This window comes from Prionailurus bengalensis, chromosome D3 (genome assembly GCF_016509475.1).
Source record: "Prionailurus bengalensis isolate Pbe53 chromosome D3, Fcat_Pben_1.1_paternal_pri, whole genome shotgun sequence".
In the NCBI taxonomy this organism is placed as follows: Eukaryota; Metazoa; Chordata; class Mammalia; order Carnivora; family Felidae; genus Prionailurus; species Prionailurus bengalensis.
The window spans coordinates 27,041,725-27,330,082 of NC_057356.1; the positions used below are offsets into that span (position 1 = coordinate 27,041,725).

The 288,358-nt window shown below is 41.8% G+C and overlaps 3 protein-coding genes and 4 long non-coding RNA genes across 19 annotated transcripts; 3 read left to right on the plus strand and 4 right to left on the minus strand.

The window, feature by feature from the left end:
• Positions 1 to 1,172: 1,172 nt before the first annotated feature.
• On the plus strand, positions 1,173 to 13,465 carry LOC122470456. Its single transcript, XR_006293916.1, has 3 exons — positions 1,173 to 1,429; positions 4,985 to 5,056; positions 13,227 to 13,465. It is a non-coding gene; the product is annotated as an uncharacterized LOC122470456 (long non-coding RNA).
• Positions 13,466 to 29,881: 16,416 nt separating this feature from the next.
• LOC122470457 (patched domain-containing protein 3-like) lies at positions 29,882 to 31,480 on the minus strand. Its single transcript, XM_043558084.1, is given in 3 exon segments — positions 29,882 to 31,291; positions 31,294 to 31,401; positions 31,404 to 31,480. Coding segments are annotated over 3 exon segments (1,479 nt in total). The 5' UTR covers positions 31,468 to 31,480; the 3' UTR covers positions 29,882 to 29,984.
• A 16,165-nt stretch (positions 31,481 to 47,645) lies between these two features.
• Positions 47,646 to 99,971, plus strand: LOC122471004 (ankyrin repeat domain-containing protein 26-like). 2 transcript variants are annotated; one of them, XM_043559326.1, is made up of 12 exons: positions 47,646 to 48,474; positions 50,406 to 50,439; positions 51,525 to 51,660; positions 64,648 to 64,861; positions 66,694 to 66,877; positions 68,952 to 69,908; positions 71,695 to 71,841; positions 89,778 to 90,068; positions 90,608 to 90,825; positions 92,080 to 92,308; positions 98,063 to 98,108; positions 99,729 to 99,971. In XM_043559326.1, exons 1-12 carry the CDS (start codon positions 48,197 to 48,199, stop codon positions 99,860 to 99,862), a joined length of 2,868 nt encoding a protein of 955 aa, XP_043415261.1. In that variant the 5' UTR covers positions 47,646 to 48,196; the 3' UTR covers positions 99,863 to 99,971. The 2 variants fall into 2 exon arrangements, with proteins under 2 accessions (XP_043415261.1, XP_043415262.1); XM_043559327.1 differs by lacking the exons at positions 98,063 to 98,108; positions 99,729 to 99,971 and adding an exon at positions 93,600 to 94,748.
• Positions 86,581 to 97,422, minus strand: LOC122471008. Of its 3 annotated transcripts, none has more exons than XR_006294061.1 (4): positions 97,338 to 97,419; positions 94,343 to 95,586; positions 88,912 to 89,039; positions 86,581 to 88,079 (listed from the first exon to the last, which is right to left on the minus strand). It is a non-coding gene; the product is annotated as an uncharacterized LOC122471008 (long non-coding RNA). The 3 variants fall into 3 exon arrangements; XR_006294060.1 differs by having other exon boundaries at positions 86,581 to 88,735; XR_006294059.1 differs by lacking the exons at positions 86,581 to 88,079; positions 88,912 to 89,039 and adding an exon at positions 93,433 to 94,145 and having other exon boundaries at positions 94,343 to 97,422.
• Positions 99,972 to 122,656: 22,685 nt separating the features above from the next.
• Positions 122,657 to 237,790, plus strand: LOC122471003 (ankyrin repeat domain-containing protein 26-like). 7 transcript variants are annotated; one of them, XM_043559318.1, is made up of 23 exons: positions 122,657 to 123,001; positions 127,775 to 127,889; positions 128,050 to 128,223; positions 134,238 to 134,344; positions 138,271 to 138,341; positions 152,834 to 152,870; positions 153,397 to 153,447; positions 158,283 to 158,355; positions 165,765 to 165,894; positions 166,214 to 166,275; positions 172,186 to 172,352; positions 183,418 to 183,588; positions 185,536 to 185,569; positions 186,654 to 186,789; positions 202,476 to 202,689; positions 204,522 to 204,705; positions 206,784 to 207,740; positions 209,528 to 209,674; positions 227,605 to 227,895; positions 228,435 to 228,652; positions 229,902 to 230,130; positions 235,883 to 235,928; positions 237,548 to 237,790. In XM_043559318.1, the coding sequence occupies exons 1-23, from the start codon at positions 122,751 to 122,753 to the stop codon at positions 237,679 to 237,681; spliced, it is 3,999 nt and encodes a 1,332-aa protein (XP_043415253.1). In that variant the 5' UTR covers positions 122,657 to 122,750; the 3' UTR covers positions 237,682 to 237,790. The 7 variants fall into 7 exon arrangements, with proteins under 7 accessions (XP_043415253.1, XP_043415256.1, XP_043415255.1 ...); XM_043559321.1 differs by having other exon boundaries at positions 172,204 to 172,352; XM_043559320.1 differs by having other exon boundaries at positions 138,274 to 138,341.
• Positions 153,608 to 159,587, minus strand: LOC122471009. Its single transcript, XR_006294062.1, has 2 exons — positions 159,182 to 159,587; positions 153,608 to 153,706 (listed from the first exon to the last, which is right to left on the minus strand). It is a non-coding gene; the product is annotated as an uncharacterized LOC122471009 (long non-coding RNA).
• On the minus strand, positions 224,421 to 235,613 carry LOC122471007. 4 transcript variants are annotated; one of them, XR_006294057.1, is made up of 5 exons: positions 235,157 to 235,242; positions 232,403 to 233,405; positions 232,162 to 232,292; positions 226,751 to 226,866; positions 224,421 to 226,574 (listed from the first exon to the last, which is right to left on the minus strand). It is a non-coding gene; the product is annotated as an uncharacterized LOC122471007 (long non-coding RNA). The 4 variants fall into 4 exon arrangements; XR_006294058.1 differs by having other exon boundaries at positions 224,421 to 225,918; positions 232,162 to 233,405; XR_006294056.1 differs by having other exon boundaries at positions 232,162 to 233,405.
• Positions 237,791 to 288,358: the final 50,568 nt, after the last annotated feature.

Genomic DNA, 288,358 nt, shown 5'->3' on the forward strand with positions numbered 1-288,358 from the left:
GCTTGCCTTTCTTTCCATGAGGAACACAAGTGTTGTCTTAGTGGCTTTCAAATCAGCTTCTGTTGTAAATATGACTATACACATTTTTGATGATAATGTTACTTTCCCTGATGGGGAGAGTGGTGAGTGGCTGCCTCTTGCCAAGTGTAACCTTGGTCACGGGGACATTTACCACTGGCAGTGCAAAACCTGGTAATAAACAGTGTCTTAGGATCTTTTTCGTCAGCAGCAATTTGTCCTGCTTGGGTGAAGAATTTTGTACTCGGCATCCTAAGTGGTCTTGAGAGACACATCCCCAGGAAAATCAACTTCTAACAAGCATCCTATTCATTTGCTTTTGGGGACCTTTGACTCAACAACTGTGTCCCATCTTGCATCCTAAAGTCACCAAGAGAACTGAATAGTGGTGGAAATACTGTATATCATGATCTCACCCCGGTGGTGTTTTCTTTCCTAACATCAGGAGGCTGTAGGAGCACAGGAAGAAGGTATGTATCCTGGAAACTGTTTCTTGCTGAGGAAAATGTTTAGATGGTGATGTAGGTGGGGCATTCTTGTTGTCTTCAGTCTGGAGAGCTACTCTAATTCCAGAGCCTTGGGAGGACTGGTGCTTGTGGGTAGGGGGGAAAAACCGATGTCCCAGGTGTAAAAGTAGGTGATGTTTCTACAGTATAAGAAAGATAACGTATTCTTTGTGTGCGGTGTGACTTTGTGTGCATGAGTCTTGGGGTTGTTCTGTATGTGTGTGTATGTTGTGGGATTGTGACTGTGTATGTCTGCATGTGTGTGTGTGTGTGTGTGTGTGTGTGTGTGTTCTTGAGAGATTCAGAGACAAAGGCATAACAGAGACAGTCACATTGAAAGAGCGGGAGAGAGAGAGAGAGAGAGAGAGAGATGTGGGTTTGCTCAGAGGATATGTGTCACTGACACTGCACAATAACCAATGTCTACATTCTCAAAAAACTCCTCGGGGCGCCTGGGTGGCTCAGTCGGTTGAGCGTCCGACTTCAGCTCAGGTCACCATCTCGCGGTCCGTGAGTTCGAGCCCCGCGTCGGGCTCTGGGCTGATGGCTCAGAGCCTGGAGCCTGCTTCCGATTCTGTGTCTCCCTCTCTCTGCCCCTCCCCTGTTCATACTCTGTCTCTCTCTGTCTCAAAAAATAAATAAATGTTAAAAAAAATAACAAAAAAACTCCTCATACTGCACACTTCAAGGAAAACTGCTGTGCGTGGCTCAGCAGTCACATTCAGTCCATGCAGGTAAGTAAATCCGCCGTATGCTCTGGCCCATGTTCGTATCAAGGAAAAGTCCCTGAGTTTTCTTGAGCAGTACTAACAATGTACTGATATGTGTATTGTGTCCTTCTAGGTGTCCCTGTGGAGGAGAAGATGTGGGCTTTTCCTGTAAGGAGGCACCTGTCTGCTGGTGAGGTGAGCTTGCCTGTCTTCCCCTGAGGAACACAATTACTTTCTTAGTGTCTTTCCAATCAACTTCTGTGGTGAATGTGGCAATATACATGGTAGATGATATGGTTTCTTTCCTTGGTGGGGAGAGTGGTGAGTGGCTGTCTCTTGCCAACTGTTACCTTGGTCAGAGGGACATTTACCACTGGCAGTGCCAAACCTGGTGATAAATAGTGGGCTAGGATTAAGTTTATCAGCAGCAATTTTTCCTGCTTGGGTGAAGAATTTTATAGTCTCCATACTAAGTGAACTTGAGAGACACATCCCCCAGAATATACAACTTCTGACAGCCATCCTATTCATTTGCTTTTGTGGCCTTTGACTCAACCACTGTGTTCCCTATTGGATCCTAATATCACCAAGATCTAAAGAGTGGTGCAATCAGTGTGCCTCGCCTTCTTACCCTTATGCTATTTTCTTTTCTATAGTTTCCTGTGGTCTCTGGAACCATGGAGAATGGTAGGCATTCAGGAATCAATCATTTGCTGTCTTTAGTCAGGGGAGTGCTTCTGATTTTGGGTTTCCGTTGAAATGAGGGCCACAGATGTAGTGACAAAGCGGATTGTCGAAGGGTAAAAACCATGTTCATGTGTTTACAAGCACTCGTGTGGCATTCGGGTAGTGAGTTTGTGTGCATGGAGACTGGGTGAATCTCTTTGTGAACTGACAAGTGTGTGAAGTGAGCAGGTATGTGCTTGTATGTGGTCTCTGTGTGAGAAGTTTATGTTCCTCTAGATTAATACTTCCCTAAAGAGCACAGTTGCTGGTGTGAACTTTGCCATTCATAAGAAAAATCCCATCACCGAGCTTCATGATATGTGTCTGTATGTCAAAGTATATAAATATGGACAATTTAAATATAGTTAGTATATTATACACCAAACATAGCTTGTTTAGGCTGAAAAAAAAAAATCCTATTACTAGCCAGGAAAACATTCACAGGATTCTGAAAGGGAAATATGTTTTCAGAATCCATATGATTCTGTGAATCATGACTTCAGTTCAAGGTAGACCAACTCTGAGGAGGCTGTTTCATTGCCTTCAGGGCACTTGGACCGATCCTGATGAAGGAGAAGGAGCCCTAATGGTATCTAATTGGCCTCTGAGGACAGGAAGCTTATGGAAGTGATGAATTATGGAGGGGTTGGCACAGGCTGTGGGGATAGGGGCTGGACGGGGAGACGAGGCCTTTTTTAACTCCCAATTCCTAGTACTTTCTCTCACCCCTCTACTTTCTGAGGCAGACCCTGAATTTCTAGGCTGAGTTTGTCATCAGGAATAATTTCAGTCCTTGCTCCTGATCCTCCTTGTGTGGGGCACCCGCCAGAGCTGAGACTAGAGTGATCCCAGAGTCCTTGCTCCATCATACTTCAGCAGTAAAGGGATAATTCCCCCAGGGCTACTGCCTTCCTGCCCCTCCTATCCTTTCCCAAAAAGAGATTCAAGGAGCCTGAGAAGGAATCCTCCCCCTCTTAGCTGGAGGGCTGGGGCAGGTGGCCCTTGGTGCAGGCGTATGCCACACCCAGTTCTGGAGGGTATCTGAGAAGAGGATCCTCCAGCTTCTAGAAATCCTTTATCTCAAGATCTTAGTATCCCAGGGGTATGGAAGATAATGCCTGCTGTGTGTGGTTACATGCAGGAATGAAACCAGCAGCCAGGCTCTAAGTGTCCTTGCTCCTTCAAATACTTCAGCTTGAAAGGGTGAGAGCACGATCCAGGGTCTTGGACTAGATCTTAAGCGGGAAATATTGAGGGGTTGCAGAGGGAAGACACGAAGGACATCCAGGCTATGTGAAGGTGGGAGGGGACACCACGGTGGCAGGATTATTTGAATCATTGTAGCATCAGCACCTGGGCCCAGCCCTATCCTCACCAAGGATGACATTTGGGCTCCTTCTGGGTGGGACGAGGCAGGACAAGCCAGCATGCCGGGTGAGAGCACCGTACAGACATCTTCCTAAAAGCCTGGGGAGAGGAGCGTCCTTCCTATGCCAGCCTCTTCTCCATCTACCAGACTCTTTCATTGGTGGACACTGGGGAGGAGCAGACAATGGAGTCAGGGCTCCTGTTCGCCCACCTGGGACGTGTCAGCAGGGATGGAACCAGGGTCAGGCCAGACACAAGTACGTTCCCAGACCCGATCCACCTGGGCCAGCAGGGACCAGTTTTCACTTTTCACCTGCTCCCGGCCGTCACCTGACAGCCAGTCCTTGTCTACACACTGTTGGCCAAGGGTTGTCTGGCTGGAAACACATTCATACAAAAGGGATCTCATCCCATGTGACCAGAGCAGCTGTAGAACATTCTAGTTGCAGAGTTGGTGAGAGGGGCACAGGCTCCAGTGCACAGGGAGCTCAGCAAAGTGGTGGGGGCTGATCCTAGAATGGAGGTGGTCCTTGCTGTGCTCTTTCCTGGCCCAAGGACATCAGTGTGAGAGTTTGTCTGAAAGGTATGGGAACGGACAGGTCCAAATACTGTCTCTGACCTTCCTTCCACTCATGGGCACAGGAGCCACAGCTCTGGATGGTCACTGCAAGGGCACCAACAGCCTCGTCACTGCTCGTCCCCCAGGGGCTCAGCCCTAGGCAGCCCATGTTTGGGCCCGATAAACGCCTGCTGTTCACAGCCTTGGGCTGGGAACTGGTTTAGGGGTGGAAAGGTCCCTCCTCAGTTCACCCAGGCCTGTTGGGCCCCACACTATGCTAGCTGTCTGCCCAGGCACTAGTCCAGATCAGAACGAGAAGGGTGGGCTCCTGGTGCTCCCCCTCTGCCCTGCTGCTCTGGATTACATGCAGCATGAGTGTGGGGGTGTCATGCTCTTCACTCTGTTTATAATGTGCCCCTGCTGGGATTCCCCTAAGACCTGGGTGTTGACCTTCCACTCTAAGTGTCCCCAGGGCCTCACGCAGTGGCTGCCACATATGCATGAGCCCAGGGAGAACCTACAAATGAATGGTCAGATGAGGCCAGCAACCTCCTCTGCAGAAACCTCCAGGACTGGGAGGTCACGTCTTCCTCATGTGTACATCCTAAAGCTGTGCTATCCAGGGCAGCGGCCACTTGCCACATAGCCATTAGCCACACTAGCCACATTTCAGGTGCCCGGCAGACGCATGTTTACAACGCAGAACATTTCCACCCTCACAGAGGGTTCTTCTGGGCAGCTGCTCTGAGCCGGGCACAGGGTCTGCTCGTGGAACCCGCCAAACCCTATGTCTGTCTGTAACAGTTGGAATGTCAGGTTGCGCAGGTGGCCCCTTCTTGCACAGGGGAGAGCTATCATGATCCGGTGCAGCTGGAGAAGTACCAGATGAAGGGGGATCCTTTCTCTTGCTTGAAGGTTTGCAACTGTGGTCAATGCCTTGTGGAAGGGCTCTGCCTCTGCCAAGCCCAGGGAAGGTCTGAGGACCCAGAGGAAGGGCAAGTGATGCCGGCTGAGCCAGCATGGCCTCAGTGGGCATTGCAGGAATGGTGGAGCCCCTGTCTCTAATAACCTGCTTGCTCATGCTTGTGTCTCCAAAGATTTGGTGTTGGAGAGCGTGTCTGACTGTGGAACCGATGATGAATAGTCATCAGATAGGGAACTGCACTCAGGTAGGAATCAATGGGAGAGAGTTCCTGGGAACAGCTGGCTTATACCTGCTGCTTTGTAGACTTAGAGTGGGAGGTATGAAATCAGAAAGACAAAGGAAGGATGTGCAAAGCCTTGTTTTGTTCTTTTAATATAATAGTAGGGTCTTTTAATAGAATAGATGTGTTCTCACTCTGGGCTTTGAATGTGCTCTGTCTGTAACCATCTTTTTAAAGTTTTTTTTTTTTTTTTTTGTTAAACCAAGTTGGTTAACATAGTGTAATAATGGTTTCAGTAATAGAATTTAGTGATTTATCACTTCCATATAACGCCCAGTGGTCATCCGCACCAAGTGCCCTCCCTAATGCTCATCACCTATTTAGTACATCCCTCTACCCAACACCCTTCCAACAGTCCTCAGTGTGTGAAGAGTTAATCAAGTCACTTATGGACTGTCTTCATCTCTGTTTTTATCTTATTTTCCTTCCATTCTCCTATGTTCATCTATTTTGTTAGATTCCACATATGAGTGAAATCACATGATACTTGTCTTTCTCTGACTGACTTAATTTGCTTACCATAACACATTCTAGTTGCATCCACGTTGTTGCAAAAGGCAAGATTTCATTCGTTTGGATCATGGAATAATATTTGCAAAAGGCAAGATTTCAATTTTTTTGGCTCATGCAATAATATTCTATTCTATATCTTCTTTATCCATTCATCAGTCACTGGACACTTTGGCTCCTTCCATAACTTGGCTATTATTGATAGTGCCACTATACACACTGGGGTGCATGTGCCCCTTTGAATCAGCACTCCTGTATCCTTTGGATAAAAATCTAGTCATGCAATTACTAGGACATAGGGTAGCTCTATTTTTAATTTTTTTGCAGACCTCCATACTATTTTCCAGAGTGGCTGCACTAGTTTGCATTCCCACCAACAGTGCAAAAGTGTTCCCCCTTCTCCGCATCCTCGCCAACATCTATTGCTACCTGCGTTGTTAATTTGAGCCATGCTGACAGGTGTGAGGTGGTATCTCATTCTGCTTTTGATTTGTATTTCCCTGATGATGACTGCTGTTGAGCCTCTTTTCACGTGTCTGTTAGCCATCTGGTTGTCTTCTTGGGAAAAACGTCTGTTCATGTCTTTTGACCGTTTCTTCCCTGAATTCTTTGGTTTTTGGGTGTTGAGTTTGATAGTTCTTTACAGATTTTGGAAACCAATCCTTTATCTGATATGTCATTTGCAAATACCTTCTCTGATTCCATCAGTTTTGTTGATTGTTTCCATTGCCGTGCAGCAGCTTTTTATCTTGATGAGGTCCCAAGAGTTTTGTTTTTGTTTGTTTGTTTTGTTTTTGTTTTTTGCTTTTGTTCCCTTTCTCTCCGGAAACATGTCTACTAAGACGTTGCTGTGGCTGAGGTCAAAGAGGTTGTTGCTTGTTTTCTCCTCTGGGATTGCGATGGTTTTCTGTCTCACATGTAGGTCTTTCATCCATTTTGAGTTCATTTTTGTGTATAGTGTAGGTAAGCGGTCCCATTTCATTCTTCTGCATGTCACTATCCTGTTTTCCCAATACCATTTGTTGAAGAGACTGTCTTTTTCCATTGGCTATTCTTTCCTCTTTTGTCAAAAATGACTTGGCTGTACACTTGTGAGTCCATTTCTGGATTCTCGATTCTGTTCCATTGATGTATGTATCTGTGTTTGTGCCAGTACCATACTCTCTTAGTGATTATAGCTTTGTAACATAGCTTGAGGTCTGGAATTGTGATGCTTCCATGTTTGGTTTTCTTTTTCAACATCACTTGAACTATTCGGGGTCTTCTCCGGTTCCATACATATTTTAGAATTGTTTGTTCTAGCTCTGTGAAGAAGGCTGATGTTATTTGATAGGGATTGCGTTGAGGCTGTAGATTGCTTTGGGGAGTATAAATGTTTGAACAGTATTTTTTCTTCCAATCCATGAGCGTGGAATGTCATTCCAATTCTTTGTGTCTTCTTCAATTTCTTCATAAGCTCTCGATACTTTTTAGCATACAGATCTTTTACCTCCTTGGATACGTTTATTCCTATGTATCTTATGGTTTGGGATGCAATTGTTAATGGGATAGATTCCTTAATTTCTCTTCCTTCTGCTTCATGATTGGTGTACAGAATGCAATTGATTTCTGTACATTGGTTTCATATCCTGCGACTTTGTGGAATTCATGTAACGGTTCTAGCAGTTGTTTGGTGGAGTCTTTTTTTTTTTAATATGAACTTTATTGTCAAATTGGTTTCCATACAACACCCAGTGCTCATCCCAAAAGGTGCCCTCCTCAAAGCCCATCACCCACTTTCCCCTCCCTCCCACCCTCCATCAACTCTCAGTTTATTCTCAGTTTTAAAGAGTCTCTTATGGTTTGACTCCCTCCCTCTCTAACTTTTTTTTCCTTCCCCTCCCCCATAGTCTTCTGTTAAGTTTCTCAGGATCCACATAATAGTAAAACGTATGGTATCTGTCTTTCTCTGTATGGCTTATTTCACTTAGCCTAACACTCTCCAGTTCCATCCACGTTGCTACAAAAGGTCATATTTCATTCTTTCTCATTGCCAAGTAGTATTCCATTGTGTATATAAACCACAGTTTCTTTATCCATTCATCAGTTGATGGACATTTAGGCCCTTTCCATAATTTGGCTATTGTTGAAAGTGCTGCTATAAACATTGGGGTACAAGTGCCCCTATGCATCAGCACTCCTGTATCCCTTGGGTAAGTTCCTAGCAGTGTTATTCCTGGGTCATAGGGTAGATCTATCTTTAAGTTTGTGAGGAACCTCCACACTGTTTTCCAGAGTGGCTGCACCAGTTTGCATTCCCACCTACAGTGCAAGAGGATTCCCATTTCCCCGCACCCTCTCCAGCATCTATAGTCTCTGGATGTGTTCACTTTAGCCACTCTGACTGTCGTGAGGTGGTATCTCAGTGTGGTTTTGATTTGTATTTCCCTAATGAGGAGTGCCATTGAGTATCTTGTCATGTGCCTGTTGGCCATCTGGATTTCTTCTTTGGAAAAGTGTCTATTCATGTCTTCTGCCCATTTCTTCACTGGAGGATGTGTTTTTTGGGTGTGGAGATTGGTGAGTTCTTTATAGATTTTGGAAACTAGCCCTTTGTGTGATATGTCATTTGAAAATATCTTTTCCATTCCATTGGTTGCTTTTTAGTTTTGTTGATTGTTTCCTTTGCAGTGCAGAAGCTTTTCATCTTGATGAGGTCCCAGTAGTTCATTTTTGCTTTTAATTCCCTTGCCTTTGGAGATGTGTCAAGTAAGAAATTGCTGCAGCTGAGTTCAGAGCGGGTTTTTTCCTGCTTTCTCCTCTAGGGTTTTGACGGTTTCCTGTCTCGCATTCAGGTCCTTTATCCATGTTCAGTTTATTTTTGTGAATGGTGTAAGAAAGTTCTCTAGTTTCATTCTTCTGCATGTTGCTGTCCAGTTTGTTCTTGCTAACTTTCCATTACACACATAAAATGATGATACACAGGCTACTGTTAAATTTTAAGAGTAAATATGGGAGAAAACTAAATTCAGAGTGGGAAAGTGAGTTTCACAGGAGGGTACTTTACCTTGGTACCAAATCGAAGTCTTGGCTAGCTGATGGAGGCCATGAATCATCAGGACCAGGTTTGTCAGAAAGCCTTTAGAGCAAAAATATACAACAAAACCATGTTCATTTTTTTAAAAACAAAATTTAAAAAATTAAGGGAAAGGTCAGCTACCTTTTATTCAACGAAGTTTGTTGGCATAATTAAAAGTTGGCCTCTGCTTTTTCCATTAAGTTTTATTTTAATTCCAGTAATATTAACATCCAGTGTTATATTAGTTTAAGTTGTATAATACAGTGATTCACCAACTCCATACTCACACCGTGCTCATCATGACAAGGGCACTCCTTCATCCCCATCACCTCTTTCACCCCTCCCACCACTCACCTCCTCTCTGGGAACCATCCGTTCTCTGCAGTTAAGAGCCTGTTTCTTGGTTTGTCTCTCCCTTTTTTTTCTTCCTTTGCTCATTTGTTGTTTCTTAAGTGCTACATGAGTAAAATCATATGGTATTTTTCTTTCCCTGACTTTGCTTACCATACTACTTTTGGGCACCATCAAGGTCATTGCAAATGGCAAGATTTCATTGTTTCATGGTTGAGTAATATTCCAGTGTGTGTGTGTGTGTGTGTGTGTGTGTGTGTGTGTGTCTATGCATATACATATCCACACACATACATACATATAGGACTATTTCTTCGTTTACTCGTTTGTCAATGGACACTTGTGCTGGCTATTGGAAATAATGCTGCAATAAACACAGGGGTGCGTGTGTCCCATGGAATTCGTGTTTTTGTATTCTTTTGGGTAGTATCCAGGAGTGCAATTAGTGGATCATAGGAGAGTTCTGTTCTTAATTTTTTGAGGAACCTCCATAATGTTTTCCACAGGGGCCGCACCCATTTGCATTTCCACCAACAGTGCAAGAGGTTTCCTCTGTCTCCACATCCTCGCAAACACTTGCTTCTTGTGTCTGGGAGTTTAGCCATTCTGACAGGTGTGAACGTGGTATCTTGTTGTAGTTTTGGGGAGCATCTTTTCAGGTGTCTGTTGACCATCTGTATGTTGTCTGTGGAAAAATGTCTGGTTATGTCTTCTGCTCATTTTTAAACTGGGCTTTTCTGGAGGGGGAGGGATGCTGACTTGTATCCATTTTTTATACATTGTGGATACTAACCCTTTACAGGATTTGCAAAACATTTGCAAATATGTTCTCCCATCCCAGAGGTTGCCTTTTAGTTTTGACGGTTTCCTTCACTGTGCAAAAGCTTTGTAGTTTGATGTAGTCCCCTTAGTTTATTCTTGCTTTATTTCCCTTGGCTCAGGAGACATAACTAGTAAAATGTTGCTACAGCCAAAGTCAGAGAAATGACAGCTTGTGCTCTCTTCAAGGATTTTTTATGGTTTCAGGTCTCACACTTAGGTCTTTAATTCATTTTGAGTTTATTTCTGTCTATGGTAGAGAAATTGGTCCAGGTTCATTCTTTGGCATGTGGCTTGTCCAGTTTTCCCAACACCATTTGGTGAAGAGACTGCCTTTTCCCCACTGGACAGTCTTTCCTGTTTGTGGAAGATTAACTGACCATACAGTTGTGGATTTATTTCTAGGTTTTTGGTTCTATTCCATTGAGCTATGTGACTATTTTTACGCCAGTACCAACCATACTGTTTGGATTACTAGACCTTTGGAATACAATTGAAATCTGAGATTACGATACCTCCAGTTTTCCTCTTTTGCAATATTGCTTTTGCCATTCAAGGTCTTTTGTGGTTCTATACAATGGTTAGGATTGTTTGTCTAGCTCTGTGGCAAATGCTGTTGGTATGTTGACAGGGATTGCATTACATCTGTAGATTGCTTTGGATAGGTAGTGTAGACATTTTAAAAATATGTATTCTTCCCATCTATGAGCATCAGATGTCTTTCTAATTCTTTCTGGCATCTTCAATTTCTTTCATCAGTGTTTTACAGTTTCCAGAGTACAGGTCTTTCATACTTTGGACCCTGTTTTAAAAAGGCTTTCAGTTCTCTATTTTGCCTCCACCTCTCCTAACCTGTGAAATCTCCAGGAAAGACCCAGCCTGAGTTTCCCAACCAAGTGTGGCAGGCAGGGAATTCTCTGAAACGGTTGAAAATTAAATCTATAAACATTACCACAATGACTTCTCACCTCACATATGTCAGAATGGCTCAATTTCAACTCACAGGAAACAACAATCATTGCTCAGGGTGTGGAGAAAAAAACCCCTTGTGCACTGGTCATGGGATGTAAATTGGTATCACCACAGCAAAAGCCAGTATGGAGGGGCCTCAACAAATTAAAAATACAAATACCATAAGCTCCAGTAATTTCACTACTGGGTATTTCTTTATCCAAGGGAAATGGAATACTAATTTGAAAAGATATATGCACCCCTATCCTTATTATAGCATTATTGACAATAGACAAGATATGGAAGCAACCCAAGTGTCCATCAATACATGAACAGACCACGTACACACACACCCATACACACACACACACACACACACACACACACACTGGAATACTACACAGCTATAAAACAGAATGAGATCGTGTCATCAGCAACATCATGGATATACCTAGACAGTATGAGGCTAAGTGAAATAAGTCAGACAGAGAAAGACAAATCTTATATGATTTCACTTGTACGTCGAATCTAAAAAAGGGAACAAATGAACAAACAGAGAAAAAGCAGAAACAGACCCATGAATGCAGAAAATTGACTGTTGCCAGAAGGGAGGGGAGGTGGGGGATGGACAAAGTGGGTGGAGGGGAGAGGGAAGTTCAGGTTTCCAGTTATAGAATGACTGAATCACAAGGATCAAAGGTACACCATAGAGAATCTAGTCAGTGATATCGTAATAGCATTATACATTAACAGATGGGAGCTACATTAAAGCGAGCATGGAGGAACATCCAGAGTTGTTGCATCACACATTACATTGTGATTCAGGTAGACCTCCGTTTAAGTAAATATACGAAAGTGAAGTTTTCTATGTTATGAGTGGAAGTACTAACTAGAGATTAAAAGATTAAAAGTTCCCAAGGCCAACTCTTTTCCTACACTGGTCTTGCCGTATTGAGGTCCATCATAACTATCAAGTCCTTAAAAACCTTCAGGGGCATTCAGCTCCCCAAGGAGAGAGACTGCGATCAAAATGGCCCTGGTAGTTGTGCCTCTATTTCTCTATTCGCTGCCTGAATATTTTCTTCCCTATGAGCTCCCACTCCTACATCCCTCTTCAGCACGGTTTAGTGGCATTCTCCAACCTTTCAATCTTTAGCCTATGAAGGCACAGACTCCTACAACAAGGATGGGCTCAAATGACCGAGGGTAGGAGCCATGTCCTGCTCCTGGAGAACAAGCTAATTGGGAGTCTCAGTCATCCACACAGTCACCTCAACATAGGCATGTTATCACCTATCCAGATGAAGCTCCCTTACTGATTTGACAAGTCAGTCCTACCCCTGCCCAGCCCTACAGGTATGTGGGAAGGGCATCACAGATTCAGGAAATAGAGGTGGAGTGAGGAGACAGCTTGCCTTGGGCCATACATCTCTGTAGTTCAGAATCTCCACATCCAACCCCCAATTCCTTGAGAGGATCTAAGCCATCCTCCCTAAGTGGGTGTGCAAGTAGATGATATCATATTTCTATTTGCTATAAACAGACTCTTCCCAACAGCTCAAATGATTTTTAATCTCTATCAACAGAAAATCTGAAGTATACTCGCACCTTCAATGAAGCCAACAGACACAAAAGCAGAAACCTGGTCAGGACCCTCTTGAACCTCTATTTGGATATGCCTTTCTAAGCAACTCCCCTAATCCTGGGTCCTTCATTCCTGTCATTCACCTTTATCTCACTTGGCATAAACCCCCATCTTCTGACATCTTTTCTAAAACTCTTATTCCTATCCAGCGCAGTGTTCTTCTTGAAACCTGGTCTCCTCTGCTAATTCGATTCTTACCATCCTTCATTGTATTCATTAGACCCGCTCCCCAGCTTTCTATTATTAAAACATTTGCCTGCAAGGTGAAGACAAAAACAAAGGAAAGAAAGAAAGAAAGAAAGAAAGAAACCCGAATTTAAATCTCATTTCTGTCACTTATCATATCCAAATAGATCACTTCAATCTCTTTTGAGTTTCAAATTCTCCATGGAAACAACCATTGGGCAAGGAAGGTAAACATAGGTTGAAGTACCAGAGGGTATTTTGATGAATTAATCTCTGAAGTTCCCTAAATCTTGAGATTCTAAGTGCTTTTGATTTGGCCTCTGGAAATATGGAGAGTCCTTAGATGGCAGAAGTGGAAAAATTAATGGAAAAAAAAGAAATACCAAGAAAACCAGAGAAGAAAGTAAAAAGGCAAAAACACAGTACAGAAAAGTCATGGGGAAAAAAATCTACAAAAAAAGCAAATGCTTCCTAGAATTAGTCAAGGGTACTAGCCCAAAGGGAAACCAGACTGGGAACTTAGGCAACAGAGAATCATATAGCAATATCCTCAAAACAGAGGCTGAATTTAATTAACGTAACTTGGTCTACAACTAGATATCCTTCCCTTACAGAAAACTCAATCGTCTCAAGAAGAGGAGATATCACCACATCTAAGGAGCTGCCTGACTAGATCTCATTATGTAAAAGCCATGACACCATGGCCATAGCTGACATCCACCCTAAAATCTCTGATGGTAAAAACAAGGGACTAGTTACCACTGCACTAATTACTTTTGTTAGCACTAGTGGTCAAATATGTAAGGGCAAATGCTTGGACTAACCTGGTTTCTTAAGAAAACCCTAAATTAAAGTTCTGACATCATTACCTTTGATATTCTGAGTTGATTTGCCCTAGGATCTGTGTCTTCATCTCAGTGCTGCTGAGGAACCAGAGAATGGATGTGGAAGCTACACAGGCTGACAGGCAAACCCCCTGGTCAGCTACTCATTAACTATGGAATCATGGGTCGAGTAATCAACCTCCCTGAACCACAGTTGCCATAGTAATAAAAAGTAGGCTACAATAACACAGATACTTTGCAAAGCTATGCAATGACTATATAACTTAACAGATGTTATGCATAGGTTATAGTGTCTCGTCCAGGGTAGAACACTCAACAACTGCTTTAGTTCTCTGCATTCCCTTAGGAAACACATAATCTTCTTTTCATACATTTCCTTTCCTTTCCTTTCCTTTTCCATTTCCTTTCATTTCATTCCTTTATACTTTGAGAGTGAGTGCACACAGAAAGAGGGAAAGATATTCCAAGGAGGCTGTCAGTACATAACCCGATGTGGGGCTTGAACTCACAAACCCGAGTTGAAATCAAGAGTCACACCCTTAACCGAATGAGTCACCCAGGTGCCCCAACAAATGTCATTTTTACAAATCCATAAAAATCCTACCTGGTTATAGAGTCTTCCTCAGCATTCTTATCTGCTCCTAGAGAAGAAAGCAAAATACATGTTAAATCAACAATCGAAAAATATAGGAAATTACGGCTTATGATTTGTTCAAAAGTATTCCTTTGGGACCACACCTGGAAACCACACTACACTAAATGGTAATTGTACCATTGGTAGGCTTAAAGCACTAAGAAATATTACCTTCTCCTCTATATGGACCAAAAGCAAGAATGGGTTTTATCAGAATTTGACACCTACAGGTGAACTGATGTTTCCAATGACCATCACTGACCGACTCTATGACGCTCGAGGAAAATGGTGTCGTTAGGTCAATGTTTATCCTAAGTTGACAATGTCAAACTGAAACTAGCATGATTTTTCTGGACTTCCACTACTAGAGGAGTTAAAAAAGAGTATCTTTATTTTGCTGTAACACGCACGGCAGAACTTTCCCCACTCCTCAGCAGACACTGTTCAGTTTTAGGACGAAACACCCCCTCACAAAGTGTGCTCTATAGCTATTGTACTTTGCAGCATGGCCAAACCATAGCAAACAGACTCTCCCTGGCCTTATTTCCAATGGGAAGTTCAGGAAGAAGGATTTGGCATTCCGGTTTGATAAAGTTCTAACCTCTTGAGACTGTCTCCTTCCGTTGCTAGAGAGTCTATCTAGACCTACCGCACATCACAGAGGAGGATGATCCCAATGTGCATGCTATGTAGTGGTTCATGATGTCATTTTTCTCAACCCTCCCCATTAGGTGACACACATCTAGAGAAATGATGCTTTTTTTCATGGAAGGCATATGTCATCAGATCCTCTACTGATGAGCAACAAAACAAAACAAAGGCAAAGAATATCTTGAATGCCTACTTTCAATTACCAGGGAATTTTAACTTTCTAAACATTCAAAGATATCCACTGTATGATTCTAACTATTTGACACTCTGGAAAGAGCAAGGCTATGGAAGTAAGGGTTGGGGTGAATGTAGGGATAAAGGGGCACAGCACAGAGGACCTTGAAGGCAGTGAAACTCTTTCACATGATACCACAAAGGTGGATTCACATCATTACACATTTGTTAAAACTCATAGAACGCATAACACCAAGGCTGAACACTAATGCAAATTAGAGACTTTGCCTGAAAATGATGCGTTTAGTGTCCGTATAAAATGCTCCACTGTTGTCAGGGTGCCTGGGTGGCTTAGTTGGTTCAGCGTCCAAGTCTGGATCTGAGCTCAGGTCATGACCTCACAGTTCATGGGATCAAATCCTGCATCAGGCTCTGTGCTGACAGCACAGGATTCTTTCCCCTCTCTTCTCTGCCCCTTTGCTGCTCACACGCATGCATGCTCTCTCACTCAAAACTAAACAAAGGAACTGAAGAAAAGATACTACTCAAAATGGACCACTGTCGTGCAAGATGTTGACAACAGGGGAGGCTAGGCGTGTAGGAGCATGGTATGGTATATGGAGACTCTCTGTACTTTCTATTATATTTTGCTGTGAACTTAAAACTGCTGTAAGTAATAAGGCTCGTTAAATGTAAAAAACAACAACAAAACACGGTATCCATTGAAGCTACTCTTACCATATATTAACGCATGATACGGTCACCTTGAAAATTAAGATAGAGATCAAAGTAACACAGTAGGGGGACTGTCTCCCATATGGAAGTATATGAAAATACATAAAGCAAAATACAAAAATACAAAAGTTATTTGTATACTTAGGAAAGAAAACAATTGGTTAATATGATCAAGTATCTTATAACTATAAACAGGGATTCAGCACTATAGGAATAAAACCTGGGTTTTCCATATAATTAAGAGATTTTATTCTAATTTTAAATCAAAAATCATTATGTTGATCGTATCTAAGAATCATAATGAAAGCTTAATCACATCAAAAAAGATTATAATGACCTAATATGGCCCCTGTCTTTTTTGTCCAAAACCTACTTCATACGGATGATGAAACTGAAACCAGTACCATGGTAACCGTCATATTACTTGCTATTAAAATAAAATTTTAAGACACCACCAAAAATTAAGTCAGGGCTATAATTCCTATACAGAACAGGTTTCGTCCAGCAGGCCAAAGATGGCTACCCTCAGAACATCCTCCTTGAATGACTGGCCCTTGGTTGTTCCCTGGGATCTTGGATTTAAGGAGGGTTCTCACCATTCCCTACCTGGTCAATAGTGGCTCACTGTGCCTAAGTGCTGGTACAATCAGTGTGATTAAGGCTGTACACTTGATTTCCTTCTGGAAACCTGGAATTTTGGGACATGCTAAGGAGAAGATGCCTATGTGATTAGCATTTGATGAAAACCTCGGGCACTGAGTATCCATAAGCCTCGTACTGGCAGACAACATTTCACTTGCGCTGTCCTAATTTCGTGCTGGAGGAATTAAGCACATCCTAACTCCATAAAGAAAGGATTCCTGGAAGCCTGCGCTTGGTCTCCTCTGGACTTCACCCCATGCACCTTTTCTCTGTGCTGATTGGCCTTCCTAGCCTGTCCCCATACCAAACCACAGGCATGAGTACAACTATATGCTGAGTCCTGTGAGCTCTTCTAGTGAATAATCAAATCTGGGTGTCGTTGGGGTGCCTCTAACACAACTGCGTTATATGAAATTTTTATCATTTGGGTTGATGTCTTACACGTGGTTACAGTCAGAAGGTTATGTCACAGAATACCTTTCCTGGAAACTCTTTTTCTTGGTATTTGCCTGGAAAATTCCTCCATTCCTATATATCCATTTGAAGAAAGTTTAAGAGGAATAGATGAAATCATGATCTCAGAAAGTGTGAAACAAGCAACAATCCTAGAAGTAACAGGGATTGTTCTAGAAAAAACAGAACTATCAGACCCAGTATAAAAACATTCTACCGATTATAGTTTTTTTGTTTCTTTTCCTTAATTTCTTAGAAAATTAAAAATATAGTTCACCTATTAAAGGCAGTTATTGCCAAAATAATCAAAAAGTCATAATTACTGTGTCCAAATTGTCAGGGGAATTATCCACTCCACCCTGAAAACAGCAGATTTGAGCATTGAAGATCAATAGGACCCATTTGGGGGAAGGCAAAGTGAGTTATCTTCTATATAATTGGTTCAAAACTTGGTATTCCAATTGGCCACATATTCTTGTTAAGTCACAGCTTAACCAATTTGTGAAAAAAATATTAAAGCAGTTCACTTTAAAACTGTACCCTACAAAAATTTCTACCTGACAATCCAGAAAATGCTTTCAATCTTGACAGGACATCACCACTGACACTATCACTATCACTATCACTGTGTGTACAGGTAGAAAGTCGTTTTGCCTAAGAAACGTATAAATATGACACAAACTTGAGATTAGGTAGCCCAATGCCTTAGAAGGAAATATACATATATGTTCAACATGCATATGGTGCAAATGTATTCTAATAGTAGTAGATTCCAAGACAATTTTCCTTAGAGCTTTCTTTAGGGATGAAATTCAGAAAGGCAGACTAAAAGGAGAGATATCAGAAGAAAGCCAATCAAAAGAAAATAAAGAGAGACAGCACTAACAAAATACAGTCAGGTATTCAAAAATAACAAAAAAGACACAAGCAAAAATAATCCCGTATTGACTTTTTTACTGACATCACTAGAATTCCCAAACTACGGAGAACTAGTAGATTCAGCGCATCACCTGACATTTTCTCCTTGTTATGATATTAGTTTTCTGCAATAACATATTGACACGAGGTCGGTTTCTCCAGTCTGCTGCTCTAGAAACTATTTCTGATCAAAACTTAAAGCTATTAAAAATACAGCTGTCTCGGGATTCCATTCCAGAGACAGGGCCTGACAGTGGCTTCCAGCTGTTGCTGCCAGATTTTTGTCCCAGTATTCATCCAGAAGAGTTCATCAAGGACTTGAGGAAAACCTCAAGTACTCCCGCAAGCAGCAGGTAAGAACGACAACACTTTTCCTCACACTTGACTCCTAGGTTTTGACAATTATGGAAAAATGCTGGGCAAGTATACTCACCAGGCTAGACCATTTTCCCTTGACCCTGCCTGGGTAGGTGTTGCATTTACAAAAAGTTAGATAGGACCTTGGTTGATATGTTATTGGTCCACGTTTGGACACCGAAAGCACCAACCACGTAAATAAAAGGCCTTAAATCACAAATTGTTCTTTGAAAAGGTTACCACCAGAGAACTTTTAAAAGTTAAATCCAACTTTCTTTGTAGTAATTTGATAAAATACTCCTGCTTGAAGTTTTTGAAAATTTTCTCCACATCACTTCCTCTAATTCCTCGCCTACTTTTTCCCTAGCACTCCTCAGTCTTCTTTACTAACTGCCATTCTTCCATCCATCCTCTCTAAAATGGTATCCCCAGGGTTTGTTCACTGGCCTTCTCATTCTCCATGTTCTCCATCATGGACAAGCTCAATCTTTATCCAAGCTATGACTCTGCCTAATAATTCTCAGCAGATTATTTCAAATCTGCACCTCCAATCTTGAAGGTCTATCTCCAGCTGGAAACTCCTATTATTCAATTATCCAATTACTGAGAATATCCTACATGGATATTCCATCAAAGTCAACATCTACAGAAAACTACTGGTCTTCCTCATTCCTGCTGCTCTCCTCTGTTCATCTGATAAAGTCCTACTCATTCTTCATGTCCAATTTAAATGCTGGCGCACAACCTGGAAACCTCTGAATCTTCTGAGAGTTCTCTCTCACCCCCTAACTTTTCATATTCAAGAATCACAAATTCGTATTAACTATACTGTTTCTGTCTCTGCTTTATCTTTCCGCTGCCACTGCCCTAGTCAAACATGAGTTCTTAACTGATGATTTTCGCAGGGAAAAAAAAGCCACCAAATATTATTGTTATTTCTTAAATGAATAAAAAATTTTCAGCAAAACAAATGAGAAAGACACAAGGCCCAGAAAAAAAAATCATGGAATAAATTGAACCCCCTGACGTTTTCAATCTACACAGCTGAAAATTTCACAATGGACTAATACTAGGCCATGTGTACTGAGTGTTCTGGTTTCAGATTCTGGTTTGTCTGGTGGAGGGTAACATGAGAGAGGGTGTAGGGAGAAGGAGAGGAGAAAACTCTGGAATAGCAAATTGGATGGGACTCCCAGACATCACTTATGGACTCGGTGTCCTGCCCTGAGTCCAGCCCAGTCCTTGGGTATAGCAGGTTCTTAGTATTAAGCACACCTGAGATGCATCCTTCAGTAAGGAGCTGCCTCTTCATGGCACTTGGGACTCTTCCCAGTAAGTCTTCTCTCATGCCTTTCAGAAAAGTTGTACCATTTTCTGCCCACTGGCATTAACGGGTCATGCACTGAATTTGTTCCTGCGCTCCATAGAGTCTACATCACTACTTATGACTGGTCTTTCACCAACAGAATAGAAGGGCCTCAGGGGAAGGATCTCTTCTTTCTCTGCTTTCTCCAATAGAGATAACAGTACCTGACCAGGACTAGGCACTCAATTCATATGTTAAGAGAGAATCGATGGATGCATGAATGATTGATTACATTTAATGATGAATCCCTGGGAAATCTGACTGACTTATAACTTTTTTTTCTTTAAAGTTTATTTATTTTTGACAGAGAGAGAGACAGAGAGAGACAGACAGAGCATGAGTGGGGGAGGGGCAGAGAGAGGGAGACAGAGAATCTGAAACAGGCTCCAGGCTCTGAGCGGTCAGCACAGAGCCTGATGCAGGGATCGAACTCACAGACCGAGAGATCATGACCTGAGCCGAAGTCGGATGCTCAACTGACTGAGCCACCCAGGTGCACCTGACTTATAACTCTTATAAACAACCCTAATTGCCACAGAGTTGATCTGATTATCATTACTTTCCTGATGACATGCAGGAATCTGCCAGTGTTCTTTCTGGGCAAAAAAAAAAAAAAAAAAAAAAAGGAGTGGAGGGCAGTGGGAGAGAAGGTGGTATTTAAGTTGGAAAACTGGGGATACACAGTCAAAAAGTGGTAGACAACTAAATTCAATTTGGATATACAGTTTGTACATATACTGGACCTACACACACATTCTTGCATGAACTTATGTATGTATGTATTTACTTACACTTGAAATGAGATAACACAATCACACACCAAAATAAACCTAATGGAAGAGGCTGACAAAATGGAAGGTGAAAAAACTAAGGTGGTTCTTTAAGAAATCAAGATAGCAGCTAAGCAGCTAAACCACCAAGAAGCCTAATGAAGACAAAAAGAAAGCGCCGAGAATCTTTGCAAAGATAATGAAGAAATGATCACAGAGAGGGAAAGGATGAGAAGAGGAATAATTAGCAGGCCTCTGCAAAGTAATGGAGAAACCTGGGTCAAAGGGATGGTTGTCTACACCACCTTGCATAAAATCACATCAATTGCTCCCTCTCTGCTTCCTTCATGTTTCCCTCCCACACCTTGTTTCCATGCCTCTGCTTCCAGGAGATAGATCACATGCTACATGTTCCTACCCAAAGAAAGAAATAACCACGAAAGAACACACATCCATTTCTGGAGGTGATGAATATGTTTAGTACCTTCGTTATAGTGATGGTATTACAGGGGAGTGCATAGGAGAAAATTCATCAAGATGTATACAATCAATGTGTGCAATTTGTTGTAAAAAGAGGGAGACAGACAACATAAAGGTAATGCAGCAAATGTTAACAGCTGATGAATCTCAGTTAACAAGTGAATTGAGTTGATCAATATATGGAGATGCTTTGTGCTGTGCTTGAATTCGTCTGCCCACCACCCCCACAGGTTTCAAATTGTATCAAAATGAAGAGGCCTAGAAGCTGTGAAGAAAGCATTTGTGCATTCCTACTTAGCGAAGCACAATGTAACTCTGTCAACTGAGAGAAGAGGCAGAGCTGAAATAAAAACAAAGTTATTTATTTGGGGTCTCAGAATTGCAGTTTGGGAAAGACACATTTGGGCAGCAACCAAAGTAGTGCCTCTACCCTCCCCACCCCCATCCAGGGAATAAAAGGAAAAGGTTTTTGAAGACAAAAGGGAATGCTTGTATATGTCGTTTACTAAGAATTCTGATGACCAGATTGGTGTTGGTGGAGGAAACTAAATTTGGGGACTATAACTGGTGTCTAAGGCTATCACTAAGCAGGGTCTCTTACTATAGCAAGCTGCAGGTGTTTGGGCCAGGTCCCTGGAAGAGTTGCAGTTTGGCCCGGTTCCACCATTTGTGGTTCTCCTACCGGTGAGGATGTGCATAAGGCCCATCTCCTTACTGGCCTTTGGCTCCATTTGAAAACCTGTTGACATAAGTGACTATTTCATTTCACCCTTCACAATGTAATATATTGAATATGAGAATATTAAGAAGCCAAAAGTGAAGCTTGGGCTCATGTCCGTGTTGTGTTTCAAGCAGGCAACCCAGACCCTAAAGCCCTTAATGCAGTGGCTGGCACACAGTAGGTCCTCAATATATGGTTCTAATATAATGGGGGGGGGGTTGGCTACCAAGCAACCATTTCACATTCTCTGGGCTCCCCAAGGACTCTCACTGTAGATAGTGGGGTGGTGGGATTGTGACTGAGACTCCCGTTGCCCAGCAAGAAGCAGGCGTAGGTCTCAGGCCAGGCCAATAGGATGCTCCCTCCTTGGAACGGGAACCTCCAACAGCTGGAGCTCCTTCCACCTGAGTGGTGGCACCCTAACCACTCTGTCCTTGCCAGGCGACTATTCCCATGGGTCTCTCTTTCTGGAGCTACCTTGCTTTCAACCCAGTCCTCCAGGCCCCCCTTGGACTCTGGGAATGCCCATTATCCTTCCAGCTTACTTTCTTTTCCCTAAGCTAGTCAAAATCATCTTCTCTGGCTTATGGCACTGACAAATGGGGAAAAGGGGACTCTGAATCCCCTCAGCAAGAGGGCATGCTCTGAGCTGTGACAGGAGGGCTGAAACCTGGGGGGCTTTTGAGGGCAGGATGCAAGTCCTTTAAGTGGACTTCAAGGCCTCAACAGGCCTTGGAAGACTGCCAATCCTTCTTGTTCATGCCACTCCAGCCCCACTGGCCTCCTAGCTATTTGTCATACCCAGTGGCACACTCGTACCTCAGGGCCTTTGCACTTGCTTTTCCCTTTGCTTGGAATGCTCTCCCTCCAGAAATCCCCCAATGTACTCTTCTCTTCTTTGCTCAAATGGCATCTCCTCATGGGGCCTCCCTCAAGCACCCTACTTCAAAAATACAAACCCCACCTGTCTCCTTGATCCCTGGGGATCATATTGAGATGGAGGAGTGGGGGTGGGGTTTACAGCACCCAGTTTTCAGAGCTTGGCTGACAGCATTCTTCCCTGGAGGAGCAACCAAGTAGAGATGGTAGCCAGGGTCTCTGACCATCTGCCAATCTGAGCTGGTGGCCCAGTCTGGTTGGGGATTTAGGTCCACAGCAAATAAGCCATACACATCTTGGAGCCTGTTCAATACACATGCCTTGGCAGGGAATCAGGCTCAAGGCCCTGCCTGATATTCCCACCTGCCAGAACAGGAACCCTAACCAGATTACCGGGGAAGCTGCACAGACAATCCTACAGCCCCATTTGTATATAGTAGGAGTTGCACAGAGAGCCCAGCCAGTGGTTTTGCCAATCTACAGAGCTGAGTCACTTGTCTGTGGGGTCAGGGAACTTGGTGGGGAGTGCTTCCTGATTCCAGTACCCATCCAGCCAGTCATACCAGTCTTGGAGGGCCTGTTCTACAATTACACCCAGGCAAGGAAGTTAATTCAAAGCCTGTGTACTGCAGAATATAGCCCAGTCCCACATCACTAGGACACCTAATCAGAGAACCTTGAGAAGCCGTGTAACCCCTCCCACATTGTGCTCCAGGCCAGGAGCCAGCTTAGCAAGGTGGAGAGGAGAAGGATATGTGTTTGGAGAGGCCTGGAAATTTTTTTAATGGTTTATCCTAGTAATTTTAACAGCTTTTTAAAAATATTTATTTATTTATTTATTTATTTATTTATTTTTAAATGCTTATTTTGAGAGAGAGTGAGCAGGGGAGGGGCAGAGAGAGAGGGTGAGAGAGAATCCTGAGCAGGCTTCACATGGAGCCCAACACAGGCCTTGATCCCACAACGGTGAGATCATCACCTGAGCAGAAATCAAGGGTTGAAAATGTAAACAACTGAGCCACCCAGGCTACCCTGCTGGTTTTATTTTTAAATTATGGCTTAGAATTATCATATTTCCTCTTTGGGTGAACTATCATCTTTTATTTTTAAAAAGCATAGGCTTTGTTATTTATTTTTTTAAGTTTATTTATTTTGACAGAGAGAGATAGAGAGCAGGCAGGGGAGGGGCAGAGAGAGAGGGAGACACAGAATCCCAAGCAGGTTCCAGGCCATGAGCGCACTGGTGCTCACAAACTGTGAGATCATGACCTGAGTCGAAACCAAGAGCTGTAAGGTTAACTGACCGACCCACCTAGGTGCTCCTGGGTGAACTATCACCTTATGTGTTTTTCTGGTTTACCTTTGGGGCTGTTGGGTTTTCTTCTTCATTTATGGGAACCATTCATGTATTAAAGAAGTGATCACTTTTACCTGTGGTTTGAGTCATGAGCTCTTCCCTCCACCTACTTACCCCTGCCAACTTGCTGGTGACCTCGGTGTATGTTTCTAGGTGAATTAATTAATGTTTTGGTTTCATGAGTTCTACATTTTGCGTCATAATACAAAGACTTTTCCCTTTCCTTGATTATAATTATCTACTTAAAAAATGTAAATAACCATCTGGAATTTGTTTTAGTATAATATAAGAGGTTAAGAATCAATGACATTGAGTGCTTGCTGTCAACCAAAAATTGTGCTATCTTTCTATGATAAGGAATGGCAGTTGAAACATGGCTGCCCAATTTAACGACTGCATTTTCTAGTTCCTTTGACCTACATGTGTAGACATGTAGTCTGTAATCAACTACAGAATATAAGTGGTGGTGATGTGTGTCACTTACAGGTCAAGACCTGTAAGAGGCTCTCTGTTCCATCTGCCATCTAGACACACAACAGAGGAGTCTATTTAAATTGTGACACCATATGTTGGCAGGAATCTGGGTCCCTGAACCACCATGATTAGGATAGCTACTCACTGATGAGGAACATCCACTGTGACTGGTACATGAGTGACAAATATACTTCCACTGGGATAAGCCACTAAAGTGTTGGAACCTATTATTAAAGTGGCTAGTATGGCTTTACCAATAAGGCACCCAATGAAGAGATAGCTGACCCTGACCGCTCATGTCTTAGTGCACTTCGTTGTATTCAGTGAGTACTCTGCCAACTTCCAGTGAAAGGGAAGTGTTAGTTACACAGCATTTGTAAAGGCTCTGGAAGGGAGGTAGTTTAACTTTCAGAGTTAACCACATGTTAAAGTGAGAATTCTATTTATTGCTCCTGGGTCATCCACATCACTAGACCATACATGGCAGAATCTGAAAGCAAAAGGCAGAGGGGTATCAAACCAATCCAGGCTTATTTTAATTCAACTGTTAGTGTTAATACTTCATTTAAAATAAGACATCCAAATTTAAATTAGGTGGCATACCAAGACAACAGTGGAAAATCAGTTTTTGGCTGCTGGAGATAGAGTTAACAATCACACAGGCAAATTAATAATGACCTATACTCAGCAAAATAGGCTTCATTTGTAAATGTGAATGGATAACCAAATATTACATCTGAGGAATACATGCAGAAGGAACAAGATGAGCTGATAAAATATGTACAGTAAAGGAATGACAAATATTTGGTGATGAAGCTGAGGTTGAATTTAAAAATATTCAAGCATGACAGTATGTACTTTTTCCTCTCAGCTGTCCACCATCAGCCAGATGTTACAAATGTCTGACTCTTTTTTTTTTTCAACGTTTATTTATTTTTGGGACAGAGACAGAGCATGAACGGGGGAGGGGCAGAGAGAGAGGGAGTCACAGAATCGGAAACAGGCTCCAGGCTCTGAGTCATCAGCCCAGAGCCTGACGCGGGGCTCAAACTCACGGACCGGGGCTCAAACTCACGGACCGCAAGGTCGTGACCTGGCTGAAGTTGGACGCTTAACCGACTGCGCCACCCAGGCGCCCCAACAAATGTCTGACTCTTTGAAAAACTACTTTGAAAATCAATCTAGCGCCCTACAACGGTGTTGAACTAGTTTGTGAGTGAGTCCACCATTTGTTCTTGTTGCAATTTGTTCAAAATTCGTTGTGAATCTTTAATTAAATGTTCAATGAAGGGAACACCAAAGAAACTTAAAGTTTTGAAGCCTTTAGCAAACTGGAATTATCGGAAACGAAGTGTGTGAATAGGAAGCCATTGAATTTATCACTACAAAAGGAAGGAAGGAAAGGAACAAATCAAACAAGGAGAGCTCAGACAGTGTACCTGATTTAATTTTGCAATTTTATAATTGTGCTTTGTAATTTCTTAAGTTGGGAAAATAATTTTTTGATGATCTTCAATTTTGGAGAAAAATTTACATTCTGTAATGAATGGAATTAAATGGAAAAGATTATTTTGCAACATCTCCAACTGGTTTGCCAAACATTCAAGATAATCAGAAATAGAGACATCTTATTTGATGAATGTTTTGTAATAAAACATTTGTCAAAGAATGACAATCTCAATGAAATAAAAAAGGACAGTAACGATGAACGTATATTGACTGAAATATTCCAATATTTCCAGACACAAAGGCATAATCAATAACGTTCGCAAAGCAGAATTTTTCTGAACTTAACCAGGAATCTCACCATATGTAGAAAGACTATTTTTTCAATACAATATGGGCTACAGAGAAAAGTCTATTGAAGGTGTCAACAAATTTATTAGTGATGAAATGCAAACTTGAAGAACATTACATTATTATGTACCGACTAAAAATAACAAGAACGTATTTGTAATTAGAGTCCCAGAAGGAGAAGAGACAGACAATGCGACAGAGAAACATTTGAAGAAATAAAGGCTAAAGTATTTCCAAATATGATGGAAAACATCAAGCTACAGGTCTTAAAAGCTCAAGATACCCAAGAAGGCTGAATAGGAAAAACACTACACACAACCACATCATAGTAAAATTGCTGAAAAACAACAATAAAGGAAAAATATTAAAAACTGCTAGTGAAAAAAGACATATTCCATATGAACAATGTAACAATGGAAGCTGAATTCTAATCAAGAAGACAATACAATGACATTTTTAAAGTGCTGAGGAAACCCTGAAATTCTATATCCAGTTAAAGAATTCTTTAAAAAAAAACCAAAAACACAAACAAACAAAAAAAAAGAAAACTAAAGAGAAAGCAAAGGCATTGTTTGTTCCATGACCAAAGAAGAAATCACAAGAGAAATGGAAACTTATCTTGAAAAGAAATGTTGAAAAACACCTATCCTATAAAAATTTGTGCATACAGTTAAAATGGTAGTTACAAAGAAATTTATAGTATTAAATGTTTTCTTAAAAAAGATTTCAAATCAGTGATTTAACTTACTACCTTTAAGAGCTGGAAAATTAAGAGAAAATTAAACTTAAAGTAGAAAACAAGGAGGAACATGGGGCTCCTGGCTGGCTCAGTTGGTAGAGCATGCAACTTTTGATCTTGGGGTCAAGAATTCAAGTGTAGCATAGGGGAAGGAGCTTACTTTAAAAAAATAAATAAATAAGGAAACCAGAGGAGAACAAAAAGAAGAAGCCAGTGAAGTAGCAAACAGAAAGATAATAGAGGAAATCAGTAAAGCCAAAAGATGGTTCTTGGAAAAATTTAATAAAATTGAGAATCCCTCTATCAAGAAACAGAAGGTGGGAGGCACCCTGGGTGGCTTAGTTGGTTGAGCATCCTGATTTTGGCTCAGGTCATGATCCTGGGGTCGTGGGATGGAGCCCTACTTTGGGTTCCATGTTGAATGCGGAGTGTGGAGCCTGCTTGGGATTCTCTCTTTCCCTCTGCCCCTCTCCCCTGCTCGCTCTCTCTCTCTCTCTCAAAATAAAAATAATTAAAAAAAAATAGAAAGGATATAATACAAATTAGTATCAAGAGTTACACAGGGGACATCACTAGAGACATTAAAATGATGATAAGAAAATAATCACTTGGCCACTTAATAAAAAGTGGTCATTAAAACATACCAAAACTGATCCAAGAAGAAAACATCTGAATGTCCTTATATTTGTTAAAGAAAGTAAATTTTATTTCATTTACTTATTAAAATTTTTTAATGTTTTATTTACTTTTGAGAGAGAGAAAGAGAGAGAGAGAGAGTGTGAGTGGGGGGTGGGCAGGGAGAGAGGGAGACACAGAATCTGAAGCAGGCTTCAGGCTCCTAGCTGTCAACACAGAGTCCCACATGGGGCTCGAACTCACAAACCATGAGATCATGACCTGAGCCGAAGTCAGACCCTTAACCGACTGAGCCACCCAGCCACCCCCAAAAAAGTAAATTTTAAATAAGAAACTTTTCTAGGAAAACTCTGTGCCCAGATGATTTCACTGGTGAATTCTACCAAACATTTAAGTAAGAAATTGTATCAACCATATGTCATATATTTCAGAAAATAGAAGAGGAATATTTTCCAGCTCATTTCCTGAAGGCAGCATAACCCTGATATCAAAACCTGAGGAAGACATTACAAGAAAAGGGAATTGTAGACCAATATCCCTCATGATCATAGGAACAAATGTCATTGACAACATATGAACACCACAAAGACAGCAACATATGAAAATAATAATATGCCATGACCAAATGTAAGTCAATTTGGGAATGCAAAATGGTGTAATATTAAAAAGTCATTCAACATAAACTGCCACCTTCACAGATTAAAATTAAAAAATGACATGATAATCTTCACAGATGGACAAAAATTATTTGACAAAATTCAATACCCGTTCATGGTAAAACTTCTCAGCAAACTAGGTCTAGAGAGGACCTTCCTCAAACTGATAGAAATAACTATGAAATATCTCCAGGTAATCATCATATTTAATGATGAAATGTTGAACATTTCCTGTAGAGTTGGGAACAAGGCAGTGAGATGTGGCCTTTAGAATGTTTTCCCACCTTTTACTGGATGTTTTAAGCAGTAAGCCAAGTAAGAGAGAAAGATTATATTGGAAGAAATAAAATGGCCTTTCTGTGACCTTTACATAATTGCACAGATAAAAACTACTACAGAAACTACAAAGATCCACACAAACTAATAAATGAACCTAACGAGGTTACACAGATAAGGTAGGTATACCAAAATCCATTGTATTTTTATGTAGTAGTAAAAGCAAAATGGAAAAGGAATTTATTTACAATGCCATAAAGATAAAAATATTTGGAAGTAAATCTACCTAAATCTGTAAGATATTCCTGAGAGAAATTAAAGAAGACATAAATAAATGGAGAGATAAACCATGTTCACAGATTAGAATATTCCAAATGGCTAAGATACCTATTTTCCCCAAATTGATCTGTAGATTCACCATAACCCAATCATGAACCCAGAAGGCTTTCTGGTAAATTGACAAGTGATTCTAAAATGAGTATCTAAATGGGAAGAACCTAGAATAGCCAAAGCAATTTGGAAAAGAAGAAAAATGCTGGATAAATTATACAACCTGACTTCAAGAATTAATATAAAGCTTCAGTAATCAAGGCACTGTGGCATTGGCTTTAGAACAGAGAAACAGATCAATGCACAGAAACAGAGCCACACACAAATTGTCAATTGATTCTTTGACAGAGGTCCCAAATTAATCCTGTGCTGAAAATGTAGTCTTTTTACTAATGATGCTGGGACAACTGGATGGATAATTATTATGGGAACATAATGAATTTTATCCACACTTATCAACAAATATAGATCTATGGATCATAGACCCAAATGTAAAATTAAACTATTAGCCTTGAGAAGAAAACATGGATGGATTTTTTTGTGATCTTAGAATAGGCAAAGACTTCTTAGGGAGGACACAGAAAACACTAGCCAAAAAAAAAAGATAAATTTGATTTCAAAACTTCAAAAACTTCAGTTTGTCAAAATACACCATTAAGAAAAGGCATACAAAGCCCCACACTGGGAGGATTAATAATAAGTTGTACTTTTACATAATAATGATATAGGAAGTATAATGCAATTAATATTCCACTTATAATATATAAAATACTTGAATTCCAGGCAAAAACTTGTAACAATGAAACAAAAGGAAAAAATAACTGGAGTTATACCTTATGCTTGATTGTATAGACTATAATAAGGATGATAACACTTCCTAATTTAGTAAAGGTATTTTATTTATTTATTTTTTAACGTTTATTCATTTTTGAGAGAGAGAGAGACACACAGCAGAGACAGAGCATGAGCAGGGGAGGGGCAGAGAGCGAGGGAGACACAGAATCTGAAACAGGCTCCAGGCTCTGAGCTGTCAGCACAGAGCCCTATGCGGGGCTCAAACTCATGGACTGCAAGATCATGACCTGAGCCAAAGTCAGATGCTTAATCGAATGAGCCACCCAGGCGCCCCTAGTAAAGATATTTTAATGTAAGACTAGTTAATTTTTCTCAGGATATTTTAAGTAACATTTTTATTTATTTATCTTTATTTTTTTCAATATATGGAGTTTATTGTCAAATTGGTTTCCATACAACACCCAGTGCTCATCCCAAAAGGTGCCCTCCTCAATACCCATCACCCACCCTCCCCTCCCTCCCACCCCCATCAACCCTCAGTTTTAAGTAACATTTTTAAATGGGATTTCCAAGACAAGGAAACATGCCTTTGTTTTTAGTTTATTGACTATTTCAAATAGTGTGTTTTTACCAGATTGTATTGTGGCAAGAAGGAATTGATTTGTTAGTGGATGTTCAAACAAACCTTCAAAAAAAGGTTAAGAATACTGGAATAAAAATTAGGCCATGAGCAGCCCCAAATACCATAACAAGAAACATAATCTTAAAAAATGTCCTGAAGATGTATGCTTTAGCTGCAGATAAAACACACACCCCTATTACTGTTGAAACTGCACTTTGTAACACTGTGTAGCCTAGCAGATACAATGCCTCAATTATTTTTTGGTTTACTGAGGGCTTAGAACTGGAAAAAAATGCGTAAGAAATGTGTGCAGAAAAATCGAAAGAAAACCCTATACAAATGACAAGATTAATCATGGATATGGAATCAAGATTGACATTCCAGAATTCCATGAACCCTGTTACTCCCACAATCACAGAAGCAATAGCAAAAGTTACCCACAAGGAACACCGTGGATGAGGAATGAACAATAAGGAAACAATGAACATAGCTGAGGATGCAACAATGACATTTCGAACAGTGTTTTCTAATATTGCGGCAAACTGATCAAAATATATGAATGCTGGGTTGTACACCATTAGGGGAATTTCACACTTTTCAGCTATGCTTCGTAACTGGAATAACATCATCTTCTTATTGGTTGAAGAAGAAACGCCAATGGTCTGAATGAAGCCCCGGGAAGCAATGATTTCATGTGAAGATGAAATATTAATATCATACATAAAAAGTGGAAAATTTGTTAAAAAACTGGGCAAACTGTTTATAAAAGTATTCTTATCATTTACATCTTGCCCGCTATTTTCCATATATTGCACATACTCTTGTAACCAAAACTCTGTAACATTTTTATCTACATAGTCACTGTTTTCCAAATCTGCCAGACATTTTTCCAGTTTTTGCCTAGCATCTTTATCCCAGTAGTCAAGAGTTTCAGTAACAATAACCATAACCCTGGGGCCATAATTTGAAAAATAGTCTTCTTCTACATTAAAAAGTGGTGTGATGTAGGAATCGTCACTTGCCAAATTTCGAAGGTCTAACCCTTCCTGCACTTGGAAACACCCATATATACTACTAATGATGTACAAAATGTATAGAAGCACTACAAAAAACTTGGACTCAGTGCTTGTGAGAAAAGGGTCTAAATAGTCTCTGAAGAACAAATTCATTGGATGGACATCAGTTTCTTGTTCATCTGGGAGAGAATCACATGGGACAAAGCAGGACTTTTTAAATGAAGAACACTTTTGGTCAGGAGTTTCTGGCTTTTTCAACCAGCGTAGACAGACTACTTCTCTTTTACCATCCAGGGCCATAAATGCTCCAAAACAGGTGATGTTATAAAAATAACAAAAGAGCAGTGTTGTTCCTTATAAGTGCAAAAGTATTGTACGGACCCGAAAGAGGTCATAATCCCTGTATAGAAGGCCAGGACGTTGGTGATAGTGGTGATTGTAATGGACACTGCCACTTTGGAATACTGGACAGCTGCTGTTTGATGTTATCCATGAGGCTGGTCTTCTGCCAGGCAGAAATCATTATAAACATGTCATCAACCCCAACACCTGTTAAAAAAAACAAAGAAACAATTTGCATACATATTAATATCTATGAAAAATTAAACACACAAACTCAAACCATCTTCTTTTTCCATCTCTTAGATCTTATTTATCTTGCCTGATCTGTGCTTTGATACTACTACTTTCTCTGTCACTTTCTCTGGTTGCTTCTGAATCCACAACAGAATCCACCCCTCCCTCTGTAATAACTCTGTGCTTTATTCATACTCTTATTATTTGTACATAGCACAGGATACTCTACTCCTACTCTTCATTTAGGGTGTTGTAATGATGAGTCAGGAAACATGTTGTAGGTGTTAGTCAAAACAGGATTAGCATTGTATCTTTGATTCTACTGGATGACTTGAAAGACCATTTTCTCTCATAAACCATCTTAATGAATGCACAAACACACGAAGCCAACATTCTGTTGCTTAAAATATAAACTGGACTTATCTATTCTTTTTTTTTCAACGTTTATTTATTTTTGGGACAGAGAGAGACAGAGCATGAATGGCGAGGGGCAGAGAGAGAGGGAGACACAGAATCGGAAACAGGCTCCGGGCTCCGAGCCATCAGCCCAGAGCCCGACCCGGGGCTCGAACTCACGGACCACGAGATCATGACCTGGCTGAAGTCCGAGGCTTAACCGACTGCGCCACCCAGGCGCCCCTGGACTTATCTATTCTACAGTTAGCATCTAACCAGCAATGTTGGCACCTCTCTCAAGATTTCTACTAGAGTTGACACTACTTTCACTCATGTATACCTTTGTTCCCATGTATATTGATGCAAACTCAATAAAATAAATAAGGAAATAACCTGTAATAAAAGGCTGATCTAATTTCAATTTGGGGGGATCTTGTGCATGGATTACATGGGAGGGTACTGGGAATTGCAACTTTGCCTCTGATGTTTTACAGGTATGATCAAGAAGACAGAAGAATCTGTATTGACACAAGTCTAAACATTCTGTCATAAACTGCATCCTGACATCCCATGGCTTACCAGCTTTGAGGATTTCACTTGGGCTCAGCAGCACAAAAGGGAAGAATCAGAAGTACTAGGGACCAAGAATGAACTCTTGATATGTATTAGGTATTGAAAAATTGTTTTGTGATTTATAGAAACTTATTCAGAAATTGTCCTTGAACACTTCTTGAGTTGCTTAAATCACACACACACACACACACTACTATGTACATACGGACTATTCAGTGCTGGTTTATATTAAATCAATTATGTACACTTTAACTATAGTTGTTTATGGCTGTGGGGAATACTGAGTGGCTAAGCGTGGGTGTGTACTAGGTAGGTGTGTCCTGAAGAGTTAGAGTAAATAAGTTGACATCCAGCAAACAGCTTTTCCACTGTCTCCCCACGGAAACCAAATACTATTCCTTCCAAGTTCCTTACTTTCTAAAATGTAGAATGGATAAAGAAGATGTGGTTTATATATACAGTGGAATACTACTTGGCAATGAGAACAGATGAAATCTGGCCATTTGCAGCAAGGTGGATGGAACTGGAGGGTATCATGCGAAGTGAAGTAAGTCAGGCAGAGAAGGACAGATACCATATGTTTTCACTCATACGTGGATCCTGAGTAACTTCACAGAAGACCACGGGGTGGGGGGAGGGGAAAAAAGTTACAGAGAGGGAGGGAGGCAAACCATAAGAGACTCTTAAATACTGAGAACAAACTGAAGGTTGATGGGGGGGTGGGCAGAGGGGAAAGCGGGTGATGGGCATTGAGGAGGGCACCTGTTGGAATGAGCACGGGGTGTTGTATGGAAACCAATTTGACAATAAATTATATTTAACAAAAAATAAATTGTGTCTCTTTAAATTAAAAAAAATAAAATATAATATAAACACCTTTGTTTTTCATGCTTATTGTCAAACAAATTCTGGAAGTACAAGAAAATGCAGAGAAAAAGTGTAAACAACAGTAATTCCACCCTGCATTTTTATGTATATCCATCCAGAATTTGCTCTACACAAATATGCACATATAACTGTATCTCTCTATTTCAAACACCTGGTTTCAATACCAGCATTTTTCATTTAACATTATATATGTACCTCCTTTTGAAGACTGGATATGATTCAAAAGTATTAATATGCTGTGTTTGAGTTGACCAATCCCATGTTGATATGGAATTAGGTTTTCAAAACTTTTCCGTTCTAAATAATGCTGAAGTGAATATACTCGTTCTGCTCTTTGAGTACTTGTCTAATTGTTAAGACAAATTTCTAAAAATGGAATTGCTAAGCCAAAGATATTTGCTGTTTGATGTTTAAATCTTTTGATTTGCTGCACAATTGGATTTAAAAAAGTGTGTAACAATTTATAATTTTCTCCCAGCAGAATGAGTATTCATTTATATACAACCTTCCTCATATCTTCAATCTTGCTAATATTTATTAATTTAATAAGAAGACAAGGTATCTCACTTTTGGTTTAATTTGCATCCATTCATTAATTGAGAAGTCAAATTATTTTTTCCCTCTACTTCCAGTGAGGGATGTGTGTGTGTGTGTGTGTGTGTGTGTGTATGTGTGAACTGCCTGTTCATGTCTCTTGTCTGTGTTTTTCCATTTGGGGTACTAGATTTTTCTGCCTCTAAACACACACACTTCAATTTGATTTTCTTCTCTCCTGTCACCTCATTTTGGATCTGTGGAGCCACCTGAATATAATTATTTTGCTTAATCTAACATAAATTCCTTCCCTTATCTACCCCATACCCCCACATACACAATGTGTAGCTTCACATTTGGTTTTACTCATCTAGAATACGAAATGGTGAATTTGCAACTATGATCACTAATGGCACCCCAATGTACAACATCAGGCCAAAGCCACTCACCACTGCCAAGGCAGCAGAAATCACTCCAAAGGTTGCAGCCCACATTTTGTTTTGTACACAGTCACACCTGTACATTTGGAGGGAAAAATCATGGAATTTGTGGTGGTAGCTTCCACACTGAAATTCCATCAGTTTATAACATTCTCTACTTGGACATCTGTTCAGAAAGCTCTTGGGCAATCATTCCCATACCTGTCTGCTGAAGACCTTTAATTCCCAGGCACTGTCCCAGACCAAGTGGGAAAAAGGGCAGAGGGAACAGAAAAGCTGTGAATCAGTACTTTTACCAAACTTCCTGAGCAATTCTTCTGCATCTGGGCAAGCACAAATTCACTCACCACCAGTTCAGAGCCATAAAGATATACCAAATACTTCAGATGGTTAATTACACCCTGATCTTCAAAGGGTGTCAATGGAATACAACAGCAAAGGGAGGGCAAGCTCTAGCAGAGAAAGTATCCATATTCAGTGCTCTTTTCACCCACCCTTGACTCCAAGTAGCCATAGACGCAATTCTAAACAGCTCTTGTATTTCCAAACCAGTTCAATATGTATTGTGATTAACAAAATGTATGAAAGTCTCCTCCTAAAACGTTTTCAGGATTCTCGTCTACTGGTGAAGAGGGCTCTAGGAAAGTTGCTACTAATTACAAAAGAATTAGAAATGTAGTCCATTAAAAAAATAAAAGTTTATTTATGGGGCGCCTGGGTGGCTCAGTCAGTTAAACAACTGACTTTGGCTCAGGTCATGATCTCATGGTTTGTGGGTTTGAGCCCCATGTTCAGCTCTGTGCTGATGGTTTGGAGCTGGGATCCTGCTTTGGACTTGTTGTCTCCCCTCTCTCTGCCCCTCCCCTGTTCATTCTCTCTCTCTCTCTCTCTCTCTCTCTCTCTCTCTCTCAAAAATAAATAAATGTTTAAAAAATGTTAAGTTTACTTATTTATTTTTGAGAGAGAGCACAAGTGGGGGAGAGAGAGAGAGAGAGAGAGAGAGACTACCAAGCAGGCTCCACACTACCAGTGCAGAGCCTGATGTGGGGCTTGAACCCACAAACAATGAGATCATGACCTGAGCCAAAGTCAGACACTTAACCATCTGAGCCACCCAGGCGCCCCTCTAGTCCATTTTTAATAACACAGCCTAGGGGTGCCTGGGTGGCGCAGTCAGTTAAGCGTCCGACTTCAGCCAGGTCACGATCTCGCGGTCCGGGAGTTCGAGCCCCGCGTCGGGCTTTGGGCTGATGGCTCAGAGCCTGGAGCCTGTTTCCGATTCTGTGTCTCCCTCTCTCTCTGCCCCTCCCGTTCATGCTCTGTCTCTCTCTGTCCCAAAAATAAATAAACGTTAAAAAAAAATTAAAAAAAAAATAACACAGCCTGTGCCTTTTTCTTTGCTGGACCAACAAAAATGGGAATATATAGGCAGCATTTTAAAGTATGGATTCAGCACTTTACCTACCCAATAACCACAATATTACATTTGAAAATATTGACAACCACCTCTGGTTTTATATTTTGCTTTTTTGTTAACTGCTTCAAAACAAATGACTGATACTTGTTTCTAGATATTTTTAGGAGGAGAGAGAAACTAAGTTTGGATTGAAGACTAGGAGAGTCCACTATGGAAATAGAAGCACTGATTCCAATACAGCAACATGACCATGACCTTTAGGCAAGACAACAGTAAAATAGCTAAACTTTCTTATTCTGCAAAAAAATTTCTACACCATGGTTTTATTTATTTATTTTTTTCAACACACCAGTGCTATGAGTTAAACTCAGGGCCCCAAGCCAACCACATGTGCAAAATTCCAGACCAAAAGTAAAATTCCTTGTTAGAATAAAATTTGATTATGGGGCGCCTGGGTGGCGCAGTCGGTTAAGCGTCCGACTTTAGCCAGGTCACGATCTTGCGGTCCTTGAGTTCGAGCCCCACGTCGGGCTCGGGGCTGATGGCTCAGAGCCTGGAGCCTTTTTCCGATTCTGTGTCTCCCTCTCTCTCTGCCCCTCCCCCGTTCATGCTCTGTCTCTCTCTGTCCCCAAAATAAATAAACATTGAAAAAAATTTTTTTTAAAAAAGAATAAAATTTGATTATAATGGATACTTTCTTAAAACAACAATGTTGGCAAGGGATAAACGTACCCTCACATATAAAGGGAGACCTATAAGACTCGTGACTGATCTCTCTTTTGAAACTTGGCAGGCCAGAAAGAATTGGCACGAGATCTTCAGTGTGCTAAACAGAAAAAATATGCAGCTGAGAATCCTTTATCCAGCAAGTCTGTCATTTAGAATAGAAGGAGAGATAAAGGTCTTCCCAAACAAACAAAAACTGAAGGAATTTGTCACCACTAAACCAGCCCTACAAGAGATCCTAAGGGGGACCCTGTGAGACAAAGTACTGGAGACATCACTACAAGCATAAAACATACAGACCTCACAATGACTCTAAACCCGTATCTTTCTATAATAACACTGAATGTAAATGGATTAAATGTGCCAACCAAAAGACATAGGGTATCAGAATGGATAAAAAAACAAGACCCATCTATTTGCTGTCTACAAGAGACTCATTTTAGACCTGAGGACACCTTTAGATTGAGAGTGAGGGGATGGAGAACTATTTATCATGCGACTGGAAGCCAAAAGAAAGCTGGAGTAGCCATACTTATATCAGACAAACTAGACTTTAAATTAAAGGCTGTAACAAGAGATGAAGAAGGGCATTATATAATAGTTACAGGGTCTATCCATCAGGAAGAGCTAACAATTATAAATGTCTATGCGCCGAATACCGGAGCCCCCAAATATATAAAACAATTACTCATAAACATAAGCAACCTTATTGATAAGAATGTGGTAATTGCAGGGGACTTTAACACACCACTTACAGAAATGGATAGATCATCTAGACACATGGTCAATAAAGAAACAAGGGCCCTGAATGATACATTGGATCAGATGGACTTGACAGATATATTTAGAACTCTGCATCCCAAAGCAACAGAATATATACTTTCTTCTCGAGTGCACATGGAACATTCTCCAAGATAGATCATATACTGGGTCACAAAACAGCCCTTCATAAGTTTACAAGAATTGAAATTATACCATGCTTACTTTCAGACCACAATGCTATGAAGCTTGAAATCAACCACAGGAAAAAGTCTGGAAAACCTCCAAAAGCATGGAGGTTAAAGAACACCCTACTAACGAATGAGTGGGTCAACCAGGCAATTAGAGAAGAAATTAAAAAATATATGGAAACAAACGAAAATGAAAATACAACAATCCAAACGCTTTGGGACGCAGCGAAGGCAGTCCTGAGAGGAAAATACATTGCAATCCAGGCCTATCTCAAGAAACAAGAAAAATCCCAAATACAAAATCTAACAGCACACCTAAAGGAACTAGAAGCAGAACAGCAAAGGCAGCCTAAACCCAGCAGAAGAAGAGAAATAATAAAGATCAGAGCAGAAATAAACAATATAGAATCTAAAAAAACTGTAGAGCAGATCAACGAAACCAAGAGTTGGTTTTTTGAAAAAATAAACAAAATTGACAAACCTCTAGCCAGGCTTCTCAAAAAGAAAAGGGAGATGACCCAAATAGATAAAATCATGAATGAAAATGGAATTATTACAACCAATCCCTCAGAGATACAAACAATTATCAGGGAATACTATGAAAAATTATATGCCAACAAATTGGACAACCTGGAAGAAATGGACAAATTCCTGAACACCCACACTCTTCCAAAACTCAATCAGGAGGAAATAGAAAGCTTGAACAGACCCATAACCAGCGAAGAAATTGAATCAGTTATCAAAAATCTCCCAACAAATAAGAGTCCAGGACCAGATGGCTTCCCAGGGGAGTTCTACCAGACGTTTAAAGCAGAGATAATACCTATCCTTCTCAAGCTATTCCAAGAAATAGAAAGGGAAGGAAAACTTCCAGACTCATTCTATGAAGCCAGTATTACTTTGATTCCTAAACCAGACAGAGACCCAGTAAAAAAAGAGAACTACAGGCCAATATCCCTGATGAATATGGATGCAAAAATTCTCAATAAGATACTAGCAAATCGAATTCAACAGCATATAAAAAGAATTATTCACCATGATCAAGTGGGATTCATTCCTGGGATGCAGGGCTGGTTCAACATTCGCAAATCAATCAACGTGATACATCATATTAATAAAAGAAAAGATAAGAACCATATGATCCTGTCAATCGATGCAGAAAAGGCCTTTGACAAAATCCAGCACCCTTTCTTAATAAAAACCCTTGAGAAAGTCGGGATAGAAGGAACATACTTAAACATCATAAAAGCCATTTATGAAAAGCCCACAGCTAACATCATCCTCAATGGGGAAAAACTGAGAGCTTTTTCCCTGAGATCAGGAACACGACAGGGATGCCCACTCTCACCGCTGTTGTTTAACATAGTGTTGGAAGTTCTAGCATCAGCAATCAGACAACAAAAGGAAATCAAAGGCATCAAAATTGGCAAAGATGAAGTCAAGCTTTCGCTTTTTGCAGATGACATGATATTATACATGGAAAATCCGATAGACTCCACCAAAAGTCTGCTAGAACTGATACATGAATTCAGCAAAGTTGCAGGATACAAAATCAATGTACAGAAATCAGTTGCATTCTTATACACTAACAATGAAGCAACAGAAAGACAAATAAAGAAACTGATCCCATTCACAATTGCACCAAGAAGCATAAAATACCTAGGAATAAATCTAACCAAAGATGTAAAAGATCTGTATGCTGAAAACTATAGAAAGCTTATGAAGGTAATTGAAGAAGATATAAAGAAATGGAAAGACATTCCCTGCTCATGGATTGGAAGAATAAATATTGTCAAAATGTCAATACTACCCAAAGCTATCTACACATTCAATGCAATCCCAATCAAAATTGCACCAGCATTCTTCTCAAAACTAGAACAAGCAATCCTAAAATTCATATGGAACCACAAAAGGCCCCGAATAGCCAAAGGAATTTTGAAGAAGAAGACCAAAGCAGGAGGCATCACAATCCCAGACTTTAGCCTCTACTACAAAGCTGTCATCATCAAGACAGCATGGTATTGGCACAAAAACAGACACATAGACCAATGGAATAGAATAGAAACCCCAGAACTAGACCCACAAACGTATGGCCAACTCATCTTTGACAAAGCAGGAAAGAACATCCAATGGAAAAAAGACAGCCTCTTTAACAAATGGTGCTGGGAGAACTGGACAGCAACATGCAGAAGGTTGAAACTAGACCACTTTCTCACACCATTCACAAAAATAAACTCAAAATGGATAAAGGACCTGAATGTGAGACAGGAAACCATCAAAACCCTAGAGGAGAAAGCAGGAAAAGACCTCTCTGACCTCAGCCGTAGCAATCTCTTACTCGACACAGGGCAAAGGGAAATTAAAGCAAGGGAATAAAAGCAAAAGTGAATTACTGGGACCTTATGAAGATAAAAAGCTTCTGCACAGCAAAGGAAACAACCAACAAAACGAAAAGACAACCAGTGGAATGGAAAAAGATATTTGCAAATGACGTATCAGACAGAGGGCTAGTATCCAAAATCTATAAAGAGCTCACCAAACTCCACACCCGAAAAACAAATAACCCAGTGAAGAAATGGGCAGAAAACATGAATAGACACTTCTCTAAAGAAGACATCCGGATGGCCAACAGGCACATGAAAAGATGCTCAACGTCGCTCCTCATCAGGGAAATACAAATCAAAACCACACTCAGATATCACCTCACGCCAGTCAGAGTGGCCAAAATGAACAAATCAGGAGACTATAGATGCTGGAGAGGATGTAGAGAAACGGGAACCCTCTTGCACTGTTGGTGGGAATGCAAACTGGTGCAGCCACTGTGGAAAACAGTGTGGAGGTTCCTCAGAAAATTAAAAATAGACCTACCCTATGACCCAGCAATAGCACTGCTAGGAATTTACCCAAGGGATACAGGAGTACTGATGCATAGGGGCACTTGTACCCCAATGTTTATAGCAGCACTCTCAACAATAGCCAAATTATGGAAAGAGCCTAAATGTCCATCAACTGATGAATGGATAAAGAAATTGTGGTTTATACACACAATGGAGTACTACATGGCAATGAGAAAGAATGAAATATGGCCCTTTGTAGCAACGTGGATGGAACTGGAGAGTGTGATGCTAAGTGAAATAAGCCATACAGAGAAAGACAGATACGATATGTTTTCACTTTTGTGTGGATCCTGGGAAACTCAACAGAAACCCATGGGGGAGGGGAAGGAAAAAAAAAGAGGTTAGAGTGGGAGAGAGCCAAAGTATAAGAGACTCTTAAAAACTGAGAAGAAACTGAGGGTTGATGGGGGGTGGGAGGGAGGAGAGGGTGGATGATGGGTATTGAGGAGGGCACCTTTTGGGATGAGCACTGGGTGTTGTATGGAAACAAATTTGACAATAAATTTCATATATTGGAAAAAATACTGCTAGACTCTTTCTTAGCAATGACAGTAGTCATGGCCACAAGAGGGAATATTGGAGGAACACTGGTGTTTCATCAAAGATAGACAAATTGACAGTTTTCAGAAATCTGGAAGGGGAAATGAATACATACGTAAAGGTCACCAAATGTAAAGAAAACTATTTGGAAGGGTGTGGGTTCTTTATGGACAAATATGGTTATGTTTTAGCAAAACTAGAAGAGATGGGATTTATGTATAGTAAACAAAACACAATCTAATTACAGTTTTCTTGTAGAAACCATTGGAAACACATATCGCACACAGAGATGCATGGAGCTGGTGAAGTGCTTCTATTACGAATTCTAGCTGACATATTTGCAATAGCTCAAGAGCTTGCAAAATATTTGCCTTATGATTCTGAGTATGTTAGGTTTCAGGAATGGGAAGCAAGCCAAGATTCTGAGATGAGAGTAGGTGATAAGATAAAGACTGAAAAAAAGACTGTGCTATCTTTATTCATGTGAGGAATTAAACAACTAAGTGAAGAAATCCCAGGTATACGTCTTCAGTACCCACCAATGTGCTGTGAGGCATTTCAGCAGCTTATTTTGGCCATAAAAGACCAAAGTGCTGATTATTTTGTGATAGTAATCTATTCTTATAAAACAATGAGAAACATGGATGACATTATTCCAGGATTTGTCCTCTCTAGCCTGACAAGTGTGTCTTTGATTGAAGTGCCAAGAATCACATTTCAGATGATACATATTAATGATACAAGCCCATAGGACATGGCAAGTATAGCAGAAGCTGTTATTAAATGTAAGGGGAAGGATTATCCAGAACTCTCTATTGATCAGGGAGATTATTCACTCCTGAAACCAAGTGTACTCTCCTTGGAAAGGCTTATGATAGCAAACCTCACAAAGGCAAACCGAACTCAGATGTCTACTCACTACACCTTGGATCCCTACAGTGTAGGAGAGGTGACAGCTGAGACAGAAAGGCACAAACACGTTGCTCAACGATCCGTTGTGGAAGCTGAGACTGATAAAATATGTGTCCACTCAGAAGATTATTTTCCTGTCAGCACCTTCAGCTAATATTTCAGCAATACTTTATATGGGACTGATGACACGATGGAGAAACAAATTACTGGCGCTGAACTTCAGTGGTACCGTAACAGCCATAAGCCAGGATGTTAGAGAAGTGAAGATTGGTGATCATATTGCCACCTCTTTTCCTATTGTGGCATCATCAAAGTCTTAATTCCTGACATCATGTGTTTTCACAGCAAAAAAGTTTCCAGTTAGAAATGTACCATGTACATCATACTTTATAGTAGCTGGGAAAATTCTCACCCAGATACTACCAAATGCCAACTGTCTCTCCATACTTTAGGTTATGTCCCCACAGCCAGGGTCAGTACTAGCTGATGTGCTGACCTTGGCTGCTAGGGAAGTAGGTTGGAGGTGGGGTGCTCTTCTCTCCCTCTTTGCTCTTCTATGGCAAAAGGTAGAATGCTACCAAGCACTTATTTTTCAGTCACCTCTAGAGAAACTCTAGAGTGTTTCTTCAAAGAAACACTCACTGGCCTTCCTTGCTTCTAGATGCTGTCTTCCTATGTGACCAATGCCAGTCTGAATTCTACAGCAATTACTGCATAATGGTAACAATCATGCCCAGATCCACATTCTAAATCTTAGCCATCATGCTAAATAGGCTGCCCTGATAAAAGTCTGCATGCAAGGATTTCATAAGAACTGAAAGAAAAATCCATGAAGATCTTCAAGGATTCCATCAGAAACACACAAAAAAAGTGGCCTGCAATTCTGGACAGTCATACTGGGAACAATTAGATTATAATATCCATGATTATAGGTTTTGGCAAAGCCAGGCTGGCCATATGGTAGTACCAGATAAATGTAAATGGCTATTTGCTAAGATTTTCCATTAGATAACCCATCATGGTAGGGACAAATTGGCTGTGATACAAAATAAACATTGATGGGGACACTTTTTTTGGTAACATTTATTTATTTTTGAGAGAGAGAGAGAGAGAGAGACATAGATTTCCGTGCATTTTTTTTAATTCCACATATAAGTCAGATCATACAGTAATTGTCGTCCTGTGTCTGACTTCTTTTCAATAAGCATAAAGCCCTCAAGTTCCACTCATGTTGTCACAAATGGCAGGATTTACTTCTTGCTTGTGGCTGAAAATATTCCATTGTAAATATAATACCATATTTTTAAATCCATGGATCCATTGATGGATGCTTAGGTTGTTTCTTGACTATTGTAAATAATGCTGCAATAAACAGAGGGCTGCAGCTATCTCTCCTAGGTAAGGATGTCATGTCTTTAAGATATATACCCAGAAATGGGATTATTGGCTCCTATGGAGGTTCTATTTTTAGTGTGTTGAGGAGCCACCATACTGTTTTACATAGTGGCTGTCCCAATTTACAGTCCTACAGCAGTACAAGGAAATTCCTTTCCTGTACATCCTTGCCAACGATATCTCTTGTCTTTTTGACAATAGCCATTTTAATAGGTCAAAGTGATATCTATATACTGCAGTTTTGATTTGCATTGCCCTGATGAATAGTGATATCGAGCACCTTCTTGTGTACCCTTGGCCATCTGAATATGTTCTGAGGAGAGACGTCTATGAAGGTGCCTTGCCCAGTTTTTAATTATATTTGTTTTTAGCTGCTGAGGTGTACGAATTCCTTACACATTTTAGATATTGACGCTTTTCATATTTGTAGCTTGTGAATGTTTTCATCCTTTCCATGGGTTGCCTTTCCGTCATGTTGCTTGTTTCTTTTGCTGTGCGGAAACATTGTTGATTGCATTGGTTGTTTTTGCTTTTATTGCTTGTACTTTGGATGTCCTATCCTAAATCATTCGTAAGATCTATGCCAAGGAGCTTTTATCCTGTGTTTTCTTCTAGGAGTTTTATGATTTCAGATTTTATATGGAAGTCGTTCTTTGAGTTTGGGTTAACTTTTGTGAGTGGTGTAAGGTAGAGGCAGAGTTTTATTCTGTTGCATGTTAATATCCACTTTTCTCAGCATCATGTATTGAAGAGATTACCTTTTCTCTTTTGAGTATTCTCGGGTCTCTTAACAAAGAGACTTTAGGCATGGGTTTTTAGTTGGCTTTATGCATGGGTTTATTTCTGGGTTCTTGATTCTGTTTCCTTCATCTTTGTGTTTGTTTTTGTGCAACTTCATACGGTTTTTATTACCATAACTTTGTAATAGTTTGACACCAGCAAGTGTGATGCTTCCAGCTTTGTTCTTCTTTCTTAGGATTGCTTTGGCTATTTGGGGTCTTTTTGGTTCCTTACACATTTGAGGAATGCTTTTCCTACTTCTGTGAAAAAGGTCATTGGAATTTTCACAAGGATTGCATTGACTCTGTAGGTGGTTTCAGGTAATGTGAATATTTAATGGTACTAATTTTTCTAATCCATAAACAACGGGGTATCTTCCCATTTGTTTGTGTCTCTGCTGTTTCTTTTACAATGTCTTGTAGTCTTTACTGTACCTATCTTTCAGAAAGTCCTTGATTAAATTTATTCCAAAGTATTTTGTTCTTTTTGATGTTTTGGGGGAAGGGGATTTTTTCCTTATATTTCTTTTTCAGCTATTTCATTGTTGTGTAGAAATGCAACTGATTTCTTGATGTTGATTTTGTAATTTTGTTTTACTAAATATAATCTATTGTCAAATTGGTTTCCATACAACACCCACTGCTCATCCCAACAGGTGCCCTTCTCAATGCCCATCACCCACTTTCCCCTCTCCCCCATCTCCTATCAACCCTTAGTTGATTCTCAGTGTTTACGAGTCTCTTATTGTTTGCCTCCCTCCCTCTCTGTAACTTTTTCCCCCGCCCCCCCCCCCCCCCCCCATGGTCTCCTGTTAAGTTCCTCAGGATCCACATATAAGTGAAAACATTTGGTATCTGCCTTTCTCTGCCTGACTTATTTCACTTCGCATACTACCCTCCAGTTCCATCCACGTTGTTGCAAACGGTCAGATTTCACTGTTTCTCATTGCCAGGTAGTATTCCACTGTATATATAAACCACATCTTCTTTCTCCATTCGTCGGGTGATGGACATTTAGGCTCTTTCCATAATTTGGCGATTGTTGCAAGTGCTGCTGTAAAATTGGGGTACATGTGCCCCTATGCATCAGCACTCCTTATCCCTTGGGTAAATTCCCAGCAGTGCTATTGCTGGGTCATAGGGTAGTTCTATTTTTAATTATTTGAGGGACCTCCACATTGTTTTCCACAGTGGCTGCACCAGTTTGCATTGCCACCAACAGTGCAAGAGGGTTCCTGTTTCTCCACATCTTCGCCAGCATCTATAGTCTCCTGATTTGTTCATTTTAGCCGCTCTGACCAGCGTGAGGTGGTATCTCAGTGTGGTTTTGATTTGTATTTCCCTGATGAGGAGTGACATTGAGCATCTTTCCATGTGTCTGTTTTCCATCTGGATGTCTTCTTTGGAAAAGTGTCTATTCATGTCTTCTGCCCATTTCTTCCCTGGATTATTTGTTTTGTGGGTGTGGAGTTTGCTGAGTTCTTTACAGATTCTGGACATTAGCCCTTCCTTTATCCGATATGTCATTTGCAAATATCTTCTCCCATTCTGTCGGTTGCCCTTTGGTTTTGTTGATTGATTCCTTTGCAGTGCAGAAGCTTTTTATCTTGACGAGGTCCCAATAGTTCATGTTTGCTTTTAATTCCCTTGCCTTTGGAGATGTGTCAAGTAAGAAATTGCTGCGGGGGAGGTCAAAGAGGTTTTTTTCCTGCTTTCTCCTCTAGGGTTTTGATGGTTTCCTGTCTCACATTCAGGTCCTTCATCCATTTTGAGTTTATTTGTGTGTATGGTGTAAGAAAGTGGTCTAGTTCCATTCTTCTGCATGTTGCTGTGCAGTTCTCCCAGAAGAAAGAGACTGCCTTTTTTTTTTTTCCATTGGATACTCTTTCCTGCTTTGTCAGTGCTTAGTTGGCCATACATTTGTGGGTCTACTTCTGGGGTCTCTATTCTATTCCATTGGTCTGTGTGTCTGTTTTTGTGCCAATACCATACTCTCTTGATGATCACAGCTTCGTAGTAGAGGCTAAAGAGACAGAGTATGGACAGGGGAGGGGCAGAGAGAGAGAGAGAGAGAGAGAGAGTCCAAAGCAGGCTCCAGGCTCTGAGCTGTCGGCACAGAGCCCAATAGAGGGCTTGAACCACAAATCACAAGATCATGGCCTTAGCCGAAGTCAGAAGCTTAACTGACTGAGCCACCCAGGCACCCCTGCATCTTTATGTTCATTTTGTATCCTTCATCCTTTGAACAGCTTTTTGGTGGTATCTTCAGGATTTTCTATATATAAGAACATATCATCTGCAAGCAAAGACGGTTTTATGTCTTCTTTTCTGATTTGGATGCCTGTCATTTCCTTTTCTTGCCTGACTGCTTTGGCTAGGACTTCCCGTATCCTGTTGAATAGGAGTGGTCAAGTGGGCAACTTTGCCTTGTTCTTGAACTTAGAGTAAAAGCTTTCAGTTTTTTACCACTGCATATGATGTTGGCCGTGGGCTTATCATATTGGACTTCACTATGTCCAGGTGTGATAATTCAGTACCCACTTTATTGAGAGTTTTTAATCCTGAAAAGATGTTGAATTTTGTCAAATGCTTTTTCCTCACATGCTGTGATGATCATATGATTTTTTTTTTTATCCTGTGAATGCGGTGTATCAATTGTATTTATTTGACTTGATTTCCGAAGGGTAATTTTGCTGAGTACAGTATTCTTGATTGGTAGTCTTTTTTCGCTTAGCACTTTGAATATGTATAATCCCACTGCCTCCTGGTATGTAAGGTTTCTGCTGAGAAATTGCTAATAGCCTTATGAGGGTTCACTTGTAGTCACATAGTCTTTCCTCACTCTTTTTCTTTCTTTTTACTTTGTTGTCTGCTGACTGGATAACTTGATAGTTCCTGTCTTTAAATTCACATTTTATTTTTTGCTTGATCCATTTCCTGTCAGTGATCACTCTTGCTTTTTTCATCTCCTTCATTATACACTTCAGCTCCAGGATTTTTGTTTAGTCAGTTTTTACTATTTCCAGCTCTTTGTTAAGCTTCTCATTTTATTCATAGAGTGTTTTTCTGATTTTAATGAGTTGGCTTTTTGTATTTTTCTTGTAACTCACTGAGTTTCCTTAAAACTGCTGGTTTTGAATTCTCTTTTGAATAAATTACAGATCTCCATGTGTTTCCGATTGATTACTGGAAGATTATTGTGATCCTTTGATGGTATAATATTTCCTTGATATTTTATATTCTTTGCAGTTTTGCATTGCTGTCTTTGCACTTGAAGTAGCAGTCACCTCCTCCAGTCTTTAATGACTACCTCTTCAGTGTGTCCAACCCTGATTTTTTTGCTCCAGTGGTATGCTGCAAATTCTCTGCAGGACACCTGGTTTTCCAAAAAGGCTCTCTCATCCGCGGGTGATTATCCTAGACAGTGTTTTCTAGGGAGGGACTCCCAGATGTGGCTGAGAGGGAGGGAATGGAGGCACTTTATGGGCTATTGCTAGGTCCACAGATTAGACTGTAGTATGTATGCCTGTTACCTGATGCACGGGTAGGCAAGGCTTTTCCTCGGTCCCTCGGAATATGGTGCTAGATTCCCACAGCTCCCGCAAAGGTAGGTTTGCCCTTGGGTGGACAAGATGCCAGTTTGTTGTAGGTGGGGAGATGCAATAAGGTACATCTTACCCAGCTATGATACTGATATCGCTCTGACATATGGGTATTTTAAAAGTAGTTTTGCCCCTAAGATATTTCCCTGACTTCTTCTTTCATGTTATATGGACCTCATGCTATTTTAAAACTTTGTTGAAATGAAGCATTTTTATATTTAAAAGAAAAGCCGAAAATATAGCACAAATCTACTTATTACTCCCATGTCTGAGTCAGAATTTCTTTCCTGACTCTTACTACTTGGTTCCATGTATCTTATGGTTTTCTTCCAAGTTCCTAAAAGTATACTTTTCCTTTCAAGGCACCTAGATGCCATCGATGTAATCTTTGTGCTTACATTCTAATCTCTAAGAAAATGGTTTTCTCCCGTTTGTTTTCCTGGTGACCTCTCCTATTTATTTTCCCTCTTCAATAAAGCCTTTCTTGTCCTCACTTACAGCTTTTCACATGTCAATTCTTACAAATCACATTGTATTATACTTGTATATTTGTCTGTGTTTGAAGCAACAGATGAGTATTTCCTTGTATATGGTTGGTATTTCAGCACTGTTCTCTGAATTAATAAATTAAGTCAGATGGGTAAAATTCAGAACTTGATGAAAATTGTCTTTTTATTCTTTATCAGTAAAATTATTAGAAAACATTGGCTGTTTTATGGCTTTTTAATGGCTTTTTCTTTAAGGAGTGAACCTGGTTTACATAGGAAGAAGTTAAAGGAAGGTGAAAATGAAAATGGGACATCAAAAGGATCTGTGATCACACCAGTGTTGAAGAAGGCCGATTCCCTAACTGGTGGTCCACTACAAAAGAATGATGGCAGCCATTTCAGTGAAAAGGATCAGCATGAAAGCAGGTAAAATCTATAAATTCTTTATGTGCCTGTGAAGGCATTTTAGCAGTGATTACCTTTTGTGGAAATACGATGCTGTAGTGTAGGTAGGTCCAAGCTAAAGCAAGAAATACTCAACATACCAAACACACTGCTTGAAAAGTTATGATGAGGGTAAGTGACTTTGTCAAGGAGCAGTTTCAGTAGTCACCATGGAAGCATGGAAGATGAGCAAGTGTCAACAACTCCTTAGAGCATTTTAATTGGGAAAGGTAATAGAGAAATGGATGATAACTGGGAAAGAATGTGAGTTGCAAAGGCATTTTCCTCCTCTTTTTATTTTAATATGGGAGCTTTTAGAGTATGTATGCTGTTGGAAATGATCAATAGAGATAGACATGGTTCATTAATTTAACTTTGTTTGCATTTCCAAACATTAGGAAGTTTGTTGAGTGTATTACAGTATCTTTTAAAGATTATAGTCATTGTCTTTAGTACTCCTATTCATGTAATTTTGTGGAAGAAGTTGGTTTATTCAGAATTGGTTCCACAATGGGGTATTCTCCTGTAATTGAATGTGCAGATTTAAAAATATATATATGTATGTATGCAAGTATGTATATATATATATATATATATATATATATATATTTATACCTGTGTATAAATTCTATATGTGTATATATAAGTATATGTGTGTGTATATATATACATTCACACTTATAATAAATGTATGCAAACACTGAGGCCATTCTGAATAGAACTAATCCTTCCTTGATGATTTTAGATATTCAGTGCCTTTGATAGCGTCATGAATAGCTATGATTTTGTTAGGGACGTGAAAGTATCTGGTTATATCAAGTTAATATTTATTTATGTTCTGGGGAAAGGGGAAGATTTTGTTTATTTACAATTGGAAAATAAACTAGTAACCCATCACAGATTATTCCTTTTGGACTGGAAAGCTCTCAATTACAAACACCATGCTTCCTGTACCAGCAGTGTCACTGACACAGATTATATGTTCAATAAGTATGTGTTGAATGTGGGAAGAAACAGTTGAATGAACGAATGAATGCCTGTTGATGAACTTCTCTAGAAGAAGCAAATCTGTAGTTTATTGAAAGTAGATTTCCAATATTGCCTAGGTATAAAGTCTCTTAAAAGAAGGTGTAAGATTCAGAAATTGTTATGTACAGCTATGGCTAGAAATAGAATAATAATGTAGATTCATTTGCTATTATATTAGTTAGAAACACTTAAGTATTCCTTTAACCACGTGTTATGAAACACATGCTTTGAAGGCACATTCCTGGGTTTGAATTCAGGGTCTGTTCTTGGCCAGCGATTAGGGCTTCTTGGGCAAGTCACTTCGACTTTCTGTGCCTCATTTTCTTCCTGTGTAAAATACCTACTATAATAACCTACTTCATAAGATTGTTGTGGGGCTTCAAATACCTTGAAGACATGTAAAGTGCTCATAGTAATGCCTAGAGAGTAGTTGCACAGTGAGTCTTCAACACGTTAATATCACGATTGTTAAAAAGGGGTCCTTTCATATAGGGACTTAACTTGCACTTTCCAAGTAGGTTTTAGTGCTAGGAAAAGTTTATTTTTAGTAAAAATGACAACAACAAAAACAATGGTATCATGCCTATCAAATAATGCAAGTCGCATGAGGATTTTCCTTTGCTTTTGTTAGTTTTTATCTAAATTTAGTACTTTGTTGTTCTCACTTCAGCAGCACATATATTACAACTGGATACGTCTAATCCTTCGTTAATATTAGTAATAGTATATTTTCTATGCTGTTTAATGTTACTCTATTGTTTAATCCCCTTTGTAGAAAATTAGTTTCAAATGCAGAGATTTTATATCAGAAACAATTGGGTTAAATATTCTTTGTATTTTAAGTATTTAATATTTGCCTGAAAAGAATTGTTGGGTTTTTTCAGGCCTGCAAAGAAAATTTCTAAGAAGAAGAACAAGGTAAGAGAAATAGACAATGTAATTTTATTTTATTTATTTATTTTATTTTTATTTTATTATATTATTTTGATAAATATTTATTAAAGATATTGTTCAGTGGTAAAAAAATACTTTATGAAAGATGTAGTGAAAACATAGACAATCTTCCTTTGTTGTAGAGACATTTGCTGTGAAAAAGGTACTTAGAAATACTAGCTATTGATAACGGTGTCTTTTTGATAAAAATCCCTTCTTTTAAAAAGTCTCTGTGCTTGTACCCCAATGTTCATAGCAGCACTCTCAACAATAGCCAAATTATGGAAAGAGCCTAAATGTCCATCAACTGATGAATGGATAAAGAAATTGTGGTTTATATACACAATGGAATACTACATGGCAATGAGAAAAAATGAAAGAGGGCCTTTTGTAGCAACGTGGATGGAACTGGAGAGTGTGATGCTAAGTGAAATAAGCCATACAGAGAAAGACAGATACCATATGGTTTCACTCTTATGTGGATCCTGAGAAACTTAACAGGAACCCATGGGGGAGGGGAAGGAAAAAAAAAAAAAGAGGTTAGAGTGGGAGAGAGCCAAAGCATAAGAGACTGTTAAAAACTGAGAACAAACTGAGGGTTGATGGGGTGTGGGAGGGAGGAGAGGGTGGGTGATGGGTATTGAGGAGGGCACCTTTTGGGATGAGCCCTGGGTGTTGTATGGAAACCAGTTTGTCAATAAATTTCATATATATAAAAAAAAAAAAACATAAAAAGTCTCTGTGCTTTCACTTTTAAATGTTTATTCACTTATTTTTAAAATGCATTTTGAGAGAGAGCACGCACAAGTGGGGGAGGGGCAGGGGGAGAGGGGGAGAGAGAATCCCAAGCAGGCTCCATGCTGACATTGTGGAGGTCAACATGGGACTCAAACTCAGGAACCCTGAGGTCATGACCTGAGCCACAATGGAGTCGGATGCTCAACCGACTGAGCCACTCAGGTGCCCCTGTGTTTGCTTTTATAAAAAGATGGGTATTTATCACTTCTCTACACCTTGTATATTTTATAAATATTTGGCGGACATTTTGAAATGGTATTCTTTATTTGTAGGTCAAAAAGCAAATTACTTCTAAGGATGACCTTGTCGACCTCATTCAGTCATCTGAAACAGCCTCAGAGGATTGTGGGTTGCCTTACTCTAAGAATTTCATGTTGCTGATTGAACAACTTGGCATGGATTGTAAAGGTAGGAGGCCTTTTTACGTATATGGCTGTAGTCATATGTGCACACCTTGCCTAGTACTGCACCATAGAACACTGCTGTATTGTAGAGCTGCTCCTCTCAGAAATATGTTTTATATTAAAATCAAAGGAGAACTATTGTATCCTCTCAGCCAAAGAGTCATCATTTCTACTGTACCTTTCTTAGTGGGAATGGCACATCTAACGTGTTTGTTAACTCTGCTTCTCTTCTGTGCCTTCACCCAGGTCAGGTCATTATTTTTCTCCTAGATGACTGAGATAACCTCAGGACCGTTTTCCCTGCCGTTCAACCTCCCAGGACCTTGGTCTGCACTGCAACCATAATTAGTATATACTTAAAAAAATGTGTATTTCATCATGTTACCTCCTTGCTTCAAGCTTAGCTGTTACTTCTCATTGCTATTAGGTTAAAGGCCACGGTCCTCTGGCTTCATCTTGTATTGTTTGACATCCTTCTTTCCGTCTGTGTCTTATCCACTGTTTTAGACGTTTCTTCCTGTGAAAGAGCTTGTCGTTTCCAACAGCTTTGGTTAGGTAAACTGCACATATATGAAGTGTGTCATTTGATAGTTTTGACATATGTTTACACGTATGAAACGATAACCGCAATCCAGACAGTTAACATATTCATCACCCTGAAAAATCTCATGTCCCTTTCTATTCCCTTATTATGAAGCTGCCAAATCATTTTCTAAAGGAGTTATACTGTTTTCCATTCCCACCAGCAGTCTGTGAGAGCACCAATTCCTACATACATATTCATGAACACTTAGAATTGTCAGCTTTTTAAATCCTAGCCATTCGGATGGATATTTTATATATCATTATGGTTTGAATATACATTTTGCTAATAACTGACGATGTTGACCATATTTTCACATGCTTGCTTGCCATCTGTATATCTTCTTTGAATTGTCCAAATCTTTTTTTTTTTTTTTTTAATTAAAAAAATTTTTTTTTCAATGTTTATTTATTTTTGGGAGAGAGAGAGACAGATCATGAACGGGGGGGAGGAGCAGAGAGAGAGGGAGACACAGAATCGGAAACAGGCTCCAGGCTCTGAGCCGTCAGCCCAGAGCCCGACGAGGGTCTCGAACCCACAGACTGCGAGATCGTGACCTGGCTGAAGTCGGACGCTTAACCGACTGCGCCACCCAGGCGCCCCCAAATCTTTTTTTTTTTATTTTAAGAATTTGTTTGTTTTCTTACTTGTTGAGTTTTCAGAATTCTTTGTATATTCTAGACACAGTTCCTTCTTATTTCGTTTTCTTTTTGTCTTTTTGTGGTTGTTTTTGTTTTTGTTTTCCATTGAGGCATTTTATTTGCACATACGTATTACATCCCTAGAAAAAGAATCCCAGGATTTCCCCTTCTGTGTGTTTTCATCTTGCTTCTTCATGGTCCATGACTGTAGCTGAGGTGGTCAGTATAATGAAACCAAACTGAGCAGATTATTCTGCCACTTTTCTAGATCTTTGCATTGTCCATCAGTTCTGGGGCCAGTCACTCCATGCTTGCTTAACCTGCCTGTGAGGTTCACAACAATTTTCCCAACTCTGTGATCATCAATTTTTAAATTCACCAGTGTAACCATGCTTCATCATCACAGTTAGAAAGTGGACAATGTTTTGGAGCACGGCCTAGTAAGAACCTGGCGTTTGCTTCTCTTTTCAGTATTGTTATGCTTTGGGGAGCATCTGCCACGACATTCACATGCATCATGATGGTGGCACAGAAAGATGGTGGAAAGAGCTAGATACAGTTCCTTTATCACCTCTCTCTCTTTCTTTTTTTTTTGCAAGGTTTTTCTTCTCCCAGTCTGTGACTTTTCCTTCTCTCAATAGTGTTTTTGAAGAGCAGTTTTTCTTTTTGGTGAAGTCCAGTTTATGCATTCATTTGTTCTTGTATGAGTGTTGCTTTTGGTTTTCATATCGAAGAAATCTTTGCCTAGCACAAGGTCACAAAGTTTTTCTCTCATGCTTTCTTTTAGAAGTGTTATAGTTTGAGGTCTCACATTTAGATCTATGGCCCATTTTATATTCTTTTTTTTATGATATAAAGTATGGATACAAGTTCATTCTTTTGCATATGGATATCCAGTTGTTCCAGCACCATTTATTGAAAAGGCTGTGTTTTCTCCACTTTACGCCATTGCTCCTTTGTCATAATCAGTTGGCCATATATGTGTGGGCTTAGTTATGGGCTCTATTCTGTCTCATTGATCTCTTTGGCCATCTTTGTACCAATATTATGCTGTTTTAATCACTGCCAGTTTATAAGAATTTTTGAAATTACGTGGTGTTAGTCGTCCTGCTTGGTTCTTTTCAGTGTTCTTTTGCTACACTGGATCCTTTGCATTTCCACGTGAATTTTAGAATCAGTTTGTCAGTTTCTTAAAAAACAAACAAACAAACAAAACCCCAACTCTGGTGGTCTTCTGGAAATGAAGTTTAGATTATGTTGAATCTACAGATTTATTTGGGGAGAACTGACTTCTTGACAATATTGAATTTTTTAACCCCTGAACAGAGGATATATCTCTCCCTTGATATAGGTCTTTTAAAATGTTCTCAGTAATATTTTGTAGTTTTTAATGTATAGGTCTTTCTGTCTTTTATGATATTAACTGTGATTATTTTTTATTTTCAGTGCAGTTGTAAATATCTTAAATTTAAATATTTTTTTGTAATGTTTGCCCTTGAGAGAGAGACAGAGCATGAGTTGGGGAGGGACAGAGAGAGAGGGAGACAGAATCTGAAGCAGGCTCCAGGCTCCAAGCTGTCAGTACAGAACCGACATGGGGCTTGAACTCACCAACGTTGAGATCATGACCTTAGCCAGAGCCCAGCGCTTAACCAACTGAGGCACCCAGGTGCCCTGAAATTTTAATTTTTGATTCTTTATAGCAAGTATATAGAAATACAGTTGATTTTTGTGTAATGATTCTGTATCTTCCAACCTTGATAAATTTATATGTATACATATATTTAAATTTTTTTTATCGTTTTATTTATTTTTCAGACAGAGAGAGACAGGGCATGAACAGGGGAGGGGCAGAGAGAGAGGGAGACACAGAATCGGAAGCAGGCTGCAGGCTCTGAGCCATCAGCCCAGAGCCCGACGCGGGGCTCGAACTCACGGACCGTGAGATCGTGACCTGAGCTGAAGTCGGCCGCTTAACCGACTGAGCCACCCAGGCGCCCCTACATATATTTAATTTTAGAGAGAGTACATCAGCAGGGGAGAGGGGCAGAGAGAGAGAGAGAGAGAGAGAGAGAGAGAGAGAGAGAGAGAGAGAGAGACAGGGAGAATCTTAAGCAGTCTCCATGCTCAGTGCGAGCCTGACATAGGGCTCCATCCCATGACTCTGGGATCATAGCCTGAGCTGAAATCAAGAGACACTCAACCGACTGAGTCATCCATGTGCCGCTATAAATTCATTAATTCTAGTAGCATTTTTCTTAATTCTGTCAGATTTTCTACATAAGCAAAGTTCATTAAAATTCATTTTTAATTACTATTTTACTAACAATGGTAAATATTGTAGACTTGTAGCCAATACATTCTCTGTCGCAACTAAACAGCTTTGCCATTGTACTATAAGGGCAGTCAATAGATACTGCATACATTAATGGACATGGCTGTATTTTGATAAAATTTAATTTACCAAAACAAGTAACGTGGCCCACAGGTGGGAGTTTGCCAACTTCTATTTTGTGACCATGTCATTGCTATAGAGACAGTTTCACTTCATTTTCTATTTGGATGTCCTTTGTAGCTTTTTCTTGTTTGATTGCGTTGGCTAGAACTGCTAGTATAGTGCTGAAGAGAAGAAGTCATTCAGTGAATGGCCTACTTGTCTTCTTCCTGATCTTCTAGGAAATGCATTCAGTGTTTTACCATTACATGTAACGTTAGCTGTAGAGTTATCATGACTTGTTTTGTTTTGTTTTGTTTTGTTTGTTTTGTTTTAAGTCATATTGAAGTTCCCTTGTATTCCAGGATTGCTGAAAGTTTTTATCTGGAATGGGATGTTGAATTTTGACAAGGGCCTTATTTTACCTACGGAGATGATCATATAATTTTCCTTTTTTAAAAGTTTGTTAATATGGTGAATAACACTAATTGGTTTTCGAATCTTAAACCAACTCTGCATTTCTTGGATAAACACCATTTGGTCATAACAAATTATCCCTTAGTGTATTGCTAGATTCCACCACCCACCCCGCACACACACACACATGGCTATAGTTTAATTAATTAACTAATTAATTAAATATAATTTATTGTCAAGTTAGCTAACATACAGTGTATATATTGTGCTCTTGGCTTTGGGAGTATATTCCCAACATTCATTACTTATATACAACACCCAGTGCTCATGCCAACAAGTGCCCTCCTCAATGCCCATCACCCATTCTCCCCTTTCCCCCACCCCTCCATGAACCTTCAGTTTGTTCTCTGCATTTAAAAGTTTCTCATGGGGGCGCCTGGGTGGCGCAGTCGGTTAAGCGTCCGACTTCAGCCAGGTCACGATCTCGCGGTCCGTGGGTTCGAGCCCCGCGTCAGGCTCTGGGCTGATGGCTCAGAGCCTGGAGCCTGTTTCCGATTCTGTGTCTCCCTCTCTCTCTGCCCCTCCCGTTCATGCTCTATCTCTCTCTGTCCCAAAAATAAATAAACGTTGAAAAAAAATTAAAAAATAAAAGTTTCTCATGGTTTGCCTCCCTGTCTGAAAAGATTTTTCCCTCTTCTGTTCCCCCATGTTTTTCTGTTACGTTTTTCAAAACCCACATATGAGTGAAAACATGATATCTGTTTTTCTCTGACTGCCTTATTTCACTTCACATACTACCCTCCAATTCCATCCATGTTGTTGCAAATGGCACGATTTCATTCTTTCTCACTGCCAAGTAATAGCCATCGTATATATAAACCATATCTTCTTTACCCATTCATCAGTTGGTGGACATTTGGGCTCTTTCCATAATATGGCAATTGTTGATAGTGCTGCTATACACGTTGGGGTACACGTGCCCCTATGAATCAGCACTCCTGTATCCCTTGGGTAAGTGCCTTGTAGTGCAATTCCTGGGTTGTAGGGTAATTCTATTTTAATTTTTTGAGGAACCAACCTCCACACTGTTTTCCAGAGCAGCTGCACCAACCCTGCATTCCCACCGACAGTGCAAGAGAGTTCCCATTTCTGCACATCCTCACCAACATCTGTTGTTTCCTGTGTTGTTAATTTGATCGACTCTGACCGGTGTGAGGTGGTATCTCAATGTGGTTTTGATTTGTATTTCCCTGATGATGAGCGACCTTGAACATCCTTTCATGTGCCTGTTGGCCATCTGGATGTCTTCTTTGGAAAAGTGTCTATTCATGTCTTCTGCCCATTCTTTCCCTGGATTATTTGTTTTTCAGGTGTTGAGTTTGGTAAATTCTTTATAGAGTATGGATGCTAATCCTTTATGTCATTTGCAAATATCTTCTCCCGTTCCGTTGGTGCCTTTTAATTTTGTGGATTGTTTCCTTTGCAGTGCAGAAGCTTTTTACCTTGATGAGGTCCCAATAGCCCAATTTTGCTTTTATGTCCCTTGCCTTCAGACATGTGTTGAGTAGAAGTTGCTGTGGCCAAGGTCAAAGAGGATGTGGCCTGTGTTCTCCTCTAGGGTTTTGATGGTTTCCTCTCTCACATTGAGGTCTTTCATCCATTTTGAGTTGATGAATGGTGTAAGAAACTGGTCCCGTTTCATTCTTCCGCATGGTGCTGTCCAGCTCTCCCAGCACCATTTGCTAAAGAGCCTATCTTTTTTCCATTGGATACTCTTTCCTGCTTTGCCAAGGTTTAGTTGGCCATACATTTGTGGGTCCATTTCTGGATTCTCTGTTCTATTCCATTCGCCTTTGTGTCTCTTTTTGTGCCGATAGTATACTCTCTTGATGATTGCAGCTTTGTAGTAGAGGCTCAAGTCTGCGATTGTGACACCTCCAGCTTTGGTTTTCTTTTTTAACATGACTTTGGCTATCTGGGATCTTTTGTGGTTCCATACAAATTTTAGGATTGTTTGTTCTAGCTCTGAGAAGAGTGCCAGTGCAATGTTGGTTGGGATTGCACTGATTGTGTCGATTGCTTTGGGTCGTATCGACATTTTCATAATATTTCTTCTTCCAGTCCGTGAGCATGGAATGTTTTTCCATTTCTTTGTGTCTTCTTCAATTTCTTTGATATTTTTTCTACAGTTTTCAGGATACAAATCTCTTATATCTTTGGTTAGGTTGATTTCTAGGTATTTTATGGTTCTTGGTGTAATTGTAAATGAGCTCAGTTTCTTGATTTCTCTTTCTGTGGCTTCATTATTGGTATATAGAAGTGCAATCAATTTCTGTGTGTTGATTTTTGTATCCTGTGACTTTGCTGAATTCATGTATCAGTTCGAGCAGCTTTTTGGTGGAGTCTTTCGGGTTTTCCATGTGGAGTATCATGTCATCTGCGAAAAGTGAAAGTGTAACTTCTTCTTTGCCAATTTGGATGAGTTTTATTTCATTTTGTTGTGATTGCTGAGGCTAGGACTTCCAACACTATGGTAAACAACACTGGTGAGAGTGGACATCCCTTTCATGTTCCTTATCTCCTGTGGTGGGGGGGCGGGAAGTTCTCTGTTTCTCCCCATTGAGGATGCTATTAGCAGCGAGCTTCTCATATATGGCTTTTAGGATGTTAAGGTATGTTCCTTCTATCCCAACTTTCTTGAAGGTTTTTCTAACAAAGGATGCCGTAGTTTATCAAATGTTTTTTTCCTGCTTTTATTGACAGGATCATATGGATGATCGCATCCTTTTTCTATTAATGTGATGTATCATTTTGATTGATTTGCGAATATTGAACCAGCCCTGTAGCCCAGGAATGAATCCCACTTGATCATGGTGAAGAATTCTTTCATACACTGCCGAATTGGATTTGCTAGTATCTTGTTAAGAATTTTGGCATCCATGTTCTTCAGGAACATTGGCCTGTCATTCTCCTTTTTAGTGGGGTCTCTATCTGTTTTGGGAATCAAGGGAATGCTAGCTTCACAGAATGAGTCCGGAAGCTTTTCTTCCATTTCTTTGTTCAACAGCTTGAAAAGTATAGGTATTAACTCGGCTTTCGATGTCTTGTAGAATTCCCCTGGGAAGACTTCTGGCCCAGGACTCCTATTTGTTGGGAGATTTTTGATAATTGATTGAATTTCTTCGCTGGTTATGGGTCTGTTCAAATTTTCTATTTCTTCCCATTTGAGTTTGGGTAGTCTGTAGTTGTCTAGGTATTTGTCCATTTCTTCCAGGTTGTCCAGTTTGTTGGCATATAAATTTTCATAGTATTCTCTAATAATTGAATTCCTGTGGTGTTGACTGTGATCTCTTCTCTTTCATTCATGATTTCATCTCTTCGGATTCTCATTTCTTTCTGAGAAAGCTGGCTAGGGGGTTATCAAGTTTATTTATTCGTTTAAAAAAAAAGCAGCTCTTAGATTCACCGATCTGTTCTTTGCGTTCCTGTGTTTTGCGTTTTGTTTTTTGGTTGTTTTTTTTTTTTTTTTTTTGATTCTATGGTGTTTCTTTCTGCTCTAATCTTTATTATTTCTTCTAATGGCTGTAGGGTTTCTTTGCTCTTCTTCTTCTAGTTTCTTTAGGTGTGAGGTTCGATTTTGTATTTTGGATTGTTCTTATTTCTTGAGAAATGCCTGGATTGCAATGTGTTTTCCTTTTAGGGCTGCCTTTGCTGCATCCCAAAGGGTTTGGACTGTCATGTTTTCATTTTCGTTTGCCTCCATATTTTTTTAATTTCTCTTTTCATCGTCTGGTTGACCCATTCTTTCTCCAATAGGATGTTCTTTAACCTCCATGCATTCAGAAGCTTTCCAAACTTTTTCTTTTGTTTGATTTCAAGTTTCATAGTGTTGTGATCTGAAAATATGCATGGTATGATCTCAGTTCTTTTATATTTATTGAGGGCTGTTTTGTGACCCACTGTGTGATCTGTTTTGGAGAATGTTCCACGTGTACTCGAGAAGAATGTGTATTCTGCTGCTGTTGGATGAAAAGTTCTGAATAGGTCTGTCAAATCCCTCTGGTCCAGTGTATCATTCAAAGCCTTTGTTTCTTTATTGATTTTCTGCCTAGATGATCTGTCCATTGTTGCAAGGGAGTACTAAAGTCACCTACAATTTCCATATGATTATCAATAAGATTGCTTATGTTTGTGATTAGTCAATGTATATATTTGTGGGGTCTCTAGTCGGGGCCACCAACATTTACAATTGTTAGCTCTTCTTGATGGATAGATCCCTTAACTATGACGTATTGCCCTTCTTCATCTCTTGTTAGAGTCTGTGGTTTGAAATCTCATCTACGTATGGCTACTCCAGCTTTCTTTTGACTTCCAGTAGCATAATACATGGTACTCCATCCCCTAACCTTCAATCTAATGGTGTCCTCATGTCTAAAATAAGTCTCTTGTAGACAGCATATAGATGGATTTTGTTGTTGTTGTTTTTAATCCATCCCAATACCCTGTGTGTTTCGATAGGGGCATTTAGTCCATTCACATTCAGAGTGATTATTTAAAGATATGGATTTAGTGTCATTGTGTTGTCGGTAGGTTTCATGCTTGTGGTGATGTTTCTGGTCCTTTGTAGACTTGGCAACATTCCATTCACATAGTCTTCCTGAGGATCTCCTGCAGGGCTGGTTTAGTGGTCATGAGCCCTTTTAGTTTTTGTTGTTCTGGGAAAGCTTATCTCTCCTGTTCTGAATGACAGCCTTGCTGGAGAAAGGATTCTTAGCTGCATATTTTCCTATTCAGCACATGGACCTTCTCCTACCATCCCCTCCTGGCCTGCCAAGTTTCAGTGGACAGGTCTGCTACTACCCATATGTGTCTACCCTTGTAGGTTAAGGCCCGTTTGTCCCTTGCTGCTTTCAGAATTCTCTCTTTCTCTTTGTAACTTGTCAGTTTCACTATGATATGCTGTGGACAAGACCTATTCCTGTTGAATCTGAAGGGAGTTGTCTGTGCCTGCTGGATTTGGATGTCTGCTTCCTTCTCCAGATTGAGGAAGTTGTCACCTATAATTTGTTCAAGTAAACCTTCTGCCCTTTTCTCTCTCTCTTATGCTGGAACTTTGATGATATGGATATTATTACATTGCATTGAATCACTTAGTTTTCTAATACTCCCCTCATGGTCTAATATTTTCTTATCACCCTTTTTCTTGGCTTCATCATTTTCCATAATTTCATCTTCTATGTCACTTATTCTCCCCTCTGTTTCCTCCATCCTTGCTATTACTGCATCTAGTTTATTTTGCATCTTATTTACAATATTTCTTCATTGTTGTGACTATTTCTCAGTTCCTTCATCCCTGCAGCAATAGATTCTCTCCTGTCTTCTATGCTTTTTTTGTAAGCTCAGCTGTTAATCTTACAACTGTTATTCTAAATTCTTGAACCGGTATATTTATTGTTTATATCTGTTTTGAGCAGTTCTCTAGCTGTCATTTCTTCCTGGAGTTCCTTTTGAGGAGAATTCTTCCATTTCATCAGTGTTCAGTACTTTATGTGTTTTCCTAGCTGTCATGTGTCCTGCACCTGAGAGCACTACTATTTTTAAAAGGGGTCATATGCTGTCCAGGGCCTGGCCCTTCAACAGGTATTTTTGGAGTGTGTTTCATGCTCTCTGTTGTTGTGACTCTGGTTGCTTTATTTCCCTACTCCTATTGGTGGGTTGGCCATTCCACTAGGTGTGCTTAGATTTGTTCATAATGTAACCTTGGAAACAAATGTAAACAGTCTGGGGGGGTGGCGATGATGGAAGATGTCTTATCCCATACAAAGGGAGAAATGACAGGGGCAAGGGAAAAGAGAAGAGACAAAAAATTGACCAGGCAGAGAATCAGAGATACTATACAACTTAATCCAAGGAGGGAAAAGAGAGAGAGAGAGAGAGAGAGAGAGAGAGAGAGAGAGAGAGAGAGAGGAAAATGAAGAAGAAGGAGATACAGAAGAGGTGCAGAAAAAATAGATTAAAAATCTCCATGACCTGGCAAGTTGTCCTCCTGGGCCCCTGGAGATGTTTATGTCACTCTGTAGCCTGGATTCCTAGATTTCCACGTCTTCTTGCCTCACTGCTGTGTTTGAGGGATGCGGTAATTTCACGTCCCCCTCCTTCTCTGTCATGTTGACTCACCCCCTCTTTAATGTAGTGTTAGATTTGATGTGTGGATGGTTTCTTCAGAAATTTTGCTCCCATGCTTATGACAGAATTTTCTTTCTTATAATATCTTTGTCTAGTTTTGGTTTCAGGTAATGTTAGCATTATAGAATGAGGGGAGAAATATTTCTCCTCTCACTTTTGGGGGAGACTTTGTGTAGAATAGATGACAACTGCCACAGGAGCAGGGTGGGGAGGGGCGCCTGGGAAGCAGGGGAGGAGCCACAGAGGCATCAAGGAGCATCGCACTTCCCTCTTCTTTTTTAATGTATACATTCAGTGCCATCAGTCTTCATGTGAGTGCTACTAAAGCAGGACTCTACAAATTCTACTGTGGTTTCATTTTCATACAGTTCAGAATCGTTTCTAATTTTTTTCTCTTTTCATTAGTTCTTTGACCCAGGGGATATTTCGATGTGTTCTGTAGTTCGCAAATAGTTGAGTGTTTTCCAGAGATATTTTTGTTCTTGATTTCTGATTTGATTGCTTTGTGGTCAGGGGACACACTTTTATGACTTCAGGCCTCTTGACTTCTTCCTTTTATTAAGAGTTATTTTATGACCCAGAGTATCGTCTTTTTTGGTAAGTGTTCCATGGATCCTTGGGAAGAATAGTGGTGGTCAAGTCTACTGTGTCCTTGCTGATGTTGTGCCTATTGAAATATCAGGCTATAATTGTGAATTTGCCTATTTCTCTTTTCGGTTCTATCAATTTTTGCTTCAGGTACTTTGAAGCTATTAACGGATCCATGAACATTTAAGATTGCTATTAATTGACCCTTTTATGATTATACAGTGACCTGTTGTTTATTGCTGGTAATAATTTTTTGTTTTGAAACTGTGTTGTCTGGTATTCATATAGCCACTCTAGCTCAGCCTTCTTTGGTCAAGTGTTAGTGTGCTATATCATATTTCTGTCTTTTGAACAAATTTCTGTCTTGACATTTTAAGTGCATTTTGTATAGGTAGCATATAGCTGAGTCTTCCTTTTTTATCCATTCTGACACTCTGCGTCTTAGTTGAGGCTTTTAGACCGTTTTCATTTGCTGTGATTATTGATAGAGTTGATTTGAATCTGTCATCATGCTGTTTGATTTGCATTTGTCCTATCTGCTCCTTGTTCCTGTTCTCTTCTTTTTCCGCTTTCTTTTAATCGAGTCATTTTTATGATTCAGTTTTATCCATTTATTATGTATTTATTTATTCACTTATTCACTTATTTATTTAGGCTTCCTAGCTAGAACTTTTCAGTTTTGCTATTGTGGTGGTTGGTTTAGGTTTTATAGTCTGTGGGTTAAACGTCACAGTCTAGCTTCCATTAATGTTATACCACATCGTATATAGTTTAGGAAAATTACAATAGTTGACTTCCATCTCTTCTTTCCTAGACAGATCCTTCCTGGGTCGGTGGGATTATAGTTTTCATGAAGTTTAGGAAGATTTGGGCCATTTTTTTTTCCTCTCCCTTTCCCCTGCCTCTTTGGGCAATTGTGTATTTCCCCCTTGAAGTTGTCTCCCAGGTTGCCAATGTTAAACTTCAGTCTTTTGTTTTGTGATGTCTCATATGTGTTTATTCCTGTCCATCGTATTGTTCATGTCTAACATAATTTACATCTCTGTAAGTGCTATTTGGTTTTTAAAACAATAGCTTCTATGCCTCTAGTTATCTTTTCATGCTTTGTTTGGAGATATCTTTAGGTTACTTACAAACAGATGGATCCTTTAGTGTTGCTATTACGAATCATTGGATGAATCCAGAGTGGTGATCAGCCTAAAGCCAATTATGAGTTTTTCTATCCTAGCTAATGTGAATAGATACTGTCCCTTGTGCTGTGGGAGCACCAGGCAGTGTTTCCTCTCTCTTTTCAGATTTTTTTTCCCTTGATGACTTCCTTCCATGTATGCATTGGTTGTTACTCTGCTGAGTAGCCAAAGGGGACCCTCTGCAGATGTCCAGAGTTCTTTCTGTGTTCTGCTTTCTCCTCTCCTGGATGCTGACCTGTCATCTCTATGTGCCTTGAATTCACCAGACTCTCAGTTTCGTCACCTCGACTCAAGGAGTCTGGAGGAGTCTATTTAAATCATTTATGTCTCCTGGGTCGTAGCCTGAAAACTCTCTCAAGGCAGTGAGCTTGGGCATGTGTTAGGCTAACGTGGTTTGTTTCCAGGGATCATTGTCCTTCATCGTCTGAAGTTCTGTGTCTTGAAAATCATGTTAAAATTGTAATTTGTCTGTTTTGGTTTTGCCTGCTTCAGGTAGGAAGATCAATCAGTACGTGTTACTCCATGTTGGCCAGAAGCAGGTTACAGTGGAACTTCGGCACACGCTCTAGACCGTCGGGAGTGCTTGTCTTCCTCCTTTGCTTAATTGCCTCCTGCTCATCCTTCATTCCTCAGTAGAGTTACCTCTTCCTCAGGGAAATCTATCTTTCTTGGGCCCAATCTGGATCAAGTTATGATCACAGAACTCTGTTTTCTGATAGGAACTATCTGAATTTAGACTTAGCGTTTGAGTTGTCTTTCTCCTTCACCAAACTTGAAGCTAATCGCGAACCAGGGGTCTTCTCTAGTGTATCTGTAGAGCTGAGTATAATGTCTTACATTGAAGGTATATATTTATTCAATGTGTGGATGAGTGAATTGAAGATGCACAGTCCTGTATATGCAAGAAGTACTCATATATTTTATTTCTGTTTCTGTTTCTTCTCTGATGCAGATTCTGCTGGCTTCTTAAAAATCCAAAATATACTTGTTTCTTATAAAAGATTAAGGAAACTTAACAAAAATCACTGTAAACGAGTTACGGGAAAAATTAAAAAAATGGAAAAAACGGTTAGTGCACTACAAAACGAGCTACGAGAAGCCAAAGACGTGACATCACGGTTAGAGCATCAAAAAATGGAATGGGAACATGAAGTATGCTGTTTGAGGTATAGCATCTCGGTTTCAAAGAAATATTTGAACTCTTTACTTTTGGGTGACAGATGTGTAGGGGCAGTTTTGTAACTGCAAACTTAACCTTATAGGATTTTCCGGGAAAGAAAACTTCTTTAGTGTTGTGAAGTGTGAGATTCTTGGAAATAACACAGCACGTTCTTAACAGTGAATACTTCTAAGAATTTAATGTCTATTCCAAATCGCAATTTTAATGGCCGTGTAAAAGTCCACCATAGTCCAAGAAACGTCATTATTTAACAGATTGAATTCTGCTTGTTTTTCATCTTTCTGTATTTTAATTAGTGCTGTCAAGAATGTCTTTTATATAAATCTGTTCCTACATTTCTGGTTACTTGGAACAAATTCTTCAATATAATATAATTTGGTTAAAGTATAACAAATTTAAAAAAAGGTCTTTGATCCATATTTTTCAATTGCTCTCAGGAAAGCTTATATTAATTTCTGTACCTACCACCAGAGTATAAAATGGTCATTTTTCTCAAGACAGTAAAATCCCCCCAAATTGATTCCATTTGATTCTTAACAGGCAGGGGTTAAAAGGTAAAGTGGGGGTGCCTGGGTGGCTCAGTTGGTTAAGCATCTGGCTTCGGCTCAGGGGATGATCTCGTGAGTTTGAGCCCGGCTTTGGGTGAGCTCAAGCCCTGCTTTGGGTGAGCACGAGCCCCACTTCGGGTGAGCCCCTCTTCTCTCTCTCTCTCTGTCTCTCCCTCGCTCTCTGCCCCTCGTGGGATTCTGTCTCTCTTTCTCTCTCTCCGCCCTCATTCACTTGTGTCATCTCTCCCTCAATAAAAAATTTAAACAAAGGAAAATGGGGGTGCCTGGGTGGCTCAGTCATTCAAGCGTCTGACTTTGGCTCAGGTCATGATCTCAGGGTTCCTGAGTTCGAGCCCCGCATTGAGGACTCTGCTGTCAGTGCAGAGCCCACTTCGGATTTTCTGTCTCCCTCTCTCTCTCTCTGCCCCTCCTTTGTTTGCATGGGCTCTCCCTTTCTCTCTCAAAAATGAATAAACATTTAAAAAAAAAGTGATACGGAAAGTGATTGCTGATAAGTTTTTCCAACATCTCTGTCATAGGTAGATAAAATTAATTCAAAAGTGTATACTGAAAGCTCATATCACTCTCTATTGTTTACTTAATTGATATGTATCCTGTGTTGTTCTAGAAGGGATTTTTAAGTGATTGATAAAGTAGGTAATCATCAACAAGGTAAGTTGCAAGTGTTGTGGAAGAAGAAACAAAAAGTATAGGGCAACAGATATTAGACTTGCTAGTCTAGTCTTGGATGACAGTAATCTGCACGTGTGTGTTGTGTAAACAACATCCGCAGATGCTCTCTTACACTGCACATCATTTTTGGAGGTACCTGTAATGTTTCGTCAAGTGGAAATTGTATTTCCAGTGAATTGATAAACTTGTTTCTAAACAGCAACTTCTCTTTTTAATGAGTAACTGAATTATCTGTCCTGTGGAGGAATAATTATACCTGTGGGAAAAGGGGTAATTTTCAACTCTCACTTTCTTGAATAATTTCAAACTTCTTTCCTACAACATCTACCAGAGTTATTACTGACTCAAAGTAACTAAGTTGCATAACGCTTTGTCCTTGCTTCTTTTCAATGGTATATATGTTTTGGAAGAGATTGAAGTGACAAATTAAAAACATGAGCCCTAGAAAGAAAAAAAAAAAACTTGAGAACATAGAAATTTCATTTGGACGGTAAGCCAACATATGTGGAACCAGATCATAAGAGGAACTTTTTATTTCTAACAAAACAAATTTTAAAATAAGCACATTAAATTGCAGATTTGCTTTAAAACAAGAGGAAGAAAAAAGAAGAAATGCTGATCTGTTATATGAAAAAAGTAGGGAGAAGTTAAGAAGAATAGAAGACCAGTATAAGAAGGAAGTTAAAACAAAACAAGAATTTGAACTCGCTCTTAGAACACGAAACATGGAATTGAAGGCCGCAAAAGATAATTTGAATCAGGTAAATTACTTTTTGAGAAAAAATTGTATATTTCCATCAATACTATATAGTGTATTATATATATATTTTATGGTATCCCTTTGATTCAATATATATTATTTAGGTTTAAAATAAATTAAAACATGGGATCATGTTCCTTGGAACATTTGTTTAAAGTTTTCCTCTTCAGCTTTTGACTTTTTTTTTAACGGTATGAGACCAAAATCGTGGTGAAATGTATCTCCAGGTTGTAGAAAAGCGCAGTGACAGTGGCAACTTTCTCCAGAACAGAAGGCCAGAGTATTCCAAGATGGAAGTCTAAACAATCACTTTTACAAGCAAAAGGTGCTAGAAATGGCTCATAAGAAAACGAATTCTGAAATATCTTCTTTAGTCATTTTGAAGTACATGTGTGTATGTATTTGTATACATTCTCTCTTTTAATTATTATTACTTTTTCTCCATGTCTGTATATATAAATTTTAAAAACCCAACACTGTACATCACGGAAACTATAGAGGGTTTTAACAGCACATATATTTTGGGGGAGGGGCATGGGGGACGGTGGCATTTTTGTTTCATCGGATAAAATAATATTCTTGATTAAATGCATTTGTCTGCAACAACTAGTGACATTCATAATGTCCTCATCCAAAGGAGAGGCTTGTATTACTTTCTGTAGGAATCGATGAGCTTTCTCTAATCTCAAAACTATTGCTACTAGCAACATGTGTTTTGGTTTTGAACAGTTACTTCACTGCCTTGATATATTAATAGATCAGTTGAACACTTCTGCTAATGGACAGGAGGACGAGTATAGCCAGTTCCCAGATCATATTTTCGGTATCAAGTCTCCTACTTTTGAGAAAAGTAACAGTTTGCTTCAAGTAGCGTCCTCTTTCATTACAAGGAACTTTTGAAAACAACGGTATGCTACGGTATACACTTAATGACAATTTATTGATAGGTATTTTATTCCTAATAAAATGGTGGAGTGTCTTTCCCCTCTTTTATATTTAATACTATTTTCAACATGAAGAGGAAATACAAGGTATGGCAGCAGTAATTTCATGATTTTCTAAGAGATGTATACATTTCACCTTATTTCCTATCAGCAGTTTGAAATCCAAGACTTCTTTCATATTTGTGTATTTACACTAGAGAAGTAGCAGTGGTTGGTGCAAGAGCACTAGTCGTGGAGTGAGAAGACCTGGGGAGAGTCCTGCAGCTCACCGTTTTAATGTCTCCATTCTAGAATTGTGATAACCAAATGAGTTCTTTGATATATGGAGAAGTGTTTATATTATAATACATTGCCTAGATTTCTCAGTTATCAATAGATCTATTCTTATAACTGACTATAGACATGTTAGCAAAGTAGATATCTATGAAATATCCTCAGAAAGAAAAGCATTTTAGGAAATTTAATCTGTCCAAGTAGATGCAGAGCTAACGATTTTACTGTGGGGTAGCTGTGTTTTTGATATCTACTGTAAACTCAATTTTTAAGTGTAGTCAGAGTTATTACTCTTTTATTTCAGGCCTTCTGGTTTGTTGTAAATCAGAGAAAGGCCTTTCCAATTCTGAGATTCTGAAAACTTCTCACGAATTCTTTTTTACTTTCATGCCTTCATTATCTTCAGTTAAAGTTCTGAACTTTTGGGAACTTATGCTTGTATAAAATTTGAGATTTGGTGCCAGCTTCATTTTTTTCCAGTTGGATATTCACTTAGTGTAATCTTTCTTTCTTTCTTTCTTTCTTTCTTTCTTTCTTTCTTTCTTCCTTCTTTCTATGTTCCTTTATTCATTAGAGAGAGAGAGAACACAAGCAGAGGAGGGGCAGGGAGAGGGAGCGCGAGAATCCTGAGCAGGCTCCTGACTGTCAGCACAGAGCCTGATGGGGGCTTGAACCCACAGAATGTGAGATCATTCCCTGAGCCAAAATCAAGAGTCAGACACTTAACCAACTGAGCCACCCTGGCACCTCCTGTAACCTTTTCATTGTTTAAACATAGGTTATGCTTTAATTTCAAAGAAAAGCATGATAATGTCATTTTATTGAATGCGATCTGAAAATGTCCTTTGTTTTACTTAGCTTTCTGATAGTCGTGAGGAAATACAAGATCTGTTGCATAAAAACCACATGTTGCAGGATGAAATCGCCATGCTAAGACTGGAAAGAGACACCATCAAAAATCAGAACCAGAGAAAGGAAACGAAATATTGTGAAGACATTGAAAGTGTAAAGGAAAAGAATGACAATCTTCAAAAGACCATAAAGCAGAATGAGGAAACATTATCAAAAACAATATTCCGATATACTGGACAGCTTAATGTTCTGACTGCTGAGATTACGAGGCTAAAGTCTAAACTGGAGAATGAAAAACAAAATAAAGAGAGCCTGGAAGCAGAAGTTGAATCATACCGTGCTAGACTGGCTACTGCTGTACACAATCATGATGAGAGTCAGACATCAAGAAAAGACCTAGAACTTGCTTTCCAGAGAGCAAGAGATGAAGATGGTCACTTACAGGACCAGATGAATTTTGATGTGTCTAAACTACAAGATAACAATGAAGTTCTTTCTCGGCAACTTTCTCAAGATGAAAGTAAATTCAACGCCCTGGAAATTGAGCTCCATCACACAAAAGATGCTCTCAGAGAAAAGACTTTCGTTTTAGAATGTGTACAAAGGGACCTAAGCCAAACACAATGCCAGAAGATGGAAATTGAACACATGTATCAGAAGGAACAAAGTAACGTGAATAAATACATTGCAAAGCAGGAATCCTTCGAGGAAAGGTTATCTCAACTACAAAGTGAAAATATGTTGCTTAGACAGCAACTAGATGCTGCTCACAACCAAGCTGACAGTGAAGAAAAGCTAGTGATTAATATGCAAGACCAGTTTCAGAATATCCAAAAATACCTTAAAGCTAAACGTGAAGAACAAGGTCTTATGCTGGGAGAAAGAAATAAGGAGTTAATCGATGAATGTAAACATTTAAAAGAAAGAATGTATAAGTATAAAAATGAGAAAGGAAAATTAGAAGTAAGTATCCAGAAAGATAACAATGTTTCAGATTTCCAGAAAGAAAACTCAGGTAATATTTGATTATGGCTGACTTGTGAATCTAGTTGAATATTAAAAAAAAAAAAAGACTATAAATCAACCAAAAGCATAACTCGTATGCAGCAAATAAAAATTAGACCTGAGAGGTGTTTTGATTTGAGTACAGATACTATGTCACCTATGAAACTTTAAGAGGTTAAGTTATAAACTGTTACTAGATGATAGTCTTATACTGCTATAATAATATTTTTTTTAAGTTTATTTTGAGAGAGAGTCGGAGAGAGAACATGAGCTGGGGAGGGGCGGAGAGAGAGAGGATGCCAAGGAGGCTCTGCACTGCCAGCGTGGAGCCCGACACAGGACTCTCAAAGTCAGGAGCTGTGAGATTCATGACCTGAGCCGAAATCAAGAGTTGCTTGCTTAACCGAGAAAGCCACCCAGGCCCCCCCTACAATAATAATTGTCATCTTTGCCACCGCATTTTATTACTGTGGTGAGCTGGTAAATGAAAATGCTCAAAGGTAAAATGAGTATTTTGAAACTTAGATCCAATTAATTGAGTTAACTGGACAGTCACTTCAGATTTCCCAGATGAAATGAAGTATAGGTGCTCTTTCTGGTAGTACTTTTCCTTTGGTAGCTTTTTATGCATTTTAAGTTGGTATGATTTTATTTTTATTCACATAAATTTCAATTTTCAGTCTCAAATCATGTGTTCCTACAGCCTCTTAATTCTTTAAAGGTATCTACTTTACACTACATCATAATTTGGGACAACTGTGGTGTCAGGAAAGCCATGTTTGAGTAATCTTCCCACTGCTGTTTATAACTTATTTAAATATTTTTACAAATAATTTGCTCATTTCGAAGCACGGTTACTGTCATGTGGGCATAAGTTTGTCCAGTACAAAGAGAATTGTATCTCTCTGTGATTTATTAAGTTGGCATTGGATCTCCATTTTCAGACCAAGGAGGGGTTGCAGGATTCCTGTTTAGCAGGAATGGAGTGAGTAGGGGAGAGAGCTGTAGGAGCTGAGGTCAGGGGAGGGGGGTGGAAGCAGGGGCCATTGGAATGACTTGACTTTACTCCGAGATAGGAGTCTGTTAGAAGGATAAGAGGAGAGGATTGGATATGTGAGGAATTCTGACGGTAACTTAAGCCTGCAATAAAAAAAAGAGAGAAAACCTTTCATAATATAGAATTTACGACTGCTGTGCCCACTATGTCCCCATTTCTTTTTGAGACTTCTGTAGGTTATGAAGCTTTGCAAATTCACCAGTGGAGAATGGATAGTGAGGCTGAATTCATTATCTAAGTGAGATCATCCTGACTAGGCAGGGAGATAACACCTTTTGTTCTTTAACTGAATTCAGTGAACAGGAATGTGTATGTGTTGCTAAAAGAAGGTGAATTGGGGCGCCTGGGTGGCTTGGTCGCTAGGCGTCCGACTTCGGCTCAGGCCATGATTTCACGGTCCGTGATTTCGAGCCCCGCGTCGGGCTCTGTGCTGACGGCTCAGAGCCTGGAGCCTGTTTCAGATTCGGTGTCTCCCTCTCTCTCTCTGCCCCTCCCCTGTTCATGCACTGTCTCTCTCTGTCTCAAGAATAAATAAACGATAAAAAAAAATTAAAAAAAAAAAGGAAAAGAAGGTGAATTGATGTATGTGGTGATATTTCTCAAAGTACGCATGTTAGAGTTGTCTATTATTAACATAATTAAATAATAAGATGATTTAGAAAATCAGTAACAGAAATGTCTTATTAGGTAGTGGTGAGAGAACTTCAACAAAAACTGGCTGATACTCTGAAGAAACAGTCTATGTCACACGCTTCCCCGGAGGTTATATCACATCTTCGTCTGGAAGATGAGACACGGGATCTCAAGAAGAAATTAGGTCGAATCAGAAGTCAAGTATGTACTAAATGTAACCTGTCAACAGTTAACTTATAGCTGGTTAAATAATATAAGGTGTTTCAGGATACGAACTTCCATGGGCCGCTTTCTTTTGTATTTTCATTATAATTAATTGATTATGATTTTAGTATCTTTACAATACATTTATTTCGTAAACTCTGACTTTCATTCTACTATTTGCGTTATACGGTTTTTTTCTTGTAATAGTTAGGAAAGTTGAGGCTTTTGTCTCCTTCCTCACAGAAATTGAGAAACTTTTTTCTTTCTTAATGTAAAACTTATTTTACAGTTGATTTATTTATTTTGAGAGAGAAAGAGCAAGAGAGAGTGTGTGCGTGCATGTTAACAGGGGCGGGGCAGAGAGAGGAGAGAGGGAGAATCGCAAGCAGCCTCCATGCTGTCAGTGTAGAGCCAACGTGGGCTCAGTCTCATGAACCGTGAGATCATGACCTGAGCTGAAAGCAAGAATTGGACGCTTAACTGACGTAGCCACCCAGGTGCCCCAAGAGACTTTTGTCCCCTGCTAAACAATGTTTTTTAATGATATCTCTATTACCATGATGAGGCAAGCTGGATAAAATCAGAAGATAACGTTTAATGGAATGTTTCAGATAATTGTCTTAGTTCTCATCTTCACTTTCGGGAAGAATCTGTATTGATTTCAGGATGACTTGTACAGAAAGATCACTTAACAACCCACTTGAACTTGGGCATTTCCTTCATTTTCTTTGCCTTTTAGACATGTTGTCAAAACACATGATCTGAAATATTCAGATCATGTATAGTATGTACGCCCAAAAGCGAGAATTGAGAACATTATCTGTGTCCTGCCATTGGGGTTTTTTTAAAGCCTTTTTGAGGTACAATACACATCCCATAAAAGTCACCCATTTGACACGCACAGTTCACTGTCTCTGTGTACGCTCGTGCAACCATCACTGCCATCAAGTAGAATGCTTTCCTGACCCTGAAAGGAAACCCTTACCCGTTGCCCCCAGCCTCAGGCAACCACCAATCTACTACTTGGTCTCTCACTGGAGTTGCCTCTTGCGAATATTTCATATAAATGGAGTCACACAACGTGTGGTCCCTTGGGACTAGCTAGCTTCACTTAATGTTTTCCGGGTTCATCTGTGTTGGTTACAGCTTATATCAGTGCTTCATTTCTTCTTATTGTCCAACAGTACTCCATCGTGGGCTAAGGCCCTTGTTCATTCATCAGTTGATGGACCTTTGGGTTGTGTCCACTTTTTGCCTGTTAATACTGCTGCTTATGAACATTCATGTAGTTCTTGTGTGGACACCTGTTTTTAATGTCTCTGCCATCAGATTTTATCCTCCGAGTTAATTGGGTTGATTTTACCATCTCTCCGCCGTTACTCATGCTGTCTTTTTAGTTTCTGTTCCTCTTGCCTGAACCTATGTTATTCAGACTTGTCTCACAGTCTCCTTTCCTATGAACTTTCTCTGACTGTTGTAACTCCCATTAGCCTTAACTCTCTTGACACTTGTCATCTAGCCTGCGCAGAACAATATAGTTCTTTATTTGACGTTGTTTTTATTTTTCTAATGACAGGTAATTTCGCCTTCCTAAGTATAAATTTAAGGGATAATAATATTTGATACGTGTGGTACTTATCCTTGTATGAATTGAAAATATTTTAACTTCACAGTTTTTCCGATAAAATTAAGTGCTTTATGCCGTATCAATAAATTCTTCTTGGAAACATTGGTATAACAAAGCTTTGATTCTAAATGTATGCTAAGAAATGAAATACAAAATTGAGGGGTGCCTGGCTGTCTCCAGTCTTATCAGAGTCTGCCTTTGGCTCAGGTCATGATCTCCACGTTCTTGAGACTGAGCCCTGCATCAGATTCTCTGCTGTCAGCAGAGCCTGTGTTGGATCCGTTTTGTCCCTCACGTTCTCCGTCACTCAGACTCCTGCTCTCTATCAAAAAATAAATGTTAAAAAAATGTGTGTATATCTATACACACACACACACACACACACACACTTATATAAATAAAACTATTAATGAAAGCACTTAATCAAATAGAGGAGAAATGTTCAATCAAATGTTTGGGTTTTTTTTTTTCCCTCTCACTATGAAAAAGCTCTCTAAATTTGTCTTTCTTCCTTACACAGCCAGAACTGGGATTTACAGATTTATAACACTTTACCAACTGCAAAGATCTGGGGACAGCTTTTCTGATATGCTTTTACCACAAAGCCTTAATCTCTTCATCAGAGTACATGTTAAAGCAGCCTAACGTAAACAGTATGGACGTGAAATGATTGAGGAACTTTAGTTTAGCAAGACTCGATTATTTCCATGTCAGTGGCTTTCCCTTGCCTCTGATGGTCATGTAAAGGATCTACTACTCAGTCAAGGAGGTGCTCTTTGTACCTTGGTCTGTGAGCATTGTCCACTGAGTGGTATAGAGAGGAAGTAAGTTAAAAGGATTATAAATGGAAAAAGTACTGTTGGCTAGTGGCATTGGCGAAAGTTGTGTGAAGTACTGAGGAGAGATTCTGGGCCTCATGCTCCCCATTTGCTGCCACTTGTGGTGGAATGAAGAATAACTTCAGTATAATTTGTATAGGGGAACACTTGTATTGGCAGGCCACCTGCCTAAACTATCACATTGTATTGGAATGCAAAATACAGCAACAGTAATCATGCTAAATGCAGACGCTTAGAGCTATGTGCCACGTACCCTTCTAAGTTGTTCATCTCTTATTTCCTAATTTAATCTTCCCAACATCCCAGTGGGGTAGATACTATTATTATTTATTTTGAGATCACTTTTTTAAGGACCTTTATTTTGAGAGAGAGAGAGAGAGAGAGAGATTGTGGGGAAGGGCATGTAGGGAGAGAGAGCAAAGGGGAGAGAGAGAGAGAGAGAGAGAGAGAGAGAGAGAGAATCCCAAGCAAGCTCCTCGCTGTCCATGCAGAGCTCGATGTGGGGCTCAGTTACATGACCCTGAGATCCTGTCCTGAGCCGACATCAAGAGCCAGACACTGAACCGACTGAGCCACTCAGGTGTCCCAGTAGGTGCTGTTATTACCTTCATTTTACAGATGCAGAGACTGAGACGTGGAAGTTTTAGGTAGTGTGCTCAAGGTCATACAGCTCATAACGAGCAGAACTGGGAATTCAGACCCAGGCATTCTGGCCCCTACTAGGATATTGCTTCTCAAATTCTTCCATGAAATATCTTGTTGTCACTGAAAACAGCATGTTCAGTTTTATAATCATGAGAATAGCAACGTCATTCGCCTATGTGAATATGTAAAATCATAGTTGATGTGGTGCTTGGAATATGAAAATAGAAATGTTTACCATAAGGTAAATTCCTATATTTCCTCCATTTGACCAATAGATACATTTGTACGTTTATCTGATCATATATAATTTAAAAACATTAACAATGTTATGTTTTGTAGGAGATTAAGGTTGGTAAGCTATTCTGTCAGAGTATAGAAACATTTCGTTTTGTCGGCCATAGTCTCTGTTGTAGCAGCTCAACTCTCCTGTTATGACCTCAAAGTAGCCATCAATCAGCATGTAGAGGAGAGTGTGGCTGGCTCCAAAAAGATTTTAGTTACAGGGGCACTTGGGCGGCTTAGTTGTTTGAGCGTCCTGACTCTTAATTTCCACTCAGGTCATGATCCCAAACCCCACATCATGAGACCGGTCATGAGACCGAGCCCCACATCAGGCTTCACCCTGAGCTTGCAGCCTGCTTACCATTTTCTCTGTCTCTCCCTCTGCCTCTCTTCCCCACTTCTGCATGCTCTCTCTCTGTCTCTCTCTCAAGTCAAGTCAAAAAAAACAAAACAAAACAAAAACGTTTAGTTACAGAAAAGGGTGATGGTGTTCTACTAGATTTTCAGTAGTTAAAATTATTTTTTTTCTTTTTCTTTCTTTTTTTTTTCAACGTTTTTATTTATTTTTGGGACAGAGAGAGACAGAGCATGAACGGGGGAGGGGCAGAGAGAGAGGGAGACACAGAATGGGAAACAGGCTCCAGGCTCCGAGCTGTCAGCACAGAGCCCGATGTGGGGCTCGAACCCACGAACAGTGAGATCATGACCTGAGCCCAAGTCAGAAGCTTAACTGACTGAGCCACCCAGGCACCCCGAACATGTCCCTTTGAACGTGATTATTATCCATTTCTATGTCGTCTTTAAAGAACTAATCCATTCTTTTGCCCGTTTTTATATTGGATTGTCTTTTCATTATTGGAAGAGTTACTTAAATAGCCTACATACAAATCCCTTAGCAGACATGGGATTTTCAGGTATTTTCTCCTATTTAGTCACTTGCCTTTTCACGTTCTTGATGGTGATATTTGAAGCATAGAAGTTTTTAATTTTGATGAAGTAAACTTAATGTGCTTTTGTCTATTGGTGTCGTGTCTAAGAAATCATTGCCAAATCCAGTCACAAACATATACACGTCAGCTTTTGTCTAAGAGGTTTATCATTTAGCTCTTAGATTTTAAGTGAATTTTGTATATATGCTATGGGGTAGAGGTCTGATTTTATTACTTTGCATGTGGCTATCCATTTGTCCCAGTACCGTTTGTTACAAAGACTATTCTCATTCCATTTAATTGTCTGGCACCCTTGTGGAAAATCAGTTCACTATAATGTGAGAGTTTATTTTTAGATTCTCAATGTTAATACATTGATCTATATGTCTGTCCTTATGCCAGTACCGTATCAAATTTTATGAAAACTCTTTCCTAGTTATCTTGCAAATTACCAGTCACTTATGTAATAATAAATAGTCAATGTAGTAGAACTTAACTTTGCTCCTATAGAGATTTTTGCTTCCTGAAGGACCTTTCACCAGCCTATGCCTTGCTGACCCCATGACTCGATGTGAAGTCAGGCTCAAAAAGATAAAATGGTCTTTCTTTAGTGTGTTCAGACTTTATTTATTTATTTATTTATTTATTTATATTTTTATTTTATTTATTTATTTATTTTTAGAGTATACACAAGCAGGATGTGGGTGTGTGGGGGGGGGGGAGAGAGGGAGAGAGAGAGAAGAGAGAGAATTTTTAGCAGGCTTCACACTTCGTGTGGAGGCTGACAGGGGTCTTGATCCCATGGCCCTGGGATCATGACCTGAGAGGTTGAGGCTCAACTGACTGAGCCACCCATGTTCCCCGCCTGTGCAAACTTTTAGTCTCTCAGTCAGTGCTGCCCACTTTCACTGCCATCAAATCTTGGCCATAGGATGTCTTGACTCAGTCTACCGTTTACTTCATTATATTTTATTCTCTCATTATAACGCATAGACTCACCCATACTTTTCACCATCTAGGAAGGAAAAGATTAACTCTGGGGTATTCTCTTTCCTGTTAAGCAATCTTGCTAATCCATCATCTTGCAATTCACAATGAGATCCTCTTCTGACCTGGTTCTTGTGTGTAACACTGGTGTTAATCTTGTTCTTGGCACAGATCCTACATTCTTGGAAAACACAGTAGCCTGTATCGCTTTCTTTCACTTAAATAGAAAGATATGCATAGCTATGCGTTATAGCTCAGCGTCTAATGAATGGAATAAACATTACATCATTCAAATAATACAGCTGTACAAAGTGAGGTAGTATTAGGTAGATTTATCAGAGACAAGTAGTAGATTGGTAATTTGAATGACAAAAAATTTTTGAAGCCAACTTGTACGATATGGAGAAGCATTGTGGGACAACACAAAGACGAAATGGTCTTACCTCCCCCCACAAACAAGGTTGGAGTAAGGTAAAGGAGAATGTGCAGTTAATTGAAGTCGTGCTAAAGGACAGTACATTTGTTGTGCTACTGAGAAGATGAACAATGATTTCATAACATTCTCTTTATTTCCTCACTGAGGGAAGGAGAATGAAGATTGAGTATTCAATGGATTAAAAAATACTCAAAGCTGCGTATTTCCTTTACTTGAAATCAGATCAAAGGCCCAATTTTGGTTATCAGATTGACTCTTTCTGGTTTTTCAACTTTTGTGCTTCAAATCATATGTCTCTGTGCTTCTACCTTAACTTGAGGGGAGATTCTAAAGAGGCATTCCTGCCTACTTGTAAGAATTGTTGTAATTGAAGGGAATCTTAGGAAACTATCTTAGACACAGGAAGATGGCAGAGGAGTAGGAGGACTCTAGGCTTGCCTCATCCCACGAATACAACTAGATAACAATCAGCTCACCCTGAATACCCCAGAAATCGACCTGAAGACGGACAGAACAAACTCCACAACAAAAGGGAGAGAAGAGGCCACATCAAAGAAGGTCCTTGATGCAGAAATGTCGTCTAGAAGAGAAACAGATCCTGGCTGCTGCAGAGGGGAGGGAGTCGAGGTTGTGGATAAGGGTGAGAGAGAGGAACGCACAGGGGAACGCACAAAGAGAACATTTCCCCATACCCACTGGCCTGGAAAACAAGAGGGGCTGCATTGCGTGAGTTCTTGCAACCAGTAGTGCTTAAAGTCTGGAGTTTTAAAGGGCATCCGGTTTAGCTGGGTTGCAGCCCTGAGGTACTGCACTGCTCTTGGACAGAGGGCAGGCAAACAACGTGGGAGCATACAGCATGGCTACAGTGATCTGAAGAGTGCCTGGGGCACACAGTGGGGAGATTATTTGCTCGTCTCAGAGCAGGTCCCTCAGAGGCAAAGTTCAGAGAGACCTGTGTGTAGGAACAAAGCCACTGGCTGCCACCATCTCCTTCTCCTGCCCCTCACCACAAACATAAAGCCACCTGCAGGAAGCAGTGCATTGGTAACACTGGCTACCTAACTTGCTTATACCAAGCACCACCGCCTTGCACTCTGGTGGAACTACCCTTCTCAATCACTCTTGCTTGAGTTCCAGCACAGCAGACCCCTCCCCCAGAAGACCAGGACAAACGCCTGCCCACACCACATCTCCCAACCAGAGAGTTTCCTAGTTAAAACTCGCCACATTCAGGCCAGGGACCAAACACACACCAGACCAGGCAAGGAGAGCCTCTGCAGACGACTGGCCTGAAGGATAGCATAGCCAGAACACAACAGCAGGACACATGCAGCACACACTGGTGACACTCCCTGAAGTGCTAGACCCTAGGCATTCCATGACGTCTTTTTCCTACGTCCATTACTTTGGGAGCAGGTGACATAGTTACCTGGCTTCTCTAACACACAGAAGCTGGCAGATACCTAGACAAAGTGAAAACACAGAGGCATTTATCCCAAATGAAAGAACAGGATAAGGCCATGGCCAGAGACCGAAATGGGACAGATGTAAATAACACGCCTAATGGAGAATTTAAAACCATGATCATAAGGATACTCAGTGGACTTGAGAAAAGAATGGAAGACACCAGTGAGACCCTTACCACAGACATAAAAGAGTTCAAGGATCAGAGATGAAGAGTGCAGTAAAATGAACAGCAAGCTGGAAGAAGCAGAGGAACAAATTAATGACCTAGAAGACAAAGTAATGAAAAACAATGAAGCTGAAGAAGACAAAGAAGAATTATCCAATGCAAGAATAGACTTAAGGAACTCGGTGACTCCGTCAAATGTAAAAACATTCATATGATAGGAGTCCCAGAAGAAGACAGAGAGAAGGGGACAGATAATTGATTTGAAGACACAATAACTGAAAAATTCCCTAATGTGGAGAAGAAAACAGACATCGAGATCCAGGAGACACAGAGAACTTCCATCAAAATCAACACCCAAGACATGTTGTAATTAAATTTGCAAAATATACTGCTAACAACTTTTTTTTTAGTGTTTTGTTCTTTTGTTTTGTTTTGTTTTTGCTTTTGATTTTTCTGTGACAGAATGCAGACACAAGCAGGGGAGGGGCAGAGAGAGAGAGAGAGAGAGAGAGAGGATCCCAAGCACTCTGTGCTGTCAGTGCAGAGCCCACTGGAGGCTTGAACCCACGAACTGCGAAGTCACGACTAGAGCTAAGATCAAGTCATGCTTAACCGACTGAGCCACGCAGGCGCCCCACTGCTACAAATCTTAAAAGCAGCAAAACACGTCATTAACTTCCAAGGAGAAACCCACAAGGCTAGCAGGAGATTTTTCAACAGAAACTTTGCAAGGCATAAGGAAAAGGCATGATATATTCAAAGTGCTGGATGAGAAAAATCTGCAGCCAAAAATACTCTATCCAGTAAGGCTATCATTCATAATAGAAGGAGAGATAAAGAATTTCTCAGACAAACAATAATGGAAGGAGTTTGTGACCACTAAATCAGCCTGTAAGAAATATTATCGGGGACTCTGAGTGGAAAGGAGAGATCAGAAGTGACAGTATAAAGGCAGAAAATGTAAAAGCAATAAAAATGTATATTTCTGTAAAAAAATCAGTCAAGGAATGCCCCAAAACAGGATATACAATAAAATAGCTTATCTAAACCATGGGGAGGAGAAAAAAAAATGAGTTCTAACTTCATTGACCATCAACTTAATATAGACTGCTACACGCATAGCAGGTGATATACAAATTAATGCTTATCATATACCAAAACCCACTAATAAACATGTAAAGACTAAAGAGAAAGAAATCCAAATATATCATTAAAGCAAATTAGAAAGACATCAAGGCGAGAAAAACAATAAAGGATTTGAGAAAATCTCCAGAAACAACCGCAAAACACGTAGTAAAATGACAATAAATACATACCTGTCAATAATTACTTTGTATATAAATGGAATAAACACTCCAACCAAAAGACCTAGGGTGACAGGATGGATCAAAAAACACGACCCGTCTGTATGCTGCCTATAAAAACCTCATTTTAGACATAAAGACACCTGCAGATTAAAAGTGAGCGGATGCTCGCACTGTTGGTGGTAATGCAACCTGGTGCAGCCGCTCTGGGAAACAGTGTGGAGGTTCCTCAAAACAATTGAAAATAGAACTACCCTATGGCCCCTCAATAGCACTACTGGGGATTTATGCAAAGGATACAGGAGTGCTGATTCATAGCGGCACATGTACTCCAATGTCTATAGCAGTGCTTTCAACAATAGCCAAATTGTGGAAAGAGCCTAAAAGCCCATCAACTGATGCATGGATAAAGAGGTGTGGTTTACATATACACTGGAATACTACCTGGCAAGGAGAAAGAGTGAAATCGTGCTATCTGTTGCAATGTGGATGGAACTGGAAGATAATATGCTACATGAAATAAGTCACAGAAAGACAGATATCATATGTTGTCGCTCATATGTGGAATTTGAGAAACTTAACAGAAGACCGTGGGGGAAGGGAAGGGGAAAAATAGTTACAAACAGAGAAGGAGACGGGCAAACCATAGGAGACTCTTGAATGCAGAGAACAAATAGAGGGTTGATGGGGGGGGCGGTGGCTGAGAAAGGAAAGTGGGTGGTGGGCATTGAGGAGGGCACTTGTTGGGATGAGCCCTGGGTGTTGTCTATAAGTGATGAACCACAGGAATCTACCCCCAAAACGAAGAGCACACTGTACACGCTGTATGTTAGCCAAGTTGACAATAAATTCTATTAAAAAAAAAATGAAAACGAGGGGATGGAGAAAAAATGTATCACGTTAAAAGAAAATGTAGCGATACTTTTGTTAGACAAAAAGAGTCCTTAAAACAAACACTGTGGGGCACCTGGGTGCCTCAGTCATTTGAGCAACCGACTAGGTCTTGGCTCAGGTCATGATCTTATGGCTGGTGGCTTTGAGCCCCATGTTGGGCTCCAGGCTGACAGCATGGAGGCTGCTTGAAATTTTCTCACCCCCTTTCTATGTCCCTCCCCTACTCTGTCTCTCTCAAAATAAATAAACTTAACCAAAAACAAAGACTGTAGCAAGAGCCAAAGAATGCTACTATAACATAATAAAGGGTACAATGGAATAGGAAGATCTAACGATTGCAAATATTTATGCACCCACCATGAGAGCACTCAAGTACATAAAACAATAACCAACATAAAAGAACTAATTGATAATAACACAGTAATAGGGCAATTTAACACCCCATTTACATCAATAGATCTTAATTTAAAAAATCACCAAAAAATACATCTTAACAGAAAATCACCAAAGAAACAGTGGCTTTGAGCCATACAGAGAAAGACAGTTACAATATGTGTTCACTCGTATGTGGATCCTGAGAAACTTAACAGGAACCCATGGGGGAGGGGAAGGAAAAAAAAGAGGTTAGAGTGGGAGAGAGCCAAAGCATAAGACACTCTTAAAAACTGAGAACAAACTGAGGGCTGATGGGGGGTGGGAGGGAGCGGAGGGTGGGTGATGGGTATTGAGGAGGGCACCTGTTGGGATGGGCACTGGGTGTTGTATGGAAACCAATGTGACAATAAATTTCATATATTAAAAAAAAGAAAAAAAAGAAACAATGGCTTTGAATGGCAGAGCGGACCAGATTGGACTTAAGAGATTTTTTCAGAACGTTCCATCCTAAAACAGAATACACGTTGTTTTCAAGTGTACATGGAATATTCTCAAGAATGGATCAGAAACAAAAAACAGGCCTTAGTTATTAAAAAACAATACATGCAGGTTAAATAACGTGCTGCTACACTGGAATGGGTTAAGCAGGAAATACAAGAAGAAATTTTAAAAAATACATGTATACAAATGGAAATGAGAAAACAATGGTCTGAAACCTTTGAGATGCTGCAAAAGTAGTCCTAAGAGGGAAGTACAAAGCAATATAAGCCTACTTCAAGAAGCAAGAAAAGTTTCAAACAACCTAACTTTACCCCTAAAGGAGCTAGAAAAAGAACAACAAATGAAGCCTGAAGCCAGCAGAAGAAAGCAAGTAATAATGATCAGAGCAGGGGGCCCTTGGGTGGCTTCACTGGTTAAGTGTCTGACTCGATTTGGGCTCAGGTCATGATCTCACAGTAGTGAGATCGAGCCCCGTGTTAGGCTCTGTGCTGGCAGCATGGAACCTGTCTGGGAGTCTCTCTCTCCCTCTCTCTCTCTCTCTCTCTGCCCATCCCCCACTCCTGTGTGGTCTCTCTCAACATAAAATTAAAAAAAGAGATTAAGGCAGAAATGAATGATAGACAAACAAAAAACAGATAAAACTAGAACAGATCAATGAAACCTCGAGCTGGTTCTTTGTAAAAATTAATAAAATTGATAAGGCGTTAGCCAGAGTCATCAACAAGAAAACAGAAAAGACCGAAATAAATAAAACCACAAATGTGAGAGTAGAAATAAGAACCAACACCACAGAGATACAAACATTTATGAGAGAATATTATGAAACACTGTATGCCAACAAATTGGACAACTTAGAAGAAATGAAAAAATTCCTAGAAACGTATAACTTACCAAACTAAAACAAGAAGAAATAGAAAATTTGAAAAAAAAATCAATAACCAGCAAGGAAACTGAATCAGGAATCAAAACACTCTCAACACACACAAGTCTAGGAGCAGATGACTTCAGATGTAAATTTTAACATGTAAAGAAGAGCTAATACCAAAGAAAGAAAGAAAGAAAGAAAGAAAGAAAAGAAAAGAAAAGAAAAGAAAAGGAAAAGTTTAACCTGTCCTTTTCAAATTGTTCCAGAAAAACATAAAAGCAAGGGAAATTTCCAAATTCATTCTATGCCAGCTTTACCCTGATACCCAAACCAGATAAAGACACCACAAAGAGAATCACAGGCCAGCATCTCTGATGAACATGCAAAATTCTTCAAGAAAATAAGCAAACTGAATCCAACAATACATTACAAAATCATTCACCAGGAGCAGGGGCAGCTGGGTGGCTTCGTCAGGTAAGCAGCCAACTTCAGCTCAGGTTACGATCTCAAGGTCCTTCGGTTTGAGCCCAGTTTCAGGCTCTGTTGACAGCTTGGACCCTGGAGCCTATTTCAGATTCTGTGTTTCCCTCTCTCTCTGTCCCTCCCTTGCTTGTGCTCTTTCTCAAAAATAAACATTAAAAAAAATCGTTCATTATAACCAAATGGGATTTATCCCTGGTGTGCAGGGGTGGTTCAATATTTGCAAATCAATGAATGTGCTACCTCATATTAATTTTCAAAAAAGCATAAAATCATATCATTGCAATAGATGCAGAAAAAGAATTTGACAAACTATAACAAACTATAACATCCATTCATGATGGATGTTTTTTTAAATTTTATTTATTTATTTTTATTTTATTTTTTTTCAATATATGAAATTTATTGTCAAAATGGTTTCCATACAACACCCAGGGCTCATCCCAAAAGGTGCCCTTCTCAATACCCATCACCCACCCTCCCCTTCCTCCCACCCCCCATCAACCCTCAGTTTGTTCTCAGTTTTCAAGAGTCTCTCATGTTTGGCTCTCTCCCAGTCTAACCTCTTTTTTTTTATTTTTCCTTCCCCTCCCCCATGGGTTTCTGTCAAGTTTCTCAGGATCCACATACGAGTGAACACATATGGTATCTGTCTTTCTCTGTATGGCTTATTTCACTTAGCATCACACTCTCCAGCTCCATCCACGTTGCCACAAAGGGCCATATTTCATTCTTTCTCATTGCCACGTAGTACTCCATTGTGTATATAAACCACAATTTCTTTATCCATTCATCAGTTGATGGACATTTAGGCTCTTCCCATAATTTGGCTATTGTTGAGAGTGCTGCTATAAACATTGGGGTACAAGTGCCCCTATGCCTCAGTACTCCTGTATCCCTTGGGGAAATTCCTAGCTGTGCTATTGCTGGGTCATAGGGTAGGTCTATTTTTAATTTTCTGAGGAACCTCCACACTGTTTTCCAGAGTGGCTGCACCAATTTGCATTCCCACCAACAGTGCAAGAGGCTTCCCGTTTCTCCACATCCTCTCCAGCATCTATAGTCTCCTGATTTGTTCATTTTGGCCACTCTGACTGGCGTGAGGTGATATCTGAGTGTGGTTTTGATTTGTATTTCCCTGATAAGGAGCGACGTTGACCACCTTTTCATGTGCCTGTTGGCCATCCGGATGTCTTCTTGAGAGAAGTGTCTATTCATGTTTTCTGCCCATTTCTTCACTGGGTTATTTGTGTTTCGGGTGTGGAGTTTGGTGAGCTCTTTATAGATTTTGGATACTAGCCCTTTGTCCGATATGTCATTTGCAAATATCTTTTCCCATTCCACTGGTTGCCTTTTCATTTTGTTGGTTGTTTCCTTTGCTGTGCAGAAGCTTTTGATCTTCATAAGGTCCCAGTAATTCATTTTTGCTTTTAATTCCCTTGCCTTTGGGGATGTGTCGAGTAAGAGATTGCTACGGCTGAGGTCAGAGAGGTCTTTTCCTGCTTTCTCCTCTAGGGTTTGGATGGTTTCCTGTCTCACATTCAGGTCCTTTATCCATTTTGAGTTTACTTTTGTGAATGGTGTGAGAAAGTGGTCTAGTTTCAACCTTCTGCATGTTGCTGTCCAGTTCTCCCAGCACCATTTGTTAAAGAGACTGTCTTTTTTCCATTGGATGTTCTTTCCTGCTTTGTCAAAGATGAGTTGGCCATACGTTTGTGGGTCTAGTTCTGGGGTCTCTTTTCTATTCCATTGGTCTATGTGTCTGTTTTTGTGCCAATACCATGCTGTCTTGATGATGACAGCTTTGTAGTAGAGGCTAAAGTCTGGGATTGTGATGCCTCCTGCTTTGGTCTTCTTCTTCAAAATTCCTTTGGCTATTCGGGGCCTTTGGTGGTTCCATATGAGTTTTAGGATTGCTTGTTCTAGTTTCGAGAAGAATGCTGGTGCGATTTTGATTGGGATTGCATTGAATGTGTAGATAGCTTTGGGTAGTATTGACATTTTGTCAATATTTACTCTTCCAATCCATGAGCAGGAATGTCTTTCCATTTCTTTATATCTTCTTCAATTACCTTCATAAGCTTTCTATAGTTTTCAGCATACAGATCTTTTACATCTTTGGTTAGATTTATCCCTAGGTATTTTATGCCTCTTGGCGCAATTGTGAATGGCATCAGTTTTTTTATTTGTCTTTCTGTTGCTTCGTTGTTAGTGTATAAGAATGCAACTGATTTCTGTACATTGATTTTGTATCCTGCAACTTTGCTGAATTCCTGTATCAGTTCTAGCAGACTTTTGGTGGAGTCTATCGGATTTTCCATGTATAATATCATGTCATCTGCAAAAAGTGAAAGCTTGACTTCATCTTTGCCAATTTTGATGCCTTTGATTTCCTTTTGTTATCCGATTGCTGATGCCAGAACTTCCAACACTATGTCAAACAACAGCGGTGAGAGTGGGCATCCCTGTCGTGTTCCTGATCTCAGGGAAAAAGCTCTCAGTTTTTCCCCATTGAGGATGATGTTAGCTGTGGGCTCGTCATAAATGGCTTTTATGATCTTTAAGTATGTTCCTTCTATCCCGACTTTCTCAAGGGTTTTTATTAAGAAACGGTGCTGAATTTTGTCAAAGGCCTTTTCTGCATCGATTGACAAGATCATATGCTCACGATGGATGTTTTGAAGAGCAGCACACCTGAACAAAGTAGGCTTAAAGGAACCATACCTCGACAGAATAAAGGCCATATATGGAAAATGAACAGCTAATATGATCCTAACTGGGGAAAAACTGAGAGAAAAACTTCTTAGATCTTGCTTCTAGTTATCTGCTTCTTCTCATTAGCACTGTTGGTTGTTAATAAATTAATCTTAACATTTATTACATCCTACTTTAATGGAGACCAACTTCTCCTATACAAGTTTATGTGTCATCTCTTTTTCTTTTCACCCACTGCTCCATTTATCATTTTTGTTTCTTTCTTAACGAACTCCCCAAAGGTTAGATTTCTTTTGTTCACAAATGTGTTAGGAAAAGCGTGGCCAGGACAGCTAGTGTCTGCCCCGCTCAGCTTCAGGTGGGGCAACTGAAAGGTTTGGGGCTGGATCCATTTGAAGACTTGTTCACTAACGTCTGGTTGTTGATGCTGGCTGTTGCCTGGGACTTCAGTTCAGGAGGCAGCAGAAACACTTAAACTGACACACCTGGACCCTCTTTGTGGCCTAGACTTCCTCACTAGATGGGGAGCTAGATTCCAAGTAAGCAGCCTGAGATACAGAGCAAGGCAGAATCTGTATCGCCTTTTGTCACCTAGGCTTGGAATACACACAGCATCATAGTCACATATTCTGTTCATTAGGAGCAAGCCACTAAGGTTGTTCCATGGTCTTTTTTTTTTTTATTGAATTAATATTTGAAACCTATGGACACCTTTAAAAAGCAGTATAATTTACCCACTGGCCACAAATGTTTGTATTCCTCCCACCTGAAAAATACATTCACTCCCCTCCCCCTCCAATACCTCCTGCAAGTCTCAGTTATCATGGCATCAGGTTCAGGGCTTGAGCCCAAGATCTTACCATCTTAATCAGGTGCAGTGGGGATAAGCTGCCTGGGTTATGGTATCTAAAGTATAGCCCCTTGAGTGCAAGTGTTCTCAATATGAGGACTTGAGAACGAAAGAGACAGTTATTTACCACTCACAAATGCAACATTCTAGTCAACTGCTGAAGACTCTCCCATTCAGAAAAAGAAGATGGGAAGCACCCTAGTCCATAAGAGTTTTGAAATATAGCCTGATGCATGCTGTCAATTCTTAGGATAGGATTTAGTCCTAACCACGGGAATACTTTCTCCATGTCTCTTCCCTTTCTTTACTCTTTGAGTTCTTGGTTCCTTCCTTTTCATAAGGAATGACCCGTATTTACAGCTGTTTTTTCATCCTGCTTCCTCCCTGTGGGACTTCTAAGACCCAAAGGCCTCTTTTCCTTTTGCAAGATTTGGTCTCTTGTAGTCCAAGCTAGCAAGTAGTATGTTTGCTACTATAAATCTCTTACCTTTTTTAGTTTTCTATAAATAGTACTGGATTTCATGCCGTGTTGTAGCAAAGCGACCCTCCCAAGTCCTTTTGAGATCAGCTTTTCGCTTCAGGTTTCCTGTGAAGCTCTTATATGACAATGCCTTTAAAATTCGTCTACTCTTGGGGCTCCTGGCTGGCTCAGTTGGTAGAGCATGTGACACTTGATCTCTGGGTGCTGAGTTTAAGCCCCATGTCGGGTGTGGAACCTACTTTAAAAAAAAATCTTATAGTCTTAAGATCCCTAAAGAAATTGGAGGCATACCTTAAATCTTTCTGTTTTCCTGATAGCACCCTGGATTTTCTCGTCACCCAAAAGCCATTTCTTCATGTTGGCATTATTTGCCAGTTCCACATGTAGAGAGGCTGTAAATGAGAAACAGATACTTGAACCCAGTAAGTCCTGGTTCCTTTCAGTTGCATAGTCTTTCTTTAGTTTCTCTTTCCTATCCGTTTTACTTTCAGGTATTTTGTAGCATGACTTCCCTTTCCTCCAGTGTCATTTTCTTCACTTGCTTAGAAACCCTTGCTGTCAGCCTCTTCACAGGCCATCAGGCTTCCACTAAGAGTCTTGTGGCGGCCCTGTTTGGGTCTCATTCTTATGCTTTTCTACATCTTTCCAGGTTCCACCTACCTCCCGGTTCAAAGGAAGTTTAGTTTTAGGTTTTTTTCAATAGCAGCACACCGGTTTTAGTATCAGTATCTGTGGTAGTAATTGACTGCTGCATAATAAGCCACCTCAAAGCCTAGTAGTTCAAAACAGCATTTATCTCGTTCACCAATCTTTAGTTTAGGCAAAGCAGAGTAGGGCAACTCATTTCTTCTTCATTTGGCATCAGCTGGCATAACTGGAAGCTGGAGACTAGAATCATCTAAAGGCTTGTTCATGCACGTGTTTGGCTGTTGAGGCTGGCCTTTGGCTAGGACGTTGGCTAGTCTCAGCTGGAGTATCTACATGAAGACTCACTAGGTAGCCTGGGATTCCTCACAACGTGGTGGCTGGGTTCTAAGGGTGAGCTTCCCTAGACAAAGAAAGTCAGATGGAAGCTGTATCACATTTTCCAAGCTGGCCTTAAAAATCACAGCAGTTCTGCATATTCTGTTCACTAGAAACCAGTTACTGAAGCTAGCATATATTTAAGGGGAGGGATTTTCACAGAAGTATCAACAAATTTATAAAACGACCACATCCACTCACCTTGTCTTACCAATCATATGTAATGGATGGAAGACCTTTCCAACTCAGCATCACTGAAACTCCAGCCAGTTTTGTTCTTGTGGTTGTTGTTGTTGTTGTTGTTGTTGTGTAGTATGATCTCTTATTTTCTAGAGTGTAACAAAGGATTACAAGATAACAGTATTGAAATAAGTTTTTATTTTGCCTCAAAAAAATATGTGGATTATCCAATTAAAGTTTTACACTGGGAGATGTGATTTCTTAACCTGGAGAATCATTTCTCCTGGGAATGCAGTTCAAATTGGCATTAAAACATTTGCAGCTCAGAAAAAGGCCGTGGCATTAGAATCATTACCTATAGATTCACGAATTAGAGTCTTATTTTCAGAGTCTTATCTTGGGACGTATTTTTGGACGCGCGCAAACATAAGTCAATATGATATTGCTAAAACTTCTTTAAAAATGATGGAGTGTGAAGATGGGGGAAGGGCTAAGAGACTTTCTCCTAAGAGGGGACTTATTTTATGAAAGAAAGATATGAAAGAATGATAGAAAAATAAAAGTATAGAATCAAGTGCAAATGTTGTGTAGTAAAGACAATGATAGCAAAGATCTATTTCAGTAACACCTGATGGCTTTAAGTTTGCTCTTGATTTTCTGAGTTGTTTAAGGTTCCACATTCTAAGACAGGTAACATTTTATTGCAAATGAGTTTATTTAAAATTTTGAGTGCCTGGCTGGCTCAGTTACTCTTGATCTTGAGATTGTGAGTTCAAGCCTCACACTGGGCTTAGAGATTACTTAAAATCTGAAAAAAAAATTTGATCGTAGTTTTGAGTTAGACTCTTTTCACTCCACTTCCAAACTATAGTGTTTTATTCATGCAGGCTGATGTCCTTACAACAGAACTGGAAACTACATCTTCAAAACGTCTACACCTGGATGCCAAAAATCAAATTCTTCAACAAGAGTTATTATCAATGAAAGCTTTTGAAGAAGAACGTGAAAAACTAGAGAGCAATAACAAGAAGTTACAACGAGAAGTAGTAAAATTGAAACAATTTATGGAAATGAATATGGTAGAACGCAGTCAAGTGGAACAGTATAAACGGGAGATTGAAGAAAGAGCACGACTGGACACAGTACAAAAATTACACGAAGTCAACCTGTTTTTACAGGTTAATTGATTGATCTGTAATGTGCTTTCGTTCATTTCACTGCAAATTACATTTTGGATAGATGTACTGTACGGGTTTCCTCTACTTGCTTTATGGAAATTTGTAGATTTCTGGAGGCATTTGTTCCTCCCTTTAAAGATTTCAGTTTTCATCATTGTTGCTACTAAATCGAGAGGATAAGAAAAAATGATGATTTAAACAACTAGTCTCACTATGAAGAGGAAAAGAAAAATTATGATTTAAAAATTGCACTCTACTTGGATTATTCTTAAGTTTATTGTTGACTTTTAAAATTTTGTCATTGATTCTATTATTTGAATTATCAGATTGCGTGAATACTAATACAGGAATGATTGAACTTTAATTTTATAAATCATATTTAATTCAGTTGACATTGATGATAAATATTTTACACTCGGGCTTTTTTTTTTTTCCTTTAAAATTGCTCTCTGAATCATTGACTCAGAACTAAAGGAAACAGGTATAATTAATTATTCAGATTATAGCTATTTAAAAACTATCCTGTTAATTTGCTTTAGGCACAAGCAGCAGCTCAAGAAAACTTGGACCAGTTAAGAGAAAATGCTCATGCTTCAACGAGAAGTCAAATGGAACTTAGAATTAAAGATCTGGAATCTCAGGTCTCTACAATGAAGACGTCTCAAGAAGATTCTACTAAAACAGAGTTGGAAACCTACAGGCAACTCTACCTAGAAGAATTAAAAGTTAGAAAGTCCTTGAGAAGTGAACTGAACAGGTAAGCCAAAACAGAATCATAGACAAGAAATTTAGCTTATTCATTTGCCTCTAAAGCATAATTTCTGTGGAGCCAAGATCATGAGATGAGTAGGAAGTGAAAGCCAACTAGATCGTGTAATTTTGGAAAATGATATTTCTAAGTGAACTTACCTTTGAAAGGTTAGTCCAGGACAGTTTGCATCCCTCCTCTTCTTTTTGGTTTTACAGGACCTCTTCTCCCACCCCACCGCCCCCGCCCCCCCCCCCCCCCGCCCTGTATATTTTCCATTGATCGGATCTGCTAGTCTTTAAGTGCATTGTTTGAAGCTTTCTCATTTAGAAGCATATTATTATAAAATTGCTTGTCAGAAGTACCCTAAATAGAAATGTCGATGAGTTCATTTTTGGAAGATGACATCTTTAACCTAAAAGGTCAAGTACTACTACTACTCATCCTGGCAGCTTGGTACATTTATTCTCTTGATTGTGAACTTTGGTATTATTACTAGAGTGGGCCTTGAGACAAACTGTCCTTTATGGTTTTTCTACTTTACATAATGGCATACATGTGAAATACAGAAAGACTCACACAGGGCTGAAGGGGAGTAGCGTTCCCAAAGTGGCTAAAAGGAGCACCGTGGTGGGAGGGAGGTATGTGGAAGACTGAAGACAGAAAGGGCAGATTCTGCCTCCAGTGCCTTGGTAACTGTTATAAGCTAATTGCCTCTGTAGCTGTTTTAATTCTTTCTGATCACACGTCTGCCATCTACTATCTCCCCTAGAGATTGTTGGTCTCAGTGATTCCTCGGTGTCAAATGCTCAGTTTCTTTGAGATAGTAAGTGAAATGTACAAGAGTGGTGAAAGCAAACGCTTGAAAATGTCTTTGAGGGATGGTTTATTTTTAGATCTGTAAACAGGTTTACTAAATATAAGTGTGTATATATACTGGCATCCTGAAGGGTGTTGTCAGTACAGCCATTCCAGAAGACAGCAAGTATTATTCGTTAAGCCATGTACATCACTGATAGCCACTTCTCTCCCTTCCCTAACTTGAATTGTTAGTTAGGGATCCCCCTGGAAACATAAGTATTTCTTTAGAACAATTTTAAAAGTATAATTTTAGATAGTAGGTGTGCTCTGTCACATGTTCAGTGTTAAAACACTGTTCAATGGCAAATGCTATTGACTATTATGGAAACTTAAAAAGATGTAAGTCATTTAGGAATGATTTAGGGAAAAAGAAAATGTATTTGTGTTTTTTAATCTTCACAGGACTAATGAGAGACTGTCAGAGAGTAATACAAAACTTCTTGCGGAGAAACAGCAGCATCAAACTTCACTCAGGACTCTTACTATGAGCCTAGGCCTGGAAACACCTTATTGTGGACATTTTGGAAATAATTCAGTGCTCAATGGAAACCTTACTCCAAGAAGAAACTTAGGGATTCCTACCTTAAACCCACGGCCATCATATGCCTACTGGGAGACTTCCTTGTGGAAGGTTAGTTATATTATCTGTTTTACTTTGGGTTTCAGATATCTGATATAATTGTTGCTTTTAATTTGGTGAAATTCTGAGTTGTTTAAGTATCTAATACATACGAAGTAAAAGTCATAATTATATATGCTAAGAAAGAACTGAGGTAAATTTTATATATATATAAATTTTACATATGTGAATATATATATATATACATATATATATATATATATATATATATATTAGTCCCTTGATCTCTCATTTCCAAGAGATACTTATTTTTATTTTATTTTAGCGAGAGAATGAGTGAGTGCATGCAGGGGAGGGGCAAAAGGAGAGGGAGAAAGAGAATCCCAAGCAGGTTTCATGCTCAGCACTGAGCCGAATGTGGGGCTCAGTCTCAAAACCATGAGATCATGACCTGAATCAAAATCAAGATTTGGACACTGAAAACAACTGAGCCACCCAGGTGTGCCACAAGAGACCCCTAGTATTAACTGTATTCAATAAATATAACTAAACTGACCCATGTTAAATTTCTTGAAAAGCTTTCATTTAAATTTGATTTTAGAAAGTAAATGTTATTGCCTGTTGACCACAGGTACACTTAGATGCTTGGACTTATTTTCGGTTGGCAGTGGTTCATAAACATTTGAAGGTTTTGCTATCATCCAGTTTTTGCACCCCTGTATGTCAGTGAATGATCCTCCTCCAAACACTTAACGACATATGAATGTTTACTATTTAAAAGAATCCAAGGGGGTGCCTGGGTGGCTCAGTCATTTCAGCGTCTAACTCTTGATCTCAGCTCAGGTTTTGATCTCAGGGTCATGAGTTCAAGTCCTGAATTGGGCTCTACACTAAGCGTGGAGGCTACTTTAAACAAAAAAAAAAATAACCCATGGTAAGTCCTTTTTCATGAATTAAATCAACTTGTAACACTAAAAAGGTTAATTTCTCTTTTAAGTTAAATTTTTGCTATTTTCTTACATGAGAATACATCTTTAATTGCTCTCTTACTTATGGCACTCTTTTTTCTTTTTCCTTTTTTTTTTTTTGACTAATAGCACCTCTTTCAATTTTTATAAAATATCTTGCTGAGCGATTGTAGAGCATTTTATAAATAGCTAAATCAAGCAAATATGTGAATTTTTAACATGAAGCTTTTATTTCTTCAAATGAGTTCTTTGCCCGTTTCTCTTTTCTTTTTCTGGAACCCCTTGAATGCAAGTATTATTACACTGGATGTTGTCCCACAGGTCCCTTAACCTAGTCTCATTTTTAAAGTTCTTTTTTCTTTTTTGTTTTTCAGCTTGGATGATTTCTACTACCCTGTCTTGCAAATTGTTGATCTGTTCTTCTGCATCTTCTTATCTGCTGTTGATTCCCCCTAGTGTATTTGTCATTTCTGTTATTGTATCCTTCAGCTCTGATTGGTTCTTTTTTATATCTTCTATCTCTTTGTAGATGTTATCACTGGATCCATTCATTCTCCTCCCAAGTTCACTGAGCATCTTTATGACCTTTACCTTGAACTCATCACTTCTCTCTGTTTTTTTTTTCTTAGTTTTTTTTCTTAGTTTTGTTAGTTTTTTTTTTCCTTAGGTTTTGTCATGTTCTTTCATTTGGAAGGTATTCCTCTGTGTCCTCAGTTTGTCTGACTTTCTATGTTTGTTTCTAAAATGGTTTCTTTCAACTTTTTCTCTCTTTTGAGTGGGCGTTGCTTTTGAACAATGTACATTAGTTATGAAGTCAAGGAAGAAGAGAATGTTTCTGTAAGTGTTGTCTAGTCATTTTTCTTGGTGGAGCTGTGACAGGTGACACTGGGTAGGCGACAAGTAACACTGCTCTTCTCTTTCTAAATTCAGAACACAGGAGACAGGGAGATGGAGAGAAACTGAGTAGCTTTATTACTAATACACACTAACGAATTGGAGGATATGATTTAGGTTATGTTAGCCACACTGGGCTTCCTCCCAAATTGGGCACTTCCCCACACAGTTGTCAATTGAGGAAACAAATGCTTGACACCCACCCTGGGGGCAGGGTGCTTACCACAGAGCTGAGAGCAGACCCAAATTCATGTTACTGTGGGCAGGCACATCTTTTCAAAGAGGAGACTCAGAAACACATAAGCACTGCCTAGCTCCTTCTCCCAAATTCACCCATTAGGTAAGTCTCCCTTCCTGTCGGGAGGGAGAGAGAGAGAAGTCCAAATGTGAGAAGTGAAGGTTCACCTATTATTTCTGACTGGATTTCAATTATAAATAAAGTGAATTGTGTCTTTTGTACATACCAACTAATGATGAGAGGTTAGACAGAAGCATGCTAGATGGGAAAGAGAAATCTGTTGGGTTTTAAATTTTGCTGTAAATAACCACACCATGGGTTCACTCATTTGTTGATTGAGTTTGATAAACCAAATTTCTTTGGAAGAAATAAATCATTCTTTCAGGAAGAATTTCCTCCGTTTCAGCTTGCTTGCTTCACCTGAAGATTTTCTCTCTCAAGTTCTCTGTCCTGTGGTTGCAAACAGTTGTGCTTAAAAATTGACTGCTACTAAAAGGAGTTAACATAATTTCTGTTCCTTTATTTTTATTCACGACTTTAAAATTTGTAATTTAGTTAGAGAGCAACTATCGTGTGCCTCATACCTAAACATTATTGAGCCACATGACAAAGTTTTATGTATTCATTTTCTCTGAGTTATACTTAAAATATACATATTTTTCCTGACTATGAGGAAGTAACTGGCATAGAACTCTAGCCTTGGTAAGACCGGAAGTGTATTCCTGGTCTGCATCTACTTGGTTTCATGACCTCAGGCAAAGAACACTCTCTCTGAGCCCTTTTTGTCTATGACGCAAAATTCGGGATTTTGACTAAATTAGTGACTTTTATACCTTCAACATAATTTTTTTTCAAAGAATAGAACGTAATTTTTTTTTGCATTAAACTGTATTGTGTAAAACAGAGAGAAGTAGAGCTGTCTAACTAAAGGAGAGATGGAGACTATGGCTGTGACTTCCTTGTCCCTCAATCCTGCGGTGGGTGTCCCCAACCGAACCTTAGATTTCTATGGGCCATATTTGAATGCTAACAGTAATGAGAAAATCCTTCTAATTAAAAATTCTTTAAAAGTGTTCTTTGAATTAAAATTTGCTGATATATAGTTTTTCTGTGTATAATTTTCTCACCCTCTTATATTTCTGATAAATGGAAAGGTATACATAAAAGTATACATGTGTCCTCATTCATGGACTTGAAAGCTATTTTCACCATCGAAACACAGTTTTTACCTAGAAATAAACATAAAGGTCACAGAGGTAAATATTTAGGAAAAGAGCTTTTGGGGAAAAGATGCAACATTACCTTGGTAGTTCCTTAAGTCATGTCATGTAAAAAACGTGGTTTCTATTTTATATCGATATTATTAATAGTAATATAAAATTGTTTGAGTAAAGCCTTCCCCCATCATCTGGTATTGAGTTATTAATTTTATAAGTCGGGTATAGTAATGTTGTCCCATTCATTTTATAAGGCCTGAATATAATGCTATTGTCAAAAAAGTGTTATGGTTCCTCAAAAACTTAAAAATAGATATTCATTAATTCCACTACTGCGTATTTACCCAAAGAAAATGAAAACACTAATTTGAAAAGTTGTGTGCATCCCTATGTTTATTGAAACATTGTTTGCAATAACCAAAATATGGAAGCAACCTAAGTGTCCACCGATAGATGAATGGATAAAGAAGATGTGTAATATGTATACAATGAAATATACCTCAGCTATCAAAAAGAATGAGATCTTGCCATTTGTGACAACATTGATAGACCTAGAAGGTATTAGGCGAGGTGAAATAAATCGGAGAAAGACAAATAAATACCATCTGATTTCACTTACATGTGGAATATAAAAAAACCAAACAAGTCAACAAACAGAATCATAAGTACAGAGGACACATTGGTGGTTGGTAGAGGGGAGGTGGGTAGAGAGTAAGGACAAAATAAGGTGAAGAGGAGGAAGAGGTACAAATTCCAGTTATAAAATAGGTAAGTCACAGGAATGAAGAATACAGCATATGAAGTATCGTCAATAATATTGTATTAATGTTGTATGGTGACAGAGGGTAACTACACGTACGGTAGTGAGCATAGCATAGTGTCTACAATTGTCCAATCTGAATTTGTATACTGAAATGAGTGTAACATTGTCTGTCAACTATACTTCAATTAAAAAAAGGTATTAGGGAAAACAGTCTCTGAAAATATTGGGAAACATGTCAGCCAAAACATTTGTCCTCACACCTACATTTGTAAAGACGTTGGAATCCTTATCACCAGTGTTGATTATGTTCAGTACGCTATTTTGGAGCCCGTTTGGGGCATTCAGGGAGAGGCTACCTTGTATAAGAAAGATCCAAATAAGAACATTCTAGATAGGAACAGTTGTAATATACAGTTGACCCTTGACCAACATGGTTTCGAACTGTGCGGGTCTACTTTACTTACACATGGATTATTTTTGGATACTGTATAGTACTGTAAGTGTATTTCCTCTTCCTTCTGTTTTTCTCAATGTCCTTTTTTTTGCCCTGGCTTATTCTACTGTACAAAACATGTACGAATCGACTGTTTATGTTACCGGTAAGGCTTCCGGTCAACAGTAGGCGATTAGTAATTAAGTTTTGGGGGGATGAAAAAATTATATGCAGGTTTTTGACTGCACCGCAACCCCTGTGTTATTCAGGGGTCACCTGTAGTTGGAAATATTCGTACACATTTCATAAGTAAGTAGATAGCCATCACTTTAATAAGTCAAGTGTTTCCAAACTTGGTCCTAATTTGGAGAAAGGAAACAAACTTACAATTGAAAATTGCATATTGTTTTCCTTATCTCTAATTGAGAAAGTTATAAATCAGAAGCTAAATTTGAAAACTGTTGCAACCCTCTATTTTTCCTTTCTTCAAAGAGATTTTCTGAAATCTTTGTGTGCATATGAAAAGAAATAAGTGTTTTAGTCATAATACAGATAGCAAAATATTACCACTCAATTTTTTGCCAGTAGAATTTTCCACATGACAGCATGACAGTCCCACTTTCTTCATTTTATATGTATTTAAGAGTCGGTCCTGAAAAATTAACACCAAAAGCATTCCTTCAAATTTTATGTTTCTTAAAGTGAAAGAATGGAAAGCCCATTTTAAGGAACAATTCATTCAGGTAAAAAACTGATTAAACTTTCATAAAGGGCAGGTTTTCTAATCATTTCCAAGTAATAATTCAGTATACAATATGATTCTTGTTTAAACTTTTTTGTACCAGTAAGATCAAACATCACCTTTCAGAGATTATACACATTCAATAGATCAATATTAATTGTGCTTTTTATCAGATTCACTTAAATAGCATTATACATACATATATATATATATATATACACACACACACACACACACACACATATATATATAATATACACATATTATATGTACGTATACACACACACACACAGATATATACACACATATATACGTGTGTGTGTGTGTCTGTATGTATGTATGTATCTGTTCTCCATTACCTACAACTAACATAAAATAGGTAGGAATTTATTTTACTCATGTGATTGTCTTTCTATGGAAGTAATCCCTAACTTTGGTTTAATCTCTACAAGTATTGTTTCAAGACCACATGTCGTAAGCTATATATAATTCCTACAATGCCTTTTGTTTACCTTACACATCATTGTAAATAATATTTGACTTATCTCAGATGCAGCGGGAGTTGGAGAAAGGAGTAACCAGAGCACTAGAAGAAGGTATGTTGCCAAAAATGTATGAAGTTAGATATCATTGATTTCTGAAATAAACTATAAATAGTAAATGGCATCCCTTTCCATTGTTTGGATAATGGATACTGCATTCACATTTTTTTGTACATATCTAATAAAAAATGTAAAAGCATGAGCATAATGAAGAACACACTTCTTCCTCATTTAGTCCTCATGTTCCATAGCTCTTTTAAAATCTCCCAAAAGTCTAGGGGCACCCAGGTGGCTCAGTCGGTTGGGCGACTGATTTCAGCTCAGGTGGGTTCAGACCCTACAGAGGGCTCTGTGCTGAAAGCTCGGAGCCTGGAGCCTGCTTCAGATTCTGGGTCTCCCTCTCTCTGTGCCCCTGCCCGCTTGTGGTTTGTCTCTCTCTCAAAACTAAATAAACGTTAAAGAAGTTTTTTCAATCTCCCTAAGTCTATATATCTGTTATTATTTCTGGCGATAATCTTCCTTCACTGGTGCCATCCCTATGGAGCTGTCAACCTGCACAAGTCTCAGAAAAGGTGTGCTTTATCAAATTGTTGTTTCCGCTAGTGATAGAAGACCCAAAAAGCCAAAGTCGTCTTAGTAATGCTTGGTTAAGTAAGTAGAGGTCATATAGCTGTCACTTGACAGGTAACGGGTTTCAATCTTCACTCATTGACTTTGTCATTGCTTTTGCCCTTGGGTGAAACTTCAAATTCCTTAGCATGGAATGAAAACACCCAAATCAGTTTGCTTCTTGCCAGATTATTCAGCCTTGTCTCACTATTTGCCCTACTCTGCTGCTTTGCTCTAGCACCTTGTCACACTAAACTACTCATAATTGCACAAGTGTTCTTCCTCACATCTAGCTCTTTCTATGTGCTTCTTCCCTCTACCTAGCATACTATTTTCTTGTCCTTCAGGTGTCAGCTTACATATCACCTTCACCAAAAAGCAGACAATATTGATGCAAAACTGGGATGTCCCTTCTGTATGTTCCAGTAGTGCTGTGTTTTATACCTGTCACTTACATCTGTATATCAAGGAAGGTCCTGTTCAGAAATGTTTGGAAATGCCTGTTTGATTTTTCAGTTTATCGTTTATGATTGTTCAGGGTGGACTGTGTCCTCATCTTGTAATTTCACCTTGTAATGAAAAAACCAGAAACTCTGATAATTATCCACAATAGCAATTCATTCAGTGTGCAACCCTGAGCAAAATATATTGAATACTAATCTTGGGTTTCATAATGCAGTTGTACATAGTTACTTTCCAATTTTCTTGACACCTTTTCATAAAGGCCCCAACTTTCTTTTTTTTCTTTTTCTTTTCTTTTCGTTCTTTTTTTTTTTAATTTTTTTTAACGTTTATTTATTTTTGAGACAGAGAGAGACAGAGCATGAACGGGGGAGGGTCAGAGAGAGGGAGACACAGAATCTGAAACAGGCTCCAGGTTCTGAGCTGTCAGCACAGAGCCTGACGCGGGGCTCGAACTCACGGACCGTGAGATCATGACCTGAGCCGAAGTCGGCCGCTTAACCGACTGAGCCACCCAGACGCCCCATCTTTCTTTTTTTTTTTAAGGACTTGTAGTGAAAAGTATTTTGGAGACAGAAGATAATTCTTTCTTTTCCTTTTCAGTTGCTCCCGAGTTTGAACGAGGATCCTGTAGAACTCCTTTAGTATCCACTGATGATTCAATTCTAAATCAAGATCCAGTATGGAAAGTGTCACGAGAATATGTACAGATTTTGAACAAAAATTATATGATTTGAAAAATAAATAGAAAAAAATTTACTGGGTGCTTACAAAACATTTTCATTGTTTCCCAAGTGAACACACTATATGGAAAAATCTTGATTAAAGGAAAATGTTTTTGTGTCATATGTGTGTAATGAAAATCTGTATAATATTTTAAACTATGTTTCTTGGCATCTCATTAACTTTTAAGCACATTTTGTACGTGGAAACCAGCACTAGAGGGTTTGACATACATCAGACTGTTCCATTCCCTGCGGTTTGAACAGCACCCAGACAACCAAGTTGTCATTAATACTTCAGTAGTGTCCATGGATGACTTTTTTGTATTTTCCAATTTTTACCACTATATGTGGGCCTAAAGATTTAGATGTTAGTTTGATGTATTCCTGCTATGGCTATTGCCAATGTTTGCACATACTAGAATTTTTTATAGAGCCATAAAACCTATTTATAATTTTAATTGTAAACACTGATTCATAGCTCTTTCCACATGGAGAAATGAGATTTGCCTAAGGCTTTTCACCTTTTCTATTTATTTAGTTAGTTAGTTATTTTTGATTTGCTTTTTGGAAACAAAGTTAGAGAAAAGAAAAAATAGAGAAACAACAAAAAAAAAGAACTCCCCCCCACCCCCGCTCCAGAGCCATTTGCAAGTAAATTACTAATGGGATGCCTGATTCCTGTAGCATTTAAAGCCTACAAGTCAGTACATTCCACATAACTACCATACAACCTTCACAATCAGAACATTAACTCTAATACACTTGTCGCTTGAACAATGGGGTTAAGGGCTCCGAGCCCTGCCCCCCACAGTCAAAAAGCCATGAACTTTTGACCCCCAAAGACTTAACCACTGCTACTACCAATGATCTTTTGTATATGATATGTATCGTACTATATTCTTAAAATAAAGTAAGCTACAGAAAAAAATACCGTGAAGAAAATTATAAAAGAAACTACATTTCCAGTACTGAAAAAAAATCTGTGTGTAGTCAGTGCACCCATTAGAACTCTTTTGTTCAAGGTTCGGTATAATTCTATCATTTATTCCTCATAATTCTTTAAAGTTTGCTCACTTATCTGTAGTATACGTAATACCAAGGAAGGTCCTGTTCAGAGCCATGTATTGAAGTCAGTTGTGTGTCTTAGTCTCTTTCACTCTAGAACAGTTCCTTTGTCTTTCCTTGACTTTCATGACTTTTAACCTTTTTGACGAGTAAATTCCAGTAATGTGGAATGTCTTTCAATGTGGATTTTTCTTAGGTTTCCTTACGGTAAAATTCAGATCATACATTTTTAGCAAGAGGATCACTACAACCTACTCTTTTCCTTGCATCCTATCATGAGACCTACAATTCTGATTTGTCCCAACACTGGGATATTAATGTTGGCCACCGGAGGTAGTATCTGCCAGGTTTCTCCCCTGGAATGTCAACTTTCCACTTTCCAATTATTTAGTATTTTGTGGGGAAGTACTTTGAGACACGTACATATCTCCTTTCTCAGACACCCTGTGGCAGGCCACCTCTTCTGCAGACGGTTTGCCCCCCTGCAGGTTCTGAAAACCCATGCTGGACTATTCTTCCCCTGTGCAGATGCCTCCCCACCCTGTCCAGTCTGTGATACTTCATTATTCTATATCATTCACTTTTCAGGGATGCTCTCACTTGAGCTCCAACACTGTGCAGGGTGACTGTCCCACACATAATGCCTTCCCCATTCTGTCTAAGCTCCAGCACCTCACTCTGGACCCCCACAACTCCATGCCTCTGTTTCTAGGACTGGGAACTAAACTGTTGGGGATGAGAAAGAAGAAAGGAAGGAAGGGCTCCACAGGTCTTCTTTAATCAACTTAGCAAGCTCTCCAAAGCCGTTTCTCATTGGAATTGCATTGAATCTGCCAAGAGTTTGTCAGGAAAGACATTTCTTATACTGATTTTTCCAAACAACTAGTCTTTTAATTGTCTAAGCTTATTCCCCACAATATATTGTTTCTCACTCGAGTGTCTTATCTGCAGATTGCTTTGGATTTGGGGCATGCAGCGACATATCATCTATAAATAGTGGCATTTTCGTTTCTTTCCAATTCCTAGAGCTTTCATTTTTTTTTCTTTCCTACTACAAGAATGACGTGGAGTAAATGTGAGGATAGTGAGTGTTCATGTCTTCTTGAAATTGCAACATGTAAAACTAGTTGTCTAGAACTATGTAGATAGTGGGGTTTTTAAAAGTGTATATCTTTTATCAGTCTCTTAGTTTGCTCTTGCCGTTTACAACAGATCACCATCAACACAGTGTCTTACAGCCACACACATGTATCTCACATTTGTATGGGTCAGAAGCTGAGCAATGGCTTAGCTGGGTCCTTTGTTCAGGTTCTCACAAGGCTGTACCCAAGGTGTCCGCTAGACTGCGCTTCCCCATTTGGGTGCTTCGATGGGGAAGAATCTGCTTCCAAGCCCATTGCGTTTGTTTTTAAGAGAATCTCCTGGTCACTGTATGACTGGACTCATTTCCACAGCTCTTTGCTAGTTGTTGGCTAGTTGGAGGCTTAGGTCCAAAGCATTCCCAGACACTTGTCTTACTGCTTTTGGGCTGCTCTAACAAAATACCATCGGCTTATGAAAAAAAGTTTTATTTTTCACAGTTCTGGAGGCTGGGGAGACCAAAATGAATGCACTGGCAGATTCAGTGTCCAGCGGCAGCCTGCTTCCTGGTTCATGGACGCTGGTCTTCCTGCTTGGCGCAGGGCCACGGTAGCTCTCACAGCCCTCCTTTATAAGGGCACTAATCCCATTCATGAGGGCTCCACCTTCATGACTTAATCCCTTCCCAAATCTCCCACTTCTTTTTTTTTTAATTGTTTTTCAACGTTTATTTATTTTTGGGACACAGAGAGACAGAGCATGAACGGGCGAGGGGCAGACAGAGAGGGAGACACAGAATCGGAAACAGGCTCCAGGCTCTGAGCCATCAGCCCAGAGCCTGATGCGGGGCTCGAACTCACGGACCGCAAGATCGTGACCTGGCTGAAGTTGGACGCTTAACCGACTGCGCTCCCCAGGCGCCCCCCAAATCTCCCACTTCTAAATACTATCACGTTGAACATGAAGACTTAACACATGAGTTTCGGCGAGTGGGTACACAAATATTCAGCCTAGAGCAAGGCCGTTCCTCGTTTGTGGCCACGTAGACTTCCTCCATATGGCCGCTTAGTTTAGGAGGCCAGCAAGGAGAATGTCACTTCAGAGAAGGCTCAGTTCTCCTTGAAGGGTGTTCACGTGATCAGATCAGGTTTGCCTAGCATAATCCTCCTTGTGGTTGACTCTGAATTAACTGAAATAATTAGGTCTGCAACATTCCTTTATCTTTGTCATATTATCATAGCTAGAGTCAAGTCATAGATCTTAAGAGAAAAGAATTATAAACAAAAGGTGACCACACTAAAGGGCAGATATTACGGAGTCACTTAGGGTCTTTCTGCTACAAGTATATTGAGGAAGTTCCCTTATAATACTAGTTTTCTAAGTTTTGTCATGAATGAATATTGAATGCTAACAGATGTTTATTTCACATCTATTGAGATAGGTTTTTTTAACTGTTTATTTTTGAGAGAGACCAAGCAAGCTCTGCGCTGACCATGGCAAGCCCAATGCGAGCCCCACGTGGGGCTGAAACTCACACACTGTGAGATCATGACCTGAGCCTAAGTTGGATGCTTAACCGACTGAGCTACCCAGGCACCCTGAGATGTGTTTTTAAAATATTTGTGAATGGGGAGGGGCCAAGATGGCGGAACAGCATGGAAGTTTTGTGTGTGTCTCGCATCCATGAAATACAGCCAGGCCAACACGAAACCATCCTGCACACCTAGAACACTGATTGGAGGACTAACACAACAATCTGCACAACCTGAGCCACAGAATTCAGCAGGAATTTACCCCAAAGGAAAGAGCATGAAGAAACGACAGCCAGGGATTTAACCCACACAGATAGAAGCAAGATGTCTGACCCAGAATTTAGAATCACGATAATAAGAATATTAGCTGGGGTCCAGAATAGATTAGAACCCCTTTCTGCAGAGATAAAAGGAGTAAAAAATAGCCAGAATGAAATTAAAAATACTATAACTGAGCTGCAATCACGGATGGATGCAGTGGCGGCAAGGATGGACAAGGCAGAACAGAGATTCCGCGATATAGAGGACAAAATTATAGGGAATAACGAAGCAGAAAAAAAAAGAGGGAGATTAAGGCAAAAGAGCATGATTTAAGCATTAGAGAAACCATTGACTCATTAAAAAGGAACAACATCAGAATCACAGGGGTCCCAGAAGCGGAAGAGAGAGAGATAGGGGTATTAGGGTAATGTGAGCAAATCATAACGGAAAACATGTACGAAAGCTGGGGAAAGACACAGACGTCAAAATCCAAGAAGCACAGAGGACCCCCATTAGATTCAACAAAAACCGACCATCAACAAGGCATATCATAGTCAAATTCACAAAATACTCAGGCAAGGAGGGAATCATGAAAGCAGCAAGGGGAAAAAAGAAAAAGTTCCCAAACCTCAAAGGGAAGACAGATCAGGTTTGCAGCAGACCTACCGACAAGAACTTGGCAGGCCAGAAAGCAGTGGCGGGATATATTCAGTCTGCTGAATCAGAAAAATATGCGGGGGAGCCTGGATGGCTAAGTCGGTTAGGCGTCCAATTTCGGCTCTGGTCGTGATCTCGCGGTCTGTGAGTTTGAGCCCCTCGTCGGGCTCTGTGCTGACAGCTCAGAGCCTGGAGCCTGCTTCGGATTCTGTGTCTCCCTCTCTCTCTGCCGCTCCTCTGCTCATGCTCTGTCTCTGTCTCTGTCTCTATCAAAAATAAATAAACATTAAATAATTAAAATAAAAAATAAATGCAGCCAAGAACTCTTTATCCAGCAAGGCTGTCACTCAAAATAGGAGAGAGAAAAAGTTTCCCAGACAAACAAAAATTAAAGGAATTTGTGACCACTAAACCAGCCCTGCAAGCATTTTTAAGGGGGACTTTCTGAGGCTAGATGAAAAAAATTACATATACATACATACATACATATATATACATACACACACATATATACATATACATATATATGTGTGTGTGTGTATATATATATATATATATATATATCAAAAGCAACAAAGATTAGAAAGGACCAGAGAACACCACCAGAAACTCCACGTCTACAAGCATCATAATGGCAATAAATTCATATCTTTCAGTACTCACTCTAAATGTCAATGGACTCAATGCTCCCATCAAAAGGCATAGGGTAACAGAATGGATAAGAAAACAAGGTCCATCTATATGGTGTTTACAGGAGACCCAGTTTAGACCTAAAGACACCTTCGGACTGACAATAAGGGGATGGAGAACCATCTATCATGCTAATGGTCAACAAAAGAAAGCTAGAGTAGCCATACTTATATCAGACAATCTAGACTTTAAAATAAAGACTGTATCAAGAGATGCAGAAAGGCATTATGGCATAATCAAGGGGTCTATCCACCAAGAAGACCTAACAATTGTAAACATTTATGCGCCAAATGTGACAGCACCCACATATGTAAATCCATTAATCACAAGCATAAAGAAACTCATCGATAGTAATACCATAATAGTAGGAGACTTCAGCACCCCACTCACAGCAATGGGCAGATCATCTAATCAAAACAATCCACAAGGAAACAATGGCTTTGAATGACACACTGGACCAGATGGACTTAACAGATATATTCAGAACATTTCATCCTAAACCAGCAGAATATACATCCTTCTCCAGTGCACACGGAACGTTCTCCAGAATAGACCATATACTGGGACATAAATCAGCCCTAAGTGAGTACAAAAAGATCGAGATCATACTGTGCGTATTTTCAGACCACAACACTATGAAACTCGAAATCAACCACAAGAAACAATTGGGAAAGGTAACACATACTTGGAGACTGAAGAACATCCTACTAAAGAATGAATGGGCCAACCAAGCAGTGAAAGAGGAAACTGAAAAGTATATGGAAGTCAATGAAAGGGATAACACCACAACCCAAAACCTCTGGGACGCAGCAAAGGTGGTTATAAGAGGAAAATAGATAGCAATCCAGGCCTTCCTAAAGAAGGAAGAGAGATCTCAGATACACAACCTAACCTTATGCCTTAAGGAGCTAGAAAAAGAACAGCAAATAAAACCCCAAATCAGCAGAAGAGAGGAAATAATAAGGATTACAGCAGAAATTAATGCTATCGAAACAAACAAACAAACAAACAACCCCACAAAAATACCAGTTGAACAGATCAATCAAGCCAGAATCTGGTGCCTTGAAAGAATGAACAAAATTGATAAACCACTAGCCAGTCTGGTCAAAAAAGAAAAAAAGGAAAGGACCGAAATAAATAAAATCAAGAATGAAAGAGGAGAGATCACAACCAACACAGCAGAAATAAAAACAATAATCAGAGAATAGTATGAGCAATTCTATGCCAATCAAATGGGTAATCTGAAAGAAATGGACAAATTCCTAGAAACATATACACTACCAACACTGAAACAGGAAGAAGTAGAACATTTGAGCAGACCCATAACCAGTCAGGAAATCGACTTAGTAATCAAAACGCTGCCAAAAAACAAGAGTCCAGGGCCAGAGGGCTTTCCAGGGGGAATTGTCCCAAACATTTAAGGAAGAGTTAGCACCTATTCTCTTGAAACTGTTCCAAAACATAGAAATGGAAGGAAAACTTGCAAACTCTTTCCATGAAGCCAGCATTACCTTGATTCCAAAACCAGTCAGAGACCCCACTAAAAAGGAGAACTATAGACCACTTTCCCTGAGGAACATGGATGCAAAAATTCTCAACAAGATATTAGCCAACCGGATCCAACAATACATGAAAAGTATTACTCACCACGACCAAGCGGGATTTATACCTGGGATGCGGGGTGGGCTCAATATCCGCAAAACAATTAACGTGATTCATCACATCAAGAAAAGAAAGGGCAAGAACCATAGGACCCTCTCAATAGACGCAGAGAAAGCATTTGACAAAACACAGCATCCTTTCTTGATAAAACCCTCAAGAAAGTAGGCAGAGAAGGAGCATACCTCGAGATCCTAAAAGCCATATATGAACAACCCGACGCTAATATCATCCTCAGTGGGGACAAATGGGAGAGTTTCCCCCCTGAGGTCAGGAACAAGACAGGGATGTCCACTCTCGCCACTGTTACTCAACATAGTATTGGAAGTCTTAGCCTCTGCAATCACACAACACAAAGAAATCAAAGGCATCCACATCGGCCAGGAGGAGGTCAAACTTTCCCTCTTCACAGATGACACGACACTCTATACAGAAAACCCCAAAGATGCCACCACAAAACGGCTAGAATGGACTCATGAATTCGGCAAAGTTACAGGATATAAAATCGATGCGCAGAAATCGGTTGCATTCCTATACACCAACAATGAAGCAACAGAAAAAGAAATCAAGGAATCGATCCCATTTACAGTTGCACAAAAAGCCACAAAATACGTAGGAATAAATCTAACCAAAGGGGTGGAAAATGTATGTACTGAAAACTATAGAAAGCTTATGAAAGAAATGGAAGAAGACACAAAACAATGGAAAAAGAGTCCATGCTCCTGGATAGGAAGAACAAATATTGTTGAAAGGTCAATACTACCCAAAGCAATCTACATGTTCAATGCAATCCCTATCAAAGTAACACCAGCATTCTTCACAGAGCTAGAACCTATACTCCTAAAATGTGTATGGAACACGAAAAGACCCGAAGAGCCAAAGCAATCTTGAAAAAGAAAACCAAAGCAGGAGGCATCACAATCCCAGACTTCAAGCTATACTACAAAGCTGTAATCATCAAGACAGTATGGTACTGGCACTAGAACAGACACTCAGATCAATGGAACAGAATACAGAACCCAGACATGGACCCACAAACCTATGGCCAACTAATCTTTCACAGATCAGGAAAGAATATCCAATGGTGTAAAGACAGTCTCTCCAGCAAGCGGTGCTGGGAAAACTGGACAGCGACATGCAGAAGAATGAACCTGGACCACGTTCTTACACCATACACAAAAATAAACTCAAAATGGATGGAAGATCTCAATGCAAGACAGGAAGCCATCAAAATCCTCGAGTTGAAAGCAGGCAAAAACCTCTTTGATCCTGGCCGCAGCAACTTCTTCTTCAACACGTCTCCGGAGGCAAGGGAAACAAAAGCAAAAATGAACTACTGGGACCTCATCAGACTAAAAGGCTTCTGCACAGCGAAGGAAACAATCAGCAAAACGAAAAGGCAACTGACAGAAGGGGAGAAGGTATTTGCAAATGACATATCAGATAAAGGGTTACTATCCAAAATCTACAAAGAACGTCTCACACTCAACACCCAAACAACAAATAATCCAGTGAAGAAATGGGCAAAAGCCATGAGTAGACACTTCCCCAAAGAAGACATCCAGATGGCCAACCGACACATGAAAAAATGCTCCACATCACGCATCATCAGGGAAATACAAATCAAAACCACACTGAGCTACCACCTTACGCCTGTCAGAGTGGCTCACATTAACAACTCAGGCAACAACAGATGTTGGCAAGGATGTGGAGAAGGAGGATCTCTTTTGCATTGTTGGTGGCAATGCAAGCTGGTGCAGCCACTCTGGAAAACAGTATGGAGTTTCCTCCAAACACGAAAAGTAGAACTACCCAACGACTGAGCAATTGCACTACTAGGCATTTATCCACGAGATACAGGTGTGCTGTTTCGAAGGGACCCATGCACCCCATGTCTATAGCAGCACTATCAACAATAGCCAAAGTATGCAAAGGAGCCCAAATGTCCATCGATGGTTGAAAGGATACAGAAGATGTGGTATCTAGATACAATGGAGTATTCCTCGGCAATCAAAAAGAATGAAATCTTGCCATATGCAACTACATGGATGGAACTGGAGGGTATGATGCTAAGTGAAATTAGTCAGTCAGAGAAAGACAAAAATCATATGACTTCACTCGTATGAGGACTGTAAGAGACAAAACAGATGCACATAAGGGAAGGGAAACAAACATAATATAAAAACAGGGAGGGGGACAAAACAGAAGAGACTCACCAATATGGGGAACAAACTGAGGGTTGCTGGAGGAGTAGTGGGAGGGGGGATGGGCTAAATGGGCAAGGGGCACTAAGGAATCTACTCCTAAAGTCATTATTTCACTCTATGCTAACTAATTTGCATGTAAATTCTAAAAAATAAAAAATTAAATTAAAGAAGTAAAAATTAAAAAAAAAACAAAATAAAGTATTTGTTACTGTGGGGAATTACATTATTTGCTCATGTTACACCAACTTTGCATTTCTCAGACTAACTGAATATAGTTGTGATTTCATTCGGTTTTTATCATTATTTTATTTTATTTTTTTATGTTTATTTTTGAGAGAGAGAGAGACCGAGCATGAGCAGGGGAGGGGCAGAGAGAGAGGGAAATGCGGACTCTGAAGCAGGCTCCAGGCTCTGAGCTGTCAGCACAGAGCCCGACGCAGAGCTCAAACTCACGAACTTCGATATCATGACCTGAGCAGAAGTGGTCACCCAAATGAGCCAACCAGGTGCCCCTATTTTATTTTATTTGGGAGAGAGAGAGAGAGAGAGAGAGAGAGAGTGAGAGCGAGAGACAGAGCACAGAAGAGTGGGGGAGGGGGGCAGAGGGAGAGAGAGAGAGAGAGAGAGAGAGAGAGAGAGAGATTCTTAAGCAAGCTCCAGGCTCGATGCGGAGCCAGACGCAGGGCTCAATCCCGTAACCCTGGACTCCTGACCTGAGCAGAAATCAAGAGTCGCATGCTTAACCCATTGAGACACCCAGGCGCCCCTCGGGGCCTACATTTTCATTTGGCACTGGGCCCCACAAATTCTGTCACTGCAAAGTCCCCACCAGGCCATGTCCCCCCTCCCCTCGATCCCACCCACACACTAGTCTCCCTCAGAATGAAATGCAAACTCCTCTCTGGGCCCACAGACCCCACCAAGCTGGTCCTCGAATCTTTGCTGCCCTCGCCGCCCTCGTCCACTGGGCTCCAGTCACAGTCCCCACCTTTCCGTCGCAGGGTGCTCCCACTGGCTACTCCTTGGCCTGGAATGTGGCTGCCTGCTCAGAGGGGCCTTCCTGGGCCTCCAGCTATAGTGGCTGTCCCCTGCCCGGGTCTTCTGCTCCCCAGCACTCACAGCGGAAGCTAGCCGGCTCCTTGTTTACCTCTTCCTGGTCTGTCTCCCCCACCCACACCCTGGCGCTCAGAATGTCAACAGGAGAGCAGGGTCATCTTAAGCCTGTAAGCCTCACTCACAGGTCACTGGTCGAGGTGGCGCCCCACCCCCTAGGACAAAGCCTGGCCAGGAGCAGTACTCCCTAAACAACTGTTGTGTGACAACACACCTTGCCTGAGAAGTGATGACAGACTCTGAATGACAAGTACCTTCTAGTGTGGGGCGGCAGGCCCAGCCAGTGTGAGCCCAACCTGGCAGGGTGTTCTCCCCTGATCCCAAGCCCAGAGAACCCACCCCCCCGCCCACCCCCCCCCACTCCCCACCTGGATCCTCAGTGCCACTGAGATCAGCAAAGGGTGTTGGGCAGTGCCAGCCCCTCCCACCAGGCTCCCCCCTCCCCCAGGGGGACAATGTACAAAGGGCCACTTCAGCAAGGAGCTTCAGCTCCATCTCTAGCCCACAGGCCTGAGGTGGGGGAGGGGGGGGAGGGTGTGCCCCAGCCATCCTCTGTCCTCAGGGAGCCTGCTCTAGCACAGGGCCAGGAGGGTGAGAGATTCAAGCTGTAGTGCGGAGAGGCTTTGTTCCAGGACCTGCGCGCCTTGAGGAGTGGGGGGGGGGATGCCCTTGCACAGTGAGGGGATGAGACACATCAAAGCACAGGGTCGGCCTGCTGGGGCAGAGGGCGGTTCCCGTGGACCCAGGCAGCAGGAGTGGAGTGGCGCTCCCCCATGTGGACAGGGCACAGTTGCGAAGTGCAGCCCTGCACTCAAGAGGCTAAAGTGCCTGTAGGGTTAAGGGAGAGAGAGGAGCAGACCTGGCAGGGTCTGGGCCAAGCTGGAGGGCAGAGGCCTGGGCGCAGAGTCGGCTCCCATCCTGCCTGGGACCCTCCGCCGCAAAACCAGCCACAAAGAACTCGCTCAAATAGTGCTTCCTGAAACCTGAGCTGATAACCCGAGATGTGACCATCCACCCAGTCTCCCAGGCCAGGACCCCGGCAGTCATCCTGAATCTGGCTTCTCGCTGACCTCGTGCTCCCCATCGCCAGGCACGTCTCTTCCATGCCCAGGTACTTGTCCCACCCGGCCCCCTGTGCCACTGTCCCACGCTGCCTGCGCCACCAGCCACGCTCACCTGGACAACAGCAGCAGCCTTGCCAGGGAAGGGGCTCCTGGCTTGAGCCCCACGAGCCAAGCAAAAGCCACATCTGATGCTGCCCCTCTCAGCTTGGAACACCTGCTCCCAGGATAAAGTCCAAATCCTCTAGGAGGCTCCAAGTTTCTGTGTCATCTTTCACTCCCTGCCCAGGGAGGCTCAGCTGAACTGCACTTCCCCCAGGCTGAGGAAGGACTGAGCTGCCTCACCCCACACTGGGCGGTGCTGCCCAACTCTCCTGGGGCCCCAGCACAGAGCCTGATGCAAAGGAGGCGCTGACCTTGGCCTGTTGAATGAATAAACGACACCCCCCCCCCTCCGCTCCCAAATCCACACACCTGCACCTGCAGTCAGTGCTGCTGGGCTCTCAGAACTGGTCTGGGGTTCGAAAAAGTCTAGTCCTGCCTGGGCAAGGCACACCCCGATGAGGTGGTTCATGTACAGGAACTCGACGGGTCCCCCACAATGGGAGGGAAATGGTGGAGAGCGGAGACACGGGGAAGGACTCCAGCCTTCCAAGCGCTCTGAGCAGGATGGCTGATGGTCCGGAGGAGACCCGGCAAGGAAGGAGGGGAAACAGGAAGGGATCTCGGTTCCCCCCTGGGTGCTCAGTGCCTGGCACCATGCCCGGCTGCTGCTGGCTCAAAGGATGGGCTGGAACCCTGGCTCCAACGCCCCCCGCCCCCAACTCTGGAATCCTGCTCTCTTGGAGGCAGAAAGGTGGGGGCTGGTAACGCCGCCCCACAGGGATCTGGGGAAGTGACCAGGCTGCTCCTGGCCCAGCTCTTACAGCTCCAGCTCTCTGGGAGCCCGAGCAAGGTCGTCCACCTCCTTCAGGAGAGGTGGCCTGGAGCAGGTGCACCTGGGGAGCCTCCGTGGAGCTGGAACAATGAGCCCTTTCTCTTTTCCCTTCCCAATCCACCTCTGCCCACCCCTGCCTTCGAGGGGCCCTCGGCTCAGGACCCGACCGTCTCCACCGGGGGACACTCAAGAAGCCCTCACCAAATGGCACAGGGCACCATGCAGGGCTGTAGGCACCGGGCCCCTGCTCCTTCATATGGAGCCGCCAGTCTGTTCTTGCTCCACTGATTAGTCTTTTCCCTCTGCTAGATCCCGAGAGCATTCCAGAAAAGGGCCGCAAGTGCCCAAATGTCCCACTGAGTGTGAGAAAGAAGAGAGAGGAACAGCAGTGACCAGACCATCACCACAAGGGGACAGAGTCATTCAGGAGTCAGGTGGCCAGGGTCGAGGCCTTAGCCATGCCACTCGCTTGCCGGGAGAGCCTGAGCACCAGGTGAGGTGCTCCATCTTGTCCTACCGTCACGTGACCATTTCACAGAGGGGGAAACTGAGGTTTGGAGAGGGGACAGGACTCGCCCGAGGTCAGGCAGCAGCGAGCTGTGGGGAGGTCCTGGCTCAGCAGAGACCACGTGCGTGCCACTGCAGCTCACCAATGCTCAAGGCCTCCCCGTTCCTGCTGGACTTCAGTTTCCCCCACTGACCACCAGGGGCACAGACTGGATCTTCCAGCTTCCGGCCGACTTGAGTGTTCCAGGCTCTAGAAGGCCCACATTCTAGGTCTGCTGCTCCATCTTCCTCCTCTAAGTTCCATGATCCCGCTTCTCTGGTCTGGATCACGGGGTTCTACTTTCCAGGTGCTGTGTTCTGGTGCCTGGTCCCCAAGTTCGCCTCTCAGAAAGGTCTGCAGCCCAGGCAGGTCCTCCAGCCAACATGCTTCATTTTCATTCCCTGTATTCTCTCCCAGCCCCCAGCAGTCGGGGCCCACGGGTCACCACCTGGAGCTCCGGTTCCGTCGGCCCTCGGGGCTGCTTTAGGGCATGAAAATGGCTGGGGAGGCCTGTCCCAGGCCCCGGATCACTGGGCTGAAGGGGATACTGGAGATCATCCTCACAGCTGGGCAGGAACACCCTTCCCCACTCTTCCCCGTGTCTCCAGGACCACGTTTCTGACCACCCCCAGCCCTGCCGGCCTCTGCCCCCACCAGTCCGCACTGCGACAGCCCCCAAGACGGCACTTCTCGAGGACAGAGACCTTGGGTCATGTTTCTTTGGGGTCAGAGCCTGGTACTTCCTTAGTGGGTGTCTGTTAAACACTTGCAGAATGAATCAACCAGGTGTGCCCAGAGTCCCGGCAGGATTACACACTGTCACAGCCTCAAAGACCAGAGTTCACATATGACAGAGATGCTCACGCTGTGTGTGCGTGCAGGTGATGCCCACAAAACACGTGCTCAAAAACACAGACACGTCACACCCTCAAGTCAGCAGATCTGTGCCCCTGGCACCTAGCCTGGGCCCTGGCACTTGGCTGAATAACAGCTGACCGAATGAATGGGTGCTCTGGGCTAGGTATATGGGGGAGACGGAGATCGGATCCTCACCCAGGATCAAGGCTCAGCTGTGATTCCAAAGACCATTTGCACGAGGTCGAACTTGACTACATTGTAGGAGGACCCCCTGGAAAGGCACTTGGGGGCCGGAGTCGGTAAGGAAGGCAGTCAACAGTGCTACGCACCCACCTGGGCACCCGGATGGAGGTGAAGCAAATAGCCCTAGGGCCACCTCTGGCTGGGAGGGGCAGAGGGCAGCCTGGGGTGGGGTGGGGTGGCTTTCCAGGTGGAGGTGGGAAGGTGAGGGCCCTGAGGCCTAACCCACACGACTGGAAGGACAGCAGAGGTTTGGATGGCATTCTGGGTGTGCTACATCCCAGTAGCCCCAGGTCTGGACTCTCACTGACCCAAATTCCAAGAAAGAGAGACACACGGGCTAAGCTGTCTGCCCCAGGCGCGCCTGTTCTGGGGGATGGGCCCGGGGCCAGGGTCCCTCTGGAAGCCACTCACACATGGTGACCCCAGAGTCTCATGAACGGGGAGCTGGCTGTTTTCCTTAGACCTCTCTCCTTTCCATGGTAACTTCATTTTTCTGGCATAACGGTTTCACCTACAACCTAGGAAATGTGAAAATCAAAGCGAAAGAAGGCTCATATCGCCCACCATCCCCGGGGCTAACATTTAGGCCTAAGTTCTCACAGGTTTTTTTCCCCTGTGCACCTTCTTGCTGGAATGAGCTATCGATGTGCATTTCCTGCCAGCTTTAGGACAGCAAGCATTTTCTCTAAGGAGCTTTGTCCTCCACATGGGAAGACCGAGTGCAGACCTGAGCCCTGGGGATTTGGCTCACCTGGGCTTCTTCCCATCTCCCCCAGACCTGACCTGGATCCTGCAGACAAATGCTCCAGCTGGGGACCGGAGTGGGGGAGGGGTATGGCCACATAGCCCTGGGCTCTCCTCTTACAAGCCACAAAGGGACTACCAACCACTCCCCAGGGTGCTCTAGGTCAGTCCCAAGCACCTCGGGCCTTCAACGTTCCCTCTGTGAAATGAGCATGTTTGGCTAGCTATCTGGCCTCAAGGCTCCCCAGCCTGGTCTCCTCTCTGGGCTGCAGGGACAGTCGCCTGAACTGGGCTGCACCTTACAGCTGCTTTCCCTGCCCACTCCACTGGCATCTCAGACCAGGCCCTCAAGCTTCTCAGCATCCTGTGGAGCAGCCAGATGGAAATCCCGGCAGGGCGGATCAGCCTGGCCCTTGGGGTGGGAGTCAGGCAGGGCTTCCTGGAGGGGTCTTAAAGGATGAGCCAGCACCTGCCAGGAGAGGAGGGGAAGGCCACTGCAGACAGAGGGATAGCATCTGCAAAGGCCCGGGGGCGGGGCGGGGCAGGGGTGAGGGAGGTGTGTGGGGGGGAAGCCAGCACCTGGATTTCTAGTCTGGGTGGGGTGCTGGTGCATTTCGCCCTCCCCATATGCCAGTGCCTGGAGGCAGACCACAGAGTCTGTTACATCCCCCACTGGTGGCTGCAGGACCACTGCCCCTACTCACGTATGGCCCTGAACTTCCGTGACAGCAATAACACTCCAGGCCCCACAGCAGTCCTGGACACCCCTGAGAGGGGTTGGCCTGGGGACCCTTTGGGGCCAGGCTCTGTGGCTTATTGGCTCTGACAGAGGTCATCCCGCACAGACAGAATCCCCCTGACCCATTCCCTGGACCTCTCGGCCATGGTGGAGGAGCCTCACACCCTCTGCTCTAGTCCTTATGGCAGGTATGACCTTGGACCCGTCACCCACACCCTGTGGGCCTTGGCTCAAAGACTGAAGCCTGATCTGGGCTGTTCCAAGGTCCAGATGGGACCAGAGCTGGCTCTGCCTGAACCGACTACAGGGGTCCCCAAACACCTACTGTGTGCCAGAGCCCCCAACACTGCCTCTTTGTTTCTCTCTCTCCTGCCAGCGCACAGGCGGGATCTCTTCCCACCACCGCCCCTTACAGACACAGAAGGCCCCTGGATGCAGGTTTTCTGACCCTGGGATGTGGGCATAGGTGAAAACGTAGAGCCACACCTCCAAGCCACAGCTGGAACCAACTGAGATAAGGTGTTACTGCTTCATAAACTGTAGAGTGCAGACTCATTGATTTTTTTTCACACAATGGGCAAGGCTCCGTTCTGCAGGAGCCCCTCCCAGCTGTGTGACCCTACTAAGTCACCTGTCTAGGGCTCAGTTTCCATTGAACGAAATAAGGATTACATCAGCACCCCTCCCAGGGCTCCTGAGATACTGAAATGAAATCAAGCAAGAAAGCACCAGCCCCTCACTCCCATCCGAGCCATAAATGAGTTCAGACCATTAATATTCACGGTCCTCAGAGATGGCCCGGAAGGCACCTTCTCCATCTTTTGCCTAAACCGGCCAATCTGCGCTGCTTCCGAAAGTGGCTCTCACCTGTCACACGACCCATCACCATTCATTAAGCAGTTAAGGAACAGTCATCAAATGCCTTTTGCATGTTAGGCAAGGTGCCGGCCCCCAGAGAGTGCCTGAGCGCCCAGCCTAGAAGCCCCACCTGTCATGGGCAGCCCTCCCTTGTTCCGCCTTCCCGGCCACCATCGCTCACCCACCACGATTCCCCCAGGCTGTGTGCCAGGCCTGGGCTAGCAAGAGCGGGGCCGCGATCGACCGGTCCACAGTATTACACAAGCTCTGTGGGGTCTGTGGCCAGCTGGGACCTGTTTCCAGAAGGAAACAGCGGCAGCAGGTGCCTGGATAAAGGCAAATTGGGGCGTGGGGGGTCAGTGTGGTGTGGTGTGTGCAGAGCTGGGTTAGGGTAGCAGGGGGCAGAGGCTGAGAACACAAGCGGGGGCAGGGTCATAGGGATCTGGGTTAAGGGCAAGGCAGTCTCTTAAAGCAGCCTGAACACCACTGGGCCGGGCAGTGGTTCTGAGAGTCCACAGGCCTCTGTATTCCCAGGACAACATTTTAAAATCTGGGTTTCCAGCCCCCTCTCCCGCAGTGGGATTCTGACTCAGCGGGGTGAGGCAGGGCCTGGGAAATCTGTATTTTCCCCAAGCCGCCCAGGTGAGGCTACACGGGGCTTCCAGACGCAGAGCCTCAGGACTATGGGGAAGAAGGGAGTGGCAGTCAGGGCCACAAGGAGGGTGGCCTGGAGGCCAGGACACCAGTGACGTGGTTGTCTCGGGCGTCCAGGCTTCAGAGACCGTTCCGTTTTGAGTGACTGAGGGGCCTATCCGAGGGGCCCCTTCGGGCTCTGGGGGTCCTACAGGCTGGATACAATCCCAGCCCCACCACTTCCCGGCCCTGAGCCCCGGCCCCCAGGCACCCTCAAACTGCCAAATGGGGAGAATAAAGGTACCTGCTTCAAGGGAAGTTAGCAGGCCTAGCTGGGATGATGCAGACAAAGTGCTTGGCCCAGCGCCCAGCACATAGTAAGTGCTCGATAAATAGCAGCAAATTCTTATGACTCAGAGGTCCAGGTGGGGTAGAACAGCCTGGGAAGTCATCCATTATGGGTCTCGGTCAACCAGAATCCTGGACACTGCCTCTGGCCACCCTCCCTCGCTCAGACCCCCATCTGGGCTGCTGCTTCTGGGAAGTTCCCAGCCTGCTAGGAGAGGGCAAGTGGAGGGCAGACCCTGAGGAGGCCCCAGTGTCAGCGCACACTCTGGCCTCCTGCCTTGGCCCTCACCCTGCCCCTCCCAGGGGATTCCTCCTTCAGCAGGAGCCAAAGTCTAGAGCCAAACCGGCTCTAAATTCAGAAAGCAACGGAGTAATTAGGGTGTGTGAATGATTATTTCCAACTTTATTTCTCTAGATAAAACGAAAATAAGTGGGCCAACAGGGGAATTTCCACTTGGGGCGGTGCAAGAAAAAGTATTTTGGGGACCCCGTTAACTTCCTGGGTTACAGGCAGGGCTGTGGGCCCATGTCAGCCCCACTCTAGACCACAGGAGGGTGGTCCACTGCCCTTCTACCATGCCTGCTTTCAGCCCCGCCCAAAGCCTCACTTCCCCTTCCCTTCTGGCAGGTGTGGCTAAGCAGGGTCCCTGTGACCAGCCCTCCATGGTGTGAGGCTGCCCTCTGGAGGGTCCATCTCCTCCCACAGGGATGGAAAGGGAGGAGGAATGGGTAAAAGAACAGGGATGCTCCCTGGGGCTGAAAGTCAGGCACCCACTCATTCATTTTCATTCATTCATTCATTCATTCATTCATTGATTCATTCGAGCTCCTATAGGATAGGGAACTCACGGCCTAGTGGAACACGCCACAGCAAACACACTGAAGAAAGAGAAGTGGTGCTCTGCCCAGCCCACAGCAAGGAGCCTCCCTGCACAAAGAACGGATGCTCAAGCCGAGAGGCAAAGGATGGGTGGTCGTTAACAAGACAGAGCCTCCATTCCCCCATCTACAAAAGGGATTATCACGGTACCTCTATCACAGGTTGCTGTACAGATGCAATGTTAGCTACTAATATTTTTACGGGCAGGCAGAGTGCACACGAGAGGGGCTGTAAGGCCAGAGAAACAGCAGAAGGGGAGAAGGGTCTGTGGGATTTGGGGTGGAGGAGGCTTTTGAAGGGTGACAGAGTTTCAGGGCACAAAGGAAGAGGTGGGTGGAACAGACATTGAGGCAGAGGGAACAGCATAAGCAAGGGAATAGAATCTGACGTTTGAGACCCGTCTGGACCATTTCTCAGAGCTCTGTCAGGCTAATGCTTGGGATCCAGCTAGGTCATTCTGTGCAGACAGCCCAAACCAGGCCAAGGTCAAGAGGATCCAGAGCAGAAGTGACGCAGGGTCAGAGGTGCAGAGGTTCCCAGGAAGGGAGGACACCAGTCCTCCTTCCCCTCTGCCCTCCATCTCACCACGGGTTACTTATTCAGAGTGGTCTCTTGTCCTGGCCTCAGCCTGTCTGATGCCTCCCTCTCTCAGCTACAGTATGGCCTGGCAGCTCTCCAAGTCTTTGGAGCCTTCTCTCCTTATTCAACCATCATTTATTAAGCACCTGCTGAATGCCTGGGTGCTAAAGCTGGCATGGACCAGCTCCCACTGCGAGATGGTGAAGCTGTTGGTAGCCTCAAATGGGCCTTGCCGGAAGATTTACACCATGGAAACCTGCCAACGCTGTTGATCAGGCACCTTTTTCTCCCAGAGGGCCTGTTGCCAGCACACCATTGCCCTCTGCCCAAGCAACGGACACAGAAAGGCAGGCCCCCACCTATAGGGACTCACACACACACAAAAGACGATAGCCTACTGGAGCAGGCTGTGTAGTCTTCCAGGAGGCAGGGGTGAACTGGGAGACCCATTCTGGAAAACGGGGTGTAAATGCCCACTAGAAACTGAACCGAGCTGTTCAAATAGCACTAATGTGCCTCGTTCCCATTTCAGAGGCAAGAAAACAGAGGCACAGAGAGGCAGAGTCACCAGTCCACGTTCACGCCGTAAGAAGTAGCAGAGTTGAGATTTGAACCTGGGCCACTGGATCTGGAGTCCTTGCTTTTCACTTCTGCCCTTGACTGTCCCATGGTGCAATTATTGCAACTCTCAACCCCCCCCAATCCCCAATCCCCCCCCCCCACACACACACCCCCTAAGCAGCCAGCACAGGGCTACGCAAGACCATGGAGACCCGACTGGTTTTGCTGCCCAACTACATTCCATTCTCCTGGGGCTAAGGTCTGTGTCCTCTCCACCCGGCTGCCCATGACAGTGCCCCTCACAGGAAGATATTGTGTTTGTTGGTCTCAGTGTCTGAAGACCCTTCTGGACGGGAGCCCTGGTCCCCCATGTGCAGGGCTAGGGCTGACTAGGAGGGAGGGGTGCATCGTGCAGCATGGAGAACAAAGAGGCTTTGGCCTTGGGGAACACAGCAGGGTCCATTGAATGCCATGGCTAAGATGCCCATAGGGGCACAAGGAGGACGACCCCGCCCTGGCCACCGCCCACTGCTTCTCTCTTCTTCCAGAATAGCATGAGCACACGGACTTGCAGTGCCCCCAGCCCCTGGCTTCCCTGGGTCACATCCAGCCCTCACAGGATCCTCATCGCCACTGGGTAAAGTGAGCCTGGCCCACCAGCTGACATCAACGCCCCCGATTTCCAGGTACACAAACTGGCACAGCGGCCAAGGATTTCCCGAGGCCTTCTCAGGTGCTGGGCTCCCTACACTCATCACCTCATGCAGACCTCCCCACAACCCTGTGGAGGAGTCGCCCCATTTGACACATGTGGACACTGAGACTCAGAAAGCGGACTTGCTTGGGGTGGTCCAGCCACCGGCAGATGTGGGCCAAGCAGTCCTGACCACAGCAGGGCCCCTGGGCAGACTCCCAGAGGGCCTGCTGAGCCAGATGCCAGCACTGCCCGCCCCATCAGCGCCTCGCCGTCCTTGGGAGCTTGCTTGTGCCAGCTCGCTGGGATGGCCTGACACCTCACCTCCACCTGGCCCTCCTTCCCTTCGTTCACGTGGGTCACTCCCGTGCCTGACCACACCCCCCTTCCACAACTCTCCACCCCGACCAGGCGCTCACATCTCACAGCCTCTGCTCCAGCCATTGCCTCTACCTAGAGTGCCCTTCCCTTCAGTGCTGAGCAAGCCAACTCTCCCAGCAACTTCGCTCTCCTCCCTGGGCTGCCAGAACGTCTTCCAAACTTTCCCAAGACCCTGTGCCTATCTCCTCAGCACCCGGAGTCCTGGATCTTCAGTACCTGCCCTGCCCGGGGAGGTGACCCGCCGGCATTCACAGCTCCCTATCAAGGCAGGTCAGGACTGGTGTCCCAGGAGTGGCAAGGAGTGCTATGGGGTTGGGGCAGTGCCACTTCTGGGGGGCCATGGAGGGGGTCTCTCTGGGGTAGTATTCCTGCCCACAGGCCTTCTAGGGAGTCTTCCAGAGCCAGGAGACTCACCTGACCTCCCTCTACCAGGACTGGCTGAGACCCACCTCTGCTTCTCGTGGCACCCCACCCAGCTCAGGCGCCACCGTTCCCATTTACACCCAAGCTCTCCTCCCCACCCCAGCTTCCAGAACTCTCTATTTGCAGATATTGATAGCGCCCTCCCCCAGCCAGGTTCCCTTCCCCACCCTGGGCAGTGCAGTGAAAAGCGCCTGAGCCTCGCCGCGCCCCGCCCCCGCCCCCGCCCCAACCCCAACCCCAAGGAAAGGACTAGGGGTGCTCTCCCCACGCCCCTCCGCCTGGTCCCCACAAGCAGCCACAGTCCCAGCCTCCGCACCCGCCCTGTTCTGGAACCGCTCCGGAGGCTTGGGTGGTGGGGGGCACAGCGCACAAAGCGCCTTTTGAGCCCCGCGCCTGGGGGACGCCCCCCGCCCAGGCCTAGGGAGGGCATCTAAGGCATGAGGCTTTGCTCTCTGGGGCCTGGGAAAGGTCCTGTGGCCAGCCAGGTTGGGGGAGGGGGCGTCAGAGCCCAGTAGTCTCCCTGGCATCCCGTCCCCACCTCCCTGTCTGGACGCCCACAACCCCCGGTCCCGGGGCTCCCACTCCCGCCCCTAGAGTCACGCTCAGGACGGAGGGGGCTGTGGAAGCCCTGACGGCTTGGCGGGGTGGGTGTTGGGCCCGGAGCGCTGAGATGGAGGCAGAGGGCCATGAGTGCGTGGATGGAGGGTTGCGGCGTGGATGGAGGGGCTGCGGGTCCCCCGGGACGCCAGAGTCAACTCACCCATCTCCAGTCTGGTCTCAGCAGAGGAGGCAGAAGCGGCGGGGGCGGCGGCGGCGGCGTCTCCGCAGCCCCCAGGGCCCCAGGCAGAGAGATGCTGGCGTCTGCCACCCACCGCCTCTTGCCCCATCTCAGTCTCTGGCTGCGGCTGCGGCTGGAGCCCGGCATCGCGGGCGTCGCGGCCCCGGGCCGGCCCCTATCCCCGCCTCACGCCCCCACCTCCACGCCTTCCCGCGGTCCAGGCACGGCCGCCTGGCTGCACCCCGGGACGCGGCGTGGGGAAGAGGCCCCCTGGGAGGCGAGCGTGGGGCGAGAAGGGTGCCCAGGCAAGACCCGAGCACGGCGAGCAGAGGTGCTGGCTCTGCCTGGGTTCCGCCGCTTGGGCCCCCACCCCCCCCCGGAGCCCCCTCCCTTCCGTTCGCTGCACTGCGCTGGGCTTGGGTGGGGGCGCGTCGGAGCCCAGTAGTCTCCCTGGCATCCCGCCCCCACCTCCCTGTCTCGAAGCGCCCAACCCCAGGGCCTGGGGCTCCCGCTCCCGCACCTGGGGTCACTCTCAGGGAGGGAGAGGGCTGTGGGAGCCCTGACAGCGTGGGGTGGGGGTCATGCCGGGAGCACGGAGATGGAGGCGGAGGGCCAGGAGTGCGTGGATGGAGGGGCTGCAGCGCGGGTCCCCCGGGACGCCAGGGTCAACTCCCCCATCTCCAGCCACTGCCTCCAGCCGCGGAGGCAGCGGCGGCGGCGGCGGCTGCGTTGGCTCCGCGGCCCCCGGAGCCCCAGGCTGGGAGATGCTGGCTTCCGTCGCAGCCTCTCGCCCCATCCCGGGATCCGGTGGCGGCTGCAGCGGGCTCCAGGCTTCGCGGGCGTCGCCGGGCCCGGTCCCTATCCCCGCCTCACGCCCCCACCTCCGTCCAGGCACGGCCGCCTGGCTGCTCCCAGGGCTGCGGCGCGGGGGAGGGGCCCCCCGGAGGCGCGCGTGGGGCGAGAAGGGTGCCGAGGCGACACCGGAGCGTGGCGAGCCGAGGTGCTGGCTCCCGCTGGGTTCCGCGGCTTGGGCCCCCGCCCCACCCCCCACCGGAGCCCCCTCCCCTCGGATCGCTGCGCCGCGCTGGGCGGGGGGCGGGGGGGCGTCGGAGCTGTGGGTACCGTTGACAGTTAGGCCTCTGTGCGCATGCGCAGTGATTGCCTCTTCTGAAGTGCGCAAGCGCGCTTGTGTTTGGCGGTATTGCTTGCGGCGGGTTACCCAGAAGTGGCAGCTACCCAAACGCGGATCCTCACTGCTGGGGTGTTGTGGCCAGGCGGGTTTGGCCTATCTCCGGCGGCGCTAGTGTTGGGCTCGGGAGGCAGTGGAAAGGGAGGGCGGGGTGAAGGCTCTGTGGAGCCCGCAGGCCTCGCAATGAAGAGGGTTTGGGGGTTCGGGACGGAGAAAGGCCTGTCGCCCTTGGGCTCCGCTTCTGGCTTGCAGAGGCAGGGCAGGGGCGTTGGGCAGGAGAATAATAGAACTGACAACTTGCTGTTGGGTTACCACGTCCGAGACAGAGATCTCAGAAAGATCCACAAGGCTGCCTGCGTGGGCAACGTAGCGCAAGTGCAGCAGATTCTGCTCTTGGGGGAAAATGGCGTGGATGATAGAGACAAGATGAACAGGTAATAGGGGCTTGGAGGCTGGCAGGGAGGAGGCGGGACGGACCTGGGAGAAGAGCACACCTGGCCTAGCTCTACCTGTGCATCGGAGCCCTCCCTCGGGGAGCTGGGTTCTCGTCCCTCCTGAGGTCCTGCTGCCCCTCGGTCGTGGGAACCCTACGTGGTCTAGCACCCAGGCCGACAGCGTGAGCGGCAAAAACAAAATCTTCAGCTGCCCTGGCACGTACTCGTTACTTCCTGAATAGACCACTTGACTCTCACGTTTGACGTGATTTACCCAAATTTCAATAGTAATACACACGAAATTAGGTGTGGACAACATGTTGTTTTTAATGGACTCATTTTCATACCCTAATGTCATACAGACAAAAGTGCATAATGGGAGAAATAATTCCTGTAATCAACTTCTGGGCTAGAAATTCTTGGGACAAAATCCAGTATCCAGTTTGTGTCTGTGTACACTTAGGTATGTGTGCTATTTACTGAGGGACCTGGGAAGGACATTTTGAAGTGGAAGATGGCTCTGAATAGGAGGACTTCTTTTTCTCAAAATGTGTACCCTTCCTGTATTTGTCAGTTTTAGGTAAAGCAAATGAAAGCCTCCTGGTTTTTAGAATTTTGAGCTACACGTGCTCTTCTTGTGATGTCATTAAGGAAATTTTTGGACTCACTGTCTTGTCCATCTGAAACTGATAGAACACTGTATGTTAACGAACTGGAATTAACCTAAGAACTTATGTTTTTATATAGGAGGTAGATTTGCTCTTCCAGATATCCAAATGTACCTGAAATTTCCACAAATTATTCATTCACAAACAGCTGAAAAGACAGATAAAGGAGTGGTGCAGAGTAGAACATGCCCAACGCTCAAATATACATAAGACTTTAAAATTTGACACTGGTGACCTTTCATATTAGTAGGAAAAGGTGAATTATTCGTAAGTAGTGGAGAAACAGCCAATTTGGAGAAAACTTATTGGAATTTTATCTCCCTAAAATAAGTTCCAGATGGGATATCAATTTAAAAATTGTAATACGCAAAATAAGAAAAGTAACAGAAAAAAAAAAAACCCACAAATGCCTCTTTAGCATCCTAAAAATGACTTGAAAACAAGACTTTTGGGGGGGTGCCTGGGTGGCTCAGTCAGATAAGCCTCTGACTCTTGATTTCGGCTCAGGTCATAATCTCAGGGGTTCGTGGGTTCAAGCCCTTCGCCCGGCTCCCTGCTGTCAATGTGGAACATGCTTGGGATTCTGTTTTGCCACTCTCTCTCTCTGTCTCTCTCTCTCTCTCTCTCTCTCTCTCTCTCTCTCTCTCTCTCTCTCTCTCTCTCTCTCTCTCTCTCTCTCTCTCTATTTCTCCCTCTCAAAAAACATTGGGGCCCCTGGGTGGCTCAGTCGGTTGAGCGGTCTGACTTTGGCCCAGGTCATGATCCCGTGCATTGTGGGTTGGAGCCCCGCTTCAGGCTCTTTGCTGACAGCTCAGATTCTGTGTCTCCCTCTCTCTCTTCCCCTCCCTTGCTTGCACGCTGTGTCTCTGTCTCCCAAAAACAAATAAATATTGAAAAAAAATTTTAAATCAAGATTTCTCGAGATTGGTTTAGCAACATAAAAACCTAAAAGCCTCTATCAGAAAATAATATTATTAAAATAAAAGACAATGCACTTGCAAATATTTACAACATATTTGTATCAGACAACAGGATATATCTTCGTTTTACAGAGAAGTCTTTGAAATCAAAACGAACAACAATCTGTAATTTGGAATCGTGCAAAGTACTTCTTTGCATATCTACAAGGGACCAGTGGACATAGGGAAATATAGCGTCCCTGGGAAAAAATAAATTTAAGTTAAAAAGGGACTGAAATACCGTTTTCCATCTACAACCTTTGTGAAAATAGAGTGATGGTGCTTATACTGCCGCTTAAAGTTTAAGTTGTTTTCGACTTTCCAATAGACAATTTGGTGTAGGTACCACATTTAAAAAATATGTATTCCTTTTACCCATCAATTTTATTTCTACTAAAATATCTTTAGCAAATCACTGTGACAAATGACATACCTTTTGCTTTTCTCAGCACTCTTTAAAATAGCAATGTATTAAGAAGAACTCGTATAATGGCTTTTATAAGTAAATGGCATTACGTCCATAAGATGGATATGTGATCATTGAAGGTGGCATAGATAATAGATATACACAGAGACGCAGAGCTGTGCTTTAGCTGATCATTAAGTGAGAAAAAAATCAGTGTGATCATAGGTACACACAAGCAGACTATGGTTTTATGTTAAGCCCCAAATTGCACAAAATGTGATGACATTTGTGATTTCTGAACCTTTGTATTTACATGCATTTTTCTTTTCCTTCAAAGAAAATCTGTGCTTTCTACAGGAAAAGGTATATAAAGGTCCTATTAAAAGTTTATTATCAACAGAAAGGGTTTATTATCGTTGAAGTAATCCTGGAGAAGAGCAAGAATATGAATCTTCTATACATAAAAATAATTTCTCACTTTGTGTTAAAAATATTTTCGGATGTAAAATAAGAAAAATGAGTTAATTAAAATGTTTTTTGAGGATTGGCATATCTGGACAACTTTTGGCCTCTTCAGAAGTAAAGGGAGTATTTTTTATTTGCACTTGTAGATTTTATTATGCATATATTAAGCATATACATATGTTTTCTGTTATAGGTAGCTTTATTACATGTAATAGGTAAATGATTTATATTAGTCATGAAAATAAAATATCTTAGTTGTGTGCTTATGAGAAAAAATAAGACCTAGCAAATATAAGTGATTATTTACTGTTTCAGAAGTACGCTTTCCTTTATATACCTTTTCTTTAAAACTATTGAACTCTCCAACTGTATTTATCCACTCTTTCCATCCATTTATTTATCAACTAGAACCTGCACATATATTCTATAGCGGACATACTCTACCCAAGATCCTTTAGTTCTCAAAGACTTCATTTTGCACTGTATGAGCAGGATGAGAAATTTTATTGATTTATTTTCTAAAGATTTTATTTTTTGAAGTTTATTTATTTATTTTTTGAGAGGGGTGGGGTGGGGGTGGGGAGTGGGGGGGGTGGAGGGACAGAGAGAGAATGCCAAGCAGACCCCGTGCTGAAAGCAGGAACTTTTCCAATACACTTTTCAAAGAGTCCCAGCACGGGGCTTGAGCCAGTGCACATGAGATCGTGACTTGAGCCCAAATCAAGAGCTGCAGGCTTAACAGACTGAGCCACCCAGGTGCCCCAGCTGTTATCTTGTTTACTTTATGTTTTAAGTGTTGTTTATTGTTGAGGGTGAAAGCATGAGCAGGGGGAGGGGGACAGGGAGAGGAGGGACAGAGCATCGAAGGCAGGCTCTGCACCAGATTTTATATTTAAGTAATCTCTATACCCATCGTGGGGCAAATTTACAACCCTGAGATCAAGGTCCTATGCGCTACTGACTGAACCGGCAAGGCACCCCTAAGATGAGAAATTTTACATTGAAGTATTAGGACTTAATCTCAATGGAAGTTTTCCTCCTTCCTTTCAAAGTTTCTGGAGATAGGAAATTGTAAAAGATAACCTTTACCTGCCCTTTTGAAATTTATGAGAGGAGTTAAGTACTAATATTGAACATTGGAAATACTTGATTTTCGTACAATCTGTAGACCTCAATATTTAATAAAATGAGCTGGTCCTGATCATTGGAATCCTGAGTTTCCTTTGGCTTAAACTTTCTTGAGAGGCAAAGTAAGAAGTCCTTAAAAATGTTTTCCTTTGGTTAATTTAGTCCTCTTTTCCTATAATGCTTTTCAGAACTAAAATTTATTTAAATGCCAATCATATGACTAGAACTGCAATAGACCTATTGTATATACCATCATTTCACATAATGGAAAGCACCAAGATTCTATGGTGTCCCACTATTTTATGTACCAATAAAGTTTTTTCAAAGTCCTGCCAGTTACAGTTGTAAGACATCTTGAGTTATAAATTGCATTCCAATGTCAGAGATATTAAAATGTGACAAAATGAGCATCTTAGAATCATTGCAATGCAGTATTCTTGCTAATCCTTAAAACATGTCTGCAAAGTAGGTGTAATTGTATCAAGGTACCTAATTGAAGTGTTGTCTATGTAAAGCAGTAGTAATGGTAAAAATTATACTACCCAACAACTATTGAGATGTTATTTGTGCTAGGAAGTGTCCTAAATTCTTGCATAGATCCTCACTTAAGCATCACAACGAGGTCTTGTGAGATAACTACTATGTATTTTATTTTATTTCATTTCATTTCATTTCATTTCATTTCATTTCATTTCATTTCATTTCATTTTGTTATGATCATTTTTTTTTTTTGTAATCTCTACACCTACTGTGGGGCTTCAAACTCACGACCCTGAGATCAAGAGTTACATGCTCTTCAGACTGAGCTAGCCAGGTGACCCGAGACAACTACTATTTTTATCCCCTTTTGTTGAGGACATTGAGGATAAGTCTAAGCAATAACTAGTGAGTGACAGAGTTAAACTAGGATTGAAACCCTCGTGGAGCTGAATCCCGAGGTCATGCTCTTTCTCTTCAAACACGCTGCTCTTTTATTAGTGTGATGAGTAATCACTACTAAATATTGTACTTTCTCCAGAGGAAAACTGAATCTTTGTTTTGGAGGCATAGGAATAACATGCTACTTAATGTTTACAATTTCCTGAATTAACTGCATGTTTTGAGAGAGTGCACTATCATTTCCTAAAAAGTCCTCTCACTTTTTTAGGACTGCTCTCCATTTGGCCTGTGCCAATGGCCATCCAGAAGTGGTGACCCTCCTCGTAGAGAGGAAATGCCACCTTAACCTCTGTGATCATGAAAAAAGGACAGCTCTCATGAAGGTGTGTAGTAGCAGCTATGTCTGCCTGAGATGGATTTGATGTCATCCCTTAGAATGAAATGAAGTTATTGCCTTGAAACAAAACGAATCGGTGAAACCTGTGGCATGTTTACTTTAAATTCTCAGAACTTACACTCTGTTTCTTGGCATATCACTGACAGGCCGTACAGTGCCAGGAAGAGAAATGTGTAAACATACTATTGGAAAACGGTGCCGATCCAAATATTAGGGATGTGAGTGGCAACACTGCTCTCCACTATGCGGCCTTTGGTGATAATATATCCATAATAGAGAAGCTGCTGCTATACAATGCGAATACTGAAGCAAGAAATAAGGTAAAGAACTAATTTATACATTATTTGAAATTTTATATATATACATGAATATTTTAGCCTCAAAATGTTTTATTTCACACACACACACACACACACACACACACACACACACACACTCACTGCTGAATTCTATCCATCAGGCCCTGTCATCATGGAAATAACTCCAATGCCAAGTCAGGGAGGGCTAGAAAAAGGTAGTGCCCACAGAAAGGGCAAAGTTGTATCTCCCAGCCACCCTTCCACCCCAGAAAGAAAATGTTTCCATTAGTGCCTATAAGTGGATGGTAGTCTCAGAGCCCATAAAGGACTAAAGGTCTAGTGAGGGGAGTGAGGTGATGATGGAGGCTGGGTGCTATGCAGGAGCTTAGGCAAGGGGTGCTGCTGGGGATAGGTGGGAGGAGGAATGGAGACCCAGACCCAGCAGGGAGAGCTTGGATGTGTGCAAGCGGGAGGAGAAAGCAGCAGGTTGTAGGTGCTGGGCACTGCAGGCCCCGCTGCTCTGAAGATGAGGGCATTGGGGTCAGGTCATGTCTTGACATCCAGTAAAGGCATCTACTTGTGTTGGTAGCCACTCGGCCAACCATGTACCATGTTGGGGGGTCCCACTTCAGAGAGTAGCTCCCGCTCAACCTTGTGTAGCTCCTCAGCAGGGTTGTAGCTGTACATGGGGAGTAGATGATGGCCACACTTGCTGGCCCGCCTGCCTTTTCCTTGACATGCATTACCTCTCACTGCTGAAGCCCCTGAAGGAACACCCTTGGTTGACACGGGTACGGTCAATTTTACGTATTTGGAAGTTCAAGTATTCCCTGAATGAAAATATTTGGAAATAACTTATTTATCTCAGATTTCTTCTTTCTTTCGTTCTTTCTTTCTTTCTTTCTTTCTTTCTTTCTTTCTTCCTTCTTCTTATTTTTTATTTATTTTTGAGAGAGAGAGACAGAGACAGAACAAGAGTGGGAGAGGGGCAGAGAGAGAGACTGGGAGACACAGAATCTGAAGCAGGCTCCAGGCTCCCAGCTGTCAGCACAGAGCCCAATGCAGGGCATGAACTCATGAGCCATGAGATCAAGACCTGAGTCGAAGTTGGATGCTCTGCCAACTGAGCCACCGAGGCACCCCTAAGATTTCATTTTAAATAAGGATACTTCTAAAGAAACATTAGAGAATACTGCTTTGTTTTATGTATTTATGGCAAATACTTATGAAAACAATATATTTGTTAAACGTAAAACTTATTTTGTTTTCAAATTTTTTCCCATCCAATTTTTTTTTATTCGTGAAAAACAACACAGGAAAGCAAAATTTGCCCTAGGCTTTGTCTTAAAACTCAAAGAAAACAAATGCATTTTACAATAAAAAATATTGCTGCTGTTGACAAGTTCACATTTGATAGAAAAGTGATTTATAAAAATGGGATGTATCTTTTATTGGCCAAGGCTTAAGAGGAAAAAGGGGAAAGGAGGGAGCAGTCAGAACTAAGTGGGCCAATTTGGAAATTTGGCAAGTGAGAGAAAATAACAAGAAGAGGCTGTTTGTTTTATTTTTCCCCCCTTCAGTTTATATGTTTAGTCAAGGAATCTTCAATTTTCGAGAGGAATAATTGTTACTTACGGAAAGGGTGAGTTGTAAACCTGCCTAGAGACCAAGTGTAGGAGGACTCAGAGGAAATCAGATTGGCAGTGAACAGGTGGTTGATGAAGTGGGCAAGGAGAGGAAAGAACAAATAATTAACTGTCATATAATCCTATTCTGGCAGAAACAGCCACTTAGATAAGAGTCTAAACTCTGTTCTGAAATCTAGAATATCTTGATGGGAAGTAAGAAGTTTAAAAGTAATGAAATCAAGTTGCATTTTGACTTTACATTTAGTCCCTGTTCTACCTCTGCTCAGGGAAATTAAATGCAGTTTTGATAAGTCATTCTTTTGGCTAAATCTTCAAATGATAGAGGGAGTTGGCCACATACATGAGACTGATGTGATTGTCTGCTGCACCAGCTCTCAGCTAGAATTGTGGTGGGGAATCACAGTGCTCTGAGGAAGTTTCCATTTTTTTTTTTACAAGCCTAAACTCTCCCCTGAAGAGTTTGAGTAAATCTAGTAACATGTATACAAAGACATGGATATTTAGAAATATTTTTTTTGAGACTGTGCTACAACTCTTGGTTCAGAACTACTGGGGTGTGTGGGTGGCTCAGTCGGTGAAGCATCTGACTTCAGGCTCAGGTCATCATCTCACGGTTCACAAGTTCTAGCCCCGTGTTGGACTCTGTGCTGACAGGTTAGACAGAGACTGGAGCCTGCTTCATATTCTGTAGTCTCCCTCTCTTTTTGCCCCTCCCCTGCTCGTGCTCTTTCTCTCTCTTTCACAAATAAGTGGACATTTAAAAAAAAAAAAAGCTAACTACTGAAGGGAGGGGTACCCGGGTTGTTCGGTTGATTAAGCGTCCGACTTCCACTCAGGTTGTGATCTCATGGTTTGTGAGTTCGAGCCCCACATTGGGCTCTGCACTGATGGTGCAGAGACACATGAGAGTCTCTCTCCCTGCCCCTCCCCTACTCGCTCACGCTTGCTCGCTCTCTCTCTCTCTCTCTCTCTCTCTCATATTCATATCCATTTGGTTATTACAAGCAGTGTTTTCCTGATTGCAAGAGGAGAAAGTCTTGAATCTTTTTTATTAGTGGAAGCTATGTGACAGACTGTCTTATGATGTCTGTTAAGGTCATATAGCCCTGGCATAATCCAAATGGTAGTTTTAAACATGGAAATGTAGTTAGTGACAATACAGTTGGGAATTGTTTTAATAATTGAGTTTCAGCATAGTTGTGAACTAATTTGTCTATTTGATTAACAGTCTGGGAGAATTAAACACAGATAGATTGCAGTTTTAATAAGCGTTGGAAAAAATCTTAAAGTGGTGTTACGAGTCTTTTTGTTGTGATTCTTTTAGACAGAGAGAGTGTGAGTGGGGGAGAAGGGCAGAGGGAGAGAGGGACAACCTCAAGCAGGCTCCAAGCTCAGTGCCAAGCCTGATGCAGGACTCAGGCCCACAACCCTGGGATCATGACCTGAGCTGAGGTCAAGCGTCAGATGCTCAACTGACTAAGCCACCCAGGCTCCCCTCTTATGAGTCTTAATAGCAATTTTTATTACATGTTGGGGCCTAAGTGTTTGGTAAAACGTGATACTGATACTTCAGGAAAGATTTACATACAAATATTTGCTTTATGCACAACCAAAATACCCGTGGGCTATTGACTAAATTTGGCCCCTGGATGTGTTTAGTTTCCTCCATAAATTGAGTCAACGTTTAAAATGATGACACTCATGCAGAAATCTGGATTTCAGACTTTTCTTACAGAATCATACCGGGTACTTTGAGCCCATACTACTGTTTGGTATGCATTCCAGCGGCTGCCCTTTTTATATGAGGCGTGTGTGTCTCCAGTTTGCTACTGTCCCACTTAGGTTCTTCACTTACTCGAGTCACCTACTTTTCCTCCATAAGCATTGCGTTTGCAATTACTGTTTTATGATCTCTCTCTCTCTCTCTCTCTATATATATATATATACATATATGTATATATATACATATACATATACACACACATATAAATATATATATACGTAAATACATACATGTATATATATATATATATATATATATATATATATATTCTTAGACTGTGCTAATCAGATCTCTTTTGGGACACAAAGAAACCTTGGTAATTTTTTTTAAGTTAATTTTGAGAAAGAGAGAGAGAGAATCCCTAGGAGGCACTGGGTTTGAACTCATGAATCATGAGACCATGACTTGAGCCAAAGTCAAGAGTCAGATGCTTAACTGACTGAGCTACCCAGGCGCCTCTGTTTTATGGTCTATTTTGATAAAGTTTTCAAGGTTTTGAAGGCAATCCATATTGATTTATAATTATATTTTGTATTTTATGTTAATGTCTTCGGAATAGGATTGAATTTTCCAAGTTAGACTTTCTAAGTTGTTTTTGTATTGTATGTATTTTTTTAATGTTTATTGATTTTGAAGGAGAGACAGCACCTGCATGAGTGGGGGAGGGGCAGAGAGAAAGGGAGACACAGAATCCCAAGCAGGCTCCAGGCTGAGCTGTCAGCATAGAGCCCAGTGCAGGGCCTGAACTCACAAACCATGACATCATGACCTGAACCGAAGTCGGCCTTTTAACTGACTGAGCCACCCAGGTGCCCCATAAGTTAGTTTGAAAACAAGACACTTTTTCCTTCTGTGTACTATAAATCATCGTATTCCTGGGGCGCCTGGGTGGCTCAGTCGGTTGAGCGTCCGACTTCGGCTCAGGTCATGATCTCGCGGTCTGTGAGTTCGAGCCCCGTGTGGGGCTCTGTGCTGACAGCTCAGAGCCTGTAGCCTGCTTTGGATTCTGTGTCTCCCTCTCTCTCTGCCCCTTGCCCGCTCATGCTCTGTCTCTCTCTCTCTCTCTCTGTCAAAAATAAATAAACATTACAAGAAACAAAATTTGAATAATCGTATTCCTATTGGAATATTTGCAAACCGTATTAGATTAATCATGGTTACAGTTGAATAGGTTACGCCTATTGCAGACAATATTCTCTTTCTCCTCAGCATTGTTCCCCCCAAAATGCAAATAATGTAGTCACTTTCATTATGCTAAACATGATCTGTAGAAACCAGTGTTTGAATTTTTATTGATAAGCCATTATATTTTTATTTCCGATTTATATTTTGCCTAAAATATAAAGTAAGTAGCTATTCCAGTGGACACTGGAATATACCTAGAATACAAACAGATTGTTTTAGTAGTAGATATGCATTAGGGTCCCAGGATTATTATAATTGAGAATAAAATTTCATATTGAGCTTCCTAACAGTTAAGATAAAACTTTAGCATTTTATAATAGGAGAAAGCCCATGGGCTATTTAATATTAAGGAATCAAAGTTCATTTGAAGCTTATCTCTTGGAGTTCTGAGCCCATCTCCTTAGTGACCCATTTGGAGCAGGAATGCCTTATGTTGACATCTCGGATGTCAGTGGATCCTGATACCACTGACAGAAGACAAGCAAGTTTGTATAACTTGGGGAAAAGCTTCACCTTTATCGGAAAGCTCTCCAAACTATATCCCTGAAACTCTGATTCCTCAAATGTGAATGTTTGCCACAAAAAGGATGGTCAAATGGGGATTGAGCAGATTTAAATGGATTTCTGTAATGCCAGACATATAATGCAGTTTTATAATATTTCTCAAACATAGGTGATCACGAAATCTTTCCATTGGGACATAGTACTTACCTTCTGGCAAAGTACGTATTCTTTGGAAGATAATTTAAGAAACACTGCTCCAGAGATCATCATTTAGGTTATTAATTCAGTAAAAGTACTTAAAGCATTTACTGCTGTGTTTTGGAGTTTGGAGATATAGAGATAAGAAATAGCCCCTGCTCTCAAGAAGCTCTTGGTTTAGACAGGGAACAATAACTACAGTATACCATCATGAGTACTGTGATAGAAGCAACGATCTTGGAACCAGTCAGTGTTTGAATTGAGTTTGGGAGAATGACTGCATATAATCTGTTGAAGAAGGTGGAGGAGGGCTATTTTATTAGAAACAATTTTTAATGTGTATTTCTTTTTGAGAGAGAGAGAGAGAGAGCGAGGGCAGGGAGGGGGGGAGACACAGAATCTGGAACAGGCTACAGGCTGTGCGCAGTCAGCATAGAGCACAATACAGGGATCAAACTCACAAACCCTGAGATCATGACCTGAGCTGCAGTTGGTCACTTAACCAACTGAGCCACCCAGGTGCCCCAGTGGAGGAGGGCTATTTTAAAGAGGAGCAGCAGCAGGTGAAAGAAAGCACAGGGGTGGGAAGGAAGAGGCCATTTTTTATTTACTCTTTGTATTATATGTTTAAGTTTAGAGGATCTTTTGTATGTTTTAAAATTCCGTATGGAAAGGCGTAATTTTGTAAATTCTGAATTGTTTTTGCTCTTTTACAGGATAACTTCACACCACTTCTAGTTGCTGTAAATGAAAACAAACAGCAAATAGTGGAGGTTTTAGTAGAAAAGGCGGCAAATATACATGCAGAGGATAAATTAAAAAGGTGCAGTAGTTTTCTTTTAAACCTTACTATGGTTCTAGAGTGGTAATAATTATTCAAGTCAGGAAGATTAACTTCAGAAGAAGAAGATTAATTTATAATTATATAGTGAAAAATGTCAACACATCACCAGTTAGGCAGAAAGCAATTAATCTGACTAGGCAACATGAAGAACAGGGTATAGCAGAATTCATATTCCTTGATGATGTTGACTCATGTCATTTGCAGGGTTTATTTTTAAGTAGGTTCCATGCTCGGCCTGGAGTCCAACACTGGGCCTGAACTCATGACTCTGAGATCAAGACCCGAGCTGAGATCAAGAGTCTGATGCTCAACCAACTGAGTCCCCCAGTTGCTCCTGCAGTGGGTTTTTTTGTTTGTGTGGTTTTTTTTTCTGCCACATGATTTTGTGTTAACTAAAGGGATTTCATATTAGTTTTATAAAGGGTGGACTCTCAGCTCTTAATTTACTTTATGACACAATATTGGCCTTCTTAACCCTTTTATGGTATTTTTTTAAACTTCTACTTCGTAGAGGCACCTAGGTGGCTCAGTTAGTTAAGCATCCGACTTTGGCTCATGTGATCATCTCATGGTTCGTGGGTTGAACCCCACATCAGGCTCTGTGCTGACAGTGTAGAGCCTGCTTCAGATTCTCAATCTCTCTCTCTCTCTCTCTCTCTCTCTCACTCTGTCTCTGCCCGTTGCCCACACTCTCGCGTACACTCTCTCTCTTTCTCAAAATAATCGTAAATAAACTTAAAACAAAAAGAACTTCTACTTCATATACATTTTTCCTTCAAAGAAGTATATTGGGGTGCCTGGGTGGCTCAGTTGGTTAAGTCTATGACTTTGGCTGTGGTCATGGTGTCATGGTTCGTGGGATCGAGCCCCACGTCGGGCTCTGAGCTGACAGCTTGGAGCCTGGAGCTGCTTTGGATTCTGTGTATCCCTCTCTCTCTGTCCCTCTCCCTTGCTTGAGCTCTGTCTCCCAAAAGCAAATAAATGTTTAAAAAAAGATGCGTATTAAACATAAATAGGAGTTGTTTGGTCTTCTGGATGACACTTTTCTTTAAATTGCTTTTTTTTTTCTTGTTTGAGGAATACTGATGTCGTTAGGTGATCTCTAAGTGATGATTAATTGCTATTACCAGGTCTCATCAGGTGTTACCCCTTTTCATGTCCAGTATATGTACTTTTGATTTTATTTTTAATTGGCAGGAGTAGAAAGATGAAAGATAACTTTAACTGAATAGACTTTTCCTTTCATGAGGATAAGTTATAGGTGGGTGATAAAGAAGGAAGAGATGTGCTTTAGATTCACACAAGACTAAGTTGATTCATAGCTTTCCTACTGGCTAGGTGTTGTGACCTTGGGAGAGTTACATATCATCACTAACTATGTTTCCTGATATGAAAAGGATGATGATAATATATCCTTCAAGGGTGGTTGTGCGTAAATAATATTTTATATACATAGCATTTAATTTAGCGCCTACCATAGGCTTATCAGCATCCTTAACTATAATTATGCCTATTTTGTTAGCATTCGCATTAAAATATTATCATTTTAAGCCTGCAGATAGTTTCTATAATTACTTGACCTCTAGATGGCTTTGAAGTGCACTGTATCCGATTAAGGAAGACATGGGGAATTCTTTTTTAAATCTTTACCTATTCGGATAAGTGACCTCAGCATAGTTTCTTGTTTATCAAAGGACTTAAAATTAGCAACTCTATAATACATCACCCAAGTGGGACAAGAAGCTTCCTTTTTGTCCCTTCATTTTGGCCTTGGAGATCATTTACAAAGATGAACACTGAAACATGTGAATGGTCGATTCTGAACAGATAGGCAAGATATTAACCTGATACAGCATATGAAATTAGCTGTTTCAATAACTCTAGATTCCTAAGAGTGAAGTTATCTCTGTTATTTTAGAACAGCCTTCATGCTTGCTGTAAATTATGACGCAACAAATGTAGTCAGGCTTCTTCTTCAGCAAGGTATTGACCCTTTTCCTCAAGATGTATATGGATGGGCTACAGATGAATATGCTTATATTAAGGGTTTTAATCTGTAAGTGTTTGTATTAAAATGCTAGTTATTACTAAACTGAGTTTTAAAATAATGTAACTGTTATCTTCGTATGGAACAGATGGGATTTCGTAGTTTGGTCAGGCAGTTTGGGAATGGCAGTCGGGTAGTCCACAACATGAGCCAGAAATCAAGCAAAGGACTAGACTAGTTGGAAGTAGGAATGTGTGCAGGATTCTTTATCTCTGGACTTTTGAGACCTTTATCGTCCAGGATTATGCATTTCATGTCAAGTATAACCCCTCTGCATGGGGCACAAATAATGTTACATCTCTGCGTTTTCTATCTAGTAACCTGGGTCCTGAAATGTTCAGTTTTGTAGAAGACCCTGCACTTTCCTTTGAGGGCTATCTCCTGTACTCTGTCCCTTGAATTTTACAAGAACCTAAGGAGCACCCTAAGACCAAAGAGACAGTCCTCTTTCACAAGTCATTTGGAGGGGACAAAAGGGCATCTGATCATTCTACAGTTTTCTTTGATTCTGTTTCTGTGGCATTGCTGTTGAAACTGGTGCTGCAGTCTGGTCGTGATTGACCTTTGCTCCCAGGATTCCCTTGCTGATCCAGATTTTTCAGTGTTCATGGTGATCCACACTTAGATTTCAAAGTTACAAAGTTTCTTTTGTTCACTGCACATGCACATATGCTCAGCAGCTATCCCAAAGCACCAGCACCCTGTTGGGGCAGCTGGGCCTCCTGGCTTTCGCCATACACCCCTGTCCCTCCACGCTCAAAGACCTTATGTGGAACCCATATCTTAGCCTAGACTTTCCTTATGAGTTACCCTTTGCGGATCTTGTTTGTCTTTTTTGTTGGCCAGAAGATGTTAGTTGGGACCATTCTAAGCTGTCAGAGAGGTTCAAACGATGCTGCAGGAAGAGATCGGACTTTCCTTTCTCCTTTGTTAGTAGATCTGTACCCCTGCCTTTTTTTTTTTAAGTAGGCTCCATGCCCAGCGTGGAGTCCACCATGGGGCTCGAACTCATGAGCCTGAGATCAATACCCAAGATGAGATCAAGAGTTGGATGCCCAACGGACTGAGCCACCCAGGTGCCCCTGGACTACCACTTTAAATCCTGTGGAGCATCTTTTCTGAGGTCATGGAAGGTCTCATCTTGCCCTTCCCAGAGTAATGAGCATCACCTAAGAGGCCATGGCCTGAGAGGCCACGTTTTGGGTATAATATCTCATTAAATCCTCTTATCAACCTTGTAAACTAAGGCAGTAATTTCCCTTGTTTTATAGAGGGAGATTTTGAGCCAAAGAGAAGTGGCTTCTCCAAGAACAAATAGCTATAGGTTATAGAGTAGGACTTCTGAGTTCCAAATCCTTTCCATTCTGGCAAGCGAATTCTAATGATTCTCATTACTATTTGATGTGTATTTACTTTTGATAGAGGGAGACAGAGTATGAGCTGGGGTGGGGGGTGGTTGCAGAGAGAGAGGGAGACACAGAATCGGAAGCAGGCTCCAGGCTCTGCGCTATCAGCACAGAGCCCGACGTGGGGCTCAAAGCCATAACCCGTGAGATCATGACCTGAGCTAAAGTTGGGCGCTTAACTACCCAGGTGCCCCGGGCCAGCTAGTTTTAATTGACTAAGCTAGAATGCCCTCAATTCATGACTGGTTCATCTTCCTGTTTTTTTCTTCTTTCAGTACAGACTTAATGAAAGGCTTCTAGAATGTACAAATTTGAAGTATATGGGGTAATTCAAGTTTTGATATTTGCTCTGATATTATTTGAAATACTCTAAGAATTTGATGTATTTGGTAAATGTTTTTCATATCAGCATTAAAATAGTAATATTATTTATCACCCTTTTTTATACATAGCAGTGACGAAATAATTTGCCACCATAAAGAAGAAATCATGCTTAAAAATTCTTTGCAAAATAGCAATCCAGGTAAGACTTTACATAGTGAATTGCTCTTGGTGGTCCTAACATAGGTAAAGTCAGAGTAAGGGTGTTTTGATAATGAAAGAACAATGGAGAAAAGAACACCAATGTGTAAATTGCATGTGTATTCATTTTCTTTCTTAATTTCTTTCTTTAGAGTCTAATGTTCAGAATGATTTAAGAAGTTAACTGTAGGTAATTGAAAATATGAGGCAGTATTATCTGAGAAGAAATTCATTATTTTAGTCATGACCCCTAAAATACCATGTGACATCTTTGTGTAATAAATACGAAAATGCTTGGTTAACTGTTTATTTAATTTTGAGAGAGAAAGAGAGAGAGAGAGAGAGAGAGCAGGAGAGGGGGCAGAGGGAGGTAGACAGAGGATCCAAAGCAGGCTCCACCACTGACAGCAGAGAGACCAATGTGCAGCTCGAACTCGTGAGCTGCGAGATCACGACCTGAGCCAAGGTCAGATGCTTCACCAATGGAGCCATCCAGGTGCCCAGAGGAAAAAAGATTTTTAAGTTAGTAGGTTTTATGTTTCCTCCATAAACATATTATAACAAATTGCACTTGCTATAAAAATGGATCTTTTATAAAATGTTTACAAATGGATTATATTTAGTAAATATTGTTACCTAGTGATTTGTCTCATTAAAAAATTGACCAGCGAGGGGCGCCTGGGTGGCACAGTCAGTTAAGCGGCCGACTTCAGCCAGGTCACGATCTCGTGGTCCGTGAGCTCAAGCCCCGCGTCAGGCTCTGGGCTGATGGCTCAGAGCCTGGAGCCTGTTTCCGATTCTGTGTCTCCCTCTCTCTCTGCCCCTCCCCTGTTTATGCTCTGTCTCTCTCTGTCCCAAAAAAATAAATAAACGTTGAAAAAAAAAATTAACCAGCCCTAAAACTGGGAATTCTACAGTACTTTCCTGGTACCATAAACAAATGGCAAATCATAAGAACTGCAAAACTTAGCTAGTGTGCAGCAATGCCAGTGAGATTGTTTTTTACAGATAGCTGCCAGTAGTACCGAAGAAAAGCAATGCCTTGTTGAGAGGCATAGGTTATTTCACATACTGTATCAAGGTCTCCCCATTATCAACTTCACTCCTCATAAATCAAAACAGAAAGAGAGGGGCGCTTGGGTGGCTGCATCAGTTAAGTGTCCAACTCTTGATTTCAGCTCAGGTCGTCATCATCTCACAGTTGGTGAGTCGGAGTCCTGTGTCAGACTTCTCTGTCGGGCTCTTTGCTGACAGCTCAGAGCCTGTGTGGCATTTTCCCTTTTCCTTCTCTCTCTGCCCCTCCCCTGTACATGCATGCTCTGTCTCTCTCAAAATAAATAAACATTTAAAAACAACAACAACAACAACAAATCCAGAATGAGATATGTTGACTTCATTAGAACAATGTTTTCTTCTGTTTCTTGGAGAATTGTCACGACAGTGTAATTTTGTTAGAATAAGATACTCTGTTGCCAGTAGTCAAAGTTTTATCTTCATAAGTATTCAAATAGGGCAACTTGGGCTCCAGGAATTATAAATAAAAGCACAAAGATGTTTCACAATCACACACACACACACACACACACACACACACACACACACAATGCTACTGTTGCTCCCTAGTTGTGGCACCTAGTGCACTGCACAATCTGAAAAGTAGGAAGAAAGCTTTAACCTGGTAGACTGTTACCAAAGACCTTCTGTAGGTTAGTTCTGGAAGTTACAGCAAAGGCAAAGATCGAGCAGACAGCGTTTGGATCATGAAGGTGCTCATAAGAGAATAGAGCTGTCCCTGCGGTTTTTGAAACAGAAACGTTTCTGTGGTTTTTAAAAATAATTTTCAAAGGAATCATTTTTATTCACGTCCATTTGTTCACTTCACAAGTCACTCTTAAGTGCCTTTTAGCTACTAAGTGTTATCCTGTTGTAGAATACAAACATTCAAAAACCAGTCTCTGCACCCCAGGAGTTTGTTGTTATCCCTGTCATTTGTATTATTTACTCTCTTTAGTGCTTACTAGGTGCCAGAGTCTCGTAGAGTTTATAATTATCATTGTTATTTTGTATTGGCATTTGTTCCAGTTACCGTAAGTTCACGGTGAGGAGTCAGAGTTTTCAAAGACTGGGTAGAATCTACGGTAAGCATGCAGGGTGAGTAGTTGAGTTTGCCAGGTAGAGAGGCAGAATGACAATGTTTGGCAGGACCAACATTTGTATGTTTGACAATGTTTGTAAACTGTCACGATTACGTGTTTGGCGGAGTACACAGCAGTGCAGAGGCGAAGGTGTCCGAGTGAACTTAGCGGGATTTATGAGCAGTTGGGTTTTGCTGGTAGGAAACGTGTGCTATGGGAATGGTTGGGAATGAGGTGACTACATAGGTAAGACAAGCTTATGGAAGTTTGTCAGTGCTATAGAAAGGAGTAGATCTTACCCGATAGGCCTTGGGAAGTTTCTTTGGTAGAATGCTTTTAGCGGCAAATAATAGGTGACTTCTAACAGCGAGGAAAACAGTAGGAACCAGAAATGTTTTGATGGTTCGGTGATGTCATCAGGATCCCAGTCGTCTCTTGTTCAGTTTTGGAGTTGGTGGTGTTTTTATTTCTCCTTTCCGGGGTGGCTAATTAGCAACAGCTCCAGGTATCATACCCTCACATGGCAACATCCAGTGGGTGGGAAGGACTGCTTTTCTTTAGGTGTTTCTTTTCACTAGGAAGAGGCTTGCAGTAGACTTCCTCTAGCATTTTAAAGACTAGGTTACATCACATACTCACTCCTAAACTGGTCCCTGGTAAATCAGGTACTGTGATTAGCTTAGAATAATCCTTTCTCTTTTTGAAGCCAGGGTGAGGCCACCTTCTTTGTGTATGGAGACAGTAATATCCAAATAAAATTGTGATTCTCTAGCAAGAATGAAGAATATGGAAGGGCTCTTAGGGAGGGAGGCGGCAGTATTTGATGCAGGGAGTTTGGAGAATTTGAAGCCGAAGACTAAGAAGATTAGATTTGAGTTAGGACACTCTGGTTATGGCATAAAATACAGATCACCAAGCCTTTTTCCCTAAAGAGCCAGTGAATATTTTAGGTGATGTGGTCTCTCAGCTCTGCCCTTGTAGTGTGAAAGCAGCCGTAGCAATATGTAAGTGAAGACCTGGGACTATGCCCCAATAAAACATTATTTACAGAACCAGATGGCAGGTTGGATTTGGCCTGTGGCCGTAGTTTTCCGAACCCTCATATGGACGATAGGTTATAGGAAACCACATAAAGAGCCTGGGAGGCAAAGGAAGCTCTTGTTTTCTTAGCCTGGTATCAGTCCATTGTGAAACTTTCAGCTGTGTAGATTGAAAACGTCAGGGGGTTCAGTTTATTCCATTAATTTTTTTTTTCTGGGCCTTGGGTCTTTCTCATTTGTTTTGCTGAAAATTTTTTATTCATTTAAGAAATAACAATAATATTTGGTGGCTTTTTTTTCCCTGTGAAAATCATCAGTTAAGAACTCATGTTTGACTAGGGCAGTAGCAGGGGAAAGATAAAGCAGAGACAGAAACAGTACAGTTAATATGAGTTTGTGATTCCTGAATATAAAAAGTTAGGGGGTGAGAGAGAACTCTCAGAAGATTCAGAGGTTTCCAGGTTGTGCACCAGCATTTAAATTGGACATGAAGAATGAGTAGGACTTTATCAGATGAACAGAGGAGAGCAGCAGGAATGAGGAAGACCAGTAGTTTTCTGTAGATGTTGACTTTGATGGAATATCCATGTCGGATATTCTCAGTATTTGGATAATTGAATAATAGGAGTTTCCAGCTGGAGATAGACCTTCAAGATTGGAGGTGCAGATTTGAAATAATCTGCTGAGAATTACTAGGCAGAGTCATAGCTTGGATAAAGATGGAGCTTGTCCATGATGGAGAACATGGAGAATGAGAAGGCCAGTGAACAAACCCTGGGGATACCATTTTAGAGAGGATGGATGGAAGAATGGCAGTAAAGAAGACTGAGGAGTGCTAGGGAAAAAGTAGGCGAGGAGTTAGAGGAAGTGATGTGGAGAAAATTTTCAAAAACTTCAAGCAGGAGTACTTTATCAAATTACCACAAAGAAAGTTGGATTTAACTTTTAAAAGTTCTCTGGTGGTAACCTTTTCAAAAGAACAATTTGTGAGTTAAGGCCTTTTATTTACGTGGTTGGTGCTTTCGGTGTCCAAACGTGGACCAATAACATATCAACCAAGGTCCTATCTAACTTTTTGTAAATGCAACACCTACCCAGGCAGGGTCAAGGGAAAATGGTCTAGCCTGGTGAGTATACTTGCCCAGCATTTTTCCATAATTGTCAAAACCTAGGAGTCAAGTGTGAGGAAAAGTGTTGTCGTTCTTACCTGCTGCTTGTGGGAGTACTTGAGGTTTTCCTCAAGTCCTTGATGAACTCTTCTGGATGAATACTGGGACAAAAATCTGGCAGCAACAGCTGGAAGCCACTGTCAGGCCCTGTCTCTGGAATGGAATCCCGAGACAGCTGTATTTTTAATAGCTTTAAGTTTTGATCAGAAATAGTTTCTAGAGCAGCAGACTGGAGAAACCGACCTCGTGTCAATATGTTATTGCAGAAAACTAATATCATAACAAGGAGAAAATGTCAGGTGATGCGCTGAATCTACTAGTTCTCCGTAGTTTGGGAATTCTAGTGATGTCAGTAAAAAAGTCAATACGGGATTATTTTTGCTTGTGTCTTTTTTGTTATGTTTGAATACCTGACTGTATTTTGTTAGTGCTGTCTCTCTTTATTTTCTTTTGATTGGCCTTCTTCTGATATCTCTCCTTTTAATCTGCCTTTCTGAATTTCATCCCTAAAGAAAGCTCTAAGGAAAATTGTCTTGGAATCTACTACTATTAGAATACATTTCCACCATATGCATGTTGAACATGCGTATATTTCCTTAGAAGGAATATGTATATTTCCTTCTAAGGCATTGGGCTACCTAATCTCAAGTTTGTGTCATCTTTATGAGTTTCTTAGGCAAAACGACTTTCTACCTGTACACACATAGTGATAGTGATAGTGATAGTGATAGTGATAGTGATAGTGATAGTGATAGTGTCAGTGGTGATGTCCTGTCAAGATTGAAAGCATTTTCTGGATTGTCAGGTAGAAATTTTTGTAGGGTACAGTTTTAAAGTGAACTGCTTTAATATTTTTTTCACAAATTGGTTAAGCTGTGACTTAACAAGAATATGTGGCCAATTGGAATACCAAGTTTTGAACCAATTATATAGAAGATAACTCACTTTGCCTTCCCCCAAATGGGTCCTATTGATCTTCAATGCTCAAATCTGCTGTTTTCAGGGTGGACTGGATAATTCCCCTGACAATTTGGACACAGTAATTATGACTTTTTGATTATTTTGGCAATAACTGCCTTTAATAGGTGAACTATATTTTTAATTTTCTAAGAAATTAAGGCAACGAAACAAAAAGAATATAATCGGTAGTATGTTTTTATACTGGGTCTGATAGTTCTGTTTTTTCTAGAACGATCCCTGTTACTTCTTTGATTCCTATCTGCCAGAAAAATGAACTAAGTCCTAGTGAGTTGGAGAAAATGAACTGATTTTCCATATTTGAGAGGAACTTGTATATGGTAGAACATACTGGCAACCACCAGGATTCTCTCTCTTTTATTTTTCTGAGTAAAATAGGAGTGTTGCCTGTTTCACCCTTTCTGACATCATGATTTCATCTATTCCTTTGAAACCTTTCCTCAAATGGATATATAGGAATGGAGGAATTTTCTAGGCAAATACCAAGAAAAAGAGATTCCAGGACAGGTATTCTGTGACATAACCTTCTGACTGTAACCACGTGTAAGACATCAACCCAAATGATAAAAATTTCATATAACGCAGTTGTGTTAGAGGCTCCCCAACGGCACCCAGATTTGATTATTCACTAGAAGAGCTCACAGGACTCAGCATATAGTTGTACTCATGCCTGTGGTTTGGTATGGGGACAGGCTAGGAAGGCCAATCAGCACAGAGAAAAGGTGCATGGGGTGAAGTCCAGAGGAGACCAAGCGCAGGCTTCCAGGAATCCTTTCTCGATGGAGTTAGCAGAATGTGCTTAATTCCTCCAGCATGAAATTAGGACAGCGCAAGTGAAATGTTGTCTGCCAGTACGAGGCTTATGGGTACTCAGTGCCCAAGGTTTTCATCAAACGCTAATCACATAGGCATCTTCTCCTTAGCATGTGCCAAAATCCCAGGTTTCCAGAAGGCAATCAAGTGTACGGCCTTAAGCACATTGATTGTACCAGCACTTAGGCACAGTGAGCCACTCTTAACCAGCTGGGAAATGGTGGGAACCTTCCTTAAGTCCAAGATCCCAGGGAACAACCAAGGGCCAGTCATTCAAGGAGGATGTTCTGAGGGTAGCCATCTTTGGCCTGCTGGATGAAATCTGTTCTGCATAGGAATTATAGCCCTGACTTAATTTTTGGTGGTGTCTTAAAATTGTATTTTACTAGCAAGTAATATGATGGTTACCATGGTACTGGTTTCAGTTTCATCATCCGTATGAAGTAGGTATTTGTACAAAAAAGACTAGGGCCATATTAGGTCATTATAATCTTTTGGATGTGATTAAGCTTTCATTATGATTCTTAGATACGATCAACATAATTATTTTTGATTTATTTTAGAATAAAATCTCTTAATTATATGCAAAACCCAGGTTTGATTCCTATAGTGCTGGATTCCTGTTTATAGTTATATTTGATCATATTCACCAATTGTTTTCTTTCCTAAGTATACAAGTAACTTTTGTATTTTTGTATTTTGCCTTATGTATTTTCATATAATTCCATATGGGAGACAGTACCCCTACTGTGTTACTTTCATATCTATCTTAATGTTCAAGGTGACTGTATCTTGCATTAATATATGGTAAGAGTAGCTTCAGTGGATACCGTGTTCTGTTGTTGTTGTTGTCGTTGTTGTTGTTGTTGTTTACATTTATTTTTATTTTTATTTAGTTATTTTTTTTACTTTTATGATTTTTATCAGATTTAAGATGTTCCCTTTCTATTCCCAGTTTTCCCAATTTATGGGTTTTTTTTTAGATATGAAATTTATTGACAAATTGGTTTCCATACAACACCCAAGGCTCATCCCAAAAGGTGCCCTCCTCAATACCCATCACCCACCCTCTCCTCCCTCCCACCCCCCATCAACCCTCAGTTTGTTCTCAGTTTTTAACAGTCTCTTATGCTTTGGCTCTCTCCCACTCTAACCTCTTTTTTTTTTATTCCTTCCCCTCCCCCATGGGTTCCTGTTAAGTTTCTCAGGATCCACATAAGGGTGAAACCCTATGGTATCTGTCTTTCTCTGTATGGCTTATTTCACTTAGCATCACACTCTCCAGTTCCATCCACGTTGCTACAAAAGGCCATATTTCATTTTTTCTCATTGCCACGTAGTATTCCATTGTGTATATAAACCACAATTTCTTTATCCATTCATCAGTTGATGGACATTTAGGCTCTTTCCATAATTTGGCTATTGTTGAGAGTGCTGCTATGAACATTGGGGTACAAGTGGCCCTATGCATCAGTACTCCTGTATCCCTTGGATAAATTCCTAGCAGTGCTATTGCTGGGTCATAGGGTAGGTCTATTTTTACTTTTCTGAGGAACCTCCACACTGCTTTCCAGAGCGGCTGCACCAATTTGCATTCCCACCAACAGTGCAAGAGGGTTCCCATTTCTCCACATCCTCTCCAGCATCTATAGTCTCCTGATTTGTTCATTTTGGCCACTCTGACTGGCGTGAGGTGATACCTGAGTGTGGTTGTGATTTGTATTTCCCTGATAAGGAGCGACGCTGAACATCTCTTCATGTGCCTGTTGGCCATCCGGATGTCTTCTTGAGAGAAGTGTCTATTCATGTTTTCTGCCCATTTCTTCACTGGGTTATTTGTGTTTCGGGTGTGGAGTTTGGTGAGCTCTTTATAGATTTTGGATACTAGCCCTTTGTCCGATATGTCATTTGTGAATATCTTTTCCCATTCCGTTGGTTGCCTTTTAGTTTTGTTGGTTGTTTCCTTTGCTGTGCAGAAGCTTTTGATCTTCATAAGGTCCCAGTAATTCACTTTTGCTTTTAATTCCCTTGCCTTTGGGGATGTGTCGAGTAAGAGATTGCTACGGCTGAGGTCAGAGAGATCTTTTCCTGCTTTCTCCTCTAAGGTTTTGATGGTTTCCTGTCTCACATTTAGGTCCTTTATCCATTTTGAGTTTATTTTTGTGAATGGTGTGAGAAAGTGGTCTAGTTTCAACCTTCTGCATGTTGCTGTCCAGTTCTCCCAGCACCATTTGTTAAAGAGACTGTCTTTTTTCCATTGGATGTTCTTTCCTGCTTTGTCAAAGATGAGTTGGCCATACGTTTGTGGGTCTAGTTCTGGGGTTTCTATTCTATTCCATTGGTCTATGTGTCTGTTTTTGTGCCAATACCATGCTGTCTTGATGATGACAGCTTTGTAGTAGAGGCTAAAGTCTGGGATTGTGATGCCTCCTGCTTTGGTCTTCTTCTTCAAAATTCCTTTGGCTATTCGGGGCCTTTTGTGGTTCCATATGAATTTTAGGATTGCTTGTTCTAGTTTCGAGAAGAATGCTGGTGCGATTTTGATTGGGATTGCATTGAATGTGTAGATAGCTTTGGGTAGTATTGACATTTTGACAATATTTATTTTTCCAATCCATGAGCAGGGAATGTCTTTCCATTTCTTTAAATCTTCTTCAATTTCCTTCATAAGCTTTCTATAGTTTTTAGGATACAGATCCTTTACATCTTTGGTTAGATTTATTCCTAGGTATTTTATGCTTCTTGGTGCAATTGTGAATGGGATCAGTTTCTTTATTTGTCTTTCTGTTGCTTCATTGTTAGTGTATAAGAATGCAACTGATTTCTGTACATTGATTTTGTATCCTGCAACTTTGCTGAATTCCTGTATCAGTTCTAGCAGACTTTTGGTGGAGTCTATCGGATTTTCCATGTATAATATCATGTCATCTGCAAAAAGCGAAAGCTTGACTTCATCTTTGCCAATTTTGATGCCTTTGATTTCCTTTTGTTGTCTGATTGCTGATGCTAGAACTTCCAGCACTATGTTAAACAGCAGCGGTGAGAGTGGGCATCCTTGTCGTGTTCCTGATCTCAGGGAAAAAGCTCTCAGTTTTTCCCCGTTGAGGATGATGTTAGTTGTGGGCTTTTCATAAATGGCTTTTATGATCTTTTATGATCTATTGACAGGATCATATGGTTCTTCTCTTTTTTTTTTGTTAATGTGATGTATCACGTTGATTGATTTGCGAATGTTGAACCAGCCCTGCATCCCAGGAATGAATCCCACTTGATCATGGTGAATAATTCTTTTTATATGCCGTGGAATTCGATTTGCTAGTATCTCATTGAGAACTTTTGCATCCATATTCATCAGGGATATTGGCCTGTAGTTCTCTTTTTTTCCTGGGTCTCTGTCTGGTTTAGGAATCAAAGTAATACTGGCTTCATAGAATGAGTCTGGAAGTTTTCCTTCCCTTTCTATTTCTTGGAATAGCTTGAGAAGGATAGGTATTATCTCTGCTTTAAACGTCTGGTAGAACTCCCCTGGGAAGCCATCTGGTCCTGGACTCTTATTTGTTGGGAGATTTTTGATAACCGATTCAATTTCTTCGCTGGTGATGGGTCTGTTCAAGCTTTCTATTTCCTCCTGAGTGCGTTTTGGAAGAGTGTGGGTGTTCAGGAATTTGTCCATTTCTTCCAGGTTGTCCAATTTGTTGGCATATAATTTTTCATAGTATTCCCTGATAATTGTTTGTATCTCTGAGGGATTGGTTGTAATCATTCCATTTTCATTCATGATTTTATCTATTTGGGTCATCTCCCTTTTCTTTTTGAGAAGCCTGGCTAGAGGTTTGTCAATTTTGTTTATTTTTTCAAAAAACCAACTCTTGGTTTCGTTGATCTGCTCTACAGTTTTTTTAGATTCTATATTGTTTATTTCTGCTCTGATCTTTATTATTTCTCTTCTTCTGCTGGGTTTAGGCTGCCTTTGCTGTTCTGCTTCTAGTTCCTTTAGGTGTGCTGTTAGATTTTGTATTTGGGATTTTTCTTGTTTCTTGAGATAGGCCTGGATTGCAATGTATTTTCCTCTCAGGACTGCCTTCGCTGCATCCCAAAGCGTTTGGATTGTTGTATTTTCATTTTCGTTTGTTTCCATATATTTTTTAATTTCTTCTCTAATTGCCTGGTTGACCCACTCATTCGTGAGTAGGGTGTTCTTTAACCTCCATGCTTTTGGAGGTTTTCCAGACTTTTTCCTGTGGTTGATTTCAAGCTTCATAGCATTGTGGTCTGAAAGTATGCATGGTATAATTTCAATTCTTGTAAACTTATGAAGGGCGGTTTTGTGACCCAGTATATGATCTATCTTGGAGAATGTTCCATGTGCACTCGAGAAGAAAGTATATTCTGTTGCTTTGGGATGTAGAGTTCTAAATATATGTGTCAAGTCCATCTGATCCAATGTCTCGTTCAGGGCCCTTGTTTCTTTATTGACCGTGTGTCTAGATGATCTATCCATTTCTGTAAGTGGGGTGTTAAAGTCCCCTGCAATTACCACATTCTTATCAATAAGGTTGCTTATGTTTATGAGCAATTGTTTTATATATTTGGGGGCTCCGGTATTCGGCGCATAGACATTTATAATTGTTAGCTCTTCCTGATGGATAGACCCTGTAACTATTATATAATGTCCTTCTTCATCTCTTGTTACAGCCTTTAATTTAAAGTCGAGTTTGTCTGATATACGTATGGCTACTCCAGCTTTCTTTTGGCTTCCAGTCGCATGATAAATAGTTCTCCATCCCCTCACTCTCAAGCTAAAGGTGTCCTCAGGTCTAAAATGAGTCTCTTGTAGACAGCAAATAGATGGGCCTTGTTTTTTTATCCATTCTGATACCCTATGTCTTTTGGTTAGCACATTTAATCCATTTACATTCAGTGTTATTATAGAAAGATACGGGTTTAGAGTCATTGTGAGGTCTGTATGTTTAATGCTTGTAGTGATGTCTCTGGGACTTTGTCTCACAGGGTCCCCCTTAGGATCTCTTGTAGGGCTGGTTTAGTGGTGACAAATTCCTTCAGTTTTTGTTTGTTTGGGAAGACCTTTATCTCTCCTTCTGTTCTAAATGACAGACTTGCTGGGTAAAGGATTCTTGGCTGCATAGTTTTTCTGTCTAGCACCCTGAAAATCTCGTGCCAATTCTTTCTGGCCTGCCAAGTTTCAAAAGAGAGATCAGTCACGAGTCTTATAGGTCTCCCTTTATATGTGAGGGCACGTTTACCCCTTGCTGCTTTCAGAATTTTCTCTTTATCCTTGTATTTTGCCAGTTTCACTATGATATGTCGTGCAGAAGATCGATTCAAGTTACATCTGAAGGGAGTTCTCTGTGCCTCTTGGATTTCAATGCCTCTTTCCTTCCCCAGTTCAGGGAAGTTCTCAGCTATTATTTCTTCAAGTACCCCTTCAGCCCCTTTCCCTCTCTCTTCCTCCTCTGGGATACCAATTATGCGTATATTATTTCTTTTTAGTGTATCACTTAGTTCTCTAATTTTCCCCTCATACTCCTGGATTTTTTTATCTCTCTTTTTCTCAGCTTCCTCTTTTTCCATAACTTTATCTTCTAGTTCACCTATTCTCTCCTCTGCCTCTTCAAGCCGAGCCGTGGTGGTTTCCATTTTGTTATGCATTTCGTTTAAAGCGTTTTTCAGCTCCTCGTGACTGTTCCTTAGTCCCTTGCTCTCTGTAGCAAGAGATTCTCTGCTGTCCTGTATACTGTTTTCAAGCCCAGCGATTAATTTGATGACTATTATTCTAAATTCACTTTCTGTTATATTATTTAAATCGTTTTTGATCAGCTCATTAGCTGTTGTTATTTCCTGGAGATTCTTCTGAGGGGAATTCTTCCGCTTGGTCATTTTGGATAGTCCCTGGCGTGGTGCGGACCTGCAGGGCACTTTCCCTGTGCTGTGGTGTATAACTGGAGTTGGTGGGCGGGGCCGCAGTCAGACCTGATGTGTGCCCCCAGCCCACCGCTGGGGCCACAGTCAGACTGGTGTGTGCCTTCTCTTCCCCTGTCCTAGGGGCGGGATTCACTGTGGGGTGGTGTGGCCCGTCTGGGCTACTTGCACACTGCCAGGCTTGTGATGCTGGGGATCTGGCGTATTAGCTGGGGTGGGTAGGCAAGGTGCACAGGGGCAGGAGGGGCAGGCTTAGATCACTTCTCCTTAGGTGATCCACTTCAGGAGGGGCCCTGTGGCAGCGGGAGGGAGTCAGATCCACTGCCGGAGGTTTGGCTCCGCAGAAGCACAGAGTTGGGTGTTTGCGCGGAGCGAGCAAGTTCCCTGGCAGGAACTGGTTCTCTTTGGGATTTTGGCTGGGGGATGGGCGGGGGAGATGGCGCTGGCGAGCGCCTTTGTTCCCCACCACACTGAGCTCTGTCATCAGGGGGCTCAGCAGCTCTCCCTCCCCTTGTCCTCCAGCCTTCCCGCTTTCCGAGCAGAGCTGTTAAGTTATGACCTCCCAGACGCTAAGTCGCGCTTGTTGTGGGAACACAGTCCGTCAGGCCCCTCCGCTTTTGCAAGCCAGACTCGGGGGCTCTGCTTGGCCGGCGAGCCGCCCCTCCGCCCCGGCTCCCTCCCGCCAGTCCGTGGAGCGCGCACCGCCTCGCCGCCCTTCCTACCCTCTTCCTTGGGCCTCTCGTCTGCGTTTGGCTCCGGCGACTCCATTCTGCTAATCCTCTGGCAGTTTTCTGGGTTATTTAGGCAGGTGTAGGTGGAATCTAAGTGATCAGCAGGATGTGCGGTGAGCCCAGCGTCCTCCTAAGCCGCCATCGTGCAAAAAAACCCACTGTTGTTGTTTACATTTAATGAGCCTTATTGTTACAGCAGTTTTAAGTTCACAGCAAAATATAATAGAAAGTACAGAGAGTCTCCATATACCATAGCATGCTCCCGTACACGCCTAGCCTCCCCTGTTGTCAACATCTTGCACGACAGTGGTCCATTTTGAGTAGTATCTTTTCTTCAGTTCCTTTGTTTAGTTTTGAGTGAGAGAGCATGCATGCGTGTGAGCAGCAAAGGGGCAGAGACAGAGAGGAGAAAGAATCCTGTGCTGTCAGCACAGAGCCTGAGGCAGGACTTGGTCCCGTGAACTGTGAGATCATGACCTGAGCTCAGATCCAGACTTGGACGCTGAACCAACTGAGCCACCCAGGCACCCTGACAACAGTGGTGTGTTTTATACGCACACTAACTCATCATTTTCAGGCAAAGTCTCTAATTTGCGTTAGTGTTCAGCCTTGGTGTTATACATTCTATGAGTTTTAACAAATGTGTAATGATGTGAATCCACCTTTGTGGTATCATGTGAAAGAGTTTCACTGCCTTCAAGGTCCTCTGTGCTGTGCCCCTTTATCCCTACATTCACCCCAACCCTTACCTCCATAGTCTTGCTCTTTCCAGAGTGTCATATAGTAAGAATCATACAGTGGGCACCTTGAATGTTTAGAAAATTAAAATTCCCCGGTAATTGAATGTAGGCGTTCAAGATATTCTTTGCCCTTGGTTTTGTTTTGTTGCTCATCAGTAGAGGATCTGATGATACATGCCTTCCATGAAGAAAAGCATGATTTCTCTAGATGTGTGTCACCTAATGGGGAGGGTTGAGAAAAATGACATCATGAACCACTACATAGCATTCACATTGGGATCATCCTCCTCTGTGATGTGCGGTGGGACTAGATAGACTCTCTAGCAATGGAAGGAGACAGTCTCAAGAGGTTAGAACTTTATCAAACTGGAATGCCAAATCCTTCTTACTTACCTTGCCATTGGAAATAAGGCCAGGGAGAGTCTGTTTGCTATGGTTTGGCCATGCTGCAAAGTACAATAGCTATAGAGCACACTTTGTGAGGGGGTGTTTCATCCTAAAACTGAACAGTCTGTACTGAAGGGCTGGGGAAGTTCTGCCGTGTTACAGCAAAATAAAGATACTCTCTTTTAACTCCTCTAGTAGTGGAAGTCCAGAAAAATCATGCTAGTTTCAGTTTGACATTGTCAGCTTAGGATAATCATTCTCCTAACGATACCACTTTCCTTCAGTGTCATAGAGTCAGTCAGTGATGGTCATTGTAAACATCAGTTCACCTGTAGGTGTCACATTCCGATAAAACCCATTCTTGCCTTTGGTCAATATAGAGGAGAAAGTAAGATTTCTTAGTGCTTTAAGCCTACCAATGGTATAATTACCATTCAGTGTAGTGTGGTTTCCAGGTGTGGTCCCAAAGGAATACTTTTGAACAAATCATTAGCCATACACTTGTAAGTTCCTATATTTTTCCATTGTTGATTAAACATGTATTTTGCTTTTTTCTTTAGGAACAGATAAGAATTCTGAGGAAGACTCTATAACCAGGTAGGGTTTTTATGCATTTGTAATCATGACATTTATTGGGGCACCTGGGTGGCTCAGTCGGTTAAGGGTGTGACTCTTGATTTCAACTCGGGTTTGTGAGTTCAAGCCCCACGTCGGGTTTTGCGCTGACAGCCTCCTTGGGATATCTTTCCCTCTTTCTGTGTGCACTCACTCTCACAGTATAAAGGAATGGAATGAAATGAAACGGAAAATGGAAGGAAAGGAAAGGAAATGAATGAACTGAAAGTTATGTGTTTCCTAAGGGAACGCAGAGAACAAAAGCAGTTGTTGAGTCTTCTACCCTTGACTGGACATTATATCATATGCATAACATCTGTTAAGTTATATAGTCATTGCATAGCTTTTCAAAGTAGCTGTGTTATTGTAGCCTACTTTTAATTACTCTGGCAACTGTGGTTCAGGGAGGTTGATTACTCGCCCCATGATTCCATAGTTAATGAGTAGCTGAGGGGGGTTGGCCATCAGCCTGTGTAGCTTCCACATCTATTCTCTGGTTCCTCAGCAGCACTGAGATGAAGATACAGATCCTAGGACAGATCAACTCAGAATGTCAAAGGTAATGGTGTCGGAACTCTAATTTAGGGTTTTCTTAAGAAACCAGGTTAGTCCAAGCATTTGCCCTTATATGTTTGACCACTAGTGCTAACAAAAGTAATTAGTGCAGTGGTAACTAGTCCCTTGTTTTTACCATCAGAGATTTTAGGGTGGATGTCAGCTATGGCCATGGTGTCACGCTTTATACATAATAAGCAAGATCTAGTCAGGCAGCTCCTTAGATGTGGTGATATCCCCTCTTCTTGAGACAAATGAGTTTTCTGTAAGGGAAGGATATCTAGTTGTAGACCATGTTACGTTCATTAAATTCAGCCTCAATTTCGAGGATATTGCTCTATGATTCTCTGTTGCCTAGGTTCCCAGTCTGGTTTCCTTTTGGGCTAGTACCCTTGAGTAGTTCTAGGAAACTTTTTCTTTTTTTCGAGATTTCTTTCCCCATGACTTTTCTGTACTGTGTTTTGGCCTTTTTACTTTCTTCTCTGGTTTTCTTGGTATTTCTTTTTTTTTTTTCCCCATTAACTTTTCCACTTCTGCCAGCTAAGGACTCTCCATTTGTCCAGGCCAAATCAAAAGTACTTAGGATCTCAATATGTAGGTAACCTCAGAGATTACTTCATCAAAATACCCTCTGGTACTTCAACCTATGTTTAACCTCCTTGCCCAATGGTTGTTTACATGGAGAATTTGAAACTCAAAAGAGATTGAAGTGACCTATTTGGATATGATAAGTGACAGAAATGAGATGTAAATTCGGGTTTTGTTTCTCTTTCTTTTCTTTCTTTCTTTCTTTCTTTCTTTCTTTCTTTCTTTCTTTCTTTCTTTCCTTTCTTTGTTTTTTGTCTTCATCTTGCAGGCAAATGTCTTAATAATAGAAAGCTGGGGAGCGGGTCTAATGAATACAATGAAGGATGGTAAGAATCGAATTAGCAGAGGAGATCAGGTTTCAAGAAGAACAACACTGAGTTGGATAGGAATAAGAGTTTTAGAAAAGATGTCAGAAGATGGGGGTTTATGCCAAGTGACATCAAGATGAATGACAGGAATGAAGGACCCAGGATCAGGGGAGTTGTTTAGAAAGGCATATTCAAATAGAGAGTTCAAGAGGGTCGTGACCAGGTTTCTGCTTGTGTGTGTGTTGGTTTCATTGAAGGTGCGAGCATACCTCAGATTTTCTGATGAGAGAGATTAAAAATCATTTGAGCTGCTGGGAAGAGTCTGTTTACAGCAAAGAGAAATATGATATCCTCTACTTGCACACCCACTTAGGGAGGAAGGCTTAGATCCTCTCAAGGAATTGCGGGTGGGGGGGTGGAGATTCTGAACTACAGAGATGTATGGCCCAAGACAAGCTGTCCCCTCACTCCACCTCTTTTCCTAAATCTGTGATGCCCTTCCCATGTACCTGTAGGGCTAGGCAGGGGTCGGACTGACTTGTCAAATCAGTAGGGGAGCTTCATCTGGATAGGTGATAACATGCCTATGTTGAGGTGACTGTGTGGATGACTGAGACTCCCAATTAGCTTGTTCTCCAGGAGCAGGACATGGCTCCTACCCTCGGTCATTTGAGCCCATCCTTGTTGTAGGAGTCTGTGCCTTCATAGGCTAAAGATTGAAAGGTTGGAGAATGTCACTGAACCGTGCCAAAGAGTGATGGAGGAGTGGGAGCTCATAGGGAAGAAAGTATTCAGGCAGCGTAGAGAGAAATGGAGGCACAACTACCAGGACCATTTTGATCGCAGTCTCTCTCCTTGGGTAGCTGAATGCCCCTGAAGGCTTGGAAGGTCTTGCTAGTTCTTATGGACCTCAATAAGGCAAGACCAGTGTAGGAACAAAGTTGGCCTTGGGAACTTTTAATCTTTTAATCTCCAGTTAGTACTTCCACTCATAACATAGAAACCTTCACTTTGGTATATTTACTTAAACGGAGGTCTCCCTGACACACAATGTAATGTGTGATGCAACAACTCTGGATGTTCCACCATGCTCGCCATGAGTGTCGCTCCCATCTGTTAATGTAGAATGCTATTACGATATCACTGACTAGATTCTCTATGGCGTACCTTTGAGCCTTGTGATTTATTTACTCTGTAACTGGAACCCTGAACTTCCCTTTCCCCTTCACCCATTTTGTCCATCCCCCCTCTTCACCTCCCTCCTGGCAACAGTCAATTCTCTGCATTTATGGGTCTGTTTCTGCTTTTTCTCTGTTTGTTCATTTGTTCCCATTTTTAGATTCTACATAGAAGTGAAATCATATAGGATTTGTCTTTCTCTGTCTGACTTATTTCACTTAGCCTCATACCATCTAGGTATGTCCATGATGTTGCAGATGGCAACATCTCATTCTGGTTTATAGCTGCGTAATATTCCATTGTGTGTGTGTGTGTGTGTGTGTGTGTGTGTGTGTGTAAGTGTTTGTGTGTGTGTGGTCTGTTCATGTATTGGCGGACACTTGGGTTGCTTCCATATCTTGTCTATTGTCAATAATGCTATAATAAAGATAGGGGTGCATATATCGTTTCAAATTAGTATTTCCATTTCCCTTGGGTAAATCAATACCCAGTAGTGGAATTACTGGATCCTATGGTATTTGTATTTTTAATCTGTTGAGGCCCCTCCATACTGGCTTTCGCTTTGGCGATACCAATTTACATCCCATGACCAGGGCACAAGGGTTGTTTTGTTTTTCTCCACACCCTGAGCAACCCTTGTTGTTTCCTGTGTGTTGAAACTGAGCCATTCTGACAGATGTGAGGTGAGAAGTCATTGTGGTAACTTTTATACATTTAATTTTCAACCATTTCAGGGAATTCCCTGCCTGTCACACTTGGTTATGGAAACTCAGACTGGGTCTTTCCTGGAGCTTTCACAGGTTAGGAGAGGTGGAGGCAAAATAGAGAACTGAAACCTTTTTTAAAACAGGGTCCAAAGTATGAAAGACCTGTACCCTGGAAACCGTAAAACACTGATGAAAGAAATTGAAGATGACGGAAAGAAAGAGAAAGACATCCGATGCTCACAGATGGGAAGAATACATATTTTTAAAGTGTCAGCACTACCCAAAGCGGTCTACCGATGTAATGCAATCCCGGTCAACATACCAACAGCATTTGCCACAGAGCTAGACAAACAATCCTAAAGGTTGTATAGAACCACAAAAAACCTTGAATGGCCAAAGCAATATTGCAAAAGAGGAAACCTGGAGGTATCACAATCTCAGATTTCAAGTTTTATTCCAAAGCTGTAGTCATCCAAACAGTATGGTGGGTACTGGTGTAAAAAATGGCCACACAGCTCAATGGAATAGAACCGAAAACCCAGAAAGAAATCCACAACTGTATGGTCAGTTAATCTTCCACAAACAGGAAAGACTATCCAGTGGGGAAAAGGCAGTCTCTTCACCAAATGGTGTTGGGAAAACTGGACAAGCCACATGCTAAAGGATGAACCTGGACCAATTTCTTTACCATAGACAGAAATAAACTCAAAATGAATTAAAGACCTAAGTGTGAGACCTGAAACCATAAAAAATCCTTGAAGAGAGCACAGGCCGTCATTTCTCTGATGTTTGGCTGTAGCAACATTTTACTAGTTATGTCTCCTGAGCCAAGGGAAACGAAGCAAGAATAAACTATGGGGACTACATCAAACTACAAAGCTTTTTCACAGTGAAGGAAACTGTCAAAACTAAAAGGCAACCTCTGGGATGGGAGAACATATTTGCAAATGTTTTGCAAATCCTGTAAAGGGTTAGTATCCCCAATGTATAAAAACTTGATACAAGTCAACATCCCCCCCTCCAAAAAAGCCCAGTTTAAAGATGAGCAGAAGACATAACCAGACATTTTCCCAAAGACAACATGCAGATGGTCAACAGACACATGAAAAGATGCTCCCCAAAACAACATCGAGATACCACGTTCACACCTGTCAGAATGGCTAAACTCCAAGACACAAGAAGCAAGTGTTTGTGAGGATGTGGAGGCAAAGGAAACCTCTGGCACTGTTGGTGGAAATGCAAATGGGTGAGGCCCCTGTGGAAAACAGTATGGAGGTTCCTCAAACAAAAATTACAAACAGAACTATCCTATGATCCAGTAATTGCACTACTGGATACTACCCAGAAGAATACAAAAACTCGAATTCCATGGGACACATGCACCCCTGTGTTTATTGCAGCATTATTTCCAATAGGCAGCGCAAGCGTCCATGGACAGACGAGTGAACGAAGAAGAAGTCCTATATGTATGTATGTGTGTGTATATGTGTATCCATACACACACACACACACACACACACACACACACTCACACACACTGGAATATTACTCAACCATAAAACAAGGAAATCTTGTCATTTGCAATGACCTGGTTGGAGCCCGAGAGTAGTATGGTAAGCAAAGTCAGGGAAAGAAAAATACCATATGATTTTACTCATGTAGCACTTAAGAAACAACAAATGAGCAAAGGGAGAAAAAAAAAGGGAGAGACAAACTAAGAAATAGGATCTTAACTGCAGAGAACAAACAGATGGTTCCCAGAGAGGAGGTGAGTGGTGGGAGGGGTGAAAGAGGTGATGGGGATGAAGGAGTGCCCTTGTCATGATGAGCACAGGGTGAGTATGGAGTTGGTGAATCGCTATATTCATAAACTCATATAACACTGGATGTTACTATTACTGGAATTAAAGTAAAACGTAATGAAAACAACAGAGGCCAACGTTTAATTATACCAAGAAACTTCGTTGAAGAAACAGACAGCTGACCTTTCCCTTAATTTTTGAAATTTTGTTTTTCAATAAATGAACGTGTTTTTGTTGCATATTTTTGCTCTAAAGGCTTTCCGACAAACCTGGTCCTGATGATTCATGGCCTACATCAGCTAGCCAAGACTTCGATTTTGGTACCGAGGTAAAGTACCCTCCTGTGAAACTCACTTTCCTGCTCTGAATTTAGTTTTCTCCCTTATTTACTCTGAAAATTTACACAGTAGCCTGTGTATCATCATTTTATGTGTGTAACGGAAAGTTAGCAAGAACAAACCACTTTACAGATACATGACGCGTTGAATGTTTTGTTTTGTTTTGTTTTCCTTTGGTAAATCCTAGAGGTGGAGGCTGATCAAAGAATGGGCTGGAAAATATATAATGACCGTGAAATTGTATTGGGAAAAGCTTTCCCATAATGGAGGAAATATGACATTTGGTTAAGGGTAAGGATTCTCACTGTGATACTAACATGACTGATAATACTCCTGCCTAAATGAAATCTTATTGGATCCAAGTATCTATTGTAGGTTGCCCTCCGCCCCAGGCAATTTTTCTTTTGGTGAGACACAGGATTTTCCTTTGTCTCTATCCTTTGTTCTACATTTAGACTAAAATAATATTAGAAAATGTAGACATTTAGATGTTTACATTATTTCTCAACATTTACCTTACAAAAGTGTTCCCCTATATTTTTGAAATAACTCCACGAAGAGTAAGTGACAATCGTGCATCTCCCTGAAGAATACGTATTTTGCTGAAAAGAGTAGCTCTATGAGCAGAGGCTCTTCATAGCCAAGTTGTCAAATTTCTAATTTCAGAAATCTTTCCTATTCTAGCTTTTAAAACTATCTCCTCCTAGTCCTTGTGTCAGATTCTAAAATTTAAAGTTTCAGACATCTGATATTTATTTAAATATTCATTTCAAAGCCCCTAAATCATTATAAGCTACTGGAGGTTAGGAAGCATACTTGTTTGACTCCTGGAGCTCCTAGAATAAAGTCTTGCTTGGAAGAAGCAATGTCATAGTTTTTGGATGTGAATAAATGAGTAGGGAAATGGAATTCCGTAGAATGGAATTTGTAAGTGACGAAATACACATGATATGTCACAATTAAATATGTGAATTTAAAAAGTAAGGCTTCAGTTTATATTCCGTTTTGGTGTTTTATATGTAAAAACGCAAATGAATTATATTGAGGAAATCACGAGTTGCATAAGAAAGAAGGTTACAGTATATTTTTAGTATCCTCTCGTTGTGAGCTTAGAATTGCAGAGAAAAACTCCTCAGCCTTTGTTTTGTTAACCCCATCTGTGTCCCATTACATACATCCTTTGAAGGTTCACATTTCTTCCTAGAATTCTCATTCCCAATTCTTTCTCCATAGTGAAAGTTGATGTGTTAGGAACCTTTCTTGTTCTGTTCTTTTCTTAGTGTAGTAATAATTTATAGCTCTTAGGAAGTGATAGATGCCAGTAATTGAACAATTTATTTTAGAGTGAAAAAAATTAAATTCTTCATTACAGTATTTATAACTAGATAGCTGTAGAGTGATAAAAGTCAGCATTATTAGGGGTATTCTGTGAATCAAAGACTGTTTTATGTACACATCATATATATATACATATACATATATGCATATATATATATACATATGCACACATATATATACATATATATGTGTGCATATATATACACACATATAACTTTAAAAGGGTTAAAAGAGACTATTGTCCATAGTATATTCCCAATCCTACCTATGTACCTGTTGAAAAATGTGTGTTGTTTCCACTTACCTTATTTTGCTCACATTTTTCCTTTTCTTCCTTGTCTTAAGCTCATGCTTGATTGATTGGTCATGTCTTATTCTTTTTTTCTTTTTTCCTCTTCTCCCCCCATGCTTTTTAAGGTATTTTTTTAAAATTTTTTAAGTTTATTTTTTGGAGAGAGAGAGAAAGAGAGAGAGAGAGAGAGAGAGAGCAGGGTAGGGGCAGGGACAAAGGGAGACACAGAATCCAAAGCACGCTCAAGGCTCTGAGCTGTCAACACAGAGCTCAATGTGGGGCTCAAACCCACAATCCATGAGAACATGACTCATGAGCTGAAGGTGGACGCTGAACTGACTGAGCCACCTACGTGTTCCCACCACCATGCTCTTTTTTAATCGTTTACCCCTAGCCTAATATTTCCTTGCAGAAACCATTTCTTTAGTGTCTGTTCTTTTAGTACATCACTTTCTGTCAACTCCATTGTCAACATACTGGTTATGGAATTCTACTGTCTGTGTGTGGTTTTCGTCCATGACTCATTGCCCCACAAGGTTTCTTATTCTTTTTTTCTCTATCCTGGAAGGAGGTGAGCTAAATGTTTTTGTAATGTTTGTATTTCTCTTAGAAAGGGAGGGAGAGAGGGAAAGAATGAGCAAGTGCTCGTTGTTGTGATCTGAAAATATGCAAGGTATGATCTCAGTCCTTTTATATTTGTATTTGTGGAGGGCTGTTTTGTGACCCAGGATGTCATTGATATTGGAGAATGTTCTATGTGCACTTAAGAAGAATGTGCATTCTACTGCTGTTAAATGAAAAGATCTCACTACATCTGTATTGCTATCCATGTATATACATGTATATGTTAAGTCCAATATATATCTATGTATATCTGAATACATCTGGTCCAATGACACATTGGATCTGTGTTTCCTTACTGATTTTCTACCTTGGTGATCCGCCTATTGCCATGCCTGGAGTCTTAAAGTCGGCTACAATCATGGTATTTGTATGTATACATTTATTCATGTTTGTGATGAATGGATTCATCTATGTGGGCCTTTCACTTTGGGGACATAAACATTTGCAATTGTTAGCTCCTCTTGATGGATAGACCCCTTAATTATGATAAAATGCCCTTCTGAATCTGTTACTACAGTCTTTGGCTTAAAATCTAGTCTGTCTGGTGGAACTATGGCAACTCCAGCTTTCTTTCGACTTCTAGTAGCATGATAGGTGGCTCCCATTACCTTCACTTTGAATCTGGAGGTGTCCTGGGGTGTAAAATCAGTGTCTTGTTGACAGCATATAGATGGATCTTGTTCTTTGGTTTTGTTTTGTGTTTTATCCATTCTGATTCCCTGTGTCTTTTGATTGGGGCATTGAGTGCATTCACATTCAGAGTAATCTGATTAGTGAAAGATACGGATTTAGTGTCATTGTGTTATCTGAAGGTTTCATGCTTTAGGTGAGGCCTCTGGTCCTTTGTAGTCTCTGCTGCTTTCCACTCACAGAGTGGCCCCTTAGGATCTCCTGCAGGGCTGGTTTAGTGGTCATGAACTCCATTAGGTTTTGTCTGTCTGGGAAAGCCTTTGTCTCCCTTTCTATTCTAAATGACAGCCTTGCTGGGGAAAGGATTCTTCACTGCATATGCTCCCATTCAGCACATTGACCGTTTCCTACCCCTCCCTTCTGCCCTGCCAAGTTTCATGGGACAGGTCTGCTGCTACCCTTATGTGCCTTCCCTTGTAGGTAAGTAAGACCCGTTTGTCCCTAGCTGCTTTCAGAATTCTCTCTTTATCTTTGTAGTTTTCCGGTTTCGCTATGACATGTCGTGGTGTTGACCTTGTTGATTTGGAAGGGAATTCTCTGTGCCTCCAGGACTTGGATGCCTGTTTCCTTCCCCAGATGAGGGAAGTTCTCAGCTCTAAGTTGTTCAAATAAACCTTCTGCCCCTTTCTCCCACTCTTCTTCTTCTGGGACTCCTGTGATGTGGCTATTATTTCATCTCACCGAATCACTTAGGTCTCTGGTACCTGCCTCGTAGTCTAGTAATTTCCTTTCTTTCCTTTCTCTGCTTCATCTTTGTCCATAATTGTATCTTCTTTTTTTTTATAATTTTTTTTTCAACGTTTATTTTATTTTTGGGACAGAGAGAGACCAGAGCATGAACGGGGGAGGGGCAGAGAGAGAGGGAGACACAGAATCGGAAACAGGCTCCAGGCTCCGAGCCATCAGCCCAGAGCCTGACGCGGGGCTCGAACAAACGGACCGCGAGATCGTGACCTGGCTGAAGTCGGACGCTTAACCGACTGCGCCACCCAGGCGCCCCCATAATTGTATCTTCTATTTCACCTATTCTGTCTGCTGCTTCTCCCATCCTTGCTGTCACTGCATCTAGTTTATTTTGTATCTCCTTTACAACATTTCATTTTCAGCATTCATCGTGATGATTCGTTCGTCCCTTGATCTCTGAAGCAGCTTGGTTTCAAGCCCAGCTATGAGTCTTCTGAGTGTTATTCCAAAACCTTGATGAGATATATGGTTTCTGTCTCTTTCGAGCACTTCTCTGGCTGTCTTTCTTCCTGGAATTTCTTTTTTGAGGAGAATTCTTCTGATTTGTCGTGTTGGCTAGTTTCCTGTCCTTTATGTGTTTTACTAGCTTGTTCTGTGTCCCACACCTGCGAGTACTACCATATTACAAAGGGGTCCTACACTCTCCAGGGCCTGACAGTTGAACACGTGTTTTTGGAGGGTGTCGTGTGCACTCTGTTGGTGCGTCTTTGGCTGCTTTTCTCGCTACTTGGAGTGGTGGTTTGGGCCTTCCACCAGGTGTGCTTTGATTTGTTTGTTGAAGTAATCCTGGAAAAAAGGAGAAGAGGGTGGTGAAGAATCCTTAGCCCAAACAAGAGAGAAATGACAGGAGTGGGAAAAAAAGACCAGGCAGTGACTCAAAGGAGCTGTAGGGCTTAATCCAGAAAGAGAGGGAGGAAAATGAAGAAGGAGACCTGGAAACGTATAGAGAATGTGCCCGATGAAACCAACAAACAAAGAACCGAACAGAAGAACAAAGGGAAAATATAAATATATATAAATAGCTTTGACCCAAAGTCAACCCGAGACTACTGGGCTGATTCCCAAGGGAGAAGAGGAAAGAGGAGAGTAGAAAGAGAAAAAAGGGAAAAGAGAAGAAAGGGAAAGAAAAGGAAAGAAAAGATGGGCGCCTGGGTGGCACAGTTGGTGAAGCCTCTGACTCTTGAATTTGGCCCAGGTCATGTTGTCGCTGTAGGTGAGTTCGAAACACCCATCAGGCTCTGCAGTGAGAACATGGATCCTGCTCGGATTCTCTCTCTCTCCCTCTGTCGGCACCTCTCCTGCTTGATCACTGTCTCTCTCTCTCTCTCTCTCAAAATAAAGAAATAAGCATTAAAAATGAAAAGAAAAAAAGAATAATAATTCAAATGAAGACAAACAAACAAACAAACAAAGATAGAAAACGAGAGGAGCGTTGTCTATTGGTGCCTGGGACTGGGGGCTGTGCTGGTCTAGGGGAGGGGCTGTCTGGTCCCATTAGTGTCAGTCTCACTCCCATAGAGAAGCAGTTACCAGGCACAGAGAGGCAGGGTTTGGTGTAATGGGCCTGGCTCCACTGAGGCTCACTGTCCGTTCCCTGAAGCCCCACGATGTTGGTCATGGGGAGAGAAATGGCGACACCCCAATCTCTCCTGCCCACACGAGGTGTCTCAAAACTCACTGTACAGGCCGTCCTCACAGAATAGCCTGGGGGGCCAGCTTGCCTTGCTGCACAGTCTCCTGTGCTCCCTGAGCGCTGAGCTGGGATTCAAAACCCTGTAGGATCCCGCTTTGCTCAGACCTGGTTCTGGAGTAGCGCCACTCTGCGCAGTGGACAAAGGGCCTCTGGCTCGTGCCTGCAGGTTCTTTTTCCCTTGGGGAGGACAATACCTCCTCTTTCCACCATACTCAAGGTGTTCTCTCCCAGTGTTGCCCTGAGAGCCTAGCGGCGGCTCCCTCCCCACCAGGCATGGGAGGTGGCAGCTCTGGTCTAGAGAAAGTCTGGCAACCTTGAAAATTCTGTTTTTTAGCTCCTCAGGCTGTTTTGCAAAGTGGAAACTGGCTCTCTGGACATCTCCTTGGTCTGTGGTCCGGACAGGTTTTCTCATATCCAAATACACTTCCCACAGCCTCTCTCTCTCTTCCTTTTGTTTCTCCACCAAAGGGCTTCCCCCACTCCATGCCTGCGCTGCCCATTTCATTTCTCCCAACTCGCATACACACCCTTCTGTCCCGCCAAGCTGTCTCTTTGCACCTGTGGAGATTTTCCTGTCCCTCTGTAGCCTGTGTGGCTGGTATTCCAAGTGTTGTGACCTCAATACTGCTGTGTTTGAGGGACAGGGGAAACGCTGATCCCCCTCCTCTGCCATCTTAACTCCTCCCGCCTCCTTTTACTTTCCTTTTCACAATTTCACAGTTCTGTGTAGGATTGCATTATTCTATCAGTTTAATATGTTTTATAGATATTTACGATGGCCTTTTCTTACTTGAACTTCATTGATCTCAGTTTTCTTTTTGTTTTTTTAAAGTTTATTCATTTATTAATTGGAGAGAGAGAGACAGAGAGAGCACACGTGGGGAGGGGTAGAGAGACAGAGGGTGAGAGAGAAAATCCCAAGCAGACCCTGCACTGTCAGTGCGGAACCAGACGGGGGGCTTGAACCCTTGAACTGTGAGATCATGACTGGAGCCAAAATCAAGAGTCAGGTGCTAACTGAATGAGGCATTCAGGCGGCCCTAACATTTTCTTTGGAAGTCCCCTGGGCACTTTAAATTTAATATGCCCTGGTTTCAAGACATTGTTTCTGACCCTTTCCCTTTCCTCTTTCCTGACTGTAATCTGCTCTGTCCTTTGTGTTCCCTAGCCTCAAAAATAGCAGCCCTGAATCAGGAAAAGTCCTGGACTCCGAACTCCCCTGAAATGACCGCATCCAGTCACTCACCACATTCGATATTTTGTACCTGCTTACCATTTTTCATATGTTATTCCCGTAATTCACTCGCTCACCTATAATTTTGCAGTTCTCTTCTGGTTTTGCTTCCTTTATGTTCATCCTACATTGCTGCCAGAGTGACCTTTCTAAAATATACTTGGCACGATGTCACTCCTCTGCTTATTCAATGGATCCCCATTACCTGAAGGAGAAAATTCATGTTCTAGCATAACACTGCTCTTTTTTCTTTTTTCTTTCTTTCTTTTTTTTTTTTTTTTTGGTTTCGTCCTGATGTTCCAGTAATATCTCTCTATCTATCCCATTCCCAATAACTCTGTTCCAATTTTGCCATATTGCATAGGTGTTGTCACTTACTATATTATTTCATACTTGATCCTTTTGCTCATTCTAGAATGCCCTTCACACCCTCCCCGTGTACTTTGTGTTTCTTTTAAGATACAGCCCTATCTTCCCAGCATTTGCTGACCTTCCCAAATGTAAGTGTTTTCTCCTTTGTGCGTTCACTGTACGTGATTCACTTCCCTTGCAGAACTAGTGGATGGTATTGTTCTGTCCTTACCTGTTTTCATGCATCTCTACCGCTACTAGCGTATAGAACAGACTCTGTCTTTTATTTATATTTCCATCTCGTCCCCGGATCGTGGCTATGACTTGACAGATACAGTACGTGCTTGTCTTTCTGAGTGGGTGAGTGCGTGACCAAAGGAATTAATGTGATGTTTTTCTGAAGTTGGGTTTTTGTTTTGTGCTGTTTTTCTAGGAAGGAACAGCAAAGTCAGCAATGGAAGCAAAGCAAGATGGTGTTGGTATTATTGAAAATGTGCCACCGGAGCAAACACTTAATGACAGTTTGACTTCTGCTGGTGGAGTGCATAAAAATTACAGAAGTGGTAAGCTAGTGAATCTCTGTGAGTTGTTTTCCTATGATTAAACGCCAGTATGAGAAAACTCTGGAAGTATGTAGATGCAAATATATTATCCTTTTTACGTGAAGATGTTTTTCTGTTGCTATCTTTCTTTATAAGTATCCCAAGTACTGCCCCCTTTTGCTTCCGGAAAATCTTGAACCCCCTGAACATCTTTTCTGCTATTGCTTTTATTTTATTGAAATAGTCATGAACGGAGATAGACTTGTGTCTGTGTTTACAATTCATAGTAACACATGTTTTATCTGTAACACATTAATTTATCTGTGACCGTATCCTATAGATATGATGTCAGCATTAGAATTGGGAGAAGAGGAAGATGTAGAATCACCTTCTCTTCCTGAGGTACTGTCTTCTTCTTATTTTTAAGTATAAGCATGGAGGAGTGATGTTAAAACGTCCACGAGGTGCTTTCACTTTGACTTTTGGATAATTAAAATAACATCGCAGTCATACTTGTAGTAATAGAAGTAAAGTAATGATGACCTATTCTAAGGTGACAACTAGGGAAGGAGGTAAAAAGGTCCTGATCTCTTAGGCTCAGGCAGCTGCTGCATAATGCTCCAAGCGCTGTATTTGAAGTCAAAAGACATGCTAGCATCTTGGTTCCGTCACCTCCTAGCCGAGGGACCTTGGAAAAACTTGCTTGAATGCCAATGACCTCGTTCCTAAAAATGGCACTAACACCCACCTCTTGGTTATGTGTAATGAACAAATGTGGCAACGTTTTGTAACCTGTAAAGGGTGCTATAGAAATAGAAGGCAAAATGATCACAGTGGCATGTATTGACTTAGTAAATATTGAGGACGCTTTTTTTTTGGTGAATGTTTGTTTATTGTTGAGAGGGGGTGGGGGGACAGAAGATCCGAAGCAGGCTCTGCACTGAGAGCAAGGAGCCCAATGCAGGACTTGAACTCATGAACTGTGAGAACATGAGCTGAGCCAAAGTTGGGCGCCTAATTGACTAAGTCACCCAGGTCCCCCAAGAATACTTGTTTTAAATGTGGAGATGTCTGAAGGCCAATAAAATGGCAGTAGTGTCCAGAAAAGAATGGGAAAGTAGGAATGGGTGTTTGGTTTTCTAATCTGGGGCTATGTGAAGTTCCTGTAATCTCTTAGTGGAGACATCATATAGGTAAACAGTTGACCCTTGAACCAGATGGGTTTGGACTGTGGGAGTCCACTTACACACAGATATTTTTCAGTAAATAGAGTACCATCCTGTAAATGTATTTTCTGTTCCTTATGATTTCTTTTTCTTTTCATTATTTCTTTTGAGAGAGAGAGTGAGGACAGAGCACGTGGGTAGGTGAGGGCAGGGTGAGAGAGAGAATCTTAAGCCGATTCACACTGCCAGCGCATTTCTTTCTCTTTGATAGTAATTGATTTGGCTGCTAATAATTTAAAGTTATCCAATTCTCTAGTTATTAATCTTTAAAAAGTACTCAAATGCACTTGAGTGCTCGTTATAAGGGATGGTCAGCTAAATAGTTTTTAAGGTTTGTAACATTAAAAATCATCTAACTTAATTTCTTGGTCGATTTAACATGTAATGAATTGTTTAGTTCCAAGAACTGACAAGCTTAAGTTTATGAGTTCATATTTTCCTTCTGTCTTAGGCTAAGGCAAGTTAGTTTTCACTTCTTACAAGAAGTTACAATCCAGTGACTTGGGAACAACTAAACATAGATTGTGAAAGTTAACAGTAAAACTGTAATTATTTTCTCATTTTTCTTTGTCCGTACTTGATGACTTAAGGATAAGGTGTTTTTACAAACATGTATCCTGGCAGAAAATTCATGTGCAAATCCAAACAAGGAAATTAACCATCCGTTTTTGCAACTGCAAAAAGTGACTCAAGAACCAGCAATGGATAAGGAATGTGATAGGGAGCATGATATATCTGTATATTCAAGACACGCTTCTATGCAAAACTTTGAGGAAATGTGGATCAAATAAGGCAAATTGGACTGGAAAAAGAGCTTAAAACTCATGACCAGTGAGTGAAAGCAGAAGTTTGGTGAAATTTGTTAACCATACAGCATTCCTACTCATCTTGAAGAAGAACCACCACAGGGTCACTCTAACAAGGAACCAACTGAAAGGAAATACCTTCGAATTGGACAAATACGGAAGAAGATGCATTTGGAGTGTCTGTCTCGGTAGTATTTCAGGCATTTCCTGAACAAAAAGAGCCTAGTCTTGAAAATGTCCTTCTCTCTCGTTCATACTCTGGGTCCCCAGAATATGCTTGCCAGTCATCTTCTAAGCTTTCTTTAAATGAAAGCAAATCATCAGGGACATATAAATCAAAACCACACTGAGATATCACCTCACACCGGTCAAGAGTGGCTAAATGAACAAATCGGGAGACTATGGATGCTGGCGAGGATTGTGGAGAAACAAGAACCCTCTTGCATTGTTGGTGGGAATGCAAACTGGTGCAGCCACTCTGGAAAACAGTGTGGAGGTTCCTCAAAAAATGAAAACTAGATCTACCCTATGACCCAGCAATGACACTGCTAGGAATTTGCCCAAGGGATACAGGAGTGCTGATGCGTAGGGGCACTTGTAATCCTGTGTTTATAGCAGCACTTCCTTGTTTTTCTTTTTTTTTTTAACGTTTTTATTTATTTTAGAGACAGAGAGAGACAGAGCATGAGCAGGGGAGGGGCAGAGAGAGAGGGAGACACAGAATCCGAAGCAGGCTTCAGAGCCTGTCAGCACAGAGCCTGACGTGGGGCTCGAACCCACAGACTGTGAGATCATGACCTGAGCTGAAGTCAGACGTTTAACCGACTGAGCCACCCAGGTGCCCCAAGAGCAGCACTTTCAACAATCACCAAATTATGGAAAGAGCCTAAATGTCCATCACCCGACGAATGGATAAAGAAATTGTGGTTTATAAACACAATGGAATACTACTTGGCCATGAGAAAGAATGAAATATGGTCTTTTGTAGCAACGTGGATGGAACTGGAGAGGGTGACGCTAAGTGAAATAAGTCATACAGAGAAAGACTGATACCATATGTTTTCACTCTTTTGTGGTTCCTGAGAAACTTAACAGAAGACCATGGGGGAGGGGAAGTGAAAAAAAAAAACAACAACAAAAACTACCTTAGAGAGGGAGACAGCCAAACCATAAGAGACTCTTACAAACTGAGAATAAACTGAGGATTGATGGGTGATGGGAGGAAAGGAAGGGTGGGTGATGGGCACTGAGGAGGGCACCTGTTGGGATGAACACTGGGTATTGTATGGAAACCAATTGGACAATAAATTTCATATTAAGAAAGAAAGAAAGAAAGAAAGAAAGAAAGAAAGAAAGAAAGAAAAGAAAGAACATCAGACTATGAAAATGAGAACAAACCAGACATTGAGCATCTTTTTAACAACAATGAGGATTTTTAAAATGATATAGAAACTTAAAAAAGCAAGGATCCCACTAGTTACATTTAAAGTGAAAGAAGGCCAAGAGTTTGACATTCAAATGGCAAAAAATATGGACCAAAATACCACCGATTGTAAATTAGACCTCAGTCTAGTGATTCAGAGAGCCTTTTTGATTTGTGGCTTGCCTGCTGCGATGTGATGAAACGCACGGTTCAAACAAAAAGGGATGATATTTCTGCTGTCACAAACACTTACGAGAAAACAAAGCAGTACAAGACTTTTTTCCAGAAGCCATTATATGCAGATAATGCCAGTACTCATAAGTATAAAAGTATTGATTCTGAATTAGAAATCGTGAGTTCTTCTTCAGCATCTAGTTTTCCAGCATCTGAAGTATATCTACGTGAAGACTTACATCAAGATATGCAAAGGTTTAAGAATGAGATAGGCATGTCACAAGTAGAGTTCCTGTCTTTGGAAAGAGAGAAAGTTCAACCTGCAAAAGAGATAGAGGTCCACCTTGCTGTTACTCTTGTTTTTTCTCTTTAGCAATTATCGAATCCATTCTGATTTTCCACTCAAGAGAACAAGAGTGTGCATACAATGGAATTGTCTAAATAAGTACTTGTGTCTGGAAATAGATTATTCCTGCTATCTAACAAATAGGAGTACAGGAAAACATTCCTATGATTTGTTTTCCTTGAAGTTTCTGTGTCAGCCTTCCAAGTAGTATATGAACTGGGAAACTAACTTAGCTATGTAAGTACCATGTGACCTCATGAACCAGAATAACCATAAAGAAACTGCTTAAAAAACATAATAATCTCCAGGTTTTTAAAAAAAACATATTGGCGTAAATATAAATTGCATTTCCATAAACAATAAAATGGGAAAGAAGCAATAACTAAGAGAAGGAAGATACACAAATGTTCCCAGCTAAGGCAATCTATTTATTGCTTCAGTATGTGTCTGTAGACTCTGGGTCTAGGGTTCTTGCTTGTCTAGCTAGACAGCAGCGGGATGCAGGATTACAATGGGAGAGACGGCTAATGTCCCGGAGAACAGGCTTCCAAACGTGGTGATGGACGTGCCCAAAGACACAATCAATCTGTGAACATGAACTCATGGGCATGAGGGAAAGGGGGTTTGAAGATATAGGGTGTTAGGGGTTTGGGTCCATATAAAACAAAATCCTGGCGCCTGGCAGATGGTTGTTAACAGCAGACCTGAGGCAGCTTCTCTGTTTATCTTAGCTAGTCTAGGGGAGAAGAAGGATGCTACCTCAGGATCCACAAGGCACCTTTCTTTTGCTAATTAGCTCCCCTCTGGGCATCTTCACCCTGCAGCCTACCGCCTATAGCCCTATTTACCTGTTTACCTAATTTGGTCCTTCCTTCCTGTGAAAGCAGCTTTCTGCCATAGTACTAAATTGGGGAGTGTGTCCTCCTGCATATCTAATCTGGTTTCCCTCACACACCTTTGTCTTGGAGCCTTTGCCCCGCCCTCTCTCTACTTAGTTACCTAATCTTGTTTACCCAAACTTGGGTGTGAGCATCCTATGGCTTTGTACTTTTTTATGCCTGGTTAACCCATCAGTGCAGGCTCAGGGAATTCCTAAGCTTATTGCCCACAAATATATGCAGTCTCGTCTGCTTTACTCACAATCTTGGAACTTAGAATTTCAACATGACCCCTTTGACATAGGCTTAATAACAGCTACTTGTATGATCACCGCTTTTTTCCCCACATTTTTTAAATCATCATTCTCAGATGTCTCTGTTGAGTCAAACCTTCACTTTATGTTCAATAAAGTATGATACCTTTTGGCCTGTATGATTTTTACCCTGTAGGTAGCATAAACCTTCAGCAAAGCTTCAGTATTGAACTCCAAGGGAGAAAACTGAGTTTTGAGATGTGTGGAGTTTAGAAATAGACAAAACCTAGAGATACCCTCCTTTAGAATAAGTAGCTAATCCCCTCGTCCCCTATCAAGGTATTAATTTACTGTGCCAAAGTCACACTCTTCATGCATCTGATTAACTTCATGAATTTGTGGTCATTTCTCTGAGTCAGCATTCAAGAATTGTATCATCTCTTTTGGCGCCATAAAATGCTAGGTAGTGCCACTTTAGGAACTTGGGACCAATCATTTAACCTTTTTGAGTTTTACTCGCGTTATCAGTAGCAAATGGAATTAAAGGTGATCATTACGTTTATACCCTCTCCTTATAAAATGTTATGGTTATTGAATGTGAGATTCGGAGAGCATTACTAATTTCCCAGAATGGCACCCTAACGTCCGTTTCACTTTGTTCCTTTTGTGTTGTGGCAAACTTTGGTTCATAAATTTTAGGGGACACTGTCACTTTTTTTGAGAACCTTAGGATCCCAAAGAAAAAGAATTGTAAAAGGCAGTCAGGGAAAGAATAGCTCCGTGCAGACAGAGGAAAGCTCCCTGTTTTTGTTACTGGAGCACCTCCATGTCCCATGTTTTAAATCTGGCTGTTGTGTAAAACCCAGGTGGTAAGGAGAGAAAAGGACAAATTTTGTCTTTTGTCTTTTTATTTCTTTGTATCTCTTGGTCAGATGGGGTGGGGGTGGGTGGGGAATTCTCGGTAGCAAAGTGTGGATATGAATAAGAGTACAAAATTAAGAAAGCCCTTTTAGAAATATTGGTAACTTCTGCTTTTGTTAATTTCAACCGAAATGAAGCAGAGTTTATAAAAATTACAGTTACTTGTAATGATAAAGTAAACACAAAATATTTTCCTCCATTGAATTTATGACAAACTAAGTGTCAGCTGATAAAATTAATGAAAAAAACTTCTTTTTATTGACTAAAGTAACAATTACCTTTAGTATCCAGTTCCATTAAAGGTTGAAGAGAAAAAGAAGCACAGAGGAAGTGACATGGAAGTATCAGAAAACATACATGATGCTGCGGTTGCTGGATTAATTCCACAAAGACAGAATGGAAAAGCTGATAACCATCAATTGCCTATTACAGAAAAAAAAGATTCTGATAGGTAAGCCTATCGCAATATTTAAACAGTAGGTAATTGTTATTTTCCTATGCAACAAACTTTTCTAGTTTGAGCTAATGTTCACGATGAACAAATTTCGTATTTTTCGTGGAGATATTTCATCCTACGTGCTAATGAGAAAAATGTAAATACCAACGAGATACCATTTTTTGCGGTCATAGTATTTTATTGAAATAAATAAATATTTATTTTTGCGGTCATAAATATTTTATTGAAAAAATAATCAAAGTTAGGAAATGTGAGGAAAATGATATTCTTAGACACTGTGGCTGGATGAAATTGGTAACTCCTTTTTGAAAGGTGACTTAACGGTGTAGTTCAAAATTTCAAATATGTCGGGGCACCTGGGTGGCTCAGTTGGTTAAGCGTCCAACTTCGGCTCAGGTCATGATCTTGCACTTCACGAGCTTGAGCCTTGTGTCAGGCTCTGTGCTAACAGCTCAGAGCCTGGAGCCTGCTTCAGATTCTGTGTCTCCCTCTCTCTCTGCCCCTCCCCTGCTTGTGCTCTGTCTCTGTCACTGTCAAAAATAAATAATATAACATGAGAAAAATATTTCAGGTAGGTCATCCCTTTATTCCAATGGTTTCATTGCCAGGAATGGGTCCTTCTGAAATACGTGACTTCTATAAGCAAGCGCGTGCACCTGTGTGTGCAAACACACACACACACACACACACACACACACACACACACTGTAAGGGCATTTATTATATATTATTACATATACAAAATAGGACAGATATATTAAGGTTACTTATATAAATACGTTACATGTATATGTGAAGGATATTTATTATAGCATTCCCATATCAAACCTTTGGAGATAGTCTAAATGTTTATTTACTTATTTTGAGAGACAGACAGAGAATGTGCACACTCAGGAGCCCAAGCATCGAGGGGGGGCAGAGACTGAGAGGGAGAGAGAGAGAGAGAGAGAGAGAGAGAGAGAGAATCCCAAGCAGACTCCACGTTAACAGTGCAGAGGCCAACACAGGGCTCGATCTCACGACCACAAGATCATGACCTGAGCCAACATCAACAGTCGGATGCTCACCAGACTGAGCCACCTACGTGCCCCAGAGATAGGCGAAATATCCATTCGTTAATAAGGAAGTTAAGTTTCACTTCTAAAAAGTAATGGAATATGTGACCATTATAAAAAATGAATTTAGGTCTATGTGTCCTGATGGTTTACCAAAGTATATTTAAAGCATTTGGCTTGGTTTGATGTCATGTCTTATGCACATTTTGTTAGAATACTTTTAATATCTACTGAATTGCAAAAGGAAGTTCCCTGCTACACTGGCAGTCTACTTCATTACCAACAAAATTGCTAGTTATTAGATTTTTGGTTTTGTTTCCCAGTGCATGAGTGCTCCCATGTTGGACCCTCAGCTTCATCTGAATATTGCCAAGAGGTTTCACGTGGCAACATGTCTCATATTCTATATAAACATTTCATGACCCCTGTGCTATAAACCAAGATGCTGATAATGCAATGAATCGTTTTCATAAAGGTACCTTGCTTGCATGCCATTATCCTGCCTTTTTAGAGAATATATTTCAACATGCACCACACCAAATTTTTCAACAGTGCCTTCATGTTATATAATTGAGGACAATTCAGTTTATAAAGTAGGACTATTTTCTGCATTCCCACCCCCTTTTACTTCTGTGTATAAAATTTTAATGGGACTAATTACTTTGGATAGTATATAATAGCCTGGAGTTAGGTGACTTTTTAAAAGTGTTTATTTTGAGAGAGAGAGAGAGCGAGCGAGCATGCACACATGAGTGGGGGAGGGGCAAAGAGAGAGAGGGAGAGAGACAATCCCAAGGAGGCTCTGTGCTGTCAGTGCACAGCTCGATGCTAGAGATCCTAGAGATCATGATCTGAGCCGAAATCAAGAGCTGGATGCTTCATGGACTGGGCCACCCAGGTGCCCTTAGAGTTCAATAATTTTTATCAAGCACAAAATACTGCCCTTGAAACTTAGTTTTTCCGTGGTCTTTCTAAGCATGAGAAAAATGGTAATCAGCTTATATAATATTATATATCTAGAAAAATTTCAAGGAGTCTTCTCATTGTATAATTTTGTGAGTTATTTAGTACCTTGGTGTGGCATTTAAAAATAGCAAAAAAAAAAAAAAAACCCAAAAAACTAGTGTTACATATATGCAATTTTTAAGACTTCCAAGTATTACAAATTACTACCTAATCATTATGTAACAATTGAAAACTACAGCAATAATAGAAAATTAGATCAACCATGACCATTTCACTTAGCTATGAAATCCTTCAAGAGCCTTCTTCACTCTTTGATCCTGATTTCCCTCCCTCCCATCCACTCTTGAATTCATTGTAGCAATTTTCCCTCCCCCTCCTCCAGAATTGTTTTTTCAAGGTTACCACCGATTTTCACTTTACTAAATCTAAGCATAATTTCATACATCTCATTTGACTTAACCTTTCAACAATATTTGACCCAATGGAAAACTCTCTCCTCCCAAATTCTGTCTCCATGTTGCTTGTAGGATATCACTCACTCACCTGATTTTGCCGCTGCCTTTCGAGTCTGTACACCTCAGCCTGGTTTGCTTCTTTCTCCTCGTCCCCCACCTTTTAACCCATTGATGTCTTCCAGGAATTGGCCTTTGATTTTCCTTCTCTTGACTTTTACTATCTTGTATATTCTAATGATCCTCAAGTTTATATCTCCAGCCCGGATCTCTCTCCATAATTCCAGGCCCGCATATCAAACTGCCTACTTGATACCACTTTCTGGATAGCTATTGCAAACTTAACATGTCCCAAATTGAACTCCTGATATTCTTTCTTAATATTTGCCTTTCATGTCTTTCCTAATTGGTTTAATAACAGTTCTATGAGTTGCTCTGCTAAAAAACTTGGTATCATCCTTGAGTCCTGTCTTTTTCTTTTTCTTTTTCTTTTTCTTTTTCTTTTTCTTTTTCTCTTTTTCTTTCTCTTTTCTTTTTCTTTTTCATACACATCACATCTCATCTGTCAGCGAATCTTGTCCGGTCTTCCTTCAAATATATCCAGAATCCAAACACATCTTCCATGACCAAGAGACTGTCATCTGTTGTTTATATTGGAGTGCTAGGTAACTAACTGGTCTTCTTGTTTGTTTGTTTCTTCTTTTGTTTTTCCTGTTTCCGTTAATTCTAAACACATTGGATCTAGTAAAACGTAAGTCAGATTGTGTCCTTCCTCTGCTCAAAGCCTAATAGCCTCCCATTTCACTCAGAGTGCATGCCAAAACTCTTCCTAATGCCGACAGGGCCTATATATGATCAGGTGTCTCCTCCTCTCTCTCTCTGATTTGAACTCTTTTCTACCCCTTTCATTCTGTCCAGCCATACTGAATTTCTCACTACTCTTTCAGGACTTCGGACATACTTCTGTACTTGCTGTTGACTCTATCTGGAATGCTTTCCCTCAGATACCTCATGGCTTACTTTTTCCTTTTTTGTTTGTTTTTTTCTTTCAGGTTTGTGCTTAACAGTCACTTTCTCAGCAAGGTCTTTCTTGGCCATCCTGACTAGTACTTCAACTACCCTTTTCCCTATGACACCTCAAAATGTGATTTCTCTGCTTTAGTTTTTCTCCTCTAATACTGTATGTTTGGCCTGTGTAGCTTATTGTTATTGTAGGTTTACTTCACTCATGAGTAGGATTGTTATCTGTTCATTGCCATGTCCTCAGTGCTTAGAAAATGTTCTAGTCTATATAGTACTTATTCAGTAATGTTTATTGAGTGAACGGAGTTTAACCTGTGTGTATTGTTTTTAACATAATACTAGTCCTCACTTTTACAAAGTTTGGCGTGGGCTCATTCTGACAACTAAACCTGCCAGTTATATACATTTTTTGGATTTTGGGGGGCCCAATATTGTGTTTACTTGCTACTTATTCTTTTAGTTGTATTTATATTAGTTTTAATTATGGTGAAATGTATCAAAGGAATAGCAAACTTCCTTTATATTTATTCAGAAAACTAAAATAGGGTGGCAAATTATTATACGACTTTAAAGATTCTTGCCAAAGGATTATGAGCCCTCAAGATCTGAAATAAAAAGATGAAGTTGGAATTTATCGCTTACAAATAAGAGCGAGCTATGCTGGTTAGCTATAGTCTTCTCTAACAGAGGAGTCTGCTATTCTTATACAGGGTTTGGGGAAGAGTGGAGTTTAAGGATTGGGGGACTTTCAGAAAATTAAATGGTTTGTCATCATTTGAAGCACCATGCTTGTTCGGGTGCTTGGAGACTGTTGTGGATTGGTTGGCACGCTGAAGCATGTGTATTGGAGTGATTTTTGTCCTTTATTGGCTGTCTTTCAGAAGGAAGGAGCTGAAATGGATTGGTTGGTGAGTAGGGCTGGTGGGCATTGATTAACACATTTAAAACTGATTCTGGTGGCTTCTTGTTACCATGGCTACGTGTTAGGGGGTTTTTGTTTTGTTCTGTTTTGTTTTGTTTTGTTGTGTTGTGTTCTGTTTTGTTTTGTTGTGTTGTGTTTTGTTTTGTTTTGTTGTGTTTTTTCTAAGTTTAAGGTGGCTTTCAACAGATGTTTTCTACTTAAAAGTTGCTTCTATTGACTGGGTTCAAAATAAAAGCTATTTGAAACTCTATAATTACAGATTCATTTTTGAAGTTTGGGTCGAGAGGAATTGTTTGATAATAGCTTTCAGAAAGATTCTTCTTTTCTTGGATGTTATTTCAACAAGAAAACTTATCTGTATAACAGTTTTTTGAAAAAAAAATGGTATTTTTGTTTTTGTTTTTGGTGCTCTTCGGGGCTCATGTTTAAGTCCTAAATGATCTGTGGGAAATTTCATTCTTTTGGGAAATGTGCGTAGCTGTATGGTAATAACATTCTGTTGCATGCATTTTGTCCATGAAAAATGAATTATAATTTTCTTTTTGGTGAATCTCCCAGTATTTTCTATCAGGACTAGCTATTAGGCTAAAAGGATACAAAAGTTACCAAATCATTTTTTTTTAATTTTTTAAACGTTTATTCATTTGGAGAGACAAAAAGTGAGAGTGGGGGAGGGGCAGAGAGAGGGGGAGACAAAGATTCCGAAGCAGGCTCCAGGCTCTGGGCTGTCAGCACACAGCCTGATGTGGGGCTCGAAGCCACAAACCTTTAGATCACAAACTGAGCCAAAGTCATACACTTAACGGACTGAGCCATCCAGGTGCCACAAACTATTTTTTTTTTAAACAAAAGGATAACTACTCAGATGATTGCTATTTTTGAGTGATAGATAATGACATAGGAGTACTTTTGAATTTTTGAAGTTTTTCCAGATTTATGAGATATAAGTAACATACATCTGTGTAACTGTAAGGTATACCTGTATTAATTTGATACACTTTTATATTGTCAAATGATTACCACAATAGTGTTAATACTTCCATCACCTCACATAATTATCCTTTCTTGTTTGTGATGATCTACTCTTGTAGCAACTCTCAAATGATATGATACAGTATTGTTCACTGTAATCACCATCCTGCACATTAAATCCCCAGAATTTATTAATCTTGTAACAGGTAGTTTGTACCCTTTGACCAATATCTACCCATTTCTCACAGCCTCCTAACCCTGGCAACACCAGTCTGTTCTGTCTTCCGTGCATTTTTTTTTTAATTCCACATATAAGTCAGATCATACAGTATTTGTCTTCCTGCGTCTGACTTCTTTTCACTAAGCATAAAGCCCTCAAGTTTCACTCATGTTGTCACAGATGGCAGGATTTCCTTCTTGCTTGTGGCTGAAAACATTCCATTGTAAATATAATACCATATTTTTAAATCCATGGATCCATTGATGGATGCTTAGGTTGTTTCTTGACTATTGTAAATAATGCTGCAATAAACAGAGGGCTGCAGCTATCTCTCCAAGGTAAGGATGTCATGTCTTTAAGATATATACCCAGAAATGGGATTATTGGCTCCTATGGAGGTTCTATTTTTAGTGTGTTGAGGAGCCACCATACTGTTTTACATAGTGGCTGTCCCAATTTACAGTCCTACAGTAGTACATGGAATTCCTTTCCTGTACATCCTTGCCAACGATATCTCTTGTCTTTTTGACAATAGCCATTTCAATAGGTCAAAGTGATATCTATATACTGCAGTTTTGATTTGCATTGCCCTGATGAATAGTGATATCGAGCACCTTCTTGTGTACCCTTGGCCATCTGAATATGTTCTGAGGAGAGACGTCTATGAAGGTGCCTTGCCCAGTTTTTATTATATTTGTTTTTAGCTGCTGAGGTGTACGAATTCCTTACACATTTTAGATATTGACGTTTTTCATATTTGTAGCTTGTGAATGTTTTCATCCTTTCCATAGGTTGCCTTTCCGTCATGTTGCTTGTTTCTTTTGCTGTGCGGAAACATTGTTGATTGCATTGGTTGTTTTTGCTTTTATTGCTTGTACTTTGGATGTCCTATCCTAAATCATTCGTAAGATCTATGCCAAGGAGCTTTTATCCTGTGTTTTCTTCTAGGAGTTTTATGATTTAAGATTTTATATGGAAGTCGTTCTTTGAGTTTGGGTTAACTTTTGTGAGTGGTGTAAGGTAGAGGCAGAGTTTTATTCTGTTGCATGTTAATATCCACTTTTCTCAGCATCATGTATTGAAGAGATTACCTTTTCTCTTTTGAGTATTCTCGGGTCTCTTAACAAAGAGACTTTAGGCATGGGTTTTTAGTTGGCTTTATGCATGGGTTTATTTCTGGGTTCTTGATTCTGTTTCCTTCATCTTTGTGTTTGTTTTTGTGCAACTTCATACGGTTTTTATTACCATAACTTTGTAATAGTTTGACACCAGCAAGTGTGATGCTTCCAGCTTTGTTCTTCTTTCTTAGGATTGCTTTGGCTATTTGGGGTCTTTTTGGTTCCTTACACATTTGAGGAATGCTTTTCCTACTTCTGTGAAAAAGGTCATTGGAATTTTCACAAGGATTGCATTGACTCTGTAGGTGGTTTCAGGTAATGTGAATATTTAATGGTACTAATTTTTCTAATCCATAAACAACGGGGTATCTTCCCATTTGTTTGTGTCTCTGCTGTTTCTTTTACAATGTCTTGTAGTCTTTACTGTACCTATCTTTCAGAAAGTCCTTGATTAAATTTATTCCAAAGTATTTTGTTCTTTTTGATGTTTTGGGGGAAGGGGATTTTTTCCTTATATTTCTTTTTCAGCTATTTCATTGCTGTGTACAAATGCAACTGATTTCTTGATGTTGATTTTGTAATTTTGTTTTACTAAATATAATCTATTGTCAAATTGGTTTCCATACAACACCCACTGCTCATCCCAACAGGTGCCCTTCTCAATGCCCATCACCCACTTTCCCCTCTCCCCCATCTCCTATCAACCCTTAGTTGATTCTCAGTGTTTACGAGTCTCTTATTGTTTGCCTCCCTCCCTCTCTGTAACTTTTTTCCCCCCCCCCCCCCCCCATGGTCTCCTGTTAAGTTCCTCAGGATCCACATATAAGTGAAAACATTTGGTATCTGCCTTTCTCTGCCTGACTTATTTCACTTCGCATACTACCCTCCAGTTCCATCCACGTTGTTGCAAACGGTCAGATTTCACTGTTTCTCATTGCCAGGTAGTATTCCACTGTATATATAAACCACATCTTCTTTCTCCATTCGTCGGGTGATGGACATTTAGGCTCTTTCCATAATTTGGCGATTGTTGCAAGTGCTGCTGTAAAATTGGGGTACATGTGCCCCTATGCATCAGCACTCCTTATCCCTTGGGTAAATTCCCAGCAGTGCTATTGCTGGGTCATAGGGTAGTTCTATTTTTAATTATTTGAGGGACCTCCACATTGTTTTCCACAGTGGCTGCACCAGTTTGCATTGCCACCAACAGTGCAAGAGGGTTCCTGTTTCTCCACATCTTCGCCAGCATCTATAGTCTCCTGATTTGTTCATTTTAGCCGCTCTGACCAGCGTGAGGTGGTATCTCAGTGTGGTTTTGATTTGTATTTCCCTGATGAGGAGTGACATTGAGCATCTTTCCATGTGTCTGTTTTCCATCTGGATGTCTTCTTTGGAAAAGTGTCTATTCATGTCTTCTGCCCATTTCTTCCCTGGATTATTTGTTTTGTGGGTGTGGAGTTTGCTGAGTTCTTTACAGATTCTGGACATTAGCCCTTCCTTTATCCGATATGTCATTTGCAAATATCTTCTCCCATTCTGTCGGTTGCCCTTTGGTTTTGTTGATTGATTCCTTTGCAGTGCAGAAGCTTTTTATCTTGACGAGGTCCCAATAGTTCATGTTTGCTTTTAATTCCCTTGCCTTTGGAGGTGTGTCAAGTAAGAAATTGCTGCAGCGGAGGTCAAAGAGGTTTTTTTCCTGCTTTCTCCTCTAGGGTTTTGATGGTTTCCTGTCTCACATTCAGGTCCTTCATCCATTTTGAGTTTATTTGTGTGTATGGTGTAAGAAAGTGGTCTAGTTCCATTCTTCTGCATGTTGCTGTGCAGTTCTCCCAGAAGAAAGAGACTGCCTTTTTTTTTCCATTGGATACTCTTTCCTGCTTTGTCAGTGCTTAGTTGGCCATACATTTGTGGGTCTACTTCTGGGGTCTCTATTCTATTCCATTGGTCTGTGTGTCTGTTTTTGTGCCAATACCATACTCTCTTGATGATCACAGCTTCGTAGTAGAGGCTAAAGAGACAGAGTATGGACAGGGGAGGGGCAGAGAGAGAGAGAGAGAGAGAGAGAATCCAAAGCAGGCTCCAGGCTCTGAGCTGTCGGCACAGAGCCCAATAGAGGGCTTGAACCGCAAACCACAAGATCATGGCCTTAGCCGAAGTCAGAAGCTTAACTGACTGAGCCACCCAGGCACCCCTGCATCTTTATGTTCATTTTGTATCCTTCATCCTTTGAACAGCTTTTTGGTGGTATCTTCAGGATTTTCTATATATAAGAACATATCATCTGCAAGCAAAGACGGTTTTATATCTTCTTTTCTGATTTGGATGCCTGTCATTTCCTTTTCTTGCCTGACTGCTTTGGCTAGGACTTCCCGTATCCTGTTGAATAGGAGTGGTCAAGTGGGCAACTTTGCCTTGTTCTTGAACTTAGAGTAAAAGCTTTCAGTTTTTTACCACTGCATATGATGTTGGCCGTGGGCTTATCATATTGGACTTCACTATGTCCAGGTGTGATAATTCAGTACCCACTTTATTGAGAGTTTTTAATCCTGAAAAGATGTTGAATTTTGTCAAATGCTTTTTCCTCACATGCTGGGATGATCATATGATTTTTTTTTTTATCCTGTGAATGCGGTGTATCAATTGTATTTATTTGACTTGATTTCCGAAGGGTAATTTTGCTGAGTACAGTATTCTTGATTGGTAGTCTTTTTTCGCTTAGCACTTTGAATATGTATAATCCCACTGCCTCCTGGTATGTAAGGTTTCTGCTGAGAAATTGCTGCTAGCCTTATGAGGGTTCACTTGTAGTCACATAGTCTTTCCTCACTCTTTTTCTTTCTTTTTACTTTGTTCTCTGCTGACTGGATAACTTGATAGTTCCTGTCTTTAAATTCACATTTTTATTTTTTGCTTGATCCATTTCCTGTCAGTGATCACTCTTGCTTTTTTCATCTCCTTCATTATACACTTCAGCTCCAGGATTTTTGTTTAGTCAGTTTTTACTATTTCCAGCTCTTTGTTAAGCTTCTCATTTTATTCATAGAGTGTTTTTCTGATTTTAATGAGTTGGCTTTTTGTATTTTTCTTGTAACTCACTGAGTTTCCTTAAAACTGCTGGTTTTGAATTCTCTTTTGAATAAATTACAGATCTCCATGTGTTTCTGATTGATTACTGGAAGATTATTGTGATCCTTTGATGGTCTCATATTTCCTTGATATTTTATATTCTTTGCAGTTTTGCATTGCTGTCTTTGCACTTGAAGTAGCAGTCACCTCCTCCAGTCTTTAATGACTACCTCTTCAGTGTGTCCAACCCTGATTTTTTTGCTCCAGTGGTATGCTGCAAATTCTCTGCAGGACACCTGGTTTTCCAAAAAGGCTCTCTCATCCGCGGGTGATTATCCTAGGCAGTGTTTTCTAGGGAGGGATTCCCAGATGTGGCTGAGAGGGAGGGAATGGAGGCACTTTATGGGCTATTGCTAGGTCCACAGATTAGACTGTAGTATGTATGCCTGTTACCTGATGCACGGGTAGGCAAGGCTTTTCCTCGGTCCCTCGGACTATGGTGCTAGATTCCCACAGCTCCCGCAAAGGTAGGTTTGCCCTTGGGTGGACAAGATGCCAGTTTGTTGTAGGTGGGGAGACGCAATAAGGTACATCTTACCCAGCTATGATACTGATATCGCTCTGACATATGGGTATTTTAAAAGTAGTTTTGCCCCTAAGATATTTCCCTGACTTCTTCTTTCATGTTATATGGACCTCATGCTATTTTAAAACTTTGTTGAAATGAAGCATTTTTATATTTAAAAGAAAAGCCGAAAATATAGCACAAATCTACTTATTACTCCCATGTCTGAGTCAGAATTTCTTTCCTGACTCTTACTACTTGGTTCCATGTATCTTATGGTTTTCTTCCAAGTTCCTAAAAGTATACTTTTCCTTTCAAGGCACCTAGATGCCATCGATGTAATCTTTGTGCTTACATTCTAATCTCTAAGAAAATGGTTTTCTCCCATTTGTTTTCCTGGTGACCTCTCCTATTTATTTTCCCTCTTCAATAAAGCCTTTCTTGTCCTCACTTACAGCTTTTCACATGTCAATTCTTACAAATCACATTGTATTATACTTGTATATTTGTCTGTGTTTGAAGCAACAGATGAGTATTTCCTTGTATATGGTTGGTATTTCAGCACTGTTCTCTGAATTAATAAATTAAGTCAGATGGGTAAAATTCAGAACTTGATGAAAATTGTCTTTTTATTCTTTATCAGTAAAATTATTAGAAAACATTGGCTGTTTTATGGCTTTTTAATGGCTTTTTCTTTAAGGAGTGAACCTGGTTTACATAGGAAGAAGTTAAAGGAAGGTGAAAATGAAAATGGGACATCAAAAGGATCTGTGATCACACCAGTGTTGAAGAAGGCCGATTCCCTAACTGGTGGTCCACTACAAAAGAATGATGGCAGCCATTTCAGTGAAAAGGATCAGCATGAAAGCAGGTAAAATCTATAAATTCTTTATGTGCCTGTGAAGGCATTTTAGCAGTGATTACCTTTTGTGGAAATACGATGCTGTAGTGTAGGTAGGTCCAAGCTAAAGCAAGAAATACTCAACATACCAAACACACTGCTTGAAAAGTTATGATGAGAGTAAGTGACTTTGTCAAGGAGCAGTTTCAGTAGTCACCATGGAAGCATGGAAGATGAGTAAGTGTCAACAACTCCTTAGAGCATTTTAATTGGGAAAGGTAATAGAGAAATGGATGATAACTGGAAAAGAATGTGAGTTGCAAAGGCATTTTCCTCCTCTTTTTATTTTAATATGGGAGCTTTTAGAGTATGTATGCTGTTGGAAATGATCAATAGAGATAGACATGGTTCATTAATTTAACTTTGTTTGCATTTCCAAACATTAGGAAGTTTGTTGAGTGTATTACAGTATCTTTTAAAGATTATAGTCATTGTCTTTAGTACTCCTATTCATGTAATTTTGTGGAAGAAGTTGGTTTATTCAGAATTGGTTCCACAATGGGGTATTCTCCTGTAATTGAATGTGCAGATTTAAAAATATATATATGTATGTATGCAAGTATGTGTATATATATGTGTGTGTGTGTGTATATATATATATATATATATATATATATACCTGTGTATAAATTCTATATGTGTATATATAAGTATATGTGTGTGTATATATATACATTCACACTTATAATAAATGTATGCAAACACTGAGGCCATTCTGAATAGAACTAATCTTTCCTTGATGATTTTAGATATTCAGTGCCTTTGATAGCGTCATGAATAGCTATGATTTTGTTAGGGACGTGAAAGTATCTGGTTATATCAAGTTAGTATTTATTTATGTTCTGGGGAAAGGGGAAGATTTTGTTTATTTACAATTGGAAAATAAACTAGTAACCCATCACAGATTATTCCTTTTGGACTGGAAAGCTCTCAATTACAAACACCATGCTTCCTGTACCAGCAGTGTCACTGACACAGATTATATGTTCAATAAGTATGTGTTGAATGTGGGAAGAAACAGTTGAATGAACGAATGAATGCCTGTTGATGAACTTCTCTAGAAGAAGCAAATCTGTAGTTTATTGAAAGTAGATTTCCAATATTGCCTAGGTATAAAGTCTCTTAAAAGAAGGTGTAAGATTCAGAAATTGTTATGTACAGCTATGGCTAGAAATAGAATAATAATGTAGATTCATTTGCTATTATATTAGTTAGAAACACTTAAGTATTCCTTTAACCACGTGTTATGAAACACATGCTTTGAAGGCACATTCCTGGGTTTGAATTCAGGGTCTGTTCTTGGCCAGCGATTAGGGCTTCTTGGGCAAGTCACTTCGACATTCTGTGCCTCATTTTCTTCCTGTGTAAAATACCTACTATAATAACCTACTTCATAAGATTGTTGTGGGGCTTCAAATACCTTGAAGACATGTAAAGTGCTCATAGTAATGCCTAGAGAGTAGTTGCACAGTGAGTCTTCAACACGTTAATATCATGATTGTTAAAAAGGGGTCCTTTCATATAGGGACTTAACTTGCACTTTCCAAGTAGGTTTTAGTGCTAGGAAAAGTTTATTTTTAGTAAAAATGACAACAACAAAAACAATGGTATCATGCCTATCAAATAATGCAAGTCGCATGAGGATTTTCCTTTGCTTTTGTTAGTTTTTATCTAAATTTAGTACTTTGTTGTTCTCACTTCAGCAGCACATATATTACAACTGGATACGTCTAATCCTTCGTTAATATTAGTAATAGTATATTTTCTATGCTGTTTAATGTTACTCTATTGTTTAATCCCCTTTGTAGAAAATTAGTTTCAAATGCAGAGATTTTATATCAGAAACAATTGGGTTAAATATTCTTTGTATTTTAAGTATTTAATATTTGCCTGAAAAGAATTGTTGGGTTTTTTCAGGCCTGCAAAGAAAATTTCTAAGAAGAAGAACAAGGTAAGAGAAATAGACAATGTAATTTTATTTTATTTATTTATTTTATTTTTATTTTATTATATTATTTTGATAAATATTTATTAAAGATATTGTTCAGTGGTAAAAAAATACTTTATGAAAGATGTAGTGAAAACATAGACAATCTTCCTTTGTTGTAGAGACATTTGCTGTGAAAAAGGTACTTAGAAATACTAGCTATGATAACGGTGTCTTTTTGATAAAAATCCCTTCTTTTAAAAAGTCTCTGTGCTTGTACCCCAATGTTCATAGCAGCACTCTCAACAATAGCCAAATTATGGAAAGAGCCTAAATGTCCATCGACTGATGAATGGATAAAGAAATTGTGGTTTATATACACAATGGAATACTACGTGGCAATGAGAAAAAATGAAAGAGGGCCTTTTGTAGCAACGTGGATGGAACTGGAGAGTGTGATGCTAAGTGAAATAAGCCATACAGAGAAAGACAGATACCATATGGTTTCACTCTTATGTGGATCCTGAGAAACTTAACAGGAACCCATGGGGGAGGGGAAGGAAAAAAAAAAAAGAAGTTAGAGTGGGAGAGAGCCAAAGCATAAGAGACTGTTAAAAACTGAGAACAAACTGAGGGTTGATGGGGCGTGGGAGGGAGGAGAGGGTGGGTGATGGGTATTGAGGAGGACACCTTTTGGGATGAGCCCTGGGTGTTGTATGGAAACCAGTTTGTCAATAAATTTCATATATATATAAAAAAAAAAAACATAAAAAGTCTCTGTGCTTTCGCTTTTACATGTTTATTCACTTATTTTTAAAATGCATTTTGAGAGAGAGCACGCACAAGTGGGGGAAGGGCAGGGGGAGAGGGGGAGAGAGAATGGCAAGCAGGCTCCATGCTGACATTGTGGAGGTCAACATGGGACTCAAACTCAGGAACCCTGAGGTCATGACCTGAGCCACAATGGAGTCGGATGCTCAACCGACTGAGCCACTCAGGTGCCCCTGTGTTTGCTTTTATAAAAAGATGGGTATTTATCACTTCTCTACACCTTGTATATTTTATAAATATTTGGCGGACATTTTGAAATGGTATTCTTTATTTGTAGGGCAAAAAGCAAATTACTTCTAAGGATGACCTTGTCGACCTCATTCAGTCATCTGAAACAGCCTCAGAGGATTGTGGGTTGCCTTACTCTAAGAATTTCATGTTGCTGATTGAACAACTTGGCATGGATTGTAAAGGTAGGAGGCCTTTTTACGTATATGGCTGTAGTCATATGTGCACACCTTGCCTAGTACTGCACCATAGAACACTGCTGTATTGTAGAGCTGCTCCTCTCAGAAATATGTTTTATATTAAAATCAAAGGAGAACTATTGTATCCTCTCAGCCAAAGAGTCATCATTTCTACTGTACCTTTCTTAGTGGGAATGGCACATCTAACGTGTTTGTTAACTCTGCTTCTCTTCTGTGCCTTCACCCAGGTCAGGTCATTATTTTTCTCCTAGATGACTGAGATAACCTCAGGACCGTTTTCCCTGCCGTTCAACCTCCCAGGACCTTGGTCTGCACTGCAACCATAATTAGTATATACTTAAAAAAATGTGTATTTCATCATGTTACCTCCTTGCTTCAAGCTTAGCTGTTACTTCTCATTGCTATTAGGTTAAAGGCCACGGTCCTCTGGCTTCATCTTGTATTGTTTGACATCCTTCTTTCCGTCTGTGTCTTATCCACTGTTTTAGACGTTTCTTCCTGTGAAAGAGCTTGTCGTTTCCAACAGCTTTGGTTAGGTAAACTGCACATATATGAAGTGTGTCATTTGATAGTTTTGACATATGTTTACACGTATGAAACGATAACCGCAATCCAGACAGTTAACATATTCATCACCCTGAAAAATCTCATGTCCCTTTCTATTCCCTTATTATGAAGCTGCCAAATCATTTTCTAAAGGAGTTATACTGTTTTCCATTCCCACCAGCAGTCTGTGAGAGCACCAATTCCTACATACATATTCATGAACACTTAGAATTGTCAGCTTTTTAAATCCTAGCCATTCGAATGGATATTTTATATATCATTATGGTTTGAATATACATTTTGCTAATAACTGACGATGTTGACCATATTTTCACATGCTTGCTTGCCATCTGTATATCTTCTTTGAATTGTCCAAATCTTTTTTTTTTTTTTTAATTTAAAAAAAATTTTTTTTCAATGTTTATTTATTTTTGGGAGAGAGAGAGACAGATCATGAACGGGGGAGGAGCAGAGAGAGAGGGAGACACAGAATCGGAAACAGGCTCCAGGCTCTGAGCCGTCATCCCAGAGCCCGACGAGGGTCTCGAACCCACAGACCGAGAGATCGTGACCTGGCTGAAGTCGGACGCTTAACCGACTGCGCCACCCAGGCGCCCCCAAATCTTTTTTTTTTTATTTTAAGAATTTGTTTGTTTTCTTACTTGTTGAGTTTTCAGAATTCTTTGTATATTCTAGACACAGTTCCTTCTTATTTCGTTTTCTTTTTGTCTTTTTGTGGTTGTTTTTGTTTTTGTTTTCCATTGAGGCATTTTATTTGCACATACGTATTACATCCCTAGAAAAAGAATCCCAGGATTTCCCCTTCTGTGTGTTTTCATCTTGCTTCTTCATGGTCCATGACTGTAGCTGAGGTGGTCAGTATAATGAAACCAAACTGAGCAGATTATTCTGCCACTTTTCTAGATCTTTGCATTGTCCATCAGTTCTGGGGCCAGTCACTCCATGCTTGCTTAACCTGCCTGTGAGGTTCACAACAATTTTCCCAACTCTGTGATCATCAATTTTTAACTTCACCAGTGTAACCATGCTTCATCATCACAGTTAGAAAGTGGACAATGTTTTGGAGCACGGCCTAGTAAGAACCTGGCGTTTGCTTCTCTTTTCAGTATTGTTATGCTTTGGGGAGCATCTGCCACGACATTCACATGCATCATGATGGTGGCACAGAAAGATGGTGGAAAGAGCTAGATACAGTTCCTTTATCACCTCTCTCTCTTTCTTTTTTTTTTGCAAGGTTTTTCTTCTCCCAGTCTGTGACTTTTCCTTCTCTCAATAGTGTTTTTGAAGAGCAGTTTTTCTTTTTGGTGAAGTCCAGTTTATGCATTCATTTGTTCTTGTATGAGTGTTGCTTTTGGTTTTCATATCGAAGAAATCTTTGCCTAGCACAAGGTCACAAAGTTTTTCTCTCATGCTTTCTTTTAGAAGTGTTATAGTTTGAGGTCTCACATTTAGATCTATGGCCCATTTTATATTCTTTTTTTTATGATATAAAGTATGGATACAAGTTCATTCTTTTGCATATGGATATCCAGTTGTTCCAGCACCATTTATTGAAAAGGCTGTGTTTTCTCCACTTTACGCCATTGCTCCTTTGTCATAATCAGTTGGCCATATATGTGTGGGCTTAGTTATGGGCTCTATTCTGTCTCATTGATCTCTTTGGCCATCTTTGTACCAATATTATGCTGTTTTAATCACTGCCAGTTTATAAGAATTTTTGAAATTACGTGGTGTTAGTCGTCCTGCTTGGTTCTTTTCAGTGTTCTTTTGCTACACTGGATCCTTTGCATTTCCACGTGAATTTTAGAATCAGTTTGTCAGTTTCTTAAAAAACAAACAAACAAACAAAACCCCAACTCTGGTGGTCTTCTGGAAATGAAGTTTAGATTATGTTGAATCTACAGATTTATTTGGGGAGAACTGACTTCTTGACAATATTGAATTTTTTAACCCCTGAACAGAGGATATATCTCTCCCTTGATATAGGTCTTTTAAAATGTTCTCAGTAATATTTTGTAGTTTTTAATGTATAGGTCTTTCTGTCTTTTATGATATTAACTGTGATTATTTTTTATTTTCAGTGCAGTTGTAAATATCTTAAATTTAAATATTTTTTTGTAATGTTTGCCCTTGAGAGAGAGACAGAGCATGAGTTGGGGAGGGACAGAGAGAGAGGGAGACAGAATCTGAAGCAGGCTCCAGGCTCCAAGCTGTCAGTACAGAACCGACATGGGGCTTGAACTCACCAACGTTGAGATCATGACCTTAGCCAGAGCCCAGCGCTTAACCAACTGAGGCACCCAGGTGCCCTGAAATTTTAATTTTTGATTCTTTATAGCAAGTATATAGAAATACAGTTGATTTTTGTGTAATGATTCTGTATCTTCCAACCTTGATAAATTTATATGTATACATATATTTAAATTTTTTTTATCGTTTTATTTATTTTTCAGACAGAGAGAGACAGGGCATGAACAGGGGAGGGGCAGAGAGAGAGGGAGACACAGAATCGGAAGCAGGCTGCAGGCTCTGAGCCATCAGCCCAGAGCCCGACGCGGGGCTCGAACTCACGGACCGTGAGATCGTGACCTGAGCTGAAGTCGGCCGCTTAACCGACTGAGCCACCCAGGCGCCCCTACATATATTTAATTTTAGAGAGAGTACATCAGCAGGGGAGAGGGGCAGAGAGAGAGAGAGAGAGAGAGAGAGAGAGAGAGAGACAGGGAGAATCTTAAGCAGTCTCCATGCTCAGTGCGAGCCTGACATAGGGCTCCATCCCATGACTCTGGGATCATAACCTGAGCTGAAATCAAGAGACACTCAACCGACTGAGTCATCCATGTGCCGCTATAAATTCATTAATTCTAGTAGCATTTTTCTTAATTCTGTCAGATTTTCTACATAAGCAAAGTTCATTAAAATTCATTTTTAATTACTATTTTACTAACAATGGTAAATATTGTAGACTTGTAGCCAATTCATTCTCTGTCGCAACTAAACAGCTTTGCCATTGTACTATAAGGGCAGTCAATAGATACTGCATACATTAATGGACATGGCTGTATTTTGATAAAATTTAATTTACCAAAACAAGTAACGTGGCCCACAGGTGGGAGTTTGCCAACTTCTATTTTGTGACCATGTCATTGCTATAGAGACAGTTTCACTTCATTTTCTATTTGGATGTCCTTTGTAGCTTTTTCTTGTTTGATTGCGTTGGCTAGAACTGCTAGTATAGTGCTGAAGAGAAGAAGTCATTCAGTGAATGGCCTACTTGTCTTCTTCCTGATCTTCTAGGAAATGCATTCAGTGTTTTACCATTACATGTAACGTTAGCTGTAGAGTTATCATGACTTGTTTTGTTTTGTTTTGTTTTGTTTTAAGTCATATTGAAGTTCCCTTGTATTCCAGGATTGCTGAAAGTTTTTATCTGGAATGGGATGTTGAATTTTGACAAGGGCCTTATTTTACCTACGGAGATGATCATATAATTTTCCTTTTTTAAAAGTTTGTTAATATGGTGAATAACACTAATTGGTTTTCGAATCTTAAACCAACTCTGCATTTCTTGGATAAACACCATTTGGTCATAACAAATTATCCCTTAGTGTATTGCTAGATTCCACCACCCACCCCGCACACACACACACATGGCTATAGTTTAATTAATTAACTAATTAATTAAATATAATTTATTGTCAAGTTAGCTAACATACAGTGTATATATTGTGCTCTTGGCTTTGGGAGTATATTCCCAACATTCATTACTTATATACAACACCCAGTGCTCATGCCAACAAGTGCCCTCCTCAATGCCCATCACCCATTCTCCCCTTTCCCCCACCCCTCCATGAACCTTCAGTTTGTTCTCTGCATTTAAAAGTTTCTCATGGGGGCGCCTGGGTGGCGCAGTCGGTTAAGCGTCCGACTTCAGCCAGGTCACGATCTCGCGGTCCGTGGGTTCGAGCCCCGCGTCAGGCTCTGGGCTGATGGCTCAGAGCCTGGAGCCTGTTTCCGATTCTGTGTCTCCCTCTCTCTCTGCCCCTCCCGTTCATGCTCTATCTCTCTCTGTCCCAAAAATAAATAAACGTTGAAAAAAAATTAAAAAATAAAAGTTTCTCATGGTTTGCCTCCCTGTCTGAAAAGATTTTTCCCTCTTCTGTTCCCCCATGTTTTTCTGTTACGTTTTTCAAAACCCACATATGAGTGAAAACATGATATCTGTTTTTCTCTGACTGCCTTATTTCACTTCACATACTACCCTCCAATTCCATCCATGTTGTTGCAAATGGCACGATTTCATTCTTTCTCACTGCCAAGTAATAGCCATCGTATATATAAACCATATCTTCTTTACCCATTCATCAGTTGGTGGACATTTGGGCTCTTTCCATAATATGGCAATTGTTGATAGTGCTGCTATACACGTTGGGGTACACGTGCCCCTATGAATCAGCACTCCTGTATCCCTTGGGTAAGTGCCTTGTAGTGCAATTCCTGGGTTGTAGGGTAATTCTATTTTAATTTTTTGAGGAACCAACCTCCACACTGTTTTCCAGAGCAGCTGCACCAACCCTGCATTCCCACCGACAGTGCAAGAGAGTTCCCATTTCTGCACATCCTCACCAACATCTGTTGTTTCCTGTGTTGTTAATTTGATCGACTCTGACCGGTGTGAGGTGGTATCTCAATGTGGTTTTGATTTGTATTTCCCTGATGATGAGCGACCTTGAACATCCTTTCATGTGCCTGTTGGCCATCTGGATGTCTTCTTTGGAAAAGTGTCTATTCATGTCTTCTGCCCATTCTTTCCCTGGATTATTTGTTTTTCAGGTGTTGAGTTTGGTAAATTCTTTATAGAGTATGGATGCTAATCCTTTATGTCATTTGCAAATATCTTCTCCCGTTCCGTTGGTGCCTTTTAATTTTGTGGATTGTTTCCTTTGCAGTGCAGAAGCTTTTTACCTTGATGAGGTCCCAATAGCCCAATTTTGCTTTTATGTCCCTTGCCTTCAGACATGTGTTGAGTAGAAGTTGCTGTGGCCAAGGTCAAAGAGGATGTGGCCTGTGTTCTCCTCTAGGGTTTTGATGGTTTCCTCTCTCACATTGAGGTCTTTCATCCATTTTGAGTTGATGAATGGTGTAAGAAACTGGTCCCGTTTCATTCTTCCGCATGGTGCTGTCCAGCTCTCCCAGCACCATTTGCTAAAGAGCCTATCTTTTTTCCATTGGATACTCTTTCCTGCTTTGCCAAGGTTTAGTTGGCCATACATTTGTGGGTCCATTTCTGGATTCTCTGTTCTATTCCATTCGCCTTTGTGTCTCTTTTTGTGCCGATAGTATACTCTCTTGATGATTGCAGCTTTGTAGTAGAGGCTCAAGTCTGCGATTGTGACACCTCCAGCTTTGGTTTTCTTTTTTAACATGACTTTGGCTATCTGGGATCTTTTGTGGTTCCATACAAATTTTAGGATTGTTTGTTCTAGCTCTGAGAAGAGTGCCAGTGCAATGTTGGTTGGGATTGCACTGATTGTGTCGATTGCTTTGGGTCGTATCGACATTTTCATAATATTTCTTCTTCCAGTCCGTGAGCATGGAATGTTTTTCCATTTCTTTGTGTCTTCTTCAATTTCTTTGATATTTTTTCTACAGTTTTCAGGATACAAATCTCTTATATCTTTGGTTAGGTTGATTTCTAGGTATTTTATGGTTCTTGGTGTAATTGTAAATGAGCTCAGTTTCTTGATTTCTCTTTCTGTGGCTTCATTATTGGTATATAGAAGTGCAATCAATTTCTGTGTGTTGATTTTTGTATCCTGTGACTTTGCTGAATTCATGTATCAGTTCGAGCAGCTTTTTGGTGGAGTCTTTCGGGTTTTCCATGTGGAGTATCATGTCATCTGCGAAAAGTGAAAGTGTAACTTCTTCTTTGCCAATTTGGATGAGTTTTATTTCATTTTGTTGTGATTGCTGAGGCTAGGACTTCCAACACTATGGTAAACAACACTGGTGAGAGTGGACATCCCTTTCATGTTCCTTATCTCCTGTGGTGGGGGGGCGGGAAGTTCTCTGTTTCTCCCCATTGAGGATGCTATTAGCAGCGAGCTTCTCATATATGGCTTTTAGGATGTTAAGGTATGTTCCTTCTATCCCAACTTTCTTGAAGGTTTTTCTAACAAAGGATGCCGTAGTTTATCAAATGTTTTTTTCCTGCTTTTATTGACAGGATCATATGGATGATCGCATCCTTTTTCTATTAATGTGATGTATCATTTTGATTGATTTGCGAATATTGAACCAGCCCTGTAGCCCAGGAATGAATCCCACTTGATCATGGTGAAGAATTCTTTCATACACTGCCGAATTGGATTTGCTAGTATCTTGTTAAGAATTTTGGCATCCATGTTCTTCAGGAACATTGGCCTGTCATTCTCCTTTTTAGTGGGGTCTCTATCTGTTTTGGGAATCAAGGGAATGCTAGCTTCACAGAATGAGTCCGGAAGCTTTTCTTCCATTTCTTTGTTCAACAGCTTGAAAAGTATAGGTATTAACTCTGCTTTCGATGTCTTGTAGAATTCCCCTGGGAAGACTTCTGGCCCAGGACTCCTATTTGTTGGGAGATTTTTGATAATTGATTGAATTTCTTCGCTGGTTATGGGTCTGTTCAAATTTTCTATTTCTTCCCATTTGAGTTTGGGTAGTCTGTAGTTGTCTAGGTATTTGTCCATTTCTTCCAGGTTGTCCAGTTTGTTGGCATATAAATTTTCATAGTATTCTCTAATAATTGAATTCCTGTGGTGTTGACTGTGATCTCTTCTCTTTCATTCATGATTTCATCTCTTCGGATTCTCATTTCTTTCTGAGAAAGCTGGCTAGGGGGTTATCAAGTTTATTTATTCGTTTAAAAAAAAAGCAGCTCTTAGATTCACCGATCTGTTCTTTGCGTTCCTGTGTTTTGCGTTTTGTTTTTTGGTTTTTTTTTTTTTTTTTTTTTTTTTTGATTCTATGGTGTTTCTTTCTGCTCTAATCTTTATTATTTCTTCTAATGGCTGTAGGGTTTCTTTGCTCTTCTTCTTCTAGTTTCTTTAGGTGTGAGGTTCGATTTTGTATTTTGGATTGTTCTTATTTCTTGAGAAATGCCTGGATTGCAATGTGTTTTCCTTTTAGGGCTGCCTTTGCTGCATCCCAAAGGGTTTGGACTGTCATGTTTTCATTTTCGTTTGCCTCCATATTTTTTTAATTTCTCTTTTCATCGTCTGGTTGACCCATTCTTTCTCCAATAGGATGTTCTTTAACCTCCATGCATTCAGAAGCTTTCCAAACTTTTTCTTTTGTTTGATTTCAAGTTTCATAGTGTTGTGATCTGAAAATATGCATGGTATGATCTCAGTTCTTTTATATTTATTGAGGGCTGTTTTGTGACCCACTGTGTGATCTGTTTTGGAGAATGTTCCACGTGTACTCGAGAAGAATGTGTATTCTGCTGCTGTTGGATGAAAAGTTCTGAATAGGTCTGTCAAATCCCTCTGGTCCAGTGTATCATTCAAAGCCTTTGTTTCTTTATTGATTTTCTGCCTAGATGATCTGTCCATTGTTGCAAGGGAGTACTAAAGTCACCTACAATTTCCATATGATTATCAATAAGATTGCTTATGTTTGTGATTAGTCAATGTATATATTTGTGGGGTCTCTAGTTGGGGCCACCAACATTTACAATTGTTAGCTCTTCTTGATGGATAGATCCCTTAACTATGACGTATTGCCCTTCTTCATCTCTTGTTAGAGTCTGTGGTTTGAAATCTCATCTACGTATGGCTACTCCAGCTTTCTTTTGACTTCCAGTAGCATAATACATGGTACTCCATCCCCTAACCTTCAATCTAATGGTGTCCTCATGTCTAAAATAAGTCTCTTGTAGGCAGCATATAGATGGATTTTGTTGTTGTTGTTGTTTTTAATCCATCCCAATACCCTGTGTGTTTCGATAGGGGCATTTAGTCCATTCACATTCAGAGTGATTATTTAAAGATATGGATTTAGTGTCATTGTGTTGTCGGTAGGTTTCATGCTTGTGGTGATGTTTCTGGTCCTTTGTAGACTTGGCAACATTCCATTCACATAGTCTTCCTGAGGATCTCCTGCAGGGCTGGTTTAGTGGTCATGAGCCCTTTTAGTTTTTGTTGTTCTGGGAAAGCTTATCTCTCCTGTTCTGAATGACAGCCTTGCTGGAGAAAGGATTCTTAGCTGCATATTTTCCTATTCAGCACATGGACCTTCTCCTACCATCCCCTCCTGGCCTGCCAAGTTTCGGTGGACAGGTCTGCTACTACCCATATGTGTCTACCCTTGTAGGTTAAGGCCCGTTTGTCCCTTGCTGCTTTCAGAATTCTCTCTTTCTCTTTGTAACTTGTCAGTTTCACTATGATATGCTGTGGACAAGACCTATTCCTGTTGAATCTGAAGGGAGTTGTCTGTGCCTGCTGGATTTGGATGTCTGCTTCCTTCTCCAGATTAAGGAAGTTGTCACCTATAATTTGTTCAAGTAAACCTTCTGCCCTTTTCTCTCTCTCTTATGCTGGAACTTTGATGATATGGATATTATTACATTGCATTGAATCACTTAGTTTTCTAATACTCCCCTCATGGTCTAATATTTTCTTATCACCCTTTTTCTTGGCTTCATCATTTTCCATAATTTCATCTTCTATGTCACTTATTCTCCCCTCTCTTTCCTCCATCCTTGCTATTACTGCATCTAGTTTATTTTGCATCTTATTTACAATATTTCTTCATTGTTGTGACTATTTCTCAGTTCCTTCATCCCTGCAGCAATAGATTCTCTCCTGTCTTCTATGCTTTTTCTGTAAGCTCAGCTGTTAATCTTACAACTGTTATTCTAAATTCTTGAACCGGTATATTTATTGTTTATATCTGTTTTGAGCAGTTCTCTAGCTGTCATTTCTTCCTGGAGTTCCTTTTGAGGAGAATTCTTCCATTTCATCAGTGTTCAGTACTTTATGTGTTTTCCTAGCTGTCATGTGTCCTGCACCTGAGAGCACTACTATTTTTAAAAGGGGTCATATGCTGTCCAGGGCCTGGCCCTTCAACAGGTTTTTTGGAGTGTGTTTCATGCTCTCTGTTGTTGTGACTCTGGTTGCTTTATTTCCCTACTCCTATTGGTGGGTTGGCCATTCCACTAGGTGTGCTTAGATTTGTTCATAATGTAACCTTGGAAACAAATGTAAACAGTGTGGGTGGTGGTGGTGATGGAAGATGTCTTATCCCATACAAAGGGAGAAATGACAGGGGCAAGGGAAAAGAGAAGAGACAAAAAATTGACCAGGCAGAGAATCAGAGATACTATACAACTTAATCCAAGGAGGGAAAAGAGAGAGAGAGAGAGAGAGAGAGAGAGAGACAGAGACAGAGACAGACAGACAGAGAGAGAGAGAGAGAGAGAGAATGAGAGAGGAAAATGAAGAAGAAGGAGATACAGAAGAGGTGCAGAAAAAATAGATTAAAAATCTCCATGACCTGGCAAGTTGTCCTCCTGGGCCCCTGGAGATGTTTATGTCACTCTGTAGCCTGGATTCCTAGATTTCCACGTCTTCTTGCCTCACTGCTGTGTTTGAGGGATGCGGTAATTTCACGTCCCCCTCCTTCTCTGTCATGTGGACTCACCCCCTCTTTAATGTAGTGTTAGATTTGATGTGTGGATGGTTTCTTCAGAAATTTTGCTCCCATGCTTATGACAGAATTTTCTTTCTTATAGTATCTTTGTCTAGTTTTGGTTTCAGGTAATGTTAGCATTATAGAATGAGGGGAGAAATATTTCTCCTCTCCGCTTTTGGGGGAGACTTTGTGTAGAATAGATGACATCTGTTCCTAAAATGTTGGTTGAATTTACCAGAGTAGCCACTTGGCCCTGAAATTGTTTTGTGTGGAAAGATCTTTAACTAAGACTTTAGTTTCTTTTATAGATATAGAGTTAGGTAGCTAATCTATTCTTTTTTTTCCTTTATTTTATTTTTCATTTCATTTCATTTCATTTCATTTCATTTTACTTTATTTCATTTTTAAGCGATCTTTACACCCAACATGGGGCTTGAAATCACAATCCAGAGATCAAGAGTCACATGCTCTACGAACTGAGCCAGCAAGGTACCCCTTATTCTTGATTGAGCTTTGCTAATTTCTGTCTTCCATGGGATTTACCCACTGCATCTGAGTTTTCAGATTAATTATATAAAGTTCATAATATTACTTTGTCTTTTTTTTTAGTATCTGTGAATCTTTAGTAATGGCACATTACTAATTTCTGATATATTGTTAATATTTCCTTTGTTTCTCTTCATTTCAGGATCAGTCTTGGTAGAAATTTATCCCTTTTTTTCACCTCCTGAAAGCATTTAGTTTCATCGATTATTCTCTATCATTTTTCTGCTTTCTTTCATGTGATTTTGTCTTTGAGTGTTATTCGTTCCTTTTGTCTGCTTGGTTTGGCTTTAATTTGTTTTCTTTTTCTAGTTTCTAAAGATGGAACCAACAGACCTCTCTTCTTCCTCATCCTCTTCTTCTTCTTCCTCTTCTTCCTCTCCTTCTTCTTCCCCTCCTTCTTCGTCCCCCTCCCATTCTCCTCCTCCTCCTTACACTCCTTCTTCTTCTTCTTCTTCTTCTTCTTCTTCTTCTTCTTCTTCTTCTTCTCCTTCTTCTTCTTCTTCTTCCAGATCCTGTAGAAATCTATTGGAGTTATTTTACCAAAATTTTTCTCAATTATGAAAAATTAAACTCATTTCTTCCACCTATAGACAGAAAAAAAGAAGAAAATTTCTTCACTAAAATACAGCATGAAAATCAGGTATCTCCTGGCCACATGGTGGCCATTTCACACAATTTTTAAGACAGGTAACTAAATACCAAGTTATTTCCTTTCAGGCCAGCCACAAAACTTTAAAGAATAGACCCTAGACGTGTATGTACATGACAGAGCAGGTTCCTGCTTGAGCCAGGCAGGTTTAGTATCATTTCCAGGGCTTAGCAATCTGTGGCCCATGGACTGAATGTGGCTTGGCCTGTTTGTGTATGGCCCTGAGGCAAGAAAAATTTTCAGACTTTTTAAAGTGTTGTAAACAAAGCAAAAACAAAGGACTATGTGACAAATGGACATGGTCTACAAAGCCTAAAATATTTACAGTTTGGCCTTTTACAGAAAAAGCTTGCAGACCCTTCATTTATACCAATGTTGTACAGAATTCAGACGGTGCGATTACATTTCTGAGATAATGTTCCTTTATTCCGACCCGGAATGTAGCAACATCCTACAAAGATGATCCTCTGCTGCCATGTGTTAGAATTCCTTTTCCCTTTATTCTTCATCTTCACATCATTAAAGTTCATCCTTATCTCTCTTTCCATGAGTGTGGAGATTGTTCAGTTTTTCATATATTAAGGCAGCAATCGCTTTTGCATCTCTGGCATCCATTTGCTCTCCCCAAATGTTTCTCTTTGCTTTTTTGTAAGGATAACATTTAACAGTCGGATAGGCTCTGATGCCAGCTTTCTGGCATGCTTGAGCGTAAGCCTGACAGTCGACTTTTCTAGCTTTCACTTTTCCTTTCATCATCCTAGCCAAGAGCTCAAACTCGGGAGCAAAATTTTGGCAAGGTCCACACCAAGGAGCATAGAATTCAATCCCCCAGTGATGTTTCCCTTGCATAATTTTTTCATCAAAAGTCTGAGGCATTAGATCTGTGGATGCTTGAAGTAGAAATCCTAGACCCCAAATCTCTCTTCTAACCCTTGTAACTGTGATACTTAAAAGCTTTATTTGGTTTGGGGGGAATAATCTTATCTCAGGGTATCCCTGAACATTTACTTGGGCACAAAAAGAACGATACTGTTGGCAGTCTATACCGCCCACAGTAACTGTCCAGTTAGTGTCCGGGCCATTCTTTTCCATTCTGGCATTAGGACTTGACATGGATGACACCATGGGGAGTAGAAGTCAACCATCCAGACTTCATCATGTTTTCTTTGTTTAACTAGTTCATTGGAAGTGGCGGGCCTCAGGGAGATCACTGAAGGAGTCCTAAGATCCTCTATGAATTCCAAGATCTGTTGTTCAGCAGGATTATTGGTTCAATACCACTGTTGTTGGATCCGCCTGAATGTTTTATGTGTTACAGGGTCCCTCGTGAACCGTACAATCTAGTGTACGCGGGCGGGGAGGTGGCGGGGGTGGGGGGTGGCGGGAGGGTGGGGGTCGGTGGGGGCGAGGTGGCTGGAGGTGCGGGGGTGGGGGCGAGTGTTCTCGGGGGCGGGGGTTGGCACCAGTGGGGTGGCCTGGGTGGGGAGTGGCGTGGGGGGCATGGGGACGGGGGGGGGGGTGGTGGCGGGGGCTGGGGGAGCAGGGGGCGGGGTCCGGCCCCTGCCCACCTCAGGGTAGGGTGGTTGCCTCCTGCAGCTACTCCCCCACCTTCAATCCCGGGCAGGTGGTGCACCCCGCCCCCACCAGGCTGAAAGCCAGAACTGTGGGCAGTTGAACAAAGTTCTAGCTCTCCAACTGCCACAGGAGCAGGGTGGGGAGTGGCGCCTGGGAAGCAGGGGAGGAGCCACAAAGGCAGCAAGGAGCATCGCACTTCCCTCTTCTTTTTTAATGTATACATTCAGTGCCATCAGTCTTCATGTGAGTGCTACTAAAGCAGGACTCTACAAATTCTACTGTGGTTTCATTTTCATACAGTTCAGAATCGTTTCTAATTTTTTTCTCTTTTCATTAGTTCTTTGACCCAGGGGATATTTCGATGTGTTCTGTAGTTCGCAAATAGTTGAGTGTTTTCCAGAGATATTTTTGTTCTTGATTTCTGATTTGATTGCTTTGTGGTCAGGGGACACACTTTTATGACTTCAGGCCTCTTGACTTCTTCCTTTTATTAAGAGTTATTTTATGACCCAGAGTATCGTCTTTTTTGGTAAGTGTTCCATGGATCCTTGGGAAGAATAGTGGTGGTCAAGTCTACTGTGTCCTTGCTGATGTTGTGCCTATTGAAATATCAGGCTATAATTGTGAATTTGCCTATTTCTCTTTTCGGTTCTATCAATTTTTGCTTCAGGTACTTTGAAGCTATTAACGGATCCATGAACATTTAAGATTGCTATTAATTGACCCTTTTATGATTATACAGTGACCTGTTGTTTATTGCTGGTAATAATTTTTTGTTTTGAAACTGTGTTGTCTGGTATTCATATAGCCACTCTAGCTCAGCCTTCTTTGGTCAAGTGTTAGTGTGCTATATCATATTTCTGTCTTTTGAACAAATTTCTGTCTTGACATTTTAAGTGCATTTTGTATAGGTAGCATATAGCTGAGTCTTCCTTTTTTATCCATTCTGACACTCTGCGTCTTAGTTGAGGCTTTTAGACCGTTTTCACTTGCTGTGATTATTGATAGAGTTGATTTGAATCTGTCATCATGCTGTTTGATTTGCATTTGTCCTATCTGCTCCTTGTTCCTGTTCTCTTCTTTTTCCGCTTTCTTTTAATCGAGTCATTTTTATGATTCAGTTTTATCCATTTATTATGTATTTATTTATTCACTTATTCACTTATTTATTTAGGCTTCCTAGCTAGAACTTTTCAGTTTTGCTATTGTGGTGGTTGGTTTAGGTTTTATAGTCTGTGGGTTAAACGTCACAGTCTAGCTTCCATTAATGTTATACCACATCGTATATAGTTTAGGAAAATTACAATAGTTGACTTCCATCTCTTCTTTCCTAGACAGATCCTTCCTGGGTCGGTGGGATTATAGTTTTCATGAAGTTTAGGAAGATTTGGGCCATTTTTTTTTCCTCTCCCTTTCCCCTGCCTCTTTGGGCAATTGTGTATTTCCCCCTTGAAGTTGTCTTCCAGGTTGCCAATGTTAAACTTCAGTCTTTTGTTTTGTGATGTCTCATATGTGTTTATTCCTGTCCATCGTATTGTTCATGTCTAACATAATTTACATCTCTGTAAGTGCTATTTGGTTTTTAAAACAATAGCTTCTATGCCTCTAGTTATCTTTTCATGCTTTGTTTGGAGATATCTTTAGGTTACTTACAAACAGATGGATCCTTTAGTGTTGCTATTACGAATCATTGGATGAATCCAGAGTGGTGATCAGCCTAAAGCCAATTATGAGTTTTTCTATCCTAGCTAATGTGAATAGATACTGTCCCTTGTGCTGTGGGAGCACCAGGCAGTGTTTCCTCTCTCTTTTCAGATTTTTTTTCCCTTGATGACTTCCTTCCATGTATGCATTGGTTGTTACTCTGCTGAGTAGCCAAAGGGGACCCTCTGCAGATGTCCAGAGTTCTTTCTGTGTTCTGCTTTCTCCTCTCCTGGATGCTGACCTGTCATCTCTATGTGCCTTGAATTCACCAGACTCTCAGTTTCGTCACCTCGACTCAAGGAGTCTGGAGGAGTCTATTTAAATCATTTATGTCTCCTGGGTCGTAGCCTGAAAACTCTCTCAAGGCAGTGAGCTTGGGCATGTGTTAGGCTAACGTGGTTTGTTTCCAGGGATCATTGTCCTTCATCGTCTGAAGTTCTGTGTCTTGAAAATCATGTTAAAATTGTAATTTGTCTGTTTTGGTTTTGCCTGCTTCAGGTAGGAAGATCAATCAGTACGTGTTACTCCATGTTGGCCAGAAGCAGGTTACAGTGGAACTTCGGCACACGCTCTAGACCGTCGGGAGTGCTTGTCTTCCTCCTTTGCTTAATTGCCTCCTGCTCATCCTTCATTCCTCAGTAGAGTTACCTCTTCCTCAGGGAAATCTATCTTTCTTGGGCCCAATCTGGATCAAGTTATGATCACAGAACTCTGTTTTCTGATAGGAACTATCTGAATTTAGACTTAGCGTTTGAGTTGTCTTTCTCCTTCACCAAACTTGAAGCTAATCGCGAACCAGGGGTCTTCTCTAGTGTATCTGTAGAGCTGAGTATAATGTCTTACATTGAAGGTATATATTTATTCAATGTGTGGATGAGTGAATTGAAGATGCACAGTCCTGTATATGCAAGAAGTACTCATATATTTTATTTCTGTTTCTGTTTCTTCTCTGATGCAGATTCTGCTGGCTTCTTAAAAATCCAAAATATACTTGTTTCTTATAAAAGATTAAGGAAACTTAACAAAAATCACTGTAAACGAGTTACGGGAAAAATTAAAAAAATGGAAAAAACGGTTAGTGCACTACAAAACGAGCTACGAGAAGCCAAAGACGTGACATCACGGTTAGAGCATCAAAAAATGGAATGGGAACATGAAGTATGCTGTTTGAGGTATAGCATCTCGGTTTCAAAGAAATATTTGAACTCTTTACTTTTGGGTGACAGATGTGTAGGGGCAGTTTTGTAACTGCAAACTTAACCTTATAGGATTTTCCGGGAAAGAAAACTTCTTTAGTGTTGTGAAGTGTGAGATTCTTGGAAATAACACAGCACGTTCTTAACAGTGAATACTTCTAAGAATTTAATGTCTATTCCAAATCGCAATTTTAATGGCCGTGTAAAAGTCCACCATAGTCCAAGAAACGTCATTATTTAACAGATTGAATTCTGCTTGTTTTTCATCTTTCTGTATTTTAATTAGTGCTGTCAAGAATGTCTTTTATATAAATCTGTTCCTACATTTCTGGTTACTTGGAACAAATTCTTCAATATAATATAATTTGGTTAAAGTATAACAAATTTAAAAAAAGGTCTTTGATCCATATTTTTCAATTGCTCTCAGGAAAGCTTATATTAATTTCTGTACCTACCACCAGAGTATAAAATGGTCATTTTTCTCAAGACAGTAAAATCCCCCCAAATTGATTCCATTTGATTCTTAACAGGCAGGGGTTAAAAGGTAAAGTGGGGGTGCCTGGGTGGCTCAGTTGGTTAAGCATCTGGCTTCGGCTCAGGGGATGATCTCGTGAGTTTGAGCCCGGCTTTGGGTGAGCTCAAGCCCTGCTTTGGGTGAGCACGAGCCCCACTTCGGGTGAGCCCCTCTTCTCTCTCTCTCTCTGTCTCTCCCTCGCTCTCTGCCCCTCGTGGGATTCTGTCTCTCTTTCTCTCTCTCCGCCCTCATTCACTTGTGTCATCTCTCCCTCAATAAAAAATTTAAACAAAGGAAAATGGGGGTGCCTGGGTGGCTCAGTCATTCAAGCGTCTGACTTTGGCTCAGGTCATGATCTCAGGGTTCCTGAGTTCGAGCCCCGCATTGAGGACTCTGCTGTCAGTGCAGAGCCCACTTCGGATTTTCTGTCTCCCTCTCTCTCTCTCTGCCCCTCCTTTGTTTGCATGGGCTCTCCCTTTCTCTCTCAAAAATGAATAAACATTTTAAAAAAAAAGTGATACGGAAAGTGATTGCTGATAAGTTTTTCCAACATCTCTGTCATAGGTAGATAAAATTAATTCAAAAGTGTATACTGAAAGCTCATATCACTCTCTATTGTTTACTTAATTGATATGTATCCTGTGTTGTTCTAGAAGGGATTTTTAAGTGATTGATAAAGTAGGTAATCATCAACAAGGTAAGTTGCAAGTGTTGTGGAAGAAGAAACAAAAAGTATAGGGCAACAGATATTAGACTTGCTAGTCTAGTCTTGGATGACAGTAATCTGCACGTGTGTGTTGTGTAAACAACATCCGCAGATGCTCTCTTACACTGCACATCATTTTTGGAGGTACCTGTAATGTTTCGTCAAGTGGAAATTGTATTTCCAGTGAATTGATAAACTTGTTTCTAAACAGCAACTTCTCTTTTTAATGAGTAACTGAATTATCTGTCCTGTGGAGGAATAATTATACCTGTGGGAAAAGGGGTAATTTTCAACTCTCACTTTCTTGAATAATTTCAAACTTCTTTCCTACAACATCTACCAGAGTTATTACTGACTCAAAGTAACTAAGTTGCATAACGCTTTGTCCTTGCTTCTTTTCAATGGTATATATGTTTTGGAAGAGATTGAAGTGACAAATTAAAAACATGAGCCCTAGAAAGAAAAAAAAAAACTTGAGAACATAGAAATTTCATTTGGACGGTAAGCCAACATATGTGGAACCAGATCATAAGAGGAACTTTTTATTTCTAACAAAACAAATTTTAAAATAAGCACATTAAATTGCAGATTTGCTTTAAAACAAGAGGAAGAAAAAAGAAGAAATGCTGATCTGTTATATGAAAAAAGTAGGGAGAAGTTAAGAAGAATAGAAGACCAGTATAAGAAGGAAGTTAAAACAAAACAAGAATTTGAACTCGCTCTTAGAACACGAAACATGGAATTGAAGGCCGCAAAAGATAATTTGAATCAGGTAAATTACTTTTTGAGAAAAAATTGTATATTTCCATCAATACTATATAGTGTATTATATATATATTTTATGGTATCCCTTTGATTCAATATATATTATTTAGGTTTAAAATAAATTAAAACATGGGATCATGTTCCTTGGAACATTTGTTTAAAGTTTTCCTCTTCAGCTTTTGACTTTTTTTTTAACGGTATGAGACCAAAATCGTGGTGAAATGTATCTCCAGGTTGTAGAAAAGCGCAGTGACAGTGGCAACTTTCTCCAGAACAGAAGGCCAGAGTATTCCAAGATGGAAGTCTAAACAATCACTTTTACAAGCAAAAGGTGCTAGAAATGGCTCATAAGAAAACGAATTCTGAAATATCTTCTTTAGTCATTTTGAAGTACATGTGTGTATGTATTTGTATACATTCTCTCTTTTAATTATTATTACTTTTTCTCCATGTCTGTATATATAAATTTTAAAAACCCAACACTGTACATCACGGAAACTATAGAGGGTTTTAACAGCACATATATTTTGGGGGAGGGGCATGGGGGACGGTGGCATTTTTGTTTCATCGGATAAAATAATATTCTTGATTAAATGCATTTGTCTGCAACAACTAGTGACATTCATAATGTCCTCATCCAAAGGAGAGGCTTGTATTACTTTCTGTAGGAATCGATGAGCTTTCTCTAATCTCAAAACTATTGCTACTAGCAACATGTGTTTTGGTTTTGAACAGTTACTTCACTGCCTTGATATATTAATAGATCAGTTGAACACTTCTGCTAATGGACAGGAGGACGAGTATAGCCAGTTCCCAGATCATATTTTCGGTATCAAGTCTCCTACTTTTGAGAAAAGTAACAGTTTGCTTCAAGTAGCGTCCTCTTTCATTACAAGGAACTTTTGAAAACAACGGTATGCTACGGTATACACTTAATGACAATTTATTGATAGGTATTTTATTCCTAATAAAATGGTGGAGTGTCTTTCCCCTCTTTTATATTTAATACTATTTTCAACATGAAGAGGAAATACAAGGTATGGCAGCAGTAATTTCATGATTTTCTAAGAGATGTATACATTTCACCTTATTTCCTATCAGCAGTTTGAAATCCAAGACTTCTTTCATATTTGTGTATTTACACTAGAGAAGTAGCAGTGGTTGGTGCAAGAGCACTAGTCGTGGAGTGAGAAGACCTGGGGAGAGTCCTGCAGCTCACCGTTTTAATGTCTCCATTCTAGAATTGTGATAACCAAATGAGTTCTTTGATATATGGAGAAGTGTTTATATTATAATACATTGCCTAGATTTCTCAGTTATCAATAGATCTATTCTTATAACTGACTATAGACATGTTAGCAAAGTAGATATCTATGAAATATCCTCAGAAAGAAAAGCATTTTAGGAAATTTAATCTGTCCAAGTAGATGCAGAGCTAACGATTTTACTGTGGGGTAGCTGTGTTTTTGATATCTACTGTAAACTCAATTTTTAAGTGTAGTCAGAGTTATTACTCTTTTATTTCAGGCCTTCTGGTTTGTTGTAAATCAGAGAAAGGCCTTTCCAATTCTGAGATTCTGAAAACTTCTCACGAATTCTTTTTTACTTTCATGCCTTCATTATCTTCAGTTAAAGTTCTGAACTTTTGGGAACTTATGCTTGTATAAAATTTGAGATTTGGTGCCAGCTTCATTTTTTTCCAGTTGGATATTCACTTAGTGTAATCTTTCTTTCTTTCTTTCTTTCTTTCTTTCTTTCTTTCTTTCTTTCTTCCTTCTTTCTATGTTCCTTTATTCATTAGAGAGAGAGAGAACACAAGCAGAGGAGGGGCAGGGAGAGGGAGCGCGAGAATCCTGAGCAGGCTCCTGACTGTCAGCACAGAGCCTGATGGGGGCTTGAACCCACAGAATGTGAGATCATTCCCTGAGCCAAAATCAAGAGTCAGACACTTAACCAACTGAGCCACCCTGGCACCTCCTGTAACCTTTTCATTGTTTAAACATAGGTTATGCTTTAATTTCAAAGAAAAGCATGATAATGTCATTTTATTGAATGCGATCTGAAAATGTCCTTTGTTTTACTTAGCTTTCTGATAGTCGTGAGGAAATACAAGATCTGTTGCATAAAAACCACATGTTGCAGGATGAAATCGCCATGCTAAGACTGGAAAGAGACACCATCAAAAATCAGAACCAGAGAAAGGAAACGAAATATTGTGAAGACATTGAAAGTGTAAAGGAAAAGAATGACAATCTTCAAAAGACCATAAAGCAGAATGAGGAAACATTATCAAAAACAATATTCCGATATACTGGACAGCTTAATGTTCTGACTGCTGAGATTACGAGGCTAAAGTCTAAACTGGAGAATGAAAAACAAAATAAAGAGAGCCTGGAAGCAGAAGTTGAATCATACCGTGCTAGACTGGCTACTGCTGTACACAATCATGATGAGAGTCAGACATCAAGAAAAGACCTAGAACTTGCTTTCCAGAGAGCAAGAGATGAAGATGGTCACTTACAGGACCAGATGAATTTTGATGTGTCTAAACTACAAGATAACAATGAAGTTCTTTCTCGGCAACTTTCTCAAGATGAAAGTAAATTCAACGCCCTGGAAATTGAGCTCCATCACACAAAAGATGCTCTCAGAGAAAAGACTTTCGTTTTAGAATGTGTACAAAGGGACCTAAGCCAAACACAATGCCAGAAGATGGAAATTGAACACATGTATCAGAAGGAACAAAGTAACGTGAATAAATACATTGCAAAGCAGGAATCCTTCGAGGAAAGGTTATCTCAACTACAAAGTGAAAATATGTTGCTTAGACAGCAACTAGATGCTGCTCACAACCAAGCTGACAGTGAAGAAAAGCTAGTGATTAATATGCAAGACCAGTTTCAGAATATCCAAAAATACCTTAAAGCTAAACGTGAAGAACAAGGTCTTATGCTGGGAGAAAGAAATAAGGAGTTAATCGATGAATGTAAACATTTAAAAGAAAGAATGTATAAGTATAAAAATGAGAAAGGAAAATTAGAAGTAAGTATCCAGAAAGATAACAATGTTTCAGATTTCCAGAAAGAAAACTCAGGTAATATTTGATTATGGCTGACTTGTGAATCTAGTTGAATATTAAAAAAAAAAAAAAGACTATAAATCAACCAAAAGCATAACTCGTATGCAGCAAATAAAAATTAGACCTGAGAGGTGTTTTGATTTGAGTACAGATACTATGTCACCTATGAAACTTTAAGAGGTTAAGTTATAAACTGTTACTAGATGATAGTCTTATACTGCTATAATAATATTTTTTTTAAGTTTATTTTGAGAGAGAGTCGGAGAGAGAACATGAGCTGGGGAGGGGCGGAGAGAGAGAGGATGCCAAGGAGGCTCTGCACTGCCAGCGTGGAGCCCGACACAGGACTCTCAAAGTCAGGAGCTGTGAGATTCATGACCTGAGCCGAAATCAAGAGTTGCTTGCTTAACCGAGAAAGCCACCCAGGCCCCCCCTACAATAATAATTGTCATCTTTGCCACCGCATTTTATTACTGTGGTGAGCTGGTAAATGAAAATGCTCAAAGGTAAAATGAGTATTTTGAAACTTAGATCCAATTAATTGAGTTAACTGGACAGTCACTTCAGATTTCCCAGATGAAATGAAGTATAGGTGCTCTTTCTGGTAGTACTTTTCCTTTGGTAGCTTTTTATGCATTTTAAGTTGGTATGATTTTATTTTTATTCACATAAATTTCAATTTTCAGTCTCAAATCATGTGTTCCTACAGCCTCTTAATTCTTTAAAGGTATCTACTTTACACTACATCATAATTTGGGACAACTGTGGTGTCAGGAAAGCCATGTTTGAGTAATCTTCCCACTGCTGTTTATAACTTATTTAAATATTTTTACAAATAATTTGCTCATTTCGAAGCACGGTTACTGTCATGTGGGCATAAGTTTGTCCAGTACAAAGAGAATTGTATCTCTCTGTGATTTATTAAGTTGGCATTGGATCTCCATTTTCAGACCAAGGAGGGGTTGCAGGATTCCTGTTTAGCAGGAATGGAGTGAGTAGGGGAGAGAGCTGTAGGAGCTGAGGTCAGGGGAGGGGGGTGGAAGCAGGGGCCATTGGAATGACTTGACTTTACTCCGAGATAGGAGTCTGTTAGAAGGATAAGAGGAGAGGATTGGATATGTGAGGAATTCTGACGGTAACTTAAGCCTGCAATAAAAAAAAGAGAGAAAACCTTTCATAATATAGAATTTACGACTGCTGTGCCCACTATGTCCCCATTTCTTTTTGAGACTTCTGTAGGTTATGAAGCTTTGCAAATTCACCAGTGGAGAATGGATAGTGAGGCTGAATTCATTATCTAAGTGAGATCATCCTGACTAGGCAGGGAGATAACACCTTTTGTTCTTTAACTGAATTCAGTGAACAGGAATGTGTATGTGTTGCTAAAAGAAGGTGAATTGGGGCGCCTGGGTGGCTTGGTCGCTAGGCGTCCGACTTCGGCTCAGGCCATGATTTCACGGTCCGTGATTTCGAGCCCCGCGTCGGGCTCTGTGCTGACGGCTCAGAGCCTGGAGCCTGTTTCAGATTCGGTGTCTCCCTCTCTCTCTCTGCCCCTCCCCTGTTCATGCACTGTCTCTCTCTGTCTCAAGAATAAATAAACGATAAAAAAAAATTAAAAAAAAAAAGGAAAAGAAGGTGAATTGATGTATGTGGTGATATTTCTCAAAGTACGCATGTTAGAGTTGTCTATTATTAACATAATTAAATAATAAGATGATTTAGAAAATCAGTAACAGAAATGTCTTATTAGGTAGTGGTGAGAGAACTTCAACAAAAACTGGCTGATACTCTGAAGAAACAGTCTATGTCACACGCTTCCCCGGAGGTTATATCACATCTTCGTCTGGAAGATGAGACACGGGATCTCAAGAAGAAATTAGGTCGAATCAGAAGTCAAGTATGTACTAAATGTAACCTGTCAACAGTTAACTTATAGCTGGTTAAATAATATAAGGTGTTTCAGGATACGAACTTCCATGGGCCGCTTTCTTTTGTATTTTCATTATAATTAATTGATTATGATTTTAGTATCTTTACAATACATTTATTTCGTAAACTCTGACTTTCATTCTACTATTTGCGTTATACGGTTTTTTTCTTGTAATAGTTAGGAAAGTTGAGGCTTTTGTCTCCTTCCTCACAGAAATTGAGAAACTTTTTTCTTTCTTAATGTAAAACTTATTTTACAGTTGATTTATTTATTTTGAGAGAGAAAGAGCAAGAGAGAGTGTGTGCGTGCATGTTAACAGGGGCGGGGCAGAGAGAGGAGAGAGGGAGAATCGCAAGCAGCCTCCATGCTGTCAGTGTAGAGCCAACGTGGGCTCAGTCTCATGAACCGTGAGATCATGACCTGAGCTGAAAGCAAGAATTGGACGCTTAACTGACGTAGCCACCCAGGTGCCCCAAGAGACTTTTGTCCCCTGCTAAACAATGTTTTTTAATGATATCTCTATTACCATGATGAGGCAAGCTGGATAAAATCAGAAGATAACGTTTAATGGAATGTTTCAGATAATTGTCTTAGTTCTCATCTTCACTTTCGGGAAGAATCTGTATTGATTTCAGGATGACTTGTACAGAAAGATCACTTAACAACCCACTTGAACTTGGGCATTTCCTTCATTTTCTTTGCCTTTTAGACATGTTGTCAAAACACATGATCTGAAATATTCAGATCATGTATAGTATGTACGCCCAAAAGCGAGAATTGAGAACATTATCTGTGTCCTGCCATTGGGGTTTTTTTAAAGCCTTTTTGAGGTACAATACACATCCCATAAAAGTCACCCATTTGACACGCACAGTTCACTGTCTCTGTGTACGCTCGTGCAACCATCACTGCCATCAAGTAGAATGCTTTCCTGACCCTGAAAGGAAACCCTTACCCGTTGCCCCCAGCCTCAGGCAACCACCAATCTACTACTTGGTCTCTCACTGGAGTTGCCTCTTGCGAATATTTCATATAAATGGAGTCACACAACGTGTGGTCCCTTGGGACTAGCTAGCTTCACTTAATGTTTTCCGGGTTCATCTGTGTTGGTTACAGCTTATATCAGTGCTTCATTTCTTCTTATTGTCCAACAGTACTCCATCGTGGGCTAAGGCCCTTGTTCATTCATCAGTTGATGGACCTTTGGGTTGTGTCCACTTTTTGCCTGTTAATACTGCTGCTTATGAACATTCATGTAGTTCTTGTGTGGACACCTGTTTTTAATGTCTCTGCCATCAGATTTTATCCTCCGAGTTAATTGGGTTGATTTTACCATCTCTCCGCCGTTACTCATGCTGTCTTTTTAGTTTCTGTTCCTCTTGCCTGAACCTATGTTATTCAGACTTGTCTCACAGTCTCCTTTCCTATGAACTTTCTCTGACTGTTGTAACTCCCATTAGCCTTAACTCTCTTGACACTTGTCATCTAGCCTGCGCAGAACAATATAGTTCTTTATTTGACGTTGTTTTTATTTTTCTAATGACAGGTAATTTCGCCTTCCTAAGTATAAATTTAAGGGATAATAATATTTGATACGTGTGGTACTTATCCTTGTATGAATTGAAAATATTTTAACTTCACAGTTTTTCCGATAAAATTAAGTGCTTTATGCCGTATCAATAAATTCTTCTTGGAAACATTGGTATAACAAAGCTTTGATTCTAAATGTATGCTAAGAAATGAAATACAAAATTGAGGGGTGCCTGGCTGTCTCCAGTCTTATCAGAGTCTGCCTTTGGCTCAGGTCATGATCTCCACGTTCTTGAGACTGAGCCCTGCATCAGATTCTCTGCTGTCAGCAGAGCCTGTGTTGGATCCGTTTTGTCCCTCACGTTCTGCGTCACTCAGACTCCTGCTCTCTATCAAAAAATAAATGTTAAAAAAATGTGTGTATATCTATACACACACACACACACACACACACACACTTATATAAATAAAACTATTAATGAAAGCACTTAATCAAATAGAGGAGAAATGTTCAATCAAATGTTTGGGTTTTTTTTTTTCCCTCTCACTATGAAAAAGCTCTCTAAATTTGTCTTTCTTCCTTACACAGCCAGAACTGGGATTTACAGATTTATAACACTTTACCAACTGCAAAGATCTGGGGACAGCTTTTCTGATATGCTTTTACCACAAAGCCTTAATCTCTTCATCAGAGTACATGTTAAAGCAGCCTAACGTAAACAGTATGGACGTGAAATGATTGAGGAACTTTAGTTTAGCAAGACTCGATTATTTCCATGTCAGTGGCTTTCCCTTGCCTCTGATGGTCATGTAAAGGATCTACTACTCAGTCAAGGAGGTGCTCTTTGTACCTTGGTCTGTGAGCATTGTCCACTGAGTGGTATAGAGAGGAAGTAAGTTAAAAGGATTATAAATGGAAAAAGTACTGTTGGCTAGTGGCATTGGCGAAAGTTGTGTGAAGTACTGAGGAGAGATTCTGGGCCTCATGCTCCCCATTTGCTGCCACTTGTGGTGGAATGAAGAATAACTTCAGTATAATTTGTATAGGGGAACACTTGTATTGGCAGGCCACCTGCCTAAACTATCACATTGTATTGGAATGCAAAATACAGCAACAGTAATCATGCTAAATGCAGACGCTTAGAGCTATGTGCCACGTACCCTTCTAAGTTGTTCATCTCTTATTTCCTAATTTAATCTTCCCAACATCCCAGTGGGGTAGATACTATTATTATTTATTTTGAGATCACTTTTTTAAGGACCTTTATTTTGAGAGAGAGAGAGAGAGAGAGAGAGATTGTGGGGAAGGGCATGTAGGGAGAGAGAGCAAAGGGGAGAGAGAGAGAGAGAGAGAGAGAGAGAGAGAGAATCCCAAGCAAGCTCCTCGCTGTCCATGCAGAGCTCGATGTGGGGCTCAGTTACATGACCCTGAGATCCTGTCCTGAGCCGACATCAAGAGCCAGACACTGAACCGACTGAGCCACTCAGGTGTCCCAGTAGGTGCTGTTATTACCTTCATTTTACAGATGCAGAGACTGAGACGTGGAAGTTTTAGGTAGTGTGCTCAAGGTCATACAGCTCATAACGAGCAGAACTGGGAATTCAGACCCAGGCATTCTGGCCCCTACTAGGATATTGCTTCTCAAATTCTTCCATGAAATATCTTGTTGTCACTGAAAACAGCATGTTCAGTTTTATAATCATGAGAATAGCAACGTCATTCGCCTATGTGAATATGTAAAATCATAGTTGATGTGGTGCTTGGAATATGAAAATAGAAATGTTTACCATAAGGTAAATTCCTATATTTCCTCCATTTGACCAATAGATACATTTGTACGTTTATCTGATCATATATAATTTAAAAACATTAACAATGTTATGTTTTGTAGGAGATTAAGGTTGGTAAGCTATTCTGTCAGAGTATAGAAACATTTCGTTTTGTCGGCCATAGTCTCTGTTGTAGCAGCTCAACTCTCCTGTTATGACCTCAAAGTAGCCATCAATCAGCATGTAGAGGAGAGTGTGGCTGGCTCCAAAAAGATTTTAGTTACAGGGGCACTTGGGCGGCTTAGTTGTTTGAGCGTCCTGACTCTTAATTTCCACTCAGGTCATGATCCCAAACCCCACATCATGAGACCGGTCATGAGACCGAGCCCCACATCAGGCTTCACCCTGAGCTTGCAGCCTGCTTACCATTTTCTCTGTCTCTCCCTCTGCCTCTCTTCCCCACTTCTGCATGCTCTCTCTCTGTCTCTCTCTCAAGTCAAGTCAAAAAAAACAAAACAAAACAAAAACGTTTAGTTACAGAAAAGGGTGATGGTGTTCTACTAGATTTTCAGTAGTTAAAATTATTTTTTTTCTTTTTCTTTCTTTTTTTTTTCAACGTTTTTATTTATTTTTGGGACAGAGAGAGACAGAGCATGAACGGGGGAGGGGCAGAGAGAGAGGGAGACACAGAATGGGAAACAGGCTCCAGGCTCCGAGCTGTCAGCACAGAGCCCGATGTGGGGCTCGAACCCACGAACAGTGAGATCATGACCTGAGCCCAAGTCAGAAGCTTAACTGACTGAGCCACCCAGGCACCCCGAACATGTCCCTTTGAACGTGATTATTATCCATTTCTATGTCGTCTTTAAAGAACTAATCCATTCTTTTGCCCGTTTTTATATTGGATTGTCTTTTCATTATTGGAAGAGTTACTTAAATAGCCTACATACAAATCCCTTAGCAGACATGGGATTTTCAGGTATTTTCTCCTATTTAGTCACTTGCCTTTTCACGTTCTTGATGGTGATATTTGAAGCATAGAAGTTTTTAATTTTGATGAAGTAAACTTAATGTGCTTTTGTCTATTGGTGTCGTGTCTAAGAAATCATTGCCAAATCCAGTCACAAACATATACACGTCAGCTTTTGTCTAAGAGGTTTATCATTTAGCTCTTAGATTTTAAGTGAATTTTGTATATATGCTATGGGGTAGAGGTCTGATTTTATTACTTTGCATGTGGCTATCCATTTGTCCCAGTACCGTTTGTTACAAAGACTATTCTCATTCCATTTAATTGTCTGGCACCCTTGTGGAAAATCAGTTCACTATAATGTGAGAGTTTATTTTTAGATTCTCAATGTTAATACATTGATCTATATGTCTGTCCTTATGCCAGTACCGTATCAAATTTTATGAAAACTCTTTCCTAGTTATCTTGCAAATTACCAGTCACTTATGTAATAATAAATAGTCAATGTAGTAGAACTTAACTTTGCTCCTATAGAGATTTTTGCTTCCTGAAGGACCTTTCACCAGCCTATGCCTTGCTGACCCCATGACTCGATGTGAAGTCAGGCTCAAAAAGATAAAATGGTCTTTCTTTAGTGTGTTCAGACTTTATTTATTTATTTATTTATTTATTTATATTTTTATTTTATTTATTTATTTATTTTTAGAGTATACACAAGCAGGATGTGGGTGTGTGTGGGGGGGGGGAGAGAGGGAGAGAGAGAGAAGAGAGAGAATTTTTAGCAGGCTTCACACTTCGTGTGGAGGCTGACAGGGGTCTTGATCCCATGGCCCTGGGATCATGACCTGAGAGGTTGAGGCTCAACTGACTGAGCCACCCATGTTCCCCGCCTGTGCAAACTTTTAGTCTCTCAGTCAGTGCTGCCCACTTTCACTGCCATCAAATCTTGGCCATAGGATGTCTTGACTCAGTCTACCGTTTACTTCATTATATTTTATTCTCTCATTATAACGCATAGACTCACCCATACTTTTCACCATCTAGGAAGGAAAAGATTAACTCTGGGGTATTCTCTTTCCTGTTAAGCAATCTTGCTAATCCATCATCTTGCAATTCACAATGAGATCCTCTTCTGACCTGGTTCTTGTGTGTAACACTGGTGTTAATCTTGTTCTTGGCACAGATCCTACATTCTTGGAAAACACAGTAGCCTGTATCGCTTTCTTTCACTTAAATAGAAAGATATGCATAGCTATGCGTTATAGCTCAGCGTCTAATGAATGGAATAAACATTACATCATTCAAATAATACAGCTGTACAAAGTGAGGTAGTATTAGGTAGATTTATCAGAGACAAGTAGTAGATTGGTAATTTGAATGACAAAAAATTTTTGAAGCCAACTTGTACGATATGGAGAAGCATTGTGGGACAACACAAAGACGAAATGGTCTTACCTCCCCCCACAAACAAGGTTGGAGTAAGGTAAAGGAGAATGTGCAGTTAATTGAAGTCGTGCTAAAGGACAGTACATTTGTTGTGCTACTGAGAAGATGAACAATGATTTCATAACATTCTCTTTATTTCCTCACTGAGGGAAGGAGAATGAAGATTGAGTATTCAATGGATTAAAAAATACTCAAAGCTGCGTATTTCCTTTACTTGAAATCAGATCAAAGGCCCAATTTTGGTTATCAGATTGACTCTTTCTGGTTTTTCAACTTTTGTGCTTCAAATCATATGTCTCTGTGCTTCTACCTTAACTTGAGGGGAGATTCTAAAGAGGCATTCCTGCCTACTTGTAAGAATTGTTGTAATTGAAGGGAATCTTAGGAAACTATCTTAGACACAGGAAGATGGCAGAGGAGTAGGAGGACTCTAGGCTTGCCTCATCCCACGAATACAACTAGATAACAATCAGCTCACCCTGAATACCCCAGAAATCGACCTGAAGACGGACAGAACAAACTCCACAACAAAAGGGAGAGAAGAGGCCACATCAAAGAAGGTCCTTGATGCAGAAATGTCGTCTAGAAGAGAAACAGATCCTGGCTGCTGCAGAGGGGAGGGAGTCGAGGTTGTGGATAAGGGTGAGAGAGAGGAACGCACAGGGGAACGCACAAAGAGAACATTTCCCCATACCCACTGGCCTGGAAAACAAGAGGGGCTGCATTGCGTGAGTTCTTGCAACCAGTAGTGCTTAAAGTCTGGAGTTTTAAAGGGCATCCGGTTTAGCTGGGTTGCAGCCCTGAGGTACTGCACTGCTCTTGGACAGAGGGCAGGCAAACAACGTGGGAGCATACAGCATGGCTACAGTGATCTGAAGAGTGCCTGGGGCACACAGTGGGGAGATTATTTGCTCGTCTCAGAGCAGGTCCCTCAGAGGCAAAGTTCAGAGAGACCTGTGTGTAGGAACAAAGCCACTGGCTGCCACCATCTCCTTCTCCTGCCCCTCACCACAAACATAAAGCCACCTGCAGGAAGCAGTGCATTGGTAACACTGGCTACCTAACTTGCTTATACCAAGCACCACCGCCTTGCACTCTGGTGGAACTACCCTTCTCAATCACTCTTGCTTGAGTTCCAGCACAGCAGACCCCTCCCCCAGAAGACCAGGACAAACGCCTGCCCACACCACATCTCCCAACCAGAGAGTTTCCTAGTTAAAACTCGCCACATTCAGGCCAGGGACCAAACACACACCAGACCAGGCAAGGAGAGCCTCTGCAGACGACTGGCCTGAAGGATAGCATAGCCAGAACACAACAGCAGGACACATGCAGCACACACTGGTGACACTCCCTGAAGTGCTAGACCCTAGGCATTCCATGACGTCTTTTTCCTACGTCCATTACTTTGGGAGCAGGTGACATAGTTACCTGGCTTCTCTAACACACAGAAGCTGGCAGATACCTAGACAAAGTGAAAACACAGAGGCATTTATCCCAAATGAAAGAACAGGATAAGGCCATGGCCAGAGACCGAAATGGGACAGATGTAAATAACACGCCTAATGGAGAATTTAAAACCATGATCATAAGGATACTCAGTGGACTTGAGAAAAGAATGGAAGACACCAGTGAGACCCTTACCACAGACATAAAAGAGTTCAAGGATCAGAGATGAAGAGTGCAGTAAAATGAACAGCAAGCTGGAAGAAGCAGAGGAACAAATTAATGACCTAGAAGACAAAGTAATGAAAAACAATGAAGCTGAAGAAGACAAAGAAGAATTATCCAATGCAAGAATAGACTTAAGGAACTCGGTGACTCCGTCAAATGTAAAAACATTCATATGATAGGAGTCCCAGAAGAAGACAGAGAGAAGGGGACAGATAATTGATTTGAAGACACAATAACTGAAAAATTCCCTAATGTGGAGAAGAAAACAGACATCGAGATCCAGGAGACACAGAGAACTTCCATCAAAATCAACACCCAAGACATGTTGTAATTAAATTTGCAAAATATACTGCTAACAACTTTTTTTTTAGTGTTTTGTTCTTTTGTTTTGTTTTGTTTTTGCTTTTGATTTTTCTGTGACAGAATGCAGACACAAGCAGGGGAGGGGCAGAGAGAGAGAGAGAGAGAGAGAGAGGATCCCAAGCACTCTGTGCTGTCAGTGCAGAGCCCACTGGAGGCTTGAACCCACGAACTGCGAAGTCACGACTAGAGCTAAGATCAAGTCATGCTTAACCGACTGAGCCACGCAGGCGCCCCACTGCTACAAATCTTAAAAGCAGCAAAACACGTCATTAACTTCCAAGGAGAAACCCACAAGGCTAGCAGGAGATTTTTCAACAGAAACTTTGCAAGGCATAAGGAAAAGGCATGATATATTCAAAGTGCTGGATGAGAAAAATCTGCAGCCAAAAATACTCTATCCAGTAAGGCTATCATTCATAATAGAAGGAGAGATAAAGAATTTCTCAGACAAACAATAATGGAAGGAGTTTGTGACCACTAAATCAGCCTGTAAGAAATATTATCGGGGACTCTGAGTGGAAAGGAGAGATCAGAAGTGACAGTATAAAGGCAGAAAATGTAAAAGCAATAAAAATGTATATTTCTGTAAAAAAATCAGTCAAGGAATGCCCCAAAACAGGATATACAATAAAATAGCTTATCTAAACCATGGGGAGGAGAAAAAAAAATGAGTTCTAACTTCATTGACCATCAACTTAATATAGACTGCTACACGCATAGCAGGTGATATACAAATTAATGCTTATCATATACCAAAACCCACTAATAAACATGTAAAGACTAAAGAGAAAGAAATCCAAATATATCATTAAAGCAAATTAGAAAGACATCAAGGCGAGAAAAACAATAAAGGATTTGAGAAAATCTCCAGAAACAACCGCAAAACACGTAGTAAAATGACAATAAATACATACCTGTCAATAATTACTTTGTATATAAATGGAATAAACACTCCAACCAAAAGACCTAGGGTGACAGGATGGATCAAAAAACACGACCCGTCTGTATGCTGCCTATAAAAACCTCATTTTAGACATAAAGACACCTGCAGATTAAAAGTGAGCGGATGCTCGCACTGTTGGTGGTAATGCAACCTGGTGCAGCCGCTCTGGGAAACAGTGTGGAGGTTCCTCAAAACAATTGAAAATAGAACTACCCTATGGCCCCTCAATAGCACTACTGGGGATTTATGCAAAGGATACAGGAGTGCTGATTCATAGCGGCACATGTACTCCAATGTCTATAGCAGTGCTTTCAACAATAGCCAAATTGTGGAAAGAGCCTAAAAGCCCATCAACTGATGCATGGATAAAGAGGTGTGGTTTACATATACACTGGAATACTACCTGGCAAGGAGAAAGAGTGAAATCGTGCTATCTGTTGCAATGTGGATGGAACTGGAAGATAATATGCTACATGAAATAAGTCACAGAAAGACAGATATCATATGTTGTCGCTCATATGTGGAATTTGAGAAACTTAACAGAAGACCGTGGGGGAAGGGAAGGGGAAAAATAGTTACAAACAGAGAAGGAGACGGGCAAACCATAGGAGACTCTTGAATGCAGAGAACAAATAGAGGGTTGATGGGGGGGGCGGTGGCTGAGAAAGGAAAGTGGGTGGTGGGCATTGAGGAGGGCACTTGTTGGGATGAGCCCTGGGTGTTGTCTATAAGTGATGAACCACAGGAATCTACCCCCAAAACGAAGAGCACACTGTACACGCTGTATGTTAGCCAAGTTGACAATAAATTCTATTAAAAAAAAAATGAAAACGAGGGGATGGAGAAAAAATGTATCACGTTAAAAGAAAATGTAGCGATACTTTTGTTAGACAAAAAGAGTCCTTAAAACAAACACTGTGGGGCACCTGGGTGCCTCAGTCATTTGAGCAACCGACTAGGTCTTGGCTCAGGTCATGATCTTATGGCTGGTGGCTTTGAGCCCCATGTTGGGCTCCAGGCTGACAGCATGGAGGCTGCTTGAAATTTTCTCACCCCCTTTCTATGTCCCTCCCCTACTCTGTCTCTCTCAAAATAAATAAACTTAACCAAAAACAAAGACTGTAGCAAGAGCCAAAGAATGCTACTATAACATAATAAAGGGTACAATGGAATAGGAAGATCTAACGATTGCAAATATTTATGCACCCACCATGAGAGCACTCAAGTACATAAAACAATAACCAACATAAAAGAACTAATTGATAATAACACAGTAATAGGGCAATTTAACACCCCATTTACATCAATAGATCTTAATTTAAAAAATCACCAAAAAATACATCTTAACAGAAAATCACCAAAGAAACAGTGGCTTTGAGCCATACAGAGAAAGACAGTTACAATATGTGTTCACTCGTATGTGGATCCTGAGAAACTTAACAGGAACCCATGGGGGAGGGGAAGGAAAAAAAAGAGGTTAGAGTGGGAGAGAGCCAAAGCATAAGACACTCTTAAAAACTGAGAACAAACTGAGGGCTGATGGGGGGTGGGAGGGAGCGGAGGGTGGGTGATGGGTATTGAGGAGGGCACCTGTTGGGATGGGCACTGGGTGTTGTATGGAAACCAATGTGACAATAAATTTCATATATTAAAAAAAAGAAAAAAAAGAAACAATGGCTTTGAATGGCAGAGCGGACCAGATTGGACTTAAGAGATTTTTTCAGAACGTTCCATCCTAAAACAGAATACACGTTGTTTTCAAGTGTACATGGAATATTCTCAAGAATGGATCAGAAACAAAAAACAGGCCTTAGTTATTAAAAAACAATACATGCAGGTTAAATAACGTGCTGCTACACTGGAATGGGTTAAGCAGGAAATACAAGAAGAAATTTTAAAAAATACATGTATACAAATGGAAATGAGAAAACAATGGTCTGAAACCTTTGAGATGCTGCAAAAGTAGTCCTAAGAGGGAAGTACAAAGCAATATAAGCCTACTTCAAGAAGCAAGAAAAGTTTCAAACAACCTAACTTTACCCCTAAAGGAGCTAGAAAAAGAACAACAAATGAAGCCTGAAGCCAGCAGAAGAAAGCAAGTAATAATGATCAGAGCAGGGGGCCCTTGGGTGGCTTCACTGGTTAAGTGTCTGACTCGATTTGGGCTCAGGTCATGATCTCACAGTAGTGAGATCGAGCCCCGTGTTAGGCTCTGTGCTGGCAGCATGGAACCTGTCTGGGAGTCTCTCTCTCCCTCTCTCTCTCTCTCTCTCTGCCCATCCCCCACTCCTGTGTGGTCTCTCTCAACATAAAATTAAAAAAAGAGATTAAGGCAGAAATGAATGATAGACAAACAAAAAACAGATAAAACTAGAACAGATCAATGAAACCTCGAGCTGGTTCTTTGTAAAAATTAATAAAATTGATAAGGCGTTAGCCAGAGTCATCAACAAGAAAACAGAAAAGACCGAAATAAATAAAACCACAAATGTGAGAGTAGAAATAAGAACCAACACCACAGAGATACAAACATTTATGAGAGAATATTATGAAACACTGTATGCCAACAAATTGGACAACTTAGAAGAAATGAAAAAATTCCTAGAAACGTATAACTTACCAAACTAAAACAAGAAGAAATAGAAAATTTGAAAAAAAAATCAATAACCAGCAAGGAAACTGAATCAGGAATCAAAACACTCTCAACACACACAAGTCTAGGAGCAGATGACTTCAGATGTAAATTTTAACATGTAAAGAAGAGCTAATACCAAAGAAAGAAAGAAAGAAAGAAAGAAAGAAAAGAAAGAAAAGAAAAGAAAAGAAAAGGAAAAGTTTAACCTGTCCTTTTCAAATTGTTCCAGAAAAACATAAAAGCAAGGGAAATTTCCAAATTCATTCTATGCCAGCTTTACCCTGATACCCAAACCAGATAAAGACACCACAAAGAGAATCACAGGCCAGCATCTCTGATGAACATGCAAAATTCTTCAAGAAAATAAGCAAACTGAATCCAACAATACATTACAAAATCATTCACCAGGAGCAGGGGCAGCTGGGTGGCTTCGTCAGGTAAGCAGCCAACTTCAGCTCAGGTTACGATCTCAAGGTCCTTCGGTTTGAGCCCAGTTTCAGGCTCTGTTGACAGCTTGGACCCTGGAGCCTATTTCAGATTCTGTGTTTCCCTCTCTCTCTGTCCCTCCCTTGCTTGTGCTCTTTCTCAAAAATAAACATTAAAAAAAATCGTTCATTATAACCAAATGGGATTTATCCCTGGTGTGCAGGGGTGGTTCAATATTTGCAAATCAATGAATGTGCTACCTCATATTAATTTTCAAAAAAGCATAAAATCATATCATTGCAATAGATGCAGAAAAAGAATTTGACAAACTATAACAAACTATAACATCCATTCATGATGGATGTTTTTTTAAATTTTATTTATTTATTTTTATTTTATTTTTTTTCAATATATGAAATTTATTGTCAAAATGGTTTCCATACAACACCCAGGGCTCATCCCAAAAGGTGCCCTTCTCAATACCCATCACCCACCCTCCCCTTCCTCCCACCCCCCATCAACCCTCAGTTTGTTCTCAGTTTTCAAGAGTCTCTCATGTTTGGCTCTCTCCCAGTCTAACCTCTTTTTTTTTATTTTTCCTTCCCCTCCCCCATGGGTTTCTGTCAAGTTTCTCAGGATCCACATACGAGTGAACACATATGGTATCTGTCTTTCTCTGTATGGCTTATTTCACTTAGCATCACACTCTCCAGCTCCATCCACGTTGCCACAAAGGGCCATATTTCATTCTTTCTCATTGCCACGTAGTACTCCATTGTGTATATAAACCACAATTTCTTTATCCATTCATCAGTTGATGGACATTTAGGCTCTTCCCATAATTTGGCTATTGTTGAGAGTGCTGCTATAAACATTGGGGTACAAGTGCCCCTATGCCTCAGTACTCCTGTATCCCTTGGGGAAATTCCTAGCTGTGCTATTGCTGGGTCATAGGGTAGGTCTATTTTTAATTTTCTGAGGAACCTCCACACTGTTTTCCAGAGTGGCTGCACCAATTTGCATTCCCACCAACAGTGCAAGAGGCTTCCCGTTTCTCCACATCCTCTCCAGCATCTATAGTCTCCTGATTTGTTCATTTTGGCCACTCTGACTGGCGTGAGGTGATATCTGAGTGTGGTTTTGATTTGTATTTCCCTGATAAGGAGCGACGTTGACCACCTTTTCATGTGCCTGTTGGCCATCCGGATGTCTTCTTGAGAGAAGTGTCTATTCATGTTTTCTGCCCATTTCTTCACTGGGTTATTTGTGTTTCGGGTGTGGAGTTTGGTGAGCTCTTTATAGATTTTGGATACTAGCCCTTTGTCCGATATGTCATTTGCAAATATCTTTTCCCATTCCACTGGTTGCCTTTTCATTTTGTTGGTTGTTTCCTTTGCTGTGCAGAAGCTTTTGATCTTCATAAGGTCCCAGTAATTCATTTTTGCTTTTAATTCCCTTGCCTTTGGGGATGTGTCGAGTAAGAGATTGCTACGGCTGAGGTCAGAGAGGTCTTTTCCTGCTTTCTCCTCTAGGGTTTGGATGGTTTCCTGTCTCACATTCAGGTCCTTTATCCATTTTGAGTTTACTTTTGTGAATGGTGTGAGAAAGTGGTCTAGTTTCAACCTTCTGCATGTTGCTGTCCAGTTCTCCCAGCACCATTTGTTAAAGAGACTGTCTTTTTTCCATTGGATGTTCTTTCCTGCTTTGTCAAAGATGAGTTGGCCATACGTTTGTGGGTCTAGTTCTGGGGTCTCTTTTCTATTCCATTGGTCTATGTGTCTGTTTTTGTGCCAATACCATGCTGTCTTGATGATGACAGCTTTGTAGTAGAGGCTAAAGTCTGGGATTGTGATGCCTCCTGCTTTGGTCTTCTTCTTCAAAATTCCTTTGGCTATTCGGGGCCTTTGGTGGTTCCATATGAGTTTTAGGATTGCTTGTTCTAGTTTCGAGAAGAATGCTGGTGCGATTTTGATTGGGATTGCATTGAATGTGTAGATAGCTTTGGGTAGTATTGACATTTTGTCAATATTTACTCTTCCAATCCATGAGCAGGAATGTCTTTCCATTTCTTTATATCTTCTTCAATTACCTTCATAAGCTTTCTATAGTTTTCAGCATACAGATCTTTTACATCTTTGGTTAGATTTATCCCTAGGTATTTTATGCCTCTTGGCGCAATTGTGAATGGCATCAGTTTTTTTATTTGTCTTTCTGTTGCTTCGTTGTTAGTGTATAAGAATGCAACTGATTTCTGTACATTGATTTTGTATCCTGCAACTTTGCTGAATTCCTGTATCAGTTCTAGCAGACTTTTGGTGGAGTCTATCGGATTTTCCATGTATAATATCATGTCATCTGCAAAAAGTGAAAGCTTGACTTCATCTTTGCCAATTTTGATGCCTTTGATTTCCTTTTGTTATCCGATTGCTGATGCCAGAACTTCCAACACTATGTCAAACAACAGCGGTGAGAGTGGGCATCCCTGTCGTGTTCCTGATCTCAGGGAAAAAGCTCTCAGTTTTTCCCCATTGAGGATGATGTTAGCTGTGGGCTCGTCATAAATGGCTTTTATGATCTTTAAGTATGTTCCTTCTATCCCGACTTTCTCAAGGGTTTTTATTAAGAAACGGTGCTGAATTTTGTCAAAGGCCTTCTCTGCATCGATTGACAAGATCATATGCTCACGATGGATGTTTTGAAGAGCAGCACACCTGAACAAAGTAGGCTTAAAGGAACCATACCTCGACAGAATAAAGGCCATATATGGAAAATGAACAGCTAATATGATCCTAACTGGGGAAAAACTGAGAGAAAAACTTCTTAGATCTTGCTTCTAGTTATCTGCTTCTTCTCATTAGCACTGTTGGTTGTTAATAAATTAATCTTAACATTTATTACATCCTACTTTAATGGAGACCAACTTCTCCTATACAAGTTTATGTGTCATCTCTTTTTCTTTTCACCCACTGCTCCATTTATCATTTTTGTTTCTTTCTTAACGAACTCCCCAAAGGTTAGATTTCTTTTGTTCACAAATGTGTTAGGAAAAGCGTGGCCAGGACAGCTAGTGTCTGCCCCGCTCAGCTTCAGGTGGGGCAACTGAAAGGTTTGGGGCTGGATCCATTTGAAGACTTGTTCACTAACGTCTGGTTGTTGATGCTGGCTGTTGCCTGGGACTTCAGTTCAGGAGGCAGCAGAAACACTTAAACTGACACACCTGGACCCTCTTTGTGGCCTAGACTTCCTCACTAGATGGGGAGCTAGATTCCAAGTAAGCAGCCTGAGATACAGAGCAAGGCAGAATCTGTATCGCCTTTTGTCACCTAGGCTTGGAATACACACAGCATCATAGTCACATATTCTGTTCATTAGGAGCAAGCCACTAAGGTTGTTCCATGGTCTTTTTTTTTTTATTGAATTAATATTTGAAACCTATGGACACCTTTAAAAAGCAGTATAATTTACCCACTGGCCACAAATGTTTGTATTCCTCCCACCTGAAAAATACATTCACTCCCCTCCCCCTCCAATACCTCCTGCAAGTCTCAGTTATCATGGCATCAGGTTCAGGGCTTGAGCCCAAGATCTTACCATCTTAATCAGGTGCAGTGGGGATAAGCTGCCTGGGTTATGGTATCTAAAGTATAGCCCCTTGAGTGCAAGTGTTCTCAATATGAGGACTTGAGAACGAAAGAGACAGTTATTTACCACTCACAAATGCAACATTCTAGTCAACTGCTGAAGACTCTCCCATTCAGAAAAAGAAGATGGGAAGCACCCTAGTCCATAAGAGTTTTGAAATATAGCCTGATGCATGCTGTCAATTCTTAGGATAGGATTTAGTCCTAACCACGGGAATACTTTCTCCATGTCTCTTCCCTTTCTTTACTCTTTGAGTTCTTGGTTCCTTCCTTTTCATAAGGAATGACCCGTATTTACAGCTGTTTTTTCATCCTGCTTCCTCCCTGTGGGACTTCTAAGACCCAAAGGCCTCTTTTCCTTTTGCAAGATTTGGTCTCTTGTAGTCCAAGCTAGCAAGTAGTATGTTTGCTACTATAAATCTCTTACCTTTTTTAGTTTTCTATAAATAGTACTGGATTTCATGCCGTGTTGTAGCAAAGCGACCCTCCCAAGTCCTTTTGAGATCAGCTTTTCGCTTCAGGTTTCCTGTGAAGCTCTTATATGACAATGCCTTTAAAATTCGTCTACTCTTGGGGCTCCTGGCTGGCTCAGTTGGTAGAGCATGTGACACTTGATCTCTGGGTGCTGAGTTTAAGCCCCATGTCGGGTGTGGAACCTACTTTAAAAAAAAATCTTATAGTCTTAAGATCCCTAAAGAAATTGGAGGCATACCTTAAATCTTTCTGTTTTCCTGATAGCACCCTGGATTTTCTCGTCACCCAAAAGCCATTTCTTCATGTTGGCATTATTTGCCAGTTCCACATGTAGAGAGGCTGTAAATGAGAAACAGATACTTGAACCCAGTAAGTCCTGGTTCCTTTCAGTTGCATAGTCTTTCTTTAGTTTCTCTTTCCTATCCGTTTTACTTTCAGGTATTTTGTAGCATGACTTCCCTTTCCTCCAGTGTCATTTTCTTCACTTGCTTAGAAACCCTTGCTGTCAGCCTCTTCACAGGCCATCAGGCTTCCACTAAGAGTCTTGTGGCGGCCCTGTTTGGGTCTCATTCTTATGCTTTTCTACATCTTTCCAGGTTCCACCTACCTCCCGGTTCAAAGGAAGTTTAGTTTTAGGTTTTTTTCAATAGCAGCACACCGGTTTTAGTATCAGTATCTGTGGTAGTAATTGACTGCTGCATAATAAGCCACCTCAAAGCCTAGTAGTTCAAAACAGCATTTATCTCGTTCACCAATCTTTAGTTTAGGCAAAGCAGAGTAGGGCAACTCATTTCTTCTTCATTTGGCATCAGCTGGCATAACTGGAAGCTGGAGACTAGAATCATCTAAAGGCTTGTTCATGCACGTGTTTGGCTGTTGAGGCTGGCCTTTGGCTAGGACGTTGGCTAGTCTCAGCTGGAGTATCTACATGAAGACTCACTAGGTAGCCTGGGATTCCTCACAACGTGGTGGCTGGGTTCTAAGGGTGAGCTTCCCTAGACAAAGAAAGTCAGATGGAAGCTGTATCACATTTTCCAAGCTGGCCTTAAAAATCACAGCAGTTCTGCATATTCTGTTCACTAGAAACCAGTTACTGAAGCTAGCATATATTTAAGGGGAGGGATTTTCACAGAAGTATCAACAAATTTATAAAACGACCACATCCACTCACCTTGTCTTACCAATCATATGTAATGGATGGAAGACCTTTCCAACTCAGCATCACTGAAACTCCAGCCAGTTTTGTTCTTGTGGTTGTTGTTGTTGTGTAGTATGATCTCTTATTTTCTAGAGTGTAACAAAGGATTACAAGATAACAGTATTGAAATAAGTTTTTATTTTGCCTCAAAAAAATATGTGGATTATCCAATTAAAGTTTTACACTGGGAGATGTGATTTCTTAACCTGGAGAATCATTTCTCCTGGGAATGCAGTTCAAATTGGCATTAAAACATTTGCAGCTCAGAAAAAGGCCGTGGCATTAGAATCATTACCTATAGATTCACGAATTAGAGTCTTATTTTCAGAGTCTTATCTTGGGACGTATTTTTGGACGCGCGCAAACATAAGTCAATATGATATTGCTAAAACTTCTTTAAAAATGATGGAGTGTGAAGATGGGGGAAGGGCTAAGAGACTTTCTCCTAAGAGGGGACTTATTTTATGAAAGAAAGATATGAAAGAATGATAGAAAAATAAAAGTATAGAATCAAGTGCAAATGTTGTGTAGTAAAGACAATGATAGCAAAGATCTATTTCAGTAACACCTGATGGCTTTAAGTTTGCTCTTGATTTTCTGAGTTGTTTAAGGTTCCACATTCTAAGACAGGTAACATTTTATTGCAAATGAGTTTATTTAAAATTTTGAGTGCCTGGCTGGCTCAGTTACTCTTGATCTTGAGATTGTGAGTTCAAGCCTCACACTGGGCTTAGAGATTACTTAAAATCTGAAAAAAAAATTTGATCGTAGTTTTGAGTTAGACTCTTTTCACTCCACTTCCAAACTATAGTGTTTTATTCATGCAGGCTGATGTCCTTACAACAGAACTGGAAACTACATCTTCAAAACGTCTACACCTGGATGCCAAAAATCAAATTCTTCAACAAGAGTTATTATCAATGAAAGCTTTTGAAGAAGAACGTGAAAAACTAGAGAGCAATAACAAGAAGTTACAACGAGAAGTAGTAAAATTGAAACAATTTATGGAAATGAATATGGTAGAACGCAGTCAAGTGGAACAGTATAAACGGGAGATTGAAGAAAGAGCACGACTGGACACAGTACAAAAATTACACGAAGTCAACCTGTTTTTACAGGTTAATTGATTGATCTGTAATGTGCTTTCGTTCATTTCACTGCAAATTACATTTTGGATAGATGTACTGTATGGGTTTCCTCTACTTGCTTTATGGAAATTTGTAGATTTCTGGAGGCATTTGTTCCTCCCTTTAAAGATTTCAGTTTTCATCATTGTTGCTACTAAATCGAGAGGATAAGAAAAAATGATGATTTAAACAACTAGTCTCACTATGAAGAGGAAAAGAAAAATTATGATTTAAAAATTGCACTCTACTTGGATTATTCTTAAGTTTATTGTTGACTTTTAAAATTTTGTCATTGATTCTATTATTTGAATTATCAGATTGCGTGAATACTAATACAGGAATGATTGAACTTTAATTTTATAAATCATATTTAATTCAGTTGACATTGATGATAAATATTTTACACTCGGGCTTTTTTTTTTTTCCTTTAAAATTGCTCTCTGAATCATTGACTCAGAACTAAAGGAAACAGGTATAATTAATTATTCAGATTATAGCTATTTAAAAACTATCCTGTTAATTTGCTTTAGGCACAAGCAGCAGCTCAAGAAAACTTGGACCAGTTAAGAAAAAATGCTCATGCTTCAACGAGAAGTCAAATGGAACTTAGAATTGAAGATCTGGAATCTCAGGTCTCTACAATGAAGACGTCTCAAGAAGATTCTACTAAAACAGAGTTGGAAACCTACAGGCAACTCTACCTAGAAGAATTAAAAGTTAGAAAGTCCTTGAGAAGTGAACTGAACAGGTAAGCCAAAACAGAATCATAGACAAGAAATTTAGCTTATTCATTTGCCTCTAAAGCATAATTTCTGTGGAGCCAAGATCATGAGATGAGTAGGAAGTGAAAGCCAACTAGATCGTGTAATTTTGGAAAATGATATTTCTAAGTGAACTTACCTTTGAAAGGTTAGTCCAGGACAGTTTGCATCCCTCCTCTTCTTTTTGGTTTTACAGGACCTCTTCTCCCACCCCACCGCCCCCCCCCCCCCCCCGCCCTGTATATTTTCCATTGATCGGATCTGCTAGTCTTTAAGTGCATTGTTTGAAGCTTTCTCATTTAGAAGCATATTATTATAAAATTGCTTGTCAGAAGTACCCTAAATAGAAATGTCGATGAGTTCATTTTTGGAAGATGACATCTTTAACCTAAAAGGTCAAGTACTACTACTACTCATCCTGGCAGCTTGGTACATTTATTCTCTTGATTGTGAACTTTGGTATTATTACTAGAGTGGGCCTTGAGACAAACTGTCCTTTATGGTTTTTCTACTTTACATAATGGCATACATGTGAAATACAGAAAGACTCACACAGGGCTGAAGGGGAGTAGCGTTCCCAAAGTGGCTAAAAGGAGCACCGTGGTGGGAGGGAGGTATGTGGAAGACTGAAGACAGAAAGGGCAGATTCTGCCTCCAGTGCCTTGGTAACTGTTATAAGCTAATTGCCTCTGTAGCTGTTTTAATTCTTTCTGATCACACGTCTGCCATCTACTATCTCCCCTAGAGATTGTTGGTCTCAGTGATTCCTCGGTGTCAAATGCTCAGTTTCTTTGAGATAGTAAGTGAAATGTACAAGAGTGGTGAAAGCAAACGCTTGAAAATGTCTTTGAGGGATGGTTTATTTTTAGATCTGTAAACAGGTTTACTAAATATAAGTGTGTATATATACTGGCATCCTGAAGGGTGTTGTCAGTACAGCCATTCCAGAAGACAGCAAGTATTATTCGTTAAGCCATGTACATCACTGATAGCCACTTCTCTCCCTTCCCTAACTTGAATTGTTAGTTAGGGATCCCCCTGGAAACATAAGTATTTCTTTAGAACAATTTTAAAAGTATAATTTTAGATAGTAGGTGTGCTCTGTCACATGTTCAGTGTTAAAACACTGTTCAATGGCAAATGCTATTGACTATTATGGAAACTTAAAAAGATGTAAGTCATTTAGGAATGATTTAGGGAAAAAGAAAATGTATTTGTGTTTTTTAATCTTCACAGGACTAATGAGAGACTGTCAGAGAGTAATACAAAACTTCTTGCGGAGAAACAGCAGCATCAAACTTCACTCAGGACTCTTACTATGAGCCTAGGCCTGGAAACACCTTATTGTGGACATTTTGGAAATAATTCAGTGCTCAATGGAAACCTTACTCCAAGAAGAAACTTAGGGATTCCTACCTTAAACCCACGGCCATCATATGCCTACTGGGAGACTTCCTTGTGGAAGGTTAGTTATATTATCTGTTTTACTTTGGGTTTCAGATATCTGATATAATTGTTGCTTTTAATTTGGTGAAATTCTGAGTTGTTTAAGTATCTAATACATACGAAGTAAAAGTCATAATTATATATGCTAAGAAAGAACTGAGGTAAATTTTATATATATATAAATTTTACATATGTGAATATATATATATATATATATATATATATATATATATATATATTAGTCCCTTGATCTCTCATTTCCAAGAGATACTTATTTTTATTTTATTTTAGCGAGAGAATGAGTGAGTGCATGCAGGGGAGGGGCAAAAGGAGAGGGAGAAAGAGAATCCCAAGCAGGTTTCATGCTCAGCACTGAGCCGAATGTGGGGCTCAGTCTCAAAACCATGAGATCATGACCTGAATCAAAATCAAGATTTGGACACTGAAAACAACTGAGCCACCCAGGTGTGCCACAAGAGACCCCTAGTATTAACTGTATTCAATAAATATAACTAAACTGACCCATGTTAAATTTCTTGAAAAGCTTTCATTTAAATTTGATTTTAGAAAGTAAATGTTATTGCCTGTTGACCACAGGTACACTTAGATGCTTGGACTTATTTTCGGTTGGCAGTGGTTCATAAACATTTGAAGGTTTTGCTATCATCCAGTTTTTGCACCCCTGTATGTCAGTGAATGATCCTCCTCCAAACACTTAACGACATATGAATGTTTACTATTTAAAAGAATCCAAGGGGGTGCCTGGGTGGCTCAGTCATTTCAGCGTCTAACTCTTGATCTCAGCTCAGGTTTTGATCTCAGGGTCATGAGTTCAAGTCCTGAATTGGGCTCTACACTAAGCGTGGAGGCTACTTTAAACAAAAAAAAAAATAACCCATGGTAAGTCCTTTTTCATGAATTAAATCAACTTGTAACACTAAAAAGGTTAATTTCTCTTTTAAGTTAAATTTTTGCTATTTTCTTACATGAGAATACATCTTTAATTGCTCTCTTACTTATGGCACTCTTTTTTCTTTTTCCTTTTTTTTTTTTGACTAATAGCACCTCTTTCAATTTTTATAAAATATCTTGCTGAGCGATTGTAGAGCATTTTATAAATAGCTAAATCAAGCAAATATGTGAATTTTTAACATGAAGCTTTTATTTCTTCAAATGAGTTCTTTGCCCGTTTCTCTTTTCTTTTTCTGGAACCCCTTGAATGCAAGTATTATTACACTGGATGTTGTCCCACAGGTCCCTTAACCTAGTCTCATTTTTAAAGTTCTTTTTTCTTTTTTGTTTTTCAGCTTGGATGATTTCTACTACCCTGTCTTGCAAATTGTTGATCTGTTCTTCTGCATCTTCTTATCTGCTGTTGATTCCCCCTAGTGTATTTGTCATTTCTGTTATTGTATCCTTCAGCTCTGATTGGTTCTTTTTTATATCTTCTATCTCTTTGTAGATGTTATCACTGGATCCATTCATTCTCCTCCCAAGTTCACTGAGCATCTTTATGACCTTTACCTTGAACTCATCACTTCTCTCTGTTTTTTTTTTCTTAGTTTTTTTTCTTAGTTTTGTTAGTTTTTTTTTTCCTTAGGTTTTGTCATGTTCTTTCATTTGGAAGGTATTCCTCTGTGTCCTCAGTTTGTCTGACTTTCTATGTTTGTTTCTAAAATGGTTTCTTTCAACTTTTTCTCTCTTTTGAGTGGGCGTTGCTTTTGAACAATGTACATTAGTTATGAAGTCAAGGAAGAAGAGAATGTTTCTGTAAGTGTTGTCTAGTCATTTTTCTTGGTGGAGCTGTGACAGGTGACACTGGGTAGGCGACAAGTAACACTGCTCTTCTCTTTCTAAATTCAGAACACAGGAGACAGGGAGATGGAGAGAAACTGAGTAGCTTTATTACTAATACACACTAACGAATTGGAGGATATGATTTAGGTTATGTTAGCCACACTGGGCTTCCTCCCAAATTGGGCACTTCCCCACACAGTTGTCAATTGAGGAAACAAATGCTTGACACCCACCCTGGGGGCAGGGTGCTTACCACAGAGCTGAGAGCAGACCCAAATTCATGTTACTGTGGGCAGGCACATCTTTTCAAAGAGGAGACTCAGAAACACATAAGCACTGCCTAGCTCCTTCTCCCAAATTCACCCATTAGGTAAGTCTCCCTTCCTGTCGGGAGGGAGAGAGAGAGAAGTCCAAATGTGAGAAGTGAAGGTTCACCTATTATTTCTGACTGGATTTCAATTATAAATAAAGTGAATTGTGTCTTTTGTACATACCAACTAATGATGAGAGGTTAGACAGAAGCATGCTAGATGGGAAAGAGAAATCTGTTGGGTTTTAAATTTTGCTGTAAATAACCACACCATGGGTTCACTCATTTGTTGATTGAGTTTGATAAACCAAATTTCTTTGGAAGAAATAAATCATTCTTTCAGGAAGAATTTCCTCCGTTTCAGCTTGCTTGCTTCACCTGAAGATTTTCTCTCTCAAGTTCTCTGTCCTGTGGTTGCAAACAGTTGTGCTTAAAAATTGACTGCTACTAAAAGGAGTTAACATAATTTCTGTTCCTTTATTTTTATTCACGACTTTAAAATTTGTAATTTAGTTAGAGAGCAACTATCGTGTGCCTCATACCTAAACATTATTGAGCCACATGACAAAGTTTTATGTATTCATTTTCTCTGAGTTATACTTAAAATATACATATTTTTCCTGACTATGAGGAAGTAACTGGCATAGAACTCTAGCCTTGGTAAGACCGGAAGTGTATTCCTGGTCTGCATCTACTTGGTTTCATGACCTCAGGCAAAGAACACTCTCTCTGAGCCCTTTTTGTCTATGACGCAAAATTCGGGATTTTGACTAAATTAGTGACTTTTATACCTTCAACATAATTTTTTTTCAAAGAATAGAACGTAATTTTTTTTTGCATTAAACTGTATTGTGTAAAACAGAGAGAAGTAGAGCTGTCTAACTAAAGGAGAGATGGAGACTATGGCTGTGACTTCCTTGTCCCTCAATCCTGCGGTGGGTGTCCCCAACCGAACCTTAGATTTCTATGGGCCATATTTGAATGCTAACAGTAATGAGAAAATCCTTCTAATTAAAAATTCTTTAAAAGTGTTCTTTGAATTAAAATTTGCTGATATATAGTTTTTCTGTGTATAATTTTCTCACCCTCTTATATTTCTGATAAATGGAAAGGTATACATAAAAGTATACATGTGTCCTCATTCATGGACTTGAAAGCTATTTTCACCATCGAAACACAGTTTTTACCTAGAAATAAACATAAAGGTCACAGAGGTAAATATTTAGGAAAAGAGCTTTTGGGGAAAAGATGCAACATTACCTTGGTAGTTCCTTAAGTCATGTCATGTAAAAAACGTGGTTTCTATTTTATATCGATATTATTAATAGTAATATAAAATTGTTTGAGTAAAGCCTTCCCCCATCATCTGGTATTGAGTTATTAATTTTATAAGTCGGGTATAGTAATGTTGTCCCATTCATTTTATAAGGCCTGAATATAATGCTATTGTCAAAAAAGTGTTATGGTTCCTCAAAAACTTAAAAATAGATATTCATTAATTCCACTACTGCGTATTTACCCAAAGAAAATGAAAACACTAATTTGAAAAGTTGTGTGCATCCCTATGTTTATTGAAACATTGTTTGCAATAACCAAAATATGGAAGCAACCTAAGTGTCCACCGATAGATGAATGGATAAAGAAGATGTGTAATATGTATACAATGAAATATACCTCAGCTATCAAAAAGAATGAGATCTTGCCATTTGTGACAACATTGATAGACCTAGAAGGTATTAGGCGAGGTGAAATAAATCGGAGAAAGACAAATAAATACCATCTGATTTCACTTACATGTGGAATATAAAAAAACCAAACAAGTCAACAAACAGAATCATAAGTACAGAGGACACATTGGTGGTTGGTAGAGGGGAGGTGGGTAGAGAGTAAGGACAAAATAAGGTGAAGAGGAGGAAGAGGTACAAATTCCAGTTATAAAATAGGTAAGTCACAGGAATGAAGAATACAGCATATGAAGTATCGTCAATAATATTGTATTAATGTTGTATGGTGACAGAGGGTAACTACACGTACGGTAGTGAGCATAGCATAGTGTCTACAATTGTCCAATCTGAATTTGTATACTGAAATGAGTGTAACATTGTCTGTCAACTATACTTCAATTAAAAAAAGGTATTAGGGAAAACAGTCTCTGAAAATATTGGGAAACATGTCAGCCAAAACATTTGTCCTCACACCTACATTTGTAAAGACGTTGGAATCCTTATCACCAGTGTTGATTATGTTCAGTACGCTATTTTGGAGCCCGTTTGGGGCATTCAGGGAGAGGCTACCTTGTATAAGAAAGATCCAAATAAGAACATTCTAGATAGGAACAGTTGTAATATACAGTTGACCCTTGACCAACATGGTTTCGAACTGTGCGGGTCTACTTTACTTACACATGGATTATTTTTGGATACTGTATAGTACTGTAAGTGTATTTCCTCTTCCTTCTGTTTTTCTCAATGTCCTTTTTTTTGCCCTGGCTTATTCTACTGTACAAAACATGTACGAATCGACTGTTTATGTTACCGGTAAGGCTTCCGGTCAACAGTAGGCGATTAGTAATTAAGTTTTGGGGGGATGAAAAAATTATATGCAGGTTTTTGACTGCACCGCAACCCCTGTGTTATTCAGGGGTCACCTGTAGTTGGAAATATTCGTACACATTTCATAAGTAAGTAGATAGCCATCACTTTAATAAGTCAAGTGTTTCCAAACTTGGTCCTAATTTGGAGAAAGGAAACAAACTTACAATTGAAAATTGCATATTGTTTTCCTTATCTCTAATTGAGAAAGTTATAAATCAGAAGCTAAATTTGAAAACTGTTGCAACCCTCTATTTTTCCTTTCTTCAAAGAGATTTTCTGAAATCTTTGTGTGCATATGAAAAGAAATAAGTGTTTTAGTCATAATACAGATAGCAAAATATTACCACTCAATTTTTTGCCAGTAGAATTTTCCACATGACAGCATGACAGTCCCACTTTCTTCATTTTATATGTATTTAAGAGTCGGTCCTGAAAAATTAACAGCAAAAGCATTCCTTCAAATTTTGTGTTTCTTAAAGTGAAAGAATGGAAAGCCCATTTTAAGGAACAATTCATTCAGGTAAAAAACTGATTAAACTTTCATAAAGGGCAGGTTTTCTAATCATTTCCAAGTAATAATTCAGTATACAATATGATTCTTGTTTAAACTTTTTTGTACCAGTAAGATCAAACATCACCTTTCAGAGATTATACACATTCAATAGATCAATATTAATTGTGCTTTTTATCAGATTCACTTAAATAGCATTATACATACATATATATATATATATATATACACACACACACACACACACATATATATATAATATACACATATTATATATACGTATACACACACACACACACACACACATATATATATACACACATATATACGTGTGTGTGTCTGTATGTATGTATGTATCTGTTCTCCATTACCTACAACTAACATAAAATAGGTAGGAATTTATTTTACTCATGTGATTGTCTTTCTATGGAAGTAATCCCTAACTTTGGTTTAATCTCTACAAGTATTGTTTCAAGACCACATGTCGTAAGCTATATATAATTCCTACAATGCCTTTTGTTTACCTTACACATTCTAAATAATATTTGACTTATCTCAGATGCAGCGGGAGTTGGAGAAAGGAGTAACCAGAGCACTAGAAGAAGGTATGTTGCCAAAAATGTATGAAGTTAGATATCATTGATTTCTGAAATAAACTATAAATAGTAAATGGCATCCCTTTCCATTGTTTGGATAATGGATACTGCATTCACATTTTTTTGTACATATCTAATAAAAAATGTAAAAGATGAGCATAATGAAGAACACACTTCTTCCTCATTTAGTCCTCATGTTCCATAGCTCTTTTAAAATCTCCCAAAAGTCTAGGGGCACCCAGGTGGCTCAGTCGGTTGGGCGACTGATTTCAGCTCAGGTGGGTTCAGACCCTACAGAGGGCTCTGTGCTGAAAGCTCGGAGCCTGGAGCCTGCTTCAGATTCTGGGTCTCCCTCTCTCTGTGCCCCTGCCCGCTTGTGGTTTGTCTCTCTCTCAAAACTAAATAAACGTTAAAGAAGTTTTTTCAATCTCCCTAAGTCTATATATCTGTTATTATTTCTGGCGATAATCTTCCTTCACTGGTGCCATCCCTATGGAGCTGTCAACCTGCACAAGTCTCAGAAAAGGTGTGCTTTATCAAATTGTTGTTTCCGCTAGTGATAGAAGACCCAAAAAGCCAAAGTCGTCTTAGTAATGCTTGGTTAAGTAAGTAGAGGTCATATAGCTGTCACTTGACAGGTAACGGGTTTCAATCTTCACTCATTGACTTTGTCATTGCTTTTGCCCTTGGGTGAAACTTCAAATTCCTTAGCATGGAATGAAAACACCCAAATCAGTTTGCTTCTTGCCAGATTATTCAGCCTTGTCTCACTATTTGCCCTACTCTGCTGCTTTGCTCTAGCACCTTGTCACACTAAACTACTCATAATTGCACAAGTGTTCTTCCTCACATCTAGCTCTTTCTATGTGCTTCTTCCCTCTACCTAGCATACTATTTTCTTGTCCTTCAGGTGTCAGCTTACATATCACCTTCACCAAAAAGCAGACAATATTGATGCAAAACTGGGATGTCCCTTCTGTATGTTCCAGTAGTGCTGTGTTTTATACCTGTCACTTACATCTGTATATCAAGGAAGGTCCTGTTCAGAAATGTTTGGAAATGCCTGTTTGATTTTTCAGTTTATCGTTTATGATTGTTCAGGGTGGACTGTGTCCTCATCTTGTAATTTCACCTTGTAATGAAAAAACCAGAAACTCTGATAATTATCCACAATAGCAATTCATTCAGTGTGCAACCCTGAGCAAAATATATTGAATACTAATCTTGGGTTTCATAATGCAGTTGTACATAGTTACTTTCCAATTTTCTTGACACCTTTTCATAAAGGCCCCAACTTTCTTTTTTTTCTTTTTCTTTTCTTTTCTTTCTTTTTTTTTTTAATTTTTTTTAACGTTTATTTATTTTTGAGACAGAGAGAGACAGAGCATGAACGGGGGAGGGTCAGAGAGAGGGAGACACAGAATCTGAAACAGGCTCCAGGTTCTGAGCTGTCAGCACAGAGCCTGACGCGGGGCTCGAACTCACGGACCGTGAGATCATGACCTGAGCCGAAGTCGGCCGCTTAACCGACTGAGCCACCCAGACGCCCCATCTTTCTTTTTTTTTTTAAGGACTTGTAGTGAAAAGTATTTTGGAGACAGAAGATAATTCTTTCTTTTCCTTTTCAGTTGCTCCCGAGTTTGAACGAGGATCCTGTAGAACTCCTTTAGTATCCACTGATGATTCAATTCTAAATCAAGATCCAGTATGGAAAGCGTCACGAGAATATGTACAGATTTTGAACAAAAATTATATGATTTGAAAAATAAATAGAAAAAAATTTACTGGGTGCTTACAAAACATTTTCATTGTTTCCCAAGTGAACACACTATATGGAAAAATCTTGATTAAAGGAAAATGTTTTTGTGTCATATGTGTGTAATGAAAATCTGTATAATATTTTAAACTATGTTTCTTGGCATCTCATTAACTTTTAAGCACATTTTGTACGTGGAAACCAGCACTAGAGGGTTTGACATACATCAGACTGTTCCATTCCCTGCGGTTTGAACAGCACCCAGACAACCAAGTTGTCATTAATACTTCAGTAGTGTCCATGGATGACTTTTTTGTATTTTCCAATTTTTACCACTATATGTGGGCCTAAAGATTTAGATGTTAGTTTGATGTATTCCTGCTATGGCTATTGCCAATGTTTGCACATACTAGAATTTTTTATAGAGCCATAAAACCTATTTATAATTTTAATTGTAAACACTGATTCATAGCTCTTTCCACATGGAGAAATGAGATTTGCCTAAGGCTTTTCACCTTTTCTATTTATTTAGTTAGTTATTTTTGATTTGCTTTTTGGAAACAAAGTTAGAGAAAAGAAAAAATAGAGAAACAACAAAAAAAAAGAACTCCCCCCCACCCCCGCTCCAGAGCCATTTGCAAGTAAATTACTAATGGGATGCCTGATTCCTGTAGCATTTAAAGCCTACAAGTCAGTACATTCCACATAACTACCATACAACCTTCACAATCAGAACATTAACTCTAATACACTTGTCGCTTGAACAATGGGGTTAAGGGCTCCGAGCCCTGCCCCCCACAGTCAAAAAGCCATGAACTTTTGACCCCCAAAGACTTAACCACTGCTACTACCAATGATCTTTTGTATATGATATGTATCGTACTATATTCTTAAAATAAAGTAAGCTACAGAAAAAAATACCGTGAAGAAAATTATAAAAGAAACTACATTTCCAGTACTGAAAAAAAATCTGTGTGTAGTCAGTGCACCCATTAGAACTCTTTTGTTCAAGGTTCGGTATAATTCTATCATTTATTCCTCATAATTCTTTAAAGTTTGCTCACTTATCTGTAGTATACGTAATACCAAGGAAGGTCCTGTTCAGAGCCATGTATTGAAGTCAGTTGTGTGTCTTAGTCTCTTTCACTCTAGAACAGTTCCTTTGTCTTTCCTTGACTTTCATGACTTTTAACCTTTTTGACGAGTAAATTCCAGTAATGTGGAATGTCTTTCAATGTGGATTTTTCTTAGGTTTCCTTACGGTAAAATTCAGATCATACATTTTTAGCAAGAGGATCACTACAACCTACTCTTTTCCTTGCATCCTATCATGAGACCTACAATTCTGATTTGTCCCAACACTGGGATATTAATGTTGGCCACCGGAGGTAGTATCTGCCAGGTTTCTCCCCTGGAATGTCAACTTTCCACTTTCCAATTATTTAGTATTTTGTGGGGAAGTACTTTGAGACACGTACATATCTCCTTTCTCAGACACCCTGTGGCAGGCCACCTCTTCTGCAGACGGTTTGCCCCCCTGCAGGTTCTGAAAACCCACGCTGGACTATTCTTCCCCTGTGCAGATGCCTCCCCACCCTGTCCAGTCTGTGATACTTCATTATTCTATATCATTCACTTTTCAGGGATGCTCTCACTTGAGCTCCAACACTGTGCAGGGTGACTGTCCCACACATAATGCCTTCCCCATTCTGTCTAAGCTCCAGCACCTCACTCTGGACCCCCACAACTCCATGCCTCTGTTTCTAGGACTGGGAACTAAACTGTTGGGGATGAGAAAGAAGAAAGGAAGGAAGGGCTCCACAGGTCTTCTTTAATCAACTTAGCAAGCTCTCCAAAGCCGTTTCTCATTGGAATTGCATTGAATCTGCCAAGAGTTTGTCAGGAAAGACATTTCTTATACTGATTTTTCCAAACAACTAGTCTTTTAATTGTCTAAGCTTATTCCCCACAATATATTGTTTCTCACTCGAGTGTCTTATCTGCAGATTGCTTTGGATTTGGGGCATGCAGCGACATATCATCTATAAATAGTGGCATTTTCGTTTCTTTCCAATTCCTAGAGCTTTCATTTTTTTTCTTTCCTACTACAAGAATGACGTGGAGTAAATGTGAGGATAGTGAGTGTTCATGTCTTCTTGAAATTGCAACATGTAAAACTAGTTGTCTAGAACTATGTAGATAGTGGGGTTTTTAAAAGTGTATATCTTTTATCAGTCTCTTAGTTTGCTCTTGCCGTTTACAACAGATCACCATCAACACAGTGTCTTACAGCCACACACATGTATCTCACATTTGTATGGGTCAGAAGCTGAGCAATGGCTTAGCTGGGTCCTTTGTTCAGGTTCTCACAAGGCTGTACCCAAGGTGTCCGCTAGACTGCGCTTCCCCATTTGGGTGCTTCGATGGGGAAGAATCTGCTTCCAAGCCCATTGCGTTTGTTTTTAAGAGAATCTCCTGGTCACTGTATGACTGGACTCATTTCCACAGCTCTTTGCTAGTTGTTGGCTAGTTGGAGGCTTAGGTCCAAAGCATTCCCAGACACTTGTCTTACTGCTTTTGGGCTGCTCTAACAAAATACCATCGGCTTATGAAAAAAAGTTTTATTTTTCACAGTTCTGGAGGCTGGGGAGACCAAAATGAATGCACTGGCAGATTCAGTGTCCAGCGGCAGCCTGCTTCCTGGTTCATGGACGCTGGTCTTCCTGCTTGGCGCAGGGCCACGGTAGCTCTCACAGCCCTCCTTTATAAGGGCACTAATCCCATTCATGAGGGCTCCACCTTCATGACTTAATCCCTTCCCAAATCTCCCACTTCTTTTTTTTTTAATTGTTTTTCAACGTTTATTTATTTTTGGGACACAGAGAGACAGAGCATGAACGGGCGAGGGGCAGACAGAGAGGGAGACACAGAATCGGAAACAGGCTCCAGGCTCTGAGCCATCAGCCCAGAGCCTGATGCGGGGCTCGAACTCACGGACCGCAAGATCGTGACCTGGCTGAAGTCGGACGCTTAACCGACTGCGCTCCCCAGGCGCCCCCCAAATCTCCCACTTCTAAATACTATCACGTTGAACATGAAGACTTAACACATGAGTTTCGGCGAGTGGGTACACAAATATTCAGCCTAGAGCAAGGCCGTTCCTCGTTTGTGGCCACGTAGACTTCCTCCATATGGCCGCTTAGTTTAGGAGGCCAGCAAGGAGAATGTCACTTCAGAGAAGGCTCAGTTCTCCTTGAAGGGTGTTCACGTGATCAGATCAGGTTTGCCTAGCATAATCCTCCTTGTGGTTGACTCTGAATTAACTGAAATAATTAGGTCTGCAACATTCCTTTATCTTTGTCATATTATCATAGCTAGAGTCAAGTCATAGATCTTAAGAGAAAAGAATTATAAACAAAAGGTGACCACACTAAAGGGCAGATATTACGGAGTCACTTAGGGTCTTTCTGCTACAAGTATATTGAGGAAGTTCCCTTATAATACTAGTTTTCTAAGTTTTGTCATGAATGAATATTGAATGCTAACAGATGTTTATTTCACATCTATTGAGATAGGTTTTTTTAACTGTTTATTTTTGAGAGAGACCAAGCAAGCCAGCAGGGGAGGGGCAGAGAGAGAGGGAGACAGGATCTGAAGCAACCTCTGCGCTGACCGTGGCAAGCCCAATGCGAGCCCCACGTGGGGCTGAAACTCACACACTGTGAGATCATGACCTGAGCCTAAGTTGGATGCTTAACCGACTGAGCTACCCAGGCACCCTGAGATGTGTTTTTAAAATATTTGTGAATGGGGAGGGGCCAAGATGGCGGAACAGCATGGAAGTTTTGTGTGTGTCTCGCATCCATGAAATACAGCCAGGCCAACACGAAACCATCCTGCACACCTAGAACACTGATTGGAGGACTAACACAACAATCTGCACAACCTGAGCCACAGAATTCAGCAGGAATTTACCCCAAAGGAAAGAGCATGAAGAAACGACAGCCAGGGATTTAACCCACACAGATAGAAGCAAGATGTCTGACCCAGAATTTAGAATCACGATAATAAGAATATTAGCTGGGGTCCAGAATAGATTAGAACCCCTTTCTGCAGAGATAAAAGGAGTAAAAAATAGCCAGAATGAAATTAAAAATACTATAACTGAGCTGCAATCACGGATGGATGCAGTGGCGGCAAGGATGGACAAGGCAGAACAGAGATTCCGCGATATAGAGGACAAAATTATAGGGAATAACGAAGCAGAAAAAAAAAGAGGGAGATTAAGGCAAAAGAGCATGATTTAAGCATTAGAGAAACCATTGACTCATTAAAAAGGAACAACATCAGAATCACAGGGGTCCCAGAAGCGGAAGAGAGAGAGATAGGGGTATTAGGGTAATGTGAGCAAATCATAACGGAAAACATGTACGAAAGCTGGGGAAAGACACAGACGTCAAAATCCAAGAAGCACAGAGGACCCCCATTAGATTCAACAAAAACCGACCATCAACAAGGCATATCATAGTCAAATTCACAAAATACTCAGGCAAGGAGGGAATCATGAAAGCAGCAAGGGGAAAAAAAAAAAGTTCCCAAACCTCAAAGGGAAGACAGATCAGGTTTGCAGCAGACCTACCGACAAGAACTTGGCAGGCCAGAAAGCAGTGGCGGGATATATTCAGTCTGCTGAATCAGAAAAATATGCGGGGGAGCCTGGATGGCTAAGTCGGTTAGGCGTCCGATTTCGGCTCTGGTCGTGATCTCGCGGTCTGTGAGTTTGAGCCCCTCGTCGGGCTCTGTGCTGACAGCTCAGAGCCTGGAGCCTGCTTCGGATTCTGTGTCTCCCTCTCTCTCTGCCGCTCCTCTGCTCATGCTCTGTCTCTGTCTCTGTCTCTCTCTCTGTCAAAAATAAATAAACATTAAATAATTAAAATAAAAAATAAATGCAGCCAAGAACTCTTTATCCAGCAAGGCTGTCACTCAAAATAGGAGAGAGAAAAAGTTTCCCAGACAAACAAAAATTAAAGGAATTTGTGACCACTAAACCAGCCCTGCAAGCATTTTTAAGGGGGACTTTCTGAGGCTAGATGAAAAAAATTACATATACATACATACATACATATATATACATACACACACATATATACATATACATATATATATATATATATATATATATATATATATATCAAAAGCAACAAAGATTAGAAAGGACCAGAGAACACCACCAGAAACTCCACGTCTACAAGCATCATAATGGCAATAAATTCATATCTTTCAGTACTCACTCTAAATGTCAATGGACTCAATGCTCCCATCAAAAGGCATAGGGTAACAGAATGGATAAGAAAACAAGGTCCATCTATATGGTGTTTACAGGAGACCCAGTTTAGACCTAAAGACACCTTCGGACTGACAATAAGGGGATGGAGAACCATCTATCATGCTAATGGTCAACAAAAGAAAGCTAGAGTAGCCATACTTATATCAGACAATCTAGACTTTAAAATAAAGACTGTATCAAGAGATGCAGAAGGGCATTATGGCATAATCAAGGGGTCTATCCACCAAGAAGACCTAACAATTGTAAACATTTATGCGCCAAATGTGACAGCACCCACATATGTAAATCCATTAATCACAAGCATAAAGAAACTCATCGATAGTAATACCATAATAGTAGGAGACTTCAGCACCCCACTCACAGCAATGGGCAGATCATCTAATCAAAACAATCCACAAGGAAACAATGGCTTTGAATGACACACTGGACCAGATGGACTTAACAGATATATTCAGAACATTTCATCCTAAACCAGCAGAATATACATCCTTCTCCAGTGCACACGGAACGTTCTCCAGAATAGACCATATACTGGGACATAAATCAGCCCTAAGTGAGTACAAAAAGATCGAGATCATACTGTGCGTATTTTCAGACCACAACACTATGAAACTCGAAATCAACCACAAGAAACAATTGGGAAAGGTAACACATACTTGGAGACTGAAGAACATCCTACTAAAGAATGAATGGGCCAACCAAGCAGTGAAAGAGGAAACTGAAAAGTATATGGAAGTCAATGAAAGGGATAACACCACAACCCAAAACCTCTGGGACGCAGCAAAGGTGGTTATAAGAGGAAAATAGATAGCAATCCAGGCCTTCCTAAAGAAGGAAGAGAGATCTCAGATACACAACCTAACCTTATGCCTTAAGGAGCTAGAAAAAGAACAGCAAATAAAACCCCAAATCAGCAGAAGAGAGGAAATAATAAGGATTACAGCAGAAATTAATGCTATCGAAACAAACAAACAAACAAACAACCCCACAAAAATACCAGTTGAACAGATCAATCAAGCCAGAATCTGGTGCCTTGAAAGAATGAACAAAATTGATAAACCACTAGCCAGTCTGGTCAAAAAAGAAAAAAAGGAAAGGACCGAAATAAATAAAATCAAGAATGAAAGAGGAGAGATCACAACCAACACAGCAGAAATAAAAACAATAATCAGAGAATAGTATGAGCAATTCTATGCCAATCAAATGGGTAATCTGAAAGAAATGGACAAATTCCTAGAAACATATACACTACCAACACTGAAACAGGAAGAAGTAGAACATTTGAGCAGACCCATAACCAGTCAGGAAATCGACTTAGTAATCAAAACGCTGCCAAAAAACAAGAGTCCAGGGCCAGAGGGCTTTCCAGGGGGAATTGTCCCAAACATTTAAGGAAGAGTTAGCACCTATTCTCTTGAAACTGTTCCAAAACATAGAAATGGAAGGAAAACTTGCAAACTCTTTCCATGAAGCCAGCATTACCTTGATTCCAAAACCAGTCAGAGACCCCACTAAAAAGGAGAACTATAGACCACTTTCCCTGAGGAACATGGATGCAAAAATTCTCAACAAGATATTAGCCAACCGGATCCAACAATACATGAAAAGTATTACTCACCACGACCAAGCGGGATTTATACCTGGGATGCGGGGTGGGCTCAATATCCGCAAAACAATTAACGTGATTCATCACATCAAGAAAAGAAAGGGCAAGAACCATAGGACCCTCTCAATAGACGCAGAGAAAGCATTTGACAAAACACAGCATCCTTTCTTGATAAAACCCTCAAGAAAGTAGGCAGAGAAGGAGCATACCTCGAGATCCTAAAAGCCATATATGAACAACCCGACGCTAATATCATCCTCAGTGGGGACAAATGGGAGAGTTTCCCCCCTGAGGTCAGGAACAAGACAGGGATGTCCACTCTCGCCACTGTTACTCAACATAGTATTGGAAGTCTTAGCCTCTGCAATCACACAACACAAAGAAATCAAAGGCATCCACATCGGCCAGGAGGAGGTCAAACTTTCCCTCTTCACAGATGACACGACACTCTATACAGAAAACCCCAAAGATGCCACCACAAAACGGCTAGAATGGACTCATGAATTCGGCAAAGTTACAGGATATAAAATCGATGCGCAGAAATCGGTTGCATTCCTATACACCAACAATGAAGCAACAGAAAAAGAAATCAAGGAATCGATCCCATTTACAGTTGCACAAAAAGCCACAAAATACGTAGGAATAAATCTAACCAAAGGGGTGGAAAATGTATATACTGAAAACTATAGAAAGCTTATGAAAGAAATGGAAGAAGACACAAAACAATGGAAAAAGAGTCCATGCTCCTGGATAGGAAGAACAAATATTGTTGAAAGGTCAATACTACCCAAAGCAATCTACATGTTCAATGCAATCCCTATCAAAGTAACACCAGCATTCTTCACAGAGCTAGAACCTATACTCCTAAAATGTGTATGGAACACGAAAAGGACCCGAAGAGCCAAAGCAATCTTGAAAAAGAAAACCAAAGCAGGAGGCATCACAATCCCAGACTTCAAGCTATACTACAAAGCTGTAATCATCAAGACAGTATGGTACTGGCACTAGAACAGACACTCAGATCAATGGAACAGAATACAGAACCCAGACATGGACCCACAAACCTATGGCCAACTAATCTTTCACAGATCAGGAAAGAATATCCAATGGTGTAAAGACAGTCTCTCCAGCAAGCGGTGCTGGGAAAACTGGACAGCGACATGCAGAAGAATGAACCTGGACCACGTTCTTACACCATACACAAAAATAAACTCAAAATGGATGGAAGATCTCAATGCAAGACAGGAAGCCATCAAAATCCTCGAGTTGAAAGCAGGCAAAAACCTCTTTGATCCTGGCCGCAGCAACTTCTTCTTCAACACGTCTCCGGAGGCAAGGGAAACAAAAGCAAAAATGAACTACTGGGACCTCATCAGACTAAAAGGCTTCTGCACAGCGAAGGAAACAATCAGCAAAACGAAAAGGCAACTGACAGAAGGGGAGAAGGTATTTGCAAATGACATATCAGATAAAGGGTTACTATCCAAAATCTACAAAGAACGTCTCACACTCAACACCCAAACAACAAATAATCCAGTGAAGAAATGGGCAAAAGCCATGAGTAGACACTTCTCCAAAGAAGACATCCAGATGGCCAACCGACACATGAAAAAATGCTCCACATCACGCATCATCAGGGAAATACAAATCAAAACCACACTGAGCTACCACCTTACGCCTGTCAGAGTGGCTCACATTAACAACTCAGGCAACAACAGATGTTGGCGAGGATGTGGAGAAGGAGGATCTCTTTTGCATTGTTGGTGGCAATGCAAGCTGGTGCAGCCACTCTGGAAAACAGTATGGAGTTTCCTCCAAACACGAAAAATAGAACTACCCAACGACTGAGCAATTGCACTACTAGGCATTTATCCACGAGATACAGGTGTGCTGTTTCGAAGGGACCCATGCACCCCATGTCTATAGCAGCACTATCAACAATAGCCAAAGTATGCAAAGGAGCCCAAATGTCCATCGATGGTTGAAAGGATACAGAAGATGTGGTATCTAGATACAATGGAGTATTCCTCGGCAATCAAAAAGAATGAAATCTTGCCATATGCAACTACATGGATGGAACTGGAGGGTATGATGCTAAGTGAAATTAGTCAGTCAGAGAAAGACAAAAATCATATGACTTCACTCGTATGAGGACTGTAAGAGACAAAACAGATGCACATAAGGGAAGGGAAACAAACATAATATAAAAACAGGGAGGGGGACAAAACAGAAGAGACTCACCAATATGGAGAACAAACTGAGGGTTGCTGGAGGAGTAGTGGGAGGGGGGATGGGCTAAATGGGCAAGGGGCACTAAGGAATCTACTCCTAAAATCATTATTTCACTCTATGCTAACTAATTTGCATGTAAATTCTAAAAAATAAAAAATTAAATTAAAGAAGTAAAAATAAAAAAAAAACAAAATAAAGTATTTGTTACTGTGGGGAATTACATTATTTGCTCATGTTACACCAACTTTGCATTTCTCAGACTAACTGAATATAGTTGTGATTTCATTCGGTTTTTATCATTATTTTATTTTATTTTTTATGTTTATTTTTGAGAGAGAGAGAGACCGAGCATGAGCAGGGGAGGGGCAGAGAGAGAGGGAAATGCGGACTCTGAAGCAGGCTCCAGGCTCTGAGCTGTCAGCACAGAGCCCGACGCAGAGCTCAAACTCACGAACTTCGATATCATGACCTGAGCAGAAGTGGTCACCCAAATGAGCCAACCAGGTGCCCCTATTTTATTTTATTTGGGAGAGAGAGAGAGAGAGAGAGAGAGAGAGTGAGAGCGAGAGACAGAGCACAGAAGAGTGGGGGAGGGGGGCAGAGGGAGAGAGAGAGAGAGAGAGAGAGAGAGAGAGAGAGATTCTTAAGCAAGCTCCAGGCTCGATGCGGAGCCAGACGCAGGGCTCAATCCCGTAACCCTGGACTCCTGACCTGAGCAGAAATCAAGAGTCGCATGCTTAACCCATTGAGACACCCAGGCGCCCCTCGGGGCCTACATTTTCATTTGGCACTGGGCCCCACAAATTCTGTCACTGCAAAGTCCCCACCAGGCCATGTCCCCCCTCCCCTCGATCCCACCCACACACTAGTCTCCCTCAGAATGAAATGCAAACTCCTCTCTGGGCCCACAGACCCCACCAAGCTGGTCCTCGAATCTTTGCTGCCCTCGCCGCCCTCGTCCACTGGGCTCCAGTCACAGTCCCCACCTTTCCGTCGCAGGGTGCTCCCACTGGCTACTCCTTGGCCTGGAATGTGGCTGCCTGCTCAGAGGGGCCTTCCTGGGCCTCCAGCTATAGTGGCTGTCCCCTGCCCGGGTCTTCTGCTCCCCAGCACTCACAGCGGAAGCTAGCCGGCTCCTTGTTTACCTCTTCCTGGTCTGTCTCCCCCACCCACACCCTGGCGCTCAGAATGTCAACAGGAGAGCAGGGTCATCTTAAGCCTGTAAGCCTCACTCACAGGTCACTGGTCGAGGTGGCGCCCCACCCCCTAGGACAAAGCCTGGCCAGGAGCAGTACTCCCTAAACAACTGTTGTGTGACAACACACCTTGCCTGAGAAGTGATGACAGACTCTGAATGACAAGTACCTTCTAGTGTGGGGCGGCAGGCCCAGCCAGTGTGAGCCCAACCTGGCAGGGTGTTCTCCCCTGATCCCAAGCCCAGAGAACCCACCCCCCCGCCCCCCCCCCCACTCCCCACCTGGATCCTCAGTGCCACTGAGATCAGCAAAGGGTGTTGGGCAGTGCCAGCCCCTCCCACCAGGCTCCCCCCTCCCCCAGGGGGACAATGTACAAAGGGCCACTTCAGCAAGGAGCTTCAGCTCCATCTCTAGCCCACAGGCCTGAGGTGGGGGAGGGGGGGGAGGGTGTGCCCCAGCCATCCTCTGTCCTCAGGGAGCCTGCTCTAGCACAGGGCCAGGAGGGTGACAGATTCAAGCTGTAGTGCGGAGAGGCTTTGTTCCAGGACCTGCGCGCCTTGAGGAGTGGGGGGGGGGGATGCCCTTGCACAGTGAGGGGATGAGACACATCAAAGCACAGGGTCGGCCTGCTGGGGCAGAGGGCGGTTCCCGTGGACCCAGGCAGCAGGAGTGGAGTGGCGCTCCCCCATGTGGACAGGGCACAGTTGCGAAGTGCAGCCCTGCACTCAAGAGGCTAAAGTGCCTGTAGGGTTAAGGGAGAGAGAGGAGCAGACCTGGCAGGGTCTGGGCCAAGCTGGAGGGCAGAGGCCTGGGCGCAGAGTCGGCTCCCATCCTGCCTGGGACCCTCCGCCGCAAAACCAGCCACAAAGAACTCGCTCAAATAGTGCTTCCTGAAACCTGAGCTGATAACCCGAGATGTGACCATCCACCCAGTCTCCCAGGCCAGGACCCCGGCAGTCATCCTGAATCTGGCTTCTCGCTGACCTCGCGCTCCCCATCGCCAGGCACGTCTCTTCCATGCCCAGGTACTTGTCGTCCCACCCGGCCCCCTGTGCCACTGTCCCACGCTGCCTGCGCCACCAGCCACGCTCACCTGGACAACAGCAGCAGCCTTGCCAGGGAAGGGGCTCCTGGCTTGAGCCCCACGAGCCAAGCAAAAGCCACATCTGATGCTGCCCCTCTCAGCTTGGAACACCTGCTCCCAGGATAAAGTCCAAATCCTCTAGGAGGCTCCAAGTTTCTGTGTCATCTTTCACTCCCTGCCCAGGGAGGCTCAGCTGAACTGCACTTCCCCCAGGCTGAGGAAGGACTGAGCTGCCTCACCCCACACTGGGCGGTGCTGCCCAACTCTCCTGGGGCCCCAGCACAGAGCCTGATGCAAAGGAGGCGCTGACCTTGGCCTGTTGAATGAATAAACGACACCCCCCCACCTCCGCTCCCAAATCCACACACCTGCACCTGCAGTCAGTGCTGCTGGGCTCTCAGAACTGGTCTGGGGTTCGAAAAAGTCTAGTCCTGCCTGGGCAAGGCACACCCCGATGAGGTGGTTCATGTACAGGAACTCGACGGGTCCCCCACAATGGGAGGGAAATGGTGGAGAGCGGAGACACGGGGAAGGACTCCAGCCTTCCAAGCGCTCTGAGCAGGATGGCTGATGGTCCGGAGGAGACCCGGCAAGGAAGGAGGGGAAACAGGAAGGGATCTCGGTTCCCCCCTGGGTGCTCAGTGCCTGGCACCATGCCCGGCTGCTGCTGGCTCAAAGGATGGGCTGGAACCCTGGCTCCAACGCCCCCCGCCCCCAACTCTGGAATCCTGCTCTCTTGGAGGCAGAAAGGTGGGGGCTGGTAACGCCGCCCCACAGGGATCTGGGGAAGTGACCAGGCTGCTCCTGGCCCAGCTCTTACAGCTCCAGCTCTCTGGGAGCCCGAGCAAGGTCGTCCACCTCCTTCAGGAGAGGTGGCCTGGAGCAGGTGCACCTGGGGAGCCTCCGTGGAGCTGGAACAATGAGCCCTTTCTCTTTTCCCTTCCCAATCCACCTCTGCCCACCCCTGCCTTCGAGGGGCCCTCGGCTCAGGACCCGACCGTCTCCACCGGGGGACACTCAAGAAGCCCTCACCAAATGGCACAGGGCACCATGCAGGGCTGTAGGCACCGGGCCCCTGCTCCTTCATATGGAGCCGCCAGTCTGTTCTTGCTCCACTGATTAGTCTTTTCCCTCTGCTAGATCCCGAGAGCATTCCAGAAAAGGGCCGCAAGTGCCCAAATGTCCCACTGAGTGTGAGAAAGAAGAGAAAGGAACAGCAGTGACCAGACCATCACCACAAGGGGACAGAGTCATTCAGGAGTCAGGTGGCCAGGGTCGAGGCCTTAGCCATGCCACTCGCTTGCCGGGAGAGCCTGAGCACCAGGTGAGGTGCTCCATCTTGTCCCACCGTCACGTGACCATTTCACAGAGGGGGAAACTGAGGTTTGGAGAGGGGACAGGACTCGCCCGAGGTCAGGCAGCAGCGAGCTGTGGGGAGGTCCTGGCTCAGCAGAGACCACGTGCGTGCCACTGCAGCTCACCAATGCTCAAGGCCTCCCCGTTCCTGCTGGACTTCAGTTTCCCCCACTGACCACCAGGGGCACAGACTGGATCTTCCAGCTTCCGGCCGACTTGAGTGTTCCAGGCTCTAGAAGGCCCACATTCTAGGTCTGCTGCTCCATCTTCCTCCTCTAAGTTCCATGATCCCGCTTCTCTGGTCTGGATCACGGGGTTCTACTTTCCAGGTGCTGTGTTCTGGTGCCTGGTCCCCAAGTTCGCCTCTCAGAAAGGTCTGCAGCCCAGGCAGGTCCTCCAGCCAACATGCTTCATTTTCATTCCCTGTATTCTCTCCCAGCCCCCAGCAGTCGGGGCCCACGGGTCACCACCTGGAGCTCCGGTTCCGTCGGCCCTCGGGGCTGCTTTAGGGCATGAAAATGGCTGGGGAGGCCTGTCCCAGGCCCCGGATCACTGGGCTGAAGGGGATACTGGAGATCATCCTCACAGCTGGGCAGGAACACCCTTCCCCACTCTTCCCCGTGTCTCCAGGACCACGTTTCTGACCACCCCCAGCCCTGCCGGCCTCTGCCCCCACCAGTCCGCACTGCGACAGCCCCCAAGACGGCACTTCTCGAGGACAGAGACCTTGGGTCATGTTTCTTTGGGGTCAGAGCCTGGTACTTCCTTAGTGGGTGTCTGTTAAACACTTGCAGAATGAATCAACCAGGTGTGCCCAGAGTCCCGGCAGGATTACACACTGTCACAGCCTCAAAGACCAGAGTTCACATATGACAGAGATGCTCACGCTGTGTGTGCGTGCAGGTGATGCCCACAAAACACGTGCTCAAAAACACAGACACGTCACACCCTCAAGTCAGCAGATCTGTGCCCCTGGCACCTAGCCTGGGCCCTGGCACTTGGCTGAATAACAGCTGACCGAATGAATGGGTGCTCTGGGCTAGGTATATGGGGGAGACGGAGATCGGATCCTCACCCAGGATCAAGGCTCAGCTGTGATTCCAAAGACCATTTGCACGAGGTCGAACTTGACTACATTGTAGGAGGACCCCCTGGAAAGGCACTTCGGGGCTGGAGTCGGAGTCGGTAAGGAAGGCAGTCAACAGTGCTACGCACCCACCTGGGCACCCGGATGGAGGTGAAGCAAATAGCCCTAGGGCCACCTCTGGCTGGGAGGGGCAGAGGGCAGCCTGGGGTGGGGTGGGGTGGCTTTCCAGGTGGAGGTGGGAAGGTGAGGGCCCTGAGGCCTAACCCACACGACTGGAAGGACAGCAGAGGTTTGGATGGCATTCTGGGTGTGCTACATCCCAGTAGCCCCAGGTCTGGACTCTCACTGACCCAAATTCCAAGAAAGAGAGACACACGGGCTAAGCTGTCTGCCCCAGGCGCGCCTGTTCTGGGGGATGGGCCCGGGGCCAGGGTCCCTCTGGAAGCCACTCACACATGGTGACCCCAGAGTCTCATGAACGGGGAGCTGGCTGTTTTCCTTAGACCTCTCTCCTTTCCATGGTAACTTCATTTTTCTGGCATAACGGTTTCACCTACAACCTAGGAAATGTGAAAATCAAAGCGAAAGAAGGCTCATATCGCCCACCATCCCCGGGGCTAACATTTAGGCCTAAGTTCTCACAGGTTTTTTTCCCCTGTGCACCTTCTTGCTGGAATGAGCTATCGATGTGCATTTCCTGCCAGCTTTAGGACAGCAAGCATTTTCTCTAAGGAGCTTTGTCCTCCACATGGGAAGACCGAGTGCAGACCTGAGCCCTGGGGATTTGGCTCACCTGGGCTTCTTCCCATCTCCCCCAGACCTGACCTGGATCCTGCAGACAAATGCTCCAGCTGGGGACCGGAGTGGGGGAGGGGTATGGCCACATAGCCCTGGGCTCTCCTCTTACAAGCCACAAAGGGACTACCAACCACTCCCCAGGGTGCTCTAGGTCAGTCCCAAGCACCTCGGGCCTTCAACGTTCCCTCTGTGAAATGAGCATGTTTGGCTAGCTATCTGGCCTCAAGGCTCCCCAGCCTGGTCTCCTCTCTGGGCTGCAGGGACAGTCGCCTGAACTGGGCTGCACCTTACAGCTGCTTTCCCTGCCCACTCCACTGGCATCTCAGACCAGGCCCTCAAGCTTCTCAGCATCCTGTGGAGCAGCCAGATGGAAATCCCGGCAGGGCGGATCAGCCTGGCCCTTGGGGTGGGAGTCAGGCAGGGCTTCCTGGAGGGGTCTTAAAGGATGAGCCAGCACCTGCCAGGAGAGGAGGGGAAGGCCACTGCAGACAGAGGGATAGCATCTGCAAAGGCCCGGGGGCGGGGCGGGGCAGGGGTGAGGGAGGTGTGTGGGGGGGAAGCCAGCACCTGGATTTCTAGTCTGGGTGGGGTGCTGGTGCATTTCGCCCTCCCCATATGCCAGTGCCTGGAGGCAGACCACAGAGTCTGTTACATCCCCCACTGGTGGCTGCAGGACCACTGCCCCTACTCACGTATGGCCCCGAACTTCCGTGACAGCAATAACACTCCAGGCCCCACAGCAGTCCTGGACACCCCTGAGAGGGGTTGGCCTGGGGACCCTTTGGGGCCAGGCTCTGTGGCTTATTGGCTCTGACAGAGGTCATCCCGCACAGACAGAATCCCCCTGACCCATTCCCTGGACCTCTCGGCCATGGTGGAGGAGCCTCACACCCTCTGCTCTAGTCCTTATGGCAGGTATGACCTTGGACCCGTCACCCACACCCTGTGGGCCTTGGCTCAAAGACTGAAGCCTGATCTGGGCTGTTCCAAGGTCCAGATGGGACCAGAGCTGGCTCTGCCTGAACCGACTACAGGGGTCCCCAAACACCTACTGTGTGCCAGAGCCCCCAACACTGCCTCTTTGTTTCTCTCTCTCCTGCCAGCGCACAGGCGGGATCTCTTCCCACCACCGCCCCTTACAGACACAGAAGGCCCCTGGATGCAGGTTTTCTGACCCTGGGATGTGGGCATAGGTGAAAACGTAGAGCCACACCTCCAAGCCACAGCTGGAACCAACTGAGATAAGGTGTTACTGCTTCATAAACTGTAGAGTGCAGACTCATTGATTTTTTTTCACACAACGGGCAAGGCTCCGTTCTGCAGGAGCCCCTCCCAGCTGTGTGACCCTACTAAGTCACCTGTCTAGGGCTCAGTTTCCATTGAACGAAATAAGGATTACATCAGCACCCCTCCCAGGGCTCCTGAGATACTGAAATGAAATCAAGCAAGAAAGCACCAGCCCCTCACTCCCATCCGAGCCATAAATGAGTTCAGACCATTAATATTCACGGTCCTCAGAGATGGCCCGGAAGGCACCTTCTCCATCTTTTGCCTAAACCGGCCAATCTGCGCTGCTTCCGAAAGTGGCTCTCACCTGTCACACGACCCATCACCATTCATTAAGCAGTTAAGGAACAGTCATCAAATGCCTTTTGCATGTTAGGCAAGGTGCCGGCCCCCAGAGAGTGCCTGAGCGCCCAGCCTAGAAGCCCCACCTGTCATGGGCAGCCCTCCCTTGTTCCGCCTTCCCGGCCACCATCGCTCACCCACCACGATTCCCCCAGGCTGTGTGCCAGGCCTGGGCTAGCAAGAGCGGGGCCGCGATCGACCGGTCCACAGTATTACACAAGCTCTGTGGGGTCTGTGGCCAGCTGGGACCTGTTTCCAGAAGGAAACAGCGGCAGCAGGTGCCTGGATAAAGGCAAATTGGGGCGTGGGGGGTCAGTGTGGTGTGGTGTGTGCAGAGCTGGGTTAGGGTAGCAGGGGGCAGAGGCTGAGAACACAAGCGGGGGCAGGGTCATAGGGATCTGGGTTAAGGGCAAGGCAGTCTCTTAAAGCAGCCTGAACACCACTGGGCCGGGCAGTGGTTCTGAGAGTCCACAGGCCTCTGTATTCCCAGGACAACATTTTAAAATCTGGGTTTCCAGCCCCCTCTCCCGCAGTGGGATTCTGACTCAGCGGGGTGAGGCAGGGCCTGGGAAATCTGTATTTTCCCCAAGCCGCCCAGGTGAGGCTACACGGGGCTTCCAGACGCAGAGCCTCAGGACTATGGGGAAGAAGGGAGTGGCAGTCAGGGCCACAAGGAGGGTGGCCTGGAGGCCAGGACACCAGTGACGTGGTTGTCTCGGGCGTCCAGGCTTCAGAGACCGTTCCCTTTTGAGTGACTGAGGGGCCTATCCGAGGGGCCCCTTCGGGCTCTGGGGGTCCTACAGGCTGGATACAATCCCAGCCCCACCACTTCCCGGCCCTGAGCCCCGGCCCCCAGGCACCCTCAAACTGCCAAATGGGGAGAATAATAGTACCTGCTTCAAGGGAAGTTAGCAGGCCTAGCTGGGATGATGCAGACAAAGTGCTTGGCCCAGCGCCCAGCACATAGTAAGTGCTCGATAAATAGCAGCAAATTCTTATGACTCAGAGGTCCAGGTGGGGTAGAACAGCCTGGGAAGTCATCCATTATGGGTCTCGGTCAACCAGAATCCTGGACACTGCCTCTGGCCACCCTCCCTCGCTCAGACCCCCATCTGGGCTGCTGCTTCTGGGAAGTTCCCAGCCTGCTAGGAGAGGGCAAGTGGAGGGCAGACCCTGAGGAGGCCCCAGTGTCAGCGCACACTCTGGCCTCCTGCCTTGGCCCTCACCCTGCCCCTCCCAGGGGATTCCTCCTTCAGCAGGAGCCAAAGTCTAGAGCCAAACCGGCTCTAAATTCAGAAAGCAACGGAGTAATTAGGGTGTGTGAATGATTATTTCCAACTTTATTTCTCTAGATAAAACGAAAATAAGTGGGCCAACAGGGGAATTTCCACTTGGGGCGGTGCAAGAAAAAGTATTTGGGGACCCCGTTAACTTCCTGGGTTACAGGCAGGGCTGTGGGCCCATGTCAGCCCCACTCTAGACCACAGGAGGCTGGTCCACTGCCCTTCTACCATGCCTGCTTTCAGCCCCGCCCAAAGCCTCACTTCCCCTTCCCTTCTGGCAGGTGTGGCTAAGCAGGGTCCCTGTGACCAGCCCTCCATGGTGTGAGGCTGCCCTCTGGAGGGTCCATCTCCTCCCACAGGGATGGAAAGGGAGGAGGAATGGGTAAAAGAACAGGGATGCTCCCTGGGGCTGAAAGTCAGGCACTCACTCATTCATTTTCATTCATTCATTCATTCATTCATTCGAGCTCCTATAGGATAGGGAACTCACGGCCTAGTGGAACACGCCACAGCAAACACACTGAAGAAAGAGAAGTGGTGCTCTGCCCAGCCCACAGCAAGGAGCCTCCCTGCACAAAGAACGGATGCTCAAGCCGAGAGGCAAAGGATGGGTGGTCGTTAACAAGACAGAGCCTCCATTCCCCCATCTACAAAAGGGATTATCACGGTACCTCTATCACAGGTTGCTGTACAGATGCAATGTTAGCTACTAATACTTTTACGGGCAGGCAGAGTGCACACGAGAGGGGCTGTAAGGCCAGAGAAACAGCAGAAGGGGAGAAGGGTCTGTGGGATTTGGGGTGGAGGAGGCTTTTGAAGGGTGACAGAGTTTCAGGGCACATAGGAAGAGGTGGGTGGAACAGACATTGAGGCAGAGGGAACAGCATAAGCAAGGGAATAGAATCTGACGTTTGAGACCCGTCTGGACCATTTCTCAGAGCTCTGTCAGGCTAATGCTTGGGATCCAGCTAGGTCATTCTGTGCAGACAGCCCAAACCAGGCCAAGGTCAAGAGGATCCAGAGCAGAAGTGACGCAGGGTCAGAGGTGCAGAGGTTCCCAGGAAGGGAGGACACCAGTCCTCCTTCCCCTCTGCCCTCCATCTCACCACGGGTTACTTATTCAGAGTGGTCTCTTGTCCTGGCCTCAGCCTGTCTGATGCCTCCCTCTCTCAGCTACAGTATGGCCTGGCAGCTCTCCAAGTCTTTGGAGCCTTCTCTCCTTATTCAACCATCATTTATTAAGCACCTGCTGAATGCCTGGGTGCTAAAGCTGGCATGGACCAGCTCCCACTGCGAGATGGTGAAGCTGTTGGTAGCCTCAAATGGGCCTTGCCGGAAGATTTACACCACGGAAGCCTGCCAACGCTGTTGATCAGGTACCTTTTTCTCCCAGAGGGCCTGTTGCCACCACACCATTGCCCCCTGCCCAAGCAACGGACACAGAAAGGCAGGCCCCCACCTATAGGGACTCACACACACACAAAAGACGATAGCCTACTGGAGCAGGCTGTGTAGTCTTCCAGGAGGCAGGGGTGAACTGGGAGACCCATTCTGGAAAACGGGGTGTAAATGCCCACTAGAAACTGAACCGAGCTGTTCAAATAGCACTAATGTGCCTCGTTCCCATTTCAGAGGCAAGGAAAACAGAGGCACAGAGAGGCAGAGTCACCAGTCCACGTTCACGCCGTAAGAAGTAGCAGAGTTGAGATTTGAACCTGGGCCACTGGATCTGGAGTCCTTGCTTTTCACTTCTGCCCTTGACTGTCCCATGGTGCAATTATTGCAACTCCCAACCCCCCCCAACTCCCAATCCCCCCCCACACACACACACCCCTAAGCAGCCAGCACAGGGCTACGCAAGACCATGGAGACCCGACTGGTTTTGCTGCCCAACTACATTCCATTCTCCTGGGGCTAAGGTCTGTGTCCTCTCCACCCGGCTGCCCATGACAGTGCCCCTCACAGGAAGATATTGTGTTTGTTGGTCTCAGTGTCTGAAGACCCTTCTGGACGGGAGCCCTGGTCCCCCATGTGCAGGGCTAGGGCTGACTAGGAGGGAGGGGTGCATCGTGCAGCATGGAGAACAAAGAGGCTTTGGCCTTGGGGAACACAGCAGGGTCCATTGAATGCCATGGCTAAGATGCCCATAGGGGCACAAGGAGGATGACCCCGCCCTGGCCACCGCCCACTGCTTCTCTCTTCTTCCAGAATAGCATGAGCACACGGACTTGCAGTGCCCCCAGCCCCTGGCTTCCCTGGGTCACATCCAGCCCTCACAGGATCCTCATCGCCACCGGGTAAAGTGAGCCTGGCCCACCAGCTGACATCAACACCCCCGATTTCCAGGTACACAAACTGGCACAGCGGCCAAGGATTTCCCGAGGCCTTCTCAGGTGCTGGGCTCCCTACACTCATCACCTCATGCAGACCTCCCCACAACCCTGTGGAGGAGTCGCCCCATTTGACACATGTGGACACTGAGACTCAGAAAGCGGACTTGCTTGGGGTGGTCCAGCCACCGGCAGATGTGGGCCAAGCAGTCCTGACCACAGCAGGGACCCTGGGCAGACTCCCAGAGGGCCTGCTGAGCCAGATGCCAGCACTGCCCGCCCCATCAGCGCCTCGCTGTCCTTGGGAGCTTGCTTGTGCCAGCTCGCTGGGATGGCCTGACACCTCACCTCCACCTGGCCCTCCTTCCCTTCGTTCACGTGGGTCACTCCCGTGCCTGACCACACCCCCCTTCCACAACTCTCCACCCCGACCAGGCGCTCACATCTCACAGCCTCTGCTCCAGCCATTGCCTCTACCTAGAGTGCCCTTCCCTTCAGTGCTGAGCAAGCCAACTCTCCCAGCAACTTCGCTCTCCTCCCTGGGCTGCCAGAACGTCTTCCAAACTTTCCCAAGACCCTGTGCCTATCTCCTCAGCACCCGGAGGCCTGGATCTTCAGTACCTGCCCTGCCCGGGGAGGTGACCCGCCAGTATCCACAGCTCCCCATCAAGGCAGGTCAGGACTGGTGTCCCAGGAGTGGCAAGGAGTGCTATGGGGATGGGGCAGTGCCAGTTCTGGGGGGCCATGGAGGGGTCTCTTTGGGGTAGTATTCCTGCCCACAGGCCTTCTAGGGAGTCTTCCAGAGCCAGGAGACTCACCTGACCTCCCGCTACCAGGGCTGGCTGAGACCCACCTCTGCTTCTCCTGGCACCCCAGCTCAGGCGCCACCGTTCCCATTTACACCCAAGCTCTCCTCCCCACCCCAGCTTCCAGAACTCTCTATTTGCAGATATCGATAGTGCCCTCCCCCAGCCAGGTTCCCTTCCCCACCCTGGGCAGTGCAGTGAAAAGCACCTGAGCCTCGCCGCGCCCCCCCCCCCGCCCCAACCCCAACCCCAAGGAAAGGACTAGGGGTGCTCTCCCCACGCCCCTCCGCCTGGTCCCCACAAGCAGCCACAGTCCCAGCCTCCGCACCCGCCCTGTTCTGGAACCGCGCCTGAGGCTTGGGTGGTGGGGGGCACAGCGCACAAGGCGCCTTTTGAGCCCCGCGCCTCGGTGACGCCCCCTGCCCAGGCCGAAGGAGGGGATCCAAGGCATGAGGCTTTGCCCTCTGGGGCCTGGGAAAGGTCCTGGGGGCAACCGGGTTGGGGGAGGGCGCAGTCGGAGCCCAGTAGTCTCCCTGGCATCCCGCCCCCCTCCCTGTCTGGACGTCCCCAAACCCCCGGCCCGGAACTCCCGTCCCCGCCTCTATGGTCAAGCTCAGGGACGGAGGGGGCTGTGCAAGCCGTGACGGCGCGGGCGCGGGCGCGGGCGCGGGGGCGGGGGGGGGGGGCACGGTTGGTGCGCCGCAAGCCTGGCGATGGAGGCGGAGGGCCAGGAGTGCAGGGATGCAGGGGCTGCGGCGCGGGATCCCCAGGACGCCAGGGTCAACTCAGCCATGTCCCACCGCGTCTCAGCAGCAGGGGCAGCAGCGGCGGCGGCGGGGGCGGCGGCGGCCCTGCGGCCCCCAGCGGAGAGCTGCTGGCGTCCGCCGCAGCCTCTCGCCCCATCCCGAGCCCCGGCGGCGGCTGCGCGAGCGCCAGGCAACGCGGGCTGCGCGGCCCGGGCCGGCCCCTATCTCCGCCCCACACCCCCACCTCCACCCTGTCCCGCGGTCCAGGCACGGCTGCGTGGCTGCACCCCGGGGCCGCGGAGGGGGGCCGGCGAGCAGACGGGCGCAGGGTAGGGGCCCCCCGGGAGGCGCGCGTGGGGGGAGAGGGGTGCCGAGGCGAGGCCCGAACGCGGCGAGCAGAAGTGCAGGCTCCCGCTGGGCTTGGCGTCTCAGGCCCCTGCCCCACCCCCCACCGGATCCTCCTCCCCTCCGTTTGCTGCGCTGCGCAGGGCCTGGGGGCGCCTCTGGCCACAGCTCCGCGCCTCCCACCTGTGCGATCAAGTGTGTGTGTGTGTGTGTGTGTGTGTGTGTGTGTGTGTCTGGCGTGTGCCAGGGTCCGCGAGTCCGGTTTTGGTGTGTGCGTGGATGTGTGCGCCCGTGTTCTGCTGTGTGCATGGGACTGTGTGACCTACAGTTCTGGGAGTGCATGGGCGTGTACATCTGTGTTACGGTGTGTGCCCGGTCCTGGCGGCCCCTCCTGATGTACCCGAGCCGGGATTGTGTGCACACGTATGGGGCCTGTATGCCTGCGTGGCTCTGGGCAGCTGTGCTTACGTGTACACCCATCCATTGTCGTGTGCAGAGGCCTGGGCTTCTATTGTGGCGTGTGCATGGCGCTAGGCCTTTTACCGAGTCTACACAGGTCTGTGTCCGTGCAGGTGGCCAGAGTATACCGCCACTGGTTCACGGGCTTTGTCCACCTGTATCCTTCTGACTCCCTCCATCGCTGTATATGCCCAGAGTCATCGTGGCCCCGTGACTCCTGGCCCTGGAAGCCCAGGGCGTAAACCTCCCTCTCCCTCGCCCCCCTCCGCGGTCACTAAAACTCCCATGGTCGTCGCTCTACCCACCTCTTGAGTCTCCTCTCCTGCCATCTGGCCACCAGCGGTTCTCCAAGCGCCCACCACTTCACACTCTGGCCCCTCACGATCTTGCTTCGGGCTCCCAGGCGGCCTCCCAGGCGGCCCCCACACGCTTCCCGCCCTTCTGGAAGTTCCTTCCGCCTCATTCGTTGATTTTATACATTGCTACTCTCCATATGCTAATATCTTGGTGAGGATTTTCTTGTCTCTATTTATGGATAATAATAATGCAAGGAATTTTGAACACTTTAACTTGACTTAACATCACTCTGCACTTATGTGTGTTGTTGCTTTGTGTTTTAAATGTCTTGTGTCTTTTAAAAATACTCAACATTTTTGTAACTGATATGATACGTCCAATGTTCATTTCAATTTACCTATATATTTAATTATTTTTTTCCTCTCCTTGCATCTCAGAATTTCTATCTGGGACCATTTTTCTTCTGTTGGTTTATGTACATACTTCAGAATTTTCATGAGTGAGAATGGCCTGGTAATGAATCTCTGTTTAAGAAATGTTTTTATTTCCTCTTACTGTCTATTCATTTTCACTGAATAGACAGTTCTAGGTGGGTAGTTATTTTCTTTGATCATATAGGAAGTGTCATTCCACTGTCCTTTGTCTTTCGTAGTTGCTATTGAGAAAGTAGCTGTCTACCTGTTTCTCCTTTGAACATAATTTATTCCCCACCATGCCCCTTTCCTGCACAATCTTCGCTTACTTTTAGGATTTTACCTTTTTTTTTTTTTTTTTTTTTTAGTGTTTACATATTTTTGACAGAGACAGAGAGAGAGAGAGAGAGAGCGCACACAAGTGGGGGAGGGACAGAGAGAGAGGGAGACACAGAATCTGAAGCAGGCTCCAGGTCCAAGCTGTCAGCACACAGCCCCGACGTGGGGCTCAAACTCACGGATCGCGAGATCATGACCTGAGCTGAAGTCGGATGCTCAACTGACTGAGCCACCTTTGTTTTGGATTTACTGCAGTTATGTTATTATGTGTCTAGGTTTTGATGTCTTATTATTTATCTTAATAAATTATTTTGTAATTTGAATTCATTTGGCTTTTTGAATCTGTGATTTGGTGTCTCAGATTAAATATATTTAGACTTTCTTATCTAGCTTCCCTGTTACTTAACCTCTCTCATGTATCCATGGTCTTTTTTTTTTTTTTTTTTGGTCTCTTTCTTATATTCTCAATTATTTCTTCTATTTTCCTTGTTAATTGTCATTTATGCTGTATCCAATCTACTCTCTATAGAAATTTTGGTTTTTGCATCTTTAAAACAGTTTTCTTTGGGTCTTAAACAAGTCTAAAGGGATGCCTGGGTGGCTCAGTCAGTTAAGCATCCAACGCTTGATTCCAGCTCAGGTCATGATCTCAGAATGTGTGGGTTTGAGCCCTGGGTGGGACTCTGGGCTGACTGCATGGAGCCTGCTTGGGATCCTTTTTCTCACTCTCTTTCTGCCTCTCCCCTGCTCATCCTCCCTCTCTCAAAATAAATAAGTAAAATCTTTTAAATAAGATTTATTTAAAAATCTATTAAAATAATATAGGATTTTACTGTGTGAGGAATATATCTTTTATATCATTTACTGAAGACGTGCTTTTAACAAGATGTAAAGGATAAGGGTAGGGATCACAAGTCACAAAATGGGAATGACTACACTTTAGCTCCTGTTTTGTTTTTCAGTGTTAAAGTGTACAATGTGATGAATTGATATATGTATACAATCTGAGAGGATTTCCATGAGCTGAGCAATTAATATATTCAATCCATATGTGTATATATATGTATGTATATGTATATGTATATGTATATATTGGTGAAAACACTTAAGTTTTAGTTTGCTAGCAAATTTCAATTATAGGACACAGAATTATCAAGTATAGCCCCCATGTCATACATTAGATCTTCAAACCTTGTTCATGTTATAACAAAAACTTATCTGCTTCTATCAACCTCTACCCATTTTCCCCACTCTCTAATCCGTGGCAACCAGGGATGTGCATATATATACATACTGTGTGTGTGTGTGTGTGTGTGTGTGTGTGTGTGTGTAACATTTACTTTATCCCTCAGTCCATCACTGGAAGCAGGTTTTTTTCCCATACCTTGGCTATTGCAAATAGTGCTGTTGTGAACATGGGAGTGCAGATATCTCTTTGAAATAATAATTTAATTTCTTTTGGATAAATATACTCAGAAATGGGTCTGATGGGTCATATAGTAGTTCTATATTTTTTGAGAGAGAGAGAGAGAGAGAGAGAGAGAAGGGGCAGAAGGAGAGAAAGAGAATCTTTAAGCATGCTCAATGCAAGGCTAGATCCCATGACCCTGAGATCATGTCCTGAGCTGAAATCAAGAGTCGGGTGCTCAAATGACTGAGCCACCCAGGCGCCCCAAGGTAGTTCTATTTTTAATTTCTTGAGGAACCGCCATAGTGTTTTTAGTGGTAGCAGGACCACTTTACATTCCCACCAACAGCATATGAGCGTTTCCTTGTCTCCTCTTGTTTTTTGGATAATAGACATCCTAACAAGTATAAAGTTGTGTCTCATTCTCTGTTAATCAGCGATGTTGAACACATTTTCATGTATGTGTTGGCCATTTTTATGTCTTGGAAAAAGGTCTATTCAGGTATTTTGACCATTTTTCAATTGAGTTTTCTAGCTAGCTATTGCATTGTATGAGTTCCGTATATGTTTTTAGATATTAACCCCTTATTGGTTATGGTTTGGAAATATTTTCTCCCCATTTCATAAGTTGCCTTTTTAAAAACGTTTTTATTTGGGCTCAGTTGGCTGGGCATCCAACTTTGGCTCAGGTCATGGTCTCAAGGGTTCGTGGGTTTGAGCCCTGCACTGGGCTCTGTGCTCAGCTCAGAGCCTGGAGTCTGCTTCAGATTCTGTCTCCTTCTCTCTCGGCCCCTCTCCTCTCCTGCTTGTGCTCTGCCTCTCTCTCTCTCTCTCTCTCTCTCTCTCTCTCTCTCTCTCTCTCTTCAAAAATAAACATTAAAAAATAAAATAAAAAGTTTTTATTTTAATGAGCCGGTGTTCATCATAACAAGTGCCTTCCTTAATCCCCATCACCTATTTCACCAATCCCCTCCACCCACCTCCCTTCGGGTAACCATCAGCTCTCTGTAGTTAAGAGTATGTTTCTTGGTGTCTCTCTCCTTTTCCCCCCTTTGATTATTTGCTTTGTTTCTTAAATTCCAACTATGAATTTGTTGTTTATCTATCTAGTCTATTGATCTATCTATCTATCAAATATGAGTAAAATCAGAGTATTTGTCTTTCTCTCTTTTACTTAGCATTATAGTCTCTAGTTTCATCCATGTAATGGCAAGATTTTGTTCTTTTTTGAATGTTTACTTCCCTTGCTCTAGGAGATACATCTCAACAAATGTTGATATGACTGATATTAGAGAAATTACTGCCTATGTGGTCTTTTAGGATTTTGATGGTTTCAGGTCTCACATTGGGCTCTTTAATCTATTTGAGTTCATTTTTGTGTATAGTTTCAGTAAGTGGCTCAGTTTTATTGTTTTACAATTGGCTGTCCTGTTTTCTCATCAGCGTGTATTGAAGAGACTATCTTTTCCCCCATTTTAGATTCTTGCCTCCTTTGTCATAGATGAGTTGACCTAAGAAGCGTATACTTACTTCTGAGCTCTCTTCTGTTCCATTGATCTATTTGTCTTTTTTGTGCCAGCACCATACTGTTGTGTTTATTTTTTTTTACTTTTTATATTCTCATTGTTATTTCTTTTTCTTCCTTTTCACTTTAGAGTCTGTCTGCTTTTATTTATTTTTCTTTTTTAGGACCATCTTGTTTTGATTACTACAGCTTTGTAGTATATCTTGAAATCTGGAATGGTGACACCTCCAGCTTTGTTTTTCTTTCTCAAGATTGCTTTAGTTATTTCAGATCCATTGTGATCAAATAAAAAAAAAGAAAGACCCAAATAAATAAAATCAAAAATCGAATAGGAGAAGTCACAAAAGACACCACAGTAATACAAAGTATTATAAGAGAATACCATGAACAATGATATGCCAACAAATTGGACAACCTTCAAGAAATGGATAAATCCCTAGAAACATGTAATCTTCCAAAACTGAATCAGGAAGAAATAGAAACTCATTTCTCATTTTGTTTGCTTGAGTCTTCTTTTGTTTTTTTTTTTTTTTTTTTTAGTGCAAAGTTTCCTCAACCCTTTCTTTTAAAAACCAGCTTTTAGTTTTTTCATCTTTTCTATTGCTTTTCTGGCTTCTCTTTTCTTTCTTTCTTTCTTTCTTTCTTTCTTTCTTTCTTTCTTTCTTTCTTTCTTTCAGGTTTGTTTGTATGCTGTTTGTTTATCTATCTAGTCTATTGATCTATCTATCTATCTATCTAGGCTGAGAGAGAGGGAGAGAATCCCAAGCAGGCTTCGCACTGTCAGAGCCCGACATGGAGCTCAGTCTCACGAACCACGAGAACATGATCTGAGATGATATCAAGAGTCAGATGCTTAACCAACTGATCCACCCAGGTGCCCCATCTGCTGTCTTTATTTCTGCTTTGATCTTTATTATTTCCCTTCTTTTCTAATATTTACTCATTGATTTGCTGTCTGGATGACCTATCCTCTGTGGAAAGTAGGGTATTAAAGTCTTCCATTATTGTAGTGTTTGTTTTTCTCTTCAGGTCTATTAGTATTTGTTTAATATAGGTAGGTGTTCTTCATGTTGGGTGTGTATGTATTTATGAGTGTTATATCTTCTTAATCAATTGACTCCTGTATCATTGTATAATGACCTTCTTTGCCCCTTGTTACTATTTTTGGCTTAAAGTCTATTTTGTCTCATGTAAGTATAGCTACCCCTGTCTGCTTTCTTGCGGTTTCTGTTTGCATGGAATATCTTTTTCTATCCCTTCCCTTTTAGACTATGTACATTAAAGCTGAAGTAAATCTCCTGTAGGAAGCATACTTTGGGTCTTATATATATTTATCCATTCAGTCACTCTATGTCTTTTCATGGGAGAAGTTAATGCATTTCTTAAACAAGTTTTATTTGAGATGGGGGGAGAGGGGTAGAGGGAGAAAGAGAGAGACTCTCAAACAGGCTCCATGGCGAGCAGGGAGCCCCTGACGTGGGGCTCAATGTCATGACCCTGGGATCATGAGCTGAGATGAAATCAAGAGTTGGGCACTTAACCAACTGAGCCACCCAGGAATCCTTTCAATACATTTTCACTTAGAGTACTTACTGATACGTAAGGACTTGCTTAAGCCATCTTATTGTTTCCTGGCTGTTTTGTGGTTCCCTTCTACCTTTCTTCTTCTTTTGCTGCCTTCCTTTCTGAACTGATGTTTTTCTTTAGTGGTATGCTTTGATTCTCTTCTGTTTATTGTGAACCTATTGTAGGTTTTTGCTTTCTGGTTACCATGAGACTTGCACGAAGCATCTTACATATATAACAGTCTATTTCATACTGATGACAATTAAATTTCAATCACATACAGAAACCCTACCCTTTTGCCTCCTCCTTTTATATTTTTGGTGTCAAAGTTTACTTCTTTTCATATTGTATATTCATTAATAAATTATTGTACCTATAGCTATTTTTTAAACACTTTTGTCCTTTAACCTTTAAACTAGAATTAAGTAGTTAACACACCATCATATTGGAGTAGGAGTATTCTGAATCAGAGTATGTTTGTCTTTACCAGTGTGTTTTATATTTTCATGTGTTTTAATGTTAGTAATAAGCATCCTTTCATTCCAGCGTGAAGGACTCCTCTCAGCATTTCTTACAAGACAGGTCTAGCGGTGGTGAGCTCCCTCAGCTTTCCTTTGTGAGGGAAAGTCTTTATTCTGCCTTCATTTCTGAAGACAACTCTGCCAGTTAAGTCTTCCCGGTTGGCAGTTTCTTTCCTGTAGTACTTTGACTATATCACTGCATTCTCTCCTGGCCTGCAAACTCTCTGATCAGAAATCTGCTTTAGCTTTATGGGGTTTACCTGGTATGGGAGTTTTGTTTTGTTTTGTTTTGTTTTGTTTTCTCTCCCATTGCTTTTTAACTTATTTCTTTGACTTCGATTTATTCAGTTTTATTATAATGTGTCTTGGAGAGGATTATTGTGGATTGAAACTTCGTGGTGATTTATTAGCTTCATAAACTTGGACATCCAAATCTCTCCCCAGGTTTGGGAAGTTCTTAGCCATTATTTCTCTGAATAAGCTTTTTTATCCCTTTTTCTCTCCTCCTTCTGGGACTCCAACAATACTTACATTGTTTGTTTGTTTGTTTGTTTGTTTTGGTTTTTTTGGTGGGGCCCTTAAGTTTCATAGGTTTTCTTTATTCTTTGCCATTCTTTTTTCCTTTTACTCTCCTAGTTGGATAATTTATCAAAAAAAATTAATGTTTATTTATTACAGAGTGAGACAGAGCACGAGCAGGAAAGAGGCAGAGACAGAGGGAGGCACAGAATCCAAAGCAGGCTCCAGGCTCTGAGTCGTCAGCACAGAGCCCGATGGGGGATCTCACAAACTGCGAGATCATGACCTGAGCCGAAGTCGGACATTTAACTGACTGAGCCACCCAGGTGCCTCCTTATATGGATAATTTCAAATGATCTGTGTTTCAGCTCACTGATTCTTTATTCTGCTTTGTCAAGTCTGAGAGTGAAGCTCTCTACTGAACTATTCAGTTACTGCATTCTACCAGGTCCCAAAGTTCTTATTGCTGTATTTAAAAATAGTGTCTAACTCTTTGTTGACCTTCTCAGTTTCTTCTTGTGTTGTCTTCCTGATATTGTTAAATTGTTTATATGTGTTTTCTTATAGCTCCATGAACATCTTTAGAACAACTGCTTTGAATGATTTGTTGAACAATGCTTGGATCTCCCTGTCTTTGGGGCCAGTTACTGGAAGTTTACTCTATTCCTTTGGCGGAGTCATGTTTCCCTAATTCTTTGTGATTCCTATCGCATTTTGTACATCTGTGCATTTGGAGAAGTAGTCACCTCTTCTGGACTTTATGGCCTGACTTTGATAAGGTAAGACTTTCACCTCAGAGTGGGGGCATGTTGATGCAGGACCCCAAGTGTAGGGTGTGGATGACACTGGGTCTTTGGCTCAGGCCACTGATATGCACAGCATCTACAACCCTGTGGTCCTTGGCAAGCGTTCGAGGGGTCCATAGTGGCTTAAAGGACACTTGGGGTTCTCAGTGGCACCTCCACATATCGTGGTTAGGGAGCAGGCAGGTAGTGCTGGTGGCCAGAGCTTGTGGTGACATACTTGGCTTCAGGGTCCAGCTGTAGGTGCCTGTGTAGTGTCATGTACCACTCGGACATGCAATGTAGCGGTGGGGTCAGGGTAGGCATGAAAGGACGGACCTAACTACAGGTCACTGGCATGTGCTACTGTGGCTGCTGGGTATCGCCATGGGTGCACAACAGTCTAGACTGTTGACAGAAATCAAGCCTGCGGTGCGTGGGTGCACAGCTGGAGAGACTAGCTGCAGGTGATGATAGTGGCACAGGCCAGTGACAGAAGACAGGGCCTAATTCAGGCCCACAAGCAGTTGCAGAAGCCCTGGCTATTGGTGTCCTCTCCTGTGCCTCCACAGCCTTCCCCCAAGGCATGCACACTACAGTGGAGGACAGTGACAGTTGGCAGGCTGGCTGTGTGCAAGTGCACAGCAGAGTGGACTAGCCCCAAGTGCATACCTGGTGGTGGGTCAGCCTCAGGGGCCTAGGCTGGCTGGCATCTTACACTTGTGCAACCACAGAGGCCTGGGATGGCTGCCGGTGCAGTTGCCAGGCCCTTATGGGAACAAGAGAGGGGAGGTAGTGGCAAGAGACTCAGGAAACTGGCATCAGCAAATGCCAGCACCTGTGGGGTGAAAGCTGATGAAAACTGCAGGGTTTCCATGGAGGCTAAGTTGGTCATCGATTTCTTCAGTGGCAAAAGCTGCTGGGTTTTTCTGGAGAGTAGGTCCTGCTGCGTGGCTTCTATGAGTAGTTCCTGCACTTCTTTCTTGTTCCTCTGTACATGTCAGCTCTTTTGGTCTCTGGGTGGGGTGAAACTGAAGTGGGACCTTCCAAAAGGCAAGGGAAACTGTTCACTCATCCTGCTTTTCTTTTTCTGGTAAGTGGGACTCTTGTTAGCTGGGAACTTCCCTCTTGGCACTGAGCAGTGCCAACTTGAGGGATGAGATGATGCAGGCAAGATGAAGTGTTCTTTTCTTTTTGTGTAGTTATTCTCAATTTGTTTTTGTTTTTGTTTTGCTCCACTGTGTCGCTGAAGTTTCTTAGGAGGACTCTTGGGGCTCTTCCAGAGCCATTTTTTTTCATGGATAGCTGTCTGTTGATCATTGTGATGGGATGGAGGTCTCCTACATTGTTATTTTGGCGACATCACTCCCAAATTTCCCAGGTCTTAAATTCACTCCAAAATTTGTGAATGAATATGCTAGATAGGAAAGAAGGGAGAAGGTAAGAACTATGTTTTATTGATCCTGAGTTAGCACAATTCACCATATTGACACTCATTACAAACTGTTACATTATTTAGTTATCATCACTGTCACCGTTACAAATTAATTTTGAAAATGAAAGCTGAAATGCTTTTTGTCATTTCCTTTATGAAGCACTAGAAGACCAAACCACAGTCTGGGGAATCATCAAGATGATTGTCAGTCAAGATGGATGATCAGCTCCTCTCATCACCAGACCATCTCAGAGGCAGCAGAGGAGGCTCCTATAGAGCATCTGTTTGACTCCTGTTGACCCATTAAGAGTGCAGCACATCGAGGCTCACAGCATTGGAATGTCTGCTGGAGATGTCACTGAATTGGACACCCTGCTTGGGAAACACCACTGGAAGAAACAAGCCATAGCGGGCTCCCCCTATGGTCTGAAGATTGGATCAGTGAAAGGCAACAGTGGCCACACTGAAATCTTCAGTGGGAATAGCAGGCCTCATTAAGTTACTTCTGATGATGTCCATCAAAAGATTCTTCCATCTTTGCACTATTGAGACAGTGTAAACAGCATAAGTGGTTGGATCTGCCCATTCTAGGAAGCCTGGAGGCTTGGGAAGAATTCCAAGAATTTGGCAGAGGAGCTTGGGTTTGCAGTTTTGGATTTGGGGTAGCCAACATCCATGTTGTCATCAGACAGTTGAAACAGCAATCTCAGAATCTTAGGAGGCTGTATTAAACATTTTCATAGTCTGCAGCTTTAAGGAAATCCCTCCAGCTCCCAGTGGAAGACATGGCTCATCATCTGGGCCCAAATCACTGCAAAATCTGGCCTATACAGCATCCTGTAGAAGGAGCCACACAAGCTACCTGTACCGGAAAGCATTTGTAATAGCTTCCTCAGAACATTTAAGGCAACAGCTAGAATCAGCAGCCACAGAGGGAACAGTTAAAACTTGGGGTCCCCCCCCAACTAATATTCATATTCTGTGGAAATGGACTCCACCATTTGAAAACCTGTTGACATAAGTGACTATTTCATTTCACCTTTCACAATGTAATATATTGAAGAAGATAATATTAAGAAGACAAAAGTGAAGCTTGGACATATGTCTGTGTTGTGTTTAAAGCAGGCAACCCAAACCCTAAAGCCCTTAATGCAGTGGGTGGCACACAGTAGGTCCTCAATATATGGTTCTAAGATATGGGGGGGGGGTTGGCTACCAAGCAACCATTTCACATTCTCTGGGCCCCCCGGGGACTCTCACTGGAGATAGTGGGGCGGTGGGTTGTGCTTGAGACTCCCCTTGCCCAGCAAGAAGCAGGCGTAGGTCTCAGGCCAGGCCAATAGGATGCTCCCTCCTTGGAACGGGAACCTCCAACAGCTGGAGCTCCTTCCACCTGAGTGGTGGCACCCTAACCACTCTGTCCTTGCCAGGCGACTATTCCCAAGGGTCTCTCTTTCTGGAGCTACCTTGCTTTCAACCCAGTCCTCCAGGCCCCCCTTGGACTCTGGGAATGCCCATTATCCTTCCAGCTTACTTTCTTTTCCCTAAGCTAGTCAAAATCATCCTCTCTGGCTTATGGCACTGACAAATGGAGAAAAGAGGACTCTGAACCCCTCAGCAAGAGGGCGTGCTCTGAGCTGTGACAGGAGGGCTGAAACCCGGGGGGCTCTTGAGGGCAGGATGCAAGTCCTTTAAGTGGACTTCAAGGCCTTAACAGGACCTTGGAAGACTGCCAACCCTTCTTGTTCATGCCACTCCAGCCCCACTGGCCTCCTAGCTATTTGTCACACCCAGTGGCACACTCCTACCTCAGGGCCTTTGCACTTGCTGTTCCCTTTGCCTGGAATGCTCTTCCTCCAGAAATCCCCCCATCTACTCTTCTCTTCTTTGTTCAAATGGCATCTCCTCATGGGGCCTCCCTCAAGCACCCTACTTCAAAACTACAAATCCCACCTGTCTCCTTTGCCTACTTCATTTTTCTCCAGAAACTTCCAATCTACCACATCATCTGCTTATTTATTTTTCTGTCTACGTCCTATGCCCTGTGAGGGCAGGCTTTTGCCCATCTTGCTGACTTCTGTATCCTCAGTACAGTAACCTGGCATGTAGTAGGTGCTCGATAAACATTTGTAAACCCGTGTTGCAGTCTGGGTGGACGCGGTCAGGAACTTGGTGGAGTAAGCGTTGGTCCCAAAGAGTGTTGGAGATCCTGGCTGACAAGTGCCCTATTGGGGTCCTGGAAGGATCCCACTCTGCCACTCTCCCAATGACCTGCGTGTGGGGGAGGGAGTCACGTAAGGCCTGGCCAATCTGGGTGGAGAGCCACTGTATCTTGGAAGACTCAATAATAATAATAATAATAATAATAATAATGGCAGCTTTTATGGTTGCTGGTCTTTTTTCCTAGGTCTCTGTTAAGTGCTTTACATTCACTATCTCTTTTATGTCTCGTATCATTCCGATGAGGTGGCCCTATTACATCCATTTTATACATATACATATATTTTAATGTTTATTTATTTTAGAGACAGACAGAGCACAAGCGGAGTCGGGGCAGAGACAAAGGGAGACAGAATCGGAAACAGGTTCCAGGCTCTGAGCAGTCAGCACAGAGCCCGACGCGGGGCTCGAACCCACGAACCATGAGATCATGACCTGAGCCGAAGTTGGACGCTCAACCGACTGAGCCATCCAGGCGCCCCTATTACATCCATTTTAAAGATGAGAACCCTGAGGCTTGCAGCGTGTCAACAACTGGCCCCACCGCCTCAGGTCACTTGCAGCCTGGCAAGGAGCGGATCTGGGAATGAAGGATGCATTTCCGCCCTGCCCAATAGAGGGGGCGTGGGACCTGGGGCGCCGGGTGTGGGAGGCGGGGCTTCCCGTGGAGGCGGGGCTGCTGGTGGTAGGGGCCCAGAGCCTGCATCGCCCGGAGGACTTTCCCGCCAGGGGCCAGGCTGCGCGGTGGCGGCGGCGGCGGCGGCGGCGGCGGCGGCGTGTCGCGGCGTGCAACGGGAGCGTGCTGTGGCGGCAGCTGGCTGGGGGCGGGGCGGCTGCGCAGGGCGGCTGCGAGGCGGGGCCTGACGTCACCGGGCGCTCGGCCCGCCCCCCCGCGGCTCCAGCTGCGGAGCCAGACAACGGGCACCAAAGCAGTCTGGGCTGAGAACGCAGCGCCAGCGGCCATGGCCTCCGGCGCCTCGGCTAAGCGGGCACGTGGCACGGGAGCAGCGGGAGGGCAGCCCCGGCCCCCGCCCCCAGCGTTTGGCTGACCAGCTGCGCCCTCGTCTCGTCCCACAGAGGCGGACACTCGACAGAGGCTGCTGCGCACCGTCCAGAAGGAGGTGGGTGCCAGAGGCAGAGGCGGGGTCACGATCCTGGGGGAGGGGGCTTTCAAACACCCGGGCAAGGGTCTCCGAAGGAGAGGTGGCCGGTGGTGGCGGCGGGACGGCCATTTCCGGTTTGGGGCTCACCTGGCTGGGTATTTACCTCCCGCGGAACTGGAGGCGGGTGAGTTTGGGGGTTGGAGTGTAGGGGGACTCTGGATGTTTTTATGCTGTGTGCAGGGGCGGGTGCAGCGGGAGGGCTCCCCGGGTGTGGGGCATCCTTGGATATGTCTGGGGAGGACCTCCTCTTGTGGAGGAGCCGGTGGTTGGATCTCAGTAAGGTGAGGCAAGCGCTTGGGGGTGCTGACTAGGCGTATTGGGTGGTGGGGGGCTGAATGGAGCTGCAGAAGGAAGACCAGACTTCGGAAGGGGGGAAAGGTTCACTGTGGAAAAATGCCCCTCATCCCATATCTCCCCTTTCCCGCAAACTCTCAGTGCTTGGAGCCACCCCCAGAAGCCAAGAGACTCCCCCCGCCCCCCATCCCTGAAAGCCCCTGGCAAGTGGGTTACTCCATTTGTGGGCTTGTCCGCTGCTGTTTTGGCAGGTGGGTTGCACATTCTCTCTCATGATCTCATGGTTCGTGGTTTTGAGTCCCACATCAGGCTCTGCCCTGACAGCACAGAGCCTGCTTGGGATTCTGTCTCTCTCCCAATTTCTCTGCCCCTCCCTGCCTCATACACATTCCCCTTCTCCCTCTCTCTCCTTCTCTCCTTCTCTCTCTCTCTCTCTCTCTCTCACTCTCTCTCTCAAAATTAAAATAACTATAAAAATATGTAAAAGGATCTAGTGATTAAAAATTGGGCAGGGGCGCCTGGGTGGCGCAGTCGGTTAAGCTTCCGACTTCAGCCAGGTCACGATCTCACGGTCCGGGAGTTCGAGCCCCGCGTCGGGCTCTGGGCTGATGGCTCAGAGCCTGGAGCCTGTTTCCGATTCTGTGTCTCCCTCTCTCTCTCTGCCCCTCCCCTGTTCATGCTCTGTCTCTCTCTGTCCCAAAAATAAATAAAACGTTGAAAAAAAAATTAAAAAAATAAAAATAAAAATAAAAAATAAATAAATAAATAAAAATTGGGCAATGCATAAATACATGGGCAATATCCACAGAGAGCAGGAAATTATAAGAAACCAATAGAAATGTTAGAAATAAAAATATAACAGATATGAAACTCAGCAGACTTGACAAAGCAGAGGAAAAGAAACCAGTGAGCTTGTAGTCAAGTCAATTGAAATTATTAAAGTTAAACTAAATGGAGGTGAGGAGGGGTGACAGGGGTTAAAAACAAGAGAGAATCTGAGTTCTGTGGGGCAATAAACAATAATGACTGAATGTTGTGCATGTAACTCAGTCCCAGAGGGAGAAAAGAGAGAGTAGAATTTGGGAAAAATCTGAGGAAATAATGGTAGAGAAATTTCTTGGATTGATGATACCAACCCACAGATCCAAGAATCTCAGGGGACTCTAAGCAGGATAAACACAAAGAAAATTGCTCCTGGACATATTAGAGTCAAAGTGTTAAAAAACAAAGACAAGAGCAGATCTTATGAGTGTTCATGGTGGGGGGGGGGGGGAGTTTACTGCTATTATTTGTTGAAATAAATTTTCTGCCCCCTTTTCTCTCTCTTCTGCTGGGAATCCTGTAATATGAATGTTATGACTTTTCATGGAGTCACTGAATTTCCTAAGTCTATTGTTGTTGCATATTCGTCTTTCTTTCTTTTGTTCAGCTTCATTTTGCCCATTCTTTTATCTTCTTGGCCACTAATTCATTCTTCTGCTTTTTCCAGTCTGCTGTTCATTACATCAAGCTTGTTCCCAGTCTCATTTACTGCATTCTTCATCTCTGATTGATTCTTTTTTTCTTAAAGGTTATTTTGAGACAGATAGGGACTGCACAAGTTGAGGATGGGTAGAGAGAGAGGGAGACAGAGAATCCTAAGCAGGCTCCATGCCATCAGCACAGATGGGGCCTGAAATCATGAAACTGTAAGATCATGACCTGAGCTGAAACCAAGAGTTGGACGCTTAACTGACTGAGCCAACCAGGCACCCCAATCTGATTGATTCTTTTTTAACTCTTTTATCTCTGTTGTAAGCGTCCCACTGATGTCTTCCATTCTTTTCTTAGGTTCAGTGAGTATGTTATGGTTGTTGCTTTACATTCTCCATTAGACATGTTAGTTATATGTTTTGCTTAGATCTCTGTCTGTGTCCTTCATCTTGTTCTTTCATTTGGGATATAGTCCTCTGTCTTGGCGTTTTGGCTAACTCTCTACCTTCTTCTCTGGGCTAGCAGCCTTCCATTTTACTTTCTGATGAGGTAATGGAAGCCATATAATCATCATAGTTAATAAAGGTCTGTAGAGAGAAACGTATCAATATCATATACATTCAATACTGTTAGACTATTTCTTAGGAATGACAGTTGTCATGGCCACAAGAGAGAAATATTGGAGGAAAACTGGTGTTTCATCAAAGATAGACGAATTGACAGTTTTCAAAAATCTGGAAGGGGAAATGAATATATACATAAAGGTCACCGAATGTAAAGAAAACTATTTGGAAGGGTGTGGGTTCTTTATGGACAAATATGGTTATGTTTTAGCAAAACTAGAAGAGATGGGATTTATGTATAGTAAACAAAACACAATCTAATTACAGTTTTCTTGTAGAAACCATTGGAAACACATATCGCACACAGAGATGCATGGAGCTGGTGAAGTGCTTCTATTACGAATTCTAGCTGACATATTTGCAATAGCTCAAGAGCTTGCAAAATATTTGCCTTATGATTCTGAGTATGTTAGGTTTCAGGAACGGGAAGCAAGCCAAGATTCTGAGATGAGAGTAGGTGATAAGATAAAGACTGAAATAAAAGACTGTGTCATCTTTATTCATGTGAGGAATTAAACAACTAAGTGAAGAAATCCCAGGTATACGTCTTCAGTACCCACCAATGTGCTGTGAGGCATTTCAGCAACTTATTTTGGCCATAAAAGACCAAAGTGCTGATTATTTTGTGATAGTAATCTATTCTTATAAAACAATGAGAAACGTGGATGACATTATTCCAGGATTTGTCCTCTCTAGCCTGACTAGTGTCTCTTTGATTGAAGTGCCAAGAATCACATTTCAGATGATACATGTTAATGATACAAGCCCATAGGACATGGCAAGTATAGCAGAAGCTGTTATTAAATGTAAGGGGAAAGATTATCCAGAACTCTCTATTGATCGGGGGAGATTATTCACTCCTGAAACCAGGTGTACTCTCCTTGGAAAGGCTTATGATAGCAAACCTCACAAAGGCAAACAGAACTCAGATGTCTAGTCGCTAAACCTTGGATCCCTACAGTGTAGTAGAGGTGACAGCTGAGACAGAAAGGCACAAACCCATTGCTCAATGATCCGTTGTGGAAGCTGAGACTGATACAATATGTGTCGACTCAGAAGATTATTTTCCTGTCAGCACCTCCAGCTAATATTTCAGCAATACTTTATATGGGACTGATGACACGATGGAGAAACAAATTACTGGCGCTGAACTTCAGTGGTACCGTAACAGCCATAAGCCAGGATGTTAGAGAAGTGAAGATTGGTGATCATATTGCCACCTCTTTTCCTATTGTGGCATCATCAAAGGTCTTAATTCCTGACATCGTGTGTTTTCACAGCAAAAAAGTTTCCAGTTAGAAATGTACCATGTACATCATACTTTATAGTAGCTGGGAAAATTCTCACCCAGATACTACCAAATGCCAACTGTCTCTCCATACTTTAGGTTATGTCCCCACAGCCAGGGTCAGTACTAGCTGATGTGCCGACCTTGGCTGCTAGGGAAGTAGGTTGGAGGTGGGGCGCTCTTCTCTCCCTCTTTGCTCTTCTATGGCAAAAGGTAGAATGCTACCAAGCACTTATTTTTCAGTCACCTCTAGAGAAACTCTAGAGTGTTTCTTCAAAGAAACACTCACTGGCCTTCCTTGCTTCTAGATGCTGTCTCCCTATGTGACCAATGCCAGTCTGCATTCTACAGCAATTACTGCATAATGGTAACAATCATGCCCAGATCCACATTCTAAATCTTAGCCATCATGCTAAATAGGCTGCCCTGATAAAAGTCTGCATGCAAGGATTTCATAAGAACTGAAAGAAAAATCCATGAAGATCTTCAAGGATTCCATCAGAAACACACAAAAAAAGTGGCCTGCAATTCTGGACAGTCATACTGGGAACAATTAGATTATAATATCCATGATTATAGGTTTTGGCAAAGCCAGGTTGGCCATATGGTAGTACCAGATAAATGTAAATGGCTATTTGCAAGATTTTCCATTAGATAGCCCATCATGGTAGGGACAAATTGGCTGTGATACAAAATAAACATTGATGGGGACACTTTTTTTGGTAACATTTATTTATTTTTGAGAGAGGAGAGAGAGAGAGAGGGAGACATAGAATCTGACACAGGCTGCAGACTCTGAGCTGTCAGCACACAGCCAGATGCAGGGCTCAGACCCATGAACCATGAGATCAAAACCTGAGCCGAAGTCGGACATGACTGACTGAGCCACCAAGGTGCCCCATGATGGGGACACTTTGTAAGGAGGATAGAGGATATGGACCACTCATGTCACACCTGTAAACCGATACAATTCTGGAAAAGCAGAGAATTGTGAGTCATGGACTAGAACCATGTCTAAGAGACCCCTTGAGCATCTCCAAATGAATTTCCTACAATTTCCTCCTTTTATAGGTGTTGAATATCTGTTAGTGATGCAATATATATTTGGGGGTGGGGAGGAACGTATTGAAACATTCCCCTGTAAAAAGGCCACAGTACTCTCCAAGGGTAAAAAGTATCAGATTTTATGTCCCTTATCTTGCATGGGTAATTGTGACTTATCTATCCATTAATAGGAACACATTTTACTGGGATAGTTATTTGCGAATTGTGCGAGGTTTTGCCTCTTACTTAGAAACTTCATTGGCCTTATCATCACTGATTGATTAGAAAAACAAAAGGAACAAATGGAATATTAAAGCCAAACTATCTAAACTATCAGTCACATGTAGCCTCCTCCTCTCAGCAAATCATGGATTGTTTCCCTATGAGACTGATAATATTTCTATCCATACTTGGTTTCAATCCTTCATAAGCTGATATAGGTAAGTATTGTAAAGGACTATACACTCAGTCCTTTCATCAACAGTGACAGATTTATTTTCCTTGCCAGTTATTTGATACATTGTGCATAACATAAGACAGAGTGATTGGATGTTGTGCAAGACACCTGAGAAACACTTTCTATGAAACTTACTGGAATTATTTCCAGGTACTCTTGGCTTCCATTACAGAAACTAAATCACAATCAATCGATCCTTGGAAACATATTTCTCAACTAAAACAACATCACTGGTCATCTTCAAATGCAATAATTGGAGAGTTATGGCCATTATGGATCCTAAACTTAGCTTCTTAAAAGCACCTCCAGAAGCATACAGTCCTTGGAAGTCAACTACTGACTGAAATATTCTCAGAAGCATATACCTTCCATTCAAGATCATTGCGAACAAGATTCTCCTAGATGAATGGAACCACTGATTGTCACACTCTTCTTGGCATACATTTGCTCTTGATTTTCTTGGCCACAATTTTCCTTTTAATAAGTGTATGATTATCCAAGTCTGTATTAGTTTATTTTTTCTGTTGCCAGTAACTAATTACTTACTTAAGTCTAGGCTTTATTAGAGGCACCCTCCAACATAATCCGATCATTTGGCCCTCCCAAGCTATTGCTAGCACAGCACATTTGAAGAATTATTGGATATATCTCCTATGCCAAGTTTTGGAAAACCCAAACAATGGCCAAATCTGCTACTAAAATGATTTTCAATAACAATAACGTATAATCTTAAGAAATGATGGACTTGTGTCTTTTGATAACATTAAAGACAGAGTTGCTACAATGATTTTAATGTACACACCATGGCTCAAATTGATAAAGACTGGCTTAACCATTGTTGGTGGTTTTCTTGGTAGTAGTACTATAAATCAGACATTTGAGACCATGAGTCATTCAAACTAAATGAACAAAAGTTAAAAATATTCATGCCTAGAACTAACTGAGCATAGTATGAAGGTATAGTACATCAAAATGACCAACACATAAGTGAAGAAAGATATTCTCACATTAGAAGAAATAGATATAACTCTCCTTGTAATATAACAATGACTTTGTCACAACACTGACACAAAAGATCAACTCCCTAGTGTGCTTCTAGGTTCTCTTTCCTGTGAGAAACCAGACTTGTCAATGCTAATCCAGGGTCAAAACTAGTTGTTCTATATGGAGCTAATAGTTAGACCATTCCAAGTGCATGGCTCCCAACCTCTTGGGAGGACTATCTCTCCTTACAAGGGATGTAAAGGGACAAAATCTTCCCTGGAGGCATAGGCGATAAAAGGAAAAACAGACTCCTGAGCACACTGATTCCATCCATGTAGCTGGGCAACTGGAGAAGTCATCACATATTTGTCCTTCACGTCAGCAGACCTAATAGACAATGCAGCTCATGCTCAGAGGCACACCGAATCCGGCTGTTGTCTTTCGCTAAAGATATTATAGATCCTAGTATCAGCTTTAGCGTTCTTTTAAACTGGAAGGTGTCTTTGCCATTGCCAGCACACTTTATCGTACCTGGGTTAACACCGCCAGCAAGATGGAACAAGCCACATTTTAAGAAGAAAGAAAGAAAAAGGCAACTTGATACTAAGATAGACTCAGGTAGGTGTGGGATTTGTTTTATTGGCCAGTGCTGGAAAATATTGGGTCATGGTTCTGGAGTATCTTTCAGGTACTTTTTTTTAATACCTTTTTTTTTTTTTTAAATAAAGGAGGCTCCAAGCCCCGCCCAGAGCCCAATGTTGGGCTTGAACTCAGATCAAGAACTGAGCTGAGATCAAGAGTTGGACACTTCACCTACTGAGCCACCCAGGTGCCCCAATACTTTTTTTCTTTAATAATACTTTTATATGTCTCATAATCAATATCTGCTGTCCAGAATCTTAAATGTTCATGCACAGACACTATTCTGCCAATGGATCAACAGATGATACGAAGACAAAACAGGATAAAATCATGCTGATTGATTCTCGAACTGAGAACCAGCCCTCTACAAACAAAACCTCACTTCAAGGGGAATCAACAATAGTGATGCAATGTGGACAATTCCTGCAGCTTTGGCTGAGAGGATGTGGATGGGGATACTAAGGATGAGCGGTTCCTATGCTTTGTTTTTGGCTACGGCAGAAACTAACCACCAGAACTGGTTTGAAACCTGTCTCACTCGATTAATGACAACTTTACATCAATAAGCACATATCTGAAAACTAGCCAATCAGTGGCAGCCCCAGGCTTCTGGGAGCCAGTAAACCCAAACAGATGCACTCCAGTAACTACACTATCACAGATAAAGACCAGCCAATCTCTAAATGCTCTCTCTACAGTCAGTAGATCTTTACACGTCCAAAATCCCATTGAAGATCAGCTTTCTGCTTTGCTAAGAGAGACCATTCCTAACTAGGACAGCTCTTTCCCTTGCTTTGCAAGGTATAAATTCAGTTTTTTGTTTATTCCTTTGACAGAGTGTTGGATGCAATGGGAGTGAACCTCTAGCCAAAGTATCTTCAACCTTAATGCTACTGCCTTGAAGAGTTGATGCCTATTATGGGAGATGAAAATACAATGATTAACAGCCTTCTTTGTCTTCCTCTTCTTTGTTCTCCTTTTCTTCCTTTAAAATTTTCTTCATAAGTTTTTTATGTTGATTTATTTTTGAGAGAGAGAGAGAGAGAGCACGAGGGGGGGAAAGGAATAGAAAGAGAGAGAGAGAGAGAGAGAGAGAGAGACAGAGAGAGAGAGAGAGAGAGAGAGAGAATCTGAAACAGGCCCCAGGATATGAGCCGTCAGCACAGAGCCCGACATGGGGTTAGAACCCATGAACCACACGATCATGACCTGAGCCGAAGTCAGATGCTTAACCGACCAAGCCACCCCAAACACCCCTAAAATTTTCTTGTGTGTAAAAATTATACCTGCTATTACAAAAAATAAGTTGAGGAATGGAAAGAAGGAAACGAAGGTCAATTGCAAATCACACTCTCATAAAGAATTACTGTCAGTGTTTTGACATCCTTTTACTCTTTTGTAGGCAACTGTCTTTATATATATAATTTATATTTATATAATGTATAAATATTGTATATATATGATATATATTTTTCTAGCTTTATTGAGGTATAACAGACCAATTATCTATTTAGATTTTTATTGTGAACTTATTTTTTATTATAAATAACTTGTGATGTTTTATGGATGTGTATTAATTTCATTTAACAAATATATATTGACGATTGGCTTTGTGACTTGTTATGTGAGGTATTGGGAACAGAGGCATGAAGAAGATCAACACGATAAAGGACCTCATGGGTAGAGAGTCTGGCAGGGTTTATATACAATACGTGAGGCACAGGCAACAGGATGATTGCGGATTGTAATATCCACCGTGACAAATAAGAAAACAATGTAATGCAACAGAGTAATTAAGGTATGTATACATGCTACTTTCACTAGGAACAACCTGAAGGATGAGAAGAAGACAACCAGCCTGAGAAAGGGCCAAAGAGCCTGAGAAGTAGTTTTTGAAGTAAATGGAGAAAGTGCAGAGATCTGATGTAAGAAAGAAGCAGGAAAAAAAAAAAATCAGGGGCGGAGCCCAATGTGGGGTTCGAAATCAGGAATCATGAGATCATGACCTGAGTCAAAACCAAGAGTTGGATGTTTAACCTACTGAACCACCCAGGTGCCCACTTTTTTTTTTTTAACCCATACATTGAGAATCATTGCCAAGTGTTGGTTCCAGGGATGGGGGCTGTGTACTTGCATACACAGGCATGTTTTTCATCACACTAGCAGTTGATTTAGTTTCGCCATATGTTCTTTTTACTTTAAAATGTATCTTTACAGACTTTACTATTGCAGCTGTTTAATGCCTGCTTCAGATTTCTTCTCCTTGTACCACTAGTGTTTTAAATTGAAAATCATCACAACCCTACCTTGTGGACTTGTTTAGCTAGTGAAAGTGCAACCAGGATGTGTTCTTTATTCTCTTAAGACTCGCTCTGGAAGACAGTCAAGGCTTTCCTGAACTTCCTGCCTATCTGGTACTTGGAGATAAAAACCAAATAATTGGCCACTTTGCTTTACTTTTGTTTTGCTTATAATTTCAGGGATTCTATGTTAAACTCCATAATTTTATGGGACAAATAGAGGCTGCTAGGCTAGCAGTGATACAACTGTGAGATCCAGACTCATTCCAATATCTGGAGGCTGCATTTTCTAGACACTTTCTAGAACATGTCAGAATTATAATCATCTCTTTGTTTCTGGAGGTGAGAGCAGGAAGTGTGTCTCTCCCTTGACTTTATAAAGGCAGTCAGTCAGTTTTCTGATTGTGTAAATAATTATAATTTTTATAGAAAAGTTTTGGGGATTTTCGGCAAGATGGCGGCTTAGGAGGACGCTGGGCTCACCGCACGTCCTGCTGATCACTTAGATTCCATCTACACCTGCCTAAATAACCCAGAAAACCGCCAGAGGATTAGCAGAATGGAGTCGCCAGAGCCAAATGCAGACAAGAGGCCCACAGAAGAGGGTAGGAAGGGCGGCGAGGCGGTGCGCACTCCACGGACTGGCGGGAGGGAGCCGGGGCGGAGGGGCGGCTCACCGGCCAAGCAGAGCCCCGGAGTCTGGCTTGCAAAAGCGGAGGGGCCTGACGGACTGTGTTCCCACAACAAGCGCGACTTAGCGTCTGGGAGGTCATAAGTTAACAGCTCTGCTCGGAAAGCGGGAAGGCTGGAGGACAAAGGGAGGGAGAGCTGCTGAGCCCCCTGACAACAGAGCTCAGTTTGGTGGGGAACAAAGGCGCTCGCCAGCACCATCTCCCCTGCCCATCCCCCAGCCAAAATCCCAAAGAGAACCAGTTCCTGCCAGGGAACTTGCTCGCTCCACGCAAACACCCAACTCTGTGCTTCTGCGGAGCCAAACCTCCGGCAGCGGATCTGACTCCCTCCCGCTGCCACAGGGCCCCTCCTGAAGTGGATCACCTAAGGAGAAGCGATCTAAGCCTGCCCCTCCTGCCCCCATGCACCTTGCCTACCCACCCCAGCTAATACGCCAGATCCCCAGCATCACAAGCCTGGCAGGGTGCAAGTAGCCCAGACGAGCCACACCACCCCACAGTGAATCCCGCCCCTAGGAGAGGGGAAGAGAAGGCACACACCAGTCTGACTGTGGCCCCAGCGGTGGGCTGGGGGCAGACATCAGGTCTGACTGCGGCCCCGCCCACCAACTCCAGTTATACACCACAGCACAGGGGAAGTGCCCTGCAGGTCCTCACCACACCAGGGACTATCCAAAATGACCAAGCGGAAGAATTCCCCTCAGAAGAATCTCCAGGAAATAACAACAGCTAATGAGCTGATCAAAAAGGATTTAAATAATATAACAGAAAGTGAATTTAGAATAATAGTCATAAAATTAATCGCTGGGCTTGAAAACAGTATACAGGACAGCAGAGAATCTCTTGCTACAGAGATCAAGGGACTAAGGAACAGTCACGAGGAGCTGAAAAACGCTTTAAACGAAATGCATAACAAAATGGAAACCACCAGCTCGGCTTGAAGAGGCAGAGGAGAGAATAGGTGAACTAGAAGATAAAGTTATGGAAAAAGAGGAAGCTGAGAAAAAGAGAGATAAAAAAATCCAGGAGTATGAGGGGAAAATTAGAGAACTAAGTGATACACTAAAAAGAAATAATATACGCATAATTGGTATCCCAGAGGAGGAAGAGAGAGGGAAAGGTGCTGAAGGGGTACTTGAAGAAATAATAGCTGAGAACTTCCCTGAACTGGGGAAGGAAAAAGGCATTGAAATCCAAGAGGCACAGAGAACTCCCTTCAGACGTAACTTGAATCGATCTTCTGCACGACATATCATAGTGAAACTGGCAAAATACAAGGATAAAGAGAAAATTCTGAAAGCAGCAAGGGGTAAACGTGCCCTCACATATAAAGGGAGACCTATAAGACTCGTGACTGATCTCTCTTTTGAAACTTGGCAGGCCAGAAAGAATTGGCACGAGATTTTCAGGGTGCTAGACAGAAAAAATATGCAGCCAAGAATCCTTTATCCAGCAAGTCTGTCATTTAGAATAGAAGGAGAGATAAAGGTCTTCCCAAACAAACAAAAACTGAAGGAATTTGTCACCACTAAACCAGCCCTACAAGAGATCCTAAGGGGGACCCTGTGAGACAAAGTCCCAGAGACATCACTACAAGCATAAAACATACAGACATCACAATGACTCTAAACCCGTATCTTTCTATAATAACACTGAATGTAAATGGATTAAATGCGCCAACCAAAAGACATAGGGTATCAGAATGGATAAAAAAACAAGACCCATCTATTTGCTGTCTACAAGAGACTCATTTTAGACCTGAGGACACCTTTAGATTGAGAGTGAGGGGATGGAGAACTATTTATCATGCGACTGGAAGCCAAAAGAAAGCTGGAGTAGCCATACTTATATCAGACAAACTAGACTTTAAATTAAAGGCTGTAACAAGAGATGAAGAAGGACATTATATAATAGTTACAGGGTCTATCCATCAGGAAGAGCTAACAATTATAAATGTCTATGCGCCGAATACCGGAGCCCCCAAATATATAAAACAATTACTCATAAACATAAGCAACCTTATTGATAAGAATGTGGTAATTGCAGGGGACTTTAACACCCCACTTACAGAAATGGATAGATCATCTAGACACACGGTCAATAAAGAAACAAGGGCCCTGAATGAGACATTGGATCAGATGGACTTGACAGATATATTTAGAACTCTGCATCCCAAAGCAACAGAATATACTTTCTTCTCGAGTGCACATGGAACATTCTCCAAGATAGATCATATACTGGGTCACAAAACAGCCCTTCATAAGTTTACAAGAATTGAAATTATACCATGCTTACTTTCAGACCACAATGCTATGAAGCTTGAAATCAACCACAGAAAAAAGTCTGGAAAACCTCCAAAAGCATGGAGGTTAAAGAACACCCTACTAACGAATGAGTGGGTCAACCAGGCAATTAGAGAAGAAATTAAAAAATATATGGAAACAAACGAAAATGAAAATACAACAATCCAAACGCTTTGGGACACAGCAAAGGCAGTCCTGAGAGGAAAATACATTGCAATCCAGGCCTATCTCAAGAAACAAGAAAAATCCCAAATACAAAATCTAACAGCACACCTAAAGGAACTAGAAGCAGAACAGCAAAGGCAGCCTAAACCCAGCAGAAGAAGAGAAATAATAAAGATCAGAGCAGAAATAAACAATATAGAATCTAAAAAAACTGTAGAGCAGATCAACGAAACCAAGAGTTGGTTTTTTGAAAAAATAAACAAAATTGACAAACCTCTAGCCAGGCTTCTCAAAAAGAAAAGGGAGATGACCCAAATAGATAAAATCATGAATGAAAATGGAATGATTACAACCAATCCCTCAGAGATACAAACAATTATCAGGGAATACTATGAAAAATTATATGCCAACAAATTGGACAACCTGGAAGAAATGGACAAATTCCTGAACACCCACACTCTTCCAAAACTCAATCAGGAGGAAATAGAAAGCTTGAACAGACCCATAACCAGCGAAGAAATTGAATCGGTTATCAAAAATCTCCCAACAAATAAGAGTCCAGGACCAGATGGCTTCCCAGGGGAGTTCTACCAGACGTTTAAAGCAGAGATAATACCTATCCTTCTCAAGCTATTCCAAGAAATAGAAAGGGAAGGAAAACTTCCAGACTCATTCTATGAAGCCAGTATTACTTTGATTCCTAAACCAGACAGAGACCCAGTAAAAAAAGAGAACTACAGGCCAATATCCCTGATGAATATGGATGCAAAAATTCTCAATAAGATACTAGCAAATCGAATTCAACGGCATATAAAAAGAATTATTCACCATGATCAAGTGGGATTCATTCCTGGGATGCAGGGCTGGTTCAACATTCGCAAATCAATCAACGTGATACATCACATTAACAAAAAAAAAGAGAAGAACCATATGATCCTGTCAATCGATGCAGAAAAGGCCTTCGACAAAATCCAGCACCCTTTCTTAATAAAAACCCTTGAGAAAGTCGGGATAGAAGGAACATACTTAAAGATCATAAAAGCCATTTATGAAAAGCCCACAGCTAACATCATCCTCAACGGGGAAAAACTGAGAGCTTTTTCCCTGAGATCAGGAACACGACAAGGATGCCCACTCTCACCGCTGCTGTTTAACATAGTGCTGGAAGTTCTAGCATCAGCAATCAGACAACAAAAGGAAATCAAAGGCATCAAAATTGGCAAAGATGAAGTCAAGCTTTCGCTTTTTGCAGATGACATGATATTATACATGGAAAATCCGATAGACTCCACCAAAAGTCTGCTAGAACTGATACAGGAATTCAGCAAAGTTGCAGGATACAAAATCAATGTACAGAAATCAGTTGCATTCTTATACACTAACAATGAAGCAACAGAAAGACAAATAAAGAAACTGATCCCATTCACAATTGCACCAAGAAGCATAAAATACCTAGGAATAAATCTAACCAAAGATGTAAAGGATCTGTATGCTGAAAACTATAGAAAGCTTATGAAGGAAATTGAAGAAGATTTAAAGAAATGGAAAGACATTCCCTGCTCATGGATTGGAAAAATAAATATTGTCAAAATGTCAATACTACCCAAAGCTATCTACACATTCAATGCAATCCCAATCAAAATTGCACCAGCATTCTTCTCGAAACTAGAACAAGCAATCCTAAAATTCATATGGAACCACAAAAGGCCCCGAATAGCCAAAGGAATTTTGAAGAAGAAGACCAAAGCAGGAGGCATCACAATCCCAGACTTTAGCCTCTACTACAAAGCTGTCATCATCAAGACAGCATGGTATTGGCACAAAAACAGACACATAGACCAATGGAATAGAATAGAAACCCCAGAACTAGACCCACAAACGTATGGCCAACTCATCTTTGACAAAGCAGGAAAGAACATCCAATGGAAAAAAGACAGCCTCTTTAACAAATGGTGCTGGGAGAACTGGACAGCAACATGCAGAAGGTTGAAACTAGACCACTTTCTCACACCATTCACAAAAATAAACTCAAAATGGATAAAGGACCTAAATGTGAGACAGGAAACCATCAAAACCTTAGAGGAGAAAGCAGGAAAAGACCTCTCTGACCTCAGCCGTAGCAATCTCTTACTCGACACATCCCCAAAGGCAAGGGAATTAAAAGCAAAAGTGAATTACTGGGACCTTATGAAGATCAAAAGCTTCTGCACAGCAAAGGAAACAACCAACAAAACTAAAAGGCAACCAACGGAATGGGAAAAGATATTCGCAAATGACATATCGGACAAAGGGCTAGTATCCAAAATCTATAAAGAGCTCACCAAACTCCACACCCGAAAAACAACCCAGTGAAGAAATGGGCAGAAAACATGAATAGACACTTCTCTCAAGAAGACATCCGGATGGCCAACAGGCACATGAAAAGATGTTCAGCGTCGCTCCTTATCAGGGAAATACAAATCAAAACCACACTCAGGTATCACCTCACGCCAGTCAGAGTGGCCAAAATGAACAAATCAGGAGACTATAGATGCTGGCGAGGATGTGGAGAAACGGGAAGCCTCTTGCACTGTTGGTGGGAATGCAAATTGGTGCAGCCGCTCTGGAAAGCAGTGTGGAGGTTCCTCAGAAAATTAAAAATAGACCTACCCTATGACCCAGCAATAGCACTGCTAGGAATTTATCCAAGGGATACAGGAGTACTGATGCATAGGGGCACTTGTACCCCGATGTTCATAGCAGCACTCTCAACAATAGCCAAATTATGGAAAGAGCCTAAATGTCCATCAACTGATGAATGGATAAAGAAATTGTGGTTTATATACACAATGGAATATTACGTGGCAATGAGAAAAAATGAAATATGGCCTTTTGTAGCAACGTGGATGGAACTGGAGAGTGTGATGCTAAGTGAAATAAGCCATACAGAGAAAGACAGATACCATATGGTTTCACTCTTATGTGGATCCTGAGAAACTTAACAGGAACCCATGGGGGAGGGGAAGGAAAAAAAAAAAGAGGTTAGAATGGGAGAGAGCCAAAGCATAAGAGACTGTTAAAAACTGAGAACAAACTGAGGGTTGATGGGGGGTGGGAGGGAGGAGAGGGTGGGTGATGGGTATTGAGGAGGGCACCTTTTGGGATGAGCACTGGGTGTTGTATGGAAACCAATTTGTCAATAAATTTCATAAAAAATAAAATAAAAAATATATAGTAAAAAAAATAATAAAATAAACAGTCAAAAAAAAAGAAAAGTTTTGGAGGTTAAAAATAGGAAATAAAAATCATTCATCATGCAATCACTTCAAGGCAGTTGTTATTACCATTTTTGTATATTCTGTTTTGGAGTGTAGGGTTTTGATGCATATTTTTAAAGCCATTGGGATCATTGTATATAGACAGCTTTGTATTTAGTTAAGGTTTGAGGGCTTTGGGTTACATAGGAAGTTACAGATACTTCATCCACTTCTGTTTGTGTATCAGGAAGAAAATAATATTCAGACTTGGCTTTTGTAGAGCCAGGCATGAGGATTCATGCCTTTAGAAGTTTGCAGTGGCCTATTGTGTGCGATGTGATTGTGATATTTTTTTTTTCTTCTAACTTCTCATGACCCCTGGCAAACACTTAAAGTCTTGGGCAATGTGAGATTTTGACGTTGGTGAGTCACTGTAATTATGGCCACTTTGACCACAGGGAAGTGGCTATTTATATAGCCCGTGTTACAGATGTTGGTCTTAAGCTAATAGTGGTTGGTCCTGGTACCTAGCAGAGATTGGCTTTAGAATTTGGATTACTACAGTTTTATTCTGAATGACACTGGTGTTTAATAGGCTGACAAGGTCTCTGCAGACAGTGGGCCATTGGCGTCTCAATAACAAGTGCTTCTGAAGCAAGGGATTCATTCAAAAGGACAAGAGCATCTTGA

Coding starts and splice junctions, on each gene's coding strand:
- LOC122471004 (XM_043559326.1), top strand. CDS start 48,197: ATGGGTAAAATTCAGAACTTGATGAAAATTGTCTTTTTATTCTTTATC. Junction 69,909..71,694: donor ATGAGAAAGGAAAATTAGAA/GTAAGTATCCAG, acceptor ATGTCTTATTAG/GTAGTGGTGAGAGAACTTCA. Junction 90,069..90,607: donor AAGTCAACCTGTTTTTACAG/GTTAATTGATTG, acceptor AATTTGCTTTAG/GCACAAGCAGCAGCTCAAGA.
- LOC122471003 (XM_043559318.1), top strand. CDS start 122,751: ATGAAGAGGGTTTGGGGGTTCGGGACGGAGAAAGGCCTGTCGCCCTTG. Junction 152,871..153,396: donor GAGGAAGACTCTATAACCAG/GTAGGGTTTTTA, acceptor GTTCCTCAGCAG/CACTGAGATGAAGATACAGA. Junction 235,929..237,547: donor AACCAGAGCACTAGAAGAAG/GTATGTTGCCAA, acceptor TTTCCTTTTCAG/TTGCTCCCGAGTTTGAACGA.